Source organism: Harmonia axyridis, chromosome 4 (genome assembly GCF_914767665.1).
Source record: "Harmonia axyridis chromosome 4, icHarAxyr1.1, whole genome shotgun sequence".
In the NCBI taxonomy this organism is placed as follows: Eukaryota; Metazoa; Arthropoda; class Insecta; order Coleoptera; family Coccinellidae; genus Harmonia; species Harmonia axyridis.
This window is the reverse complement of record NC_059504.1, coordinates 4,195,883-4,484,240: the sequence shown is the minus strand read 5'-3', so window position 1 is coordinate 4,484,240 and position 288,358 is coordinate 4,195,883. Positions and strand designations below refer to the sequence as shown.

At 35.0% G+C, this 288,358-nt stretch overlaps 19 protein-coding genes, 1 long non-coding RNA gene and 6 other non-coding genes across 28 annotated transcripts; 12 read left to right on the top strand and 14 right to left on the bottom strand.

Annotated features, from left to right (window-relative positions):
• The first annotated feature begins 10,603 nt into the window (after positions 1-10,603).
• Trnar-ucu lies at positions 10,604-10,676 on the top strand. The gene has a single exon. It is a non-coding gene; the product is annotated as a tRNA-Arg (tRNA).
• A 67,837-nt stretch (positions 10,677-78,513) lies between these two features.
• On the top strand, positions 78,514-78,604 carry Trnay-gua. Its single transcript is given in 2 exon segments — positions 78,514-78,550; positions 78,569-78,604. It is a non-coding gene; the product is annotated as a tRNA-Tyr (tRNA).
• Positions 78,605-79,714: 1,110 nt separating this feature from the next.
• Trnay-gua lies at positions 79,715-79,805 on the bottom strand. Its single transcript is given in 2 exon segments — positions 79,715-79,750; positions 79,769-79,805. It is a non-coding gene; the product is annotated as a tRNA-Tyr (tRNA).
• Positions 79,806-112,366: 32,561 nt separating this feature from the next.
• On the bottom strand, positions 112,367-112,439 carry Trnar-ucu. Its single transcript has one exon. It is a non-coding gene; the product is annotated as a tRNA-Arg (tRNA).
• Positions 112,440-112,846: 407 nt separating this feature from the next.
• Positions 112,847-112,919, bottom strand: Trnar-ucu. The gene has a single exon. It is a non-coding gene; the product is annotated as a tRNA-Arg (tRNA).
• A 2,237-nt stretch (positions 112,920-115,156) lies between these two features.
• On the bottom strand, positions 115,157-115,229 carry Trnar-ucu. The gene has a single exon. It is a non-coding gene; the product is annotated as a tRNA-Arg (tRNA).
• A 28,461-nt stretch (positions 115,230-143,690) lies between these two features.
• On the bottom strand, positions 143,691-145,868 carry LOC123677755. The gene is made up of 2 exons (XM_045614447.1): positions 145,712-145,868; positions 143,691-144,102 (listed from the first exon to the last, which is right to left on the bottom strand). The coding sequence occupies exons 1-2, from the start codon at positions 145,760-145,762 to the stop codon at positions 143,737-143,739; spliced, it is 417 nt and encodes a 138-aa protein (XP_045470403.1). The 5' UTR covers positions 145,763-145,868; the 3' UTR covers positions 143,691-143,736.
• Positions 145,869-151,506: 5,638 nt separating this feature from the next.
• Positions 151,507-152,313, bottom strand: LOC123677767. Its single transcript, XM_045614464.1, has one exon. It carries the CDS (start codon positions 152,290-152,292, stop codon positions 151,507-151,509), a length of 786 nt encoding a protein of 261 aa, XP_045470420.1. The 5' UTR covers positions 152,293-152,313.
• Positions 152,314-155,753: 3,440 nt separating this feature from the next.
• Positions 155,754-169,874, bottom strand: LOC123677613 (glycerophosphocholine phosphodiesterase GPCPD1-like). The gene is made up of 4 exons (XM_045614249.1): positions 168,092-169,874; positions 160,059-160,351; positions 159,742-159,916; positions 155,754-159,626 (listed from the first exon to the last, which is right to left on the bottom strand). The coding sequence occupies exons 1-4, from the start codon at positions 169,409-169,411 to the stop codon at positions 159,249-159,251; spliced, it is 2,166 nt and encodes a 721-aa protein (XP_045470205.1). The 5' UTR covers positions 169,412-169,874; the 3' UTR covers positions 155,754-159,248.
• Positions 169,875-170,598: 724 nt separating this feature from the next.
• Positions 170,599-179,845, bottom strand: LOC123679058 (serine/threonine-protein phosphatase 1 regulatory subunit 10-like). Its single transcript, XM_045616405.1, has 5 exons — positions 179,428-179,845; positions 179,114-179,211; positions 178,771-179,045; positions 177,432-178,604; positions 170,599-172,400 (listed from the first exon to the last, which is right to left on the bottom strand). The coding sequence occupies exons 1-5, from the start codon at positions 179,428-179,430 to the stop codon at positions 170,821-170,823; spliced, it is 3,129 nt and encodes a 1,042-aa protein (XP_045472361.1). The 5' UTR covers positions 179,431-179,845; the 3' UTR covers positions 170,599-170,820.
• Positions 179,846-180,124: 279 nt separating this feature from the next.
• LOC123679057 (probable histone-lysine N-methyltransferase CG1716) lies at positions 180,125-190,179 on the top strand. Its single transcript, XM_045616404.1, has 12 exons — positions 180,125-181,788; positions 182,744-182,872; positions 183,094-183,239; positions 183,700-183,853; positions 184,305-184,614; positions 184,730-184,980; positions 185,037-185,659; positions 186,430-186,845; positions 187,957-188,476; positions 188,567-188,946; positions 189,002-189,325; positions 189,736-190,179. The coding sequence occupies exons 1-12, from the start codon at positions 180,299-180,301 to the stop codon at positions 189,901-189,903; spliced, it is 4,911 nt and encodes a 1,636-aa protein (XP_045472360.1). The 5' UTR covers positions 180,125-180,298; the 3' UTR covers positions 189,904-190,179.
• Positions 190,180-190,924: 745 nt separating this feature from the next.
• On the bottom strand, positions 190,925-194,566 carry LOC123677917 (membrane-bound transcription factor site-1 protease). The gene has a single exon (XM_045614656.1). The coding sequence runs from the start codon at positions 194,311-194,313 to the stop codon at positions 191,212-191,214; it is 3,102 nt and encodes a 1,033-aa protein (XP_045470612.1). The 5' UTR covers positions 194,314-194,566; the 3' UTR covers positions 190,925-191,211.
• A 241-nt stretch (positions 194,567-194,807) lies between these two features.
• Positions 194,808-197,424, top strand: LOC123678232 (kinesin-like protein KIF14). Its single transcript, XM_045615135.1, has 2 exons — positions 194,808-196,210; positions 196,344-197,424. The coding sequence occupies exons 1-2, from the start codon at positions 195,014-195,016 to the stop codon at positions 197,280-197,282; spliced, it is 2,136 nt and encodes a 711-aa protein (XP_045471091.1). The 5' UTR covers positions 194,808-195,013; the 3' UTR covers positions 197,283-197,424.
• Positions 197,425-198,489: 1,065 nt separating this feature from the next.
• LOC123678316 (kinesin-like protein KIF14) lies at positions 198,490-201,708 on the top strand. The gene is made up of 2 exons (XM_045615304.1): positions 198,490-199,868; positions 200,435-201,708. Exons 1-2 carry the CDS (start codon positions 198,663-198,665, stop codon positions 201,356-201,358), a joined length of 2,130 nt encoding a protein of 709 aa, XP_045471260.1. The 5' UTR covers positions 198,490-198,662; the 3' UTR covers positions 201,359-201,708.
• Positions 201,709-201,811: 103 nt separating this feature from the next.
• LOC123678317 (pyridine nucleotide-disulfide oxidoreductase domain-containing protein 1) lies at positions 201,812-203,832 on the bottom strand. Its single transcript, XM_045615305.1, has one exon. The coding sequence runs from the start codon at positions 203,208-203,210 to the stop codon at positions 201,831-201,833; it is 1,380 nt and encodes a 459-aa protein (XP_045471261.1). The 5' UTR covers positions 203,211-203,832; the 3' UTR covers positions 201,812-201,830.
• A 233-nt stretch (positions 203,833-204,065) lies between these two features.
• LOC123678318 (39S ribosomal protein L3, mitochondrial) lies at positions 204,066-205,730 on the top strand. The gene is made up of 5 exons (XM_045615306.1): positions 204,066-204,229; positions 204,288-204,378; positions 204,624-204,833; positions 204,947-205,236; positions 205,294-205,730. Exons 1-5 carry the CDS (start codon positions 204,156-204,158, stop codon positions 205,712-205,714), a joined length of 1,086 nt encoding a protein of 361 aa, XP_045471262.1. The 5' UTR covers positions 204,066-204,155; the 3' UTR covers positions 205,715-205,730.
• Positions 205,731-205,988: 258 nt separating this feature from the next.
• Positions 205,989-207,510, bottom strand: LOC123678319 (dnaJ homolog shv). The gene is made up of 3 exons (XM_045615307.1): positions 206,540-207,510; positions 206,253-206,463; positions 205,989-206,191 (listed from the first exon to the last, which is right to left on the bottom strand). The coding sequence occupies exons 1-3, from the start codon at positions 207,344-207,346 to the stop codon at positions 206,127-206,129; spliced, it is 1,083 nt and encodes a 360-aa protein (XP_045471263.1). The 5' UTR covers positions 207,347-207,510; the 3' UTR covers positions 205,989-206,126.
• Positions 207,511-208,001: 491 nt separating this feature from the next.
• On the top strand, positions 208,002-210,434 carry LOC123678308 (mitochondrial intermediate peptidase). The gene has a single exon (XM_045615295.1). The coding sequence runs from the start codon at positions 208,154-208,156 to the stop codon at positions 210,278-210,280; it is 2,127 nt and encodes a 708-aa protein (XP_045471251.1). The 5' UTR covers positions 208,002-208,153; the 3' UTR covers positions 210,281-210,434.
• A 73-nt stretch (positions 210,435-210,507) lies between these two features.
• LOC123678313 (5-demethoxyubiquinone hydroxylase, mitochondrial) lies at positions 210,508-211,359 on the bottom strand. Its single transcript, XM_045615300.1, has one exon. The coding sequence runs from the start codon at positions 211,211-211,213 to the stop codon at positions 210,623-210,625; it is 591 nt and encodes a 196-aa protein (XP_045471256.1). The 5' UTR covers positions 211,214-211,359; the 3' UTR covers positions 210,508-210,622.
• A 707-nt stretch (positions 211,360-212,066) lies between these two features.
• Positions 212,067-219,644, bottom strand: LOC123678311 (probable phospholipid hydroperoxide glutathione peroxidase). 3 transcript variants are annotated; one of them, XR_006747218.1, is made up of 3 exons: positions 219,537-219,644; positions 212,997-213,106; positions 212,067-212,919 (listed from the first exon to the last, which is right to left on the bottom strand). XR_006747218.1 is itself a non-coding variant. In XM_045615298.1 (2 exons), the coding sequence occupies exon 2, from the start codon at positions 212,888-212,890 to the stop codon at positions 212,381-212,383; it is 510 nt and encodes a 169-aa protein (XP_045471254.1). In that variant the 5' UTR covers positions 212,891-212,919; positions 212,997-213,106; the 3' UTR covers positions 212,067-212,380. The 3 variants fall into 3 exon arrangements, 2 of the variants coding, with proteins under 2 accessions (XP_045471254.1, XP_045471255.1); XM_045615298.1 differs by lacking the exon at positions 219,537-219,644; XM_045615299.1 differs by lacking the exon at positions 219,537-219,644 and having other exon boundaries at positions 212,067-212,934; positions 212,997-213,104.
• Positions 213,276-214,253, top strand: LOC123678315 (probable phospholipid hydroperoxide glutathione peroxidase). The gene has a single exon (XM_045615302.1). It carries the CDS (start codon positions 213,539-213,541, stop codon positions 214,046-214,048), a length of 510 nt encoding a protein of 169 aa, XP_045471258.1. The 5' UTR covers positions 213,276-213,538; the 3' UTR covers positions 214,049-214,253.
• Positions 214,958-216,668, top strand: LOC123678310 (bifunctional peptidase and (3S)-lysyl hydroxylase JMJD7-like). The gene is made up of 5 exons (XM_045615297.1): positions 214,958-215,218; positions 215,283-215,454; positions 215,706-215,870; positions 215,924-216,087; positions 216,236-216,668. Exons 1-5 carry the CDS (start codon positions 215,149-215,151, stop codon positions 216,652-216,654), a joined length of 990 nt encoding a protein of 329 aa, XP_045471253.1. The 5' UTR covers positions 214,958-215,148; the 3' UTR covers positions 216,655-216,668.
• Positions 217,029-219,499, top strand: LOC123678309 (F-box/LRR-repeat protein 15-like). Its single transcript, XM_045615296.1, has 5 exons — positions 217,029-217,260; positions 217,668-218,023; positions 218,119-218,341; positions 218,838-219,059; positions 219,110-219,499. Exons 1-5 carry the CDS (start codon positions 217,090-217,092, stop codon positions 219,431-219,433), a joined length of 1,296 nt encoding a protein of 431 aa, XP_045471252.1. The 5' UTR covers positions 217,029-217,089; the 3' UTR covers positions 219,434-219,499.
• Positions 219,645-219,749: 105 nt separating the features above from the next.
• LOC123678314 (probable signal peptidase complex subunit 2) lies at positions 219,750-220,907 on the top strand. The gene is made up of 5 exons (XM_045615301.1): positions 219,750-219,915; positions 219,997-220,062; positions 220,121-220,254; positions 220,312-220,464; positions 220,606-220,907. The coding sequence occupies exons 1-5, from the start codon at positions 219,871-219,873 to the stop codon at positions 220,787-220,789; spliced, it is 582 nt and encodes a 193-aa protein (XP_045471257.1). The 5' UTR covers positions 219,750-219,870; the 3' UTR covers positions 220,790-220,907.
• Positions 220,908-224,328: 3,421 nt separating this feature from the next.
• LOC123678351 (ras-related and estrogen-regulated growth inhibitor-like protein) lies at positions 224,329-260,127 on the bottom strand. The gene is made up of 5 exons (XM_045615339.1): positions 259,968-260,127; positions 250,747-250,825; positions 247,854-247,910; positions 230,470-230,726; positions 224,329-226,076 (listed from the first exon to the last, which is right to left on the bottom strand). The coding sequence occupies exons 2-5, from the start codon at positions 250,820-250,822 to the stop codon at positions 225,759-225,761; spliced, it is 708 nt and encodes a 235-aa protein (XP_045471295.1). The 5' UTR covers positions 250,823-250,825; positions 259,968-260,127; the 3' UTR covers positions 224,329-225,758.
• A 21,262-nt stretch (positions 260,128-281,389) lies between these two features.
• On the top strand, positions 281,390-282,279 carry LOC123678350. Its single transcript, XR_006747224.1, has 4 exons — positions 281,390-281,438; positions 281,510-281,578; positions 281,638-281,727; positions 282,062-282,279. It is a non-coding gene; the product is annotated as an uncharacterized LOC123678350 (long non-coding RNA).
• Positions 282,280-288,358: the final 6,079 nt, after the last annotated feature.

Here is a 288,358-nt window from a genome sequence, read left to right as displayed (position 1 = left end):
GTTATTCCATTTACATCACGTCATATGTCAATTTCGATTATAAATCTACAAGGTGGTACATTTTCTGGAACTGTGTCCGCTTCTTTTCCCCCAGAACTTTTATTTGGTGTAACACTGTTAGCTTGATAAAAAGTAAAGAGAATAGTTATTTATAATACAAGTGCAGAAGACATTGATATTCTTCCACGAGTTCAAAATTCAAAAACGAGCCACGAAGTGGCGAGTTTTGGAATGAACGAGTGGTAGAATGAGCCTTCTGTACGAGTATTATACATTATTTTCTCTAATTCATTGCATTTTCATTGAAATTAATGAAATATTTCCATAAATATAATTTAGTGATTTTTGCATTGAAAAATGTTGGTTGGCAGAACTGATTTCTTTAAGGCAGATAAAGCCGTGGCGGAAAGTTCGGAGCACCAACATAGAATAATAAAATATAACCATGAAAACTGTGCGTTTCTGATATATTCTCGCACGATTTTGTTCTACAAGATGTGGAAGAATGAACGGAATAACCACAGAATTAGAGAAACTGTATTCTGATACTAAACTTTTTGGTTTCTTGTAGTTTTGTCGTATCTGCTACCGATTTCAATTCCAAGAATTCAGTGTAGCAAAACAATTGTTTTAATTTAAATAGTAAAAACTAAAATAATCAGTATTTAATATCAAACAAATATTCATAGAATAACGTTCAAATAAGAATTCAGAATTAGAGATTCACGGCTTGACTTGAAATTCAAGCGACTTGACTTTATATTCAAGCTACTTGACTTGGTCTTGACCAACTCAAGTTTCAGTCAATTAGTAGTTTCTGAAGAATCTGAACTACGTTTATAGGAAAAAGAATGTTCACAATGCCATCTGCCAACGTTTGTCATAAACCTTGTAGAACATCCTGTATACAAATAACAAAATTATGCAGTGGATAGATCCTCATTGAATGTTGCATGAACCTTCATGATATTACTCCACACTTTCAAATTTAAATCGAGAAAACAATGCAATCAATATTCTCGCTTTTCTTTTTGTTGATTCACGTCTAATTATGTATCTATTCGTTATAATGTTTGTTGTTCTCTATATATTTTATTGAGCGAATTTTCCCAAAAGAATCTTGCACTAGTAGCTAGAAGAATTCAACAATCTTTCATTGAGTCTTACAATCTGAAAAAAAAATTAATTAATAATTCATCGAATCTTTCAAAAGTATTTTATAGTTCTGCCACAAAAAATAACCGAACCTTATGAAGTAGAGTACCTAATCGTTTCTGCAGAACAAGAATCGATTAAAATGATTCCATACTCTTCCGGTTGTTCAGACCTTGAAATTTCGAATATGCCAAGAACAATATGACCATAAAAATATCTGAGTGTTAACAGTCGACAGCGGTTGAATGATTCAAAGAAGCATTGCTCCCAAAGCAGCTTACTCTCGAACTAATTATGCCTCCATCCAAAAATAATTAGCGGCTACTTGTCATTCCAAATATAACATTATATTCGTGAATTGTTCGAATGTATTCCATTTATTTTTATCGCCTATATTACCATTAGAACCATGCGACGAATTTTGAGAATTTCTCTGGTACAATACCGACCGTTTTCGATCTTTGTCTCTCAGTCATGATTAACAGATTTAATTTCGTCCATCATCTAATAAAAGAATGGACGTATAGTGAGACGTCCGCCTGCTGTCGGAAGAAGCGGATTCCTTTCTGCAGCCACCCTGACGGACTGTCCCAAATATATCTAATGGTTTCAGAGAAATAGAAGCGCCACGGTTATGGATCTTTACTGTGATCGACAGGACCGATGCAGTAGGTATAGTATATCCAAAGTCACTTGAACTAGTCCGTAAAAAGGCTCGGCCAGATATCCCTTTGAAGTGGATACCTAGATCCGCTAAGTACCGGGGTTTATTTGAAAGTATTGTAAGCAATAAATTCACTGGCCTCAAAGAAATTTTTAGAAACTTGGAAAACCCTTATGAAATCGAAATATTTTGGCTTCCTCCAAGTAACTTTGGATATACTGTACCTGTAGTAGGTACTTAGTGATTCTACAAGTCAAGTTGCTTGATATTTTAACCAACTACTTGACTTGAAAATCCAGATGTTGATGAAAATCTTTGGCAATTTTAGCCAAGTTTGGAAAAACGTTTTCGGGACTCTTCCATCAGTCTAGAATATATTCAGAACTGTCAACACGTGGTTCAGTCAGGAATTCGTCTATTTCATAACGCCAAGTCATTTCATTTGTTCGATTCAAGAGATTTCTTAAATAAACTTGGCAGATCAATGTCAAACTCACCTATTTATCCTTTGAAGATGATTATTTTGTCAAAGCGTGAACAATATGGAGTCAAGCAATAAATATCTCAAATCAAGTCAAGTTCAAGTATATTATTTGCCACAAGGTTGAATTTCAAGTCAAGTACATAGGCGTACAACTTTGCTTCTGCTGTTTTTTTTTTCGGAATTCGAGTCTTCATTGTGAAAACTGGTTACACATTTATGATTCAAAATATTGCCCATCGCGCTGGCCACTACTTTCTCCCATCTTTCTGGCAGCGTACAAAACGATCCAGTTTCTACTTCTTCATAAGACCGGAAGTGCTGGTCAGCCAGGCCGTGTGTCATTGATCGAAACAAGTGATAGTCCGAGGAAGCAATATCTGGAGAATAAGACGGGTGGGGTAGGGCTTCCCAGTTCAACGTTTCCAAGTATGTATTCACCACTTTCACAACATAGGGTCGAGCATTGTCATGCTATAATATAACTTTATCATGTCTCTCGTTGTGTTGCGACGTTTGTCTTTCAATGCTCGGCTCAAACGCATTTATTGCGAAAACGATCGCCTGCGATTGTTTCAGTCGGTTTTCTGCTAGTTAACACAGTGGCCAAATATTACACGTGAATTGTACGTCAAGCGTTGTTTTTGGGTTTCTGAAATGCATTTTAAAGCAAGTTCGATAGCCTCATCAAATCCAAACGAACATAGACTAGTTTATTTAATTTTACACTGAACAACATTTCAGAAACCCAAATGGATTTGACATCGCTGTCAAGTTGAATGTTGTTTTAGTTGAAAAAAGGTTTGATCAGTCTTTCAGGAACCGAGGGATATTCTCATTAGAACGAAAAATTGACATGTCTTATGATTTTCGTTCGGTTATGTTCATGAGGTCCCCGACATAGAGTAATAAACATAGAGGGGAAGTATACGCAATTTTAACATGTCCCCAACATGGTTAGATTACGTTGTCGGATTGTGATATATTTTCAAATCCACAATTTTACTATATCGTTATGAATGTACATTATATTGAATGAAATATATTTATTTGAGTGATTCCCGATTAAATGTTCAAATTTAGTATTTGGAATCCGATATTTTTCCTAATAGTCGAATTTATAATGAGCAGAATATTTATTATTTGCTGTATCCACCTGCTGAAATCCAAGGTTTTGCAACTTTTGCTCTCCTAGTGTCATCGGTTGTTTCACATCGTTTGGCGCGCTTGAAGTTTGTTTTCTGAATTTCTGATATATTTAAGTATTCATCTCAATATATTTTGAGTTGATATAAAACGTAGATTCACTATGGGACATCAGATGTGCGTTCTTTGTGGAGAAACTCGCGAATTGAGTGAAATATCATATCACTGATATGTTTTCATTTCCGCGCGCTTCATGTCAAATTTGATAGTTCATGTTGGGGACAAAATTTGCTTACTGAAAATGACATATTCTCCTTCTATCTATGCTTATTACTCTGAGGGTTTCACAATGCTCAAAGTCCCATTGTCCTGATTCGTCCCTGGCCTCGCACCCATCGACGGCCCGTGCGGGATCCAGGGTCTCGGCCGCGTCTGCAACGCCACCTGATTTATTGGGCAAAAAGCACACCGGCATTCCTCCGGAGCTACCAAAGAAATTTAATTAATTATTCGCAATAGCCTCCAATAAGAATGACGTCGAAAAAGTTTGGCACGGTACTGGGAACTGTTAAATTTTAGTAGGCTGCATTTTTAATTGCTGCCGCCAGGATCGACGGCACTGTTCCACGAACTGAGAGGGGGCTGGTTTAGGGGGCACAGGGTGAGAATGTCGTTTTCTCACTGGAAAGCCGGTCGGACTCTTTTGTCCGAATGAAACGGCTAATGACAGAGTTTAGTCGTCTTATAGCGAACAGTGCTTCAGATGCAGTGGAAATGTTTTCGAAAATTTGAGAAAAACTGCTAAAAAATCTTTCCTTATTTCAGTATACTAATGAGTTCATTACAGTTCTGAAAACAGTGCTGTAATGAACTCATTACAGCATCGTTTTCAGTTAAATTTTTGGTTTTGTGGTTGTCAACACAGACTTCCAATCCTACCAAATTTCAACACAAGTCCATTGTCAATATAATATAATTTGGATTAAGTGAAATGATTTGCGATATGATTAGCAATTTATCTTAATTCTTTTGGTGTTAAATCGATTTCGGCAGACATAATTCACGAATTCAATGCGTAATTATGAATTATTTCAAAATTCGAAACTTACGATTCAAATTCAAATTCCGTAATCTCAACAATATTTCACAAAACTTGACTGAAACAGAGAAAATATCGTCTAATACTCGTTGCAGAAGGCAATTCCAACACTCATGCGTTCGAAAACTCGCTTCTTCGTCGCTAGTTTTCGAATTTCGCATTCGTGTTGGAATAGAAGCCCATTCTGCAACTGAGAAACTTTGACTTGACCGTCGATATAAAAAAAGGACAAGACTTTTCTGTGAAATTCTTTTTGGAATAAGCCTTTTAACATTTTTAATTTTGATTCAAAAACTTAGATCATAATCCAATGCACGTAACTCTTTCAATTGAGACCAACATTTCCATCATTTTTGTCAATGTTACGAAGCTGGTTATTTTATGTATAAAAGTACAGTTCATGGAGATTAAGTTACAAAAAAAACTCACAGAAAAGTCTTATATTTTGTTTTATATCTTTTTTAAGATGGTCAAGTCGAAAATTCTCGAAGTTCATAAAAAATGCATAACTCGAAAACAGTGAAAAATCGCATAACATACGTGGGGGTGATTCGAATAGCCGATGACACGAGGTACCTGTTTTTTTTCTTTTTGACGTCAATCTCTTGCCCACCCTGTATATAATAGTGAAAAAAACTCTTCCCAATTCTCACGATATGCGATAAAATAAGATGAAAACGGCGGAAATCAATTAGGCCAGACTCTAGCTAACCAAACCAACAGCTTTCGGAACAAAACCAATAGGCCCTTCTTCGCAAGAGTCAACGTTTAAACAAGTGTGAACTTCTCACAAAAGCCCGTCTATTTTTACCGGCCTTTTTTACGATATACCCAGTGTGTGTGCGAACCGTATAATGCCCGAATGGGCTGAATGAAAACTGCCCGATCATTTCAGCTGTGAAATTTTCCTAATTGAGTTTGTATCATCAGGATTTCGCGTGAAATTACGTGAGCCTTGCGGAGTTGAAAATCAATGAGATAAGCAGGTCATTAATTTAGATGGCTGTAAGGAAAACATATACCTATCGGATATTGCACGTAGGTTTGGCGATTATTTTTTTAGCTTTTTTTTTGCAGAATCGATTACAGAATACAACAAATTGTTCTTTATGAAGATTGATGTTGAAAATGGACCTACGTCAGTGAAACTGTTATTACTGTTATTTCGAAATTTACGCGATTAAAAATAACTATTTTTCTATGTTTTGCATAGCTACCAACATACTTGAACACAGAACAGAACAATATAATGACAATGAGCCTTATTTTTAATTATAATTTCAATAAAATACAAAAAAATAATAAAAGTCAAGATGCAAGTAAAACAGTTATTATTTTAAAGAAGTCATACAATTTTTTTTTTAAACTTCCTGCTGGTTGTAAGTTTTTTAAAAGCTGACTAGCTTAAGGAATAAGGAGACTTCCTTAGTAATTTTTTTTTCACCGTCTTCTCATCTGATCTTAAAAACTTACGCAAAAAATTGAACATTAAATCTCATAGAGCAGATTTAACGTCTGAATCCACAAATTGATGAGTATTAGTCCTATAATGATTAGAAATATCCGTTTTAATTGACTATTATTTTGTTAAAATTACGAGAAGAAGTTTAATCTGAAATTTCGTGAGAAAGTACGAAAATTTTGGTACTTCATAAATTTTTTACCTGGTTTTGATGAAATTATTTTGTAGATATTTGTAAGGAAGCATCGATAAAATGAGTTCTTCAAAAATTTCACATGGTAATTTCTGTATCCCCATAAACATTTTTCCAAAATTTCGAAATCAACATTTGTTGACATCATTCGATATGTATCATACAACCTTGTGTTTAAATTCCGTAAAATATGACCAGTAAATGTGATTTATCATAATAAAGATTGGTGTTCAAATAAAATTGATTTAGTGTGGAATATCGACTTGCTGAAAAAATTACAAATATTGGTGATGACCTCACCATATGTAAGTACATCGTAAATGATGGATAGGTATGCTTATTTACATATGAATATCCGAATTGTTTATCACCCTGTTTAACATGTGAATATTTCTTCAAAAATATTAAATTATTTCCAGACAATATCTTTTATCTATATATTAAAATGCAAGAAAATCAGATTCCATTGATTCCAGAGTCTAAAATCTGTTGAAATATTCAAACTACGCTGCATGCGATACTGTTAGCGCCATCTAACAAAACAACGTTGTATTTCATAAAAAGCGCTCCTCTCATGCGGTCAATCATCTGGATTCTGGGTAGGTACATAGGGGTGAATTTGAATCATACTTGGGGTCTTTAGGACTTAAAACCTTTGTACTTTTCGATTTTTAGGGTCCTGACATTTCTAATAATATCCATTAGATCTTTTATCTATGACTAATATTCTAATGTAGGTCATACCTTCATAATAATTTTGAAATGCGTCATATTATGGAAAATAAAAGAACAATCTTTGAATATACATAAATAAGTATACATAATTCCCTAAATATTCTTCTGGATCGAAAAACAGATGTGGACTCATCCCCATTTTTGAATATTTTCCGATAGTTTGGAATGTATACCTATAAAGTTTAATTGGTCCATTTCAATTTCCATAGATATCTCACTCAACATTCTAATTTTGTTACTTATTTGTTTTGCAAGCTATCATTCCAAATGTAAAATTTAATTAACCCATATAAGTCATAGTGTTAACGAAACCATAATTGTTTTTAATATTTGAGCATTTGTGGTGATTAATTTTGTTTTATATCGTATAATAATAAATTTTCATCAAGTGAAGACCGAATCCAATAAGTATACAGGGCGGTTCAGATTTTAGTTAGAATAACTTTGGAATAAAAAGAATTCACAAACATTTTTTATTGTTTAAGTGTCTTCTTAAATCTTCAATTGAATGCGTTGAAAGCGTTATAATATACTAAGTCAATTTTTGTACTTTTATTTATCACTAATGGGAAAATTTGAATAATTATTATCTCGAAAATGGCACATTCTATTGAAAAAATTCAGAAGACCTTTTTTTTAGTGAAGGCCTGGTAGATCTCAGAAACGAAATAATTCGTGCGAAAAATGACAGTGGCGTAGATTTCTAATGGGAGATGATCATCACACCCCTATATTTACGCCACTGGCTAATTTTCGAAGGAGACACTCACCTAATTCGAAACATTGCATCATCTAGACTTCAACACCTGAAAATTGAAACAATTAATGTAATAACACTAGAGTAATAAGTGAAAAACTAATTATTTTTTCAAAATTCAACATCCTGTAGCTCGAAAACGATGCTTGTTAGGATATAAGTTTATATGACCTTTTTTTCATGAAAAGATTTGTTCTATACGACGCCAAAGTTATTGTACCCAAACCTGGACCACCCTGTATATTTCGGTAGCAAAGATGAAAATGACACAAAGTCGCTTATTTCAGTTTTACTTTTTATGCATCTCGTTTCATCAGGAGATGCACCACTAATAAGCAATCGACCCTCGATGAAGTAAAAACATTTACATAATAAAAGCTTTGTATTCTTCCTTTGGCGTCAGAATTCTGTCACGTCTGTGCCCTCAGTCTTCCCCTCCGTTTTTAATATCGCGCGCCACCCTGGATAATAAACATTTACTCTCTCAAATACGACTACTCTTAGCCTGCCCTATAAAATAATATAGCTGGGTCTTTAACCAATACCATACATACTAATATAGCCCGGATCAATAAACAACATGGTTAATTTTCTTCTGTTTCTTATCATTCTTTCATTGGGAGGGATGCTGTGAAGATATTCTGCAGATACGGGGTGTCTAATGAGGAATGGGACAACTCTGTGGTGAAGATTTGTGAAGACATTTTTTGTGCGTTGGTAAATTAATTTTAAAACTCCCTCAGAACTCTGGTTTTAAAAAATTTGGAGATATTTCAAATGGCTCTTACTTTCAAAAGAGTCAACCGATTTCGTTCCTTTTTATATGATTGATGTCATGAAGAGATTCGAGTTTGTGACGAAAAATTCTTTCAGAGATTCCAGATTCGTTATTGGGAATTTAATTTTGTCTGAAAGCATTAAAAACAACACTCTGCATCATTGTTCAAAACTATTCGGAAGCATATATCGAAAGAGCTACCAGATTCATCCAACAATTCGAATGACTCAAATTCTCATAGTGATTTTCTGACAACATCAATTTTTACATGTTCCAGTTAGGGATTCACGGTTTGGCTTGAAATTCAAGTCAAGTAGTAGTTTTTCAATTTCAAGCCAAGTATTTATTGATCGAGTACTTGAATCATATCAAGCTACTTGATTTTCAGCAGTTTTATTGTGTAGTGTCACATCAATGAAAAAATGTTGAAGTGAGGAGAAACCTTGCAAAAAACACTTTTATTTATAGAACTTATTGTATAAAAGAACCGAAAATATCAACTCTTTTGAAATATAAACATGAATTAAATCACTATAAATCGTAACAAAACAAAAAATAATAAAAAATAAAGTTTCTTAATATTGAGAAACCTCCAGGCTTTGTTTGATTTCATAATTTTCCATCCAGGATCTAAGACACATGAAGCATCTTTAAGATTTGTCCCCTAATCTATTGCGGTATTTTGTAACTGTAAGAGCAGCTCAGGAAAATTGTCTTTCTACAGGAGCTGAAGATGGGGTTGAGAAAAAATCCTTGACCATTTTGGCCAAGTTTGGAAAGATATTTCTGAAACTACCAAATTCTACCAATATATTTCATAGAAATGTGAGAAAACTACTTATAAAGTCACACTGACTAATGCTTCAGTCTCTCGGCGCTCGAGGAATCCCCTTATTTAGTCTAAGCTAGCACGAGATTGCAGAAATATATGCCGTGCGACGCGTGCATATCAAGCTCAAGTAATATCAAGTAGCTTGACAAGTCAAGCAATAAATATCTAAAATCAAGTCAAGCTCAAGTATGTAATTTTTCACGATCCTGTCACGATTTTCAAGTCAAGTAGTTGGTTAAAATGTCAAGCTACTTGGCTTGATGAATCCCTAGTTCCAGTGAGTAGTTTGCTGTCATTTACTGTCCCATAATTGGGTTAGAATCACTATTGCAGCATTTTTGTTCAAATTCAAATATGTTGCCAAACTCCTTTTTGAAATAGTCAAGTAAGCAAAAGGCTGTTTCATTTAATTTATGATTACCTACTTATTCTTTCGAATTTTGTTACATGTTAAAAATTTCTAAGGGAAGGAAAAAGTCATATTTTCTCAAATGGAGGACCTTTTCTGTATTCATCCATTCTGAAAAAAGTTTTATGCTATACCTATATTTCCTTTCTCAAAACGGCTTCCAAACAGGTGCTCTTTAGAGGGATGCTGATTCGGTTCGGCAACCCTATATATGGGGGGGAAAACGACGTGTTATTTCCCTTATCAAAACATAAAGCCGTCAGGGTGGTTGGAAAATGTTCATTTTTACAGTTTCTCATTATACGAGTCTATGAATAAATTCGCACTTTTTCTCCGCGTTATGTTTGAGACTTGCGATCCTGCCTGAACCGCGAATATGCTGATAAGTATATCAGGATTGTACTGGTATGAATTTCTTATTCGATATGCCTCAGCTTATCAAAAAAAAAAAACTGGTCAGCTTAACTAACTAAAATTTTTCAGGGACAACATTTTTATAGCATCTGGCTTCAATTTTTATAACAAATTTTATTTCCTTTTGATTGAGCATTGAAAATGATTCTTCGAAAAAAAAAATTACTGGAAGGAAAACTAGTATAGTTGCCATCTTGATAAAACTAGAGTTTAAAAAACAATTCAGGTAGGTATATCCTACTTAATTAGGTATACGATGAACATTCTATTTTTGAATGTGTAGTAATTTGAAGGATCAGCTGTGGCTGTTATACCGAATAATATCGATAAATACGTTCAAGGTAACCGGTAGAACTACTTTTAAAGGTATGTTGACAATAAAATGTGAATAGTTCAATTAGCATGAGCCACATCTGGATTCATCATAATTAATTAATTTAGCGATATATATAACGCTATATCTTCCGAAATACATAACGTCCCTGTGGCGCAGCGGATAGCGCGTTGGACTTCTAATCCAAAGGTCGTGGGTTCGATCCCCACCAGGGATGCAACTTTTTGAGCGGAACAACTACGACTAGATAACGTTCCAGTGACTGAGACGTGAAATATTGGAGCTCTTATTCTTTTTAGTCATTTTTTTTTAAAATAACAAATCCTACCAGTAGGTTTTTATTACATTAGAAGGAAATATTTCGATTTGAACATTTTAAATCGTATCAATTCGATAAAAATCTAGTTTATAATCGTATTTTCATCAGGTATAATATAATGATTGCTTTCAGTGTTTAGTAGGGATACAATATCAATTTTGAGAGAAACGTTACCAAAATTTTTAGTTTTCAGTCATTTTTAAATTGAAAATATTAAAATACTACAAGGTAGATTATTGTTCAAAGAAATTGAGTGAAAACCTCATTAAAATCGGTGATTTGTAAGAAGAAATATTTTTCGTTTGAACTAAGCAGTCACGTGGTGGTGTTCCATCTTGAATTGTTCCATAGGCGTAACAAGGAAGGGGCCATAAAGGGGATTAGAAGAAATAAAAAAAAGTTGTAAGCAACAATTTGAAAAAAAAAACAAAAATTCATAAAAAATTGTAAGATTTTGTTTTTTCAAAGTGGGGTGACCGTCTTATGAGTCAACTCTAGTTACTCAAGATGCGCCACACATAAATATTGGTATACTAACTGACAAAGAAAATGCAACACCCAGAAGGAGCTGTTTAAATTTATTTTTTTTTGGTGAAACATATATAGTATAGCAAGGAGTAAATGATTGGAATTTGGAGAAAAAAGAAGGGTTCACAATTCTTTGTATAAATTTGTTAAAATGTGTTTGTTCACCGCGATTATCTATACACTCGCCAACACGTCTCGGCATTGATGCAATAAGATGGTCTATTTCTTCTTGAGGGATACTATCCCGAACTACCTGTACTTCATGTCTCAGAACCGCCAAAGTCCGGTTGGAATAGTTTTCCAAGCCATCTACCCATGATGTCCCAAACATGTTCTATGGGCGAAAGATCGGGGGATCTGGGCGGCCATGGCAAAAGATTCACATAGGTAGCTGCGAAAAAGTTTAAACTAACTCTGGCAACATGATGTCCGGTATTATCTTGCTGAAATATTGGATTCTCTAGCCGGTTGAAGTAAGGGAGAAAATATGGCTCCACTATTTCTTGAAGGTAAAACAGCGCTGTCAAGTTACCTCTAATGAAGACTAAACGTGACCTACTTGCATGTGCAATAGCACCCCATACCATAACGCCTACTGTCCGGTGTACATGACGCTCAACATCAAACTGAGGTTCACGTTTTCAAGAGAAACACCTTGTATTGAATGAAAAATTGAGGTTGTAGTAATTAATTAAATAAATAAATAAATTTAACTACTGCTATGATACGTGCAAATCGTGAAATTATGATACTCGAGAGCGGATGTTCACAGAATCGAATTCTTTCTACTCAGCTCGAAAGCTGCACATTTCCGCTTTTTTCCAATTATTCCTCAGCATGTCTATGGATGACTATGCGAGAAGAACCTCAGCCTCACAAATTTTCTTTTCCTCATTTTCCCCTGCAACGACGTTGGGAATAACAAAGTGAGCCATGTTTCAGACCCACTTCATCACTTTTATGGCGCGATAACTAAAGAATGCCGAAGACTAGGTTCTGGCAATATATACGAACGCAGCAATGGAGGCTGCTGAAATTGCTATCTCTGCTTTATGCGGTGGCGCTGAGGCAGGAAGCCCAGAATCGCTTATATTATATGTATGTGTGATAACAATTTCCCAACTGTTACCAGTTTCGAACAGAAAAAGTGCATTGCTGACTTTGTAACCGATCTTAATATTTTCAAAAATATTAAAATAATGCATTTATAACATTTATTATCTGTATATACAGGGTAATTCGAAATTGCCCGAAAATGTTCATATCGAAGAATATGAAATTTGAAATCTGAAATTTTCAAAGAAAAAATTGATACTATTCCCGAAGCCGTCACTTCTTCTGGACGTGGGCTACGCACCAGAAACTTCACTATGTTTTAGAGCGTAACTTGAAGTTTGGAAAACGCTTCATTTGAGGGGTCTATGACGAATAATTCAGGAGAAATAACGATTTTTAGAGGCAAATTCAATTTTTTCCCAAATTTCGAGTTCAAATTCCCCCAAAACCGGGAGCTCTAAGAAGAATCGGTGAGCGATGCCATAATGTACGATCTCTGATTAGCAGAATTTCGATCACACCTGAAAAATTTTTTGTCCAAAAATTTTCGTAAAATTTTCTATACCTGACCCTTAAAATTTTTTTGAAAAATAAAAGTTCTTTCATGGGAATATTGTGTCATTTTATAGATTGATTCGACTATGTAGATTACGAAAATGCTTGCAGTTGTGCGGTCAGTACATTATTTCATAAATTATAGGCAAAAATCTGAAACTTTCAAAGAAAAAATTGATAATTTTCCCGAAGCTGCCACTTCTTCTGGACATGGGCTACGCACTTGAACCTCCACTATGTTTTAGAGCGGAACATGAAATTTGGAAACGTTTTTATTTGAATGGTCTGTGACGAATGATTCAGGAGATATAACGATTTTTAGAGGCAAATTCAATTTTTTCCCAAATTTCGAGTTCAAATTCCCCCAAAACCGGAAGATCTACGAAGAATCGGTGAGCGATGCCATAATGTACGATCTCTGATTAGCCGAATTTCGATCTCACCTGAAAAATTTTTTCTCCAAAAATTTTCGTAAAATTTTCTATACCTGACCCTTGAAAATTTTTTGAAAAATAAAAGTTCCTTCATGGGAATATTGTATCATTTTATTGATTGATTCGACTATGTAGATTACGAAAATGCTTGCAGTTGGGCGGTCAGTACATTATTTCATAAATTATAGGCAAAAATCTGAAATTTTCAAAGAAAAAATTGATAATTTTCCCGAAGCTGCCACTTCTTCTGGACATGGGCTACGCACTTGAAACTCCACTATGTTTTAGAGCGGAACATGAAATTTGGAAACGTTTTTATTTGAGGGGTCTGTGACGAATAATTCAGGAGATATAACGATTTTTAGAGGCAAATTCAATTTTTTCCCAAATTTCGAGTTCAAATTCCCCCAAAACCGGAAGATCTACGAAGAATCGGTGAGCGATGCCATAATGTACGATCTCTGATTAGCCGAATTTCGATCTCACCTGAAAAATTTTTTCTCCAAAAATTTTCGTAAAATTTTCTATACCTGACCCTTGAAAATTTTTTGAAAAATAAAAGTTCCTTCATGGGAATATTGTATCATTTTATTGATTGATTCGACTATGTAGATTACGAAAATGCTTGCAGTTGGGCGGTCAGTACATTATTTCATAAATTATAGGCAAAAATCTGAAATTTTCAAAGAAAAAATTGATAATTTTCCCGAAGCTGCCACTTCTTCTGGACATGGGCTACGCACTTGAAACTCCACTATGTTTTAGAGCGGAACTTGAAGTTTGAAAACGTTTTTATTTGAGGGGTCTGTGACGAATAATTCAGGAGATATAACGATTTTTAGAGGCAAATTCAATTTTTTTCCAAATTTCGAGTTCAAATTCCCCCAAAACCGGGAGCTCTACGAAGAATCGGTGAGCGATGCCATAATGTACGATCTCTGATTAGCCGAATTTCGATCTCACCTGAAAAATTTTTTGCCCAAAAATTTTCGTAAAATTTTCTATACCTGACCCTTAAAAATTTTTTGAAAAATAAAAGTTCCTTCATGGAAATATTGTATCATTTTATTGATTGATTCGACTATGTAGATTACGAAAATGCTTGCAGTTGGGCGGTCAGTACATTATTTCATAAATTATAGGCAAAAATCTTAAACTTTCAAAGAAAAAATTGATAATTTTCCCGAAGCTGCCACTTCTTCTGGACATGGGCTACGCACTTGAACCTCCACTATATTTTAGAGCGGAACTTGAAGTTTGGAAAAGTTTTTATTTGAATGGTCTGTGACGAATGATTCAGGAGATATAACGATTTTTAGAGGCAAATTCAATTTTTTCCCAAATTTCGAGTTCAAATTCCCCCAAAACCGGGAGCTCTACGAAGAATCGGTGAGCGATGCCATAATGTACGATCTCTGATTAGCCGAATTTCGATCTCACCTGAAAAATTTTTTGTCCAAAAATTTTCGTAAAATTTTCTATACCTGACCCTTAAAAATTTTTTGAAAAATAAAAGTTCCTTCATGGGAATATTGTATCATTTTATTGATTGATTCGACTATGTAGATTACGAAAATGCTTGCAGTTGGGCGGTCAGTACATTATTTCATAAATTATAGGAAAAAATCTGAAATTTTCAAAGAAAAAATTGATAATTTTCCCGAAGCTGCCACTTCTTCTGGACATGGGCTACGCACTTGAAACTCCACTATGTTTTAGAGCGGAACTTGAAGTTTGAAAACGTTTTTATTTGAGGGGTCTGTGACGAATAATTCAGGAGATATAACGATTTTTAGAGGCAAATTCAATTTTTTCACAAATTTCGAGTTCAAATTCTCCCAAAACCGGGAGCTCTACGAAGAATCGGTGAGCGATGCCATAATGTACGATCTCTGATTAGCCGAATTTCGATCTCACCTGAAAAATTTTATGTCCAAAAATTTTCTTAAAATTTTCTATACCTGACCCTTAAAAATTTTTTGAAAAATAAAAGTTCCTTCATGGGAATATTGTATCATTTTATTGATTGATTCGACTATGTAGATTACGAAATTGCTTGCAGTTGGGCGGTCAGTACATTATTAAATAAATTATAGGCAAAAATCTGAAACTTTCAAAGAAAAAATTGATAATTTTCCCGAAGCTGCCACTTCTTCTGGACATGGGCTACGCACTTGAAACTCCACTATGTTTTAGAGCGGAACTTGAAGTTTGAAAACGTTTTTATTTGAGGGGTCTGTGACGAATAATTCAGGAGATATAACGATTTTTAGAGGCAAATTCAATTTTTTCCCAAATTTCGAGTTCAAATTCCCCCAAAACCGGGAGCTCTACGAAGAATCGGTGAGCGATGCCATAATGTACGATCTCTGATTAGCCGAATTTCGATCTCACCTGAAAAATTTTTTGTCCAAAAATTTTCGTAAAATTTTCTATACCTGACCCTTAAAAATTTTTTGAAAAATAAAAGTTCCTTCATGCAAATATTGTATCATTTCATTGATTGATTCGACTATGTATATTACGAAAATGCTTGCAGTTGTGCGGTCAGTACATTATTTCATGAATTATAGGCAAAAATCTGAAACTTTCAAAGAAAAAATTGATAATTTTCCCGAAGCTGCCACTTCTTCTGGACATGGGCTACGCACTTGAAACTCCACTATGTTTTAGAGCGGAACTTGAAATTTGAAAACGTTTTTATTTGAGGGGTCTGTGACGAATGATTCAGGAGATATAACGATTTTTAGAGGCAAATTCAATTTTTTCCCAAATTTCGAGTTCAAATTCCCCCAAAACCGGGAGCTCTACGAAGAATCGGTGAGCGATGCCATAATGTACGATCTCTGATTAGCCGAATTTCGATCTCACCTGAAAAATTTTTTGTCCAAAAATTTTCGTAAAATTTTCTATACCTGACCCTTAAAAATTTTTTGAAAAATAAAAGTTCCTTCATGGAAATATTGTATCATTTTATTGATTGATTCGACTATGTAGATTACGAAAATGCTTGCAGTTGGGAGGTCAGTACATTATTTCATAAATTATAGGCAAAAATCTGAAACTTTCAAAGAAAAAATTGATAATTTTCCCGAAGCTGCCACTTCTTCTGGACATGGGCTACGCACTTGAAACTCCACTATGTTTTAGAGCGGAACTTGAAGTTTGGAAACGTTTTTATTTGAATGGTCTGTGACGAATGATTCAGGAGATATAACGATTTTTAGAGGCAAATTCAATTTTTTCGCAAATTTCGAGTACAAATTCCCCCAAAACCGGGAGCTCTACGAAAAATCGGTGAGCGATGCCATAATGTACGATCTCTGATTAGCCGAATTTCGATCTCACCTGAAAATTTTTTTGTTTAAAAATTTTCGTAAAATTTTCTATACCTGACCCTTTAAAATTTTTTGAAAAATAAAAGTTCCTTCATGGGAATATTGTATCATTTTATTGATTGATTCGACTATGTAGATAACGAAAATGCTTGCAGTTGGGCGGTTAGTACATTATTTCATAAATTATAGGCAAAAATCTGAAACTTTCAAAGAAAAAATTGATAATTTTCTCGAAGCTGCCACTTCTTCTGGACATGGGCTACGCACTTGAAACTCCACTATGTTTTAGAGCGGAACTTGGAGTTTGAAAACGTTTTTATTTGAGGGGTCTGTGACGAATAATTCAGGAGATATAACGATTTTTATAGGCAAATTCAATTTTTTCCCAAATTTCGAGTTCAAATTCCCCCAAAACCGGGAGCTCTACGAAGAATCGGTGAGCGATGCCATAATGTACGATCTCTGATTAGCCGAATTTCGATCTCACCTGAAAAATTTTTTGTCCAAAAATTTTCGTAAAATTTTCTATACCTGACCCTTAAAAATTTTTTGAAAAATAAAAGTTCCTTCATGCAAATATTGTATCATTTTATTGATTGATTCGACTATGTATATTACGAAAATGCTTGCAGTTGGGAGGTCAGTACATTATTTCATAAATTATAGGCAAAAATCTGAAACTTTCAAAGAAAAAATTAATAATTTTCCCGAAGCTGCCACTTCTTCTGGACATGGGCTACGCACTTGAAACTCCACTATGTTTTAGAGCGGAACTTGAAGTTTGGAAACGTTTTTATTTGAATGGTCTGTGACGAATGGTTCAGGAGATATAACGATTTTTAGAGGCAAATTCAATTTTTTCCCAAATTTTGAGTTCAAATTCCCCCAAAATCGGGAGCTCTACGAAGAATCGGTGAGCGATGCCATAATGTACGATCTCTGATTAGCCGAATTTCGATCTCACCTGAAAAATTTTTTGTCCAAAAATTTTCGTAAAATTTTCTATACCTGACCCTTAAAAATTTTTTGAAAAATAAAAGTTCCTTCATGGGAATATTGTATCATTTTATTGATTGATTCGACTTTGTAGATTACGAAAATGCTTGCAGTTGGGAGGTCAGTACATTATTTCATAAATTATAGGCAAAAATCTGAAACTTTCAAAGAAAAAATTGATAATTTTCCCGAAGCTGCCACTTCTTCTGGACATGGGCTACGCACTTGAAACTCCACTATGTTTTAGAGCGGAACTTGAAGTTTGGAAACGTTTTTATTTGAATGGTCTGTGACGAATGATTCAGGAGATATAACGATTTTTAGAGGCAAATTCAATTTTTTCCCAAATTTCGTGTTCAAATTCCCTCAAAACCGGGAGCTCTACGAAGAATCGGTGAGCGATGCCATAATGTACGATCTCTGATTAGCCGAATTTCGATCTCACCTGAAAAATTTTTTGTCCAAAAATTTTCGTAAAATTTTCTATACCTGACCCTTAAAAATTTTTTGAAAAATAAAAGTTCCTTCATGGAAATATTGTATCATTTTATTGATTGATTCGACTATGTAGATTACGAAAATGCTTGCAGTTGGGCGGTCAGTACATTATTTCATAAATTATAGGCAAAAATCTGAAACTTTCAAAGAAAAAATTGATAATTTTCCCGAAGCTGCCACTTCTTCTGGACAAGGGCTACGCACTTGAAACTCCACTATGTTTTAGAGCGGAACTTGAAATTTGAAAACGTTTTTATTTGAGGGGTCTGTGACGAATGATTCAGGAAATATAACGATTTTTAGAGGCAAATTCAATTTTTTTCCAAATTTCGAGTTCAAATTCCCCCAAAATTGGGAGCTCTACGAAGAATCGATGAGCGATGCCATAATGTACGATCTCTGATTAGCCGAATTTCGATCTCACCTGAAAAATTTTTTGTCCAAAAATTTTCGTAAAATTTTCTATACCTGACCCTTAAAAATTTTTTGAAAAATAAAAGTTCCTTCATGGGAATATTGTATCATTTTATTGATTGATTCGACTATGTAGATCACGAAAATGCTTGCAGTTGGGCGGTCAGTACATTATTTCATAAATTATAGGCAAAAATCTGAAACTTTCAAAGAAAAAATTGATAATTTTTCCGAAGCTGCCACTTCTTCTGGACATGGGCTACGCACTTGAAACTCCACTATGTTTTAGAGCGGAACTTGAAGTTTGAAAACGTTTTTATTTGAGGGGTCTGTGACGAATAATTCAGGAGATATAACGATTTTTAGAGGCAAATTCAATTTTTTCACAAATTTCGAGTTCAAATTCCTCCAAAACCGGGAGCTCTACGAAGAATCGGTGAGCGATGCCATAATGTACGATCTCTGATTACCCGAATTTCGATCTCACCTGAAAAATTTTATGTCCAAAAATTTTCTTAAAATTTTCTATACCTGACCCTTAAAAATTTTTTGAAAAATAAAAGTTCCTTCATGGGAATATTGTATCATTTTATTGATTGATTCGACTATGTAGATTACGAAATTGCTTGCAGTTGGGCGGTCAGTACATTATTTCATAAATTATAGGCAAAAATCTGAAACTTTCAAAGAAAAAATTGATAATTTTCCCGAAGCTGCCACTTCTTCTGGACATGGGCTACGCACTTGAAACTCCACTATGTTTTAGAGCGGAACTTGAAGTTTGAAAACGTTTTTATTTGAGGGGTCTGTGACGAATAATTCAGGAGATATAACGATTTTTAGACGCAAATTCAATTTTTTTCCAAATTTCGAGTTCAAATTCCCCCAAAACCGGGAGCTCTACGAAGAATCGGTGAGCGATGCCATAATGTACGATCTCTGATTAGCCGAATTTCGATCTCACCTGAAAAATTTTTTGTCCAAAAATTTTCGTAAAATTTTCTATACCTGACCCTTAAAAATTTTTTGAAAAATAAAAGTTCCTTCATGCAAATATTGTATCATTTTATTGATTGATTCGACTATGTATATTACGAAAATGCTTGCAGTTGGGAGGTCAGTACATTATTGCATAAATTATAGGCAAAAATCTGAAACTTTCAAAGAAAAAATTGATAATTTTCCCGAAGCTGCCACTTCTTCTGGACATGGGCTACGCACTTGAAACTCCACTATGTTTTAGAGCGGAACTTGAAGTTTGGAAACGTTTTTATTTGAATGGTCTGTGACGAATGATTCAGGAGATATAACGATTTTTAGAGGCAAATTCAATTTTTTCCCAAATTTCGAGTTCAAATTCCCCCAAAATCGGGAGCTCTACGAAGAATCGGTGAGCGATGCCATAATGTACGATCTCTGATTAGCCGAATTTCGATCTCACCTGAAAAATTTTTTGTCCAAAAATTTTCGTAAAATTTTCTATACCTGACCCTTAAAATTTTTTTGAAAAATAAAAGTTCCTTCATGGGAATATTGTATCATTTTATTGATTGATTCGACTATGTAGATTACGAAAATGCTTGCAGTTGGGAGGTCAGTACATTATTTCATAAATTATAGGCAAAAATCTGAAACTTTCAAAGAAAAAATTGATAAATTTCCCGAAGCTGCCACTTCTTCTGTACATGGGCTACGCACTTGAAACTCCACTATGTTTTAGAGCGGAACTTGAAGTTTGGAAACGTTTTTATTTGAATGGTCTGTGACGAATGATTCAGGAGATATAACGATTTTTAGAGGCAAATTCAATTTTTTCCCAAATTTCGTGTTCAAATTCCCTCAAAACCGGGAGCTCTACGAAGAATCGGTGAGCGATGCCATAATGTACGATCTCTGATTAGCCGAATTTCGATCTCACCTGAAAAATTTTTTGTCCAAAAATTTTCGTAAAATTTTCTATACCTGACCCTTAAAAATTTTTTGAAAAATAAAAGTTCCTTCATGGAAATATTGTATCATTTTATTGATTGATTCGACTATGTAGATTACGAAAATGCTTGCAGTTGGGCGGTCAGTACATTATTTCATAAATTATAGGCAAAAATCTGAAACTTTCAAAGAAAAAATTGATAATTTTCCCGAAGCTGCCACTTCTTCTGGACAAGGGCTACGCACTTGAAACTCCACTATGTTTTAGAGCGGAACTTGAGATTTGAAAACGTTTTTATTTGAGGGGTCTGTGACGAATGATTGAGGAGATATAACGATTTTTAGAGGCAAATTCAATTCTTTCCCAAATTTCGAGTTCAAATTCCCCCAAAACCGGGAGCTCTACGAAGAATCGGTGAGCGATGCCATAATGTACGATCTCTGATTAGCCGAATTTCGATCTCACCTGAAAAATTTTTTGTCCAAAAATTTTCGTAAAATTTTCTATACCTGACCCTTAAAAATTTTTTGAAAAATAAAAGTTCCTTCATGGAAATATTGTATCATTTTATTGATTGATTCGACTATGTAGATTACGAAAATGCTTGCAGTTGGGAGGTCAGTACATTATTTCATAAATTAAAGGCAAAAATCTGAAACTTTCAAAGAAAAAATTGATAATTTTCCCGAAGCTGCCACTTCTTCTGGACATGGGCTACGCACTTGAAACTCCATTATGTTTTAGAGCGGAACTTGAAGTTTGGAAACGTTTTTATTTGAATGGTCTGTGACGAATGATTCAGGAGATATAACGATTTTTAGAGGCAAATTCAATTTTTTCCCAAATTTCGTGTTCAAATTCCCTCAAAACCGGGAGCTCTACGAAGAATCGGTGAGCGATGCCATAATGTACGATCTCTGATTAGCCGAATTTCGATCTCACCTGAAAAATTTTTTGTCCAAAAATTTTCGTAAAATTTTCTATACCTGACCCTTAAAAATTTTTTGAAAAATGAAAGTTCCTTCATGGAAATATTGTATCATTTTATTGATTGATTCGACTATGTAGATTACGAAAATGCTTGCAGTTGGGCGATCAGTACATTATTACATAAATTAAAGGCAAAAATCTGTAATTTTTAAAGAAAAAATTGATAATTTTCCCGAAGCTGCCACTTCTTCTAGACATGGGTTACGCACTTGAAACCTCACTATGTTTCAGAGCGGAACTTGAAGTTTGGAAACGTTTTTATTTGAATGGTCTGTGACGAATGATTCAGGAGATATAACGATTTTTAGAGGCAAATTCAATTTTTTTCCAAATTTCGAGTTCAAATTCCCCCAAAACCGGGAGCTCTACGAAGAATCGATGAGCGATGCCATAATGTACGATCTCTGATTAGCCGAATTTCGATCTCACCTGAAAAATTTTTTGTCCAAAAATTTTCGTAAAATTTTCTATACCTGACCCTTAAAAATTTTTTGAAAAATAAAAGTTCCTTCATGGGAATATTGTATCATTTTATTGATTGATTCGACTATGTAGATTACGAAAATGCTTGCAGTTGGGAGGTCAGTACATTATTTCATAAATTATAGGCAAAAATCTGAAACTTTCAAAGAAAAAATTGATAATTTTCCCGAAGATGCCACTTCTTCTGGACATGGGCTACGCACTTGAAACTCCACTATGTTTTAGAGCGGAACTTGAAGTTTGAAAACGTTTTTATTTGAGGGGTCTGTGACGAATAATTCAGGAGATATAACGATTTTTAGAGGCAAATTCAATTTTTTCACAAATTTCGAGTTCAAATTCCCCCAAAACTGGGAGCTCTACGAAGAATCGGTGCGCGATGCCATAATGTACGATCTCTGATTACCCGAATTTCGATCTCACCTGAAAAATTTTATGTCCAAAAATTTTCTTAAAATTTTCTATACCTGACCCTTAAAAATTTTTTGAAAAATAAAAGTTCCTTCATGGGAATATTGTATCATTTTATTGATTGATTCGACTATGTAGATTACGAAATTGCTTGCAGTTGGGCGGTCAGTAGATTATTTCATAAATTATAGGCAAAAATCTGAAACTTTCAAAGAAAAAATTGATAATTTTCCCGAAGCTGCCACTTCTTCTGGACATGGGCTACGCACTTGAAACTCCACTATGTTTTAGAGCGGAACTTGAAGTTTGAAAACGTTTTTATTTGAGAGGTCTGTGACGAATAATTCAGGAGATATAACGATTTTTAGACGCAAATTCAATTTTTTTCCAAATTTCGAGTTCAAATTCCCCCAAAACCGGGAGCTCTACGAAGAATCGGTGAGCGATGCCATAATGTACGATCTCTGATTAGCCGAATTTCGATCTCACCTGAAAAATTTTTTGTCCAAAAATTTTCGTAAAATTTTCTATACCTGACCCTTAAAAATTTTTTGAAAAATAAAAGTTCCTTCATGCAAATATTGTATCATTTTATTGATTGATTCGACTATGTAGATTACGAAAATGCTTGCAGTTGGGAGGTCAGTACATTATTGCATAAATTATAGGCAAAAATCTGAAACTTTCAAAGAAAAAATTGATAATTTTCCCGAAGCTGCCACTTCTTCTGGACATGGGCTACGCACTTGAAACTCCACTATGTTTTAGAGCGGAACTTGAAGTTTGAAAACGTTTTTATTTGAGGGGTCTGTGACGAATAATTCAGGAGATATAACGATTTTTAGAGGCAAATTCAATTTTTTCCCAAATTTCGAGTTCAAATTCCCCCAAAACCGGGAGCTCTACGAAGAATCAGTGAGCGATGCCAAAATGTACGATCTCTGATTAGCCGAATTTCGATCTCACCTGAAAAATTTTTTGTCCAAAAATTTTCGTAAAATTTTCTATACCTGACCCTTAAAAATTTTTTGAAAAATAAAAGTTCCTTCATGGAAATATTGTATCATTTTATTGATTGATTCGACTATGTAGATCACGAAAATGCTTGAATTTGGGCGATCAGTACATTATTACATAAATTAAAGGCAAAAATCTGTAATTTTTAAAGAAAAAATTGATAATTTTCCCGAAGCTGCCACTTCTTCTGGACATGGGCTACGCACTTGAAACCTCACTATGTTTTAGAGCGCAACTTGAAGTTTGGAAACGTTCTTATTTGAATGGTCTGTGACGAATGATTCAGGAGATATAACGATTTTTAGAGGCAAATTCAATTTTTTCCCAAATTTCGAGTACAAATTCCCCCAAAACCGGGAGCTCTACGAAAAATCTGTGAGCGATGCCATAATGTACGATATCTGATTAGCCGAATTTCGATCTCACCTGAAAAATTTTATGTCCAAAAATTTTCTTAAAATTTTCTATACCTGACCCTTAAAAATTTTTTGAAAAATAAAAGTTCCTTCATGGGAATATTGTATCATTTTATTGATTGATTCGACTATGTAGATTACGAAAATGCTTGCAGTTGGGCGGTCAGTACATTATTTCATAAATTATAGGCAAAAATCTGAAACTTTCAAAGAAAAAATTGATAATTTTCCCGAAGCTGCCACTTCTTCTGGACATGGGCTACGCACTTGAAACTCCACTATGTTTTAGAGCGGAACTTGAAGTTTGAAAACGTTTTTATTTGAGGGGTCTGTGACGAATAATTCAGGAGATATAACGATTTTTAGAGGCAAATTCAATTTTTTCCCAAATTTCGAGTTCAAATTCCCCCAAAACCGGGAGCTCTACGAAGAATCGGTGAGCGATGCAATAATGTACGATCTCTGATTAGCCGAATTTCGGTCTCACCTGAAAATATTTTGTCCAAAAATTTTCGTAAAATTTTCCAAAAAAATTAAAGTTCCTTCATGGGAATATTGTATAATTTTATTGACTGATTCGACTATGTACCTATAGATCACGAAAATGCTAGCAGTTGGACAATGAACCCATTATTTCAGAAATTATTTCAGTTTAAAAATTGACATTTTCAAAAAAAATTGTTAATATTGTCGAGGCTGCCAATTCTTCTGGACATAAGCTTTTCACTTGAAAGTTCACTATGTTTCACATCAGAACTCGATGTCTGACAACCTTTTTCATTTGAAGGGTCTGTGACAAATATTTCAGCAGATATAACGATTTTCGTACAGAGATTCGATTTTTACAGATTTTTCGCAAGCTTTCCCCTCCAAATTTTCTTAAACAGTGAGGTCTGCGAAGGATCAATGATTGGTGCTAGTAACGGGTGTTTTTTGTCGAGGTATATAACTTTAAGTTGGCATTACTGTTCAAGATGGCGACCTATTTAACAGCTGTCAAGTGATTTATTCTCAGTTTGGTTTGGCAATTCATCACGAATAGACTCACGCCTGAACAACGCTTGCAAATAGTGCAATTTCATTTCGAAAATAATGGTTTTGTGCAGAATACGTATCGCGCAGTACGTCCATTTTATGTCCATTAAGCGCACTTCTGGTTGAATGGCTACGTCAACAAACAAAACTGCCGCATTTGGAGTGAAGCTATACTCAAGTGTATGTCGAAACACCGTTACATCCAGAAAAACTGACTGTTTGGTGCGCTTTATGGGCTGATGGGATCATTGGTCCGTACTTCTTCAAAAACGATGATGGCCAGAACGTTACAGTCAATGGTAATCGGTATAGAGTCATGATTACTAACCCTTTTCATTCCTGAATTGAACAACCATGATGTCCAGAAGCTGTGGTTCCAACAAGACGGCGCAACATGTCACACAGCTCGTGCCACAATCGATTTATTCAAAGACACGTTTAGTGATGGCCTAATCTCACGTTTTGGACCTGTGAATTGGCCTCCAAGATCTTGTAATTTAACACCGTTAGACTACTTTCTGTGGGGCTATGTAGAGTCATTGGTCTATGCGGATAAGCCACAAACCCTTGACCATTTGGAAGACAACATTCGCCTTGTTATTGCCGATATACGGCCACAAATGTTGCAAAAAGTCATCGAAAATTGGACGCCCAGATTGGACTACATCCGAGCCAGCCGTGGCGGTCATATGCCAGAAATCATATTTAAAATGTAATGCCACAAGATTATCTTGCGATAAATAAAATTCATGTCAATCGAATAATCCACCCTTTATAACAATTCCTAATCATCCGAAAATCGAACTACCCGAAAATTTTCATACCGAAAAAGCACTTATCGAGTAAAGTATTAACTCCCACAACCCCTCCGAATATCTCGCAACCTCACCCCTCATATTCATAAAATCATAAACATTTCCATCACCGCCTCCAGTCGACAGCCAGCCCCCTCGATATAATAATCACAATAACAGTTAACAGAGTGCGGAAATCGTGTCAAAACAGCATTCAGAAATAGCGAAGTCGGCCGGTTTCACCCCCCGAATCCTAACCGACAAAGCGACTTCCGGAGAGGACCGGAAGCGATCCTCGGTTGATTAGGCACTCTTCATTTACCATTTTAGCCAAATCATGGGCCATCACGCTATTCTGTTTATTATGAATGTTGCCGACGTATGTTCGGGATAATGCGTCGTTAAAACGTTACGTCTGAAGCATGCAATAGGAATAATAAATGCTGGATATCGTGGATATTCCGTATTCAGCCCTGTTCTTTTTCATATTCCGATGTTATTACGATTTTATCGTCGACGTATTCATGAGAGAGGTCCGGTATAGTTTGACGATTTTTATGGGTGTTTTTGGGTTGTTGTAGATCATTTTTTATGTTTCCGTTCTGAGGCAAATGCGGAATTCCCAACTCCTATATCGTCTGTCCCACCGAAAATTTGACCCCCCAGAACTCAGAAGAATTTTCAGTAGTAATACCCCTAGGGCCTTGATAATACCGAGATAATTTTGTCATAGAGGATGCTGAAAACGTGTTGCTGGATAGTAGTCCAAGGCCGAAGGCCGAGGGCTATTATCCTCAAGCAAAACGTTTAAAGGATTCTCTATTACAAAATTTTAAGGATTTATCAAGGTCCGAGGGGTATTCAATAAGATAATTTTTGACGAAACTACAGTTATGAAAAGTACAATTGGTTAATGTTAAATTGGAAGAAGAGTTTGCCGAATTGACGGATTGGTAATTTGCTCATATATCAATCTACACCTCTGTTCTTGCTTCGCAAATCACGTGACCAAGGGTGTTAAGATTTCTTGAAGAACAAACCTTGAGTAAGTATTCTGATCTAACCAATCCCTTTTGGATCTGCTCATGTATCAATCTTTACCTCTGTTCTTGCTTTTCAAATAATGTTACCAAGACTTTTTGCAATTCGAATCTACCCGAAGGTATAAAGGCTAAAATAACCATCGTTTAAATACATCCAGCATCCCAGCAGCAAGAACCAATTCCATCTTCATATAGGTGGGTGCATGAAGATCAATCAGGGTCTTAATTGTATTGAGTAATTATTATCCTAATCTAACGAATTAGTTCCTACATTTGCTCATGTATCAATCTATACATCTGTTCTTGAACTTCAAATCACATTACCAAGGACGTTAAGATAGAGTTTTTGCAGAACAAACCTTGAGTAAGTATTCCAATCTGACCAATCACTTTTGCATTTGCTCATGTATCAATCTATACCTCCGTTCTTCCTTCTCAAATCATGTTACCAAGAGTTTCTGCAATATAAACCTTCTTTAATTCGAATCGACTCGAAGGCATAAAGACCAAAATAACCATCGTTTAAATACATCCTAGCATCCGAGGAGCAAGAACCAATTCAATCTTCATATAGTTGCATGAAGATCAATCAGGGTCTTAATTGTATTGAGTAATTATTATCCTAATCTAACGAATTAGTTCCTACATTTGCTGATGTATCAATCTATACCTCCGTTCTTGCACTTCCAATCACATTACCAAGGACGTTAAGATAGAGTTTTTGCAGAACAAACCTTGAGTAAGTATTCCAATCAAACCAATCACTTTTGCATTTCCTCATGTATCAATCTATACCTCCGTTCTTCCTTCTCAAATCACGTTACCAAGAGTTTCTGCAATATAAACCTTTTTTAATTCGAATCGACTCGAAGGCATAAAGACCAAAATAACCATCGTTTAACAACATCCAGCATCCCAGCAGCAAGAACCAATTCAATCTTCATATAGGTGCATGAAGATCAATCAGGGTCTTAATTGTTTACGCTTCCGGCACAGCGTTATATAGGCAGCCGGGGCTTTTAACAAAATAGACACATTTCCCCTGTAGTTGGGATAATTCATGGCTCATAACGCGTCATAAGATAACGACTCCTCGCGCCCAGTTAACCTCGTAATATGCTGATATTTACACCGTTTACACCTCGGGCGCCCGACTGCATCATCATAAACGTCACTTTAGCATATGAATGAGTTAAAAGGGGTTATGCGCGGCTCGTTTCAACTCTCTCCAAGAGGCTAAATGATGCTGCGGCCGGTAGATGCGGGAAAATCCCGATGCGTCTATATGGAGCACGTTGCGCAGGGAGGGATTGGCCCGATTGGGCGAATTTAGACGCGAAAAAGTTAATCTGGAGATTTTTTTTATTTTCGGAGGCAACATCAGAATAGTTTTCGAGTTTGGACTTGATAGAATGTTCAAAATGACTTCATTTCTTCCTACTAATCTATCCCTGAAGTTTGGATGTGAAAGGGCTACAAAATACGCTACAACAGCTGTTAAAATCTCATCATTTGAGGAAAAACGCTTTCCAGGCATGATTTTTTTAGTTTTGGAGACATATGGAAGTCGCTAAGAGTAAAATCTGGTGTATATGGTGAATGCACTAATAATTAGAACTTTAATTCATGGATTTTAGCCAATCGATTTATTGAAAGACACGTTTGGTGACCACCTAATTTCACGTTTTGGACCTGTGAATTGGTCTCCAAGATCTTGTGATTTAACACCGCTAGACTACTTTCTGTGGGGCTATGTAAAGTCATTGGTCTATGCGGATAAGCCACAAGCCCTTGACCATTTGGAAGACAACATTCGCCGTGTTATTGCCGATATACGGCCACAAATGTTGGAAAAAGTCATCGAAAATTGGACGTCCAGATTGGACTACATCCGAGCCAGCCGTGGCGGTCATATGCCAGAAATCATATTTAAAATGTAATGCCACAAGATTATCTTGCGGCTAAATAAAATTCATGTGAATCCAATAATCCATCGTTGTTTTATTGCAATTTAAAATTCTGTAGCTCTAAAAAAAACACCCTTTATAAATATCAAAATTATGACAATATTTTCATGTTAAAGTCAGAAATATGTTTGAACTTTATATATCGTATCAATTTTTTTCAACAATAAACAAAAAAATTGTTCCAAATGACCACTTTCGGCTTGAACGCAAGTATCACATTGACGAACTGAAGATTCTATAATATTTGAAGGAAATAGGGCAATCAGTTCATTCTAATTCTCTCCGGCAAATATAAAAAAATTCATCTTTCAAGCTAAATAATATCTGAGCTTTTTACACAAGTTTTTGAAATGCCTCTGCATTTGGGCCTAAGTCCGGCCCTTATCCATCAAAACCAACCTCGCATATTTCATAAGACCACACGTGTTGTTATGAAGGCAAATGATTAAGTGTAAGTTAAACACATAAGCGTGTTAGTGAAAGGCAGAGTTATGAACTTATTTCAATTAGAATCAAAGATCTTCAGAGTCTTCCAGCCGTGCGGAACACCTTTTAAACGTAAGATCCTGCAACAAGCCATTAGTTCCATGTGCACGTTGCGCTAAAGCATTTTGCTTTAAATAGGTTTCTCATTTGAGAGGTTTGATTCATTTTTACTTGGTGATGTTTGACATTATGTTCTTGGAGTTGAATGTTATGATTTGGAGATTATGGAAATTATGATTAATCTTTTCGGGCAATATAGAATGATCATTTGATGTTGGAAGGTAGCCATTATTTGATTTTTTTTGAGTTGGTTCATTGATTGTTTATGTACTCTTCTTGCTTTATTTCACTTCTGTTTAGTTTATATTATTTTCAACGTTTTGCGATGTATTGTGTAAAAGCAGAATGTGAGGAAGTTTTATCATGTCTAGGTAAATCTTACTGGAAGTGATAGAATTAGACTGTTAACTGGACACAAATTCAATCGAATGTGCCAAGAATAAAGTCACTGAGAAAAAAATTACAGCTTCATGCTGTTTCTAAGGATACAATTTCCAGAGAAGTGATATGAAAGATATGGCCAAAATATACGCCTATATGCAGTTATCTCGAATACCGATAGATGTTGCAGTGCTTTGAGACGTATTCATATTTCAGACAACAAAGTCATCGTCATTGATGAGAGAAAGAAAGGAATGAAGTTTATTCAGTATATACTAGGTTGTTCAATAAGTTTTGCGGTTCTATAAGAAAAATACAATTTTATGATTCGAAATACACTTTATTATTCAGTATAGTCTTCCTGAATATCAATACTCTTGTTGCAATGTGATGCCAATTTATGAATTCCATCCCTGAAGTGAGAATCTCTAAGGGTTTCGATGAAAAACGCTTTCAATGCTTGAATTTTTTTAGGTTTGGAAGCAGGTGAAAGTCGCTAGTGGCCAAATCTGGTGAATACAGTGGATGCTCTAACAATTCGAACTTTAAATAATGGATTTTAGCCAATGCTAAATGCTCTTGTGATACGGTGCATTGTTGTGTTGGAAAAGAATTTTTTCTTCTGCAAACCGGGTCTTTTTTCATGAAATTTTTCCTTCAACTGGTTTAAAAGGTTATAATAATATTCAGAATTTATTGTTTCACCGGTTTTCAAGTTCTCCACAAACAAAATTCCTTTCTCATCCCAAAAAACTGATGCTAAAACCTTCTTGGTCAATTTCTGGACACGAACTCGTTTCGGAGCCAAAGAACCAAGCTCATACCACTTTTAAGCCTCTTGTTTTGATACAGGATCATGGTGATAGACCCAAGTCTCAATAATAGTGATGAATCGACACACAAAATCCACTTTATACTCTCGAAAACGCTCTAAATGTTGTTTTTGTTCCATTGTTAGCGAATGCGGAACCCATTTTGCACACAGCCTTCTGAAACCCAATATTTCAGTAAAAATATTGCTACACTGCCCAATGACAGAACTGCAGCTTCAACTAAATCTCTTTCATTCACTCGACGAAATTCCAATACGATATCCTGTATTTTTACTACTATTTCTAATGTTGTTGCTATTTTTAAATGCCCTTGACTTGGATCGTCTTCAGAGCTAGTACGAACACGTTTAAATTCAGCAACCCATCTTTCTACTAATTCTTCTATCCGAATTGAAAGCTAAGAGTCCTTATACAATGTCAGCATAAATTTTCTTCACTTTTAAACTTTCCAAAAATAAAAATTTAATCACATAACGAAAAAAATTAGACTAGAAGCTATTGAAAAGTGTTCAGACAATGTGAAATGTAAACAAGGTTTGATGGTTGATCTACCTGAACTATTACGTATTGATAAAGACAATGGGTATCAAAATTCAATTTGAAATAAAATTGCTGTCGTACCTAAAACCGTGCTTCCTTTAAAAAAAAATTGCCAAAACTTCAGAGACATGAGTTATACCACACTGAAATAATCTGCAACCATCTCTTCTTTTCAGCAATAATATATCCCATACTACCGCATCGACAAAGATGAAATCGAAAGACTTTTCATTTAGGCCATAGGGACCCAACACTACAACCCTCCACGACAAGGGTCTGTCTGTAGTGGTCTCAAGTACCTGTTCATTAATAATGTACTGCATTCAATCTGATACATTTGCAGCATGTGAATCATTTTCGAGTGGCCGATGTTTCATCTGTCATCCCCCTTTTTGGGGTCCGGTCCTATGTGACGGACATTACATTGTTCATTTAAATTTCTCCCCCGAATCGCGGAGAATGTTGGCCAAACTGAAATATGGGAGCGAACATTAGGAAATGAAAGAGGAGTCGGATATGTCTAATCGGACACCCTTGTTGAAGAGGGCATTTAATGAAAGAATTGTGGATATCAATATTTTATTGCGTGAAGTTTGGGGCATTGTAGAACTTGGATGAAGGACACCGCGTTGAATTATTGATAAGCAGGTGACATATGTTGTTCCTTTCTTTGTATTTTGACTGTTCTGAAATCAGATGAATTATTTTGTTTGGTCGAAATGAGATGTGTAGTAGGAATGATACAATGTGATGATAGAATGTTATAGGATTGTAGAATGTAGTACAGTGATCTGCAGTAAGTGGTAGTAATGTACATAGGCGTACAACTTCGAGGCTTCATTGGGGAAAACTGGTTATACATTTATGATTCAAAGTATTGTCGATCGCTGGCCATTACTTACTCCCACCTCTCGGCAGCGTACGAATCCCGCGTTGAAAAAACTGATCATCTTTTGAAGGGATCCACGAATTGATGCAATTTTTTACTTCTTCATAAGACCAGAAGTACTGGTCAGCCAGGCCGTGTACCATAGATCGAAACAAGTTATAGTCCAAAGGAGCAACATCTGGAGAATACGGAAGGTGGGGTAGGATTTCCCATTTCAACGTTTCCAAGTGTATGTCTTGACCACTTTCGCAACGTGGGGTCGAGCATTGTCATTCTGTAAAATCACTTCATCATGTCTCTCATTGTTTTGCGCCCGTTTGTTTTTCAATGCTCGGCTCAAACGTATTAATTGCGTTCGATAACGATCGCCTGTGATTGTTTCAGTCAGTTTTTTAAACTTATAATCCACTACGCCGAGCTGGTCCCATCAAATACTGAGCATGATCAGAATGTAGTATGTAGTGATTTGCATTTTGTATAGTAGATAGTAGAATATAGTAGGAATGTAGTACAGTAATCTACCATATGTAGTAGTGATGTGGTACATGATCTGCAGTATGTAGAACAATGTAGTAGCAATAATGAAAATATTTATATAGTTTGTAGGAATAATGATAGTGAGTAGGAATTATACAATTTAAAATGTTTACAACAGCAACATTATTGGCAATAACTGTTGCGCTGGATATAATGATATTTTGCTTTCTTCAATGAAGGTGATGCTATCATTCTTAGATTATTAGATTTCGCATAGGCTTCCGACACTTTGGATCATAATCTACTTTGTGCTAATATTCATGTCGATCCTTACCCAATGTTTTGCTTAAATTTGTCAATGGTAAAATTGTTACTTTTTATCAACCGAGTAGTTGAGAAGCTTGAAATAGAAATCTACAATATTTTCATGGATCTAAGCAAAGAGGTAGTGATCTCAACGACTCGGTTAACAACTAAGTGTCACATAAAGCCTTCATATGGATTCAATATAAAAATGAAGAAAAACACACTGGTACACACTGATGGAGAAATACATCAATTTCCTTCATATGGAATTCGAACAAAATTTAAACCCCATCCATTGAAAAATACGAAGAGTTGCTATAGTCACTTTAAAGAAATGACTCAAGTGTGACTTCCTCGCAAAAACACGAAACGACAATATATCCCAGACATGTCGGGCCATAAAATTATAAAATCGGCCATTCACATGATTAATGTAGTTGGCAAGTGAACACGCATTTACAATTGAATAGGCTACTGGAAGGACATCATATGGTAAATGTACACAAAAGCCGGCGTTGGGGGAGTTGAATATTATATATATTGAATGGATGGGGAATAGAACTATTGAATTGATACTCGTTAACCCTACACCAGTCGACCGAACGCGTTTTGGAAATAGAAGGGCTGTTGCTTTCCGTCGAGAATACGCTTGGTCCGCACGTTTTGCCATATTCGTATGCCATTCGGAGAAGCGGTGCATATTTGATGTATTTACGCGACAAATTACGGGCCCTCTTCCGTATCGCAAATTGGTAGCGATATTGTTTAACTTGGATCGGGAAGAGGAGGGTACAATTTAGGCGAAATTAAATATCAAGACGCGTGGAGTTTCGTATGATATATTATGATCTCTGCTAAGCGACCTGGAGGACAACCAATACACGAAACAACAATTCAGAGATATCATCAATATTGATGATAAAAGTGCCGTTATTTGCAAGAAAAAATAGATAATATAGGAGCGGAGTCTAGCTCCCTAATTCTAGAGATTGCAAAAACTGAACTGTTCAATTTTTTACACAAAACGTCAATATGAGTCGTCTATCTTAAATTTCTCTCCGCATGGATTTCAATGAATACAGCTGTTTCTGAGGTTCCAAACTAAAGGCACTAATCTCATTATTTTTTATGAAGAAGTAAACGCATACAGTTTTATTAACGTTCACCATCAAATTCCCTCATAATAAATTCACTGACACTCCGAAGTTCCTTAAGACTCCTGCCAGAAACCACAACAGCATCAGCAGAAAGTGTTATTAAGAAAGGAGCTAACTTTACACTCTTTACAGGCAAATCATTCATAAATAATATAAATAGAAGGGATCCTAGCACGAAACCCTGAGAAACTCCAAGGCCAATACCGTGATTTTCAGAATAACTTTTTCCTATTTTAACAGACAGTTCTTTCATATTTCATTCAACCCCCCAATTGATAGAACTGAAGAAAAAACCCAGAAAAACATATACAAGAAACAAAAACCATGAAGCAACAATGATAAAAATGAGTGGACTCATCTAAAACAATTCATCTCTTCCCTCAACAACTTTTCCTTTAAAATTTTTCTCATTATGCTCACAGAAATCAACCCACATGGAATTAAATAAAATTTTTTACTCATATCATACAACAAGTCTTATCAAAGACTGAAAATCTGGTTTTTATAAAATTGAAAAGAAAGACAAAAACGTATTTGAATTTTTGCATGATGCATGTGGTAGAAAAGAACGGTAAATCGGAGAAACGTTCGATATTTTCACTCATCCTGAAAAGTGGTGAGATCTCAAAAACGCTGAGGGAAGAGGAGTAGTTATACTTTTGCAGATCACGAGAATGTCACGTAAAGGGATTCATCAAGACAACTAGTTTGATGATGACTCAATTTCGAGTCAAGCCAAGTGAAGTAGCTTGAATATCAATTGAATTCACGTCGTATAAACCCTTCTCAACCAAAAAGAAAAACAACGGGATTTCAAATCCATCAAAAATATGTCTACTTCATTTTTTTCGTAAAATTTAAACATACAATCCGCATATGCAATATGTGATAAGGAAATCGACATCTCTTATGATGCCCACTTTGCGCCAAAATACTCGTCTAGACCAGCCATAACCAATCTAACACAAAATCGCTACCACCTTTCATCGCCAATCAATTAAAAACCTCATTTAGAAACTTCCTCTCGCCCATTCATCAATACCCGTCAAAACTGACTACCGACGCACGTGTACTGAATCCTCTCATAAATATTGACACTCCATAAATCGACTCAGGGAGGGGGTGGGGAGAGGGAATTATGAGCCGAATTTAAACACTTCCGTCGCTTTATCGAAGTTAAACTATTTAATTTCGGGTTCTCCCTTCTCCCACTCATATTCCCGAAGGATACCATATTTCATTAAAGGAGTCCGGGGGCGGCAACACCCGTCGAATGATCGTCACACCTAAAAATCCAAATTGAATCGGCGATATTGTCCTCATCGGATTTGTCAGGGGGCGCGACCCCATACTAACAACAAGAAAATGCATTCAATTCGCGATCAAGTATGTATGAACACTTATTATAACTTGGGGGGTTAGGAAATGATGACATTATGTTTTATGTAACGGTATAATTGTTGAATTGGAGGAGTTGGCGGGGTTCCTTTTCATTCTGGATAATTTCATCAGCGGGGTTGCTCGAGTTTTTTTATTGGGGAGGTTGTTGTGCCTCTGATGAGCTGGAAGTATCGGTTGGACTTTTTCATATAGAGATAATCAAGTTGACGTATAGCGAGAGTGTTACTCCACAGAATGAAAAAAACTGTGTTATTGGATGTGACACTATACTCTCTGGTCCTTGGTTCCTTGAAAGTTCACTGAAAGTGCTAAAAAAAAGCACCTCACAGTGTAATATTTTTCGTTTTGGAACACTGTTGCTGATTTGAGCATGATTGAGCATTAACATCGCATATTCGGAAGTCTAAAGGCTAAAATTCGTATGTCCGAAGTCTCTTATATGTTTGGATCATTCCAGAAAGTTTCTTCGAAACTTTGATACTGTAAGATCCAAGAAGAATCTGGATCTTATACTACACCTCCTCATTGTACTCCTCACAGGGCATTGTCGCCTCTGGAAACACCTCATGAGAATGGGTTTAGCAGAAAATGACAAGTGCAAATTCTGTGGGGAAGAAGAAGAAACTCCGGATCACCTGGTGACGAAATGCTTCGCTATCACTAGCCAACGCAAAATCTGCTTTGGACGAGAAACTTGTAGAAAAGAGGAATAGGCCTTCTTGAAGCCATCCCAGATACTGGAGTTCATAAGAACTCTTGAACTAAAAGGCGAAATGTTGATCAAGCTATGGCGAGAAAAGCTCAGCTCTGATGGGGACACAGTAGACCATTAGGTCACAGTGTACCGGCACCTCTTAATTAAATATTAATCTAAAGTCTCTTATATCACTCCTTCCTTTTCAGTAAACTCAATTAAGATGGTGCATGGTAACTGTTACGAGACGACCTGTGTAATCTACAGACCTTTGAGGTTTTCCAATAAGAGGTTTCATTTTGATATTAAAAAAAACGAGTATATTTTAAGGGGAAGTTTATTTCATTGCAAGAGGAAGAATTAAGAGGCACTTGCCCTGATGCATAAAACACTTGAATACCTTTTTGGCATCAAATAATGAAAGATATATTGGGCATGTAATGAGGGGTGCCAAATATAAGCTGCTGAGGTTGATAATTGAGGGTAAGATGCAGGGCAGAAGATCTATTGGTTGAAAGAAAAAATTCTTCTAGGGTGAAGTATTGGAGAAGATGGTTCAGCTGTGCTTCCACCGAAATTTTTACAGCAAGAACTTCTAGGATTATGATTGTCAGATGGGTCACCAACCTTGAACCCGTCATTGTCATCAAATAAACAAATACCAGATATATTGGGCATCTAATGAGGAGTGCCAAATATGACCTGCTGAATTTGATAATTGAGGATAAGATGCAGAGCAGAAGATAGATTGCTAGAAGACAACATTCTGGGCTGAAGGAACTGAGAATAAAGCTCAGTTGCGGTAGGTGACGGCGTAGTAAGAAGATATGTCAAAAGATAACACCTTCAAAAGATAACACCTTCAAAAGATAACACCTTCAAAAGTGAAAGCTCCCCCGATGGCAGACTCTTCAAAATAAAATCTTTCATTGGAAAACCCTATACCTCCCAACATTCTTTCTTTGCTTCCAGAGCCTCCATCTTTGTTTTCGCCCCTAATACTCCTACCAGCTCCGAGGCCAGTCTATTCCCCCCTCCTCATTGATTGTAATAAATCCAGAAACTGAGGTGGACCGGTTATAAAAACACCTCTTCAGCCATTTAAACTGCGAAACTCCCGGCCTGGAATGAATCTTATCGTACGTCCCATAAGTCTTGACATCACCTATTTCTTTCGGCCGTTCCACGCGCGCGGAGTATGGGGAGGAGACTTATAAATATACGTATCCTGGGAAAAGTTTCCCATTTAAAAACGGGGAAGAAGGCATAGCGCGGCGATTGGTAATGAATGGACCATCTATAATGTCTTTCTGGCGTTTTGCCGATGGGGTTCTTCCACGAAACTGGCTCTGGATATGGAGTCTGCAATTTCCGTCTTCTCAGCCGATCTTCGTGCTTAATCTTTCATCGTGCGCGGTTGGAATGATACTTGAGAGGTTAACGGCTTTTTGTAGGGTTAAGGTTCAAGGTTGGGAAGGACAAAACATATTGGTACATCATGAGAAATTTGGAAAATATTTGACTTGAAATTTTTTGGAAATATGCACCATAAGTTTTTTGTTTCGATAAGAGAGGGTATTGCTTCTAGCCCTGTTTTACACTTTCCATATTAACGTGTGTGAAGTTGCTAATTCATTCTTTGTTTACAAGTCATTTAGTGTCGATGTGTCACAGAATTTATTTAAAATGGAAAAAGGGTTGAAGGGTTTGAAAGCAAAGGAAATTCATGAATGAATGATGAAAGTGCATAAGGACTCTTGGCCTTCAATTTATACAACAGAATGATGGGTTGCTGTATTTGAATTTGATCGTGAAAGCCTTGAAGACGACTCACGTCAAGGACGTCCTAAAACAGCAACAACACCAGATATCGTAGATGAAATATAGGATATTGTATTCAAAAATCGTCAAGTGAACGAAAGAGATTTAGTAGAAGACCTAGAAATCCCATTGAGCAGTGTAACCAATATTTTAACTGAAGTATTGGGTTTCAGAAAGCTGTGTGCAAAATTCACTAAGAATGGAACAAAAACACTTACGAGTGCGACTTTCTCAGCAACATTTAGGTCTTTTTTTTTATTTTTTTAACATAGTGGAAATTACTTCGTTTTATTTTATTTAGGTCTTTTTCGAAAGGATAAAGTAGATTTTGTGCTTCGATTCATCACTATGTATGAGATGGTTCTATCACCATGATCCTGAAACAAAACAAGAGGCTAAAGAGTGATGTGAGCCTGGTTCTTATGCTCCGAAACGAGTTCGTGTCCAAAAATCGGCCAAGAAGGTGTTGGCATCAGTTTTTTGAGATGCGAAAGGAATTTTGTTTGTGGATTACTTGAAAACTATTGAAACAATAAATTCTAAAAATTATTACAACCTTTTAGACCAGCTGAAGGAAAAAATTCGTGCAAAAGCCTCTGTTACCAGAAAAAAACATTCTTTTTCATCAGGATAATGTACCGTGTCTCAAGAGCATTTGGACAATGGCTAAAATCCATTAATTAGTGTTCAAATTGTTAGAGGGTCCACCTCATTCACCAGATTTGGCTCCTAGCGATCTGTTTCCAAAGAGAATGTTGTATGATCTATATGGAGTGAATTATTTGTTCAGAAACCTGCATGAGAGAAAAATGATTTCAACTAACAATTTCATTGAAGTTTCGCTACCCTAGGCTCGGAAAAAGTAAAAGTCATCTCTAACTTTCTCCATATTTCAACAAAACTTCGTACATTTCGGATGTTTATCCCTTCAATTAGCTATTCATCGCACATACATTCCCAATTTGCATTCTCTCCTTATTAGCCATAACCGGAAGTGTAGCTTCGTCAGATTAGCATATTCTGCGATGGACCAAAAACTCCCCCGATCTCGGGGGGAGTTTCTGCCATTGCAGAAACTCACTGGCGGGAGAAGGCGTCAGGTATCATCTCGGGCCTTCGAAGGGACAAACGTCGGCACCAATCAGAGATCTAATTCACGTCACGTAAGTCGAGCTTTGCGATATTACAGTCGGAGAGGAAAAATTAACATCGCTGGTTTTATGACTGCTTAAAATTCACGGAGGCGACCTATCGGAAGGTGGTGAAAGCAATATTGGGATGCTGCAAAATAAACAGGGGGTGAGGGGGTTATGGAGATAGGGGAAGGGGGTGAAACGTAGACGAAATGGGATCTGAGTTGATGGAAGAAGAAGGATTTTTGCAGGAGTTGTCGACGTAGGCAATTTGGAAAAATTCTTTAGGGAGTGGCGTTTCCGTTTGTTGGATGCATATCTATGGGAATTTGGAAAGGGTCTTAGTTTGATCTTTGGTGGTTGACAATTAGGAGAAACGTCAGGATGCTGTTTTTGAATGAGCTGAAAAGTATCTCTCAGCAGTGAAGTCTACGCATTATCTTTAAGTTACATAAGATGTTCAGGAATACTGGTGTGCCTACTCTCTAGTCTCCCTGTATTTATTATACACGGCGAGTCTTTGACTTGGACATATATTTTAATAGGAGATTCTTGAGGTCAAAAGTAGCATTATTTTCCTTTACCATTTTTCTTATTCAGCCTAGATGCCACACTCGGAGTGGAGTAAGTGTAATTTCTTGAATGCCAATATTTTTTCCGAACATTGCGATAAAGATCAAAGGAAGCAACAATAAATTTGTCTTTTTGATTGGAATCCATTAATTTCCATACATAAATATTTTGAAGTAGGCTAAGCATGAGAAAATGGCGAATGCGTGAGTTTTCGAGTTCTTCAAGAAATTAAAAAAAAAAAATTCATCTCAGAAAGTTCAAAAAATATTCTTCAGAACCATAAACTTCAACCTATCTTTAATAATAATGATAAAACAGAAAATTACATAGAATTAGTTGAAACTACGCTTTCAACTTTTAAAATTTCCAGTTGTAACATGAACATAAAGGTTAATTACCTACGCATAAAGGTTAATTACTTACGCACCCTACAGGGTGCGGCAGAGCCGATTGACAAGTTTTGACAGGTCACTACTCTAGATGTGGTGGGGACAGGTAGGTGCGGAAGGAGTCTTTGTGTTCTTTAGAGTCAGTAGTTTTAAGTTAGCACCATGAATTTGACCGGAGTGCATCGAGGCTTTGCCGTTTGCACGTTTTACAAAAATAACCATTCTGTGATCGCGATCCAGCGGGCATTTCTGCATTTCTGTAAACGTTCCAGTCCCCTCTGCAAACACAATCAAAACTTGAGCTCGTCGAAGTCATAGTTTGGTGGGCTGTGTCTCAATTTGGAGTGATAGGCTCTTATTTTTTCGAGGTGGAAAATGTTTACATCACAGTAACATCCCAGCGTTATCTTGGACACCTTCCTTCAGCCTAAATTAGAAGATCTCGCTGAATAACAAGATCTGGTTCCAGCAGGATGACGCTAAAGTCCGCACAGCTCGAACTTCATTAGTTGTTTTAAGACAAATGTTTCCAGAGAGACTGGTCTCACTGAGAGGGGACATGGGTTAGCCAGCGCGCTCACCAGATTTGAGCATCTGCGACTTCGTCTTTTAGGGCCACCTTAAAGATAAGGTCTTCGAACACCGTCCACACACCCTGCCTGAACGTAAACAGCGAATAACCGAAAAAACCCAGGCGATACCGCTCGAGATATGTCGAAAAGCGATCGAAAACTTCCAAAATCGACTACATCAGTGTGTCGCTGCTGACGGCCGCCATCTTAGTGATATCGTTTCCAAAACTCGAGCAAAAAAAATATATTTCTTACTGCTTCGAATGAATGAATCCGTTTTCCTCTAACTTTTACCATTTTTTTTAAATGGTCCTTTGAAAATTGTCAGTCGGCTCTGCCGCACCCTGTACCTACTAGACCTCTTTCCAGGAAACGTTGGTGATTTCAATCAAGAAAATTATAGAATATCGATGGTATTTTCATGATGGCCGACTTCTGCTAGAGCCTTCAGCAAATTTACACAACTAAACTCCAATAATAAAAAGTCAAATAAAAGATTTTTTCAATGCTCTAATCCATAGATTTTTATACTGGCGAAGGAAATAATGATAACGTGGAATGAACTTGGATTGAAACTAAGAAAATCCTACATGTAGCTCATAAAATTCATCTGATGGACAAAATCTAACAGCCATTTAGGTTTTCTGAACCAATAGTCCACCAGGAAGAGTTAAAAAAATCATCTGCTAGTCAATGTAATACACCATTCACTAAAATATGCACCGTTCTTCCTTACGTCCATTCGACATCACCCATGACGTGATTTCAGACCAGCTCGTACGCTCCAACCATATGGCAAACAGGACAGAGAAGCCCTTTGTGCAGTGAAATCACCAGGCGTTAATAACGAGGCAAAAAACACAGGGTCCATTGAGTCATCCGATGTTTTTAGACGGATCGGGGAAAACAGAAAATAAAAGAGTACAGTGATAAATATTTAATCTTTTATGAAAGTCGGAGTGAATTTAAGTGTATCCCCGAGGAGACGTATACGAATGTCCGACATCCAGAGAGTCCCATCCGATACACATGTACACATGTATTTATCGTGGGCGATTGTGTCGCGCAGCGTGCAATCAAATCGAACATTATTCGAAGGGAGAGACCTCTGGAGAATAGCCAGTGACCATTTTAAAGGACGCACTTCGTAAATAGATATTCCTCACTGACCCTCGTCAGGAATACGCCTCGACGCTATTCGCCAAATATTACTTCCTTTGATATGTGAGATAGCTTTTCGAATTGCCTTTTGGAATTTTCGATGTATGGGCTTCGTGTCCGGTGTCCACAATGAAATATGGGATTGAGCTTTTCCTTGTTCGAGGGTGGGGTTCCTTCCGACAATATATGAAACGTTTTCATCTGGAGAATGGATAGTTCTTTCTCTCTTTCGGTTTGGAAGGGAGATGGGGTCTTGGACCGCAAATGAAAAACGGTCTCTTCGAAAATGGGATCTTCTCTTAGTTTTTCTATAGGTCTTGTTGTCACAAGTAGTAAAGCAAACTTGTACGAATGTACAGTGCATCTTATTTTGGGTGAGACAGCCAGGTTTCTCGCTTCTTATTTAAGATATTTGTGGACGGATTCATCATCAATGAGTCTGACTTTCACATACATTGTGACGAAGTAATAAAGAGATTTGTTCATAGATTGAGACTTATAAATAGAGCAGTACAGTGCATCCCATTTTGGGTGAGACAGCCAGGTTTCTCGCTTGTTATTTGAGATAGAGCCCTGCGGTTTTCACGTTCCTGTCCTACTTTTTCGTGAAACTCAAGTTGGTCTAATCAGATTTTGCACAACTGTTTCCGTTCAAGAGATACAGGGTGATTTTGGAAATTGATACTTTTCGGACCCCTCCTTTATCTCCGAAGTTATTAGAAATAATGCCGAGCTGAAAACTACATCTGAATCAGAAATCTGCGTAAAATCCAGTAGCGTACTCAATTTTTTTTTTCGGGTATGGTTTTGATGATTCAACACAAACCTATATTTTTTTTAATGGAACACCCTGTATATCATTACTTCGTTGAATTCGTTATTTTTTCTCTTCAAGATGATGTATGATACTATGTAGGTAGGATGTTCAGAAATGTTAAAAAAACACTAAAACATCAAATAATGATGATTTTTTTGTAAATGGGCAATGGATTTTTCATAGCGATGACAGCTAGATCAAATTGGTTTTTTCTCTCCAATGCCTACTTGATAAAACGATTCTCCCAAATGCATAGTAGCCATAATAACAACAAGAATGTTTGTATCATCAATGACCTACTACTTTAAGAAATCAAAAGTAATAATCCTCTTATTGAAACTTGAGAAATTCATGGCCCATTAAAAAAAATTTTCATTATTCGATGTTTTAGTGTTTTTTTAACATTTCTGAACATCCTACCTACATAGTATCATATATCATTTTGAAGAGAAATAAATTACGAATTCAACGAAGTAATGATATACAGGGTGTTCCATAAAAAAAAATATAGGTTTGTGTTGAATCTTCAAAACCATACCTCGAAAAAAAAATTGAGTACGCCACTGGATTCTACGCAGATTTCTGATTCAGATGTAGTTTTCAGCTCGGCATTATTTCTAATAACTTCGGAGATAAAGGAGGGGTCCGAAAAGTATCAATTTTCAAAATCGCCCTGTATCTCTTGAACGGAAACAGTTATGCAAAATCTGATTAGACCAACTTGAGTTTCACGAAAAAGTAGGACTGGAACGTGAAAACCGCAAGGCTCTATCTTAAATAACAAGCGAAAAACCTGGCTGTCTCACCAAAAATGGGATGCACTGTACTGCTCTATTTATGAGTGCTCAATCTATGAACAAATCTCTTTATTATTTCGTCACAATGTATGTAATTGAAAGTCAGACTCATTGATGATGAATCCGTCCACAAATCATATTCTGTGTGTCCATCTTAGGATTTCACGGCTTGACTTGATATTCAAGCTACTGGACTTGGGTTTGACTCGAAATCAACTCAAGTTCAAGGCAAGTAGTAGTTTTTCAATGTCAAATCAAGTACCTGATAAACAAATACTTGACTTGAAATCGAAAAATTTGATTTCAAGTCAAGCCCAAGTCAAGTAGCTCGAATCCCTAGTACTTCTGGTCAATCGTTCCTTTATACGATAGTTGGACATATGGAAAAAAATCATCTTTTATATCCGTGACTATAAAACCAAAGCAATTGATATTTTGGGCGTTTATATGATGAAAGGTTTTCTGATGAGAGGATTCATTTTGAACATCCGGTTAACTGTGCAGCTGTCACCTCAAAACCTGTTATCTTTTGGCATTTAACAACTACGCTAACTACTAAAAATTGAAGATTCATACTTCAATAATGCATTGAATTCGTTAAAATTCAATACAAAAAACACAGTTCGTAAAACTAAAGAACTTCTGGGTCTTCGTGAAGCACCTTCTCGGCCAGCAATAGTGAAACTGGTAGAAAAATTTGAGCTGTTGGGATAAAATAGTGATGTGAAGAATTTTCTTGACGGTAGACAAAGACATGCCCAAGAAATTAAGTTATTGACATATTTATTTAAAAACTGAATATTCTGGTCACAGCTGTGTTCAGGTCACAGCTATAATGCCTGACCAGCAAATCTGCCTAGCTCACAGATCTACCTTTCCACTGTCCTATACCTAGATCACTGATTTATTAAGTTCAAGCTAATCAAGGCACTAACATATCCTTTCCTGGTTAGAGTGAAATATCCAAGAAGCTCAGGAATTAGAGATGAAAGATACTCGGTTCATCTTAAGAAGAACATCGAACTGATATCAGATCACATCACATCATGATGTTTCCAAGATAATCGAATTTTTTTGACTTTGATAGGGTCTGTTTTTTTCGGCTTCCATAATTTATTTTCCATATGGATTGCTATCATTGCTATTGGATTTCCCTTTGGAATCACATTTCTTTTGATCCATAAAAAGTATAAGGTTCTGAACTAGTGTTTTCTATTCATTATTTTCTGTTTTCATAGATAAATCCAAAATTTTCAAGTTTTCAACAGATGTATTAAATTTGTTTTCCTTTTGGAATAGCATCAACAAAATTGGAATTGATTTCGTCAAATTGATATAGATTGAGGTGAAATTATCCTAGGCGTCTTCATCCTAGACATTCCTTCATCAAATTCTGGAGAATTCAGGTGGTAGGTACAATATGCCGGACCGCCATATCTAGAGCCTATTGTTCCAGCACCCCTGCTGATGATATCCCCCTCTCTCCACGTTAAATTAAATTGTTAATTTATGCGTAGGTTATTATACACTTAGTTTGCATTACTGATGAGAATCCTCAGCCATACCTAGCGCGCTCTGCCTACAGCGGCCCCATTTTCATTTCCAATGAATGTGCTATATTTTCATTTGGTCTAACGAGTTGAGGAAAGTTTAATAATGGAAGGGAAGGAGGGTAATGAATAGTTACTGTTATTAGGGGAGACCAGGGGGTAATTGCATCGTTTATATCATTTCATAAAATGAGGAATCCTGCGAATGAGATCTTCGGCCAATGAACGGAGAAAACAAAATCAGGATAACAACATCTTTCAATTTCAACTGGGGATAATTCTACAGAAGGAATTTCAGCGAGAGCAAGGTACGCGTTTTGGAAAATATGTAAGTTCACTATGTATTATTGTTATTCAACCTCTCTTTTGAGTTGTGAGTGTATTAAGCCAATTGAAAAGTCTCTGGTGTGATGCTCAGATGGCGGTGCTAATATTAAATCCATATGATTTTTAGTTAGTACCAACCTTCAAACGATACGTGTAAAATTTGACAGCAGATCGACCATTAGTCTGTGAGCTATTGCGTTCTAAGTGTTGATTTTCGTACGCTAATAAAATATTGCTTTTTGAAGGGAAAAATATAGTTGAAAAAAAATCTTCGCTTAATGAAAAGTTTCCGGGGACTGCACCAGAAAAATTAGTCATTATTGATTGGTATGCTGCGTTCAAACGTGGTGAAATGAGCACCAAAGACGGCGAAAGCAATGGACATCAAAAAGAGGCTGTCACCGACGAAAAAATAAAAAAAGTTCACAAAATAATTTCGAATAACCGTAAAGTGAAGTTGATCGAGAATGCAGACATTGTGAAGATATCATCTGAACCTGTACATCATATCATTCACAAATATTTGTACATGAGAATGCTGTGTGCAAAATTCGTGCCGCGCGAGCTCACAATCGATCAAAAGCAACAACGTGTTTATGATTCTGAGCAGTGTTTGAAGCTGTTTAAGTGCAATAAACCTGAATTTTTGCGTCGATATGTGACAAGGGATGGAGCATGGCTCCATCATTTCACTCCGGAGTCCAATCGACAGTCAGCTGAGTGGATTGCACACGATGAACCGAATCCAAAGCGAGGAAAAACACAACAGTCGGCTGCCAAGGTTATGGCATCAGTATTCTGGGATGCGCAAGGTACAATACTCATTGATTGCCTCCAAAAGGGCCAGACCATCAACAGCTATTATTGTATAGCGTTATTGGATCGTTTAAAGGATGAAATCGTTAACAGACGGCCTCATTTGAAGAAAAAGAAGGTGCTGTTCCATCAAGACAATGCGCCGTGTCACAACTCAATGAAAACAATGGCAAAATTGCATGAATTGGGCTTCGAATTGCTTCTGCATCCACCGTATTCGCCAGATCTGGCCCCCAGCGACTTTTTCCTGTTCTCAGACCTCAAAAGAATGCTCACTGGAAAGAATTTCAGCGGCAATGAAGAAGTAATCGCCGAATTTTGAAGCGAAAGACAAATCGTACTACAAAAATGGTATCGAAAAGTTGGAAGATCGCTATAATCGCTATATCGCCCTCGAAGACAACTATGTTGAATAATAAAATCGAATTTTGCCGAAAAAAAGTGTTTTACTATGGTAAACTTTTCAATTGACTTGTTAATATACACATTTCATTAACATGAAGCTTCCAACCAAGAGATACACCAACATACCTGGAATCAGCAGAAAACGAACGCCTAGTGATTTCAGAAATAGAATTAGCATTGTAGAAATTCAAGCCTTTCTGTGATTCAGCACAAGTCTATACCTTTGACATCAAACAACAACAAGCTTACATAGCTCGTCAACCTGAACATCAACTTCCTCGGAGCATACATTGTACTCGTCCTTGATCGCTAACACCTGGCAGGTCATTAATAAATAAAAAAATAAAAGAGGTCCCAGGTTGGATCCCTGGGGAACACTCAAAAAACTCCACGAGATACAGATACAACTCCACTAATAAATATCAAACTATAATAAATGTGTTGAATAATAAATGAGTTAAATTAGTTTGTCTAAAATCAATCCCTAACATTTCAGTCCCATGCAGTCCTTCCAATACTAGAAATTCCGAACAAAATCATATTGGAACACATCGGAAAAGAGAGTCCATAAATATCATCCACTTCAACGGAATGTTTAATAAAGGAAATTGTTATGTTAATGTTTATTACCCAATTCCTATCACCATTCGAGCCCCTCCATACCGAACAGTATCAATTCAGACAACTTTTAATTCAATGTATCGTTTCGAGATGCAAATCACGTACGGTTATTTCATAGCATCTAGCGGGCGTAGCAAAAGTAAGAGGAGAACCCGGAATCGACGGGTCCCGGAATACGGATCAAGGAGGCAGAATTCCGGGAGACCAGGTATCCCGAAATAACATAAAACAGGAGCAATTCATTTCTGGAGCACGCACCGGGGGGGATCTTATTACTATTCAATGATGCAATGCCTGGAGATTCCGGGACTCGGTTATTGCTGAAAGGCGGGTTATATCTCCCGCTTTTATATTTTTTCTACGAATAGCCGTTTATATGAGCAGGAGGGGAAGAAGAAGTTCTACGGCAATCCCCCGGAAACGGGATAGCTGCCATCGTCGACCTTGCGGGTTGGAGAAATTGGGAAGCGAACGATTTTGGGGAGATCGAAAACCGCAGAAGCGGAAGTTATGGTTTTTAACCCGGAAAAGTTTCATAGAATAAGGAGTTGAAACAAGAAGATGAACTAAAGGGTGTTTTTTTTAGAGCTATAAAACTTCAAATTGCAATAAAACAACGATGGATTATTCGATGGACATGAATTTTATTTATCCGAAAGATAATCTTGTGGCATTACATTTTAAATATGATTTCTAGCATATGACCGCCACGGCTGGCTCGGATGTAGTCCAATCTGGACGTCCAATTTTCGATGACTCTTTCCAACATTTGTGGCCGTATATCGGCAATAACACGGCGAATGTTGTCTTCCAAATGGTCAAGGGTTTGTGGCTTATCCGCATAGACCAATGACTTTACATAGCCCCACAGTAAGTAGTCTAGCGGTATTAAATCACAAGATCTTGAAGGCCAATTCACAGGTCCAAAACGTGAAATTAGGCGGTCACCAAACGTGTCTTTCGATAAATCGATTGTGGCACGAGCTGTGTGACATGTTGCGCCGTCTTGTTGGAACCACAGCTCCTGGTTGTTCAATTCAGGAATGAAAAAGTTAGTAATAAAATAGTAATAATAATGGCTCTATACCGATCACCATTGACTGAAACGTTCTGGCCATCATCGTTTTTGAAGAAGTACGGACCAATGATTCCACCAGCCCATAAAGCGCACCAAACAGTCAGTTTTTCTGGATGTAACGGTGTTTCGACATACACTTGAGGATTAGCTTCACTCCAAATGCGGCAGTTTTTTTTTGTTGACGTAGCCATTCAACCAGAAGTGCGCTTCATCGCTAAACAAAATAAAATGGACGTAGTGCGCGATACGTATTCCGCACAGAACCATTATTTTCGAAATAAAATTGCACTATTTGCAAGCGTTGTTCAGGCATGAGTCTATTCATGATGAATTGCCAAACCAAACTGAGAATAAATCACTTGACAGCTGTTAAGTCGGTCGCCATCTTGAACAGTAATGCCAACTTATATACCTCGAAAAAAACACCCGTTATATTCCTGTTTTTTCACGAGGTCTTCATTTCATTTCATCAAAATGAATGTTGTAAATATTTCGATGATTCGTTAGCCGGCCAACTTTCAATTCTCAATTGAAAATAAATTATTTTAAATTATTGTAACTTCCAAACGAATAAGAATCGGACCTATGTTCATATGAAAAATAATGTTCAAAATGATCACAGCTATCTTCTGTCAAAGTTTGTCATAGAGCTTGTTGAGTACCCAGCATAACCATACGGTCACCCATCCACATATCGACCCTATCCAACGCTGGTTTTATATACATATACTAGTAGTATAGAAACAGCATTAGCATAATTCAATGGGAGAAAGAAAGAACACCCACTACTACTCAGTTCTGCAGAATGGGTGGTTGGTGTCGTGCCTGGGCCGAATTAAAGCTCACTTGAAATCAGTCGAAATCATCGACTGTGTCAGTCAGTGGTCCGTTTCTCGAGCCAAAGTCGTGCATTATCTTCTCCACTGTGAAGCAAATATTACACGGTTGTGCACAAATTATGGTCTTCCGCTAGAAAAATCAAAATCGAGGTTCAAAGTCTCACAATTTGCACGTCAGAATTGAATGGAGCGAGGTGCCTGCCTGAGAAAAAATACCGAGGGTTCGAGTTCACTGTATGATTATACCATTGAGTCAAGTGCTTATCTAATTCACTGAAGAGTTCATTTCAGCAGTGGGATTGAATATTATTGATCGAGAATTTTTAGAATTTCCAGAAGAATTTTTTCGCGAAAACAAACAGAGAGAATGTCTTTTAATTCACGGTATATATTTGCAATAGATAGCTGTAGTGTCAGCCGAAATAAATAGATCGTAGATGTAATACAATAAGCTAAGGTATTTGTGAACATAACGCCATCGAAATATTAGTCGATTTGTGTCTGCATCATAAAGTTATTCTCGATTAAACATGTTAGCTTACTAGCCAAATTCTCGTCATTTACGGGAGGATTTATTTTTATGCCTTGATATGAAGAAATCTGCGGCTGAGGCTCATCGAATGCTCTCAAATACCCATAGTGAGGCCGCTATTAGTGAAAGAACGTGCCGTATCCATTACTCGATCAAGACTCGTGTCAAGCGCAACAAGAATTGGCAGGATAATTGGGAGTGACGCAACAAGCCATTCAAAACCGCCTGAGAATCATGGGATTGATTTAGAAACAAGGAAATTGGGTGAAGTACGAGTTGAAGCCGAGATATGTTGAACGGCGTTTGTTTGCTTTCGAACAGATGCTTGTAAGGCAAAGACGGAAGCGATTTTTGCTTCGCATTGTGACTTGAGACATGTCGACGGCCAAACCTAATTTTCACGGTTCCAAGGTCATGCTCAGTATTTGGCGAGATCAGCTCGGCGTAGTGTATTATGAGTTATTGAAACCGACTGAAACAATCACAGGTGATCGTTATCGAACGCATTTAATGCGTTTGAGCCGAAAATTGAGAGACAAACGGCTGCGATACAACGAGAGACATGATAAAATGATTTTACAGCATGACAATGCTCAACCCCATGTTGCGAGAGTGGTCAAGCATACTTGGAAACCACCAAATTTTCATATAATAATCTCCATGACATTCTGATTTCGACATACCCCAATCTGAACAAAATTTTCTTTCGGGAATTCAATTAAAAAAATCGAACAATTATCTCGAACGGTTTTCAAGATAGGATCTCGAGTTTACATCGAAGAAATTTTCCGAAAAAAAATGGCCTGTATTGGTCATTTCATTTGTGAAAACAGTATTTATATAAACGTTACCCCCAAGGAACAACCTGTACAGGTACGTGAAATGTTGATAAAACATAGCCCCACCTACGCTCTTAGAATTTCAGATGGGAGACAGGAAGAATGAGGCAGCAAGGAAGTGGATGTTGGTTTCTGGCACTCAGAACAATGATCCCGTAATTGCAGAGGTAAACAGAAAATTGGATTTGCGTGATTTCTGCAATTTGCGGATTGGGTTTATTGTTCTTGATCCATTGTTACGGTACGACTTACTCTGTGTGGCACTTTCCTCTGAGAGGTGGAGGGGGAACTATTGTATATACCGTGGTTTGTCGGCAGTCGATGAAGGATATCAGCCATTTTCTTTTCGAACATACGATTTATCTTGTTTTCGATGCGTGAAAAATATTATAGTGTTCTATAATTGCATAGGGTTTTCCAATAGCGATGATACAATTAAAAATTTAAAATATATATGTAATTTATTCGTTGAAACTATTTTTTTTTCTTTGAAACGTTACAATATGTCATTATCATAGAGTAATTAAAATTAATAGAGGAAGTATACGCAATTTTTACTTGTCCCCAATATGGTTAGATTACGTTGTCGGATTGTGATATATTTTTAAATCCACAATTTTACTATATCGTTATGAATATATATTATAGGGTGTTTTTTTTCGAGGTATATAACTTTAAGTTGGCATTTCTGTTCAAGATGGCGACCGATTTAACAGCTGTCAATTGATTTATTCTCAGTTTGGTTTGGCAATTCATCATGAATAGACTCACGCCTGAACAACGCTTGCAAATAGTGCAATTTTATTTCGAAAATAATGATTCTGTGCGGAATACGTATCGCGCACTACGTCCATTTTATTTTGTTTAGCGATGAAGCGCACCTCTGGTTGAATGGCTACGTCAACAAACAAAACTGCCGCATTTGGAGTGAAACTAATCCTCAAATGTATGTCGAAACACCGTTACATCCAGAAAAACTGACTGTTTGGTGCGCTTTATGGGCTGGTGGAATCATTGGTCCGTACTTCTTCGAAAACGATGATGGCCAGAACGTTACAGTCAATGGTGATCGGTATAGAGCCATGATTACTAACTTTTTCATTCCTGAATTGAACAACCATGATGTCCAGGAGCTGTGGTTCCAATAAGACGGTGCAACATGTCACACAGCTCGTGCCACAATCGATTTATTGAAAGACACGTTTGGTAACCGCCAAATTTCACGTTTTGGACCTGTGAATTGGCCTTCAAGATCTTGTGATTTGACACCGCTAGACTACTTTCCGTGGGACTATGTAAAGTCATTGGTCTATGCGGATAAGCCACAAACCCTTGACCATTTGGAAGACAACATTCGCCGTGTTATTGCCGATATACGGCCACAAATGTTGAAAAAAGTCATCGAAAATTGGACGTCCAGATTGTTTTATTGCAATTTAAAGTTCTATAGCTCTAAAAAAAACACCCTTTAGAACAAAATGCAGAACATCATTTGAAACTGGTTCAAAATCTTAGAGAGGACAATCTTGTATCCGATGTAAATCTCCTTCTGAGATTATCGTAATTCTGATTGATATTGTCATATTCAGAATCCTCCAATATTCTTGAGAATGAAAATGGACTGTCTTATCGAAAAATTATGTATTAATCTAAATATCTAAATTTTGCATCGAACTACATATATTTTCCCACCAAACAATCAAAGTTTCATTAAACTAACGATATATCTCCCTACAACTCAAGATCCCTCAGCTTTGCTTCCTATAGTGGACTAGCTGTTATCAACATCGAAATCTGGAAGAGAAATAATCCCACAAATATTTATGATTCGATTTCCTCGGAAATCCTTTCTTCCCCGAAGTTCCTGAGCGAGATAAAATCAACAATTTTCCTATTCGCTTATCCCCCCTTTATAGTTTCATTGTCAACACGTATTACACGAGAATTATAGCAAGAAAAATGATGAACAATATAATTCCAGGCACGTGTCTGTTGATAGACAACATTTTACGGGTGGTAATAGCGTTTTGACTGATAACGCGGTGCTATAGTACCTAACGACGTCCATGCCAGGGTTGGACTGGAGTAAAATGCTCGGCCGGTGAGTTGATAAAACAATATGGACCAGCTATAAGGGGTGAGTCTTCGACTTGTACATATATTTCAAACAAAGATTTCTGAGGTTAAAGGAAACATTTTTTTTACCATTTTTTCTATTCGGCTTGGTTGAAAAGATACAGTCTGTTGACAATCCATAAAAAAATGTTATTTTAGTTTTATTTAGCAAATGGAATGGAATCGAGGGAAATCATTTTCGGAATATAGTTTTTTATTAATGTGATGAATCTCTTTCAAACATGAAATTCCATTAAAGTCTGGCCAACACCTACTTAGTGAGAAAAAAAATTCCATCTGAAAAAAGTGTTTTTTTGTCCTCAGGAATCTTCTGTTGAATTATATGTACAAATCGGAGGCTTGAATCGAGATATATTCCTGATATCTCTTCTGTCCACAATAAATAAATACAAATGTGAATGTTTTGCCTTCTTTGAATAGCAAAAAAACAGCGCCACTTATATTTACTTACATGGTGTTACCAGTTTCAATGAAGAATTAAAAAAGGGCTTTTATTTGAACAAGTTTGGTGGTCTCGGACCTTTCCTGGATAGGTTACATAACATGCTTACGAAAATTAAAAAAAATATATATAGTTGTATTATTTTTTGAATTGAAGAAATGGCGTTTGGTGAATCTCAATGTCAGAAATGTGATATAGAGATACATTCTGATAGTCAGGCTGCAATCAAAGCACTGAGCTCACATATAATCGATTTTAAGATGGAATTGAAGTGCTGAAGAAAGCTCAATTAAATAGGCAAAAATAACAAGATCTTTTTAGTCTGAGTTCTCGGGCATTCGGGAATTAAGAGCCCAATACACTTTCCAGAAAAGGAGCACAAACTCCTTTCATTGGCCAGAAACCTTTCTGTGACAAGAGCCAATGTACCTACAATAAAAAGTTTCAGGAGAAGGAAAATACCGAAAGATAATATTCCTGGGTTGGATAATTCCAAAAAGTTTCTTCGAAACTTTGACACTGCGAGATCCAAGAAGTATCTGGATCCTAGCAAGAATATACAAGACCTCCTCACTGGATTCCTCACAGGTTGTTGTCACCTCAAGAAACACCTCATGACAATGGGTCTAGCAGAGAATTACGAGTGCAGATTCTGTGGGGAGGAGGAAGAAACTCCAGATCACCTGGTGACGGAATGCCTCGCCATCACTAGCCAACGCAAAATCTGATTCGAACAAGAAACTTGTAAAAGTGAGGAAGTAACCTCCTTAAAGCCATCCTCAGATACTGGAGATCATTAGAACTCTGGAACTGGAAGGCAAGCTGTAGATCACGTACTGGCAAGAATAGCTCTGATAGAAAGCACAATGCAAGTGCAATGGAACCCCCTCAATTAAAAATTTGGTTGATGTCCGAATTGTAATAGCATAATATTTTGATAGCTAATAGACAATTGTTTAATTCCGGAAAAAGTACCTCCCCGAGCTGGACTCGAACCCGCAACCTCCGAAACACTAGTCCGATGCTCTAACCAATCGAGCTACCGAGGCACTCAAGATCCAAACCTACCCTGCAAAATTCCAGTTTCTATGTCCTTCAGTTCAAAATTTAACGTGTTCAAAAGCTTGGCAGACAGATTTAGACCATTCACAACTCAAAATTCAATATGATAAATTGATAAAGAGCCAAAAAACGCTCGATCTTACCGAGTAATCAGATAAATTGTGGCATCTAGCACCAAAAACGTTCCAATTTCAACCCCGTCTCTGTCGATATACCGGCCGGAGGGTGGGATGAGCGACAGCTCAGCTATCTGGGGCGTGAGTTACGCTCATCACGGATTATAATAACGGCGTCACTTTGCATATCTCCATCCGTGCGCCGATTACCCGACTCTATCTTGTTTATGCTCCAACATTCATAAGCCGCTGTACAGGGTCTGTCGTTCCTATCCCGGCCGGTTGCCTTGGAAACGCCAAATTACACATAAATATGCTCCACCCCTGCGATATTCCTTTGTTTCTCTCATAACGATGCGAACGGTTCGAATGTGGCCAGTTATGGGGTGGTCCAAGGTGTTTTTGGGAAATGGGAAGAATGGAAAACGAGAGGAAAATGTGTGGACGCTTTGACCCTCTGCTAGTTATACTTGTTTTCTGTAGTTTATTTTCTCACAAAGTTCACTGTTTGAAACACCATTATTTTCTTCTTATTTTAACAATAAAAGCCTATTTATTATTCATGGAATTCTCTGCATAACCCTAAGCAATTTTAATAGACTTCTCCATGCTGTTTGATTCTCAACAAACCAGCTCCAGAATCCTCAAGAAGAGTGACCGATGTACTATGACTAACAAGGATAAGACCACTTAAAAAACTGGACAATCATTTTCAGTAAATTTCCAAATTCACTGGTTGAAGTTCACAGTTTTCATTTGAATAATGTAGAAAAAATTTAAAATTGATAGTGACTTTCAATAATTCCGCTTTGAATCATAGTTATACTCCCAAATATCTTGGAGTTTAACTTGATTCTTCTTTGAATTTCAAGGTCCACTTGGAAATTTGCGTATGAAATTGAAATCGAGGAATCATATTCTTCGAAAATTAGCTGGTTCTTCATGTGATGCTGATGCCAGCACTCTTCATAGGGCAGCTTTGGCCTTGGTTGTTCTGCTGCTGAATACTGTTGTTCTGTTTGGTTGAATAGTTCTCATGTTCATGAAATTGATACACAGTTGTTGTTGTTCTGTTTGGTTGAATAGTTCTCATGTTCATGAAATTGATACACAGTTAACGTCTCTCTGAGAATCTACACCTTTACATTGATCACCAGAGCTATCACATATACTTCCGCCTCATATTCATAGACAGGTTGCAGTCAAGAAATCTTGGGATTTTAATTTCTACCTGAATTTATTTCCAATTGTATTTCACCCCCAGTTACTAGAAGTACTAAATTGAAGTCACGCAAACCTTTATGGATTAATACTTTCCTTGAATCTAATGAAAGTGATGAGGAAATTTGGCGTTGGGAATGTAATGTCTACAAAAATTGTCTGATCGTTGATCCTTCAGAGAAAGTTCCAGGTATCAATCTGCCTCTAAAAATTTGATTTACTTTGATTCGACTAAGGACAGATCATGGTCGTTGCAATAGTATGCTCTTCAAATGGCATTCTATTGAAAGCCCACTATGTGAGTGTGTCGTAGAAGGAAACATTGACCACTTGGTGAATAGTTGTCCAATTTATAAATTTTATGGTAGTTTCCAAGCTATCCAAGCTATGGAAACTATAACATTTATTACTTCTATCTGGTTATTAACTTCTACGTTTTCAGAAGTGATTATAACATACGCGTCGTGAATGTTTGGTAAAAAGGAAGGATGGAAAAGATATGCCTGCTCTTACACTTAGGCAGAAACAAGTGATGTTCTGAGAGGTAATAACCCTCTTTTAAGCAGTTTTCGACACTAGAAGAGGCAGTCGATGCCTTCAAAATATATGTTTTGAAACTACTTGATTCAGAGTGGAAGAATTGTTTCGAAAATTTGTAGAAAAGTATATTAACCCTCATGGAGAATATTTTTTGAGGGATAATAAAGCCGTTAAAATCATATCTTTAGTGTGTTTTTCTATCTATTCCCGAAATACAAAAAAATCAACCCTCATACCATGTTCTTACTGAGATCCAACCACGTCTTGCTGAAATTACAGCAGCGTTAAGTTCGACCAAATGACCACAGTGCACGATAAAAGTGACACATTCAAGTTGCATTACTTTCTAATAATTTATTTATAGGTTTTCTAACATAACAGTTCCATCTCTCTCATCCATCGAGATGAAAGTATACCTTATCAATAGACTCACTTTTTTTGTCGTTTGAAGATAAATTTAGTAGCAGTGTATTATCAGCAACTGGTTATCTTGTCATGATCAATGTGGCATCATAACTGATAGTGATAAAGATGATAGTATTAAAGAATAATTCTGATTGCCTGTAGTTTTGTTGGTTAATTTTCAGATTACAAAGTGGGCGAAAGATCACATACTACAAAAGAAAAGACCTACAAACCGGACGCCCAAGAGATGGTATGATATACGGACGTCAGTCAGTCAGTACTAGTTCTAACTAAACCAGAAGAAGAAGATATTTCAGATATTTGTTGTTTATCTTGTTTTTCAGAGAATATAGTAATGTTTACCTAATGAAAGTAAGTGTGAATAAGAAGATATAAAGGTCGTCTAAATTGAAGATACTCAGAACGACATATCCACATCCGTATATCAAAATAATATATATAGCAGCGTATATACTGTCGTTTTTTTTTGTTCGTGGATGAAAACAACCCCTTTCAAGCTCGAGGTGGCGCAAAGCTATTACAGAACTTTAATGAGGACGCTTACTAATCTCACCTCGTTCCCGCTCTCCCCTCTACCTCTCCGGTCCTTATGGGCAGCGGCTAGATGTCGTTTTCGGGAAATCGAGTCGGCTGATAAATCTCGAAGTCGGTGCCATCGATCCCTGTAATTAAAACATATGTAGCGATTACAATCGGGACGTTTCTCATTCTGACGTTAGATGATAATTATTGCCCGGGATTCGAGATTTACGGGCAGGGCACGTCCTGGATCGGAAGTGGGAATTATCTATTAATATGAATTTATGGCAAAATTCTGGAAGTGTGTAGTGTGCCGCACTGTATCACTGGAAGAACGTTCTGGAGAATGTATATATTTCGTTACCTTGGCGAGACGTTTGTTGCAGGAAATTTCTAACTTTTGGCAAAGTTTCTGTCTAGGTTATACTGGGTGTATATAGGATATACTGATTGGGCATAGCCTAGTGGTGAATGCAGGTCATCCAGGCCTTTCAAAAAAGTAGCTTGTTGTATTATTGTTTCGTTGCTTTTATAGGTTCCAAATCTCAGTTCTTATTTCATGTAATAATAATAATAAACCATTAATTTTTGCGTTCACTACTCTTTTGAAAAAAGTGTGCCATTCAAAGTAAAAATTGAATTCGTTACACTTATGGATTTTTCCATGGCAGTAACAACATTCCTCTGAAACGTGTAAGAAATATTGAATTCAAGTCTGAAAGAAAAAACTCAATAATCTGAGTACTGCCCTAAATATATTAATATTACATTAAACACAACAAAGTTTCTGTGTAGGTGATATAAAATAAATTTTTATAATTTGTAAAACAAGTGTTTGACTTGCCATATGTCCGAATGTCTTTCTTCTTAGATTCTGTCTCTTTACTTCCTTCATGTTGCAGTTCAATTTACAGGGTTATGGACCATTGAAAGTCGTTGACTAATTTGGATTAAGCCAAAGTTTCGTCTATATCTCAAGACCATAAGATGTTTTATATTTTTGAAATCTGAAAAATTAAGCTTTTGAAAAATGGTACAGAAATCTATTGTTCCGATTTTAAAAAACATAAATTTGTGCCATAGCTTCGTAATTAAAAACCCTGTTGCAAACACGAGCACGCCACTGGATTCTACGTTGAAAAGTGCCTGTATAATGTTTTAATTTCAGAGCTCTATCATCAGTATTAGCGGAAATTTAATTTTCTTTTGATATCACTGGTTTTCCAATTTTCGCTTATAACTCGAAAACAAAAGAGGGTGGCCAAAAATGAATAATACTCTTGTTAGTTTTCCAAAAAAAGAGAATGAGAATGAGGTATCAGATTTTGTCTATCTTCTCTCGATTTAAAAGTTGTAGTGCTAAAACATAGAAATTTGCCCACCCTGTACAGAAAATATTTTTGAAATGTATAAAACTTAGAAAGAGTGACATACATACAATATGCAGACCCTAAACCTACCCTGAAAAATTCTGTTCGAGAGTTTTCGTGTATACGGCGGCCGGATGGAAAGAATTGATTATGACCTCGTATTTTTCATTAATCGAACCAAATCGTTCCAGACTTTTTCGGCACAAAATTCAAAAATTACATACATCTTAACAGGGAGAAGGAAAGAGAGAAGGAAATAAAGAAGGCAAACATTAGAAAAAGTTAAAAGGACTTGGAAGTTTCTTACCTTATCAGGTCCTTTATAACATCCCTCTCTTTCAAAAAAATTGAGACATGTTCTCTTGGAATGCAAAACAGTTTCCACTCTTATCCACTACCAACTCGGTACTTAACTTATCTATGCTTGTATAGAAAAAAATTATTCAATTAATTCATTCTTCACGTTATATCAACCACGAAAAATGTTATCGAATTCAATATGAATGAGTTTCATACTTCATCATCATTTCCATCTCGTCCTTTTCTTCTTTCTCGTACTCAAAAAGGACCAATCGCGATCAGTGAGAATTGAATACTTGTGTTCCGACATAATACAAATATCCATCAGCTATAAGGTACTTCTGAAAATAAATATTTATAAAAATATTTTCAAATATTCAATATCAGGCATACCTATTCATCAAAAATTACTAATTCGGTTGAAAATGAATAAAAATGATCAAATCAATTTGCCAGAAAGGAAAGAATGACGTAAATATTTGTCATGCAATTATCAACATAGAATGCTGTCCTTTCACGATGCGCACAGATATGAAATTTTCCAACAACCACCTGAGTCAAATTCAGTCGATTCAGACATTCAGATGAGTTTAATTTCAATTTTTTTATAGACTTATTGTAAATGATGAATAATTAAAGAATGACGTAAATATTTGTCATGCAATTATCGAAAAAAGAATTCTGTCCTCCAAGGATGTGCACAGATATAAAATTAAATTGTATCAACCATGCAGAATTTTATCGAATTTAGTATGAGTTTCTTACTTTATCTTTTCCAACTCATACTTTTCTTCTTCCTCATACTCTCAAAAAGGAAGAATCACGATCAATGAAAATTGAAGACTTCTGTTTCAACATAATATTCATCAGCTTTTAATCCTGAAAAAAATAAATAAACATAAAAATCATTTGGATACTCCATTATTCAATATCAGACATATCTACCTATTTATCAAGAAATTCTAATTCTGTTAGAGACGAATAAAAATGATCGAATCAATTTGCCAGAAACGAAAGAACGATGTGGATATTTGTCATGCAATTTCATAGAATTCATTCGGGGTGCGCACAGATATGATATTTTCCAACAACCACCATAGTCAAATTTTGATTTAAGTCGATTTAGGTGAATTCAATTTTAATATTGAAGTAATGTAAACGATAAACAATTCGATTAAAATTTTCAAATCTCATAATGTTTAGTTAGATAATATGGAATTATCATCAAAGTACGAGTCACTGAAATTCATAATTATATTCTACATTTCAGAGCGTTTTCATTCCACTACGATATGTGAAGAATAAGAGGGAAGTGTAATCGAAGAATATACTAATTACACATTACAACACAAGTTAAGAATCAATCAAACTTACCTTTTTGTTCAAAAATCCTCCTCAACTTGGCACTAACATTTATCACTCAACTCAAAATGGCCGAAATGCGCAATTTGTTCAAAACACGTAATGCATAGACTTCTAAGATCAGGACGAAAATTTCGATCAATGTCAAAACAAACTGTTGAATGAGTAATATTCTGATTTTCACATAGATGTCATGTGTTAACATAGTTATGGGTGGAATTGCCGAAATCTATCTAGTAAATTAGCATCTACTTGACTTAGATCTTATGTATCGGTCCTATAATTGACGATCTCTTAATTATTTTATTTTGTGAAAATCATTTGGCTGTTTTTCCCGAAACTCATCCAAGTGCCTTTCTATGATAAACTGTAAACTTTTCATATAATTAAAATATTTTCGGTGGCCACCAAGGTCTCCGGATTTGACACCGCTAGTTTTTTTCGACTTTTTCAAATCGATTAAATGTGAACAAAGAAAAAAATCTAACGGTGTTGAATCTGGAAACCTTGCTGTCCACCAAATATTTCAATTATTTGAAGATCACATTATCATAGGTAGCCACTAGGTTGGTTTGTCGTGTGAAACTGAACTCTTGATATGATTTTTATAGTTTTTTTGAAAATTTGGCAAACCATAAATGCACAACCTTTTCTGTGAGAAGTGGGAATTCTATTTTCTTCAACATATATTTTCAATAAAATGAAACAATCTGATATGACATATTCAAACTACTCAATATAAACGTCTAAAGATTTTCAAAGATGAAACATTCTACTGAAACAGGTAAAAGTTATTTCGATATCCACAATGATTACTTTTTTTTTCATTTTTAACTGTAAAATTGTCCATTATTGGACAAAAGAATCTCATGAAAGATTCTACATAGAATTACCTATATGAGATGTTAATTTAAAAAGCTCATCACACAATAAACGAATCATATTCTCAAAGAACACGGTTGAACATTTTAGAAGTCATATTTTAAACCAATGTATAATAATGTAATCTCCAACATAATTGCATGTCTTGAATCTCGATTTCTCAACGCAGTTCATTGCCTAGCTGAATCATCATTGGGATCATACAAGAAATATACCTTTTCTCATATTTAATTATACTGAAGCGTTTCATCATCTGTCATAATAGAATCGAACAGATGATGGTATATTACCAACAGCAACTTTTTAAGGAACGGTTTTAGAGATTCATTATTTTGAGTAGTGAATTGAAATATTTTATGAAATTTGATTGATTTTGGAATGTGCAGATAATCGAACATCTGTCAACTGTATCTATCTCATGAAACCCAAAAAATATAGGACAAATTGGATAATTATTTTTTGATGTGTTCATTACTTTCAAAAAAAGGTTTCCTTCTTCCTCCGACCTAGCGAATAATCATAGAGTATATTTGACACTTTGAAAGATGTATTTTGGGTTGGCTGACAGAACGTGCGAAGCCGGGGCGGGCAAGAGTACAATTTGACACTTCGAACGATGTATTTTGGGTTGCCTGACATAACATGCGAAGCCGGAGCGGTCAGCTACTGAATAATAAACGAAAATCCATTTAAGACATAATCATGTTCTTTCCATTGATAAACTTTTTCTGAATTGTTGGTATTTTTTTTTTAAGTGGTTTCTCCAACCGCAAATCCCTCCTCCCACTAACTACGCCAGTGTGGGTCACTCGAAATGTTCGACCATCTTTCCTAACGAGATAAATTGATTAACTCAGAAGTCAAACCTTGAGGGGACTTCAGAAAAATTGCGCCTACACCATTTCTTTTCAGGGTCAATACTCATGTATATAAAATAAATCCGGGGTTCGAATCCCGCAATCTGACCCGATAAGAATAAAAATCAATTCGGTCCTCCTGGCCGTTTGTCTCAATCAGGCTTAGCCGCGTCTTGCAAACAATGCTCAATGTGAAATAATGAGTGTAATTAATTCAATTAATCGCTAATTGATGGCGTCGTGTGTTTGCTCTCCAGGGTTGGGACTTAATGGACTTTTGAGCCGGCAATCAATATTTTCGGAGGATCCGCAGGACAAAGCAGGAGAGCTCTCGAAGGGTCCGTATTGGCCGTGTACAGGATTCTGTCATTACGATTTGAAAGGTGCTCAGATTCGGAAAAAACCAAGTTGGGGGGATCTGAAGGAAGGAACGATTATTTGTTCTGGATTTTCTTGTCGTGAAATTGGAAGAATCTCAACTCGTTAGGTTTTCGTTGAAGTGAAACAACAAACTTCAGATGAAGAGATTTCATTGGGTTTTTGAGGAAATCGCAAATTGTAGCAAAAATAACATTGAAAGTGAAATTGACTAGGAAAGATTTAAAAATAAATACTCCTGTTACGTTTAATTTTCATAGTTTGGTCCATATAGGTATAATATTTTTTCCTCTCCTCTGAATTAAAATTTGTAGTGCTGAAATATCGACATTTGCCCACCCTGTACAATGGGTATTCTAATTGTAAGATTTGTAAGGGGGTGGTCTAATTCTTATGAAGAATGTGTTTGTACTGGTGAGGTTGGGTTAGGTTAGTTTTGTTGACTAATAAAGCTAATTGTTAAGAAAAATTAGTTTGTACTAGTTAGGTTTAGTAAGATATGTTGATTTGATTTTTAAGAAAAATTGTTTGTACTACATATGCATACAACTTTGCTTCCACCGTTTTTTTTTTGTAATTCGAAGCTTTATTGTAAAACACTGGTTTACATTTATGATTCAAAGTATTGTCCATCGCTGGCCACTACTTTCTCCCATCTTCCGGAAACCGTATGAATCTCGCGTTGAAGAAACTGGTCATCTTTTGAAGCGATTCACGAATCAATTGAATTTTCTATTTCTTCATATAACCGGAAGTGCTGGTCAGCCAGGCCGTGTGCCAATGATTTAAACAAGTGAAAGTCCGAGGGAGCAACGTCTGGAGAATACGGCGGATGGGGTATGACTTCCCATTTCTACGTCTTGACCACTTTCGCAATATAGGGTCGAGCATTGTCATGCTGTAAAACCACTTTATCATGTTTCTCGTTGTATCACGGCCGTTTGTCTTTCAATGCTCGGCTCAAACGTATTGATTGCATTCGATCACTATCGCCTGTGATTGTTATATATTTTTTAATATTAAAGCATAAAATTAAAACCACCCGCAAATGAAGAAAATTTGGCTCATACGCTGACATGTTTTATCGAGAATAACTTTATGGTGCATACACAAATCGACTAATATTACGATGGCGTTATGTTTAGATACCTAACCTCAACCTACGGCACACTATAATTTCCCGCATATTCATAAAACCCCGAAATCATCAACATAAATAAAATCGAACAACGGCGATCCGAGAGTGCTTTCAGATCGGGCCGAATAAGGCCTACTTTGATTGGTTTTTGACAAGACCGTCGACCATTTGTCAGCGGTCTCGCTCTACGGAACCCGCGACCGCTGCCGAAAAGCACAGGGGCGGCGAATAATTAATGGCGAAACGGCAAATACTTCGATTTATCGCAGTCGGCTGCTGCAAAACGGCTCGGAACGCTGTTTTGAATATGAATCAAAATTCATTTGTCATCCGAGTGGGCCGCGGAGTGAATTTCGCTGTTAGTCATTTGTTAGCGCGGCGAGATGCATGGGGCGCCCCCTTTGGAACGGAGCGGAACCTCCACCTGTACATTAATAAGTTATTTGGACCGGGCTCTCTCTCTTCGGAACTCACAATAAACCCGCTCATTTATAAACATCAAGAGGGCTTTACGATTGCAATTATTCTGAATATAAATTTCGGAGGAATGAATGGGGACGTCCATCTATACAGGCTGATTTGATTCGTCGGATTATTTTTGTTTGAGTTTTTCGATTTCATAAGAAAAACACAATTATATGGTTTGAAAAACACTTTATTATTCAGTATAGTCTCCCTGAACATCAATACACTTTATCCAACGAGGTTTCAATCTATGAATTCCATCCCTGAAGTAAGAATCTGGAGGGGTTGCAAAATACGCTTCTACAGATGTTATGACCTCATCATTTGATTAGAAACGTTTTCCTCGCATGATTTTTTCAAGTTTGGAAACAGATGCAAGTCGCTAGGGGCCAAATCTGGTGAATACAGTGGATGCTCTAACAATTTTAACTGTAATTCATGGATTTTAGCCATTGTCAAGATGCTTTTGTGACAAGGAGCATTTTCCAGATGAAAAAAAAAATGTTTTTTCTGAAAAACCGGGTTTCTTCATGAATTTTTTTCTTCAGCTGCTCTGAGAGGTGACAATAATATTCAGAATTTATTGTTTCACAAGTTTTCAAGTAATCCACAAACGACTTTCTCAGCAATATTTAGAGCATTTTCGAGAAGATAAGGTGGATTTTGTGCATCGTCTCATCACTATGGACGAGACTTGGGTCTATCACCATTGTTCAGAATCAATATAAGAGGCTAAAGAGTGGTTTGAGCCTGGTTCTTCGGCTCAGAAACAAGTTCGTGTCCAGAAATCGGCTAAGAAGGTGTGCATCAATTTTTTGGGATGCGAAATGATTTTTGTTTGTTGATTATTTGAAAACTGTTGAAACAATGAATTCTGAATGTTATTTTAACCTTTCAGAAATATTGAAGAAAAATATTCGTGAAAAATGCCCAGATTTGCAGAAGAAAAAAAATCTTTTTCATCAGAGCAATGCTCCGTGTCACAAGAGCATTTTGACAATGGCTAAAATCCATGAATTGTTAGAGCATCCACCATATTCACCTGATTTGGGCCTTAGCGACTTCGATCTGTTTCAAAACCTAAACAAATTAAAGCATGGAAAGCGTTTTTCATCGAATGAAGAGGGCATAACAGCTGTAGGAGCGTATTTCACAATCCTCTCCAGATTATCAAAAGTTCCTTTCTCCCCATATCCAGAATATGTTAACTGAGTTGGAAAATTACGAGATTTTCAGAGTTGATAAAGTCAATTCCCTACCAGCTACTGGAGTAAGCAACATTTCTAGAATCTATTTTTTTCAATAAGTAGGCATCAAGTACGTTATTAATTTGAGAGGAAGATATGCCTCATCTATAGGTGTGTATTTAGAAAGTAGAATATTCACACAGAGTTACAATCAACAAGGTCTTCCTCAGAATCAATTATTATCTGTTCTTGAATCCTCAGAAAGAGAAAAAGTGACTTCCTCCTCATAACCAGAATATGTTGAACAGAATTGAAGAATTACGAGATTTTTAGCAGTGATAAAGTCAGTTTTCCACCAGAAGAGTCCTTAATTACTGCGTTAAGCATCTGCAGAGATTTCCAGATTCAATTTATTTCATTGAGTAGGCATCAAAGTGTGATATTTATTTGGAAGAAAGAGCTAAAGAAATTCTGCATCTACAGGTGCTTATTTAAGAGGCTCAGTACCAGAATAGTCGCACAGAATTCAATCAACAAGGTCTTTCTTAGAAACAATTATTCCCTGTTCCTGAATCCCCAAAAAGACTCAGAAAAAAGGGGCTTCCTCCTCATATCCAGAATATGTTGATCTGAATTGAAAAATTACGAGATTTTTAGCAGAGATAAAGTCAGTTTTCTACCAAAAGAGCCTTGATTACTGAGGTGAGCATCTTCAGAAATTTCTAGATTTTAGGTATCTAATTGAGTAGGTATCAAATCGTGATAGGCATTTGGAAGAAAGATCTGAATAAATGCTTCAGGTGAGTATTTATGGGGTTCAATGCCAGAATAGTTGCACAGAGTTTCAATCAACAAGGTATTTCTTAGAAACAATAACTTTCTGATCCCGAATCTCCAGAAAAATTCAGAGAAGAAGTGCCTTTCTACCCATATCCAGCATATGTTAACCGAGTTATTTTCAAGATTTTCAGACGTGATAAATTCCATTTACTACCAATTGCTGCGATTGGCATCTTCAGAGATTTCTAGGTTCTTTTTGTTTCATTAAGTAGACATCACTGTACGATATTCATTTGAGACTTCCAATCAACAAGATCTTTCTTAGAAACAATTACTTTCTGTTCCTGAATCCCCCCGATAAACGAAAGAGAAAGAGTAACTTTCTCCTCATATCCAGAATATGTTGACGTATTTTTAGGAGTGATAAAGTCAGTTTTCTCCCAAAAGAGTCCTTAATTACTGCGTTCAGTATCTTCACAGATTTATAGATTCTTTTTATTCGAATGAGTAGGCATCAAAGGGTGATATTTATTTGGAAGAAAGAGCTGAATAAATGCCTAATCTAAAGGTGTGTATTTAGAAGGTTCCAATTCACCATGCCTTTCTTAGAAACAATTACTTTCTGATCCCGAAACCCCCAAAAGACTCAGTTAAACAAAAAAGCAACTTCCTCCCCATATCCAGAATATAAATCGAAAATTCTTCTATTCCAAGCACAGTCTCTCTTTTCATCCCCAAACTTCCAAACAGAAATCGTGCTTGTCTTGCACTTATTCCCATCGCAGTGCGTCTTGACCCCAAATCCTCCACCCCCTCGTCCACTACATCGTCCGAAAACTACCCCTTCGACCTCCGCAGAATGACAAACGATGATAACCGCGAGAACATGCGCCGCCCCCCTAAGATGGCCAGGGGAGGCGGCGGTTATGATAAGGCGATGGTTAATGACGAGGTGGTCGCCATGGCGACGCCGGCCACTGGGCAGGCCCGGGCGGAGGCAGGGGGGCGCCCAGACGGACGGCCATCACGCAATCTCAAACGGACGTATAAGCGTCGATTTGGTTCTTGCCGCCGTGGACGTCGATGTGGTACGGCCGATACATACTTATGATGACCTGTTCCCTGCCGCCCTTCTCTCTGCCACCCCTCTGGATACCGCCGCCCCCGCTCGCCTCTCTGCCCCTCTGCGTTCAGTTTGAATCGGATCAATTAAAATGAATTTCCTGGCCGATGTATCTCTGAATAGAGCTGGAATTCTTCCGCATAGTGGCTTGGGTTATTTGGATGAAGCACGATCTGGCCAAGTCAGGGAATTTATCTGCCGTTTGGTGGTAGGATGTAGGGATGGAGGAAAAAAGGCGTAGGGATCGACATGATCAATTCTAAGAGTGTTTGTATGATATCATATGTAGGGTGTTATGAGTACCGTAGTTGAGAGTTTGGGTTGAATGTGGATGTATAAATTTAATCCTTGAGTTTTCTATGCTGTCAAAATACGTAACGATTAATTAAAGAAAATATTTTTCTAGCTGAAAATTCCTAGTATGAATATGTCTGCAATTTTATTTTGTTGACGATGGACTTTTTCGATGTTCAATGTTGTCGACTTCAAATATAACTGAAACCCTGGTTGTTCATAAGATGCTCTAGGAGTGGACGCAAGGTTCTCTTAGTCTAGGGATTGACGTGATCAACAACAATACTTCCAAATAAACTCCGGTATTTATTAGATCGCGGTATCCACTTCAAAGGGACATCTATGGCCAAGCATTTTTATGGAATATTTCAAGTGACTTTGGATATACTATACCTACTTACAAGAAAAAAATGGTATAGCACTGTTGTTACCATATGTTCACGAGTTCCTGAGTAACAAGGTATATCGCAGAGATAAATTCTGCATTGATGTTTGGTAATATAACACACTCAACAATCAGAACACATTTATCCATCATTTAAATAATCGAAAATAGGGCATCACAAAATATTGAGTCTAATTTGAACGAAATGGTCTGACAAATTTCGCATTCATATCAACTTCACCTTGTATTACAAGAATTATACTCGCATAAAACTCATACCTAACCAAATTTCAAACATAAACGAATTCCATGAAGATGTTGCTAGAGCTAGTTCACTTTGTTCTACGAACCTCTTTAGAATTCCCATTTCATTTCTCCACTCTTGAGTAAAATTTGATCTTTCAGACAGTAGGTGGAAGAGGAAAATTGTGAATTGACATTTTCTTGAAGACGTGACGAGAATTCTTGTCCCAGAACGAGTGGACAAACGAACTGCCCTATATTTATCCGAAAGATTATCAGGATGAGCCTTGACGTGACCTCGCTGAAAAACGTTATGAGAATTCAAAATAGATCTGAGGATGTGGAATATACTAGAAGATTTCTCTTTATGCTTCATTGAGTGGAAATATAGAGAATTTTGGAGTTACGGACTTATTTAGCCAGTATCTAGTTTGCATACTTCATTTCCGACTGTTATAAAAAAAAATACAAACTGACAAAGAAACTGCAACACCCAGAAGGAACTGTTTAAATTTTATTTTTTTTGATTAAACATAGATAATATAGCAAGGAGTAAATGATTGAGTTTGCATAAAAAATCGTTTTTTCGTGTAAGCAATTTTTGTTACTTGAATATTGTAGTCGTTTTTTGCAAATTTCTTAAATTTTACAACAAACCAGCTGTTCGAGGAGATCCAAAGTCGATGTTCAGTTGTTGTTAAAATTCCTATAGAGCACGTGTACGCGGAATTTATCGCCAGCTAAGTGAATTTGAAAGACGTCGAATATTGGTCTACAGGAGGCGGGGTTGTCATTTCGAAAAATGGCTAACCATACGATCAGAAATCCAACTACTATTATGAGATGTTGTCAAACGTGGTTTGATAATGCCCAAAATCGAAGAAGAGTAGGCATCGGACGTTGAAGGGGCACAAATGAAGTTCTACTTCTAAGACTTATGGTCATTAGAGACCTATTTGCGACAACTTGATCTTTGGCTGATGAGTGGTAAGAAGAACAAGGCCATCCTGTAACAGGTCGAACGGTTTATCGTCGGATAAGATCTTTTGGACTGCAGCATTATCGACCCCATTTTGTGTTACTTCTGACAGTTGAGCATCGCCGGCAAAGATTACAGTGGTGCAGAGAACGTCAACATTGGAATGTGGAATGGCATCAGGTCGTCTTTTCTGATGAATCTCGATTCTTCTTGGGTGCACATGATGGCCGAAAAAGGGTTAGGCGACGTAAGGGAGAAAGACATGAATCTCAGTTTGATGTTGAGCGTCATGTACACCGCACAGTAGGCCTTATAGTATGGGGTGCTTTTGCTCATGCAAGTTGGTCACCTTTGGTCTTTATTCGAGGTAACATGACTGCGCTGCGTTACCTTTAAGAAATAGTTGAGCCATATGTTCTCCCTTACCTTAACCGGCTCGAGAATCCAATATTTCAGCAAGATAATGCCCGAACTCATGGTGCTAGAGTTGGTTTAAACTTTTATGAAGCGACCTATGTGAATCTTTTGCTATGGCCGCCCAGATCTTTCGCCGAAAGAGCATGTTTGGGACATCATGAGTAGAAGGCTTCGAAATTTACCCCAGCCTCCACGGATTTTGGCGACTCTGAGACATGAAGTACAGGTAGCTTGGGATATTATCCCTCAAGAAAAAAAAAGAACATCTTATTGCATGAATGCTGAGACGTGTTCAATGAATATTACTAAGTGTTGGGGAATGTACAGATAATCACGGTGCACAAACACATTATAAACAAATTGATTGAATAAAAATTGTAAACCCTCCGTTTTTTTCTCCAAATTTGAATTATTTACCCCTTGCTATACTATCCATGTTTCACCAAAAAAAAATTAACATCTAAACAGCTTCTTCTGGGTGTTGTAGTTTCTTCGTCAGTTGATATATTAAGAACCAAATTGATAAGGATTTGAAAATTATTTCTAAAAAGACCAGGCATCTGAAATTATGAAAAATTGTTACAGATTATTTCAAAATGTTAGTATGATTTTTGATATGTTCGGGATAGAATCTCTAAATTTGTTTTGCTATGAATCAAAAGAAGGATGATTTTGAGAGTCTGGCAATAACAATCCTTCGATCACTCACGTCATAGCACTGCTGGATAGACTATAAATATACTGATTTCTCTAAATTCTAAAGAAATATCGACATTCAACCAATCCATCATGAATTTCATCAAGAGTAAATTGATTTCCAGACGCATGAAACATGAGCCATCGTTTATTTATTCTTTCAGCACATATACACAACCCCTCTTTCTGATTTACCCTTTGTCCGCTCCAGGTTCACTAGGTACAGTGTGTCCGATATGGGTGTCACTTACTCCACTCCAACTTCCTTGTTTGCTCTGATGGGGTGTATAATTAATAGATACTACAAAACCCCCGCACGTTGCCTGATGACTATATAGAGGAACATTTGGATCGTATTTGTATTTCTGCTTTTCAATCAGCAGAATGTTGAATCAATCAGGAGTCCGTTTCTGCTGTAGGATATACAGCCATGCGATACGTCGTGTTCACACAAAGCTATCTGTTGCGGATGCATGTCCACGTGACTGCCAAAAGCGGTATTGCCATCATATATTTAATTCGGGAGGTATCATAGAGTAATAAACATAGATAGAGGAAGTATACGCAATTTTTACATGTCCCTAACATGGTTAGGTTAGGTTGTCGGATTGTGATATATTTTCAAATCCACAATTTTACTATATCGTTATGAATGTATATTATATTGAATGAAATACATTTATTTGAGTGATTCCTGATTGAATATGCAAATTTGAATATTTGGAATCCGATATGCTTCCTAATTGTCGAATTTATAATAAGCAGAATATTCATTATTTCTGTATCTACCTGCTGAAATCCAAGGTTTGGCAACTTTTGCTCTCCTAGTGTCATCGGTTGTTTCACGTCGTTTGGCGCGCTTGGAGTTTGTTTTCTGAATTTCTGATATATTTGTATATTTATTTCAATATTTTTTGAGTAGAAATAGAACGTTGATTCGCTCTGAGACATAAAAAGTGCTTTCTTTGTGAAGAAACTCGCGAATTGAGTGAAATATAGTATCACTGAAATGTTTTTATTTTCGCGCGCTTCATGTCAAAATTGATAGTTTGGGAAAAAATTTTCTTACTGAAAATGACATATGCTCGCTCTATCTATGTTTATTACTCTGAGGGAAGAATATATCGCAGGTTATACAGGGTGGGCCACGACGATGGTACTCCAGATTTTTTTCGGTACTAACAAATTCAATATTTCAAAAAGAACACTCTGTATGCGGTTATATTAATCGATTTGCCGTAATTGCTTTATTATTTATGTATCAACTTCCTTGTCCCTATCTCTAACGGTTTTCGAGTAATTGAATGAATTACTTTTTTTGTGCAATATATTGCTTCAATACTTGGAATTCAAGAAAGCTGAAATTTCGGATATGTATTACCAATATCCCGTGGATGATTCATGTATACCTCTCTAATCATACAGGGTCGTGCAAAATCACTTACTTCAACGAGACATACTGAAATGATAAAGAAAGCATTTTTTCGAAAAAAATGATTTTTCCTTTCAGACGATATAAAATGTTTACATACCTTAAATATAAGGTTTCCTTATTAAGAGTAAGTTTTCATCCCAATGTCAACATTAAGATATATTTGTTTTGAAAATTCAAACTTCCATATAGATTAGATGCCAATAGTCAATAATTGAATGAGATAAATGAATCATTTTCAATTTTGAAGATGAATCAGTCTAACTAACATAGCTGTAACAGCTATATTAGTTAGATATGGATATACCTCATGATACTTTCACTTTTTTTCCAAAATTAACGTTCAGCCTACATATATACAGAGGCTGCAATTTGCATGGAACCTTCTACTACCAAGATTGTAGCAGTTTAGGCTGTTAAAAAGGATTTTTGACACAGACAGACACGAAAGTTCAGAATGATATGAAATACATTTTACGAGTAAAATTTTCAAATTGGAAAGCAAATATTTTTTCATCCCCAAAAAGAACCCATGCTAAATCTACCATCACTAAAGTCTTAAAACTGCCTTGTAATGCCCCACACCATCTTCTATAGAAAAATCGACAGCAAATCGGGTGTACATGTCACTCAATAAGCAATAACGTTCAATCGGAAACCCATGTACATCTCTCCCCATTTTTTTGAGAGGAATATGAGGCAACCAAGTGGAAGAATGCTACACTGGCCATCACAATAATAGCTGGTAGCTCCTCGCGGCGTATGTTTACATATACAGACCCTGTCCTAGGGGAATATTTTACGAATCGATGAGCGCATTCAGCGACAAATGTCATTTAATCTGCCCTTAATATAGTAAAGAGTACATGTCATACCCGTTTTAACATCTGGGAGCACCCTCTGATAAAAAAAACCGGTCAGATTATTCTTCATGGAGAGAAGAACAAGAATTGTAGAATTCTTTTCATTCTGAATCTTCTATTACAGCATCTCAGTTTAACCAAAATTTTTTGAGTTATATCCGAATAATCTTTTGATGTGATTTTCCTTAATGAGAGAAATATTAGGAAAAACCTCTGTCAAAGGGTAGCCCTTTGAAAATTTGGTAAAAACCACTGCTCAATCGATCTAGAATATTACAAGCACTGCGACGTTGTCGCTTATATCAAAAAGTACAACCAATTTCGATATTTCAAATAAAACACTATCAGTACCATTTTTGTTGTACGATTTGTCTTTCGCTTCAAAATAGGCCTCCGTTTCTGCGATTACTTCTTCATTGGCGCTAAATTTTTTTCTAATGAGCATTCTTTTGAGGTTTGAGAACAGGAAAAAGTCGCTGGGGGCCAGATCTGGCGAATACGGTGGATGCAGAAGCAATTCGAAGCCCAATTCATGTAATTTTGCCATTGTTTTCATTGATTTGTGACACGGCGCATTGTCTCGATCAGACAGCACCTTTTTTTCTTTAAATGGGGCCGTTTTTCAACGATTTCTTCCTTTAAACGATCCAATAACGCTATATAATGATCCTGTTGATGATCTGGCCCTTTTGGAGGTAATCAATGAATATTATACCTTGGGCATCCCAGAATACTGATGACATAACCTTGCCAGCAGACTGTTGGGTTTTTCCTCGCTTTGTATTTGGTTCATTGTGTGCAGTCCACTCAGTTGACTGTCGATTGGACTCCGGAGTGAAATGATGGAGCCATATTTCATCCATTGTCACATATAGAAGCAAAAATTCAGGTTTATTGCACTTAAACAGTTTCAAACACTGCTCAGAATCATTAACACGTTGTTGCTTTTGATTGATTGTGAGCTCGTGCGGCACCCATTTTGCACACAGATTTCTCATGTACAAGTATTCGTGAATGATATGATGTACACGTCCAGATGATTTCACCACGTTTAAACTTAGCATACCAGTGAATGATGGTTGATTTTCCTGGTGACGACCCTGGACAGTCTTCATCAAGCCAAGATTCTGCTTCAACTGTATTTTTTCCCTTCAAAAAGGAATATTTTATCAGCACACGAAATTCTGTTTTTCCATCTTTTTTTAAATAACAGAAGCAGCTACACACACAACGCAATATCTCATAAACTAATGGTCACACTGCTGTCAAATTTTGACACCTATCGTTTGCAGGTTGGTACTAACTAAAAATTATATGAATTCAATACCAGCACCGCCATCTGTGCATCAGACCGGCGACTAATATCTCAGACACGAAGCAGCTTTGGTATTATGTTCATATTATTTTTTACAGGACCTAACGAAACGTCCTCTGAAGTTTCATCGTAGAAAACAACCTGTATATCTATAATTGAATGAACTACCTCTTGGTTTTATTCGCTTCTATTAATCTCAAAAATTCCGCTCGATACTTTACTAATATGAAAAATTAGATTTTGAAATCCAAAATAAATATACCTTTCATGTTTTACAATAACTGTAAGATATAATAAAATAGCCTTACAACATAATAAATAATCAATAATGAGTGTCGTAAAGAATTCAATGATAACACAATCAATAATTGCATTCAACGTAGAGTGTTGCTGGGAAATAATCTGAGGGGTTCAGCATCCGCCACTGCCTGAGCCACTTCAATTTATTTTTCTCATTTCGATACAATAGGTCGTGATCCCCAGACGTCGCTCCTCAATCTTTTTATTTGCATATACGTTCGTCGAAAATCGCCAATAAAAACTAATAAAGTGAAACATAAATTTATGCGGCCGCTTCCAGTTCCCCCCCTCTGCATCGCGCTCTCATCCTATATTTCTTCAATTCCGAATAATTGGAATTCTTTTCACACGGAGTGTCTGATCCATTCATCTTTGGCTCCGTTGATTTCGACCCTGTTATTATTTCGGTCATTTCGTCTCTTGTGAATGCGACGTATAGACGAAGAAATATGGCGGAGATGGTTTCATGTTTGATTTTTTTTTAATGTGGATGTAGAATTGGTATTTTGTATCTAACGCGTCACACTAACGTAGCTTAGGAGGAAGAGGGCTTTGGGGCTTCAGCCCCGCAAAATTACCAACAATTCAAAGAAAGTTTGTCGATGTAAAAAACATTATTACATTATTAGGTCCATTGAAAAGTCCCCGGTTTGATGCACAGATGACAGTGCTTGTATCAAATCCATATGATTTTTAGTTAGTACCAACCTTCATACGATACGTGTCAAAATTTGACAGCAGTCCGACCATTAGTTTGTGAGATATTGCGTTGTGAGTGTAGCTACTTTTGTTATTTGAAAAAAGATGGAAAAAAAGAATTTCATGTGCTGATAAAATATTGCTTTTTGAATGAAAAATACAGTTGAAGCAAAATTTTGGCTTGATGGAGACTTTCCGGGGTCTGCATCAAGAAAATCAGCCATCATTGATTGGTATGCTGGTGAAATGAGCACCGAAGGTGGCGAACGCATTGGACACCCAAAAGAGGCTGTCACCGACGAAAAAATCAAAAAAATTTACAAAATAATTCTGTTTTTTAGTTAGTTAGTTAGTTGATCGAGATTGCAAACATTGTGAAGATATCATCTGAACGTGAACATCATATCATTCACGATTATTTGTACATGAGAAAGAAATGGGTGCCGCGCGAGCTCACAATCGATCAAAAGCAACAACGGGTTGATGATTATAAGCAGTTTTTGAAGCTGTTTAATAGCAATAAACCTGAATTTTTGCGTCGATATGTGACAATGGATGAAACATGGCTCCATCATTGTACTCCGGAGTCCAATCAACAGTCAGCTGAGTGGACTGCACACGATGATCCGAATCCAAAGCGAAGAGAAACACAACAGTCAGCTGGCAAGGTTATGGCATCACTATTCTGGGATGCGCAAGGTGTTATATTCATTGATTACCTCCAAAAGGGCCAGACCATCAACAGCGATTATTATATAGCGTTATTGGATGGTTTAAAGATTGAAATCATTTAAAAACGGCCCCATTTGAAGAAAAAAAAGGTGCTGTCTCATCGAGACAATGCGCCGTGTCACAAATCAATGAAAACAATTGGAAAATTACATGAATTGGGCTTCGAATTGCTTCTGCATCCACCGTATTCGCCAGATCTGGCCCCCAGCGACTTTTTTCTGTTCTCAGACATCAACAGAATGCTCGCTGGAAAGAAATTCAGCACCAATGAAGAAGTAATCGCCGAAACTGAGTACTATTTTGAAGCGAAAGACAAATCGTACTACAAAAATGGTATCGAAAAGTTGGAAGATCGCTATAATCGCTGTATCGCCCTCGAAGGCAACTATGTTGAATGATAAAATCGAATTTTGCCAAAAAAAAAGTGTTTTACTATAGTAGACCGGGGACTTTTCAATTGACCTTTTAATTCTACTATGGGTTCGGGGTATTGTGGTATTGAAGGAAATGGAAACGCCGATGAACTTAAAAAAAAGGCATCGAGGTTGACACCTGTTAGTCCTGAGCCCGTTTATAGACTTGGAAAATACCAATACAAGACAGCGGTCCAACAATAGAAGAGGGACAATAGGAAAACCTTTTGGAGGAACACTCCATGTCTTGCTCAGACAAAGAAATTCGTGGTGCTCTCACCGACCTATACCAGAAAGCTTCTGAAGCTACCACGAGCTGAGCTTCGGGTAATGGTGGGACGCTGGCAGGACACTGTTGGTGGAAATACCTTTTATACCGCATGGGTCAGTAAGCAGATGAGACCTGCAGGCTCTGTGGAACGGAGGTAGAAGCAGCCGAACACAAAGTGTGCAAATGTCCGGGGCTGACTGGCCTAAGAACAACTCACATGGGAAAGTCAGTTCTGGATACTCACAAAGTAATAACCAAGACTCCTAAGGATGTCGTTGGTTTCATTAACAGCATCGACGGCCTCCTTGGGTTTGTATGAATAGGTAGGGTTAAGAACAAAAGATCAAATTGGTCGTAGTTCCCGGCAGGCTAAAAGAGCCGTAACGATCCCGATTCAGTGAAATAATAACAATAATAATGAGTGAGGAAGTGAGAGATTGACTGCGCTTGCTTAAAAAAGAGAATTGGATATTAAAATTACTTATTTTTAATATCTTTAGTATACACTTCAACCTTCAGTTCAATTTGCAAATTGTAGAATGAATTTTTCATATTGAATTTCTTCATATAACCTAGAGCCAACAAAATCCCCTGCACCAGCCCACCTTCTGGAAAAAAAACGTGAGGAAGTAGTATAGGTTCCCTTCGACTGAAGCAAGCCAAACTTTTGCCACCTCAAGCAGCCTCCTCCTGATCGAAAATTCTTCATTCCAAACCCCTTCCAATCCTTCACCCATCCCAATAGAACCTCCTACCCCCACCACCACCGCCCGCAAAACAAATATCCTAGCCCGCAATCTTCAACATCGGCGAAATTTCTGCCATAACTCAGGCACGATTTTCTCCTAGATTCTGCATGTCCGTGATGCCCGAGACGCGAAATATATAAGGCGCCGCGACGCATTCAATTATAAGTTGGAAACGAATTTCTCATTCGCCGGAAGAGACAATTAAGGGGCATATTATAGCCAGCGAAGCGTCATGACGATCTGAGCGACGCTGGATACAGCCAGAGCCCACTCATCTCCGCAAATTATACTTTGGGGAACATTAATTTTCATGATGGAAAGCTTCGGTCCTTCCCGACATGCACACTGCGATACTTCCGATTCTGGATGAGGTTTGTCTGCCTTTCGTCTTGCCCGAAAAACTACTTGGAGGAGGGAGGTGGAATGAGAATCATAGAATGCGATATTTCCTGATCTTAATTGCAGCAATTCACTGAAGAGTTTTCCAATAAGAGGTTTCGTTTAAAAAAATATAGCGTTTTCTTAATTGATAGATAATCACAACATTCTACAGTTGAGGCCAATTACAGAATGGAAAAATAAATGTACCAGAAATGAAACCTAAACACTCACAATGAAGAATATCATAAAACCTTCTTCTTCTTCGTCAGCCTTCCCTGGACGTAGGCCTCTTTCATGTTCCTCCATGCTGTCTTGTCCTGAAACCATCTAATTCCCGCATATTGTCTTATATCATCAAGCCATCTTTTTTGTTGTCTATCTATACTGCGTTTCTTCATTCTAGGTCGCCAATGTGTTACCTTATATGTCCATCTCGATTTGTCTTGTCGAGCCACGTGTCTTGCCCACTTCTACTCCAATTCTGCAACTACGACCCTGGTTATTTGTCGTATTTCTTCATTTCTTTTTCTATCTCTAATACTGACATTGAGCATAGTTCGTTCCATTGCTCCCTGCATCACCCTCAGATGGTTTGAGGTCTTCTTAGTTATTGCCATTATAAAACCTAAAGTAAATTAAATGGAGACAGGCATGAGCAGGAAAATAATCATAGAAAAAAAAGCTCAAAACTAACTACACACTCGGTAATTAAAGGAATGAAGAGTCCAACACAAGAACACAAACTTCTTTCATTGGCCAAAACCTTTCTGTGGTATAGGAAAATGTACATACAACAGAGTTTCAGGAGAAGGATAAAACCGAAAGAGAAACGCTCTGGCGAAATTTTCCTAGTTCGGATCATTCAAAAAAGTTTCTTCGAAACTTTGACTCTACGAGATCCAAGAAGTATCTGGATCTCAGTAAAAATATGCTACACCTCCTCAATGGATTCCTCACAGGACATTGTCGCCTTAGGAAACACCTCATGAGAGTGAGTCTAGCAGAAAATGACGAGTGCTGATTCTGTGGGGAGGAGGAAGAAACTCCGGATCATCTGGTAATAGAATGCCTAGTCATTACTAGCTAACGCAAAATCTGCTTTGGACAAGAAACTTGTTGAAGTGAGGAAGTAGCCTCCTTGAAACCATCCCAGATACTGGAGTTCAGTAGAACTCTGGAACTGGAAGGCGAGCTGTAGATCACGTACTGGCAAGAATAGCTCAGATGGGGGACACAATAGACCATTAGGAGTGAAGCGAAACTCCCTTTATTAAATCTTAATCTTAAGTACCCACAGTGAAGCCGTGATCTCAGATACTTCAAGAATGGCCTTTGTATATTTTGAGTTAAAAATAAGGTTCATCCAAAAACTAGATGTTGGTAAACGTTTGTAAGCGCACAATTGTCTCGAAAAAAGATGACATTTCTTGGCGCTATGGTCACAGAATTACCATTTTTGTAACATTCGTGTAGGCGAATCTAGATCTACCATGTTATATAGATGAAAATTAAATCTTCAACTACGTAATAAAATTCTTATAACTAATGGAATAAATATGCAACATCGGGATACTGGAATGAAATCGAATTATATAAATGTTCAGAAATTCTTCACTGAAATATTGTTCAATAGAAAATGATGTACGATATCTACTCTATTTTGCGCTCAAATGAAAAATAAAACAATTAATACACAAAATCACATAATTAGGCGTCAAGAATAGTCTGACGAGTTACCAAATACCGCGCAGATAAACTGCCAAACTTGACCTCCTTCGGTATTCTTATTAAGTATCTATATCAAGTGAAAGTATCACAACAGAAATCGTTCTACAACGTCAAAAATTCTATCTGTAAGTATCACCTTCGATAGCTCAGTTGGTAGAGCGGTGGACTGTAGTTGTAAAGTAATGTAGTCATCCATAGGTCGCTGGTTCAAATCCGGCTCGAAGGAAACTTTTTTTTGCTGAGAATTTTGTTATATCCATTATAATATTCTACTTAATATAGTTACTGTTTTATAGTTTCCAATAATACAAAATTTTGATATCATTTTCAATATACACTCCATCATTTCGATAAGTGATAAACAACAAGCTTATCCGAAAAATTATTTGCATAGTTTACAAAGAAGGATGTTTTAATAAAATTATATCCCCTAATTTCCTGACACCCTCTATATTACTAGATATAATTTATTCTAACCTTTTCATAAAGAATGAAACCCAAATGCGGCATATTGAAAAAAAGGACTAGCATTTACATTCACTCTGGAGAAGTAGGTAAATGAATTGGCACTTTTCATTTCAAAATCAGTATTCTGTATGGCACCCCTGATGAAATGCATCAGCTATCAACAATAGATGGTTATTTTTCAGGCTGTTTTGGCATCACGATACAAGAAGAGGGTTAAATGGGCGGTGTAATATGCACCTAGACAAGGGGAGCGAAAAAAAAGTCGAAAGATATGTGATTTTTAATATGTCGGAGGAAAATAATACTCACAAGAAGTTCTACCAGATCGCTCTAAAACTATGAATACAATTTTTTTTCATCGAATTATGCAACATATCAAAACATCCAATAATGCTTATAATGATCATAATAATGGCTAATGAACCATTAAAAAAAACAATAATAATATTATGATTCATTTTGAATTCAAAATTTAATGACTTTCAAAGTAATGAAGCTGATGGTGCAGGTGGGAGAATAGAGAATATAATGTATGGTTTTTGGAAATTGTAGCAATTTTCAATTAAAGTTTCCATATGGTATGGCTACCACTTTTCGTAACAAATTTTGGGTTCAGATCGAAAAAACCACCTCAATTTTTCCTTATATTCCAAAGCTCACCATAAAGAATAGTAAGAAATCTTACATGATAAATAGAGGCAAATTCTCAAAATTCTGCCTTCAATGAAGAGATGCCTTCAATAAAACATTTTGCGAAATATCGGATAATAATCTCGATAATAATATATTAGAGATTTCCTTACAAAGAATCATTTCCTCATAGCATTTTACGTATCTAAAAATCCTTCTACTTTACTACAAAAAAGTATCCTTCGAGCCGGATTTGAACCAGCGACCTATGGATGACTACAATTCTTTGCCACTACAGTCCACCGCTCTACCAACTGAGCTATCGAAGGTTGGTGGGAGAGTCAGATTTTTCTTTGTTCAATAGATTCATTCACAACCAATTAAATGCTTTGGTCTCTTCGACTAAGCTTAAGAACAATTAATGTACAACTTTCACCAACAGTAGTCTAGAGAGATAACACCAGTTAAATTAGAATGTTAATATATTCACGGTTCATCAACAGGTCAGATTATATCCTACAATAATTCGATGAGAATATATATAAACATTCAGAAATATTTCTCAATCAGAACAATTAAAAATTTCAATACTTCAATACATTGAACAATAAGAATCCAACGAATTATTCTATATATATTCAGGTTCACCTCATGTATCCAAACAATTTGAGAATGTTGGGATGGTGGAACACACTATACATATATTTTTCTCAAAAATTAACTCATAATTTCAGTATTTTCATTGAGTGAAATGAAGTTCAATGCTCAAACAGCAAGTGAAGTAGTTATGCCACCTAACAAATGATACTTAGTATGTTTTTCAATGATCAAATCCTTGACAGAATATTAACGAATTCAAGCAAAGAAAAAAACAACTCTGTTTTCTTAAATAATACAATACCGACTGGCGTATTCCAGCATCAACAAAAAAAAAAGTAAAACGAAAAAATACCCATCCTCGTCAACATTCTCTCGAAACAACAAATATTATTTTTAGCAGAACATCAAGATCGAAAAAGGCATACTCCACATTGTTTTGATGCCAGACTGCTGAAAGTCCGAATCTGCTGTCGCAACGCTCGGAGATTTACTTATGACGGTCCCTGGATGCTGGTCTCTTTGTGGGCCTTGGCTTTTCTCTCCGTCGTCTTATTATTTCTGGATGTAATCCTCTCTTGTCTTCCGCCTCGACCGTCAATTCGATTGTGTTTTTTACCTCTTTGCACTTTTTTTATCCCTCGGATGGAATCTTTAGATTTAAGAGGAAGCTGGATATATCCACTTCTCGCTGTTTGTGGCAGCGATTGAAAACAATTCACGATCTAGGACATGTTTCCTCATATTTACTGAATTCATCATCTAGTTTTTGTCTTGATCGGAAGAGGTTGTGGCATATGAGATATGGCACCCAAAGAGGGGCTCAACTAGTGCTGCCTCTCCAACTTGAATATGATCGGTAGATTTCGGGGTATTCCATATGTATTAAACATAGATAGAGGCAGTATACGCAAATTTTACTGTCCCCAGCATAGTTAGATCACGTTGTCGGATTGTCATATATTCTCAAATCCACTATTTTACTATATCATTATGAATGTAACGGGTGTTTTTTTCGAGGTATATAACTTTAAGTTGGCATTACTGTTCAAGATGGCGATCGATTTAACAGCTGTCAAGTGATTTATTCTCAGTTTGGTTTGGCAATTGATCATGAACAACGCTTGCAAATAGTGCAATTTTATTTCGAAAATAATGGTTCTCTGCGGAATACGTATCGCGCACTACGTCCATTGGAGTGAAGCTTATCCTCAAATGTATGTCGAAATACCGTTACATCCAGAAAAAATGACTGTTTGGTGCGCTTTATGGGCTGGTGGAATCATTGGTCCGTACTTCTTCAAAAACGATGATGGCCAGAACGTTATAGTCAATAGGGATCGGTATAGAGCCATGATTACAAACTTTTTCATTCCTGAATTGAACAACCATGATGTTCAGGAGCTGTGGTTTCAACAAGACGGCGCAACATGTCACACAGCTCGTGCCACAATCGATTTATTGAAAGACACGTTTGGTGACCACCTAATTTCACGTTTTGGACCTGTGAATTGGCTTCCAGGATCTTGTGATTTAACACCGCTAGACTACTTTCTGTGGGGCTATGTTAAGCCATTGGTCTATGCGGATAAGCCACAAACCCTTGACCCTTTGGAAGACAACATTCGTCGTGTTATTGACGATATACGGCCACAAATGTTGGAAAAAGTCATCGAAAATTGGACGTCCAGATTGGACTACATCCGAGCCAGCCGTGGCGGTCATATGCCAGAAATCATATTTAAAATGTAATGCCACAAGAATATCTTGCGGATAAATAAAATTCATGTCAATCGAATAATACATCGTAGTTTGATTGCAATTTAAAGTTCTATATAGCTCTAAAAAAAAAACCCTTTATATATAATATAAGTATAGTACATTTGTTGATTTTGAAACTGTTTAGATGTAATGATTGTTACTGTCAGGCACAAACCATTGGTTTAATTGACAGTATTTCTTGAAAATTATTGTACTAAATTTGGTAAAATAAATAACATTGATTGATTGATTGATTGATTGATTGATAAAGAAAACTAAACTATCTCACCAAAGAAAAATGTTTGTTGTTGCCCTGCGTTATATTTCTACTCATCATCTGATCATTTGAAGACATCTCTTATCCCGAGCAGAATTACCACAGTAATTTTCAGCGAGTTTGCCCCTCTCCACCTACAATGAACGTGAAAATGAACCTTTCCAGAGACGGACCGATTCGAAATGACACGTTTATTCAGTAACAGATCCCTTCTAATCCCATCAGGCTTCCACATGCCGGATTAAAATCCGAAACCGTGAAATCGTGTCATCGCAGCCTCCGGAGGTAGGTCTGTCTGTTTTTTGAGTCATTGTTTATCAAAAAAGAAGCAAAGGCTGATCGGCGGACCGCAAAAAGGCCGCAGATTTGATGTGAAGGAACAGATGAGCACAATCGCTGACATTCATCGAAATAAATGAGCGGAAGTACCAGCAGAATGATGAATACGAAGGGTATGAGGGATAGCTAGATCTAATTTTCTATCAAAAACAATGATATTTCGAGAAGCAAAGGCTGCAACCTAATGGAAAAGTTAATTTTTCTGAATTTTCTGTGTGTTCTAAAATATGACCCCTGAACAAGAAAGTCCATGGATTCAATTCAAACCTATGTCTATAGATACAGGACATAGCATTTCTTTAAAATATTATTTCATGGCTAAACAAAATAAAATGGATGTAGCGCGCGATACGTATTCCGCACAGAACCATTATTTTCGAAATAAAATTGCACTATTTTCAAGCGTGGTTCAGCCGTGAGTCTATTCATGATGAATTGCCAAACCAAACTGAGGATAAGTCACTTGACAGCTGTTAAATCGGTTGCCATCTTGAACAGTAATGCCCACTTAAAGTTATATACCTCAAAAAAAAACACCCTATATAACATACATATCTTCTTTGTGGAAATTACCTGCGCCTGAAAGTGTACCTGTTGATCGACCTCAAGATTGATCAGAGTATGAAGTGTTGCCTGAAGGTGTATGGTACCTATTCAGAAGAGGAATATTTAGTGGAGTGATAATGAAAACCTTCAATGAATGAGCCCCAATTAGCCAAATTTCGCACTTATACGAAAATTTTCATATGGAAAAATTCTTGTAAAATTTTCCACACCTTACCCTTCGAAAATTTAAAAAAAAATGAAAAATCCTTCATTGAAAGTGTGTTCCTCTCTATTGATTGATTCGTACACGTAGATTAAGAATTTCTGAAGTGATAGGTAAAAAACTGGAATTTTCGAATGAAAAATTGATAATTTTCTCGAGGCTGCCACTTCTTCAGTATCTGAAACTTCACTATATTGTGGATTAGAGTTTGATCATCCAAAAACGTTTTGGTGTGAGGGGTCTGTGACAAATATTTTAGGAGATATAATGATTCTTGTAAAGAACTTCAATTTTTTGTTTTTCAATTTATGTTGAACTCAAAAATAATTTGAACCTGGCAATCACAACGTTTTCATTCTTGTCCATCCATAATGATTGACATACGATAAACCATTCCGAAAGCGTCCACAAAATTCAATTCAAAAACAGATGCGACACCGTCGTCTAAAACCAAAATTGAATCTGATCTACCGGATGATCGTCAAAGTAGTTGTGTGAAATACTGCAAATAAGTAGGGGAGAACCCACTGGGGAGGGTTCCGTATGCATACTGTGCTTGCAAACAGGCCATCTCTGCCCTTTTATAATGTAACGCTTTGAGTGATTCATATGGCGACGAAAGTCGTTTTTGAAAGGGTCTTATTGTTCGATGGGATTAATAATAATTGAAGTTCAAGCATTACTCCCATACCTATGAAGTTGCCATTGTGTTAAATTGAATAAATGGTATATTTCCCTTTATACACTGTGTCCGTAAAGTATGGAACAAATTCATTTTTAACTAAATAGACCATTTCAAGAAATAATCCTGAAACATGTCAATTTGTTATTTAAATTTACCGTTTTTTGAAATAATAATCTAATATACAGGGTGAATTACTTTCGAGTAATGACGTCACCGTCGTTTTTTTTAAATGGAACACCCCCATTTTGTTTCCATTTTCCGATTACTCTAGTTAAGCTGATTCCAAAAATGTATCACATGTTGATTCCAATTGGTACAGGGTGGACAAAAATACAATAGTTTTGTGTGTGTGCTCATAAAGTAACGCGTAACATTCTTTATTAGTTAAATTAACAATATTATCTCGGCTTCAACTCGTACGGCACCCAATTTCCTTGTTTCTGAATCATTCCCATGACTTTCAGGCGTTTTAAAATGGCTTGCTGCGTCACTCCCAATCATCTTGCCAATTCTTGTTGCCTTTGACACGATTCTTGATCGAGTAATGCCTCCAATTCTGCATCTTCGAAAATCTTCTCTCTTCCACCGCTATGCTGGACTTCGACGTCAAAATCATCGTTCTTGAAGCGTTGAAACCACTCTCAGCACGTTCCCTCACTAATAAAGGCCTCACCATAAGTATTTGAGAGCATTCGATGAGCCTCAGCCGCAGATTTCATCATATTAAAACAGAAAATTAAAACCTACCGTAAATGAAAGCAGTTTGGCTCGTAAGCTGACATGTTTAATCGAGAATAACTTCATGATGCAGACACAAATCGACTAATATTTCGATGGTGTTATGTTAACAAATACTTAAGCTTATTGTATGACATCTACGATCTATTTATTTCGGCTACCACTCACCACTACAGCCATCTATTGCAAAACGGCGAAAGCAAAGTTGTACACCTTATGATCATGGTCATTTCAACAATTCCCTTTCCAACATCACTTAGAGAAAAGGAGGGTATAAGTAGGTGTGATTGAAATGTTTCGGTCTGTATTCTGTTCAAGTATATTATGTAGCGAAAAAGTTTTGAAAGAGATACAAAGTTCAAACAAATGCGCTAAGCAAGATATAAAATTAAAAACATTTCATTTTAGCTCGAATATTTTCTCTTTATGACCAAGTGACTTTCCAGATATAATTCTGCCCCAAAAATTGCGAACCCACCTGTCTGCTACAACTCCCCAATATCGATCAAATCTCGAAACACTAGAAACTCCAAGAAGCCTGCACAATAAAAAAACCTTCAAAACTCTGGAACGCTCCAGAAACGTACCCGATATCCAGACCTCTCCAGAGGGAAGTTATTATTATTTCCAAGATTGGAAAACTTCTGATGTCTTCCCACATATCAGGAACGCATTGGAAATAACTCACAATGAGATATTATGGATAGATTGATCGTTCAACTTCCGGTGGATTGCGATTTCCGCTTCCGACGCGGGATTTGACGGCAAAAAGTCGAGACTACCGCTCTCTCCCCCCTCTCCAGCCCCTCCGGTATTCAAAACTGGAAGAAGCGATCCGAGTTGGCTTATTGTTTCGGAACCGCTCCGCCAAATCGATCCCGATAAATAATGTATAGGAGGAGAATTGGGAAAGATTCGAGTTTGTTTAAATTTTCCAGGGAGCCAAGTTGGGAGAGGAGAGATTTCTGGATTTTTGTATGGATGGTTTCTGCGATAGAGAGAAAAGGGATGTGAGTAGTGTGAATACTAACTGAAAAGGTGGGGATGCATCAATCTCATCATTATTGAAATCAATTTTATGGCACTCAGAAAATTTTTCAATTTTCAAAAAAAAGTATCACCTCGAGCGGGACTCGAACCTGCAACCTCCGAATAACTAGTCCGATGCTCAAGCCTCAAAGCTGCTGAGGAAGCTTCTCCGCAACGAGGAACCACCAATCCCAGAATCGAGTGTTAATATGCCTTACGAACTATAAATAATTCGAAAGGGTTGAGAAATGTTGAAATTAGAAAGAACATAATTTTCTTGATGATGCCTCCTCTCCTCAAAGCAAGATATTGACTTGAAACTTCGATATGTTTTAAATCGGTCTCAATCTTTAAAAAACGTTTTCATTTGAGGTGACTGTGGCCAATATTTTAGGAGATATAACGATTATTTTAGAGATTAAAATTTTAATAATTTTTTCAAAATTTCGAGTTCGAATATCCATAAACTGTGACAACCCCCAATTAGTTCAATTTTGAAATTGCCCGAAAATTTTTATACCACCTTGGAAAGATATTTTTGACGAGAAGTTGAAAGTAAGTTCTAAACTGAAATTCACTAAAGAATTTGAATCTCGAAGCTGCCAGCTCTCCTTGAGGCAAGATAAGGACTTGAAACATCCATATGTTTCAGATCAAAATTCAATATATAAAACAACGATTGAATTTGAGGGGGCTGTGGTCAATATTTTAGGAGATACAAGTCTCATCATTTGGAAAGGAATATAGTAACTACGTATTCTTGAAACCTCATTATTGAAAAAATCATCGTAATCTTCAACTCAATCATTATTCGAATATTACTATACAAGTGCGCTGAAGCTTTTACCTCGGCTTCAAAACTCCTCTAGAATTTTATATCACTATAAGATAGTTGAATAAAAATAGATCAAGACAAACTGCACAGTCATCGTGATACAACTCAGAGCAACATATTTTTTTCGATATAGCTCCATCGTATCCATCCAGGAGAAGAATGAGTCTCAATTTCTCCTGCATACTCCACCTACAAAGGTCCCAAGGAAGGAATTGACCGTAGTATCCCAACTTCACAACCTACCCTGTTTTTAATATGTCCGCTGTCTTTCCAAAGTGATATACGACCCCCGCATCTGGTGCAGCATAGTTCATAGACTCATATAAACATTACTGCTGACCGTCAGACAGACCTTCACAATGCGGACTATAATAAATGTTCAGCAGCCTCGTTTATCCTGCCGTGATACAGTTAGGTTAAGGTATGAATACTGACCCTATGGGGCGGCCAAGGGGGAGTCTGGACAGAATTAATAGCGGCAATATAAGTCGACGTCGGAATTGCATTTGAGGTGACCATTGATTAATTTTCTCTGTTCATGGATCGCTCCTTTGGCATACCTCTGAAATCAAATTCTGTGGGACTTGAACATCTATGCCTACTCTATAATTCGATGTCTCCATGATCTCCATGATTAATTATGCATCCCTTTGGATTTCTAAGAGGATAAAACCAATTTAGGAGATTCAGGAAGATCTTGAAATATCTTAAGTCTGCTGCTATAGTAATAAACTCAAGCTAAACTATAAGGTGTACAACTTTGCTTCCACTGTTTTTCGATAGATGGCTGTAGGGGTAGGTGGTAGTTGAAATAAATAGATCCTAGATATCATACAATAAGCTTAGATATTCGTTAACATAACACCATCGAAATATTAGTCGATTTGTGTCTGCATCATAAAGCTATTCTCGATTAAACATGTCAGCTTACAGGAGGTTTCAATTTTCTGCTTTAATATGAAGAAATCTAGGTCTGAGGCTCATCGAATGTTCCCAAATACCTATCGTGAGGCCGCGATTAGTGAAAGAACGTGCCGTGAGTGGTTTCAACGCTTCACGAACCATAATTTTGACATCGAAGATGGAAGAGAGAAAATGGAATGATGGAAGAGAGAAGGTTTTCGAAGACGCAGAATTGGAGGCATTACTTAATCAAAACTCGTGTCAAACGTGACAAGAATTAGCAGGATTATTGGGAATGACGCAACAAGCCATTTCAAGACGCCTGAAAATCATGGAAATGATTCAGAAACAAGGAAATTGGGTGCCGTACGAGTTGAAGCCGAGATATGTTAAACGACGTTTGTTTGCTTGTGAATGGCTGCTTGCGAGGCAAAGACGGAATGGATTTCTGCTTCGTATTGTGACTGGAGACGGAAAATGGATTCATTACGATAATCCCAAGCGCAGAAAAACATGGGGATATCCCGGCCATGCTTCCACGTCGACGGTCAAACAGAATATTCACGGTTCTATGGTCATGCTCAGTATTTGGTAGGACCAGCTCGGCGTAGTGAATTATGAATTGTTAAAACCAACAGAAACAATCCCAGGCAATCGCGAAGCATTGAAAACAAACAGCCGCAATACAACGAGAGACATGATAAAGTGGTCAAGACATACTCGAAAACGTTGAAATGGGAAGTTCTACCCCACGCCGTATTCTTTATTACTTGTTTCGATCAATGGAACACGGCCTGGCTGACTAGCACTTCCTGTCTTATGAAGAAGTAAAAAAATTGGATCGATTCTTCGGCAATCTCTTCCTCATAAAAGCCAAATTACTTTCCTTGGGGCATCCTTTCGATGTCTGCAATAAGCCAGCAAGTAATCACTGGGGGCCAGATCTGGAAAATAAGCCGGTTGGTGAAGCAGTTGGAAGTATACTTTATTAATGAGATACGAAGTTTTTATAGAACCACATTCTATATCTTATCCTATTCGAAAATCTTTTCAATCGACCAATAATTCATAAAAGGATTGAAAAGCTGAATGTGTAGTGGAAGATCAAAAATGTATATACAGTATATTGAGCTCTATATTTTTGTATATTCTATGTTATTTTTATTCCAACAAGAAGTGAAAAGGCCTTTTTCTTCAATCGCATAACCAAGAAGATCACGAAAATAAAGCTATCAACAGAACATTAAACACCCTAGATGCGACCCTTGAGGCACTCCTTTATATTTTTCTATGAAAACTAAGACAATTACTGATTGTTCTTTCAAAACACATTTTCAATCGGCCCAAATGTGTTCCAGAACAAGTACAGTACGATTGATTCTCATGAATACCGCCACAAAAAGCGACAAGAGTTAGTTTGGTCGATGCGGATCAATGCTGTTTGTAGAGGCGCATAAGGACAAGCCCTATAAATTAGAAAGATATCTAATAAAGTCACAGGGATTTATCTGCCTGATACCCCAATAAATTCCGATCATCCCTCCAACCCTCTTGCATCTCATGCAAATTCTACCGCGAGAAGCGACAATAACTTGAACTTCAGCTTCAGCTGAAAGCCTCTTGTTGGAAAACCATTTATAGTTGGATAGATACATAGTGTGTCTATATGGGAGAAAGAAATTTTAAACGGGATTTAAAATTAAAAAGGTATGATCTCGGAAGAGAACCTGTGAGCTTTTGCTCTACCATCTTAACTCAAAACATGATTTTTATTCGTATGGATAATGAAGGGTGTTTTTTTAGAGCTATTGAACTTCAAATTGCAATAAAACAACGATGGATTATTCGATTGACATGAATTTTATTTATCCGCAAGATAATCTTGTGGCATTACATTTTAAATATGATTTCTGGCATATGAACGCCATGGCTCGGATGTAGTCCAATGTGGACGTTCAATTTTCAATGACTTTTTCCAACATTTGTGGCCGTATATCGGCAATAACACGGCGAATGTTGTCTTCCAAAGGGTCAAGAGTTTGTGCCTTATCCTCATAGACCAATGACTTTACATAGCCCCACAGAAAGTAGTCTAGCGGTGTTAAATCATAAGATCTTGGAGGACAATTCACAGGTCCAAAACGTCACTAAACGTGTCTTTCAATAAATCGATTGTGGCACGAGCTGTGTGACATGTTGCGCCGTCTTGTTCGAATCACAGGTCCTGGACATCATGGTAGTTCAATTCAGGAATGAAAAAGTTAGTAATCATGGCTTTATACCGATCACCGTTGACTGCAACGTTCTGGCCATCATCGTTTTTGAAGAAGTACGGACCAATGATTCCACCAGCCCATAAAGCGCACCAAACAGTCAGTTTTTCTGGGTGTAACGGTGTTTCGACATACACTTTAGGATTAGCTTCACTCCAAATGCGGCAGTTTTGTTTGTTGACGTAGCCATTCAACCAGAAGTGCGCTTCATCGCTAAACAAAATAAAATGGACGTAGTGCGCGATACGTATTCCGCACAGAACCATTATTTTCGAAATAAAATTGCACTATTTGCAAGCGTTGTTTATGCGTGAATCTATTCATGATGAATTGCCAAGCCAAACTGAGAATAAATCACCTGACAGCTGTTAAATCGGTCGCCATCTTGAACAGTAATGCCAACTTTAAGTTATATACCTCGAAAAAAAACACCCTATAGTAGAGAACATCTAATTGAAAGTAAGAAGCTAAGTAATGAACCCATAATGATCAGAAAAGCTGTCAATTACGGATCAGAACCAGAAAATGTATTGAAGACATTTGTTAAGAAAACTCAATTTTTTTTCGAAATTTTTTTTATTTTTTGAATTTTCTCAATAGTTCAACATATCCAGAAAATTTTTTGAACCAAATTTCATGAGTCAATTTTTGAAGACATAAATTTTGTCATGATGCAATCTCTCAATCTTCTAAAGGTGAAACAGATTGTTTGTATTGGAGTTCAAATATGACAAATACTGTTTCCCTTATAATATTGACATAATACCATATACGCAATCAAAATCCAGTGATTGTTGTCCATATTATTAACACGCAAGTTTTTCGACACACTTCAGACTACGTTATGTGATGATCGGGGTAACTACCCCTATTAAAGAAAATCATTATGATCACGTGACTAGGAGCAGCTGTGGTTAGAACATCAACTAGCTACTTCCGGTCACGCAAATTCGAACACGGTTATTAATAAGTCAATATTCTCCTTCATTCCGGTCCTTCAATTTTCACAATTACAATTCGCACCCGAACATATTGATAAACATATACAGGGTCGGAATAAATTTAAAAAAATATCATTAGTATAGGATTCCAATACGAATTATACAATTTGAAATGGTTATTATGGCCGTGAATTAGTTTATGTCATTTGTGTTGAGAAGGTTATGATAATTTACAAATTCTATGATATTTGGGTGGATATCTCAAACAAATTCATCTTAATATGGCCATTGTGATGTAAACTTGTTTTTTCTCCGAGCTAATATTGATTTTGCAGACACATATCAATCAGCAAACTATTACTTTTCCTACCTTGGCAGCAAAGATTATTTTCAATGAGAATAAAACATTCGACTTTTTCTGACAATCAATAATTTTGCCACCTTCCTTATTTCTTGAGGAGTGAGTATTTCTAAATCGCTATCACTGTCCATAATATAAATATATCCGATATTTTTACAAAAAACTGTCAGATATTTTATAAGTTGTCAACTATAATTATCATGGCCATATAAGACCAATTGAAAAGTCCCCGGTCTGATGCCCAGATGGCGGTTCTAGTTATAAATCCATATGATTTTTAATTAGCACCAACCTTCAAACGATACGTGTCAAAATTTGACACAATCGATTGAAAGCAACAACGTGTTAATGATTCTGAGCAGTGTTTGAAGCTGTTTAAGTGCAATAAACCGACAGTCAGCTGGGTGCACTGCACACGAAGGACCGAATCCAAAACGAGGAAAAACAAAAGAGTCAGCTGGCAAGGTTATTCATTGAAAAAAGGCCAGACCATCAAAAGCGATTATTATATAGCGTAATTGGATCGTTTGAAGGATGAAATCGTTAAAAAACGGCGCCATTTGAAGAAGAAAAGGTGCAGAGAAAACAATGGCAAAATTACATGAATTGGGCTTCAACTTGCTTCTACATCCACCGTATTCGCTAGATCTAGCCTCCAACGACTTTTTCCTGTTCTCAGACCTCAAAAGAATGCCCGCTAGAAAAAAATTTAGCGCCAATGAAGAATTAATCACCGAAACTGAGGTCTATTTTGAAGCGAAAGACAAATCGTACTACAAAAATAGTATCGAAAAGTTGGAAGACCGCTATAATTGCTGTATCGTCCTCGAAGGCAACTATGTTGAATAATAAAACCAAATTTTGTCCAAAAAAAAAAAAATGTGTTTTGCTATGGTAGACCGGGAACTTTCAATTAGCCTGTTATTTGCGAATAAAATCGATCCGATTTGACGTTGCGATGACACGAATATGACAAGCCGCCTCTGATCTATACGAAAGTAACAAAATATCGCAACGCAGCGAAGGTTCCCTAATCAGAGGAGGCCCGTTTCCATTAGTTTTTACGACTTCATAGCCGGCAATGGAAAGCCTCGAAGGATAGCGAAAGCACATAAAACTGCGAAACAGGCTTCGAAGGAGCAAAGCGGAGGGAAAATCCATTTTCCCGTTTTATCTCCTGATGAACAATAGTCCAGAATCCGTTATAGTTGCTTTGTTGGCACTCTGGCGGTAGACCTGGGTATTGATCAGAGGGAGAGAGAGGATCCCTTCGATCCCCCCTCACGTCCCCCTGCCCCCTCGGGGACTGACCGGTGGCCTGCCTGGCCGCCTTGCACCCACCGCACTATGACAAATGCTCGGGCTCCAATCGATATATAACTGCTATTGACGGACGCACCGCTCTCTCCAATTACCCGGTATTAGATTATGGGGGTAAGGGAGGACGTGGAGTTCCGACGGAGATGCTATCGCAAGTCTTGTGGCTGCTGGACGTCTCGTTAAGTTATTAGACGAGTCGAGAAGAAATGAGTAACGGATAATGAATCGAATAAATGGAAAATATAAGGTGTTGATGAAAGTATATACGAGAAGGAAGCAAGTGAATCGGGAGAGTAAAAGTGTATATTTCTCGAAATGATGCAGTTCGTATATTGATTGAATATATTGAAATATATCGATTAATTATTCATTCAAACACTTAAAAGGCACCTTTTTCACAAGAATTGAGGTTCGATAAGAAAAACAGTATTTTATGGTTTGAAATACACTGTTTTTCGCTCTCTAAACATCGATACACTTGTTCCAATAAGATTCCAATTTATAAATTCCATTCCTGAAGAGATAATCTGATAAAAATACAGTTCAAGCAAAATCTTGGCTTGATGAAAAGTTTCCGGGGTCTGCACCAGGAAAATCAACCATCATTGATTAGTATGGTGAGTTTAAACGTGATGAAATGAGCACCGGAGACGGCGAACGCATTGGACGCCCAAAAGGGGCCGACGAAAAAATAAAAAAAATTCACGAAATAATTTTGGATGACTGTAAAGTGAAGTTGATCGAGATAGCAGACATTGAGAAGATATCATCTGAACGTTAATATCATATCATTCACGAATATTTGTACAAGAGAAAGCTGTGTGCAAAATGGGTGCCGCGTGAGCTCAAAATCGATCAAAAGCAACAACGTGTTAAGGATTCTGAGCAGTGTTTGAAGCTGTTTAAGTGCAATAAACCTGAATTTTTGCGTCGATATGTGACAATAGATGAAACATGGCTCCATCATTTCACTTTTACAATCGACAGTCAGCTAAGTGGACTGCACACGATGAACCGAATCCAAAACGAGGAAAAACAACAGTCAGCTGGTAAGATTATGGTGTTAATATTCTGGGATGCGCAAGGTATAAAATTCTTTGAATACCTCCAAAAGGCCAGACAATCAACAGCGGTTATTATAAAGCGTTATTGGAATGTTTGAAGGAATAAATCGTAAAAAAACGGCCCCATTTGAAGAAAAAAAGGTGCTATTTCATCAAGACAATGCGCCATGTCACAAATCAATGAAAACAATGGCAAAATTGCATGAATTGTGCTTCGAATTGCTTCTGTATCCACCGTATTCGCCATATCTGGCCCCCAGCAACTATTTCCTGTTCTCAGACCTCAAAAAATGCTCGCTGAAAAGAAATTTAGCGCCAATGAAGAAGTAATCGCCGAAACTGAGGCCTATTCTGAAGCGAACGACAAATCGTACTACAAAAATGGTATTGAAAAGTAGGAAGATCCCTATAATCGCTCTATCGCCCTCGAAGACAACTATGTTTAATAAAAAAATCGAATTTTGCAAAAAAAAATTATTTTACGTCGCGTTTTAATAGTTTCGAATAATCTGAACATCTGCTTTCCTTTTTGGAAAACATATTTTTGTAGGCTCATGTTCTGACGGAAAAATAGATAATAATCTAATTTTTGTTCGTTTGCATAACAAACTTTTTTTATATCTCGATTCCAAAATAAATCGAAATTGAGTATCATCTGAAAAACGAAACGCCAAATCACAAATGCCGAATTTCATAAAATTAATAATTCGCCAGATTTTCGAAACCACCCTCCTGTCACCTAGTCCATACGATCAACCCCTAATGTTTGTTTACCCCAGCGTCAGTCATAATGCAAGAAAACATATCTGCTGAAAGCGCGAAGCACCGATGACAAATCACCGAAAGGACACAGGGTTAATTTGAAACATGGACCAGATAAATGTAGTTAATATGATAAGGGCTGTCAGATCCCCCCCTGCGCTGAATAATTCGCCACTTTGTCAAAGAAGTCGGGGGGCTTCGCCCCTAATATCACCTCGAATCGGCCGCACTGCACAGTTTATCATTATTAGGACCAAGCGCTGTGGGGAGGGGGGTGCTAGGGTGAATTTCGACGCTCCTATAATATTTTCTACTTTATCCGACAGAAGGGATGGGCCCGTAACATGTTGCCATGAAGATGAGTTTTTTGAGGCCAATAGTCGGTTAGATTTTTTTTCATTGGTGGCTGGTGGGAATTTTGGAAGGGAATCAGGGGGTTGCTGTGAGACAAAGCTGGGTTTTTTACTGAAATTTTGGTAGACGATCAAGTAAATTGTTCTTAAGATACTTATTCGATGTCGCAGAGTATCTGAGATGTTTTGAAGGAAAATTGGCGAATAGTTTCACCCTTCAGTGGATCCACATTCAAGATCAGAAAGCGATATTTCGGATGACGATGAAGGAGATTGTCTTTTAGATTATTTTTAGGTGGATAAAAGAAATCTAGGATAGGCAAAAAGGTCTACTGCGAAGAGGATCCGAATTTGAGGAATATTGCTTTTTGAATTGAAAAACTACAGTTAAAGTAAAATCTTGGCTTGATTAAAAGTTTCCGGGGTCTACACCAGGAAAATCAACCATCATTGAATGGTATGCTAAGTTTAAATGTGGTGAAATGGGCACCGAAGAACGGCGAACGCAGTGGGTCACCGACGAAAGAATCAAAAAAATTCACTAAATAATTTTGAATGACCGTAAAGTGAAGTTGATCGAGATAGCAGACATTGTGAAGATATCATCTGAAAGTGTACATAATATCATTCACGCATATTTGCAAAGCAACAACGTGTTTATGGTTCTGAGCAGTGTTTGAAGCTGTTTAGGTGAAATAAACCTGAATTTTTGCGTCGATATGTGACAATGGATGAAACATGGCTCCATCATTTCACTCCGGAGTCCAATCAACAGTCAGCTGAGTGGACTGCACACGATGAACCGAATCCAAAACGAGGAAAAACACAACAGTCAGCTGACAAGGTTATGGCATCACTACTCTGGGATATGCAAGGTATAATATTCATTGATTACCTCCAAAAGGGCCAGACCATCAACAGAGATTATTATATCGCGTTAGTGGATCATTTAAAGGATGAAATAGTTAAAAAACGGCTCCATTTGAAGAAAAAAAAGTACTGTTTCATCAAGACAATGCGCCGTGTCACAAATCAATGAAAACAATGGCAAAATTGCATGAATTGGGATTCGAATTGCTTCTGCATCCACCGTATTTGCCAGATCGGGCCACCAGCGACTTTTTCCTGTTCTCAGACCTCAAAAGAATGCTCGCTGGAAAGGAATTCAGCGCCAATGAATGAGTATTCGTGGAAACTGAAGCCTATTTTGAAGCGAGAGACAATTCGTACTACAAAAATGGTATGGAAAAGTTGGAAGATCGCTATAATCACTGTATCGCCCTCGAAGGCAACTATGCTGAATAATAAAATTGAATTTTACCAACAAAATGTGTTTTACTATGGTAAACCGGGAACTTTTCAATTGGCCTGTTAATAAACCAACACATATTCTAGTTCATAACAATACGATCGTGCTGAAACTACATCAAAAGTTCAATTCTGAGGGATACATCCAAAATCCGTGAAAACCCCAAGAAAATTCAATAGAACTATTAATACGCATCATTACTCAAATTTCAAATTAGATAAAAAGGAACTCCGGTCCCCATCGAAACAGGCAATCAATTATGCATAAACATAATGATGTCTCCTCTATGCATAAACATAAGCACAACTCTGCAGCAGGGAGCAGGAATAAGCGTGCACAAATAACATGAATTAAGCATTATATCAATTTTGCGCGTGACGGCCCAGATAAAGTGACAGAAGGTCAAATAACGTATCGGGATGCCAATGGGGAATATTTCACCCCTGTTGAGGGGAAGCTGGATTCACCCTTCGCTGACTATTCTTGTAGAAAACAGAGGAATTACTTTATTACTCATTTCGAGATGAGCGTGCTTCGTCAGGTTAATCTATTGTGAAATTATGGAATTGTTCACTGGTCCTCAGCTGACACCTGATGTTGAGAGGATTTCAGTCAACCATGAAATACGATTGGTGCTACTGGATGAATAAATCTTTTTGATTTTATGGAATATTATATGATTTTGATTGAACTAAGAGGTTTGTTTTTAATACTTTCTGCGTTTTAGGTCCTAATGAAGAAAGATTACAAATATGGAAGTATTTATTGATAGGTAACAGGCCAATTGGAAAGTCCCCGGTCTACCTCAGTAAAACACATTTTTTTGGCAAAATTCTATTTTATTATTCAACATAGTTGCCTTCAAGGGCGATACAGCGATAATAGCGATCTTCCAACTTTTCGACACCATTTTTGTACTACGATTTATCGTTCGGTTCAAAATAGGCCTCAGTTTCGGCATTTACTTCTTCATTGGTGCTAAATTTCTTTCCAGCAAGCATTCTTTCGAGGTCTGACAACAGGAAAAAGTCGTTGGGGGCCTGAAGCAATTCGAAGCCCAATTTATGCAATTTTGCCATTGTTTTCATTGATTTGTGAGACGGTGCATTGTCTTGATGAACCAGCACCTTTTTTTCTTCAAATGGAGCCGTTTTTTAACTGTTTCATCATTCAAACGATCCAATAACGCTATATAATATTCGCTGATGATGGTCAAGCCCTTTCGGAGGTAATCAATGGATATTATACCGTGCGCATTCCCGAACACTGATGCCATAACCTTGCAAGCTGACTGCTGTATTTTCCTCGCTTTGGATTAGGTTCATCATGTGCAGTTCACTCAGCTGACTGTTAATTGGACTCAGGAGTGAAATGATGAAGCGATGTTTCATCCATTGTCGCATATCGACGCAAAAATTCAGGTTTATTGCATTCAAACCGCTTCAAACACTGCTCAGAATCATTAAAACGTTGTTGCTTTTGATCGATTGTGAGCTCGCCCGGCACCCATTTTGCACACAGCTTTCTCATGTACAAATATTCGTGAATGATATGATGTACACGTTCAGATGATATCTTCACAATGTCTGCTATCTCCATCATTTTCACTTTACGGCCATTCAAGATTATTTTGTGAACGTTTTGGATTTTTTCGTCGGTGACAGCCTCTTCGGTGCTCATTTCACCACGTTTAAACTCATCATACCAATCAATGATGGTTGATTTTCCTGGTGCAGACCCCGGAAACTCTTCATCAAGCCAAAATGTTGCTTCAACTGTAATGTTCCCTTCAAAAATCAATATTTTATCAGCACACAAAATTCTTTTTTTTTTTTTCATCTTTTTTCGAATAACAAAAGTAGCTACACTCACAACGCAATATCTCACACACTAATGGTCAAATCTTGACACGTATCGTTTGAAGGTTGGTTCTAACTAAAAATCATATGGATTTAATACAAGCACCGCCATCTGTGCATCAGACCGAGGACTTTCCAATTAGCCTAATAAGCTGTGATGAATTAATTAATTATAAGTTCTGGTACAAATTTTCCCAATCTGTAGCGAAGAATAATAAAGATTCGATAAACTGGTAAAATCATCACAAAAAAGTAAGATTACAAGAAAATCCCTGTATCTCGAAAACAACACGTTTGCGAGCCCATCTTTATGAAACTTTTTTCCTTAAAACTATCCAAAGAATCTCTCATTTCTCTTTATACCTCCAATTTAGAAACACCCTGTATAAATATTCCTATAATATATTGAAGAGACGAATCGACACCTCCTTTTTTTCAAACACCACCGAAGAAAGAATTCGTGCCCAAATTCTCCCTGTTTTTCTTCCATCTCCTCATTAAATTGAAAAACAACATTTCAGGTCAGCGGCGAGAAATATTCCCAACCACCCCAAGGCTGCGGGGATATCAATAAACAGAAGCAGAACGGATGGGTAGATATTCAAATATTCACCGTCAAACGCACATCACCCACCCCTGTGCTGATCAATGACACCCCCATATACATACTTGACAGACAGATTCGGCATCGCGTGTTTGTTCAACAGAAACGTAGTTTTAATACGTAACTTTTGATATGCGGATGTCAAGAAGGCAACAACATCGAAGGGAGTTTTAATTATAAACGTGATCGAGGTTGATGTTCAGCCTAGTTGTGTTTACGAAAATTGATTTTTATCATTGGCGTATAAAAAATAATTCTAGAGTGTAGTGACTCTGATTGCCCGAGAGGTGGCGTTGGTAGATTCGCATTACTCTCTAGCGACACATAGGTTCATAAAGAGTTTGTGCAGAGTCACCTCTCCACGATGGTGTGATAGGGTGTGTCTTGGGCAGAGATCGCTGGATAGGCCAAGTACGTTATTTGGGTCGAGAAGCCTCGCCAAAATGTTCAAAAAACGTTTTCATTTGAGGGATCTGTGACGATTTTTGGATGGAAATCCATTTTCTGCCCAAATTTCGAGTTCGTATTCCTTCAAAACTTTGAGGTCTACACATAATCGGTGAACGGTGCCAGAATTGAGAATCCTTGATTAGCACCTGAAAAATTTTTTGTCGAGAAACTTTCGAAATTTTTCTATATTAAATTAAAAGTTCCTTCATGGGACCATTGTACCATTTCATTGATTGATTCGACTATGTAGATGACGAAAATGCTTGCAGTTATGCGATCAGTACATTATTTCAGAAATTATAGGTAAAATTGACTGCAACTTCTCCTGGGCGTGAGCTACGCCTCTGAAACCTCAGTATGTTTTAGAGCGTAAATTGAAGTTTAAAAAAAGCTTTATTTGAGGGGTCTGTGACGAATACTTTAGGAGATTTAACGATTTTTTATGGAAATTCAATTTTTTCCATAATTTCGAGTTCGAATTCCTTCAAAGCAGTGAAGTCTACGCAAAATCGGTGAGCGATCCCTGATTAGCCGAAATTCGATCTCACCTGAAAATTTTTTTGTCCAAAAATTTTCGTAAAATTTTCCATACCGAACCCTCAGAAAATTGAAAAAAAATTAAAAGATCCTTCTTGGGACTATTGTACCATTTCATTGATTTATTCGACTATGTAGATCACGAAAATGCTTGCAGTTTGGCGATAAGTACATTATTTCAGAAGTTATAGGTAAAAATCTGAAAATTTTGAAAAAAAAATGGATGAAATTCTTGATGCTGCAACTTCTCCTGGACGTAAGCTACGCCCTTAAAACCTTACTATGTTTCAGATCCTCCTGTAATTCCTAAAAAAGGAGCCGATAATCTATTTAATACCTTAAATGAATTCCTCATCCAGTTAAACCATAGATAGGTGTATTCACCCCTTTCAGGACCAATTTCGCGATGCACCATCATAACCCTTCTAAGGAAATTATTAAGATTTCGACTCCCTCCGAACACATTCCACCAACATCCAAGAAATTATTACGGCTCAAGTGAGTGCTCGGATGAAATGAATTTACTTTAGAAGATGGCGTGCCATTTGCCATTCCCAAGATATTAAATTGCCAGCTATTGCACGGAATGAACGAAATTATCAAGCGACACAGAAATGGAAGCTGAACATGAGACGGAGATGAAGGGGTTGGAAATGATGGAATCAAGATGTATCCGAAGGAAATGGAACAGAAACGTTTTGTTCTAAAAACAACTGAACAGTGGAAAAATTACTTTTTTCAATTTTTTTTTTATTTTGGTTAATTATTTTTAGTAATAAAGCTCTGGAATCATTACAGAAAGAAACAAATTTAACCACCCTGAAATGTTCATGTTCTTGAAATGTGTTGATTACATAGAAATAGAAAATCCTTTCCAGGAAAAATATCACCCCTTAGATTTGCATTCAAAGTTATCATATCACATGATGAAATCTTTAAATTTGTGGCGACAAAAGCAATTAGACATAATGTCTGTGTCTAGCCAAAATTGTCTTCACAATACTTAATAACGGGTGTTTTTTTCCGAGGTATATAACTTTAATCAATTTAACAGCTGTCAAGTGATATATTCTCAGTTTGGTTTGGCAATTCATCATTAATAGACTCACGCCTGAACAACGCTTGAAAATAGTGCAATTTTATTTCGAAAATAATGGTTCTGTGCGGAATACGTATCGCGCACTACGTCCATTTTATTTTGTTGAGCGACGAAGCGCACTTCTGGTTGAATGGCTACGTCAACAAACGAAACTGCCGCATTTGGAGTGAAGCTAATCCTCAAGTGTATGTCGAAACACCGTTACATCCAGAAAAACTGACTGTTTGGTGCGCTTTATGGGCTGGTGGAATCATTGGTCCGTACTTCTTCAAAAACGATGATGGCCAGAACGTTACAGTCAATGGTGATCGGTATAGAGCCATGATTACTAACTTTTTCATTCCTGAATTGAACAACCATGATGTCCAGGAGCTGTGGTTCCAACAAGACGGCGCAACATGTCACACAGCTCGTGCCACAAGCGATTTATTGAAAGACACGTTTGGTGACCGCCTAATTTCACGTTTTGACCTGTGAATTAGCCTCCAAGATCTTGTGATTTACCACCGCTAGACTACTTTCTGTGGGGCTATGTAAAGTCATTGGTCTATGCGGTTAAGCGACAAACCCTTGACCATTTGGAAGACAACATTCGATATACGATATACGAAAATTGGACGTCCAGATTGGACTACATCCGAGCCAGCCGTGGCGGTCATATGCCAGAAATCATATTTAAAATGTAATGCCACAAGATTTTCTTTCGGATAAATAAAATTCATGTCAATCGAATAATCCATCGTTGTTTTATTGCAATTTAAAGTTCTATAGCTCTAAAAAAAACACCCTTCATTTGGCCTTCTGTAAAAAAAGGTTGCCCATCCCATGTGTGGTCTATAGAGAGTAGAATTCTTCAGAAACGCGTCCGCCGCCACTGGAAAAGCCATCCACCGCCTATGTCTCCTGTTCTCCCAGTTTTATCTTTGCCGTATGCAAATCTCGATCTGGATATGAGAAGCGATAACATATTTCGTGGATTCGATATAAGGATAGGGAGGCAATAACAGGAGCTTTTCCTGCGAAATTGGAAAAATAAACTCGGCTAGGTGGCGCGATTTGCAAGCTCGAGCACGCACGCTTTCCCGCTTCTGTATATGGATTCAGATTTTTCAATTTTCATTGGCTTCTCCTGCAAGATGGAAAACTGAATTGCTTTGTCTTTGGCTGCATGGGGGGGAACGATCATTACACGTTTGATTTGGATTCGGGAAGTGTCTCTTGCAATGGCTTTTGGGGGGGGGGGTGTAGTTGACATCCAGCTCTCTTTCGGAAGCTCCGATCGAGTATTCAAATTTAAAGGGAGATACTTCATGGGCCTATCTTTTTTAGATTGGGAAAAACGGATGATGTTTGGTTTGGTTAGAAATGAATGTAATACTAATAGTTACATAGGCGTACAACTTTGCTTCTGCCGTTTTTTTTCGAAATTCAAGGCTTTACTTTTTCCCATCTTTCGGACAGACTTAACTGTACTGTTAGTAACGATGGAATCCAGACTTGCAACACATATTCAGTTCAATCAAAAATTTACCTATTAGTTCTAGTCGATCAAATTCATAGTCCAATAGTCAAAGCAAAAAAAGTGGGGTCTGCTGGAAAAAATTCCGAACTCGATGAGACTTCTACAGGTTGTTTTGGGGTTGCTTGAGGAGGGCCGAAGAACCCCAACATTTTTGGACTTTTTTCGGGTTATATAAAATCATTACTTTCAATTAATTCTGGGTAATTATTTATTGATTTTACCCAATTGATCTGATTATTAAGGTTCAAAATAATTATGGGTTGATAGGAATTCACAGTAAGGTGATAACATGCCACGATAACATTGAAATATCTACTCTTCGCATAAACATAGGCTTTTGGTCAGAGCTACTTCCCTCCTCCACCTCCCTATGTTCAATATGTCGATATTAATGAGTAATTACTATAATTACCATAGAACGGCTGGTAATTGTTAGTTAAAGGGGCAAAACCTTTGATTTTTGCCAATTTTTAACATTTTGAGAAAATTCCTGTAATTTTGATTGGCTGTATCTCGGTTGATATAAGGTTTAGAAAAAAGTTTCGGGAAAAAAATTATAAGGAATTCAATTATGTACAACTTTGAAAATGAAAGTTTTGGTCGAAAACTAATTGAGTTAATGTTATAAGCAAAAAACCGAAAAAAGTCCGAAAATGTTGAGGTTCTTCGGCCCTCCTCAAATTAGCACAGGGTCCTTGTGTTGGATAACTTGACAGAGTCATTCCACAGCACCCCCGAACAACCTGTAGAAGTTTTATTAAGTTCGGAATTTTTTTCCAGCAGAACCCATTTTTTTTGCTTCGTCACTGGATTATTATTTTGATCGACTGTATCTCAATTGAGATTGGGTTTACGAAAAAGTCTGTGAATACAAAATTGTAGAGAATTCAATGGTCTACAACTTTGAACATAAACGTTCTAACGTAAACTACTTAGTTTAGAAGTTATGAGCAAAAAACTGAAAAAAGTCCGGAAATGTTGGGGTTCTTCGGCTCTCCTCAAGTTAGCACAGGGTCCTTGTGGATAACTTGACAGAGTCATGCCACAGCACCCCCGAACAACCTGTAGAAGTTTCATTAAGTTCGGAAGTTTTTCAGGTAATAGAATATTATTCAACGGGCGGTAATGTAGGTCATAACACATGCAGATGAAGTTTGCAGCACAAGCCGCAGGCGAGTGCGGTAATTCATCAAGTGAGTTATGACCATTACCGCAAGTTGAATACTATACTTTATCTACGACTATATCAATAAATACTAAGAAAATACAGACTTAGAATATAGACAGAAGGAATGGAAAATAAACATATGTCCTCGATCCCGAGTACAAGAGAGATGGAAACTTAGTGTCACCAATCACAATCGAACTAGCTTCGGCTATCTCGAATCCAGTGCAGAGTACAGATATAGAACTTTATTGAAAAACCTTAATAGTTGCCTATAAAAATGCATTAAAATATACCAAAAAACATTCTCTGTAAACGATGACTTGATGATCTTACTGCTACACCAATCTTGAAAATTTTTTCAAAATTTTATCTACTGGACTATTGGGATTATCCCTAGATTTTTGCCATGTGAGTATTCACTTATCAGCAAACGTCGAATACTTTGGTTCTGAGGCTGTTGTTCTCGATGTAAAACGTGCCAACACCCCTGTATTTACACACCGCAGCTGGAACAAATGGGATCTGCCAAAGATGGATCCATCCGCTTGGCACCATCCCACGCCACGGAAGCTTACAAGCCAGCAGTCTTGCAATATGAGGTGCAGAGGTCTTTGTAATGTAAATCCGGAGATGTCCACGAGACAGGCTAGTTTCTAATCAAGTCAAATGAGGGTCCCATGAATATTTACAAGCTAATTCGATATTGCCTGGAGATAATCACGGTATCCTGAGATCGTTCGAGCACAGATCATGGACCGACGTGGCTTAATCTATCGCCGATTATTCCTCCCATTCGGCCTTAATATCGCGCCAGGGACCTCCACGGTGACATTTCGGAATTAAAAATGTATTTCCTGCTGGGAACGATCCGTGGGACAAATTGGTTCCTGCTGCGACGGCTGTACGTCAGCCGGAACAACGATTTGGTGGCAGTTTGGATCGAATGATTTTGCACCGTTCATAGAGAGGCGAGGTTTCATTATGTTTCTGTGTTGGGCTTGGGCAGATACCTGCTTTACCGATAAATTTATTCTTCCTTTCGTTAGTTATTGGTAGATGAATATTGAATGATTATGTGTTGTTTTGACATCTAATCATACGCTATGTCTTGAATGGACGGATGATAATTTTGACATGAATAGTAGAACATTTTTTTTCTTTTCAAGGTTAGATGAAGGCTATAAGCAAATCCAAATATCTATCAAAATAGTCCATAGGTACTTAACTTTATTTCCTCCGATTGGGTGTTTTTTTTTAGAGCTATAGAACTCTAAATTGCAATAAAACAGCGATGGATTATTCGATTGACATGAATTTTATTTATCCGCAAGATAATCTTGTGGCATTACAATTTGAATATGATTTCTGGCATATGACCGCCACGGCAGGTTCGGATGTAGTCCAATCTGGACGTCCAATTTTCGATGACTTTTTCCAACATTTGTGGCCGTATATCGGCAATAACGCGGCGAATGTTGTCTTCCAAATGGTCAAGGGTTTGTGGCTTATCCGCATAGACCAATGACTTTACATAGCCCCACAGAAAGTAGTCTAGCGGTGTTAAATCACAAGATCTTGGAGGCCAATTCACAGGTCCAAAACGTGAAATTAGGCGGTCACCAAACGTGTCTTTCAATAAATCGATTGTGGCACGAGCTGTGTGACATGTTGCGCCGTCTTGTTGGAACCACAGCTCCTGGACATCATGGTTGTTCAATTCAGGAATGAAAAAGTTTGTAATCATGGCTCTATACCGATCACCATTGACTGTAACGTTCTAGCCATCATCGTTTTTGAAGAAGTACGGACCAATGATTCCACCAGTCCATAAAGCGCATCAAACAATCAGTTTTTCTGGATGTAACGGTGTTTTTACATACACTTGAGGTTTAGCTTCACTCCAAATGCGGCAGTTTTGTTTGTTGACGTAGCCATTCAACCAGAAGTGCGCTTCATCGCTAAACAAAATAAAATGGACGTAGTGCGCGATACGTATTCCGCACAGAACCATTATTTTCGAAATAAAATTGAACTATTTGCAAGCGTTATTTAAGCGTGAGTCTATTCTTGATGAATTGCCAAACCAAACTGAGAATAAATCACTTGACAGCTGTTAAATCGGTCGCCATTTTGAACAGTAATGCCAACTTAAAGTTATATACCTCGAAAAAAAAACACCCGTTATATCGATGTTCAGGGATAGTACCTTAACAACATCCACCTTTTTTCAAGTAATAATTTATAACTAAAGAAAGAACAGAGTCAGATTTTTCGTCCCAAACGTTCCTGGGCAATAAACGAAATCATTCTTCAGAATCCTATCTGCATATTCGTCTTTTTCCGGTCGCTAAGCCAGAACAAGGAATGATGAGTGCCCATCAATCAGGGCCGTCTCTGCGTCGAGTTCGAGAGATGATGGAAATGAGTCCCGATAAGGGACGAGGTAAAAAAAGCGGCGGGGAGAGTGCTCCAAGGATGCTGCACGTTGAAAAGAAGCGCTCCTCGGGAAATCTTTCAGATCGCGCAAAAGCTTCACATTTATAACTAACCTAATCCATCTTCCTGCCGTCGGAAACTCAAATGCGGCTTAATTTGTCAGAAAATACCCCACTGGAAATATCGGGCAACGTTGCTGCACATTTTGGATGATGAGTTGAAGAAAATTCTGCAGCAATGTTACGGTTAGTTCCTATTTTCTGTTTCGGTGCAGTTGAATTTGGTCTCGAATATTGCGCCATGATTATTTTCCAAGGCCAGCTCAGTTTCCTCAATTTCAGTTTCAGTAATTTCGTTGATGAATTTACCTAAAAATATATTTATGGATGGAGAGATTCAAGAGTAGGTAACTTAGTTTGAGTCAAACATAAGATGGTATTATATCGGGTGTTTTTTTCGAGGTATGTAACTTTAAGTTGCCTTTACTGTTCAAGATGGCTATCGATTTAACAGCTGTCGAGTGATTTATTCTCAGTTTGGTTTGGCAATTCATCATGAATAGACTCACGCCTGAACAACGCTTGCAAATAGTGCAATTTTATTTCGAAAATAATGGTTCTGTGCGGAATACGTATCGCGCACTACGTCCATTTTATTTTGTTTAGCGATGAAGCGCACTTCTGGTTGAATGGTTACGTCAAAAACAAAACTGCCGCATTTGGAGTGTAGCTAATCCTCAAGTGTATGTCGAAACACCGTTACATCCAGAAAAACTGATTTTTTGGTGCGCTTTATGGGCTGGTGGAATCATTGGTCCTTACTTCTTCAAAAACTATTATGGCCAGAACGTTACAGTCAATGGTGATCGGTATAGAGCCATGATTACTAACTTTTTCATTCCTGAATTGAACAACCATGATGTCCAGGAGCTGTGGTTCCAACAAGACGGCGCAACATGTCACACAGCTCGTGCCACAATCGATTTATTGAAAGACACGTTTGGTCACCGCCTAATTTCACGTTTTGGACCTGTGAATTGGCCTCCAAGATCTTGTGATTTAACACCGCTAGACTACTTTCTGTGGGGCTATGTAAAGTAATTGGTTTATGCGGATAAGCCACAAACCCTTGTCCATTTGGAAGACAACATTCGCCGTGTTATTGCCGATATACGGCCACAAATGTTGGAAAAAGTCATCGAAAATTATAACTAACCTAATCCATCTTCCTGCCGTCGGAAACTCAAAGGCGGCTTAATTTGTCAGAAAATACCCCACTGGAAATATCGGGCAACGTTGCTGCACATTTTGGATGATGAGTTGAAGGAAATTCTGCAATTTATGTTACGGTTAGTTCCTATTTTCTGTTTTGGTGCAGTTGAATTTGGTCTCGAATATTGCGCCATGATTATTTTTCAAGGCTGGGGCTCAGTTTCCTTGAAATGGGTTTAAGTAATTTCGTTGATGAATTTACCTTAAGATATTTGGAGGTGGAGAGGTTTAAGGGTAACTCAGTTTGAGTCAAACATAAGATGGTATTATATTAGCACAAAACCTTCAGTAGTTCAAGGTTTAGAGTTAATGAAAATGTATTTTTTCTACATTCATGCAAAAAGCAAAACTTTATTGAACTATATTTAGTGGAAAAAGAAGTTCTTTATTGCACTAGTGCAATAAAGTTTTTATTGCACTCATCTGTCATTCTACTTAAACGTGCTGTCATCATGACAAACAAATATTTCAGCCTGAAGGAAATAACGATGTACAGTTATCAAGGACTAGTACGTTTACAGCAGTAACAAATCAAGAAGTGGATTTAAAAGTACTTCACTACGAAATATTCATATTGAAAATTGCACCAATTGTTCATTCACTTTCAACATTGAGGGTAAAAATAAAGTTTGAGTTAAATTGTTCGTAACGTATTAGTTCCTGTTTCAATACAAATCGATATTAATAATAAAGTATTCAAGTTGCGCTTTTCATTTTCCTACACCTAGTGCCGTACCTGAATAAATCATTTTTTGCTTTTTACATGAACGTAGAAAAAATGTTGTATGCAACTCGTGCAAAAATTGTTTATTAATAAACATTCACTTTTTGTACTTGTTGCATAAATAACTATAATGATTTCAAATGCATCCCCAAGTTCAGTGCAATTCTTTAACTACTTTAGAATCATTTCATCTGAAAACCTATTGAAACATATAACAGGTTAATATTAGTAGAACAATCTTTTAATAAAAAATACCTACATACCAATTACAAAATCTCAAGATAACTACTAGAGAATACTTCTCCAAAACCAATGACTCGACTGGAGTATACATAGGCGTGCAACTTTACTTCCGCCGTTTTTTTCCGAATTTCGAAGCTTTATTGTGAAAAACAGGTGATACATTTATGATTCAAAGTATTGTCCATCGCTGGCCTCTACTTTCTCCAATCTTTCGGACAGCGTACGAATCCCGCTTTGAAAAAACTGATCATCTTTTAAAGCGATCCACGAATCGATCAAATTTTTTACTTCTTCCTAAGACCGGAAGTGCTAGTCAGCCAGACCGTAAACCATTGATCGAAACAAGTGATGGTCCGAGGGACCAACGTCTGGAGAATACGGCTGGAGGGGTAAGACTTCCCATTTCAACATTTCCAAGTATGTCTTCGCCACTTTCGCAACATGGAGTCGAGCATTGTCATACTGTAAAATCACATTATTATGTCTCTCGTTGTATTGCGGCCAATTGTCTTGCAATGCTCGGCTCAAACGCATTAATTGCATTCGATAACGATCACTCGTGATTGATTCAGTCGGTTTTAAAAACTCACAATACACTACGCCGAGCTGATCCCAAATACTAAGCAAGACCTTGGAACTGTGAATATTCGGTTTGGCCGTCGACGTGGAAGCATAGCCGGGATATTCCAATGATTTTCTGCGTTTGGGATTATCGTAATGAACCCATTTTTCGTCTTAAGTCTCAATGCGATTCAGAAATCCCTTCAGTCTTTGCCTCGCAAGCAGCTGCTCACAAGCAAACAACCGCCATTCAACATCTCTCGGCTTCAACTCGTACGGCACCCAATTTCATGTGTCTGAATCATTTCCATGACTTTCAGGCGTTTTGAAATGGCTTGCTGCTTATCTCCCAATGGTCCTGCCAATTCTCGTTGCGTTTGACACGAGTCTTGATCAAGTTATGCCTCCAACTCTGCATCTTCGAAAACATTGTCTCTTCTACCGCCATGCTGATCTTCGACGTCAAAATCCCCGTTCTTGAAGCGTTGTTAGCACTCTCGGCACGTTCTTTCACTAATAGCGGCCTACCATTGGTATTTGAGAACATTCAATGAGCCTCAGCAGCAGACTTTTTCATATTTAAGCAGAAAATCAAAACCTACCGCAAATGACGAGAATTTGGCTCGTGAGCTGACATGTTTAATCGAGAATAACTTTATGATGCATACACAAATCGACTAATATTTCGATGGCGTTATGTTTACAAATACCTAAACTTATTTTATGACATCTTCATCTACCACTTTTCTCTTTTCTTATTCATGAACCTCAATACCACTATGACCTGGTACCCATATCAAAGTCATGTTGTGTTCAGAAAAAAATTAACAGCACAAAAATTATACAACTCCACAAATTGCTCTAAATTATGGCAACGATGAGTCAACCAGCAGGGAAAAATACCGTTTCAATCTGTGAATTACACCAGCAGTTCTGCTAAAGCGACTGAAATTTACACACGAGGCAGAAATAAAACTACGGCGGACATTAGACCCATATGAAAAATGCTGAAGGGACAAATCTAAATTATGCACATACATCCAAGCTACAATGAGATTTTCCCCACGGTGGCGCTGCCACATTAAATGTTAACGTCGATTGTAAAACTGGCCAGTTATAAATCCTCCTACCTAAATTATATTTGTACCGAAACTTGTTTTTATGTCAGTGTCGTGCCAGGGCTAAACTTGCCTCGTTCATATTTTATGGCCTTCCTTAATCCGAAATTGCCATATCGTTGGGAGCTCTCGTTTTCATGGGAAAACGTTTCAACACACGTCAGAAGTGGGAATTCTGAATGTTTTATGTACTTACCTACAATTTTTGTTTCCGAAGTGAAGATGTAACAGGCCCATTGAAAAGTCTCCGCTCTACCATAGTAAAACAAATTTTTTTTGGCAAAATTCGAGATTTTATTATTAAACATAAACGATGTTTTTTGAGGTATATAACATTAAGTTGGCATTACTGTTCAAGATGACGACCGATTGAGCAGCTGTCAAGTGATTTATTCTCAGTTTGGTTTGGCAATTCATCATGAATAGACTCATGCCTGAACAATGCTTGAAAATAGTGCAATTTCATTTCGAAAATAATGGTTCTGTGCGGAATACGTATCGCGCACTACGTCCATTTTATTTTGTTTAGCGATGAAGCGCACTTCTGGTTGAATGGCTACGTCAACAAACATAACTGCCGCATTTGGAGTGAAGCTAGTCCTCAAATGTATGTCGAAAAACCGTTACATCCAGAAAAACTGACTGTTTGGTGTGCTTTATCGGCTGGTGGAATCATTGGTCCGTACTTCTTCAAAAACGATGATGGCCAGAACGTTACAGTCAATGGTGATCGGTATAGAGCCATGATTACTAATTTTTTCATTCCTGAATTGAACAACCATGATGTCCAGGAGCTATGGTTCCAACAAGACGGTGCAACATGGACCTGTGAATTGGCCTCCAAGATCTTGTGATTTAACACCGCTAGACTACTTTCTGTGGGGCTATGTAAAGTCATTGGTCTATGCGGATAAGCCACAAACCCTTGACCATTTGGAAGGCAACATTCGCCGTGTTATTGCCGATATACGGCCACAAATGTTGGAAAAAGTCATCGAAAATTGGACGTCCAGATTGGATTACATCCGAGCCAGCCGTGGCGGTCATATGCCAGAAATCATATTGAAAATGTAATTCCGCAAGATTATCTTGCGGATAAATAAAATTCATGTTAATCGAATAATCCATCGTTGTTTTATTGCAATTTAAAGTTCTATAACTCTAAAGAAAAACACCCTTTATTACATTTGTAGCTTTTATTCCTGAGTCTACTTTGAAGACCCTAATATAAAGATCTATCACAGCTTTCTCATGTACAAATATTCGTGAATGATATGATGAACACGTTCAAATTATATCTTCACAATGTCTGGTATCTCGATCAACTTCACTTTACGGTCGATTCTTTTTTATTTTTCCGTCGGTGGCAGCTTCTTTTGGACGTCCACTGTGTTCGCTCATTTCACCACGTTTAAACTTAGCATAGCAATCAACTGTGATTGCAGTATTTTCAACATTCTTGTCGTGAATTTTAACTATTTCACAGCATTGTTAAAGCGTAGTGTTCACTTGTCAAATATCAAAAAATGACAGCTTCAAATGAGACAGCTGCCCAGACAGCGGACTATTCAAAATGAAACCTCTTATTGGAAAACTTTTTATTTGTCTAGAACACCCTGTATTCTCCGAATGATTCTTCCGAGTGCGGCCCTGCAGGCATGAATGATTGAGTATTTATATTCCTCTAGACAAAGTGAAAAGTGAACGGGACCGTAAGATAATTTCGTTTTTCCGAGTCTCGAGATTGCTTGTGATTTTCCATTTTACTCGGGGAAAATTAATTTCAGAATTGGAAATGTAATCAACAGAGATGAGATGTAAATATTTTAATTCCAAGAAGTCCTGGATTGCTGAAGTACAATTCACAAAGAGGGCTACACTTGTCTTCCTCTCCCGTCTGTCTTTGAAAAACCAATCGATATGCAAACGACTTTGATAAGTTTTTCAATTTAATAACTTTCGTTCTTTATGGAAATTAGGGAATGTCTCTTGATTCAATCCTTCGAACCGCCCTCTTCGTCTGTTTTAATTTGAGATAATACTAGGCGGGGAAATATTTGACATTCGGAGAATTTCCGGATGATTGAGATTTCATCGAGAAGTTCGCCATTGTTTGAAGTTTACAGAGATTGGGTTATTTTTAATTCGAAAAAGTGATGAAATTGATGGATCTATTAGAAAATTGCAATTATTGTGTTATTCACTCAAGAAACTTTTTCAATTTTGAATATTGATCAGATAAAGAAAGATAGCCTTCGATTTTTCTGATCAAGAATTCAAAATTTTTCAACAATAAATGATATATATTTAAAATTTTTGTCGTGCGTTTAAATATCCTCATCGTATGATTATTCATTTCGAAGATTGTGTACAGTTATTTTAATTTCATTTTCAGTTTGTTACTGTAAATCTTGCTTTATATTTGTTGTAATCTGAAAAGTTTTCTATAATATACGTACCGGGTGGCCCACCCAAAACACGGATCTCTTTTTGAGGAAGTAAATGAAGATATTTCGAAAATCTTTCTTTGTGATGTGTATAAGATAGTTAGAAGCACATTTTAAAATTATTTTAAATACAGGGTGTTCGAAAACACAGATATAAACCAAAGTTCCACTTTTTTAATTGTAACACCCTGTATTTGAATTCAAAAATGGATTCGCAAGCTCAAATAATGGTGGGTTTCTCCAGATGAATTTATCCTTGAAATTTTTTACATATTACATTTTAAATTTCAAATTCGACTGCGTCTTCAATAATTCACCTTTTATATTCATATTACTCTATTTAATTTGTGATTCTTGCTTCATTCAATCCTTGCATTAATTTTTAAAATTCAATATAAAAATTGAAAAGAGGAATAAAATGTTATTTGCGATTCAATTCATACAAAATACTGTGATAATCAACTTTATAAGTCCAAATTTATCGAATGTATTGAAGGAAATACTAACAAAATGAAGATTTGTCTCAAAAAATTTGCATCCCTGGCGGGGATCGAACCCACGACCTTTGGATTAGAAGTCCAACGCGCTATCCGCTGCGCCACAGGGACGTGACATGTATGTAGCAAACAGACTGAGTATTCAAGTCGAATTGGACTCCGGAGATAATAACTCGAGAACCATTCAGAGGATTTGATAAATTAACCAAATAAACTGAGACATTCTAACCTAAAACTACATTAAAAAGTTAGAAATCTTAATTTTTTTTCGAATGGTAACATGTTTTATTATCTTTAAGCGATTATTATTGTTTTGTGATTGGTTGAATGAAAAAAGAATGCTCAGTGATGATCACTCAAAATTCAGTTTTATTTCTTGAGATTGATACGTTTGTTGTAATTGTTGATTCTTGGGAAATGTTTCACTAAAGATTCTAAAGTTATTGTTAATTTTTTGTTCAGATTTTACTTCAAATGAACAGTAAATCAGGTTAGTATTCAAATGGTTCAAAAAGTTGCATCCCTGGTGGGGATCGAACCCACGACCTTTGGATTAGAAGTCCAACGCGCTATCCGCTGCGCCACAGGGACGGTACTTTTAAAACTAGGTACTATCTTACATCCACTATTCTAGCAGTACTAGTACAACTGCATCAATTGCATGAATTTAACTTTTGAAAATGAAGTTCATTTCCTTGTATAAATCTATGGACGGATTCTGCCACACCGTTATAAAATTTTTTTCTCTATTTCAGAATCGCAATGATTCATTACAGTTCTAAAAACGGTGCTGTAATGAACCCATTACAGCATCGTTTTCAGTTATAATTTATCATTTTGTGGTTGTCTATACTGACTTCTAATCCTATCAAATTTCAACAAACGTCAATAATTGTCAATATATGTAATATAATTTGGATAAAGTGAAATGATTTGCAACATTATTCACAATTTCTCTCAATTCTAAGGTGTTGAATCGATTTCGTCAGACATAATTCACGAATTCAATGCGTAATTGTAAATTATTTCAGAATTCGAAACGTACGATTCATATTCAAATTACGTAATCTGTCAATTTTCGTAACAGTCACACCAACTGCCAAAATACAATACAAAAATCACTAGGATGTATAATCTGAATGTTTCATTGAATTTCGACAATATTTCACAAAACTTGACTGAAATAGAGAAAATATCGTCTAATACTCGTTGCAAAAGGCAATTCCAATACTCATGCGTTCGGTATAGGTGCCCATTCTGCAACTTGTTTTACATTATACTATTATGGAAGCCTTTGGCTTAGCAACTAATAAACAAAACCCACCATCTTACCAATAGATAAGTAATTAAACCAGAAGTTAGATCCTGTAAACGTAAACATATATTTAGATTTGATAAGTTGATATTTTATGACTATTCATGAGTATCACTATACTGAAACGTAACTGAACAAATTGTTTCCATTGTTATAATATGTTCGAATACCTTTTCAATATAACTATAAAGAAATTCGATATCTTCTTTCTCCAGACTAGATAATATCTTCTAAACAGAAAGTTACCTCAAATCGAACTTAATGTGAATTCTTATTTTCCAGAAAGTACAGTTTCACCAAATAATCGAACTTTACATTGCATCCAAGTTCCAGAATGGCCACAATAGATTATCCACACGAATAAAAAAAACCTTCAACCGATATTGCTCGTGCATATAAATATTCGGGAGGCGAAGAATAATATTTACGATTTCAGGAGTCTAGAATGGAAATTAATGTTCACATAAATAACTTACACGATATTGATTTGAATGTGTATACGATATTGGAAACGCAGTTACCTCGGAATAGAACGGTTTTCTATTCAAATATTATCTTTTGGGATAAACTTAAAAGCGAGCAGGAGCAATCTCATGGGCTGTGATAGCCCAAATTTCAGTCGCATAAGGAAAAAAGGATATATAAGCTACATTGCCTATTATTACGAAGTGAAATCCCTTTGGCACAGATTGAAAGAAGAAGAATGAAGTTTCTCTATGTCAGTATCGTAATGAGTTCGTTACAGTTCTAAAAACAGTGCTGTAATGAACTCATTACAGCATTGTTTTCAGTAACTTTTTTCGTTTTGTGGTTGACTACACTGACTTCCAATCCCATCAAAATTCAACACACGTCAATTGTCAATATAATATGATTTGGATATAGTGAATTAATTTGCGACATTATTCATAATTTCTCTTAATTCTGGTGGTATTAAATCGATTTCGTCAGACATAATTCACTAATTTTATGCGTAATTGTAAATTATTTCAAAATTCGAAACGTACGATTCATATTCAAATTCCGTAATCTGTCAATTTTCGTAACAGTCACACCAACTGCCAGGATACAATACAAAAGCCACTAGAATATATAATCTGAATTTTTCATTGAATTTCGACAATATTTCACAAAACTTGACTGAGATATAAAAAATATCATCTAATACTCGATGCAGAAGGCAATTCCAACACTCATGGATTCGAAAAAGAGCGACGAAGGAGCGATTGCAATAGAAGCCTATTTGCCACTTGTTTTAGAATAAACTATTGATGAAGACTAATCTAAAACTATATTAGAGAAGAGAGAAAGATACTAAATTGAAATGGAATATTCTTGAAAAATTCTGTCAGTGATGATCACTCAAAACTCAGTTTTATTTCTTGGGATTGATACGTTTGTTGTAATTGTTGGTTCTTGGAAAATGTTTCACTAAAGATTCTAAAGTTATTGTCAATTTTTTGTTTAGATTTTATTTCAAATGAACGGTAAATCAGATTGGTTCAAAATGTTGCATCCCTGGTGGGGATCGAACCCACGACCTTTGGATTAGAAGTCCAACGCGCTATCCGCTGCGCCACAGGGACGGTACTTTTAGAAGTAGGTACTATCTTACATCCCCTATTCTAGCAGTACTAGTACAACTGCATCAATTGCATCATCATACCATCGGTATAATAGCATTGTATGATCTTTTATAGAACACGTTTGCTTTTTTGTTGTTGTAAATCAACTTAATACCACTTAGACAAATATTTTTTAAATACCTTTTTTCTGGAACAATTGTCAAGCTCTCATTCCTGCTCAGATAATATTTCCCCTATCAAAAAATTGCAATTGCTTGTATTAGAACTTAAGAATTAATCCTATTAACATCAAATCTTTCTAGTAAATCTATCAGTCCCTATGGGAAAGTGTGATCAGAAAACACTTGTTACAATGTCCTATTCCCTTGGAGCCCATTCACAGTTGCAAAGAATGATGGATTAATTATTAGAGTGTTACTCGTCAAATGGATGATAATTTAGAAGGATAATAATATGTCACTCTGTTGTATGTTCACATTGAATAGATTCTCATTGATGTATTATGGGGATGAAATTGAAAAACAATATTTGGAAGGAAATTCGGTATAATAAAATCGGTATAGGTAACTGCTTTCTTGTAAAGTATCAAAGATTGAAATATGTAATATCTTTTGACTGAAGTGTTAGGTTTTAGAAAGCTGTATGCAAAATGGGAAAATATCGGGTATATTTATAACGGGTGTTTTTTTTCGAGGTTTATAACTTTGAGTTGGCAATACTGTTCGAGATGGCGACCGATTTAACAGCTTTCAAGTGATTTATTCTCAGTTTGGTTTGGCAATTTACCATAAATAGACTCACGCCTAAACAACGCTTGCAAATAGTGCAATTTTATTCCGAAAATAATGGTTCTGTGCGGAATACGTATCGCGCACTACGTCCATTTTATTTTGTTTAGCGATACAAAACTGCTACATTTGGAGTGAAGCTAATCCTCAAGTGTATGTCGAAACTCCGTTACATCCAGAAAAACTGACTGTTTGGTGCGCTTTATGGGCTGGTGGAATCATTGGTCCGTACTTCTTCAAAAACGATGATGGCTAGAACGTTACAGTCAATGGTGATGGATATAGAGCCATGATTACTAACTTTTTCATTCCTGCATTGAACAACCATGATGTCCAGGAGCTGTGGTTCCAACAAGACGGCGCAACATATCACACAGCTCGTGCCACAATCGATTTATTGAAAGACACGTTTGGTGACCGCCTAATTTTACGTTTTGGACCTGTGAATTGGCCTCCAAGATCTTGTGATTCAACACCGCTAGACTACTTTCTGTGAGGCTATGTAAAGTCATTGGTCTATGCGGATAAGCCACAAATCCTTGACCATTTGGAAGACAACATTCGCCGTGTTATTGCCGATATACGGCCACAAATGTTGGAAAAAGTCATCGAAAATTGGACGTCCAGATCGGACTACATCCGAGCCAGCCGTGGCAGTCATATGCCAGAAATCATATTTAAAATGTAATGCCACAAGATTATCTTGCGGATAAATGAAATTCATGTCAATCGAATAATCCGTCGTTGTTTTATTGCAATTCAAAGTTCTATAGCTCTAAAAAAACACCCTTTATAATGTTTTGGAGGAATAATGTCCTAGAATTTCCGAAACGCCTTCTATGATTTTGGGAAACCCCCTGGACTCCAATAGTTTCCCCATTCCATCCAGAAGAAGGGAATTGGAAGGAAATGATTTCATTTGCAGTTCTCAAAAAACTTTCGTAAGTTGATTATCGCTTCAATTCCACTACTGGAAGATGGCCTGACGGGAGTGATGAAGAAATGTGAGCCTCATAAAAATAAAACGAAAGTAGGAACTTCCATATCCAGGTGTTTGCCGACGGTTCTCGAACAAACTTTTGTTTCTGTTATTTGCACTTTTATCAAGAAAGTTGAGTCCGTGGATGTGCCCGAGGCGGTATTATCCGGAGGAAGAACATCAAAGTTTGATAAGTTTCCGCCTCGGAGAGAGGAATAGGGTCCAGCCAGCGGTCATTTTTCTCTCTACGTTTCAATCTACGCAGTTTTTCCGGTTTCCTTTGTTTTAGGGCCTTCCTCGGGAAAATTATTCCTATCGATTCGTCATGTTTTACTTCCATTCCGGAAACGGAAATGGAACTTGCGGAAACGGATGGGAAGTGAATTATCTTGGTCCTGTTACGATGAGAGTCTGTAATATTTAAAAAAAAAATTTTCCGATTGACAGCAAATTAGTTGTTTATAATACAAGTGCAGGCGGCATTGTTATTCTTCCTCGAGTTCAAAATTCAAAAACGAGCCACGAAGTGGCCAGTTTTTGAATAAACGAGTGGTAGAATGAGCCTTCTGTACGAGTATTATACATTATTTTCTCTAATTCATGGCATTTTTATTGATATTAATAAAATATTTCCATTAATATCATTTAGTGATTTTTGCATTGAAAAATGTTGGTTGGCAGAACTGATTTCTTTAAGGCAAATTGATGAATTGACAGATAAAGCCGTGGCGGAATGTTCGGAGTACCAACATAGAATAATAAAATATAACCATGAAAACTGTGCGTTTCTGATATATTCTCGCACGATTTTGTTCTACAAGATGTGGAAGAATGAACGGAATAACCACAGAATCAGAGAAATTAATTTTGCAGACACATATCTATCAGCAAAGTATTACTTTTCCTGCCTAGGCAGCAAAGTGACAAAAAGACATTTTCTGACAATCAATATTTTTTGCCACCTACCTTATTTCTGTAGATTTAAAGAACTTCTATGTCGCTATCACTGTCCATAATATAAATATATCCAGATATTTCATGAGTTTTCAAACTATAACTATCATGGACATATATATTTCCATAGCTATCAACCATTCTGACAATTGCGATTTATATCAAATTTCGTTTTAATTTATCACTGAGATCCCTGAAACGTTATAACCAGGGAGACTCTGTTGACTTGGGAGTGCCGTTACATCATGAAGCAACTGGCTAGAAGCAATAAAGTGACTCTACTATGGGTACCAGGGCACTTTGGTGTTGAAGGAAACGAAAAAGCAGTTGAACTTGCAAAAAGAGCATCAAGGTTAACACCTGCTGGTCCTGAGCCCTTCAGTGGGTTGGAAAAGACCAATATAAGACAGCGGTTCAACAATGGGAGAGGGACAATATAAACTCTCTTGAGAAACACTCCGGTTTTTGTTCAAGGAAAGGAATTTATGGTGCTTTCATCGACCTACACCAAGAATCTTCTGAAGCTACCACGAGCTGAGCTTCGGGTTATGGTGAGACTGCTGACAGGACACTGTTGGTGCAAATACATTTTGTACCGCATGGGTAAGTCAGCAGATGAGATCTGCAGGCTCTGTGGAAAGGAAGTAGAAACAGCCGAGCATATAGTGTTCAAATGTCCAGGGCTGACAGGCCTAAGAACCACTCACAAAGGAAAGTCAGCTCTGGATACTCACGAAGTAATAGCCAAGGCTCCTTAGGATGTTGTCGTTTTCGTTAACCATATCGACAGCCTCCCTGGGTTTGTATGAATAAGTAGGGTGAAGAACAGAAGATCAATTTGGTCGCAGTTCCCGGAAGGCTAACAGAGCCGCAACGACTCCGATTCAGTGAATATTATAGAATATCCAGTCTGTTTACTCGTGAATCACCCTGTATACATTCCAGAACATAAACAGTGATAATTTCAGGAGAGGTGTAATATTTTTGTCTTCATATGATTCCAAAGGTTAGGTATTGGAAATGATAAACCAAAACAATGCTCAGAAAAAAAAACATAAAGATACCTTTCAACTAGGTACAACAAAGGCAAACAATCACTGTCTACGTCTTCCACCTTTATTAAATTTCTGGCAGGCCCCACCTGCGGCTCCCATTCTTCTTCTACCTCAGCGTTCATCATTTGATGTAATTGATTTGCGGTTAAAAATTGAACGGCTGAAAGTGACGTCCCTCGAACATCTCCCTGAAGTATCAACAAATCGACAGCGCCCTCTCTGTTCATCTTCCCTTCCCGATATCTATTAATAAAATCATGGTTCGGGAAGATGCACACCTATCCAGTGTTCCTGACAGGATTAATTTACTCGGAGCAACTCCCTTTGATATTTTTTGAAAGTTTGAAGCGGGATTGGATGATGTACCTTGTATTGAAGGATGGCTTCGAGTTTTTACTGCCGTTTCTGTATTGATTGCAAGATTTAAAGGTTTGAGAAATGATTTTGATGGAACAGAGGGAAATAAGAGAATAAAAGTGGAACTTTTATTAGAAGTATTTCTCGCCAGTTTTTGTTTGAAATACAGAGTTTTCCTAAATTTTAGGTATGAAGGAAAATAAAAGATTCTTTGGATAATTTCAAGGAAAAAAGTCCTTTGAAAATGGGACCGCAAAAGCTTTGTTTCCGAGATACAGGGTGTTTCTTGTAGCACCTACTACTTCGATACAGATGGGGTAAATAAGTACCAAAACTTATTGGTGTACAACTTTGCTTCCGCCGTTTTGCAATAGATGGTTGTAGCGGTAAAAGATAGTCGAAATGAATAAATCGTAGATGTCATTAGGTTACTGTAAACAGAAAGCCATCGAAATATTAGTCGATTTGTGTCTGCATCATAAAGTTATTCTCGATTGTACATGTCAGCTTACGAGCCAAATTCTTGTCATTTACGGGAGGTTTTAATTTCTGCTTTAATATCAAAAAATCTTGCGGCTGAGGCTCATCGAATGCTCTCGAATACCTTTGGTGAGGCCGTTATTGGTAAAAGAACGTGCCGAGAGTGGTTTCAACGCTTCAAGGAGTGTGATTTTGATGTCGAAGACCAGCATGCCGTTGGAAGAGAGAAGGTTTTCGAATATGCTGAATTGGAGGCATTACTTGACCAAGACGTGTGTCAAACGCAACGAAAATTGGCAGAATCATCAAGAGTGGCGCAACAAGCCATTTCAAAAGGCCTGAAAGTCATGGGAATGATTCAGAAATAAGGAAATTTGGTGCCGTACGAGTTGAAGCCGAGAGATGTTGAACATGGTTTGTTTACTTGTGAATAGCTGCTTGCAAGGCAAAGGCGGAACGAATTTCTGCATCGCATTGTGACTGAAGACGAAAATTGTGTTCATTACGATAATCCCAAGCGCAGAATATCATATCCCGGCCATGCTTCTACGCCGACGGCCAAACCGAATATTCACGGTTTCAAGGTCATGCTCAGTATTTGGTGGGACCAGCTCGGCGTAGTGTATTATGAGTTGTTAAAACCGTCTGAAACAGGCGATCGTTATGGAACGCAATTAATGCGTTTGAGCCGAGCATTGAAAGACAAACGGCCGCAATACAACGAGAGACATGATAAAGTGATTTTACAGCTCGACCCCATGAGGCGAAAGTGGTCAAGACATACTTAGAAACGTTGAAATGGGAAGTCCTACCCCACCGACCGTATTCTCCAGAAGTTGCTCCCTCGGACTGTCACTTGTTACGGTCAATGACACACGATCTTGCTGACCAGCACTTCCGGTCTTATGTAGATGTAAAAAATTGGAACGATTCGTGCATCGCTTCAAAGGATGACCAGTTTTTTCAACGCGGGATTCGTACGATGACCGAAAGATAGGCGAAAGTAGTGTCCAGCGATGGACAATACTTTGAATCATAAAGGTATAACCAGTTTTTTATGATAAAGCCTCGAATTTCGGAAAAAAACGGCGAAAGCAAAGTTCTATGCCGTTGTACAACTGCTTTTTCAATTTTACTTTGATCAGATGGATATTTATTGAAAAAATAAAATTTAATATTGGTTTAATTCCCGGATTTTGGCCATCAATGAATATGACCAAGAGATTCAGAACCTGAATATAACATGAAATGTTCTAGAACAATATTATTGGATATTTTTTAACAAAGTACCAGTATTGCATGTGTCAGTTCCAGCGTGAGTCAATATACACCAAGTTTCTTCTCAATTTTGAACTCTGCTAAAACAAGGGAACAATACTCGTATCCATGCTTCATACAGAGAAAGTCCTTCTGCCCAAAACAAAGGCGGTCATTCTTCTCCCGACACGCAATAAATGTCTTTTAAGGAGAAATGAGACCGAGTCCCAACTGCCCAACGGAGGTTTCCATTTTCTATGAACGAAAACTGTATTTTCTGGAATAATAAATAACGTTATTTCACTGACCATCTGCCATTCTCCACTCCACTTCCTAGGGAGACAGGTGGGGAGCGGACCCCCCTATTGTATATATTTCTTCCTCTTCCTCGCCCCTGGCCCGGCTTTCGGAAGAAAAGCACTTTCATAAATCTGGCGCGAGATATATGTGCTCACAATTTCCGGGATCCGGCCATTAAGCTACGACTGGAGCGAGAGCCTGGAGCTGTATGGACCTGAATCCGCCATTTCCTCTGTCTTTATTTGCTCTTTGATTTTGCGTATATAATATTCGAAGGTTGCCATTTTGGTGTATTTTCCCACAAATTTGGGGGAATTTTGGACACTCTGGGGAAAATTTGGGGCACAATATTCCATGGGGTATTTTTTGGGAGAGAAATATTCAAAGGACCACGCACTGTATCAAAGGGAAATTGGCTTTCGGTGAATTTGCTTGAATTTCATAGGCGTACAACTTTGCTTCCGCCGTTTTTTTATTCTCGTCTTTATTGTAAAAAAAAATTATGATTCAAAGTAATGTCCATCGCTGGCCACTACTTTCTCCCATCTTTCGGACAGTGTACGAATCCCGCGTTGAAAAAACTGGTCATTTTTGAAGCGATCCACGAATCGATCCTATTGTTTACTTCTTCATAAGACCGGAAGTGCTGGTCAGCCAGGCCGTAAACCATTGATCGAAACAAGTGACGGTCCAACAGAGCAACCTCTGGAGTGGTGTAGGACTTCCCATTTCAACGTTTGTAAGTATGTCTTGACCACTTTCGCAACATGGGGTCGAGCATTATCATGCTGTAAAATCACTTTATCATGTATCTCATTGTTTTGCGGCCGTTTGTCTTTCAATGCTCGGCTCAAACGCATTAATTGCGTTCGATAATGATCACCTGTGATTGTTTCAGTCGGTTTTAACAACTCATAATACACTACGCCGAGCTGGTACCACCAAATACTCAGCATGACCTTGAAACCGTGAATATTCGGTTTGGTCGTCGACGTGTAAGCATGGCCAGGATATCCCCATGATATTCTCGCTTGGAATTATCGTAATGAACCCATTTTTCGTGTCCAGTCACAATGCGATGAGAAAATCTCTTCCATCTTTGCCTTTCAAGCAGCTGTTAACAAGCAAACAAACGACGTTCAACATCTCTTGGTTTCAACTCGTACTGCATCCAATTTTCTTGTTTTAGAACCGTTCCCATGACTTTCAGGCATTCTGAAATGGCTTGTTGCGTCACTTCCAATGATCCTGAAAATTCTTGTTGCGTTTGACACGAGTCTTGATCAGGTAATGCCTCCAGTTCTGTATCTTCGAAAACCTTCTCTCTTCCACTGCTATGCTGGTCTACGACGTCAAAATCACCGTTCTTGAAGCGTTGAAACTACTCTTCTGAATGTTCTGTCACTGATAGCGGCCTCACCATAGGTTTTTGAGAGCATTCGTTGAGCCTAAGCCGCAGATTTTTCCATATCAAAGCAGAAAATTAAAACCTAACGCAAATGACGAGACTTAGGCTCGTAATCTGACATGTTTAATCGAGAATAACTTTATGATGCAGACACAAATCGACTAATATTATATTTAAAAATACCTAAGCTTATTGTATGACATCTACGATCTATTTATTTCGACTACCAGTTAAGCTACAGCCATCTATTGCAAATCACCAGAAGCAAAGTTGTACACCTAATATAACACTCATCCTTTTCACACTTAGTTTTTTAATGGGATAAGTTTTACCCAACCTAAATTCCTAATTCATATAATACAAAAAATAAAGCTCATTATTCCTTCAAATTCCGAAATATTCCAATAAAAACATGTAAGAGGAAAATCCAAGTGAATTAACTGCTCCCACTCTGAGAGTAAATTAGGAGTTTGTGAGCAATCTACCCACACTTTTCAAAAGCTTTAAGGGTCAGTCCTGAGATCAATGAAGGCGATGACGTGTTGGTATGCAGATTATCCAGACAAAGCAACAAGACGTTGGCTCGATCCCCTTACTTCCAGTTCAGGAAATAGCTTTGATTCAAGTGTTCGAATTGAAAGTTGGTTAAATAAGGTCATCAAGGTCCATTTCTTCTTCTCAATCCCTATACACTTCGAAGAAAGTTTTGAGAGGGCAATAATTTAGAAAATTAAAATGATCGTACGTACTCTTGAGGCATGAAAATGCATAAAAATGGTTCAATCGAGTGACAAAAGTAATGAATAATTAAGTTTTTGAGATGATATTCAAAAGAAACAAATTTTATTCTCGAAGAATTGCATTTTTTAATATAATTTCGGAATTTTTTGAATATAAATGACATATTTCAAAATGCAATGAATCAAATTATTAATCAAAGTATTATGTATGTATATCAATGTACTTATTATGGTGAAATAGCATCTATACCGAGAAAAGCACTTTTTATTCGATCTTTGGATTCTACATATTTCAAATGATGAACTGTAAAAATTTCAGTGAGGTATAATTGGAAACATTAAACCAATATTTTTTCAGATAAAGAACCATTTATTTTTCTGAATTTAGTCTTGTAATGTTTTGCATCTCACATTAATGTGACATAGATAAGTCGAAATTTTCCGAATGATTTTACTGTCAATGGTATCTATGTAGATCATCGAGGGAAGTGAGTAGGTATACCATAGTCAGAAAAAATAGTCCAGGCATAAAATAAAAAAAATAAAGGATGAGCATACTTACTGATTTAAATTGATTCTCTTTGTTGAATATCTTTCTCTATTTCAGTATCGTAATAGTATATTCTAAAACTAGTTGCAGAATGGGCACCTATTGCCTTCTGCAAACGAGTATTAGACGATATTTTGTCTATTTCAGTCAAGGTTTGCAAAATATTGTCGAAATTCAATGAAAAATTCAGATTATATGTCCTAGTGACTTTTGTATTGTATCTTGGCAGTTGGTGTGACTGTTACGAAAATTGACAGATTACGAAATTTGAATATGAATCGTATGTTTCGAATTTAGACAGAATTTACAATTACACATTACTTTCGTGAATTATGATTTACAACTTTATATGCAATTTATCTTTATTTTGGTGGTGTTAAATCGATTTCGTCAAACATAATTCACGAATTTAATGCGTAATTATAAATTATTTCTAAACTCGAAACATACGATTCAAATTCCAATTCCGTAATCTGTCAATTCTCGTAACAGTCACACCAACTGCCAAGATAGGATACAAAAGTCACTAGGATATATGATCCGAATTTTTCATTGAATTTCGACAATATTTCACAAAACTTGACTGAAATAGAGAAAATATCGTCTAATACTCGTTGCAGAAGGCAATTCCAACATTCATGTGTTCGAATTTTGGGTTCGTGTAGGAATAGGAGCCCATTCTGCAACTTGTTTTAGAAAATACTATTTTCCACATCTATTCCCATTCGAAATATCGGTCCATATTTCAGCATTTCCCACAGAACTAGAATCGATCGTTAATGACCATCAATATCTCACATTCATTCCAAAATGGGAGATATTTCAAATTCGACCATTATATCGAATGGACCAATTAATCTTATTAAACGTCAGGACTGCTATAACAAGAGCCATAAACTACAGGAATATGTCATTGACAACATGAAACGGGAATGCCCTTAATGACATATTCTATGTTCAATTCGCGTATGTTATTACAGGCTGAGCCAGGAGATTAAGCAATAACTAGAAAGGGATCATTAGAGGGGAACTGACCGCTGGTCAGCTCGAATTCCGCAGAAATAATAGGTTTTTCTTCAGAGGATTTACTCTACGTATTCTATCTTTCGTTTTGTTCTTACTCATGGGGAGGTCTTTGGGGTTGCGCTTTGGTGGCTGTCGTGTAGAGTGTTTTTCGAAGTTTTGGGAAATGGTCACAATATTAATCCCAGGCTCTGCCTCTTGCAGTTTCGCACAGATGTTGTAAATATCGTATTATTCATACCCTTGGACTTGTCACTTGGATGTTCAGGACACAACTAATTGGGATGAATCAGATTTTTATTCCTTATTCTTTAGATTTGAATGGAAAATAAGATACGAAATGAAAGATTCATCAGAGATAGAGCCAGAGGCATATAAAAATCACCTCAAAGTTACAAAATTATGTTGAATAAAAAAAAAACAAAATATAGCATCAACTCTTGAACAAATATTTTAGCTAAACAGACCATTTTAAGAAATGATCCTGAAACACGTCGATTTTTTATTTTAATTTACCGTATTTTAAAGTAATAATCTAATATACAGGGTGAATTACTTTCGAGTAATGATGTCACCGTTTTTTAAATGGAACACCTCTATTTTGTCTCAATTTTCGAATTAAACTATCTGAGCTGATTCCAAAAATGGATCACAATTCCAATTGGTACAGGGTGGACAAAATACAATAGTTTTGTGTGCTCATAAAGTAACGTGTAACATTCTTTATTAGTTAAATTAAAAATATTATCAAAAATACTTGTTGTCTAGCGGCAATTGGTTTGAATATAACACCCTGTAGCTTGTTACATTTTTAGATTAATAAAAATGAGCTGTTTCCAAACATATTTGGTACTTGTGGTCTAGCAGACAGAATATGATAGAAATTATTTCTTAATTTTATACATTTTTATTAATCTGAAAATGTAACAAGCTACAGGGTGTTATATTCAAACCAATTGCCGCTAGACAACAAGTATTTTTGATAATATTGTTAATTTATCTAATAAAGAATGTAACGCGTTACTTTATGAGCACACACAAAACTATTGTATTTTTGTCCACCCTGTACCAACTGGAATCAACATGTGATACATTTTTGGAATCAGCTCAGCTAGAGTAATCGGAAAATTGAGACAAAATGGGGGTGTTCCATCTAAAAAAATGACGGTGACGTCATTACTCGAAAGTAATTCACCCTGTATATCAGATAATTATATTAAATTCCGGTAAATTAAAATCAAAAATCGACGTGTTTTGGGATTATTTATTAAAATGGTCTGTTCAGCTAAAAAAGAATTTGTTCCATACTTTACGGACACAGTGTATAAATTTCTATAGCAACCAACCATTCCAACAATTGCGATTTCTATGAAATTTCGTTTCAATTTATCACTACAGGAAAAATAAAAAGATAGTGGGAATTGTAATATTTTGCAAATACTAAATGACTTGTTAACAACAAAATTAATTGCCAAATTGAAATGAAACATCACACACGTCCATATGAAGAGTATACCAACATAATAAAAAAAAATAGGCTAGTAGCAAAACTTATTGAACAACCATGTCTTTTCCTTCTTTCAAATGCACAACTCTTTTTCAATATTCCAGCCAAAACGTAACAATTCACCCTAGTTGGAGCAAAACATCACCATTTATAAAAACCGTCATTTCCACAACTACCGCAAGAAATCTGAATGCATAAATATCAAGCGGAGAAGCTGAAACTTTTCTCATTCCGAATTTCTAATTCCCAAACTGTCCCCCGGATAACTTCATGCACTGAATCTATTTACGCTATTTCGGAAAAACCGGAAACTCAGACTACGAGGGGGAGGGTGGCTAAAGAATTGCAATTCGGCATTTCTTCACGATATGCAGTCTCGGTCTCACATTGGATTATTTAAGACAGGCGGGCATTATGTGTGTCCGTGGATTCTTGGCTCAAATCTCGCATCTTCCTCGCCCCAAGAGTCCTTCCTTTATTTACCTTTCTCTCGAGTCTGATGGAAGAACTTCTGGCGAAACGAACTAAAGGACTAACTTTCAGGGATTTCTGGAGCTTCTGATAAAAGTTTTAGAATGGCTCGGACCATATTCTCAGCCGGTCCGCCGAAGAGAATGGACTCATCCAATAAGCGTATGTATTTTTTCGGATGGGACATACGTGATGTAATTATCGTATTACGGATTTGGAAAGGTGGCGGTGACGTTTTTAAGCCCTGGAGATTCGACGGGTCAGTTCGAGAGGTAAAGGACATTTCTAGGCGGAGATGTTGGTAGTTTTTTCTCGTCTTTAACAAAAATTATTTCGTATCTTTTCATTTTTTTTCAAATTCCATAAGATGAAACTTTGAATTCCATTATGAGAAAAAAATTCAATATACACTTATACAAAATTTTAAATATGCCGAAAAAAAAACGCTGCAGATTTTCGAATACATTTTATCGTTGTTTTTTGACAGAAAATAGCCGTTTAAGATTGAAATGTGTAGGTATCATACAGTAATGAACATAAATAGAGGGAGTATACGCAATTTTCACATGTCCCCAACATGGTTAGATTACGTTGTCGGATTGTAATATATTTTCAAATCCACAATTGTACTATATCGTTATGAATGTATATTTTATTGAATGAAATATATTTATTTGAGTGATTCCCGATTGAATATGCAAATTTGAATATTTGGAATCCGATATTTTTCCTGATTATCGAATTTATAATAAGCAGAATATTTATTATTTTCTGCATCCACCTGCTGAAATCCAAGGTTTGGCAACTATTGCTCTCCTAGTGTCATCGGTTGTTTCACGTCGTTTGGCGCACTTGAAGTTAGTTTTCTAAATTTCTGATATATTTAGGTATTTATTTGAATATATTTTCAGTTAATATGACATTTTGATTCAGTAAGGAACATAAGAAATGCGTTCTTTGTGGAAAAACTCGCTATTTGAATGAAATATCGTATCACTGATATGTTTTCATTTCCGCTCGCTTCATGTCAAATTTGATAGTTCATGCTGGGATAAAATTTGCTTACAATAAATGAGATATGCTCTTTCTATCTATGTTTATTACTCTGAGTATAATAACCATAAAGACATAATTTAGGGCTTCTGGTTAACCAAAGCACTGATATCATTACTGGTGGGAGTGGTACGTTCTATAATTGAATTCATGCTTTCAAACTTTAATAGGTCACCGTCTAAAACTTCACCAACCCTCGATATCTTATAAGCTATAGCTGTAATTTTTTAGGCTAAAACTCCAGAGTTCATCGAACTTGCTAAAAAACTTCGTGAAGAATGCAACAAGAAAAGCCCAATCAGCCAAGAAGTGGTGGCCAAAGTGAAAAAAGATGCTCAAATGGATGAAAATGATGATGCTCTCAAACAACATGCCCTGTGTCTTGCAAAAACTGGTTGACGAGAATGCAAACATTCAGAATGATCTTATTCGGACCTACTTGACTAAGATGGGGTTGGAAAAAGACGTGGTTGATAAGGCTATTGAGAAGTGTAGCAAAGTAGAGAAAGGAAAAGATGAAGCTCTCCATGTTGTCCGATTGCATAACTGTTATTACAAGAGCATTCCTTCAGAATACATTATTTTCTAATGGGCGTGTGATCCAAGATCTATTTAATAAAGCAGCATGTGAGAATTTTTGTTTCAATTTGTCATGTTCTCAAATCAAAATCACCTCAATACTCCTCTGATGGGCAAATTTGATAGTTCATGTTTGGGACAAAATTAGCTTACTGAAAATGACATATGCTCCCTCTATCTGTGTTCATTACTCTGAGAGTTCTACCAATAATATATCAGCAAGTTGATTTAGATTCCTACGAAAGTTCCTAGATCTTTTTCGAAACGTTTTTCAGTAATGACAATAAAGTTACCAATATCGACTTATATCTACTTTCTCAGTAAAATTTCTGTCATGCTCAGACGAAAACTGATGTATGAGAAATTAAACTTCAACATCATGAACTCACGTCAATAAAATCGACATTTCTGATATAGTTTCAAAATGACATTGTTGCAATCTCACGAACTAAATATACCCAAAAACTGAGATAACGATTTCTCCAACCCCCTCAAACCTACTACTCCCACCCTGCCAACACAAAGCGGAAAAACAATCTTGCAATAGTTCAATCATGTACCCCCCTTATGATCCCGTCCGAAAAAGAGAAGGGGTATCCTCATCCCCCTAATACCCCTCGCCGGAAAACCCAAATATTTATGCTGCCCACCTACTTGCCCCTTCCAATATCTCGGAAATTCTTCCGCTATCCATCGGATCGGCCACCTCCCCTCCTTCTGCCAGCATCCGCGGGTCCATTTCGTGTCCAGCTACCCCCCCGACGCGCGCACTTGGCGGAGAAGTTCAGAGCGCAAAAATTCGATATTAATATCTGGAGAGAAAAGGGGCCGAGGAGAGCCGCCGCTGGTTATGGGGGTGGAGAGAAGGAGTCCGCATTGCGTCACGTGAGCCAATCAGGATACGTCCGACCCCGCGAGCTATGAATATGATGGATTTATGGAAGTAATAAGCGGAGGCGCCTCCATTGGCCGGACGCCAAAAAAGACGCCGACGTCACCTCTTCTCTCGCTCCCCTTTCGCAATTTTTATATGTAAGATGCGAGGAGAGGGGGAGACTGGTCCTTCGAGCCGGATTCGCTGACCAATGGTTATCGTGGTGAAATATTGACTGAAGAAATTTCGGTTCTGATAATCTTTAAGTTGATAATAATATCGTATGAAGAACACTTTTTGGTTATGCTTTGTTTAATATTTTTTGTAGCTGCTTTACCTCACTCATGCGGAATTTTAGCGTAATCTTTCATTCAGTTTGTTGTCAGTCGACATTCAGTAATAGTGAGATATTCTACATGAAAGTTTCTATTTGAAACACCAAGTTAATAAGAGCTTTTCTTGGGTGAGAGAGTGCAGTTTTCTTTTTATTATTTTACCAATCGAAACTTTTTTTCATTCAACATTTCATTCTCCGAAAAGTAAGATTACAAAAAGACTTGTCCCTAGTTCGAAATGTCGACAATACATTTCAAATTTAACATCATTTTGAGTCATCAGAATAAAGTATCTTAGTAACTTTCTAAATTTCCTTAAAACTTCGAAAATTACTGTATCCCAAATATTTTTTGAAAGGAACTATATTTTATACTTCGAAAAAGTAAATCAGTTGCCGAAAAGTGTATGGGATACCGGAAATATCTGAGATACATACAGAAAAATTGGTATCTCAGATATATTGAGACTCGAATAAAATTGTATCTTCGATTACTTTGTTTTCAGTATCACATTGTGTTTTGCAACTAATCTGTTGAAACTACTTATTTTTTTCTTAGAAATTCGAATGAATTCGTCAACAAAATCACCTCCAATAGTGTACTCGTAACTTTTCAACACCTTCTCTGTTGAAAGATCCATATTTGCCTCCATTAGAACTAAATTTGGAATTATTTCTAGATCTACAAAAAGGCACTAATTACTAGGTGCCAGATCTGGAGAAAGGGTGGCCAAGCAGTTGGAAGCGTATTTCGCTGACCACAGTTTTCATCGATTTGTAACAAGGAGCCTCATCAATACACGAAACTTGCTTTTATCCATTTTCAAACAGAAACAACAATTCTAATGCTCGCTTATTGTTGAGGACCATTGATACATTGATTTCAAAGATATCCTGACTTTACCGAATAAATATTTTTTCTAAATTCTAAACAAAAACTAATCTGCCCTACGTCCATGGAAAAAAAAGAAGCCAGAATGAGGGCAGCTAGCATCTGTCAAATTTTGTCATACAGCTTTTAGAAGATCCTGTATATTGAACAGCATATTCAAGACAAAGAAAAAACTCAGATTTCCTTTTATGCTTATTTCCATATAGGTACAAAAAAAACTTGCCTAGTCCTCACCCAATTATTATCGAATTCCATCAACTTCTCTCTTAAAACTTGATGGTGATGCTCTTTGAGTGAGCATCTTGGTGAGTTCTCAACATAATGAGATCAACTGAAGGAAAATAATCCTCTAGTTACCTGCAAAGAAGGTTGAGGCTAAGGCTAATACATTTTGTAAAAGGTTACATATTCCTAGAATTTTCACTACTTGCCATATACTGTGCTCATAAAGTAACGCGTAACATTCTTTATTAGTTAAATTAACAATATTATCAAAAATACTTATTGTCTAGCGGCAATTGGTTTGAATGTAACACCCTGTAGTTTGTTACATTTTTAGATTAATAAAAATGAGCTGTGTTCCAAACATGTTTGATATTTATGGTCTAGCAGACAGAATATGAAAGAAATTATTTCTTATTTTTATACATTTTTATTAATCTAAAAATGTAACAAACTACAGGGTGTTACATTCAAACCAAATGCCGCTAGAGAATAAGTATTTTTGATAATATTGTTAATTTAACTAATAAAGAATGTTACGCGTTACTTTATGAGCACACAAAACTATTGTATTTTTGTCCACCCTGTACCAATTGGAATCAACATGTGATACATTTTTGGAATCACATCAGCTAGAGTAATGGGAAAATCTAGACAAAATGAGGGTGTTCCATTAAAACAAAAATGACGGTGACGTTATTACTCGAAAGATTCGAAAGTAATTCACCCTGTATAGTAGATTATTATTATAAAATACGGTAAATTAAAATCAAAAATCGACGAGTTTCAGGATTATTTCTTAAAATGGTCTGTTTAGCTAAAAATGAATTTGTTCCATACTTTACGGACACAGTGTATACATTGTACAGGAACTTATCATATCTTTCAGTACGATGGCATAATTCAGATTCCTCAAAATGCTCAAAACCTCCAATAGACAAGAAAAACAACGATCTCCATTCCTCATCCAATTATTCTCGAATTCCTCCAGCTTCCCTGAAAAAACCTGGTAGGGGTGCTCTTTAAGTGATGCCACAAAATCAATTACTATTTTAATTCATTTCCCCTCTATCTACAATCAGAACTGAACACCTCCTCCACCACCGTCCAAAGAGAGAGAAAGAGTGAGACGGAGCATAGGCCAGTCCATCCGGAGAGGGGATAGACATGACACAAAGCCTTAGAGGTCCGGTTCTCCTCGCAGCATCTGAAAGATTTCAATTTAGCACGCTGATGGAGCCCGGCTAGCCCTGCTGGACATGAAGTCCGCTGCCCCCACCCCCGCGCGGCCCTCACAACTTGAAAATCAATAACATCTTTGAGCAAACACTTGGCAATGCACACACGCATTGCTTTCCCAGGGGCAGCGGGCCTTCGGACAGAGCTGGACTTTTCCAACGGAGATGATGGGTGAGAATATTCAGCTGCGGGGAGAAAGTTGCAGGTTGGAACTGGCAAAAACTGGCCATTTTGAAGGGGAAGGTTAATCGAACTTTTCTTTCCGTGAGAGTATAGGTACAGTCTATTCACTTTAGGTATGAAATGACGGCATCGATGACGAAATCGAGATGTTTGTTGGAGCAAAGACTCTCGATTGTGAAGGGTTAGGTTAATCATTTCTTTCTGTAAGAAAATAGGTACAGTTTATTCACTGACGTCATCGATGACGAAATCGAGATGCTTGTTGGAACAAAGACTGGCGATTTTGAAAGGAAATGTCAATCAAACTTTTGTTTCTGTAGAAAAAACAGGTTTAGTATATTCACTTTAGGTATCAAATGACGTCATCAATGACGAAACCGAGATGTATCTACGTTGAAAACGGACACAAAACCGGGCAAGTTTCTGTTGTTAATCCTTTTACTGCCGATGTACCTACTCATTCTGGTTTCGTGTATTTAATTCATCAGTAATAATAATTGGTTTTGGTTCTTTTCGATTTGATTTTCATCTGCTCTACTCATGTTCATCGGCATTCATATAAAATACTAATAGGTATCAAAAGAATTTCAGTGAATAAAAATGTATCTTCCATTATACAATGACAAATACAAATAAAACAGAATAGAATCGGAATAGGGCACAAAATTTGTTTTGTAAGCAGTAGAAAAATTGTAGAAAAATTTAACCCTCTGGCAACGACAGGTCACTGTTAAAATAATTGGAAACTAAATTTTTTTCGTTCGGCATTGAGCGTTCAAAAAGTGATTGGTCAAATAGTAAACAATAATCATTTTCAATGATAAAATAAGCAAATTATTCTAAGGTGTATCGTACAAATTCAGTACACGTTTATTCTCTAATAATTCGACAGTACAGAGTATCCCAAATTTGATGCTCATTGAAAGCATTTCGAGAACTATAAGACTAAGAGAAAGTATCTTCAAGAGATTAGGGGATCTCTTTTTTCGAAATAATAATACAGAAATCAGATAAATATTTTGCTTCGTTTTCGAGTTACAGCGAGTTACTCAATGAAATAGGCAAGAATAACAAGGTCTTTTTAGTCTGGGTTCCTGGCCACTCGGAAATTAAAAGGAATGATAAGGTCAACGTATTTGCCAGACAATGAGGACAAACTCCTTTCATTGGCCCTGGCCCTTTCTGGATCATTCCAAAAAGTTTTTTCGAAACTTTGACACTGCAAGATCCAAGAAGTATCTGGATCTTAGCAAGAATATACAACACCTCCTCACTGGATTCCTCACAGGACATTGTCGCTTTAGGAAACACCTCATAAGTATGGATCTAGCAGAAAAAGACAAGTTCAGATTCTGTGGGGAGGAGGAAGAAACTCCGGATCACCTGATGCCGGAATGCCTCGCCATCACTAGCCAACGCAAAATCTGTTTTGGACAAGAAACTTGTAGAAGTAAGGAAGTAGCCTCCTTGAAGTCATCCCAGATACTGGAGATCATTGGAACTCTGGAGCTGGAAGACGAGCTGTAGATCAAGCTACAGTGAGAATAGCTCTGATGGGGGGCACAATAGACCTTCAGATAGTACTGCAACGGAACCTCCTTAATTTAACGTGTTCCAAATCTCTACAGGGTGTTTCTGGAAAATTACTGTTTCTAAATTTCGCTCTATCTTGGTTTCTGTTCGAGATATTCCAAACATTGTGAAACGTTTTTTTCAGTATTTTTTATAGTCTATATGATACTCATTATAGATCATAGAAATTAAATATTGTTTCAGAGATATACAGGGTAGTTCATAATCAACCAAAACTACAAGTGCAAAATTTTCAATTTTCATCATCGTGCAAAGATTTTTCTCAGAACTAACTGAAGTATTACCACCCTGTTCGTCCTAAACTATCAGCCGAATCTCCTGTTGCATTAAAAAGAATGAGAAATGCAATATCAACATCGTATCCAAGTCCATCTCGGACAATTCCTTTGACCGTCGGACGCTGTCGAATCTAAAGCGCTCCATTTTTCTTTGGCTTTGTGCATTCCTAGGGGACGGTCAGCGCACGACTGGGATGTTAAGTGGTTCTGACAACGTTTACTTACGTTTATTACGATTTCCAACGGGAGAAGAAAATCGAAGAATTCTTCCATTTCCAAGAGAGTTATTTAACAACATCGAGATTTCAAGTTTGTTTCCACGTTTGATTTGTACCAAGTTCAAGAAGTACTTCAAAGTTAAAAACGATAGTGGTGAAATCAATTCAATCGAATATTTGACATGGAAAAAGTTAAATTGATCAATGAAACACAAAAAAAATTGTTAATCATGGAAATATCATTCGAAGAACGGTCATTCCAAAATACTTTTCTTATGCCTATTAATAATTCAATCATTAAATTACAAACATATAAAGCATGGTTCTTTAGTTCGTTGCTTTTCAATAGAGATTTATATCTATGAACTTTAACAATATTTCAGTGTCTTAATATTGAAATGAAAATACTCTTTATAATTCACATTTTGAATTATTCTACCAATTATTTTGACAGTGAAATTGAACAAAATTATATCAGTAAAGCACATTGCATACCTTTTGGGGAAAATTGAAACCAATATTATATTTTCAGGGTGTTTATCAACAATTTCAAGGTATTTTTTTTATGATATCAAAAAAATTTGAAATGTTGTAGTTGAGAACAATTATACCAGGTAACATTATAAGCACGATGAAAATCTTCTGATTGAGTATTATTAAACTCTTCATTTTATTGAATACGGAATAACAACCATTGTTGGTACTTTTGAAAAATGTTTGATTTTCCTATTGATATTAGGCCAATTGGAAAGTCCCCGGTCTGAAGCACAGATGCTAGTGCTAGTATTAAATCCATATGATTTTTAGTTAGTACCAACTTTCAAACGATACGTGTCAAAATTTGACAGCAGTCTGACCATTAATTTGTGAGATATTGCGTTGTGAGTATAACTACTTTTGTTATTTGAAAAAAGATGAAAAAAAAGAATTCGTGTGCTGATAAAATACTCCTTTTTGAAGGGAAGAAATACAGTTGAAGCAAAATCTTGGCTTAATGAAGAGTTTCCGGAGTCTACACCAGGAAAATCAACCATCATTGATTGGTATAATATACCTAATTGAGCTAGCTACTATTGAATTTTGCCTCATTGGAGACCATAACCACTTACTTAGGTGGTAAAATACTCAAGAAAAAGAATGAAACAAGGTTTATTCGAATTCTACGAAGAATACCGCAGACTTTACCGATATTCTTGTTCTACATCATCTCATGTGTGGTCTCCAATGCAAATATATCAAACACAAAGACCAAACATCTCCTTCATCATAGCATTCTCCCTACGATCATTCTAGAAATAATTCCCAGAGTTCGTTATCCTCTCCTTGTCTAATTCACCCGAATTACCACAAAATATGAACTCTTATTACAAACAGATGCAACATTCCATCATTTATTTTATTATCTCAACATCTACACCGTTTATTTTCATACCACACCACGTATTTTTAGTAGACCCCAAACAATTTCAAAACCAAAAAACACACCACCAAGTCTAGTGCAAGAGGTCATCTAAAAATACGTCGCGCATCAAGGTCGGCGTCTATTTCAAAAGCGACGCCTGCCGTCGTTGTGCATGGCGTCGATTTATGAAATTACGGGATGTCCCACCAATCATAACGGCTTTATGAAATATTATAAGGGGATCGTGATTGGTCGAAGGGTCTTCTCATAAGCCAATGGAATGGAAATATGAAATAATATAGAGCGAAGGCGTCGAATGGGGATATAAGGAAGCGTCGGTTTGTCGGCGCAGCAATCAATATACACGTGCGTTTGATGTATTTGGCGACGTTGTCAAATCGAGCCATTTTTCCCTCGAAAGAGGTATTTCCAGATTGAATTTTCACTTCGGAATTTTTTGTCATCTAATGTTTATTTTCTTATATTATATGTAGAACACATTCCTCAACCTCTAGTTTATGTTTACGCAGTTTATGTAGCTTTAAATTCGTCATTTTTATCCCCACAATCGTTAAAATGCAACCACAGAAATGTAGTTTGACACAACTCTCCGTTCAAGGACTGTGATTCTCAGTGCAAAGTTTCATCACAATCAGATGAGTTCTTGCAGAAATTCAGGCCGTTTTATTTCGGAATCGAGTATTTTTTTTCTATGGCTGTGATACAACCACAGAAATGAAATTTGGCACAACTCTCCGTTCAGAAACTGTGATCCTCAGTGCGAAGTTTCATCACAATCGGATGGTACTTGCGGAGATTCAGGCCATTTTGTTTCGAAATCGAGTAATTTTTTTCTATGGTTGTGATGCATCAACCACAGGAATGAACTAAGTCTAATTTTCGATCAATTGTGAAATAAAAGGCTAATTGAAGAGTCCCTGGTCTACCATATTAAAACACATTTTTCTGGTAAAGTTCGTTTTTATTATTCAACATAGTTGCCCCTTCGAGGGCGATACAGCGATTATAGCGATCTTCCAACTTTTCGATACCATTTTTGTAGTACAATTTGTCTTTCGCTTCAAAATAGGCCTCAGTTTCGGCGATTACTTCTTCATTGGCGCTTTATTTCTTCCAGCGAGCATTATTCTGAGATCTGAGAACAGGAAAAAGTCGCTGGGGGCCAGATCTGGCGGATACGGTAGATGCAGAAGCAATTCGAAGCCCAATTCATGCAATTTTGCCATTGTTTTCATTGATTTGTGACACGGCGCATTGTCTTGATGAAACAGCACCTATTTCTTTAAATGGGGCCATTTTTTAACGATTTCATCCTTTAAAAGATCCAATAACGCTATTTAATAATCGCTGTTGATGATCTGGCCCTTTTGGAGGTAATAAATGAATATTATACCTTGCGCATTCCAGAATACTGATGCCATAAACTTGCCCGCTAAATGTTGTATTTTTTCTCGCTTTGGATTCGGTTCATCGTGTGCAGTCCACTCAAATGATGGAGCCATGTCAAATATAGACCCAAAAATTCAGGTTTATTTCACTTAAACAGCTTCAAACACTGCTCTGAATCATTAACACGTTGTTTCTTTTGATCGATTGTGAGCTGGCGCGGCACTCATTTTGCACACAGCTTTCTCATGTACAAATTTTCGTGAATGATGGAATGTACACGTTCAAATGATATCTTCACAATGTCTGCTATCTCAATCAACTTCACTTTACGGTCATTCAAAATTAATTTCTGAGCTTTTTCGATTTTTTCGTCGTTGACAGCCTCTTTTGGGCGTTCACTGCGTTCGCCGTCTTCGGTGCTCATTTTACCACTTTAAACTTAGCATACCAATTAATGATGGTTGATTTTCTTGATACAGACCCCGGAAACTCTTCATCAAGCCAAGATTTTGCTTTTTTTTTGTATTTTTTCCATTCAAAAAGCAATATTTTATCAGCACACGAAATTCTTTTTTCAAATAACAAAAGTAGCTACACTAAAACGCAATATCTCACAAAGTAATGGATTGATGTCAAATTTTGACACGTATCGTTTGAAGGTTGGTACTAACTAAAAATTATATGGATTTAACCGCCATCTGTGCATCCGACCGGGGACTTTTCAATTGGCCTCATAATGGCCTATATCAAATGGGTGAGAATCGAAAATTATCAAAAAAATTGAGAAAGCACTGACGTGAAGTCAGGAGCCTTTAAGCGCTTGTTTTTTCATTCACTGATCGCACCCTTGGAGGCCATATATACTATACACAGTTATGTGGTCTTCAAGGGCGCAATGAATAAAAGTGAGCCCAAAAGCTACCAATTTCACTGCATTTTTAATTTTTCAAATTGTGTTTAAAATTTTAAGTATTCAAACAAAGATGACATCATATCATTTTAAACTCAAAAAATGAACTTTTAATTCCTCATTAACTTTTTCCAATCTACACTTGACCTTTCAAGTATCACATTTTTCACACATAAAATCAACAATTAATTTTGAAATGAGATAAAAATATGTCGTTTCCACCTAATTACTCAAAATCCACTAAATCAATGCCTCTATTATTCCATTATCATGCTATATATATTTCGATGATAATAATGAAGAGTTACAGTCTTGAAACAAGATCGACATGAACAAATTGGGACTATTTGTGGTGGTTCTGCTTTTCGCAGCATTGCAATATTTTATCAGCACACGAAATTCTTTTTTTCCATCTTTGTTCAAATCACAAAAGTAGCTACACTCAAAACGCAATATTTCACAAACTAATGGTCAGACTGCTGTAAAATTTTGACACGTATCGTTTGAAGGTTGGTACTAACTAAAAATCATATGGATTTAATGCTAGCACCGCCATCTGTGCATCAGACCGAGGACTTTTCAATTGGCCTAATAGCATAGTTCGAAATGAGCTTGTGATATGATACGGTACTCTTAAGAATGATGTCGTTGGAAAAATTTTCTTGCTGAAATTTAGAATCTGACAACAATTTTTTTCAATTTTTAAATGAATTTTAGACTTTTCTGTACAGCTCCAGTTTCATATCTGTCTGCTAGCCTGTGTTATAACAAATCCTTGTAACAACCCTTAACTTATACAATTCTTATCTGATTTAAAATGAATTTGTTATTTTTTTCAATTATTTATGTTTGACTTGATACTATAGGAATTAATCATTGTCCAGTGATTCAATTATTATTAATTGACTTTAGTATCCAAATGGCCTAATATTAAATCTCATCTGAAAACATCTAAGATACGATAAATTACGAAATAAGACACCTACCGTTCACAGTTACCTTAACCAGCACCATCTCCTCCTTCCTATCCGGCTCGAAGGACCAGGCACGATGTGGCAACGTCGAATTCATATCATATCGTATATATCGTCATTGGACGGCCACGCTCATAACGGCGCAGGACAATGCAAGGACAAGACATGGAGCACTTACGGTAATTCAAGGTGCGAGATCCTGGGCAGAAGGACCAAGGCTGCGACGGACACCGCATAGAGGAGCAACTAACTGCTCGAGCTAGAGGCATTAGCATGCACGCCGTCTAATCGATGGGAGAGACAGCGTCGCACGTGAACACGTGAGTTAGTCACGCCGTCGCTGTCCTTTGGGTATGCGTGGAATTTTTGGCTTGCTCCACTTGTTGCCGGTACTTAATCTAGTTACCGTTTCAAGAATCTGTTGATTGGGTGTAAAAAACTATTCCTCGAAATGACTGCGTATTTGCAGCTGATATTCCCATCAATATTTGTCGCTCATATGATTTGACACTTGATGTCACTTGAAGTCAAGTGAATGATGCTATAGAACTTTAAATTGCAATAAAACAACGATGGATAATTCGATTGACATGAATTTTATTTATCCGCAAGATAATCTTGTGGCATTACATTCTAAATATGATTTCTGGCATATGTACCGCCACGGCTGGCTCGGATGTAGTCCAATCTGGACGTCCAATTTTCGATGACTTTTTCCAACATTTGTGGCCGTATATCGGCAATAACACGGCGAATGTTGTCTTCCAAATGGTCAAGGGTTTGTGGCTTATCCGCATAGACCAATGACTTTACATAGCCCAACAGAAAGTAGTCTAGCGGTGTTAAATCACAAGATCTTGGAGGCCAATTCACAGGTCCAAAACGTGAAATCAGGCGGTCACCAAACGTGTCTTTCAATAAATCGATTGTGGCACGAGCTGTGTGACATGTTGCGCCGTCTTGTTGGAACCACATCATGGTTGTTTAATTCAGGAATGAAAAAGTTAGTAATCATGGCTCTATACCGATCACCATTGACTGTAACGTTCTGGCCATCATCGTTTTTGAAGAAGTACGGACCAATGATTCCACCAGCCCATAAAGCGCACCAAACAGTCAGTTTTTCTAGATGTAACGGTGTTTCGACATACACTTGAGGATGAGCTTCACTCCATATGCGGCAGTTTTGTTTGTTGACGTAGCCATTCAACCAAAAGTGCGCTTCATTGCTAAACAAAATAAAATGGACGTAGTGCGCGATACGTATTCCGCACAGAACCATTATTTTCGAAATAAAATTGCACTATTTGCAAGCGTTTTTCAGGCGTGAGTCTATTCATGATGAATTGCCAAACCAAACTGAGAATAAATCACTTGACAGCTGTTAAATCGGTCACCATTTTGAACAGTAATGCCAACTTAAAGTTATATACCTCGAAAAAAACACCCGTTAGTTGTTTTTCAATCTCGAGTCAAGTCAAGTATTTAATTATCAAGTACTTGAATCATATCAAGTTACTTGATTTTAGCAGTTTTTTTGTGTAGTGTCAAATCAATAAAAAAATTATGAAATGAGAAGGAGCCTCGTAAAAAACACTTCTATTTATTAAACTTATTTTATAGAAGAACCGAAACTATCAACTTTTTCGAAATAGAAACATAAATTAAATCACTATAAATCATAACAAAATAAAAAATAATAAAATATAAAGTTTCTTAATATTGAAAACCTTCAGGCTTTGTTAGATTTCATAATTTTCCATCAAAGATCTAATACACATGAGGCATCTTATAGATTTGTCGTCTAACCTATTGCGGGTTTTTGTAACAGAACAGCTCTGGAAAATTGTCTTTCAACAGTAGCTGAAGATGCTGGCGTTGATAAAAAATCCTTGGCCATTTTGGCCAAGTTTGGAAAGAAATTTCTGAAAGTACCAAAATCTACCAGTCAGGTTAGTTAGTTATTTAAATTATTAGTAACAATAATATTTCTCGCTGGATTCCGAAAAAGTTTGAACTTTTTCAGTGTTATTCATCAATAAGTACTCAAGTGATGTTTTCTAAAATGAATAATTCATCTCATTCTGCTTAGAATCAATTCGAATAATCAACAGTTACTCCTCTTTCTTTATGAGATTTGTCTAAAAATGGAACAAACGCTGAACTTTTTCGGTTGGTTTGTATTTCCCGCAAGATATTATGTTAATGGCAATTCGAAATTTAATTAATGTTTTCAGGTATACCTCAAGCTCAAGATATTAACTGAGATTTACGAATGTTTATTATATTCAATTTTACAGTCTGGTGGTTCCTTAATAATTACACGAATGCAGTCTGTTCTTGTCGAATTCGTCTACAAACATCGTTTATATTGAAGGATTGGACAGGAAAAAAACCGAAAATAACCATTTTCACCTTCAGAAATGACCTCAAGGTTACAGAGAAATACTTTTTTGGAAGGTCGTTTGAAATATCAGCCATAGTGTTATTATTATTATTGGAAATGAGAGGTTGTCGTGTTAACATTCACTTGAATTTTTTCTTCAATTCAGAAAGATTTCAGATCTTCGTTCATTATTTTTCGATTAGCAAGTTTCAAGTTCACGCACCTAATATGTCATTGCAAAAATTCACAATGTGGTCCCCACTGAAGCATTCAAAAGAATACAATTCTCCGAAGGTAATAGGAACCGAAAATATCAACTTTTTTGAAATACAAACATGAATTAAATCACTATAAATCATAACGAAATCAAAAATATCTTAATATTGAGAAACTTCCAGTCTTTGATCGATTTCATCATTTTCCATCCAGGATCTAAGACACATAAGGCATCTTATAGATTCGTCGCTTAACCTATTGTAGGTTTTGTAGTAAACTGTGAGAGCAGCTCTGGAAAATTGTCTTTCAACAGGAGCTGAATATGCTAGCGTTGATAAAAAATCCTTGGCCATTTTGGGCAAGTTTGGATAGATATTTCTGAAACTACCAAAATCTATCTATAGATTTCATAGAAATGTGAGAAAGCTACAATAAAGTCTCACTGGCGAATGCTTCAGTCTCTCGGCGCTCGAGGAATCCCCTTATTTAGTCTAAGCGCGCACGAGATTACTAAAATATATGCCTGCATATCAAGCTCAGATAATATCAAGTAGATTGATATCAAGTCAAGCAATAAATATCTAAAATCAAGTCAAGTCAAGCTCAAGTATGTAATTTTTCGCGAGCTTGATTTTCAAGTCAAATAGTTGGTTAAATTGTCAAGCTTCTTGGCTTGACGAATCCCTACTAACTAGGCTATCCGAAAGGCAAAAAAAAATCATGGCTTGACATTTGCATAAATGGGTTCATTTTTCTTTAGTCATTTCCGAAAAATTGTAGTTTCTTTCGGACCACCTGTAAACTGATCCGTAAATCTGCAAAAAACTTGAAAACTTTTCGGGAATTTAATAAAAAAATCTTACAATCATCCCGAACGGTTTTCAAAATATGTTTTTCATGTTAAACCTTCATATCCATCAAATTTGCCGAAAAAAGTGGCCTATGTCAAAAAGTACCACAGATAAATGATGACAAGTGGGATATTTCGAAATCAGAATTTCACAGAGGATATAAAAGTCTCATTTGAAAAACAGAGTGGTCTCGTGTTTCACAACTCTCGGATCAGCCTGTAGAGTCAAAAATAATTCAAGCTTATACCCTGTCGATTCCTTCAAAATTTCATTTCTGCCAGCCCAAAATTTTCAAGAATTATCGACCGATCGATCAGTATTGACTCACCCTGTATATTGCTTCAAAATCAGATATATGAACTGAGTTTTTCAATTTATTCGAAAATCCTATATCATCAAGATTAACTGAAAAATAATCCCTAGTATTATCTGGAATCAGCATAATTATAAATAAATGTGTTCTTGGAGAACAATTGTTGATTGAACTGAACCGGGGAAAATGTAATGTAAGTATTTACCAGTTTATGTTGTCCATTGGTCACTCACATAAATGAGAGTTAATTCTAATGATGGACAAGGGACCGAAATACTTCTGCAGAGCATAATGGCAGCAATCAGATTATACGAGGGACACTATAGCCTATTCTCTATATATTTCTTCCGAATAGCACCTAAGAGAATAGGATATCTAGCAATAAATTTGAATCAAACTAATTGAGAAACATGAACCCCAATAGTTAATGCATGAAGAGAAATGATCGAAAAATCTTACAGGGATTTGAACTGCATAGATTCGTAAACTGATCGCTAATCTTATTTTATTTTCTCTATTTCAGTATCGTAATCAGTTCATTACAGTATGAACTAAAAACAGTGCTGTAGTGAACTCATTACAGTATTGCGTCTGATATCTATTGCCATCAGAATTGTATTGAGGTGATTTTGATTTGAGAACATGATGACAAATTGAAACAAATATTCTAAAATGCTTCTTTATTGAATATATCTTGGATCACATAACTCATTAGAAAATAATGTATTCTGAAGGAATGCTCTTGTAATAACAGTTATGCAATCGGACAACATGGAGAGCTTCATCTTTTCCTTTCTCTACTTTGCTACACTTCTCGATAGCCTTCTCAACCACGTCTTTTTCCAACCCCATCTTAGTCAAGTAGGTCCGAATAAGATCATTCTGAATGTTTGCATTCTCGTCAACCAGTTTGCCAGTTTTTGCAAGACACAGGGCATGTTGTTTGAGAGCATCATCATTTTCATCCATTTGAGCATCTTTTTTCACTTTGGCCACCACTTCCGGGGTGATTGGGCTTTTCTTGTTACATTCTTCATGAAGTTTTTTAGCAAGTTCGATGAACTCTGGAGTTTTGGCCTAAAAAAAGTTACAGCTATAGATTATTAGATATCGAGGGTTGGTGAACCTGTCAAAGTTTGAAAGCATGAATTTAATTATAGGACGTACTACTCTCACCAGTAATGAATATATCAGTGCTTTGGTTAACCAGAAGCCCTAAATTATGTCTTTATAGTTAAAATACTTAGAGTAATAAACATAGGAAGAGCATATGTCATTTATTGTAAGCAAATTTTATCCCCAGCATGAACTATCAAATTTGACATGAAGCGAGCGGAAATGAAAACATATGAAACGATATTTCACTCATTTCGCGAGTTTCTCCATAAAGAACGCATTTCTTATGTTCCTTACTGAATCAAAATGTCATATTAACTGAAAATATATTGAAATAAATACCTAAATATATCAGAAATTTAGAAAACAAACTTCAAGCGTGCCAAACGACGTGAAACAACCGATGACACTAGGAGAGCAAAAGTTGCCAAACCTTGGATTTCAACAGGTATAGATACAGAAAATAATAAATATTCTGCTTATTATAAATTAGGAAAAATATCGGATTCCAAATATTTAAATTTGCATATTTAATCGGAAATCAATCGAATAAATATATTTCATACAATGTAATATACATTTATAACGATATAGTGAAATTATGGATTTGAAAATTTATCACAATCCGACAAGGTAATCTAAGCATTTTGGGGACATGTAAAAATTGCGTGTACTCCCTCTATCTATGTTCATTACTCTGTTATAATAAAATGGTTATAACAAGATATCTCCGAACAATTTGGAGAAATCCAAAAGCGAATACAATTTATAACCTATAAGCAGCAGAAGGCGAAACGTGAAGTTAAAAACGGACTAGACTAAAGCTGAAAATCCGGGAATTTTATATTTTTCTATCGAAAAGGTTCTATCGAGGGTTAGTACAAGGTATCTTTCATTTTTCTTGTACACACAGAAAATTTGAATGAAAATAGGTTTCCCAGTGCACTTGTGTGACCGAAAATATTTAAATTATTAAATTTTTAATTGAATGGGAATTTCAATGCACTCTAAACATGTATCTTTACTCATCCATGAAGAGTGAAATCAGCATATTCACTTCGAATGGTTTACTTTGCGTTATGTTTGCATTGGAAGTGAAATGAGGATGAAAAAGTGTAAAAAAAAAGATTTTGAAGCTTTCCACTCGTCTTTCCACCAGGATAAAATGAGCCAATCTCAAAAAAATGCCTCTGACAGTTTTTCAACAAGTAGATTCGAAATATTTATTAGAAGGAGAAAAGTGAATGAAATGAAAGATAGAATGTAGGATCAGAAAATTCTCTGAAGTATTTCCAATTAGATAGGTATAATTCTATAACAAAATGCAGAAATAATTTCAGATAAATCTCTAGTTTTCTTCGAGTATTCATTGATCCTGACACTTATTATAATGCAAACATCATTTAATCTTAAAAAACTGATCAAAGAGAATATGAATAAGGAATTGATAAGATGAGAAAGCACGATTCAGCAAATTGACAATTCTTTCAAATAAAAATATAGGATTCGCATGAAAAAAATACATTTTGAAATTATTGCAATAAAAAAGAAATGTTTACATAAAACTAACCTCCAATGCTGCGAAAAGCAGAACCACCACAAATAGTACCAATTTGTTCATGTCGATCTTGTTTCAAGACTGTAGCTCTTCATTAGTATCATCGAAATATATAGCATGATAATGGAATAATAGAGCCATTGATTTAGTGGATTTTGAGTAATTAGGTGGAAACGACATATTTTTTTTATCTCATTTCAAAATTAATTGTTGATTTGATGTGTGAAAAATGTGATACTTGAAAGGTCAAGTGTAGATTGGAAAAAGTTAATGAGGAATAAAAAGTTCATTCGAGTTTAAAATGATATGACGTCATCTTTGTTTGAAAATTTTAAACACAAACGTGTGATGTGAATTCGAAAAATTAAAAATGCAGTGAAATTGGTAGCTTTTGAGCGCACTTTTATTCATTGCGCCCTTGAAGACCACATAAATTTATATAGTATATATGGCCTCCAAGGGTGCGATTAGTGAATGAAACAACAAGCGCTCAAAGGCTCCTGACTTCACGTCAGTGCTTTCTCAATTTTTTTGATAATTTTCGATTTTCACCCATTTGATATATGCCATTATAAGGCCAATTGAAAAGTCCCCGGACTGATGCACAGATGGCGTTCAAATCCATATGATTTTTAGTTAGTACCAACCTTTAAACGATACATGTCAAAATTTGACATTAGTCCATTACTTTGTAAGATATTGCGTTGTAAGTGTAGCTACTTTTGTTATTTGATAAAAGATTTCGCCCCTGTTATTATTTCGGTCATTTTGTCTTTTGTGAATGCGACGTATAGACTAAGAAGTATGGCGGAGATGGTTTCATATTTGATTTTTTTTTTAATGTGGATGTAGAATTGCTATTCTACATACAACGCGTCACACTAGTGCAGCTAGAGAGAAAGAAGGCTTTGGAGCTGCAGCCCCCAAAAATACCAACATTTCAAAGGAAGTTTGTCAATGTAAAGAACATTATTAGGCCAATTGAAAAGACCCCATTCTGATGCACATTTATCGGTGTTAGTATTAAATCCATATGATTTTTAGTTAGTACCAATCTTCAAACGATACGTGTCAAAATTTTACTGCAGTCCGACCTTCTGTTTGTGATATATTGCGTTGTGAGTGTAGCTACTTTTATTATTTGAGAATATTTAAAAAAAATATATCGTGTGCTTATGAAATATTGCTTTTTGAATGGAAAAAATACAGTTGAAGCAGAATCTTGGCTTGATGAAGAGTTTCCGGGGTCTGCGCAGCAGGAAAATCAACCATCATTGATTGGTATGCTAAGTTTAAACGTGGTGAAATGAGCACCGAAGACGGCGAACGCAGTGGACGCTCAAAAGAGCTGTCACCGACGAAAAAATCAAAAAATTCACAAAATAATTTTGAATGACCGTAACGTGAAGTTGAAGGAGTAAGAAGACATTGTGAAGATATCATCTGAACGTGTACATCACGAATATTTCTATATGAGAAAGCTGTGTGCAAAATGGGTTATGCGCGAGCACACAATCGATCAAAAGCAACAACGTCTTAATGATTCTGAGGAGTATTTGAAACTGTGGAAAAACACAACAGTTAGCTGGCAAGGTTATGGCATCAGTATTCTGGGATGCTCAAGGTAAAATATTCATTGATTACCTCCAAAATTGCCAGACCATCAACAGTGATTATTATATAGCGGTATTGGATCGTTTAAATAATGAATCATTAAGAAAGGGCCCCATTTGAAGAAAAATAAGATGCTACTTTATCAAGACAATGCGCCATGTCACAAATCAATGGCAAAATTGCATGATTTGGGCTTCGAATTGCTTCTGCATCCACCGTATTCGCCAGATCTGGCCCCCAGCGACTTTTTCCTGTTCTCAGACCTAAAAAAAAATGCTCGCTGGAAAGAAATTAAGCGACAATGAAAAGTAATCGCCGAAACTGAGGCTTATTTTGAAGGGAAAGACAAATCGTAATACAAAAATGATATCGAAAAGTTGGAAGATCGCTATAATCGCTGTATCGTCCTCGAAGGTAACTATGTTGAATAATAAAATCGAATTTTGACAAAAAAATGTGTGTCACTATGGTAAATTATCAATTGGCCTGTTACCAACCAATAAAAAATGTTTACATTTGTAATCTTACTTCATTAAAACATAAAATACAGATACGTTACGTAATACAAACAAACTTTTTAGTTCAATTAAAATCATATAATATTCCATAAAATCCAAAAGATTTATCCACCCAGTAACACTAATCGTATTTCATGGTATGCTTGGAAAGTTTTTTTTCATCAAATGATGAGGTCATAAGAGTAATTTACAAACCTTATTGAGTCTAACTTCAGGGAACTTCGATGTTCAGGGACACTTTACTGAATAATGAAGTATATTTCAAACCATAAAATTGTGTTTTTCTAATCAAACAGCAAAACTTATGCCAAAATAAAAAATCATTGAAAATTCACTTGATGAAATTCTTAACCGGCGTAGTCGCCATTTTGTCACACTAAATTTGTACAAATTCTTATTATGTATATTTCACCAATTCCATCCGAAGATGATCAAAGAAAATAATTAACTAAAAAAAAACAACGAGCACATTCAAATCGCCGAATTAAATTTCCAACGTTTTTTTGAAGTAATCTACACTACTTCAGCATTCTAAAATCCCGATAATTCAAGTCATTACCCCTTATGAATCTCCCTGCAGACTGGCTGTACCAAATATCCCCGAACCCCCTCATCCAGAACAGGAAATAGGAAAACCGGAAATATCCTCTGGAATATTCACTTTCATATTCATACATTTCAAATATCTCGAACTATCTAAGATATAGTGAAATATTTGTAACAGTAATTTTTCAGAAATACCCTATAACTCGAGAACGAATCTAAATATTTATGATCTGCCTTCTATACTCTCTTATTTTTTTTGTTTGTTATGTTTTCTAATAAAAAAAAGAAATCTGGGGTCCTTGAGGATTTTTTTCTCCAAGTCTTATAGTTCTCGAGATGCTTTCAGTGAGCATCGAATTTGGGACACCTTATACATTTCTCTCCAAGCATTCCAATCCAAAAGACGATTAAAGAAAAAAAAACATTTAAATCGCCAAATTAAATTTCCAACGTTTTTTTGAAGTAATCTACACTGGAATATATATAATTTCTGAAATGGTGTACTAATCGCCAAACTTAAAGCATTTTCGTGATCTACATACTCGAATCAATCAATAAAATGAATCGATGAATGAATTTTTTTCAATTTTCTAAGGGAAAAAAAAATTTTACGAAAATTTTTCGACAAAAAATTTTTCAGGTGATATCGAAATTAGGCTCATCACAATTTTTTTCATAAGAACCCTATCAACTCATGAACCGTCGAGTTATCACCCAAAGTATGGCATATTGCCGAAATTGTCATAAAAAAAGCTATCTAATGATGCAATAATATACTGGGTGTGCCATTTAAAATAAGGAAGTAGTAGTCTGTTTCCAGTATAACCGGAAGTTGTAGATATCTGAAAATATTTCAGGGAGAAAGATCATTGTCTCAAACCCCAACATACAAATTTTCATCACAAAATTATAATTAGTTTTCCATAAACGTCTAATAGGTGAATCACCCTGTATATCCCTGAAAGTCACCGTAAAAGCCAATTGTTGAGAGATCGAACTGACGTGTCGGTGTTAATCGGCTGTGTTCCGAAACGCCATGGTCGGGAATTTACCCTATGGAAAATTGGCGGTCCCTAGACCGTGCACGTGCAGCCTCCGAAGGGATTGAGCGAAACCGCGCTGCAGAAATTATATTAAACCGTTACCCGAATAATCCGGAGCGCGTTATATCTCCAGTCATCTCCCGTCGGCTTCCCGGGATAGGAAACAAAGTTACATTTCGTATTTCAGGGCTCAAATTAAATTTTAACAGGGGCGCGTAATTGAATGGTGAACTGCGCTTTATACGTTCCCTGCATTCCACTTATTTTCTCGCCTGATGCTCAGACCGCAAGTGAATATTCCAGAGGATATTTCCGGTTTTCCTATTTCCTGTTCTGGATGAGGGGGTTCGGGGATATTCGGTACAGCCAGTCTGCAGGGAGATTCATAAGGGGAAATGACCTGAATTATCGGGATTTTAGAATGCTGAAGTAGTGCAGATTACTTCAAAAAAACGTTGGAAATTTAATTTGTTTTTTTTTTTGGTGAATTATCATCTTTTGGATTGGAATGCTTGGATTGAAATGTATAGGATGTTCCATTGAAAGTACCTCGAGAATTATAAGACTTAGAGTGAAAATCTTCAAGGACGGGACTCTTTTTTCGAAACGTAGAGTAATAAACATAGATAGAGCGAGTATACGCAATTTTTACATGTCCCCAACATGGTAAGATTTCGTTGTCCCATTGTGATATTTTCAAATCCACAATTTTACTATATCAATACGAATGTATATTAGGTATATTAAATGAAATATATTTATTTCAGTGATTCCCGATTAAATATACAAAATTTGAATATTTGCAATCCGATATTTTTCTAATTGTCGAATTTACAATAAGCAGAATATTTATTATTCTCTTTATCTTCCTGCTGAAATTCAAGGTTTGGCAACTTTTGCTCTCCTAGTGTCATCGGTTGTTTCACGTAGTTTGAAGCGCTTGAATTTTGTTTTCTGTATTTCTGATATATTTAGGTATTTATTTCAATACATTTCGAGTTAATATGAAACGTTGATTCACTATGGGACATAAGAAGTGCATTTTTTGGGAATATACTCGAGAATTGAGTGAATTATCGTATCACTGATATGTTTTCATTTCCGCGCGCTTCATGTCAAATTTGATAGTTCATTTTGGGGACAAAATTTGCTTACTGAAAATGATGTACGCTCCCTCTATCTATGTTTATTACTCTGAGTTTCGAAATAATAATAGCGTATTCGACTGGCTGTACCAGTGCGAATTAATTCGAATTTTTGTAGAGCTAAATGACATAAGTAGCTCGAATTAATTCGCACTGGTGCAGCCAGTCGAATACGCTATAAGTTATCAGAAAGCTGATCATATATATTTTGATTCGTTCTGGAATTACAGGGTGTTTCTAAAAATGAAATTCAAAAACTTTTTTTTCAATAATTTTTATGGTTTATATCATAGGAATCGATTACCGTTTTAGAGATATGAAGGAGAGTTGGCGTTTCTTAAATGGTACACCCTATATTTTTCAACGCAGTTTTTAGCCGCATATTTGCCGAAAAATATCTCGATTTCGGTCTTTCAAAAATGTCATCCATTTCAAAGATATTGATTTTTTCGCTTTCGATGCTCAGACCTCAAGTGTATAGGTAAAAATCTGAAATTTTCCGAAAAAAAAAGGATGAAATTCCCGAGGCTGCAACTTCTCCTGGACCTAAGCTATGCCCTTAAAACCTCACTATGTTCCAGATCAGATCTCGATGTTCAAAAAACGATTTCATTTTATGGATCTGTGACGAATAATTTAGGAGATATAATGATTTTTGGATGGAAATTCAATTTTTTCCCAGATTTTGAGTTCGAATTTCCTGAAAACTGTAGGGTCTACGCAAAATCGGTGATCGGTGCTAGAATTGACGATCCCTGATTATCCGAATTTCGATCTCACTTTTTAATTTTTAGAAGTTGAACCTTTGTTTGAACGTTTGTGTATACTGGAGGAAAGAAAAAATGTATAGATTTGAATGTGTTAAACGTCTATATTTCTCTTGTAATCATAAATAAAAATAAATAAATAAATAAATAGCACACAGCAATCATTCAAAAACATTACGCTGGCTTATGATAATCACCGTAATAACTGTAAGGTATCTGATTTTGGTAAATCCTATCGTGTTCGTCCTCATGCTCCTCCTCATGTATTGTATGCACCTTAACAACAGGTTTCTCGTTTTCTTTATGGAATATCTTCTTGAGCGCAACGGAACCAACAATTATCAACGCCGCCTTACTGGCAATCAAAGCCTTAGCAGCTACAACCGCCAAAGTTTTCATAAAAATTGGACCAGTCATCCCAAAAATACCAAGAAGTACCATAAAAGCGTATTTGGCGTATCTTATTTCCCCCATCATTCCACCTTTGGAACCTCCACCTCCTCCAAAACCTCCCAAACCTCCTAGCAAGTTGCCACCACTGCTACCTCCACTTCCACCACCCCCTCCGCTGGCCTTGTCAGATTCCTCGTCGACCTCTTTATCTTTCCTCTTTTTGGACCTTGCCTCATCAGTTAGATCCAAGGACACGGTGTGGGTATCCAAGAAGTTATACAGGGTTGTAGTGAATCTGGCGAAAGGAGTTGAAGATCTCGAATCGCTGATGTTGGTAAATGGTTCAGAATTCCTCTGCAGCTCAATACCATCGAAAAGGGTTATGTTTGAATTGATGTACTTCTCTAGAACACTGGCAGCTTTGTCTGCAAAGCAGGATAGTCTGGATGGTGATTCTGTGCATTTTTTGATGACTCTCATCACTATTTTCTCTTCTGGGTCTACGTAGGAACTTAACACCATTGATCTGATGACCACACTAAGTATCACTAGAGTTTTCAACCACATTTTTTTTTCTTTGAACTAACTGCTTATTCTAAGGTGAGTATGAGTGATATGAATGAGCTCTGATACCAGATGAAAAACTATTTATACCTTGCACGTTTAAGATTGCATGTTGACTAATTGATTAGTAAATTGCAAAGTGTTTGATCTCACTTACATGATCCGATTTTCTTCAAGATCCGTGAGATGCATTGGATGCACTGACCGATTTTGCAGGTGGAAAATTATGGATGTTGAAAATTAATGAGAACTATTATAAGAGGTTTGAATAATATGATTTTCATGATTTCTATCCTAATTGACGTGAAAGAAAAAGTGAGTCCGGGACAATCAAAGACCAAAAATCAATAGATAAACGTATTGAAAGACAATGTCAGGTTTTCAAATGAAATTCCTTCTCTCAATTTATAGAATCTAATTAAATTTCGAATGTAACAGATTATCCAATAGGAATTGTACAATTTGAAATGATATTAATGGCATCACTGCATACAGGGTGATTCACCGGGACGTTTATGGAAAACTAATCCTAATTTTGGGCTGAAAATTTGCATATTGGGGTTTGAGACAATGATCTTTCTCCCTAAAATATTTCCAGATTTCTACAACTTTCGGTTATACCGAAAACAGACTACTATTCCTTATTTCAAATGGTCCACCCAGTATATAATTGCATCTTTAGATAGCTTTTTTTATGACAATTTTGGCAATATGCAATACCTTGGGCAAAAACTCAACGATTCATGAGTTAATAGGTTTCTTACGAAAAAAATGGAGACGATGAGAACTAACATTACTTTGAATATTTCGGCAGAAAAAGCTTTTTTCGAAAAAACTTTTTTCTTTTTCGATTCTGCAAATACGTAGTATCATAAGACTATTTTCGGTTTGGACCAAAAATGTACAGGGTGTCCATAAGAAGATCATGAATTTGGCCAACTCGAATTCATCAAAACTCTAGATTTTCAAAATAGAACCTATATTTTTTATTATTTCAATCGATTCTACGTACAAAAGCAATGGGGGTTACTTAAGCAAACCCTATACCTAAAATGAATAGTTCAAGAGTTATCGAGGAAGAACTTTAAATGAGGAAAAACCGCAATTTATAACTGTGTGGAGTAGTCTGTGACTTCCGGAAAACACATAAAGAAACTAAAATTCGATGTTTCCATGACTTAATTTGATATTTCAAGAATTGTTATGAATTATTCGTAATTGAAAATTGTATTGGTTTATGGATTTCTCAACAATCCCAACGAAAAATTGATTATAAATCATGAAATGTAAAATTTAGTTATACAAACATCGAATTTAAGTTCCTTGCTGTATTTTCACACAGTCACAGACTACTCCACATAGTTAAAAATTGCGGTTTTTCCTTATTTAAAGTTCTTCCTCGATAACTCTTAAAAAAAGTATTCATTTTAGGTATAGAGGTTGCTTAAGTAACCCCCACTATTTTTGTACGGAGAATCGATTGAAATAATAAAAATATAGGTTCTAATTTGAAAATCTTGAGTTTTGATGAATTTGAGTTGTCCACGTTCATTATCTTCTTACGAACACCCTGAACATTTTTGGTCCAAACCACAAACAGTCTTATAATACGACGTATTAAAAAACTGCGAATTTGAAACTATGGTTTATTATTTCCTCTTTTATGGCAAAATAAACAAAAATAGAATAGAATAGCAGCAATAACAAGCTACATACAATTCAACCTGAAATTGATTCCCTATAAAATTCATTCTCAATAGAAATAAAGACCAAATTGTTATGAGGAGATTAAGAATATCACATACCAAGCTGACACACGGCTACTTGATGTCATCAAATGTACCTCCTATGTGCGATCACTGTTCTGACACCTTTTTAAGTGTAGAACACCTTCTATTTCGATCTCCACATTATGGTGAACTTCAATGTTTCCTTTTTTGTGAATTTTTTATGTATTATTTGTTATGCCTAGAGGATATAAGTACATTGTACCTTGTGTCAATGGCCTAGCTGCTGAGACACGTTAATTTGAATAAAAAAAAACAAAAATTATAATGAATAAGATACTTATGAAAACGGTCAAAGATCAGCAGTAAACACATGGTAAGTATTCGAAGTAACTATAGTTATAAGTTATCCGAGTAATAATTATACAATTAATTGTATGTTGACAAAAGCTTCCGTGAAATTATTTCTTTAATTAGATTCCTTGATTTTTGCCTCATAAATTCATGGATCATTTTAGCCAGATTCAATTTCCAAGAAAAGTTACGGACGAATTGTCTTGATTGGTTTTTGAATTTCATATATTCCAAAACGTATAATCTGTAGATAGGTGAAAATTTGAGCGTTTTATCATTATTGAAAATAATAATATCCCTTTCCTACTATGAGATTTTTACTATAGACTCCTACTTTTGCACTTTCGCAAAATATATTCTTCAAGATAATAGTAGGTATTATATTGGTATCGAAGTTCATCCAGGAAACCGAATTTTCCACATGAAATATTCCTAGAAAGAGAAAATAATTCATTTAGAGCAGTACATCACGCAACGCGGAGAATGAGTTGATGAAGAGATATCATTCATAAAAGATGCATAATCTCAATAACTGTTTTTTTTTCATCTATTACTGTAAATATATATGGATAACGCAAAAGATAAGAACAATATTATGTATATTGTTTCTAACATTCAAATTTTAATTCCCTGAAGTTGTCATATTTAGTTTTTGAAGTTGGTTGATAAATCAATTAATAAACAATAATATATTCACCCAAAGTTGTGACATATGACCGGCTAGGTCACCTGACCTTACGCTTATGGACTTACCGTTTGACAAGATTAAAAATATAATTTATAAAAAAACGATCAAATCTAGAAAAGAACTGCAAATGGTGATAGTTCATGGTTTTGCTTCTCTTACTTCCATTGAACTCACTAATTTAGCAAAGAATATTCAGAAAAGGTGCCGCATGTGCTTGAAGGAAAATGGTCAACCTTTTGAATAATAATTTGATAGAATTTTTATGGTTTTTGAAAAGAATACGGGTTGTCTTCATATAATCAACTGTAGAAACTACGAAGCTATCTTCTCATAAAATTTAGTACAGATAGCTTAGTCAAAAATCATAGTACAAGAACCCAATCTATGACTTTTGAAGGAAAAAAATCAAATTTTAAGAATTTCATTATGTCAGAAAAACATTCAATCATAATACCAAAATATAGCACAAAGTCCCATCTGCATTCATTTCTTTATATTTTTTATTGTGTATTTTATCATAATAATGAATAAACTTCATAATTATCGCAATGTTCAGACCCAAAATTACTCTCAAGCATCAACCACTCAGTTTGAGAATCAAATTTACAATTTTCAAAGATGAAAAACCAAATTGTAAATATTAACGATGTAATAGCTTAGAATAAGTTCAAAAGGAAATAAAATAATATACCATAATACTTTCAAGCTTTATTGATATGCAAATCTTTCACAGCCCTTATTACAATACATATCATTATGTTGTACTTTAATAGTTAACAATATCACAGTTGTATCGCCATTTCAGCATCACTGGGATAAGGCCTCACGTAGAATCTGAATTCAGCTGAAAACATACTGAACGTGCTTTAACTCAATCAAAAATAAATAATATATTTAAATAATTCATTACTACTATATATAAAAATCTATAATAAACAACATGAATTAATAACAAATTTTCGCTACTACATTTCATAAAAAATAAGACAGGAGCTAGATTTGTTGAAATATTGACTGAATTCCCGGTTACCAACACTCTTACCTGTGTAGTAAACTCGAACACCCGTAACGAGAACAATAATAAGTTGAAATAATCCAACGATTAGATTTTGCGAATGGAAAATAGTGAAAATAACGGTGTCTGTAATATTTAAATTCATAATATAAAAATCAGGCTGACTCGAACAAAACTGCACATAGAAAAATTTAATTGTTGTAAATACAAAAAAAAATGATTGGAAAATCAATTTCAGTTAGTGTAAATCCATTCCAAATAAAATTAAAGAAGATAATTTTCAAAACTAATATATTTGAAATGATCTGAAATTTTGCATCAATAAGCGTTTTTCAAAATAGCCCTACCTGCATTTAGAAAATACCTTTGCTTTCAAACACTCAAAAACAATAATTTGAATTCAATATTTTCTGAATTTTTTCTCCTTCCTTCAAAGGCTCATAGAAATAGACAAATTTCCCAATTCTTCTATATTTAGCTATCAATATATTTTTGGTACAATTTATTGTGAAGCAAAGCTCATAATTAAATTTAATAAGTAGATTTCTCTATTGTATAACGTTATAAGTTGCTTCACTCTTTTTTTCAACCTGAAATATAATACTCGTCTGTCTTTCACAATTGCAATTATTACCTATATGAATGTAGTAGCCCCTCCACAACCCAAGCTACTAATAGAAAATTTGAGAAGCTGATAATATCAATTTATACTACTTTTCAATTAATCTAATTAGTTATTATTTATTATGTCATTTGATAAATTTAACATTTTTAAACCCCAAAATATCCAACATAGATAATCATTTGCACATAAAAATATTGTTTTTTTAGTTGGAAAATTTCAAGGCTTTTACATCAAAATATAAATAATGCAACAACTCATATAAATCAATCAATATCAGTTACTATATTATTACAATACAATTGGTATTTTGTAAATCACAAGTTCAAAGGTTGTAAGATCAACTAATATAACTCAATTTGATGAAAAATTCGCTTTAGGAAAAAATATAAATAAATGAGTACTTGAAAATTCAAAGAATGATTCTTTGAAAACAAACAAGGGGCCTTTATAAAAAATGTTCATCCGCCTAAACTGCTGCGATACAGCCACCAAAAAAAGACTCCAAAAAGTCAAATTTTTATTTTCTCTTCAAAACAAAAAAGTTATAAAAAAAGAATTAAGTGGACATATTCTGAAAACCAGACGACATTCAAAAAAATAGATTGTTCAAAGGCGAAAAACACCCCTAAACCTTATTTCCTTTTTCATATCGTACCATTAAAAAATTCTTTCTAGATAGCTTGATTCATCCTAAACATATGAGATCCTTTGGAATTTTTTCGCAAAAATTAACAATTCCTGAAAAAAATATATCAACAAGTGCATGGTGGCTAAATAATTTTTTCCATATGTAAAAGATCCCCTAGTTATCGACAAGAATCATTCCTTGAATTGTTTTTGCACCCTGTATCATTTTAAATTCACCCTAAATTTCGGAACTCCAATGAAATTTAATTTTTTATTTTACAGGGTTAGTTAGAACAATTTAGAGGGGCACTACAGGGATATCAAAAACCGTTAGAAATACAGGGTGGCTTAAATTACAAAAAAGTTGCCTTATTTAAGGATTAGTGTGTTGGTCTTAACAGATCCGAAATATCTCCAATGGTTCTGAAGATATCTCGAAAAAACTGAAATTCGAGATTTCATTTTTTTCTGTATAACCCATTTGTTTCTGGAGATAACTCCACGAAATTTGGTTCATAACCATTACCCAATATAGAGATACTAATGGTGTCTTCAGATTTTTTCTGTTTTCCATTGTTTCAGAGACTTGATAGTCAAGTGATGACTTCACATAACAACTCTTCAAATTAGAGTACCTAGACTCGATATTTTTGTAGAGTGTGATAGATTGTTTAAATTTGAATTTTTTTTCTTCATCACCTCATAAGAAAAACCAATATGGCATCTATAAGAAAAAAAAATTGACTATCGCGTCTCTGAAACAATGGAAAACAGAAAAAATCTGACGACACAATTTCGTGGAGTTATCTCCAAAAACAAATAAGTTATACAGAAAAAAAGAAAATTTCGATTTTTTGGAATATCTCAGGAACCATTGGAGATATTTCGAATATGTTCACACCAACACACTCATCCCTAACTAACGCAACATTTTTGTAATTTAAGCCACCCTGTATCTCTAACGGTTTTCGATATCCCGGTAGTGGCCCTCTAAATACCCTCTAACCCTGTATATGACCTATTATCTCACTCAACATGGAAAAAGTTTTAAAAATAAAGAAATAAATAAAGAGAATTATTACTCGGAATAATTTTTATGTAGGAAAAATATCATTAATTATAGAAAATCTTCCTTCCTAAATGTCATTTTTCGTATTCCTATAAAATTGATAATGCTTAGTGAAAATCCAATTTGAGAAAAATATTAATTCATATCAAAATAGAGGTTGCACTTCATCACACTAAAATCAATTTAAATATTTTAATTGAAAATAAAGATTCCACTCATTATACCATCACCAAAAGAAATTATATTATTTGAAATTCTTATTTGCAAAAATCTAACTAAGAGTATTTTCACGATAGTATTTTGTCAAGAATCAGTCTTCTCTATAACAGAAATTGTACTTTATATCGCTTCTTAAGATTTTGTGACATTTCATTCTTGAGCCTTGATGGTTTAAATTATGGTAACCCTTCATTTCCATTAATTATCTAATCACCCACTACACAATATTCAACAATTAGAAAAATACTGAAACCATCAAAAAATACTTCGAATATAATATAATGCTAGTAGAAATATAATTATAAAATGGTATTCATCAATAAAAATGTTGAATGTAAAAATAGAGAAGAAAGAGAAGAATTGTAAAATGTAAAAATTATTTCTCAAGTGTGATATTGAAGAATCCAAGATATATCAATGAAACATCAGATTATCAAGAAAAATGGAGAAAACTAATAAAATTGGGCATCACAATATTCAGAAATCAACTTTAAATAAATTATGTAGTTTCAATTTTTCACAATGTTCAACTACTTCAGTTTTCTCTATTTTACTTGTACCAAAGCATTCAAATCAGAAATAGTGAAAAAATTTATTTTTTTGCCTGTAGTGTACAAGAGATGAAGGCAAGTCATCTATACAACATCTGATTTGTCGTAATCTGACATACGACTTTCCAAACTCTCTAAAGACGTCGCAGTTGACAATTTATCACCCATATTCTGTCGAATCTTGTCAATATCGATAGTACCATCTGGTAAAACTTGGGTAGGTGGTGGTGGAGAAGTCGGATTCTCAGAATTTAGAGCAGCAACTTTCAATAAAACTTTATGCGACTCCCTTGCCTCGGCTAGGAAAATGCTCTCTTTGATTTCTTTGCTATTATACTGATACATCTTATCGTAGATCACGCCGTGTAAACCCAATTCTTTGAGGAATTTTATGGTATCTGGATTAGAGTTATCGTCACCCCAACAAAATATAATGAGATCTCTGCTTGTTGCATGACGTATCTGAAAATAAAAACATATTTGTTAGAGTCAGACTGTAAGTTTAATTCATGATAATGAACTCAATTATAGCGTTATTAAAAATCTGTCTTAGAATTAAAAAAATTCTATTACTCACCAGAGAAGGATCCCTGAGCAAATCCTCTGTGTGAACATTGATACCCAAAATTTCAATCATGGTTGAATACTGTGCTGCAGACCTTATCGACCAGCATCTTGGATCAAAATATTTAGGATACATGATAGTCTCTCCTTGTGTCAGGAACATCACAGGATACTTATTTTGCTTCATTCTGAAATAATTGATTTCAAATATTCAAACAATTTTCATAACCACAAATAAAAATAATTTTTCATGTGAAAGTTCAAATATTAAATTAAAAAGGCACCTTCCCTTCATGTGGGTGTTCCCTTTAGAAATGATATTCAACTTACCTTATCATCGAGCAAACATCTGCGTTGAAACAGGAAAACACAATCCTCCTCTTGCCGCCATATTTCAAAACCACTTCCAGAATGGTGTCCAAGTAGAGATTGAGATCGGTAGGATGATAGAGTTCATAGGATTCATCGTACAATTGCATGGTCCATTTTATCTCGATGTTGAAACCCACGTGGGGACTCAATACCTCCAGCACCTGCTGTAAGGTTGGGAAAGGTTGATGCTCCTCCTGATCGTCATCGAAAAATCTGGGGTTTTTCGATTTTCCTTCTGAGAGATGGTACACCTGAAAGGGTATTAATTAGGTAGAGGTATTTTTCGAAAATTGTTATGAAAATCAAATAAAAATGATCATAAGCCTACAATGTTATCCCATTTGTTACTTAAATAATTGTTTTTGTTTCTTGATAATTTTTTTGTTTGTCCTTTCTGTCTTTTCGTTCATTGATTGGTATGCTAAGTTTAAATGTGGTGAAATGAGCACCGAAGACGGCGAACGCAGTGGACGCCCAAAAGAGGCTGTCACCGACGAAAAATCAAAAGAGTTCACAAAATAATTCTGAATGACTGTAAAGAAAAGTTGATCGAGATAGCAGAAATTGTGAAGTTATCATCTGAACGTGTACATCATATCTTTCACGAATATTTGTACATGAGTAAACTGTGTGCAAAATGGGTGCCGCGGGAGCTCACAATCGATCAAAAGCAACAACGTGTTAATGATTCTGAGTAGTGTTTGAAGCTGTTCAAGTGCAATAAACCTGAATTTTTGCGTCGATCTGTGACAATGGATGGAACATGGCTCCACCATTTCACTCAGGAGTCCAATCGACAGTCAGCTGAGTGGACTGCACACGATGAACCGAATCCAAAACGAGGAAAAACACAACAGTCAGCTGGCAAGGTTATGGCATCAGTATTCTGGGATGCGCAAGGTATAATATTCATTGATTACCTCCAAAAGGGCCAGACCATCAACAGCGATTATTATATAGCGTTATTGGATCGTTTAAAGGATGAAATCGCTAAAAAACGGCCCCATTTTAAGAAAAAAAAGGTGCTGTTTCATCAAAAGAATGCTCGCTGGAAAGAAATTTAGCGCCAATGAAAAGTAATCGCCGAAACTGAGGCCTATTTTGAAGCGAAAGACAAATCGTACTACAAAAATGGTATCGAAAAGTTGGAAGATCGCTGTATCGCCCTCAAAGGCAACTATGTTGAATAATAAAATCGAATTTTGCCAAAAAAATTTGTTTTACTATGGTAGACCGGGGACTTTCCAATTGACCTGTTAAACTTTTCGAATCTTCAGTCTCTATTCCATTTTCAAATGCTATTATAAATTTCGGAATGTAAATTTATAAAATTTCAATCGAGATCACAACTTTTCTACCTGGAACGATTCTAGAACTTCATTGCAGGAAATAACCATAAATAAACTGTATTATATGGGAAAATGGAACTTCAAATCGATAAACTTCAATTTCAACGAATTTTAATAGACAAAATACCAATTATTTCACCACATTGCGGTTTCAACGATCGATTTCATGTTCATAGCACCAGTAATAAAGAAGTTATGAGAACTTTTCATTTCAGGTCATCTTCCAATTTTCTCTTATAGCATGAAAACAGTTTGATTCATGAGCTAGCGGTTTTCACCAAACTAATTCTCTCAAAAATCGATTCCGAAAATGTGCCATTCATTATTTTCTAGCTCAAAGAGATTATGACAACGAATTTGGGACACCCGATACAATTATTCATGCCACACCCTGTATACGTCCGATACTATTACGTATCAAAAGACCTTGAACCAGGTATTTTTTTCTAATTATTTGTAGTCGATCACCTGGAGCAAATGTCTCTAGGTAGGTATATTTCGCCATTCTGAATGTCAGCCAAGGTTGTTGTTTACATACGGTGCAAAGTACCAAGTATCCGGCAGGCCATACCGCAAGGCGATAGCTATGCATTCGTAATTTGGAGGTCGACTAGGAGTTTCCCAACAGATGGATCGATTCCAAAATATTGCAGTGTGGCGAGCAAATTTATGTCACATCACGAAAACCATTGTGAACGTTTGTGGGAAATCCACAACAGAATATTTCAACTCGATAAAAATAAACATTTTTAATTTCCACAGATGTTTTATTATTTCAAGAATTGTTTCGCCGTCTTAGAGGCTTTGTCAAGAATTAATCACATCACGAAATGTTTCTTTTCAAAATACATTTTCAACACCGTACTAACATCTTGTCAACATAGGGTTATACCCATTTTTTTTTATTGAATTTGTTTTATTAAATTGAGTTCTTCGTAGGAATTTTCTTGATTCATTTATCAATTTATCCCAGGAGCTGTGGTTCCAACAAGGCGGCGCAACATGTCACACAGCTCGTGCCGCAATCGATTTATTGAAAGATACGTTTTGTGACCGCCCGAGTGACCGCCTAATTTCACGTTTTGGACCTGTGAATTGGCCTCCAAGATCTTGTGATTTAACACCGCTAGCATACTTTCTGTGGGGCTATGTAAAGTCATTGACCTATGCGGATAAGCTACAAACCCTTGACCATTTGGAAGACAACATTCGCCGTGTTATTGCCGATATACGGCCACAAATGTTGGAAAAAGTCATCGAAAATTGGACGTCCAGATTGGACTACATCCGAGCCAGCCGTGGCGGTCATATGCCAGAAATCATATTTAAAATGTAATGCCACAAGATTATCTTGCGGATAAATAAACTTCATGTCAATCGAATAATCCATCGTTGTTTTATTGCAATTTAAAGTTCTATAGCTCTAAAAAAACACCCTTTATTAGGGATTCGAAAATAATTTAGTTATATTATAGGTCCTCTCATTTTTGGTATATACAGGGTGATAGCCCGCGATAGCCTATTAGACGTTTATGGAAAACTTATCATAATTTTGTGCTGAAAATTTGCATGTTGAGGTTTGAGAAGATGATCTTTCTCCCTAAATATTTTCAGATCTCTACAACTTCGGGTTATACCGAAAACAGACTACTACATCTTATTTCAAACGGCACACCCAGTATATTAATGCATAATTAAATAGTTAAAAACTCAACGATTCATAAGTTAATGGTATTCTTATAAAAGAAATGGTAGCAACGTGGGCTCACATTTTTTTAATGTCTGCAAAAAATGTTTTTTTTTAAACCTTGTGAATTTTCGATCCTGTCCATACGTAGTCTTATGAGACTGTTTGCGGTTTGAACCTGAAATGTACAGGTTGTCCATGAGAAGATCATGAACTTGGACAACTCAAAGTCGTCAAAACTCAGAATTTTCAAATTACAACCTATATTTTTTATTATTTCAGTCAATGCTACGTATAAGAGTTGAAGTTATTTAAACAAACTCTATACCTTAAATAAACTTTAAGAGTTAGCGAGGAAGAACTTGAAAAAAAGCAAAAATTACAATTTCTGAGTGAAGTAGTCTGGTACTTTTTTGACATGACAGAATTATGAGAAGTATTGAAGGAATTCAGCTGATTCTTTTCGACGAAGGCATGTGAAGTTATTGCTTCAAATTAAAACATTTCAAATAATGAAAATAAACAGATAAAAACGTGCTTGAAGGAGAACTCCAAAGCGAATCATGCATAAATAAAATCATTTACGCAAACCCTGGCCAATTCTAACACAAACTATCGCATTTTTGAGCAAACAGATAGATTATTATTATTGCGAAAACAAAATAACACAGGATATATTGCAAGAATATCTACACGAGCTAGGAATTTAATGCTGATTTGTGATAAAGTATATCGCTATCGTGACAACAAAATTCACGTTGATACGGAACAAATAGATGCAATTCCAATGAAATGTACAATTGCGAATTGCATCTTCTGAAAATCATTTCATAATGTTTCTTTTTGTTTCCTTATTCAGAGATTATGATCGTTCGTAGAATAAAACTGGAATATCCCTGAGATTTTCATTTTCTTCATTTGGTGGTGAGCGGAATCTGCTTCCTTATACGCTTAAAATCCACACCTTGAAAGTTTCAAGCATTTCAGTTGGAAGTAATTATACAAGGTGTTTCATCATATAACGGTTAAGCGCTGAAATTTTCGAATTGTTTTCCGACACAGTATCATTAGGCTCCATTAGAGCTACATTCTCAAATGGTTAGGAAATACACAGGGTGTACCAAAAAAGTGTGAATGACCCAATGTTTTTCATTATGGAGCACCCTGTTTTTTATTGAATTTTTAGATTACATGGAATAAAATAATCTAATTTAAGACTTTCTAACAATTAAACACAATTTAACAATTTGTAAACGTTGTTAAAGCGCATATCTTTCTATGTTTCAATGGAATAACCTACTGAACAAAAATAACATAAGAAATGTTCAAAAATAATATACAGTGTTGCCATTAAAAAAAAACATTTTATATTGTATAATTCCTATTGGAAAACCCTACATATCAAAATTTTCATTATTGCATTGCTGGAGTGTTAATCGTTACGATTAGTTGGAGTTTAATCTTTATTATCTTCAATTGAGGATTAAGTACGAAGTCTGGAATTTGTAGTGGAATCTAATGATAACGCTCAATAGCTTTACAACCTTGACATGTATGTATATTCGATACGAAATATTGCAAGATTTCATTTTTCAACTTTCAAATTCGGCATCAGCTGATGAAATAATCTCAACAACAACAAAAATATGCTTGATTTAATTTTCTAGGAGAAGAATAAGCGTTGTTGTGGAAAAAACACTTCAAATTTTACAGTATTTTTCGAGTGATCGATCCCTGAAAAGATTGAGGTTGAGATTCTGTTAAAATTTTACCACTTTGGTGTCTTCTGGCAGATATTAGGCCAATTGAAGAGTCCCGGAAACGAATCCAAAGCGAGGAAAAACACAATACTAGCTGGCAAGGTTATGGCATCAGTATTCTGGTATGCGCAAGGTATAATATTCATTGATTACCACCAAAAGGGCCAGACCATCAACAGTGATTATTATATAGAGTGATTGGATCGTTTGAAGGATGGAATCGTTGAAAAACGGCCTCATTTGAAGAAGAAAAAACGTGCTGTTTCATCAAGACAATGCGCCGTGTCACAAATCAATTAAAACAATGGCAAAATTGCATGAATTGGGCTTCGAATTGCTTCTGCATCCACCGTATTCGCCAGATCTGGTCCCCAGCGACTTTTTCCTTCTCTCAGACCTCAAAAGAATGCTCGCTGGAAAGGAATTTAGCGCCAATGAAGAAGTAATCGCCGAAACTGAGGCCTATTTTGAAGCGAGAGACAAATCATACTACAAAAATGGTATCGAAAAGTTGAAAGATCGCTATAATCGCTGTATCGCCCTCGAAGGCAACTATGTTGAATAATAAAATCGAATTTTGCCAAAAAAAAAGTGTTTTACTATGGTAGACCGGGGACTTTTCAATTGGGCTGTTACATTATTCAAAAATTGTGTGTTAACCGAATGAACCGCTAGCTCTAACGCTATTACCGTGTTCCCCATTTTGATTCAAGCACTAGGGCGAAATTGAACTACGCACAAGGACGTATGCATTCAAGATGTGGTCAAGGTTGCAACAATAAACAAACAAGAGAACTGGGACAGTTCACTGATCCAGCGTTCGAAAATGAGAGTACGATGTCCCCTACAGTTCACACATACTATGGGGGAACAATGACATTGACGTGGCCCCCCTGATCATTATTTTCTTCACATCATTGCTAAACCTATCCGGCAATTTCATACTGAATTCACATTTCCGCCACTACAATTTCTAAAGAATAGGCTTGATGGGTAGATGAAAAACTTATTTCAGCAATAAACTCGAACACTCTTTTCTATCTAATTTGAATCTAGCGCCAAAAATACTCATAACCTTCATTGGAATAAAAGAAAAAACTCCAGGCAAATGTGAAAATAAATTCCTTTCATTATACAATTTCTACAGGTTGTATCGCTTTTTCTAAAGTAAACTTTCTCCATTAACTCGAATAGACTCAATCAACATAAGTATATGAAAATAAAATATTTTCTCTATTTCAGTATCGTAATGAGTTCATTACAGTTCTAAAAACAATATAATGTAATGAACTCATTACAGCATCGTTTTCAGATATATTTTTCGTGTGGTTGCCTATGCTGACTTCCAATCCTATCAAATTTCAACAAATGTCAATAATTGTCAATATAATATAATTTGGGGATATAGTGAAATGGTTTGCTACATTATTCGCAAATTCTCTTAATTCTGGTAGTGTTTAATCGATTTCGTCAGACATAATTCACGAATTTAATGGGTAATTGTAAATTATGTCTAAATTCGAAACATACGATTCATATTTAAATTCCGTAATGTGTCAATTTTCGTAACAGTCACACCAACTGCCAAGATACAATACAAAAGTCACTAGGATATATAATCTGAATTTTTCATTGAATTTTGACAATTTTTGGCAAAACTTGACTGAAATAGAGAAAATATCGTATAAAACTCGTTGCAGAAGACAATTCCAACACTCATGCGTTCCAAAACTCGCTCCTTCGTCGCTCGTTTTCGAATTTCGCATTCGTGTTGGAATAGGAGCCCATTCTGCAACTTGTTTTAGAATATACTAATTGGATGTTAATTTATAGTCGATAAAAGGGATGATTAACTTTCAAAATGGATTCTTAAATGACACAAAAGATTTTTCTATAAATTATAATGACTTCCAAATGAGCATTTCGACAGTGTTTTACTCAACTCAAAATTTCAGATAAATTTTAGAAGATATCACCTCGCAAATTTTCGAAACATTGAATCTGGTAAATGCGTTTGTGAAAAACCATTAACATAATGAGGAAACAATTAAAGTTAGTTTCATTTTTCTCAGAACTGAAATATCTCAATACTTCATTTCGAAATAATCGTTAAATAATTACTAAAACATAATGAAATGTAAGCATTATTGAGCGATGTTTATGTCACGGTAAAGCTAAATTCTATGAGATAAGAGAAAATAATGAGTCTAGTATTAAATGTGCTTCTTTTTAGATTAAAATTGTAGATTTTCTAATACGATGTTAACTCGCCAAAATTTCATTGAATTACCAAATAAAAAATAGTAATCATGACCCACATACTATTGAAGAACTGAAAAAATCGATTGAATGAATTCCAAGGCTGTAATGTAATTGTTCAATCATATCCAAATAAAATGTTTCCAATTCCAACCACAAATGCATTGTATAAACGAGATTGTTATATAGATTTTGTAGGATCATCAAAAGATAAGTTTTCTATTGGAATTGATTAAATGAAGACAATGAAACAATGGGTAACCTTTTATCATTTTTCATGCTGAAAGATTGAAAATTGTATTATCATTGAAATATAGATCCGCATTCAACTTGATATCTTATTCTTTCGTAGTTTAATTTGGTTTATTTATCGATCATTCGAAATAGGATATAGGGAACATGCATAAAATGAAAACAAATGGAATAGTTTTTTCCATTAGCAATTGATAATGATGAAAAAATTCAAATCTACTCTCAAATTTTGAATATTTGTTGAATGATTGAAAACAAATGAAGAATATATCGCTAAAAACACTTTGCAGAAATTCTTAGCACATCATATTTCAATACATATTAAAATGAGGATATATTTAAAAAATACATCCAAACAAGCATGTTATTTTCAGATAACTTAAAATATTCGGTATTATGCATTTTCCACTCTATCTATTTCAATAGTATCTATTTCTGTGTTTTGGCAGACAATGGCAAAATCAAATGCCAAGAAACAAAGTATGGAGTTAGAATTTGCTCACTGAAATTTGGTAAATGCTTAATGAAAATTTGTTGTATTAGAGATTAACTTCTAATAAATGCATACAGAAAAAGTGAGCAGAAATAAAATTATATCATTTCAATAAGAATAAAAAAATGGGCAATTTGCCATGAGATTTTTTTCGTAGTGCCTTTATATTTATATTTTGTAATCGTACTCACCTTCAGCATCCTTAGTTGGTCAAATGTGAGCTCTTTCACTGGCAACTCTAGCATATCAGATTCGGTCATATTATTTTTCTTTTTCATTGCAATACAAACATGGAAATCATGATAAATAATAGGAATCATGTCTTTACTCAGCTGAACATCAAACTCAACATAATCTGCCCCAAAATGGATGGCATTTTTCATGCTAGCTATAGTATTTTCCCTCACTTCTGCACAATTCTGGGTTTTGAAGCTAGATCCAGAGCCTCTGTGTCCTACATCAAGTCCTGCTCTTCGTCTGTCCCAGTGTCTTTGATAGGTTCTACTCATATCACAGGGAAAGGGCAATGGTTTTATCACAAGGTAATTTACACGAATTTGTCCTAATGGTCTTTGTTTGGTACTTGTAACAGGAAGGACTGCTGATCCTTCGCTCTGTTGCAATGTACTCGGTAACAAGTAGCTGAACCCAGCATGATATGGGGGTTCTCCTTCGGAACTTTGTGAGCTATAAATGTATAAATCAATCAAGAAAGCAATATTGTTGGGAAAAAGCACAGTTGATTGAAATATAAGCATTTCATCTTCGTGGTATTCCTTTCCAAATTGTTCCTGAACATGAAAACTAGGATCTTCATCATCCAAACTTGCTACTTCTGTATAAGAATGCTTTGGGCCATTTTCAATATCCAATGTATCAGTACTTCTTGAATCATCAAATCCTAAAGAATTATTACTTGTATTATTATTATTTTGATGACGTTGCAAAGTCACAGGAGTCACTTTAATAAAAATTCTTCTTTTCAAATATTTAGGTCTCCAAAGAGTTAAAGGATTATTACATAATTTCAATTGTATAACCGTTTCCTTGTTCAACCATCCTCTATCTATTTTCTCTTGAGAATGTATTTGCCCATAACACAAGGGTACGTCATCCTTAGTGGGACTGATCCCATCAGTATCTATAACTCTAGGATGAATTGCTGTTTCCCAATTTCTCACAATTACTTGGAGACCAGGTTCAATAACAACACATACACAAAACCTATACTCCACCTTTTTGTTGTCAGGTATGTCCAAACAAATGGACCAAATATCTGACTCTTCTTTCTCGAGTGGAACACATTTATTGGGTTGCCAGTTTCCTAGCTCATCTGAACTACCAGTAACACATAATGTTTCTTCAGGATTCAAAGGTGGAACAATTGCTCTGAACAACCATTTTTTGTAAATAAATTTAGACGATAAGTTGAGAGACTCACTGGGGTTTTCATCTTTGTGATATCTCGCCTGTGCGTTCTCTGGGTCTTCTAAAAAGAACCAACGCTGCATCTTCTCAATTTTCAAATACGAACACCTTTATTTAAATATATCACAGATTTTTATTCTCACTAAGAGTGGCAAGGAAAAAGCAGAAGTAGTTGAATGAAAAAACCTATTTCTTCACTCAATAATATTAAAATATCGAGAAAAATCATGGTCACCTAAGTGATGAAAAGCGCACACACATTATGTTAATTTTCATTTGGTCTTTTAAAAATACTCTAATTCGACAATACTAATACGGATTTACGTGTCCTCCGAAATGTTAAAAACAGTCACAAAGGTATACCGCCACAAAAACTAAAAGAAGTTAACACTCAATAATATTATAATATGAGAACACAACTTTCCATTCAACTAACGACTACTCAATCGAACATATTTTGACAGATCATAGAGCAGTAGTAAACACTCATTGAATAGAAACCAGAAAACCATAAAATTGCCACCAATAGGACCACAGTTTATAAACCACTCAAAACAGACTGCGCGTCCTAGACTATTTTATTTTTACAGCATTTTCGATTCTGCGCATCACCTACCGTTAGCTCAGCATCATAAAAATTAGATTTCAAAGTTTTGTACTAATTTTTAGATTTATTTAATTCATTTTATTGTGTTTAATACAATTTTTGGTATTTAGCATAGCATCTTCAGTATGCATAGATGAGTTGTATTAAGTGCATGACTATAAACTATAAATTCATTAGCCTAATTATTTCTTAATTTTTTTTGTACTTATTATATTTCCATGCTAGTCGCTTTTCAGTTTTTTCGAGAAAGGAAAAGATAAACTTCTATTAAAATGTTTAGAAATGCTGATTTTTTTATTGTTTTGTTTTTCTAGCTGTATTTCTAGGCAGAAAAAGTAGCAGTTAGCACACTCGTTAGGAAACTATTTCATAAAGAGATTCTTAATCTATGGCCTCAGTTTTCTTTCAATTTTCAATAATGATTCAAAAATTATGCAATTGAAAACCGTATTTATGCTTGCATTTTGAAATATTTGTTCATAAAGAATTTTTAGACCAAAACAAATGATTTTTTCTCCAAACCTCTGTAGGTGATTATGGAAAAATATTTACGTAATTATATTACTAGTTGAATATTTTTATTTCAATGTATTCATTCGAAGAAAAAATATTAGGAACCACTTAATACAATATTTTGAGTCAAAACTAAAATAAAAAAACAAGTTTATAGTATAAATCATATTATTAATATTCACAAGCTATATACAAATAATTTGTAAAGTTTCTTTCGTAGAAATAACAACTGATAAAGTCACTACTGGAGGCAGTGATCAACACCAAACTTATCTCCTAATATCACAATATGCCAACCAGACAACGGTTGAAAATAATTTACAATGACACTGTACAATTTGTATCTTATTTACATTTCAAGTTAATATACTTCTAATTGGGATGAATAAATGGACAAGTATCAATTTTTCTGCAAAAACCATGGTTCTTCACATTTTTACAAAGCCGACCTCCTCTATGGTTACCATTGCCTCCTCTCCAACTGTTTCCTCCTCTGGATACATTTCTGTCCCAATTGTGCCCTCTTCGGAATGCCCCTCTACCTCTATGTCCGCCACCTCTTTCCATGTTATTGAAATTATTATTTGGTGGTCCAAACATATTTGGTTGGTTGAAAGGCATTGGGAAGTTTTGGTTTTCGTTCATCATAGGGTTGAACCCATCCATATTAGGTCCATTTGGACCAAATACATTTGGGTTCATTGGACCAGCGTTCATAGGTACTTGATTCATGGGTCCTTGATTCATAGGCCCCTGATTCATTGGTCCTTGATTCATTGGCCCTGGGTTCATAGGTCCTGGGTTCATTGGTCCTGGGTTCATATGTCCAGGGTTCATTGGTCCTTGATTCATCATATCCATAGGAGGTCCAATATTCATATTCGGATTTCCTAGCATATTCATGTTATTTGGCATCATATTGGGAGGACCATTGGGCATCATATTCGGAGGACCGAAGCGTGGACCTTGCATACCCGGAAAACCTTGTGGTCCCATTTGTGGAAAGTTTGGAAATGGTCCAGGCATATTTGGGAACATCATTGGCTTATTAACAGAAATTTGTTCAACTGGTGCCATACCTTTGGGTTCTGGCCATGGTGTATTTCTCAAATCACAAACCTGACTTTCTGCGTCTTCTAAGGGTATACTCACTGGATCCACCATAGGGTGAATTTCTGGGACAGGTTCTCCAGGGGCATCAGGGATAGAATTTTTATTGAAGTACAATGCTTGTAAAGTATTCTTTGACCTAGCATATTGTATATCTTTTTCCAAACTTTTAGAACCAGGCTGTACAGGTAAATCGGGTTGATCAACAAGGAACGGTACTCTCCAGATCATTGTGGGCTCCATGAGATCTTCATTATTTAATTTACGTCCCAGCAATGCTTCTCTTTCGTGTGTCATGTCTAACTTAGCCATATCAGTGAAATTAGGCCGTGATACATTTACTCTTTCCGTTTCATCCAGCTCAAAATACCGAATTTCAACCAAGTCTTTGTCGTCTTTCCACTGTATAGAACGTTTTGGTCCTTTCTTTTTAAAATACACCAATGCACCCTTTAAACCATCACTATTTGTCCTTGTTGAGGGTTCATTATTCACTTCACTCATTTCCACATCTTCCGTTTTATCATTTTTCTCTTCGCTAATTTTTTCTTTTGCGTTTTCTCCCTCAGTAATATCTTCCATTGGTTCATCAGTCTTAGTCTCCTTATCATCCTTTGTTTCTTCATTTTCATTAGTATCTTGCAATGTTTCCTGATAGAAATTGGCAGGAGTAAAATGTTTGATTGCTAATGGTGATGAAGCTGGTTGTTGAACAATTGAAGGGGTAGTCTCTTCTGGTTCTTTAGACTGACTGAGTCGCCGTTTCTTCTTTTTTGGTTCTTTTTTTGATGTAGCTGCTGTTAATGCATCCATAAATATATCACTTTCTTGGAGGAATGCGGCTGAAATGAAAAAAAAAAATATTATTTTTTTGGTCCTCAAAGAAGATATGTAAAAAATGTATGATTGATAAATATAAAATATACAAAAAAGCGATTGTCAATGCTTATATAAGTGAAGAATATAAAATACAAAAAATCTCTCTAAGGAATAAATTACAAAGCCAGTATATTTCAAAAGTAGATTATTTTTGGGGCGTTTTTTAATTTCAAAACTGTTGAATGGGTACATCAACCTTAAAGATGTATAGAAGTTGAAATCGACTTTTTTATGGAGTTGATAAATTTTGTTGGCGAAAATGTATTGCGATATCGCATTGAACGCGAAGTAAAATACACATAAGTCAATATTTAGCGGCTATTATCTATTGTATGAAGTAGAATATATATTCAATAATTTCAACAGATTTCAAAAACTTCTCATTATGAATTTCATCATTCAATTTATCATAGTTCTGTATTCAGTCGTCATGTTAATTTATTAATAAATTTCTTTCATTGGAAATATATCTAGGTACCTATATACAATAGTTGAGCAAATATTTTGTTTGTTTGAATGTTTTTATTTAGATATAGACAACAGATTATTTGAAATTCTGAAAAAAATAACTTAGGGTTTATTAAGCGCGGAAAATACGACTGTTTTATGTGGATAGTTCATGGAAACTCAGTTTATATGAATATCCATCCATAAATAGAAAGAAATAAATCACGGTCTTGAAAAAAAATTAATATTTCATTCTGTTGAGGACTATGCAATCAGCAAATTATGACTCATTGTGTTCTTCTTTTCTTTAATAGAGGCAATTTATTATTGTATTATTATTAAGAATATAGAAGTAAAATATAAACAGATTTCTAACTCAATTTGAATCATTTTCAAATTTCATTTTAAGTAAAAAATCGATATATTGGAGAAATTGCAATGTTTCAGCACTAAATTCATGTGATATAATTATTAGTTTATCTAAAGCATTCGAATAAAATTGATTTGATTCAATAAGTTTCGAATTGATAAACTTATATATTGAATGTACAGGTATGTACTCTGCCGTCAGTCTAGATTGTTAACAAATTTCCTTCAATGAAAAGATGTGGGATATATTAACATCCCTTCAACATTCATTTTTACTAAAAATGTTTTTCTTTATACAACATATTAATCGAAATGTTGAAGAAAATCGGATTACCAAGTGTTTAAGCCACGAATATTTCATGAACACTCGATTTATATCGACGTATTATCTATGTATATAATTATTTGACTGTTTTAAACTTTACTTGAGCCAAGTTCATTTTGAAATTTTGAATAAAAACAATATTTTACTTCTTCACTTCCACTATATTTGAATAGCAGAAGTAAGATATTGTTTTTATACATATATATGTATATTTGAATATATACACATTCATCTTTCAACAAGTTGATAAATCTCAAAATAAAATTAATAAAATATTTTATAATGAACTTATAAAATTTCGATGTTTACAAAACTGGAATAAAATTCATAGATGAAGAACTATTATTCTAAAACCAAGTTATATTTCTTTATATCATATATTGGTTTTATAAATTTCATTAATTAAAGCAAATCAAGTAAGGAATACAAATATTTATAAAACATTCAATTTGAAACCCTGAGTACGGCTCTGTACCATTTCAGGTGCAAACATATATGTATTCCGATGTTGTGGACATATTTACTAGTTAGGCTTTAGTTTTTAATGTATAATATATGCAATTTGAATCAAGAGCGCAAAAAAAAAGTTGAATATGTTTAAAAATAGTTCATACAAAAAACTATCGCGTCGTTTCATTTCTGCTGCGATCAGCAAAATGAATTAATATGAAAAAACATTATTTTCTGTATTACCAACTTGAAGCATCGGATCAACCCCTCAATTTCTCCAATAAATCGAATGAAAAACGGAAAATTCCATTGCATTAAGCCTAAAACAAAAATAAATGATTATTCATATTAATTCCCACAATCTTACTGATATTCAAAACAGTTCATTCTGAGAAAAAAATAAATATTTTTATTATCTAAACATAGAATAAAACAATATAGCACGAGGCAGAACACAAAGAAACAACCTTTTCGAGATTGTCTGTCTGTATGTACGCGATTATCTCCGAAACTACTAAACAAATTTTCTTGCAGTAGAATAAGCTCAGCTTGGAGCGGCAATTAGACTTATGCTTCATTAAATCGTATGAAAGTGTAAAAAGTAATAGTAATTGTCAAATATTTTGTTGTTGTCTGTCTGTGTGGATATGATTATCTCCAAAACAACTAAACGGATTCAGAATTAGAATGAGCTCAACTCAGAGCTACATTTTAACTTTTGTTTTATCAAATCGGATGAAAGAAGTCATCGTCAAACAGTTTTTGCAATTGTCTGTATGTACTCGACAATCACCGAAACCGCTAAACAAATTTTCTTGGGGTTTCAAAATTAGAATAATCTTCTGCTTGGATCGGCAATTGGACTTTTGTTTCATTGAATCGGATGAAAGTGAAAGTCATCGTCATTTTCAAACGTTTTTTGCAATTGATCCCCAAAACCCCTGAACGGATTTTGTTGTGGTTTTCTTAAAAGAATAAGCTCAGTTTAGAGCAACATTCTAACTTTTGTTTCCTTAATTGAATCGGATGAAAGTGAAAGAAATAATCTTCAAGCACTTTTAGCAATTGTCTATTTCCAATAATCTCCATAAAAGAAAATCAATTTATAAAAAAAAACTATAAATTTCGTATTAATCTTTTATTTAGAGAGAATCATCAAATTAAAAATTTTGTAAATATTAATTTTTGATACGTTTGAAAAACTAACTAAATGGAATAAACATTAAAAAATAAAAAAGAATAACAAAAAAAACACGATATTTTTTGTCCGTCTGTATGTACACGCAACCCTAAACTATTTGCGGTTTTCACATGTAGGTTAAGCTGTGTAATTTGAGCCTTTATAGTGTAATACGTGTTTGTCGCGAATAAGCTCTAGTGAATAAATTCTTCATTCTTTCAATGATGGAATTTTAAAATCACTTAAAGAAAATGAGCCCCACATATCGAATTGAGAATTCGATTGAATGAAATAATGCAGAGTAGGACTCATGGGTTTAAAAATACAGAGTCGTACTCATTTCTTTCAATACAATGAAATCAACATAATAATGAAGACAAAAAATACCGTATTTCAAATAAATTATAAGATATCTGGGATATTAACCCAATAAAACAATTAAAATTTAGTTGAAAATCCCCACCGGAAAATATATTCTTATACATGTTGCAGCTGGCATTGTTAATCAAGTTCAAGGAATAAATTCAAAATTAAGTATAATGCAGACGAACACGCGAAACGGAATAATTACAACAAAAACTTTTTGAATAGTATGATGGTGATGAAATATTGGAATTATTGGAGAAAAACTTCGAGGAATAAGAAATGCTTGTGCAAGATTCTCATTGAAAGGCTCGAATTGCTGACGCAGACATTGCGTAACTGGCGGTAATTGGGGAATGGAAATTCTTCATTATTCCATCTATACTTGCGCGAAAGAAAGATGAAATTCGATATGAAACCAACGCAGAACATTAAACATTAGGTGAAAATAGATATAGACGAGAGGAAGTTCGTTTTTCTATACCTTCCATACGAAAAATACAGCAAGAGATAAAATTCTCAATATAGGGATGTGCGCATGACCGTTCAATGATGTAAAAGATATCTTGACTAAAACGCCAATTTTTCCACAAATGAACGGGAATAACATGAACTAACGACGAGAAATGTTTTGATAGATATTTCTCTGAATTAACAAGAATTAATAGGATATGAAAATCCTAGAAGACCCCAATAGGCATTCATGTCTAAGCATTGTTTTAAAATTTTCTGGTGCCATTAGGGTGATATGATAAGATACTAGGATATGATGAGATACTATGTATCCAAAAAAAAATAGGGATTGTAAGAAAATAAAAAACTTCCAGTTTTCCATCACCTATCTTTCCAACTATATTTAGATTTTGTAGGAGTTATTATGTTTTGCTCTGTTTTTATCTTTTTCTAATCTCAGTATGGAAAATTCATTTTTAACGACTGAACAAACTGATTGTTGGGATCATTTGGAGTAAAACTTAAATATTACTCATCACCAATATTTTCTCAGAAATGAACAAATAGGTTAATTAAATTGCTTTTTGGCTTTGAAGCATTCACATTCATGGCATAAACTCCGTTAAGAAACTGGTGTGGCAAATTTGATTCGCCTTTATATATATATATTTATATTACAGGGATAACCAACAAAGGTTGCAGGCAACATGGTTAAAGATGAGCTTCAGACCCAGTTGTCCCCATTGCACTCTTGCCAATTTAAAGCGATTCTCCTGGCACCTTTTCTGGATTTTTCTGTTACCACATCACAGGAAGGAAAGGACCTATTTATATAAGTCGATATTGTGATGCGTTTTTATTGTATTCAGGAATAAATACAACAAAAGAAAATTTTAAAATCAACTTCTAACTTACCAAATAGTTGCCAAATCAATCTACCTAAGAAAACAATTTTGAAAAACATGTTTTTTAGGTAAGATAGTGTTCACAGCAGATAACATGTCCATAATAATAATAGCACTGTCCATCCACTCGATTGAATATTAATGAAGAATTTTGAATCGCATAAAAAATTTCAATATAAGAGAATATTAAATATTTAGAGATAAGGAGAAGTTAATAGTTGAGTTGAATTTATAAATATATCTACTTTTGAAAATTCAAAACTGGCAGAGCTTTACAGAACTAAAAAATATTTGTATCAACTTGTTTCCTGGACTGGCTGTAACAGAAACTATGGATATTAAAAATATGTTCCTTATAAGCATTGACAAACACCAGAACCGGTCAGGGAAGAAAACACTGGGCAAGCTTTCGCTCGGCTTAACATTTTCCACCGGACTTGGCTGAAGTATTGGCACCTGAAAAATAAAAACCACATATCAGTAATGCTCGAAATAAACTTACGTTTTGGTTTAGGTGGGATTAATTTTATGGATCCAATCCTTTCCGGAAGCTCCAATTTTATCTTTTTCTCCGGTGGTACTGGGAAGTGATCTTTAGGGGGCGAAAGCCTTTTCATCGGAAGAGATGGTGGTATTACTGGTGGAATTTTCTTGACTGCGCTTCTGGGCGGTGCTGGCTTCACTTCCTCTTCCAGTCCAGTAGAACGCATCTTCGAATTGAAAATTTTAACTGTCTTTGGTCTATTTTCACCCTTTTTCTTGGGTTCAATAGATATAGACGGTTTCTTTTTGACCTCTTTGTCTTTCTCATCTGAAGAGGTTTTTCTTGGTATCCTACCAATTTTATCTAAAGTAACCGGTTTCAGTTTCTCCAGAGTATCTTTATCTTTTTCCGCTTGTTTCTCTTTAGATTCTTTTGTATCTTTTTTGTCTTTACTTTTACTGCTGCTACTTTTACCACTACTACTTGAACTATGTTTTGAAGATCCATTACTTCTATGCTTATCCTTATCATTTTCTTTCTCTCTATCTTTTCTACTTCTATCTTTATCCCGACTGGAACTCCCACTTTTGGAGGAATGTTTAGAGCTGTGCTTTTTGTCCTTGTCTTTGCTGCTGCTACTCGATTTGCTAGAGGAAGAACTTTTCTTACTGCTACTATTAGAAGACTTGCTACTACTGCTAGACTTCGATTTAGATTCATTTTTATCAAGTTTGTCCTCCTCAGCTTTTACTGGATCTTTTTCCTTTTCATTGGTTTCTTCGGAAATCTCAGGTTCTTCTATAATCGGTTTATCATCTACTTCCTCGGAATTGGTTAATTTAGTAAGAACTTGCTTTCCATCTCTGACAGTTATTTTATAAAACATACTGGTGCTTATTGTATTTTCATCCTCTACTTCCATTTTAACTGGTTCTTCCTCCACCGCCGGTGGCTCCGGAAGTTCTATAGTTTCTATTTCATTTGTTACAACGGGAGATTCTGCTGGAGGCTCTACAGGAGAATCCTTCGCATGATCTTGCTCTTCTTCTTCTTTAATTTCTGTAATTTCATCGGTGACTTCGGAAATATCAGGTGACTTTCCAGATGACTTTTCTTCTTGAATAATAGGAGTTGAGTTTTTCACAATAGCTAACCAATTATTAACTAAGGATGTAGCCATTTCTTTAACATCTGAAGAAAATACAATAACATTAGTAGATAACATCAAATTTCTAGATTAGTATTAGGCTTGAAAAGAGAAGCAACTGAAACATTCTTGATAAAACAGCTCATCAAATAGACATGAGAAATGTAGAACTGTATTATGTTAATGATTATGTTGAATATAAAAGCTTACCTCCAAGGTCTTCCTTTTTGGACAGGGTCTTCACTAATTTGGGGATATTGTTCAATCTCAATCTAGTTGAATCTACAGGTGTGATTAACAGTAATTCAAGAACCTCTTGGACTAAATTCCAATTTGAATTGGCCATTGCTTCTTGTAGCCAAGTATGGATTAAGAGCCAACCTCCTGATGTCATGAACATGTCTACCAATGTAACATCAGTACTTTTCAAAATAAGTAAGTAAACACACTTACTCACAAGCTTTTTAGAAAACTTTGTCATTAAGCTGTAAAAATAAAAATGGACGAATATTAATTGTCGAAATTAGATACTTCCAAATATAAATTAACTTACTTAACAAGGCGCGGAACTTCTTCTCTCGAATTTATACCACCTTCTGGAGATAATAAAACCGATAGACATTTTAATAACAAGAAAGGATCTATTCTTGGCTGAAAAAAGAAATAATAATGCAATTAGATTTCATCACAAGATGGCGGAACGTCCATGTAATTAGAGGGCGTTGGTTATAGAGTGAAATTATTTCATTTTAAATTCTTAGAATATTTTCAATTTTGGTCACAATTGATATATATTGTACAGCTCAATACATAAAAACACGTGGCTCTTTGAAATTTATTTAATATACAAATCTATAGAAATCTTACCATGTTGATATTGCAACAAGATCCAATTTACTTATTACACGAGAATTATAATATCTGCAACTTGAGAATCCAATTTTATCATGTCACGACTCTTAACTACCTAGTAATTAATATTAATAATGAATAAAATCATATTTAAGAAAAATTATTCAGGTAAGCGTGACTGCCTCCATATTGGTTTTTCCGTCACACCAATCCAATTTAGTTTTCTATCTATTTCTTTAAATAATAATAATAATATTGTAGGCCGACTTTGCCTTTATTACTATTGTGTTCAAATTTTGCCTTGATTGAAATTTAGTGCAATAAATTACAAGATACACATATATAAGATAATAGCATTCCACCCTTGACGTTTCTACTACGCAAATGAAACAGGAATGAATCGATGCTGGAGACACAGAGAAGCTCAACACCTAGACCACAGAGAACGAGAAAGTAATCGATGGTGGCAGTGGTGGCACATAATTGACTGGTTGATTTCGTGTTCTGTGGTTGTTACTTGCTGGGTATTTGATTAATAATATTATTAATATTAAACACATATATATGTAGAAACATAAATTAATTGAAAAGAATATGAATATTTAATCGTAGGTCATAGAGTAATAAACTCTGAGTCGTAGGTAAGATGTTTTTAGACATCTTAGTCGTAGGTACATTATCCAATTTTTTTTAGTAGTTCTATACTCCAAAGTTTATCGTCGAGGTTATTTTCCTAGTGATGATTATATTATGATCTATATTTATTATCATTTTATGGTCTATGTAGGTGTAGGATAATTCATTAAAAATTTTCTAATGAATTTCATTCCTTTTTTGTGATACATCACCAATTAAAAAATTCAATAATTTTATTGATGTAGTTATTATGGCACCACGAAAAAAGAAAACGCAACAAAAAATTACAACAGATGATGTGAAAGCTGCAACAAAAACTAAGAATATTGCAAAGAGACCTTCAAAAAAGAAAGGACCAGTAAGAAAAGTTGCAACTAGGAAACCTAGACAACCAAAGAAATCTTCAAAGATCATATCAAATGATAATATTGAAATAGTTGAGGACATAATAGACTCCAAAAGTGAGGAACTGCCGGATAGTGTAGGAAACACTTCAATAGAAAATAACGAATATAGTTCAGCTGAATGTGAAACTTCATTTGATTCTCAAACTCTTGAGAATGAAAGAACTACATGTGAAATTACAGAACAACTAGAACATTTAGAAGTACAGGAACAAGAAGTTATGGAAGAACTTATTGAATTTGACTCAGTTGATAATGTTGTAACAGTTGATTATGTTAGTCAAGAGGTAACATTAGAAATGGAAAATGATAATAGTAATGTTAGTAACATAGATCTGTTAGAAGTTTCTAATGATGATTTTTCATCAAGAGAAAAAGAAATTAAGAATGATAATGACCAAGAAACAAATGAAATTGAAGAAAGTTTATCCCAAATGATGAATATATTTGAAATATCTCATGTAAATGATGGCTCTCCAAAAAATCTTGATGAACTTGAGTCAAAAACCAATTTGAAGGAGAATTTAGACGTTATTGAACCAACCCTATCAGAAACAAATGATCTTGACAAAGATAAGAGCAATGAAATCAAGGAAGTCGAAGAGAATAAATTAAGTTCAGAAAATCTGTTGGATAAAACAGAAAATAAAACTGATAATATTTTGTTTTCAAATGATAAAATTAAAGTGGAAAAAACTTCAAGAGGCAAAATGAAAAAACAGAATGAAACAAAATCACAAAAGGGGCAGAAAAAAGAAATAACTAAAAAAGAAAAAACCAAAGGTACCAAAACAAAAACTGTTTCAAAATCAAAAACTGATGAAGCAGATGAAAATTTAATTAGAAGATCTAGTCGAATAAAATCAATCAATGTTTTGAAAAAACCTTCTGTGGGTCATGGTCTGGTAAAAGTTAAAGATTGTGAAGTTTCTGAGATAAAAAATGAAAATGATAAATCTTCTCTTCAGTGTGTTCCAAGTAAAAATGAACCCTCTGAGAAGCCCATAAAAGTGAAATCTCGATGGCGGCGTTCCAGTGAACTTGAGATGAATGTATCTAGTGTAGAAGATGCAACAAATACTAACTCTAAAGAAAATGAGAACCTCAATGTTGACTTGGAAAAGGACAAAATGAAGTCTTCTGTTAAGGATGAATTAGTTGAGAGCAGATTGAAGCAATTTGTTCATCTAAAGGAAAATGTATACTTAACAGAACGTTTCGTTTGCAAGGAAGCCAAAAAAATGACATGTGATTGTTTTTTAACTGAGGAAGAGAAACAAAGAGGAGAAATGGCTTGTGGAGAGGATTGTCTGAATAGACTCTTGATGATAGAATGGTAGGAAACATCAAATAATAACATTTTTTTGTTTTTATGTATCACTTCAGAATTTATATATAATTCTCTGTGTTTCTTCAAGTCTTAAGATGAAATTGAGAAAGCTTCATTGTTAAAAGAGTAAATACTGTCATCAAAATAATTCATTCACTATCATAAACTTATTACATCAATATATTTGATACGTCTATGTTTACTATATTGAAGAAGTGTACAAATTGATTATGTAAAATGCTGACATCTATCAGTCTATCATTATATTAATGAATAGTTATTTATAATACAAGTGCAGAAGGCATTGATATTCTTCCACGAGTTCAAAATTCAAAAACGAGCCACGAAGTGGCGAGTTTTGGAATGAACGAGTGGTAGAATGAGCCTTCTGTACGAGTATTATACATTATTTTCTCTAATTCATTGCATTTTCATTGAAATTAATGAAATATTTCCATAAATATAATTTAGTGATTTTTGCATTGAAAAATGTTGCTTGGCAGAACTGATTTCTTTAAGGCAAATTGATGAATTGACAGATAAAGCCGTGGCGGAAAGTTCAGAGAACCAACATAGAATAATAAAATATAACCATGAAAACTGTGCGTTTCTGATATATTCTCGCACGATTTTGTTCTACAAGATGTGGAAGAATGAACGGAATAACCACAGAATTAGAGAAAAGTAGTTCTACTACTACCTTATTACATTCCAATAATTGTATTGATTTTTACACCACACATCTATGTTGAGATGTGGGAAAAATCTAATTTTATTTACAACTTATTTCATTCATATTTTAGTCTAGTATCAATAATTGCACATAACTGAATCCAAGTCTAATTTAAGCTTTTAATAGTTTTTAAATCTTTTTTTCTTAATAATAAATCAATTTGTTTTTTCAATTTGTCAATTCAAAATATATCTGAATACATTTTTTTTCATAATTAACTGTTTTCAGTGGAAATCTTTGTCAAGTTGAAGATCGATGTGCCAATAAAAAATTCCAGAAAAGTCAATTTGCACCAGTGGAAGTTTTTAACACACACAAAAAAGGCTTAGGATTAAGAGCTGCTGCTAATATACCCTAGTGAGTACAATTATTATTATGTTTTTATTGAATATAGCATATCCAAATTTAATTTCTTATTAATATAATTTTAATGAATCATCCTCTTTATGTTCTCTATTGCCTATAATAAGATGCTATCAGAATACACATTTTATATCTGAAACTAATAAAATAGTTTAGCATGTGTTATTTGAGTTCAATAATCAGAAAATCTTAGAATTCGGAATTATTTTTTTCAGTGGGGAATTCATCCTTGAATATGTTGGAGAAGTTCTTGATGCAAATGAATTTGATAGAAGAGCAGATGAATATTCCCAAGACAAAAACACCCATTACTATTTCATGTCCTTGAGATCAGATGCCATTATTGATGCTACACAAAAAGGTTTGTAATATATGTATTTCAGATGAGTGACTTCATTACTTTAAAATTTTGCCAAGAAAAAATATCTCTGTGGACACAGTTTACGAATATTTTCTTGAAACTATTGAATTGACTCTGATTTTGTCTTATGAAGCAACAAATTATGGAGAAATGTTGAAAAACTACTAAACTTCAGTAACATAGGTTTACATTTCTCTAATAATCTGGAAGACAGAGAAGCACTTCCAACATGATTTGAAAGTGATGGAGAATATATCACTATCTATATTTATATGATGACAGATTAATGCTGAAAAGTGTTCCTTCAAAGAACATATATCATACTCGCATATACCATAAAAAAATTCATATTCAAGAATAAAATTAAATAAAGAAATAAAATCAAAAAAAAGAATCAAATCATACATTATTTTAGAAATTATCGACTCAAAATTATTCAAATCCACTTTTTTACTTTTAGGTAATATATCCAGATTTATAAACCACTCCTGTGAACCAAATGCCGAAACTCAAAAATGGACTGTTAATGGTGAATTGAGAATTGGATTTTTTAGTACAAGAACAATTTTGGCTGGTGAAGAAGTGACGTTCGATTATAGATTTGAAAGATATGGGTGAGTAATATCAGAAATAATTATTGGTTTGAAAAAAAAAATTCTTGCACAATTGCATATATAAAAGGTCCGCTGTATGTTATTTGTTTCATTTTGAAATGATGTTCTTGTGCCTACAACATGAATTATGGGAAAGTCAACCAATATTTCAATTTTACCTAACATTGCAGTATAAAAACACAAAAATATTGATGTTATATTTCATCTGAAATTTTTAACATAATGTGAACTCTCCTTAAAACATTTAATTTCAAGCGAATAAATAGTAAGTTATCAAGGAGACAATTGTCTCGAAATTTCTAGTTTCTAGGTTTCTTTGTTAGAGTTATATTTATTTTTACATATTTTTAACTATCTACATATTTTCAACTATTATCAACTACATATTTTTAACTATCTACTCTCATCTTACCATTATAATGCATTTAACTCTTTATTGTTAAAATGATAGAAAAGAGGCTCAGAAATGTTATTGCGAAGCACCTTCTTGTCGTGGTTGGCTGGGAGAAGAACCGGATGACGATGAAGAAGGCGAGGAAGATGAAGAGGAGGAAGAAGAAGAGGAAGTGGAAGAAGTAGAGGAAAATGTCGAAGTAAAACCAATAGTTGACAAAGTTCCAGAAGTAAAAGAAGAGCCATCTACTGCCGAAGTTATTCCAAAAATAGAGAAAGAGGAAATACCGTCTGTTGTTCAAGTTACACCTAAAATTAAGAAAATAAAGCCGAAGAGGAAACTTCGAAAGGAATTATTTGAAGATGATGTAAGTATATCATTATTATTCTTGTTACTAATAATATAAGTTCTTCAAAATATTCGAGTAATATAACAATGCTATGTAAAGATTCACAATAGTACAAGCACGGTATAATTTTCAGCAATTGGACGAGGAAATTGATGTTTTGGTAACTACCGGACTCAAAAATCAAGCACATACATTGAAGTTGTCAAGGCTGATGATAAGAGCAAAGGAGCCTGCTCAAAGAGCAAAACTACTGAGGGTGTTGAGAAGAGGAGAGTTACCGTGTCGCAGGCTCTTCTTGGATTATCATGGATTACATCTTATGCATGGATACATGATAGACGCTCAACATTTGTGTCTGATGGACAAGAAATATGATTCTCTAAGGTAAGACATACATTAAAAAAAAAACCACAAGATTCGTTCACCGCTGAAATTTTCAGATTGGAAGTACTTCAAACATTAGCGGTGCTTCCTATATCAAATAAGACAATGCTTCAAGATAGTAAAGTTTTGCCCACTATTGAAAAGTGGTCTGTTCCACTCACATCGAGCTCATCTGTCGAATCCAATTCCGAAAGTAATTCGCCAAAAGTAGAAACCGAAGTTAGCGAGTCCTCTACACCTACTATACTTCCTGAAACGACTAAAGAATACACAGAAACAACATTCACCACTGAAGACCTGGTACCAGAAGACCAAATCAGGAAGTCTGTAGGAATGGAGGAAGTCAAAGTGGAGTCTTCATACTTTAAAAACACTCGAGGATCTGCGTTAGCTGAGGAGATTGTAAATATTTTCGAGGATGATACGTATTTGTCTACTGCCAAGCCGAAACCGGTTCTTAGGGAAGTGAAACCGCCAACGCAAAATTACGAATTTGAAATAATCATTTTGGCAACAAAGCTAGTAGAGATGTGGTCGAAGCTTAAAGAAGTTTTCAGAATACCCAAGAAAGAAAGGATTGAGCAGATGAAGGAGCACGAAAGGGAGGCCAATAAAGGTTATATTGCTGGTTTGGGTTTGGAACAATATGCGGAAAAGAAAAATGAGAGCAGATACAGAGGTTTGTCAATTTTCTACTTTTTTCTTTTGAAATGAAAAATCTAAACTCATGGTGAAAAGCGAATTTAATAATTTTTAAATTTTGTAAAATTATTTACGAGTGTTTAACCACATGGTCTATATTTAAAAAAATTTATAACGTTTAGGGTATGGTCTGTATATTACCAAGAATTTCAGAGCGGGTACTAGTGGTTTTCAATGTTTGAGGTAACCTACTACGTATTTACGGACTGCTTGACACTTGTCAATGGTCAACTAAATTTTTCATTGACAGAATTTTGGAGGTTATAAATGGTTGATCTCTTTTAATTTGCAAATAACTAATAGTTCCTAATAGCTCTGAAGGGTATTTGTTTCATAATTGAAATAATAAAGTTTTTGAGTGTTAGATGTCATGGAAAATATTCATAACCAATAATCTGAAAATTAAAATGACAACTGCCAACCGGAGTGGGCGTGGTTACCGAACCTAACCTGAATAAAAGTACGGTTGCTCTGGTGACAGATAACTCACCGAAGTTTGAGGAAATGGTCACCAGTTTTTGAGCAATTTGACATATACAGACTACCAACTTACTTACCATAGTAACCAAGGTGATATACGGACCATACCCTTAGCTGGCTAATGTTAACTCTATATGATAACATTTTCCTTTGGGTATGTACGTGGTAACTTCATCAATCAATCAATATTTCATCATGTCAGCAGTGATTTTATCATAATTATTCCCAAAAATAAATAATTTTGTGACATTTTGTTATTATTTGAAGGTATGCAAAGATCTCGTCAACAAGACAAAAAAAGTGTGAAATCGGATGAACGTAATCAGCAACAATCTTTGTTGAGCAGACACAATAGAAGAAAACTTTTCGCTTTGCAAGTGGAACAGCAGGAAGAAGATAGACGAAGAAAGCAGAGGGAACTTTGGATACAGCATGAGAAAAACTGCATGTTGATAGGAACAGATCCGAGGTTTACCGCTCCATTCGATCCAACTAGAGGATTTCAATGTATTTGGAATCCCCAGATTGGGCAATGGCAAAACTATCCCATTCCCCCATCTGCTGACAATTCTTTGGCCTATGGACACATGCCAAATATGCCCGTGTCCATTCCAAATACGAATATTCCACCACCTCATATTCAGCCGACTCCTAGCTATCCATATGGAATGCCTCAAATGCAGGTAAGCTATAGAATAACAGGTCAATTGAAAAGTAATAATAGTAGCACTTTGATTTCTTAAGTGGAAATTAGACTAAAAAAATTCATATGAAATATAAAACACTCGCATATTACACAAAAGATGTATATGGTGTTTTTTTTCGAGGTATATAACTTTAAGTTGGCATTACTGTTCAAGATGGCGACCGATTTGACAGCTGTCAACTGAATTATTCTCAGTTTGGTTTGGCAATTCATCATAAATAGACTCACGCCTGAACAACGTTTGCAAATAGTGCAATTTCATTTCGAACATAATGATTCTGTGCGAAATACGTATCGCGCACTACGTCCATTTTATTTTGTTTAGCGATGAAGCGCACTTCTGGTTGAATGGCTACGTCAACAAACAAAACTGCCGCATTTGGAGTGAAGCTAATCCTCAAGTGTATGTTGAAACACCGTTACATCCAGAAAAACTGACTGTTTGGTGCGCTTTATAGGCTGGTGGAATCATTGGTCCGTACTTCTTCAAAAACGATGATGGCCAGAACGTTATAGTCAATGGTGATCGGTATAGAGCCATGATTACTAACTTTTTCATTCCTGAATTGAACAACCATGATGTCCAGGAGCTGTGGTTCCAACAAGACGGCGCAACATGTCACACAGCTCGTGCCACAATCGATTTATTGAAAGACACGTTTGGTGACCGCCTAATTTCACGTTTTGGACCTGTGAATTGGCCTCCAAGATCTTGTGATTTAACACCGCTAGACTACTTTCTGTGGGGCTATGTAAAGTCATTGGTCTATGCGGATAAGCCACAAACCCTTGACCATTTGGAAGACAACATTCGCAGTGTTATTGCCGATATACGGCCTCAAATGTTGGAAAAAGTCATCGAAAAATGGACGTCCAGATTGGACTACATCCGAGCCAGCCGTGGCGGTCATATGCCAGAAATCATATTTAAAATGTAATGCCACAAGATTACCTTGCGGATGAATAAAATTCATGTCAATCGAATAATCCATCGTTGTTTTATTGCAATTTAAAGTTCTATAGCTCTAAAAAAAACACCCTTTAATAATAAGATCGAGATTGAATGTTCACAAAATATTTTTTTTTAGCTAACCGCTGGAATACCAACACCAATGCCGCCAATCTCAACCAGTAGAAATCATACGCATATGGTTCCCTCAATACCTGTAGGTAGACCGCCTCTACCTTCATCACTTCCTCCCTCTTTACTACATCAAATTACACCTACTAGCGGGACAATCTCTAATAACATTCACCAAACACAAACCATGACTAGTCTTGGTCCTATTGCCACCAATATACCACCTCCCTCTATGCAAACCCAAACTCCGCCCCCTATTACTTCAGGTATTCAAGGCCTACATAATCCATTGGTATATCCGCCTCAGATAATGATTGGACAAACACCATCTCCGATATTGTATCAACAGGAAAAGAAAAGCGAAATCATAAGTATTATCGGCGATGTCAAGTTTTTGGGTCCTATTCCACCTCCACCAAAGTTACCTCCAAGGTGGAAATGCGCAAAAGACAAATATGGACGACCTTATTATTATCACATAAGACTTAGGAAAAGTCAGTGGGAACCACCACAAATTACACCCGAGGGTAGGTATACACATTGATTCAAATACAAAACATTTAACATCAATATTTTATAAATATTTTTCTAACTAGTTGGTTGCCCTTTTATTTTAGATTCTGATAGCAGCAGCTCTGAGTCAAGTTCCTCAAGCACCGATTCAAGTTCCGAAGAATCCGAAAGTGATGAGGAAATTATTAATGACAGTAGATTGTTGAAACAGGTCAAAAAACATATAAACAAAGAATTTAAGGAAGCAACTCCAATAAAACCTTCGCATCCTAAACTTTCCTCAGGTATTGAAGTTCACCCGAGTCCAGTGGTGGAACAAAGTAATGAAATGCAATCTGAAGTTCAGTCTTCACCGTTAGAAGCAACTGAAGAAGAATCTTCAATAGACAAGAGATTGAAAGAACAGTTCAATTTCTTGGAGGAAGGCAGTCCTATGGCAAAGAGAAGGAAAACTTCATCTTTAGTTCAAGAAATAATAATAAGTGTAAGTGTAAATTCAGTGTTGTTGAATTTAGTTTTGATTTAAATAAATATTTCAGCCTAGAACAGAGGAAGATAAATTATTATTCAAAGAAGATTTGAAAAGATATAAAGAGAATAAGATGATACTCAAAAAACAAAAAGAAATAATTTTGCAACAGAGGAAAAAGCATATGAAAGAGAAGAAAGTGAAACAACAACCTTCAAAGGCTAAGATAAGAGAGATGAAATATAGTAATACGGAAAATGCTAAAAAAATAAAGGAAACATTCAGATCCGCAATGGCTAACACGGTTGTTTCTGCATTGAATGCTTATAGAAAGGCCGATTGCAAAGAAGGAAGAATAACGAATACAGAAGATTTCAAGCACCTCGCCAGAAAGGTAAGCTTCGTTTTAATTAATTTGTGAATTTAATTAGGAACTTTAGGTATGAAATTAGGTAACACAAGGTGAGATTTTGGTGTTACTGCTCAGAAATCTGGGGATATTCGGTCACCCTATTGTTGCCATCAACTCGCGATGTTGCCAATATGTCAATTCAATTTCTAATTTATATTTGATGTTTTAATTTCATCCGTTCGAGTTTTGTCAAACTTTTTGTTTTTCCTTTTTCTTTTTATTATTTTATTTATTTATTCACTTTTGTCTTCTTTTTTTTTTGTTGAGATATTTATGCGGAATGAAACTATCCACTTTTTATGTTCTCAATAAACATGACTGAATAATTCGACAATATTTGAAAAATTTTAGTTGATATTTGTAAAGTTATTAAAACATTATTTTTGTTTCAGTTGACTCATTTCGTAATGTTGAAAGAAATGAAGTACATTTCCGAAATAGAAGAACTTGTTTGTAGTGATAGTGTTAAAGTGAAAGCAAAAGATTTCATTCGAAAATACATGAGTAAATTTGGAGGTGTGTATACTAAAAGAGATGACGAACCTGAACATTATTATTAATCGTCTATTTTTATTTATCTGTGATAAGTTTGCAATTTCAGCGTATTATGGAATTACTTTATTATGTTTTGCTAATTTGATAATTTCATATATACTTTGGGTGTATTATTATTTTAGCAATATTCACTACATTTTATTTATCTTGATCTGTCTTGATCTTATCTCTGCAGAGTTGTTAAAAACATTGTATATAATTAACATTAATGATATGTTCATTTTGTCTTTTATCGCAATCATCTGTATAGACCTGTAAATAAAAGATTGGATTTTTAATGATTTTGTTGTATTTTTTACCAAGAACTTAGGCATCCAAGTAATCAGACTTACAATTTATCGTGTTTAGCCTAAATCCATCTGAAATACCATTTTCACTTAAATAAGTTGGTCAGACTTGTGACCATATTGTGAAGTTTTCAATAAAAGGTAGTTGTAGGTTGTGTAAAAGAATGACTTCCATCAAAAAACTTATTTCTACTCACTTCCTAAGTCTCTAATACAGATGGCACCGAAAGTTACATACTACTTTTTTTTATCATTAGTACCAAGCTTCGAAAGATGCGTCTAACATTTTGGAACAAAGAGTCAATTCTGAATCGAGATATTAAAGTTCAAACGAGGCAAAATTTGTTGTTGTTTGAAAAATGGATAGAAATGAGTTTCGTTTATTGATAAAAATACTGTTTTTGAATGGGAAAAATATTGTGCTAGCAAAGTAAATGTTATTGGAACCCTGCTTCATCGACAACTGTTAAAAGGTGCTCCACAGAAAAATAATTTGGCTTTAATGAAAAAGTAATGACCGAATATTACTACAGAAAAGTTAGAGGACTGTTGGATTACATGGATCACTCTTGAAGTTGATTTTGCTGATGAATAAAGTCAAATTTATAAGAATCGAGTGAAGTGTTGTACCTTTCTCGTTTCATAAAAAAACAACAAATTTTCACAAATAGATACGTTGAATTAATCAAATTAGTTGAAAATATATTTTAGGTTGAAAAAGGTATGTTAATTAGAAGAGTTTTTGAACATTTGTTTTATTGTGTAAACAATTATATACAATAATATATCACAAGTGGTTGATTAACATAGTTTCCCATTCCATTTTCAAATTAATTGAATAGGAATTTAGACTATAATTTAATTATAAAACTAGCAAAAGCCATTTTTTGAAATTAGTATCATTATTAAATTAATAAAAAAGTTATGAATAGAAAATATCATATAAATATATTACAAAATTATTCTAAATAAATACAACCCCTAAAATAACTTAGCATAACATAAAATAAATATCGAAAAAAAAAATTAAACAGAAGATACCCTCCTATAAGTAATTAAGTTCATTAACTTTTTGCACAATTTTCGTTTCTTTGGTTTTGTTCTATGTTTGAAAATAAAATACAAAAAAATTAATATCATTAATAGTAATACACTAATAGTAAAGCCAAATTTGTCACTACCCATATTAACATCTTCCATGGGTTTGTTACGCCACCTCCATACATTTGACTGACTATTACTATCCTCAACTGATACATCTCTAACGGTGTTTTCAATTCCTAATTGACCTATTCCTTCCTCAACTAAACTCAACAATTTCTGACTTTGATACAAATTAGGAGGAGCTGTCACGTTGAGAGGAATTGGTTGACTCCATATTAAATGGGGACATTGCGGTAAGGGTTTCGTTTGGGATTCTCCGAGATTTCCTTCCAGAACTTTAGAGAATCTATTGAGTCTATTTCCTGGCATGCGTGTGGGTACATCAGTGTCAACTTTAAAGTCCCAATTATCTTCATGATTGTTGGAAAACACTGAGGGTAAATGGCCTGATGAAGTATATTCTAGAATAGCGTCTAACATCCAATAACAACTTTTTTCGATGTGACTTGTGTCGATGCAGTTAGAATCTCCATAAACTATTATACGACCACTCGAGTTTGTAGTTTTGGTTTGAAGTAAACCGAGTACTGGTACTTCAAATTTTTCATTGGTTATTTCACCTAGCATATGCATACCTTGATCACTTAGTTTTCTGGATATCACCAAACCATTCCTTGGAAATTTCGATATGCTAGTTCCTGAGGCATAATACATTTCGTGGTTGTTCAATTTGAAGTCGCCTTCAAACACTCTGTCTCCTAAGGCTATACCCCAAGCAGCCAACAAATCATTTAGAGCAGGTACGTTAGCACCACCAGTATCTGGCATCCACCACTGCCTAGTATTTTCATCATAGAACTTGACTTTTTTCATTATAGTCGTATTGTACCAATCTGCGAAAATTATCACAGAAAGTCCACTATCTACATCTCTTTTCAGCTTTGATATCTCTTCTGGATAGAATTCTTCCTCCGGATCAACAATGAGAAGAGTACCATATTGAGAAGCTGCAAAACATGTGAAGGGGGCTCCTAGTACCTCAATATAGTAACCAGAATTTCTCAAATTTTGATACATATCTTTGAAATTAGTGTGAATATGGTCTCCATTCCAATCTAAAGGATCGTTTTTCACTTTCAAATTGTCTCTTGGGAAATAACCTGGAGGATAACGTAGATTATGATATTGATCCCACAATATTCTTTTGTGCCTAGGAGGAGTAGGGATAATTTTTGCTTTTATTGGTAACGTTACGGTGCTTCTTCTAGGTTCTACTTCACCTGACCCTGCTGGAGATTCGACAGTTAAGGAAATGTGACCATTAGCTATTCCTTCGTAGGTAGATCCACTAGGAGCTACACTTAAGCTAACTGCTAACCATCCGGACCAAGGCCATAATATTTCCGAATAAGAAATTGATACTTCCAATAAATTTCCTTGCTGAGGAGTGTATGAAAACCATTGAGGTTTATCGGCAATATATCCTGAAACCCCTAATCCATTCAATATGGTAATATTTACAATAACTGGCATAGCTCCGTAGTAAAGAGGCTGAGTGCAATACGGCCACATATAAGGACACTCACTCAAATCTATATAACTAGGACTCAGGCTGGCTTGAGGTTTATAATTATTCAAAATTTGATAAGCTTTCACCAGATTCAATTTGCCCTGTCCTTGTTCGAACATATTGACACCAGGTAATCTTCTAGCAGATGCCATAAGAGCCTGTTTCATACTCGCTGGATTAATATCATTTCCTTTATGAAGTACTCCACTAGCCAATAATGTCACAGCTCCAGCAACAACAGGTGAAGCCACACTAGTACCTGATAGTACCCGACAACCTCCTTTAATATTAGATCCTCTCACCCCCGATCCATAAGTTACAATATCAGGCTTGACTCTTCCATAACCATTTGGAAGTTCCCACGTTGTCATGCCACGAGAAGAAAATTTCGCAATTTGATCTTCAAAATTGATTCCACCCACTCCAATAACATCCATTTGATCTGCTGGGTTGTTTAGAGTTCCATAAAGAGGTCCATCATTACCTATGGCTGAAACCATTATTATACGGTTTGCGGTGAGTTCCCAAACTTTGTCTACAAATGGATGATCTTTGAAATCCGGTCCACCAATACTCAAATTCAAAACATTCATTTTCTTTAAAATGGCATAATTAAAGGCATCAAGAAACCAAGAAGTATATGAAACTTGATTGTTAGTGAAAACTCGGAATATGTGGAGTTCAGAATCTGGAGCAAATCCAAGGCATTCTTTACTTGAAGCAATAACACCAGCTACAAAAGTACCATGACCTATACCATCATCGAAAGTTTTTTCATTTGTCCAATTTGTTCTCTCTTTTATTTTTCGGAAATGTGGATGTGTTTTAGATAATCCTGTATCAAAAATGGCTACTTTAATACCTTTACCAGTTATACCCATATTCCATAAAGTATCTGCCATTAAAACTGAAGTGATTTGTCTTGGAACAGCTCTCAATAATCGTCTACTTGTATGACGTCCAGTTGATTGCCAAAATTGGTTTTTTAAATTGAGACTTCTTCTGCCCTTCCAAATATTATCTTCATTAATGAACTTGAGTGTTCTTGTTACCATTCTTTGTGGGGTTACTCTCTTAATGAGAGGATGTGAATTTAGAGCTTTCAATCCATCTTTCCGATCATTTTCATGGATTATTATGACATCAAAATCACTGGGATAGTCACTGGCAGGATTTTCTCTCTCAATAATTTTCCATTTTTCAATACCAGATAAATTCAAGGCAGAATTGATATAATTTGCTCGAGCATTATGTTTATAGTAGTTGTTGAACATCACAATGTATTCATTTTCGATTAATTGTGATGAGTATTCCAAATTGACACTTTCAGAGGTGAAATTACAACATAAAGGCGATTCCAAATAATCTTCAAAGGTCAAAGATACTCCAATTAAGCCCCCAAAAATGAAGAGTAGTATATATGAGATATGGAAGTACATTATGTTTGATTTCATAAAATTCCTTTTTTTTTCGACGGCTCATATTGTATTCATGTTTACAAAAAGCAATATTTGCTTTCCAAGTGAAGTATCATTTCAAAACTATTTGACAAAATTGAAGTCTCAAAAAATGTATGCATTTTCAAAACATTTCCCTGAATTTTATTTATTATAATTCAGAACATGAATGATACATTTCACAATAAAATAACAAATTCATTCATATTCATAAGAAACCCAAAATATTAATAATAATAAAGTAATTATTTTTTAAGAATGAAATAATTATTTATTTGAAGCACAGAATTTTTTGCATAATACCATAGAATTAAATGTTCAGAAAAACCCGAAAAACCAAGTTCTCAATTTTTTCCCGTGATAAATTGCTTGAATTTCTAGAAACAAAGATAATAAGAAAATAAGAACAAAGAAAATTCAAATCAAGAAATAATTTTTCCAACTAATATTTGCTAAATGACTGTTGGTATCAGGAATCAGGATGCTGTTGGTATCCCTACTCATTTCAAATTTCAAGCACAGAAATGCATATTGTTGTGTTTTCGAAGTGGCGGTTAACGGTTATTTGAAATTGAAACTTCATTCTCATAGTTTAATTATTTTACTATTCAAATTTTTGAACTAAGTGTAAACATCATGTTTGATTTCGAATAAAATCCTACAGTGATTCTAGTGATCGCAAAAGATAAAAAGAACTATGTCTCTCTCAATATCTAACACTCCTAAAATTTCAAGTACTGCAAAAAGAATCAACAGGATAAATAATCATGGATTTGCAGCACCTTCAACTCCAAGAACACCACTTATGACACCCAAAATTACTTCGAAAAATATGAATATTGTGGGAACTCCAGAATGTTTCAGTAGTGTAGTATTTGAAACTCCTAAAACAGTAAAATTAAAATCCAGAACTAGTCAAGAAATTGAAAGTGGAAATGTAGATTTAGAATTAAGTAATTTATCTGTTGCTGTTAGAGTTCGTCCCATGAATTCAAGAGAGTTGGCATATATTGGTGCTAATAGTGTTGTAACCGTTGAAAACAATAATCTTCATGTGAAGTCTAGTCCTACAGGAAATTCAGGAGTTTGCTTAGATCATTTGTTCCAATATGATCATATATTCTGGTCCTGTGATGAAAACGATTCCACCTATTCTTCTCAAAAAGATGTATTTAGTTGCCTGGGAGTACCATTATTAGAATCTGCATTCAAAGGTTATAATGCATGCCTATTTGCTTATGGCCAAACGGGATCTGGTAAAAGTTTCAGTATGATGGGTAGGAATGAAGCAGATATAGAATCTGAGGAATTTTCTGGTATAATTCCTAGGTTTTGTAGGGATTTATTCAATCGTATCAGTAATTTACCTGATAATTGTACTGCCACACTTGATGTAAGCTACTTTGAAATTTATAATGAAAAAATCCATGATTTATTATTGGTTTCTGATTCATCTAACAAAATAGCTTTAAAAGTGAGAGAGCACCCCACTTTTGGACCTTATGTAGAAAATTTAAGTGTAAACTCTGTAAAAACATATAATGAACTAAGGAATTGGTTATTAATAGGAAATAGAAACCGTGCCACAGCTGCAACAAGTATGAATGAAAAATCTTCAAGGTCACATAGTATATTTACAATTGAACTTTGTTTAACCGATGGTTCTAATGACAGTCTGTGTGAGGGAGGTGGTAGTAGAAGAAGTAGAGTCAGCTTGGTGGATTTAGCTGGAAGTGAAAGATTAAACAATTCACATAATGAAGAAAAGATTCGTCAGGGTGTGAGCATAAATAAATCTCTCATGACTTTAGGAAAAGTAATTTCTTCATTAGCTGATCAAAGAAGAGGCCAATTTGTACCTTATAGGGATTCAGTTTTGACTTGGCTTTTACGAGTAAGTAATTGAATTTAAACTTTTTGGTTTTAATTTCAAAATGTTTTGAACTATTTGATTTTAAAAAACTTCTTAGACGTTCTATTATTCTACTTATTGGAGATTCTAATGTTACAATTTGGTCTGTTTTTAGGAAAGCTTAGGTGGCAATTCTATGACTACGATGTTGGCCACTATAACTCCATCGAATTTTCATGTCGATGAGACTTTAGCCACTCTCAGGTATGCTTGTCAAGCAAGGTCTATAGTTAACAGAGCGAGAATCAATGAAAATCCTCATGAAAAGTTGATTAGAGAATTGAGGACGGAAGTTTCAAGACTGAGATCTTTAAAACTAAATTTTGAACATACTTCATTGTATGGAAATACTTCTTCACAATATAATATAAGTAACACTAGTGAATGTGAGGAATTGGATGAACTGAGAAACAAACTAAATGAAACAGAAAATAAACTATCTGAAGCTGAAACAACTTGGAGAAAAAGATTTGAAGAAAACAATGCTGCGCGCCTTAGAGAATTGGCAGTAGTTGAGAAGCGAAAAGAAGAATTGGAATCAAGAATGAGGATTATGAAGTACTCTGAAAAATCGGTTCATTTATCGCCTTATCGAACAAATTTTCTAGAAGAGCTAGAGGGTGTTCTAGATGAAGAAAGCAATATTGAATCAGATCATAATTTTGAAATCATAACAGAGTGGTGCAAGAAGAATGGAGTCAATTACTCAATTTCACGAAATGCTCTTTTATTGATTGATTATAAAAACAATAAACAGACTATAGTGACATGTGCTGATTTGGGTTTGTTAGAAAAGTACAAAGATGTTGGAGATTTTTTAACCAATTTGACATGGACTATTAACAAAACTTCGAAACGACTGACAAAAGCAGATATTACGAAATCAATGAATGCATTGTATAAAGTACTCTCAGATATACAACCTCCAGAAAATGATCAAGATTTGAATATATTGTATGCTAAAATGAGCAAAGCCGTGCAGAAATATGAAACTGCCCTTTTATATGAAGTTGTAGAAAGAAAAGAACCAAAAAATGTTAAATTTAACATGTAATAACATATTGTAACATATTTAATGAATATTTTTAACTCGATATATGGAATTGTAACTTTTTATTTTCCATTGATATACATATTATTGTTCCTATTTATTTTTAATTTCAGATTGCTTTTTATGTTCATTAATAAATTAAATTATTAATTTTAATGTTTGTCTTTTAACATATTCAGTACTCCTGTAATTCTCTTTACTGAAGTAATAAATCCTTAATTTTTGATCAAAATTCAGAATATAGCGTCTTGAAAGGATTTCACAGGTTTTGAATATATTTCAGTAGTTAAGTTTCAAAACCGTTACTTATTTTTATGTGAACAATTCGTTTTTGAGATACAGTGTGTTAAAGTTAGAATTTTTTTCAAGTTTTTCTCTTAAAGTGTCTACACTTCACAAGATATTCTATGAAAATTTGGCATAAATATTATCATTGATAGTTCACACCATGTGATATGCCAATTTTGATAGCAAATTCACAGGGTGATATTTTCTCTGGAACACTGTCCAAAAAAAAATTCTGGAGGAAAACAAGGGATAGTGATCCAGAGAAAATATCACCCTGTGAATTTGCTATCGAAATTGGCATCTCATATGGTGTGAACTATCAATGATAATATTTATGCCAAATTTCAATTGGATATCTTGCGAAGTGTAGATACTATAAGAGAAAAACTTGAAAAAAATTCTAACTTTAACACACTGTATCTCGAGAACAAATGAGAATCGTATAAGAACTTATGAGTTTTTTTCAATTATTTTCACGTCTACAATACGCTCCTGGAGTTTGGCCCGTTCCTCCCGACTCACCCTGTATATTATGATATATATTTTTTGAATGGCTGAAAAACAAAAAATAACGTTGCTCATTATAGTTGCCAAAAAATTATGTGCAGCTACTAAAATTTTAGTAAAAAAAGAACACTTGAAAAACGCGAAGAATATCTCAGTTGAACAGTTGGAAATTCTATTTAATTTTTTTTGTTTAGCATATGAAAAATAACTATCTACAACTTCTATTGTTATTATGGTGTGGTTATTTTGAATTATTATCCACGGCTGTATTATTTTCATTTAACTAAAAAATTTGCAATTCCTTCAGGGAAAAAATTTTCGTGTCAAAATATTTATATCCAATAAAAATGCTAATACCTACCTTATATATGTTGCGCCTTGATCTTTTATGATTTCGTATGCGCAATTCAAACATAAGTGAAACATAATTTCAAAAAAATTCACAAAAAGTGTTACAAATCACATAAAGAGTAATTTGACAAGATAAGCAGATCCACATCCGAATTTTTATTATTTCGGAGTCTAATCAAGAGAAAATTTGGTATAAAAATACCATCTAATGTTGGAATAATCTGGTCTGAAAAAGAAATGGCGTTTTTAGCAACCAGCACACCGAAAAGTTATTTAAACGATGAAATATCAAACAGAATTGTTGGACGGATCGGTAACAAAACAGCTAGATCGAAAATTTGCTATCCCTCGACTTTAATAAATCCAAGAACGTCACAAGGAGGTTCCGCTGGTGGTATCAAATCCACAATTACAAAAGACAACTCGAAAAAGAATGAGGATTCGATCGATAAAATATCTGTTGCAGTTAGAATTCGCCCGATAAGTGGCAGAGAAATATTGAATGATGGAGAAAAAAACATTATAAGTATAAGAAATAACGCTATTTACGTTGATGTTGATCCAAGGAAGAAAACCAGCTCGTATAAGTTCAATGTAGATAAAATATTTCAGTCATACGACGAAAATGATTCCACCTACTTTTCACAGGAAAGGATATATCAATCCTTAGGGGTTCCCCTATTACAATCAGCCTTTAAAGGTTACAATGCTTGTCTATTGGCCTATGGACAAACGGGATCAGGAAAAAGTTTTAGCATGATGGGTAGGAGTGAAGCAGATATAGATTCTGAAGAATATTCAGGTCTAATACCCAGATTTTGTAGAGACTTGATTTCTCGTACAAATAATTTACCAGACAATTGTTCCGCTACTTTGAACATCAGTTATTGCGAAATATACAACGAGAAAATTTACGATCTATTGTTAACTGAAGACATAACTAACAGAAGTACCTTGAAGGTGAGAGAAAACCCCGTCACTGGACCTTATGTTGAAAATTTGAGTTATAAAACTGTGAAAACATATGATGAACTTCGACTTTGGTTATTAATAGGAAATAGAAATAGAGCTATTGCAGCAACAAATATGAACGAACAGTCATCTAGATCACATAGTATATTTAAGGTGGACCTGAACTTTTTGAGCGGCATATTAGGCGATGGAAATGAAGAGAATAGAAGTAGAAGGAGTAGTGTCAGTTTGGTAGACTTAGCAGGAAATGAAAGATTATTGAATGAAAAATTGGGGAATTGTAATAGCGAGAGCACACCTAGATCACGGTTAGAGTTGCATAAAAAAGGAGAAAACAATGATGAGAAACTCCGAGAGAGTTGCAGTATTAATAAATCACTGTTAACTTTGGGACATGTTATTTCTTCTCTTGTTGATAAGAAATCTTCATTTGTACCATATAGGAGTTCCGTTTTGACTTGGTTACTGAAGGTGAGTATAAATAAGGACAGGAATATCAATTTACTGGTAGTTTTTGAAACTTGATTTCATTACTGGATAGTTTTTTGAAAAAAAAATTCAAATTTTAATATCTGTTGTATATTTTAAAACCGAGTTTGAAAATTGAAGTAATCACACTCTCCTCGCATGTTTCTGTTGAAAATACCCCCATTTGGTTATTCGTCACCTAGTTTCTGATATACAGGGTATTTTCTGAAATCTATTGCCTCAATACAACAATGGGAAAAAAACTTCAAAAATCAGGTTTCATTGTTTTATGTTTATGCTATCCAAAAATCAAATTTTCAATCGAAGCCATCTGTGATTAAAAAGTTACGTAGAAATAAAAATCTTCCAAATTTCAGAAAACACCCTGTATATCGGAAACCATAAATGACTTAGAATATCCATATGAGAGTATTTTGGAATCATCCTCTACACCCAGTTTTCATTTGTCCGTTTAAATGCGAATCACCCTGTATATGACATACTAAACTGTAATTAATTTTATTTCCTAAAGAATTTCTTTCATTTCATTGTACATTTATTTACTTCAGGAGAGTTTAGGTGGAAACTCCCTCACAACCATGTTGGCAACTATCAGCCCCTCGAGTTTGTGCGAAGACGAGACTTTATCAACCCTCAGATATGCTTGTAAAGCGAAGCAGATAGTAAACAAGGCACAAATCAATGAAAATCCCCAAGAAAAAATCATCAGAGAACTGAAATTGGAAGTTGAAAAACTTAAATCTTTACAAAGTAATTATGAATCAATGAATCCTGACGAATGTCCAAAATCAAACGAAAATCATTCGAATCAAATGAAAGAACTTGGGAAATTACAAGCTGAACTTAAAGAAACTGAAAGTAGATTAGCTGAGGCCGAATTATCCTGGCAACAAAAATTTTCAGAGAATAAAGCTGCTCACTTGACATCACTGGCAGAACTTGAAAAACTGAAGGAGGAACTTGAATCAAAAATGAGAATTATGACTAATTCTACGAAATCCATAGATCTCACACCATATAAATCGAATTTCTTAGAAGAGCTTGAAAGTGTTCTTGATGAAGATATAGACTCTCATATATCAGATCCATTCAGTATTATAAAAGAATGGTGTAGAAAACATCATATGAATTATTATTTAACTTCACAAAACGATCTTATACTGACAGATTATAAAAATAAAAAACAGACCACTGTTACAATCAGGGATTTGGACTCGTTGGAACAGTATAAAGAAGTTGATGATATGATGAACAACATAACTTGGAGTGTAACACTAATGTCAAAACAAAATATGAAAAAAAGTATAAACAAATCGATAAATGCATTGTACCGATCATTGTCCAACATATTACTATCTGATGTTGATGAAGATATAGATACCTTATATGAAACGATCAGCAAATCTGTACAGAAATATGAAACTGCAATAATGGATTTGATACAAAAAACGCAAGAAAAAAGTCAAAGTTAAAATATATTGTTATTTTATAATTAATTTTAATTATATGTGTTAATTTTGTTTTGTTTGAGATATATAATGTGATATTTTATTGCAGAAATAAGACTGATCTTTGAACTAAAGAACTTAATCAAAATTCATAATCTTAAATATCAATTCTCTTTCAGAGATTTGATGCAATTTTTATTCAATAACTGAATAATTGATGGAACAAATTTCGTTATTTTTATAACATTGAACATAGTCAAATATGTGTCAAGTTTTAATTGTTTTTTATCTTTTATCCCTAAGGTTTCAAGATATCCTTCAGTAGTTATACACATTTGTTAATGATTTAAGAAATAAACTACTAATGAACAAAATGGCCGATGTGAATCATTTAATAAATTTGAATAATGTCCATTTTTCATATACTCTTCGATTGAGGAATATTCAGAAATATAAAATTTGAAAGAAAAGAAAAAATAATCAAGAACAATGTTTATTAATCAAAGTAATCTTCAATATCTATATCTGGATTGAGTATATCGTCACCATAAGGGGACAGATCTAATTGATTCAATATCAAATTTTCACACATTTCTTCTAAATCTGTATCTCCAATCAATAATGCACCTTGAAGTTTATTATTCACAAGAACAAACTTGACAAACTCCTGCTTTTTAGTCATTCTTAATAGTAATTCATAATTTGTGCCTAACTTCTGACCATTGAATAAACCCAATAGAATTACCTTATATCCAAAAAGTTTTGTGGAATGGGAAAACATTTCAAAACAAAAATCTTGAAGCACTTCTTCATGTGTGTAGGCACCATACATGGATTTAGCTGCATAACAACCCATTTGTCTAGCTTGAGTCCACAATTTCATCTGGAACCAATGTTCGGCTGGTTGCCAATTTGCATTGCATACATCTCCTGCTGCATAAATGTCTTTCACAGAAGTCATCATGAACTCGTTAACATTTATGAAACCATCATTGGATAAGTCAAATTTTGTATCGTAAGTGAATCTCAAATTTGGATATACTCCAGTGGCTGACACAACAAGATCACAAGTAACTTTTTCATTGTTGGTTAGAAGTAATTCAAGACATCCATCTTCATTTTTATGAATTTCTTTTACTTCAACTTCATAATGTATATTAATTCCGCCACTTCCTAGTTTTGATCCTGAAATTGTCAAATTTTTGTACCAATCAGGGCCTAACGCTGCTCCCCTTGTTGCCACATTTTCTTCACTGTATCTTATTCTCTTACTAACAGTTTGTTCATTTTCTTTACCCGTAGACATCTCTTCATTGAAAAATTCTGCTGCTCCTGGGTCAACAAATGTTGCTGAAATATGTTTGTCTTTTATTATCCAATGTGCTTCAATATTTTTAACTTGGTAGATTAATTCTGTTGCAATTCCCCCATTTCCCACTATTGCAATCTTTTTAGATTTAGCCAATTTTGAGACGAGTATTTCTACGGAATCAGTATCTCTGATACCTAGAATTTCTGGATAATCATCAGCTTGAGGAATTAGTCTTGGAGATGCACCAGTGCATAAGCACAAATATTGATATTTTATTACTAATTTGGATTTAGTTTCGATTGTGTGAGAATGATCATTAATTTTCTCTAAAGTATCATGTAATACCTTAACATTGGGATATTTGTTACTGAAGTTACTAAAATTATCTTCTTTAACTTCAAAACTGGTAAGAGTTCTTGTTATTGCAAAAGCATTTATAGCAGTTTTTATTAGTGCAGATTCACTAACTAAAATAATTGAATTATTAGAATTCAAAATTGATAGAGTCTCAGCACAACTAACTCCTGCAATACCCCCTCCTATTACAACGAAAGTTGCTTCCATGTTTACTGTTCAGCACTTTCAATATAATCAGAATAATCATAGAACCTAAATGGAACATCAAAAGTTAAAAGGCCGAAATTATATGCTCTTTTTACTGCTACGAGTAACTGCAAATGTTTCTGTTGACATAAACCAGTTTTACTATAGCTCAATATTTCCCCTGTGTGGGGACAAACAAACTGTTTCAATAGATCAACGTTGTTTTCATTCAAAACTAAGTACTCATCTCTACAAATAGGACAAGGATTTCCAGTAGCTATGATCCCAGCTCTAATACAGGTCTTCCTAGTTTTTCTAGGAGGTATACTTCCTTTATGATTTCGTCTATAAAGCTTCCAAACAGGATCCGACCCGTAAGTTTGTTGATAAGCAGGGCTCGCCAAATATTTAATGCTAGTTTCAACTGGAATGACTTGTGTTCTATCTTTTGTAATATCTCGGTACTCGAGTATAGTATTGTCTTTAATTTCTCTTTGAAAAGTTGGTGAAATGATTATACTCCTTGACCAGACAGTTTTGAAAACAGGATTCCTCAAAATATTCAAAGGAAACATTCTAAAATATTTTGATGAATAATTCAACTTATATTTTCCTCATGTAGTTTTAGGTTGAGTTGTTAACATTAATCTATGATTGTTAACCATAGAATATAACCTATCTACCTACTAATATTAGGATTCAAAGTTGTTAAAACTGACTGCGTTCAGCGGAAAGAGCAGTTTATAGTTTACTTCGTTAATCTATGGTTTGGGAAAAGCTCAACAATTGCTACCAACAGAATTATAATTGCCAACAGTAGAATTGGATAGGTGCTTGAAGAAGAAGAAGAAAAAATAGATGTGCGTAGTCTGTGATACTGATTTAACCTTTATTTGAACAGGTTTTATAAATCTAAATTATAAATATAAAAATTTTGTCGTAATTTATCGGAGTAATCTGATAAAAATGACTCAAGTTTTATGTAATGTATTTCATAGGACAGTATTTAAACAATTAGAGGAGAAGCTGCGGGGTTTAACGTAATACTTTCTTTAACGAGAAATTTTAAATTTATTTTTTATTTGATTTTCATTACAGAATTACTAACAATGAAATTATAAGGAATAAGTATGCTCTTGCTAGGCCAAAGTTAAGAAACCCCATTTGGCTTACTAAAAAACATAGATCTGTAAGTTGAATTCAACAAAACATTTTAAGTTTATTAATCAGTTGAACTACAACCATATCAATATGGTGAAATATCCATAAAATTTCTCTCATTATAATTCTACAGAGAAGTAGAATAATATAAAATTATCACCCAAATTACAATTGAAGACAAGAAATCAAATCATTAAAAAATGTTATTTGAACTGAAAATATTTTCAAAGATTTTTTTATTATTACTTGATGAATATTCACATTTTTTTTCAGTTAGAACCAAATTTTTTGACAAGCGAAAATAAAGAATTTATAAAAGAAGTAGTTACAGATAAATACAGTGTAATTAAACCTGAAACCCCTATTAACACAAATATAGAATGGACGGATAAAATGAAGAGAACTGGTTTAATTGGCAGAAAAATAGGTATCTACCCATTATGGCTGAAAAATGGCAAAAAAATACAAACAACTTTGATTCAGGTGTGTAAAACTTGTACAATTTCTGAAATCGCTAATTTTTTCATTCCTAACATTATTTCTTATGTATGGTAATTGAACTGGCTGTCACTCAATAATTTTCAATTTTTCATTAGATACTAGATAATCATGTTGTGAAATATATTCCACCTGAAGAGTACAATCCTCCAAGGCAAAGGGTGGAAAAAATTTATAACAAAAAAGGATGTTTACTGATAGGAGCAGAAGCAGCCGATCCTTCCATATTTACTAAGGAATATTGTGGAATATTCAAACACAGTGGAGTAATTCCTAAAAGAATATTGGGTCGTTTTTTCGTCAGTCCTGATGCTGTGTTACCTCCTGGAACTTTATTGAATGCATTACATTTTCCTGTTGGTCACTACGTAGACGTCAGGGGTAAAACGTAATGAATGAATTATAATTATCGTTACCATAAATTCAAAATATTTTTATATTGTAGTATTGATAGAGGCTTTCAAGGAGTTATGAAGCGACATGGATTTAAAGGTATGCCAGCATCTCATGGTGTTACAAAAACTCATCGAAGAGGTGGTTGCGTTGGTGGCGGTGGAGCAAAGGGACGAATCTGGCCAGGTACAAAAATGCCTGGTCATATGGGTAACAGATATCGAGTAGCCAAAGGTTTGAAAATTTGGAGAATTAATACAAAATACAATGTTTTATATGTATCAGGGCAGGCAATTCCTGGGGGAACTAATGATGTAGTCTACATATACGATAGTATTTTGCCAACTAGAAAACCTGCAGGTCCTTTACCGTTCCCTACTTACCTAATGAATGATGAAGTTGCTGAAGACATTTATGACAAAGAAATACATTTGTTTGAAGAACCCAGTGTAATGTTTAAAGAAACAGAATAAATTTATGTATTCTAAATTGTTGTATTCATACTTTAAATCCAAATATTAGCAGCGATATACATAGTTTTATCAAAAACCCAATTACCTTGGAATGGTGTAGGGTAGCGGCTTAATAGGATAAGATTCATGGGAGTATTGAAATTTAGAATATATTCATTTTTTCAAACATAATAAATGTTTTTTATTTGGTATCTCGTGATAAACTTGGGGATTTCCAGAAATGTACTTGAAGAAAAAAACATTATTTTCAATATAATAGAATACAAAATAATAATTGTCTTGAATATAAATCTATTTAAAAAATAATCAACAAAGTTCGAATGTCCATTGCAATAAATAAATTTTCTACATTTTTTACGAACACAGTTTTGTTTAAACCCTAGTTAGAAGGAAATCACTTATACACATCACATCAAAATCCTCTGAGTCCATTATACACTTTATTATTTGAACTCTGATTCAAAATTTTCTTGATATCTGCAAAAAAGAAAATGGGTATTAAATAATATTATGTAAAACTGAAAAATTTTTTCCATACCTTCTCTTTGTTCATCAGTTAATTCTGTCTTGGGGAACTCTACATCAAAGGTAATAAATAATGTTCCAAATAAATGGTTATTAGAATAGTTGGGCATTCCCTCTCCTTTCTTCCTTATTCTAGCACCTGGCCAAATTATTTTATCCCTAGTGATAGAGACCATGTGACCATCAAGATGCTTCAACTCCATGGTAAAACCAGTCAAGGCATCCTGAAATAATACATATTACCTTTTTCATCCATTCATAATAAATTAGCAAACTTGTATTACATAATTGGAGCCTCACCTGTAAACTTAGAGTAATGTTTGTATATAAATCATCCCCTCTCCTTTCAAAAACAGGATGAGGTTGTGTTTTAATTTTCAATATTAAATCACCAGGATCTCCATCCAAATGTGGTTCTCCTTCTGCAGTAAACCTTGTTTCTTGACCATCTACCATCCCTGGCTCAACTTCCATTTCTAAATTACGTTCTTCATTTACTAATTTTGCATTTGGACACTCGTCACAAACAGTTTGCTGCATCATTTGGAATCGACCAGGGCCCAAATTTCTGGTTATCATTTCTTGACGACAATTACATTTTCTTGTTCCCTTAGCTGTTCGCATTACAGGTTTATTTCTTGTAATTTCTATGAAAGTACCGGAATAAAGATCTTCTAAAGTTACCATTACATCCATTACAACATCAGCTCCCCTTGGGGTCTCATGTTTCTGTTCACCGCCCCCAAAATGGAAACCAAAATCCCCAAAAAAACTGGAGAAAGGATCCATTCCTCCACCACCATTCATCATACCATCTCTTTGAAGACAATCTTCACCACACCGATCGTATTTCTTTCTCTTCTCCTCATCAGAGAGTACTTCATATGCAGCTCCTAGATCTTGAAATTTTGTTGAAGCATCAGGATCATTTTTATTTTTATCAGGATGTAATTCTTTGGCTGATCTTCGATATGCCTTCTTAATTTCGTGCAGAGTAGCGGATTTCGGTACGTTTAATATTTTATAAAAATCTCGTCCCGCTAATACCGCACTTATTGTTTGGGTTAATACAAATACTATTAAGTAAAAATTTCTGTTCAAATTCATTTTGGGATAATTACATGTGTTTATTTAGCTACTAAACATATCACAGTCAGAGATTTCACTCAATTCAATTTTTCAGTAGCATTTAAATTCCTATAAGATTTTCAACTATACCGAAACTTGAATTATTTCCGTGACATGAATGACAACAAGGCAATCCTAAACATGTGGATAGATTTGATTGGTGGAGGATTACTCATTATTCTATGATTATTACAGAACTTCTAAAAACCTGGATGTAAAACATTCATAATTTTCTGACTTGAAAATAGTCTTCTGTCGTCTTGTATTTTTGTTCAAATACCTTTTAAAGTTACCACAAACTTTCACTTTCAATAATGCTCAACCATTTTCAATTTTAAAAAGATTAGCTAAACTTCAGTTGATTTCCACATCGTTTCCTGTAGCGCACATATTAAATATCGTTATAGTTCTGATAAATATAAGCCATATATTTATGAGAACTATAACGATATTTAAAATGTGTTACATGGTGAATTCTTTATTTGGCGCTATACACCGATGGGTGGCAGCCCTTTATATTTTAAGGATTTGAGGATATCAGGAAAACTTCTATTGATTTCCGCATCGAATCTTATGGCGCTCACATCATAGACCTAATATCAATGATATTGATATTAGGTCTATGGTTCACACTAAATTTTCTACTGTTAAGAAAAGTCAAAACAATAGAAAAAAGTTAGGTTGTGTATTTTCGATATCAATTCCAAAAATACAAAATTCTGAACATGAGGAATAAAAAGCTAGCTATCCGATGGTTCATTTCAATTTCAACTTTTTGAGCAACGAATGATAATAACAACTTCTTTAAACATGTACAAATTATTGAGTAGAAAATCAATAAAACTGTTTCCTTATATTTCAAAAAGGAATGTGGAGACAACTTTATCTACTTTGGCAGAAACTTTCAATTCATCTTCCACCAAAAATAACTATGAAGATAAATCAACAACTGGATTATTCAATGTACCAGAGCTTAACACAGCCTTTGGTTTTTTAAAACTCCAGACACAATGTATGAATAATATCCAAGATTTGCTTGGAGAAGCTCTAGATTCGACCAGAAACAGGAAAATGGTTGAAATTTTTGATGAAATGTCAGATTCGCTTTGTAGAGTAGCTGATTTGGCAGAATTTGTGAGATTGGCTCATCCTGTACCTCAGTTCCGACAGGCTGCTGAAAAAGCTTGTATAAGTATAAGTGAAATTGTTGAAGAGTTAAACACAAATAGAAAATTATATGATAATTTGAAAAAGAGTGTAACAGAAGGTGATGTGAAGAAGACAACAGAGGTGGATCATCTTGTGGGTGAACTTTTTTTATTTGATTTTGAACAAAATGGTATTCATTTATCAGAAAGTCTTAGGAATAAAGTAGTTTCTTTGAATAATACAATTCTCAATCTGGGTCAACAATTTGTTGCGGGGAGTGATTCACCTAGAATTATAAAAAAGTCAGAAGTTCCGCCTTTTTGTCAAAATTTATTTATTTCTGATGGAGATGATATTATTGTTTCAGGATTGTATGTTGATTCTCCCAATTCTATGATAAGAGAAATGGCTTACAAAATATATTATTATCCTGATAAACATCAAGAATTCCTTTTAAAAAATCTTACAGAAGCTCGACATTGTTTAGCAAAGACTTGTGGATTTAAATCTTATTCAGAGAGAGTTTTGAGAGGAGGAACTATGGATAATCCTTCTGATGTGGTCAAATTTTTAGACATAACTTCTGCAAATATTGAGAAATATTCTACATTAGAATTTCAGTACATGAAAACAATGAAGGCATCTGAAAATATTAATAATAAAGAAGTAAATGTTTGGGATGTACCTCATTATATAATGAAGGCTAAAAAGGATTGGTTTAAAGTATCCCAGGAAGACTTCAGTTCATATTTTTCCCTTGGTGCGTGTATGGAAGGACTGAATAAAATTTTTCAAAATTTATATGGAATATCACTTGTTAATCATCCCATAGCGAATGGTGAAAGTTGGTCAAGAGATGTATATAAATTAGCTGTTGAGCATGAAAGTGAAGGGATTTTAGGTTATATTTATTGTGATTTTTTTGAAAGACCTGGGAAACAAAACCAAGACTGCCATTTCACCATACAAGGAGGTAGAGAATTGAATGATGGTTCATATCAGATACCTATTGCTGTTTTGATGCTGAATTTCCGACCACCCACATGGGGAATGCCTTCATTACTGACCCCTCATAATGTAGATAATTTATTTCATGAAATGGGACACGCAATGCATTCTATGTTAGCTCGAACAAAGTATCAACATATAACTGGTACAAGATGTAGCACAGATTTTGCTGAGGTTCCTTCAGTTCTCATGGAATACTTTGCTGCGGACCCTAGAATAATACGACTTTTCGCTAGGCATTATGAAACAAACGATCCTATTCCTGAAGATATGCTTCAACGACTTTGTGCCTCTAAGAAAGTTTTTAATGCATGTGAAGCCAAAATGCAGATATTTTATTCTGCATTGGATCAGTTTTTCCATAGTGAAAATCCAGATTTTACAAATAGTAATAAAGTTCTTGCAGAGCTTCATGAAAAATATTATGGACTGAAACAAGTACAAAATACAGCCTGGCATCTTCGGTTCAGTCATTTATTTGGCTACGGAGCTAAATATTATTCTTATTTAGTGTCCCGCGCTGTAGCTTATTCTATTTGGCAAAATTATTTCAAAAAGGATCCCCTAGATAGAACTAATGGTGAAAGTTACCGCAGAGAATGTTTAGCACATGGAGGAGGTAAAAATCCAAAAGTACTTGTTGCAGATTTCTTGAAAATGGAAGTGTCACCTGAAATTCTTGCGAATTCATTAGCTAATGAAATTGGTCAAAATCATGAGATGATAATGAAGTTTAGTAGTATGTACAGGACTTAATTTGACTATTTTTCTTCATAGTTATTTTATCATATAATAATTGTATATCTTTTAATAACTGATCATCTAAATCTATTTAAGGAATGAGGATACATCAACTAAAAGGGTATTAGCAATACAATGTTGTATACAGTAATTATACTTATTGATGAAATGCTTTGTTTTTGTAGAAATTGAATTGTTATCAATTAAAGACGTTAAAATCTTTTTCAGCTTTCAACACATCATATTTTTCACAAAATTTATTCACATATGTACAATGATTTAAATCGACCCACACCTAGGCAAATTTGTTTGAAGTTCAACTTGTTAGAAACTATGAAGAAATATTGATTTGACCCTTCAAATGACTTTGGAAATGGCTATTGCCCCTCTGCATCCAATTTTTATAATATCTGTTAATGTGGAATAAAATGGAGCTTGTTCAGCTCCTGCTTCGATACCAGTGTCATGATGTTCTTGTTCTTCATCTCTGAATTGTTTTATGGTTTCCAGAAGTTCTTTATTTTTTTCTGGATCATCTAGTAATGACCTAATTTGGTCGTTGTAATGTTCTACTATCACTGTTTCAACTGCAACAGTGCATGCCATAGCAGCCTTTTCACCCATAAGAGCTGTACTAGCACCTAGAATAAAGCCAGCTACATTCCAAATTGGCAACATAATTGTAGGTCGAGCTCTATGTTTTGGAATAAGTTCTTCGAATTTCTGTCGATGCTTTTTTTCCTGATCCCACATATGTTGTATAAGGGGTCCCTTTGATGTGCCACCTAATATTGCCATTTGACCAGCATATATTTGATCTGCTCCCAATTCTCCAGCATGATCGACTCTTATAATTTCGTCAATTTTTGCTTTTGTAGTGGTAGAGTACATTGGTGAAAATGTATTAACATTGTGCAATCTTTTCAACAAAGGTCTGATTGTTCTCATAATGGTATAATTCAACTCAATGAATCAATGAAAAATCACCATGAATCATTCAAAATTTTGATTAAGTTCAAGAAAAATTGTCATAAAAAGAAACACTATACAAGAAAAAACAGCGATTTTCTTGATTCTATGACTGAGAATCACAGAACACTAATAACAAATAATTTAAGCACAGAATACTACAGAACAGAGTAACATACAAAAATATTATACCTTTATGATCTTATTTTGTAGTTGTGTCAGGAAATATTTTTAAAGCAGATTCTTACTAGTCTTACTTGTTACCACGCAATGAACTCAGTGCGGCTCTTTGAAAATCATGAGACCTGTTTTCCATGTATTCAGTGTAAGATATCTAGAAATCCACGGATAGATTTTATTTCAAACATTTTTTTGAGACGCAAAGTTGAGATTGAAGAAACTTCCCTTTCTTTCGTCACATAAAGAATTGATCAAATATCTATGGAAATAGCCATAGATTAGGGCCCTGTTGCTCCAACCATAGACTCTCTCTATGTTCCAAACTATACTTTTCATTTTTTAAATAAATTACGTTACACAAAAAACATTTCATATTGTGACTAACATAACTATTTTTCACTTGAAAATTTGACAAAATCCAAAGTTGTTTGGTGCAGTACGATCTTGATATCATAGGTTTATGATATGATGGAAATATAACGTCATCTACAGGAGGGTCGGCAATATCCTAAGTTTTTTGAGGTACTAATGTTATCAATTCAAAAGCGATGTTTTTTGATCTTCCAAAGCCCTAACTAGCTGAAACGCCTTTTTCATGTGTCTATGTTGATATTCACTTGAGCTTGATTGTTTTGTCATCAAAAGAAAACACTTTTAAATATTCACCATTTATTATTTCAAAAGCCAATATCACCATAAATATTATTTATAAAACATTGAAAAAAGATTAAAAAAGTTGAAATTATGTTACATATTATGTACCTCAATATCTTATTTTTTTGAACTTCAGTCCCAATCCTACACATATGTGAGAATTACAATTTTTCAATGGAATCAACACCAATATAAATTTTTCAGTCTTTCAACTTTAATCATATATAAAACATGAAATTACATACCTTAATATCGCAAAATTATCTTATTCTTATAATGACAAAGCCATTCTCACTTATACATAAGAAATTATTACCAATATTTTTCAAGAGTTTTTATTAGAGATTTGGGGCTCACATTGGGCCCTTGTCTATCAACTGGTTGACCATTTTTGTCAATGATGAATTTAGTGAAATTCCATTTGATAGCATCCAATAAAAACCCACCCTGTTTTTGTTTTAAATATTTGAAGAGAGGGTGAGCATCATTTCCATTCACATTTACTTTTTCAAAGAGATCAAATTTAACATTTCTCTTTTTAGTAAACTCACAAATCTCGTTAGCATCACCGGGTTCTTGTCCTCCAAATTGATTGCAAGGAAAAGCAAGGATCTTCAATCCTTTGGTTTCTGCATATTCGTCATAAAGTTCGTTCAATTCAGTATAATGATTATTTGTATATCCACATTTTGATGCAACATTGACTATGATTAGTACATGTCCCTTATATTTTTCTAAGGAAACTGGTTGACCATTGATATCATTCACAGTGAATTCATAAATTGATTTTGCTTCTTTCCAATTTAAAGTTGATTCCGCCATTTCGTTGTTAGTTCCTGATGATATATAGCCTAAAAATACAGCAACTATGAAAAAGGATAATGTAATCGTTAGTTTGAATGTATCATTCATAATTGACGATTCTTACAATTCTTGTAATTGAGAAATTTTCCGTACAAATGTCAACTGCGTACTTGAATTTGATGTTTTGAGATAAAATAGCTTCAAGGTCAAGGTTATGGTTGTTGTACCTTGTACCTAAAATTATAGGCAGGTTTATTTAGTTATGATTACGACTGTCCTTAAAATTCAAGGAGGCTGGTGCTTTCTTCCCTGTTTCATCTAAAATTTTCTCAAGAATGAGTTGGCACATCAATATTTCTACCACAGATTGAGTCCTAGATACGCTATCTAGATAGCCGATAGCGTTAGATCAGGGACGCCTATTTTATAATGACAGCCGAAACTATTAGGGCATGAATAGCATGATATGACTCAAGGAAAACATGTTTTCGACCTTCTAATGAAATACATAAAAACTCCTGGTTACACCATCATCTATTCTAATTTTAGAGTGATCCTGCTGGTGCATTGTTTACAGTAGATTCAGAAGTCCTATTTATAGTCCATTCATACGTTGTTATTGTTGATAAGTATTTGTAATTGAGAGGAACCAGAGCTGATAAAGAAATGTCGGAATTGAATTCAAATTGGAAAGAAGCAAAATCAGTTTATGACTTTACGGTGAATGATATCAAGGGCCAAACCGTTTCCTTGGAAAAATATAAGGGACACGTATTGATCATTGTGAATGTGGCTTCAAAATGTGGATATGCTGGTAATCATTACACTGAGTTGAACGAACTATTTGAAGAATATGGTGAAACCAAAGGATTGAAGATACTTGCTTTCCCTTGTAATCAATTTGGAGGACAAGAACCTGGTGATGGTGAACAGATTTGTCAGTTTACCAAGAAGTCCAATGTTAAATTTGATCTCTTTGAAAAAGTAGATGTGAATGGGAACGATGCTCATCCTCTCTTCAAATATTTGAAGCAAAAACAAGGAGGATTTTTGTTGGACGCTATCAAATGGAATTTCACTAAATTCATTATTGACAAGAATGGTCAACCAGTAGATAGACAGGGGCCAAATGTTAGCCCTAAATCTCTAGTAAAAACTCTTGAAAAATATTGGTAAACATTTCTTATATAGGTATATACATATACATTTTAAAGATATTGCAAGTTTTTTGAATTATATGTATAAACAATTTTGAATTTCAAAATATTGCATAATTATGTTACAAGCAACCTTTTAAATACAAATGATAGTTTTTTTATTGATGTCCGTGCTATGTACAATTGATGTAGATTATTTAAATTAATAAATTTATTTATGTTTATTTCGAATAAACATTATTATCATTATAAACAGATAAATCTAATAAGTGTAAGGAGAAGGGAACAAGTGCAGATCAGAAAAATGCTTTATTTTTGTAAATGAATGCATTAGAAATTGAAGAATTTTCCTGACCAAAAAAGAAATTGGAAACAATTATAGAGATTAAAGAATGAATTTAATGAGGAGGAAGTTGAATAAGATGGATAAACATCTACATGGTGTTTCAAATCATTAAGTTTTTAAATTACTGAAAGTAAGTTTGACTCATTTCATACTGCTATCTATACATATACGTATATACAAAACTCCCCAGAGGTGACCGAGATCAGTCTTGAAGAGCATTCAATTAAATCATTCATCTAAATTGTTGATTGTTTCGGTCTCTACTTGACGGACATTTATCTTAATATGATCAAAAAGTAAAAAACTTAATTATTTGCGCCTATATTTATGGATAACACAACAATTGTTTCGTCAAATTACATGAAGAAATCAAAATCTAATTTGACGAAGCAATTGTTCTGTAATCAATAAATATAAACGGAAATGAAGTGTTTTACTTTTTAATCAGATTTCCTAATTTATGCAAATCCGGTTTCAATATTAGTACTATTAGTAGTGGAACATCTGTTTTTCCCCGACACCATATATTTCCATGCTGTCAACAATCAATAAATCGATTATTTCAGATTTACACGGTAGGCCTAAAAATTAGTAAATTATATGACCGCTATGCTATCAGCTGTCAGCGTTGGATTTTGAGGTTATATTATTAATTTATTAAAGTCTTCATCTCAATAATTTACATGATTATTGCAAGTAAATGTTAAACTTTTATTGAGTTATTAAGATCTGATATCTTTTTATGCAATTCATTATAAGCCGTAGAAGCCATTATGAGCCGATTACAAGATAATCAAGAGAAAATTATTAGTGCTCTGTCTGTTTTATATGAAGAAACTGCAGGTGAATATTTAAACTCGATAATTCTATATTTTATGTCATCAACAAAATTTTTAATATTCTCCAGATCTGCTACATGTTCCTAGTACGATATCACAGGTTGACAGAGAAGATACTTTACAATCAGATTGGTATTTTGAGTTTTATAAAGATTATGTATCAAAAAATAAACCATTGGTCATAAAGAATGGTTGTATAGACTGTCCTGCATACGGAAAATGGAGTATCGAGTATTTTAGGTAAAATTAATGCTATGAACCTTATAATCTTTTGACTCTAAACAAATGTTAATAGCTGTATCTCTAATAATGAATGAAGTACGACAATTATCTCAAAATGAGTTGATAAATTTTGCAACTGATTCATTAGAATGAAATTAAAGAGTAGAATTAGCTTTTGTTCGAGTGTATTTCTGGGTGTTTCTAAAATATCAACAAAATAGGTTTTTTTAATACTGTGCATTTAGTTCATCTGTAAATATATTTTTCAGAAGCATTATATCTAATAAAGAGGTGACCGTAGCAATAACACCAAATGGTTATGCTGATGGAATTGCTGAATCATCATACAATGGAGAAACGACCAAATACTTTATACTTCCTGAAGAAAAAGCTATGAAAATGGGTGAATTTTTAGATAATATAGTTAACCCACAGTTAGTACTTATGATGTGCTTAGAGATCCACTGATGCATCATTTTGATTTCAGAGAAAATTATGTTTGTTACATTCAAAAGCAAAATTCCAATCTGAATGATTTTCCTGAACTTTCTGATGACATTGGAGAAGGATACAGCTGGGCATCAAAAGCTTTTGGTACGGAACCAGAGAATATAAATTTTTGGATGGGAGATCAAAGAGCTATAACAAGTAGTAAGTTGAATTGTAAAGGGCACACTCATACAGAGGGATAACTAAAGACTTCATTGGGTACTGTTGGCACAGGGAAGTGGTGCATGCTTTGGTACATTTCTAGAACAGTTAATAGAATATTAGGTAAATAGGTATGTTTCTTTTTTAGTGCACAAAGATCCATATGAGAATTTATATTGTGTGATTGATGGGTCCAAAGACTTCATTCTGATCTCACCAACAGATTTACCATATGTTCCTTATGAAGAATTTGATGTTGCTAAATATGAAAACGTCAATCCGTGTAGCTATAAAATAACCAGAGAACTTGAAAATAATGTTCAAGCATCTATCAAATGGATAGCAGTTGATCCATTAGATGAAAAAAGTATAGACAAATATCCACAATTTGAAAAAGCGAGGATATATAAGGTCCATCTGGAGAAAGGAGATATGCTTTATCTTCCAAGTTTATGGTTTCATCATGTTAGGCAAAGCCATGGTTGTATAGCTGTTAATTTTTGGTATGACATGGAATTTGATATAAAATATTGTTACTATAAAATGTTGGAAAAACTGTCTGATTAAATATTCCTTTTATACACAAGTTTTCATTGAATCAACTGGTCAAATATTAGCATTTATATATAGCTATATTTGGTACTCTCTCTCTCTCTCAGGGAATTGCTATAGTTTATCCTGTACTACTGAAGAGATATTCAGCATGTCTAATCAATGATCCCTGCCTTATACATCCCTACACTATTATAGGGGAGTGGTTGGTTTTATATCTCAAGCGGTGTAATTCTGCTGAGAAAATACAATAAATTGGGAGCTAAAAACAAAATGCAATAACGAAAAAAAAATTGGTACACACCTACGGAATCACAATCTTAAGAATTAAATTACAATAGCTTTACTCCAACGTATTTGCATATTTTTTTTGATGAAAGGACACATGACACATTGAAAATCAAAAAAACATATAAATGACATTAGGAATTCCTGACATTTTCAAGAAATATGAATCAGACAAACTACCTTCCGTACTCACAGTCTTTAAACTCTTCTGTCTCATCCTTATTTGGTAATGAATTCGAGAAAACTGTAGGAGGATTCAATAGATTACCACAGCATATCCTTTTAAAGATATTTTCTCATTTAAAGGAGAAGGATTTGCATACAGTTCAGCAGGTAATAATTTCAGTTGTATGAATCCAAAACAGAAGTAATATTAAACGATGGCCGCAGAAACCTTTACCACCACATTTTTATCTAACTAATGTTGTTTAATAAGACCTATATTTTTTCATGAGCCTTTTTATGACCCTAGAACCTAGAACAAAATAGTGAGAGTAGGAAAATTTATTGCTTCTATGATTTGTTAATTTGATATCGAGAATATATTACTGGACATAATCATTGTATCATTACTGGATATTGCTCAGATAAACATACAGTTTTATGTCTCTCATAAACCCGCTGGGGCCGCACTAGAGTGTGGCGCGTCGCCCATAACGCCACCTCTCGGGCAGACAGGGTCACTACAACATACTAATTTTCTATGAAATCTTTATTCAATCGCCCCAAATGTTTTTAAGGTTTGCCAAAGATGGAAACAAGGTGCCCTAAATCCTTCATTATGGAAAAATCTTAAAATTCAGAAACTCCGAACAACTGATAGCGTCAATATGGCTTTACAAAAAATCTGGATGTTCGGTCAGTTAGAAAAAGTTTATATTAAGGACGTCATAGAAGCATCAGCTCTTCTAAGACAAGTTTATCGGTGCTTACCGAATTTGAAATATCTTATCATAAGATATTGTAATAATCTAAGTGCGCAAACCATGAGAGCTGTTCTTAGGAAATGCAAGCAACTCGAAATGTTAGACTTGAAAGGCACAACTTTTAGAGATAACTCTATCTTTGAAGAATTACCTAGACTTCCTAATTTGAGGTGAGATGTGATTCATATTTGCCTGTCACATGTTACCCATAAGATATCTAAATGATATCACTGTTGAAATTATTTCCTGATTTTATTTTTTGAAGAATCTTGAATTTGAGTGATAATGGAAACCTTACTACCAAAGATATGATCGATATTTCACTGAATTGTCGAAATTTGGAAGAATTTTATGTATCTTTCATAAAATCAGATTCAACAAGTAAACAATTGACAGATGAAGATTGCAATTTCATTGTATCAAATATGTCGAAAAACCTGAAAGGTTTCTACATTGATGGGGCCACATTAACTGACCAATGCTTTCAGGTGAGTGTGCATTCAATGATTTAATAATACTTATATCGTGCTATGAGCATTTGACTCCAACATCAAAGAGAGAAAGGTTGAGATTCCTACCACGTGACCATGAAGAAGAGAATCAGAAGTTTAAATTTCAACCAATGATAATGATTGAACATCATGTATCTCACTCCTGTGTTGGAGTCATTCCTCTCTCTTTCTCTACGCGCTATCTACATTTTATTAGATAGATAGATTAGATTTTCCAATTGTGAACTCATAGAAGTGTTGAAACTTTTTTAAATTTTCAAAACATTTCACATTTCCTGTTTTAGTAACATCTAACAGCTATGATACGTGGCCAAACTGTTTACCGGATGTAAATTCTCTCGAATAAAATAATTATTCCTTCTAGTTGTAGCCTTCTAATATGTCATTGACTATATTTTGCGGAATATGCTTGGGGCAACGAGAGATGTGTACATTTTGAAAATTGTTAAAATCTTCATCTTGTCCTTTGCAGAGAATATTTCTTTGCCATCAGTTAGAACATTTGGGGTTCCATCGAGCTTATAACTTGACTGGGAAAACTTTTTCTGTTATTTGGCAGTATTTGACTCACTTGAAAACATTAAAGTTGACCTTTGGTAATCAAATAAGAGATGAAGATGTGGAAGTTGTTTTTTTGGATGGAAGAACTGAAATGAGCAATTTGGAAGTGATTGATTTCACAGGGTGTTGGAAGGTATGCTAGGTAATAGCTTTGTAAAATTTTCAACGAAAACTCTTTTTCAGATAAAAGACAATGCTGTTAAGGCAATTGCTGAGAGTTGTCCCAAATTGAAAAAATTGATTTTGAAAAACTGCAAAAATATAACTGACGTATCGCCTTTAAAGAAATGTAAAGAATTGGCAATATTGAATATAGCATTTTGTTTGAAGCTATCTATTGATAGTTGGTTACCTATTCAAACATCGGTTCATACAATATTCATAGATCATGGAGACAATTTGAAAAAATTGGAAGAGGATTTGAGACAAAATAGTAGAAATATTGATGTACGACTGTGTCATTCGCAATTCAAAAAAAGTTTCGAATATTATAGGATCCACCAGTGATAGACTGCTGTTTCATAAAGAAATGTGTGCAACTTAATATACAAATAAAGTATTTTTTGAAACAAAGTTATGTAACATAACGTTAAAATGATATGGTACCAACCTTTAGAAACTTATGGCACATGAAAAATATATAAATTAAGATAAAAGTTAGTCCCTCATTCTATAAAACAATGTCGTGTTGAAATGATATTGAAATAACTTAGGAATTTGGATAAAATGAAAATTCTTTTTTCAAAGTAAAAATCTGCGTAATGTGACATAGAATATTATCCTATTGAATAATTTTACGTGGCGATCTTGTGGTTGGTTGTGTCTGTCATACGTGTCTTGTTGATTCGTTGACAGTGTTGACACTCATTTGTATTTGATTCCAAACAAATCCTACTGAACTAATATAAATTAAGAAATTATATTCACTCGAATTTAAGAGAAAAATGACTAACCAGGATTCTAAAGATAAAGATGATAGCGTTCCCAAGGTGAGCTGAATCAATTATTTGGATATGTTTTTTCAACATATGTTAATCTGCAAATTCTTATAATCTAACCTTTTTATTTAGCCGACGAAAATCAACAAATGGGATGGATCTGCTGTAAAAAATTCTCTAGATGATGCAGTTAAAGAGGTATCAATGGATTAAGGAAATTGATGGGGTTGTTGTTATATGAACAAATTTTTTTTAGGTTCTAACTAAAAAATATAACTATGTTGAAAATTTTGCTCTTATGGATGGAAGATTGTTAATTTGTGGTATAGCGGTAGGAGTTGCAATGTTTGCATTAGTTTGGGATTATTTGTATCCATTTCCTGAATCAAAGTAGGTGAACCTACTTTTTAAAATATCAGGATAAATTGATGAAAAATTTTTTTATAGGCCTATCCTTATATTTTCTGTCACAATGTACTTCTTCATGATGGGTGTATTAACATTGTATACAACATATAAAGAAAAAGGTATATTTGCTGTATGTATACAAAAGAACTCTAAAAAGGACATAATCTGGGAAGCAAGTTCTTATTTGAAAAAGTAGGTTGAAAATTATATATTGATTTATAAAGCCCTACATCTATTGATATTGTTATCACAATTTCTTTTAGAACATTTAAATTTGAAGAAACTTTGGTTAAGTTTTGTTACATCGAAAAGTTATATATTATTGATTTTCAGGTATGATGATATTTATCATTTGAAATTGAGCTGTAGAGATTCAAATGGAAAACTGAATGAAACGTCATCCAAAAAAAGTGTAGCAAATTTTATTAATGAGCAGGGATTTGTGGTGCCTGAGTTGGTAGATGCAGAAGTTTCTAAACTACATAATTCGCTTTTACATGACCGTAAAGATAAATAAAAAATATATTTGTTATTTATGATTTACGTTTTATTTTTCTTTGAAATTACTGTGGAATTTTGTAATACTTCACTATACCAATGTTTTATTTCAATATTTTGAAGGAACTTTCTCAAGATACTTTGTATTAATTACCATGTCAACATCTCAAAAACATCCCTGCCCTTAAAATGATTTTAACTAAGTACATGATATTTTTCTACTGTGTTACACAATTGTTTGCTTCGTAATGTTGCATATTTCAATCCTACATTTCTTGAATTACAAAATATCATATTAGGCCATCTAGAGTCATTCCAGATGGTTCAAAAAAGTAACTTTATTGAAGTGCTTTTTATGTATGGTTTTTTCTAAGCATTTTATGGGATTGATTCTCTTAACATTAACAGTAATTGAGGGTAATCATTATTAGGAGAAATTCAATTGTTGATTGGTTTTTAGTAAAACATAAGTTGAAAACAACTGATAACACAACAATATGTGGTACTGTTACGAAGTTTCATCATTCTCTCTTCCCTCTTCAATTCAAAAGAAATCTTGAAATGATTGATTGAATTTTACATGAAATAAAGAAAGAGTTTTATTGGTAGCTAAGAATTCTAATATTTTGTATTTTAAAGGTGTAAACCTAAATTTCAGTTTGATGGAATTCTCCTGATAGGTAAAATTTGAAATATTTGAATAAAAATCATTTCAGATTATTGATTCTATTTTTGGAAAAAAGAAATTTGATAACTCAAAAATTTTCGGAATTGCTTTTTCAAATTTTTGTCTGGTGATTTGAAATGAAAACCGAAAATTTCAATGAAAAACTTGGCTATAAAGAAATTATCACAAAATTTTTTCAGCTTTAATTTTTTTATATTGGCACTATTGGCGAAAAATATTCGTGTCAGGAGTAGGGTGTTACGATTTTCGATCAAACATTTTTATTATTCAGGTTGCTATGATGCCTTTTTTGGTATTCTTCACAATCCACTTAGATCTTGGTATACTTTTAGAAAACTAACGTTAAATATGCTTGAAATTGAGACCCATTCATCATTGAGTGATCCCAAAAATGTGCAAGAGGTACCCCAATACGTGAGTTTAGTCTTAAAATTTTATTATTAATAAGTACCTATATGATTTCCATTTTTTATATTTCATCAATAATATATTGTTACTAAAATTTATAAAGAATGCTGATTTGTTGCTAATTTTTTGGATTTAAACAATACCTGAAAAAACAATATCTATATTCAATTCAATCACGAATTAAGTGATACTACTGTTTGAATTCTCATAAATCTCAGGTACAAAAGCTGCTACAAACGATCCAAGGCAAACTTGAGACAACATCAGATCAAATATTGTCTCGAATAGAAGAGATGGGGAAGAGAATAGATGACTTGGAAAAAACTGTAGGAGATCTCATGGCACATGCAGATATGGAAGAATGTTCTAAATGACTCCACCTATAAACTTTTATGATTTACCTAGCCATAACCCATCTCAATTCATAGATAATTACTTTTTATTGTATTGATACTTTCAAAGTATCAACAATTAATTCACTCATTTTAAATATACCTATTTGGGAATAATTCGTTTTTTAAATCATACCTATGTATAGTGACTGTTTGTTAGCCCGAGAGATGGCGTCGTAGGCTGCGCATCTCTGTTTAGAACTGCACTGTTTTGGATATAAACCTAACCATTCTACGAAAGACTATTTAATTTATAATTTTAAATGGTAATTAATTTCTATAATCTGATATGAATAAATAAAAAAAAAAAAAACTAACAAATTTTTAAATGTTTCTAATTTCTCCGAGAAAATAGAAAAATTTTAAAACTTTATTAGTTTTTTTTTTGTTTATATGATACTCATATCAGATTATAGAAATTAATTATCTATGAACTGCATTCTTAATTGCAAATACCTTATTATTTTCAAAAAGGAGATCGGAGGTCCTCGAAGATTATTTTTCTAAGTCTTATAGTTCTCGAGATGTTTACATTTAGCATCGAATTCGGTACACCCTGTACAAAAACTTAATAGAGCTTACATCAATATAATTCAAGTACTTTTTCAGATCTACATTGAATAATTATTTTAACAGAATCGGTACTTTTCCAGTCTCCACATTGAAAAGATTAAAGAATGAACTGATTAACAGAAAAAAACTTCGAGTTCATTGTCACATACAATCAATTGAAAAAATCTAGTAGATGTCCACAAATCATACAAGTGCGGTGAACCTATTGAAGAAACAGAAGAGGAGTTCAGAATAACATGAACTTGCAGCACCTCTCACATCCAAGAAAAATAATTTTCTGATATCAGAACAGAAATATCTTGCTGCATTTGAGGGCAAAGCTCTCTTTTTTTTTATTGAAATATTGGATTCTGCGAAACTCGATAAAAGTTAATTATTTTATTATGAATTCAATATCGTTCTCTTGGGTTCCTTCAATTTGTATTCTGTCAGTAGAATTCTGTGGGATGCATTAGGACGAAGAAAGCGTTTTTGTATTTATGTCTACTTTTTTACACATTCGCATTTGAGGTACATGTGAGCGAACTTTAGATAAAAATAATAGGTTATTGACTTTAGGTGTCTTTTTGGCAAGAAGTTGAGTGACATATTGTGTGAGTTGGATGTGCCTAGTACCCAATCGATTAATGGAAATCGTATTTGGTAGAAAGCATACCCTGTCTTGTCTGAAGAAATGTCATTAAGACATTTTCACTATGGGACATAAGAAGTGCGTTCTTTGTGGAGAAACTCGCGAATTGAGTGAAATATCGTATCACTGATATGTATTCATTTCCGCGCGCTTCATGCCAAATTTGATAGTTCATGTTGGTAACAAAATTTGCTTACTGAAAATGACATATGCTCCCTCTATCCATGTTTATTACTCTGAGGTACAAATGAAATTTCAATTCGATTAGATTTGTTGTTACTAAATAAAATAATAATAAAATATCGGGTCTTTTTTTTATATCTGTCTAAATTTTTTATGGTTTTGATGACGGTAGGTACCTGAAATTTTGCGACATTTCAAAATGGCGAAGGTACTGGTGCCATGAAAATAATTTTCGGATAATTTCTTAAAATGTTTTCCTTTTTTTTTTCTATCTAGAGAATAAAAGTTATTTGTTCATTAAATTTCAGTGCTTTATTCTCGAATAACTGGGGGGTAATTTCCAGAACTTTTTTTAAAATTATAGTTGTAATAACATCATTCAATATTGAATAAAATCTACAACTTTTGAAAGAACACAATTCTGTTAAGCGGTGTCTGGCTGGTATGTGAAAAAAAAATTCAACTGCTTTTTGGCTTTTTCACTACTAGGTATGGTCCCAATTTAATCACTGGTATTTTTTTTTCTGAAAATGGATACATTTCAGTTTTCATTAATTTGAATTATATTCTAAATTATCTTCTTGAATGAATATCCTTTCAATTAAAAAGGACTTTATTACTAATATTTTTGTGCTTGAAATTATAGAGGTGTTTCGCATGGTAGGTATATAAAAAATAACAGGTTTCAATAAATACAAATATATTTCATACAATTGAATCATAAGAATTGCATCAAATCAAATAATTTATAAAACTAATGACAATAAGTCATATAATTTCCAAATTTACAAAATCATTTAATTAATCTATTATCACAGTCTGAGTAGCAAACCTACACATAAATACTACTATATACACATTTTTGGCATCTATCCTTGATTTACTTAAAAAATTTTTGAAATTTCGAAATTTTTTTCTGCCTCACTATCATCTGTAGAATAATATCACAATTTATTACATCAATTAAAATATGATGTGACGTCATACTTAAGTAATCTGAATTATGGCTTAGACCCTAGATGGAGAGAATATCTTTATTGTTCTCAAAACTGTTATTGTTCTGGAGGTATTGTAAAATAAATTTTGTAAAAAAAAAGGTTAGTTATCCTTGGCCTGGTATTTTTCCTTCAGAAACTCAAAGTTTTTGGTAGTCCTCTTAGTTTAGTACTAGAGTCAACTAATAAGAATTGTGAAATTATTTGAAGCATCGATTGGATTTCTACGACGAAATTTAAATTCTAGAAACTGATATATGGAAACTATAAATGATAGATATGAATATTATCATTTGGCAATCTTTTCATCTAAGATTTATTCTTCAGATTCTGTGTGCTTTGGAAAAAATTCTCTTGATTTTACTCAAAAATTGAATAATTATATTAAAGAAGGCAAATTCTGAAGAATAATTTTGATATTCACGTAAAATTTTAAAAATCCCTTAGTTCCCGATCAACAGAAGCCAAGTGATTTTTTATATCAACTAATGATATATGTTGGAACACTTCTCATAACAATTTGAGGCTATTAGAAATATTCCTTTGATTTTTGAAAACATTCATCAACACTAAGTTTTTCTATCTAACAAATTATTTTTTGGTATTATACCTTAGAAGAATATCCTCTGAAAAAGGATAATATAGGTTTATCAATAGAAATTATACAATTCAAAATGGGTATAGTGGCAACACTGTGTAATAATTTTTGGCATTTTTATGTCAATATGATGAATAGTGAAATAATTCATGAATGGCTGAATGTTGAATAGTAGATCTTTCCACGATCGAATGACATAACCTACTAAACATAAATGACATAAGAAATGTCAAAAAATAACACACAGTGTTACCAATATGACCATCTGAAATTGTATCATTCTATCGGAAAACCTTTACAAAGTTATTCGAAAATCAAATATAAAAAACGTTCACATTATTAACAAGACAAATTTGTCTGTAATAATATTATTTTTTTATTGAGCTCAAAAGAGGAAACTCCAGCTGCGAACTTTCCATAAAACTGAAAAGACCAATAATTCCCACGATACGACACTGTCAACAGCATCCCAATTCTTGGTGAAAAATTATCGAGCAGTACTGTCCTGCCCCTGCGATAGTCAGAGTGAAGCTGTAGCTGTAAAGTTCTGCCTCCTTCTTAGGATTCTAGATTTGTAGAGGTCGGATTTATGACAGACGACGACTGTGCCTCCTTGATTTGTGTTGGGAGATATCTTGCCGTTCGTACTTCCTATAAGCGTCCCTATCATTTTAGACACTGAGAATTTTCTCGTTTTTTGAGTTGACTGCACAGACCGGCACTCGTTGAGGATGGTGTCGATAGCTGTGTAGATGGCTTTGGAGTTTTCGGCGACTGACACTTCGTGAAACTGGCATTTGTTTTGGATGGCTATTGTTCGGCCTTCCACCTCTTCGACCTGAAACAAAAGAGAAAAAAATTTAGTTGCGATAAAAAAACATTGATTCATCATTAAAAAGAATTCTTGGAAAGAATTCACTCAAGGCTAGTTGGGATGTGGGAGGAATGAAATTAAATCGTCACTTAAGGAAAAAGCGTTATGCCCTCTTTAGCCGACTTCATCCTTCTTTCTATCATATAGGGTGTTACCAAATGAGTGCGGAATATTTTTTGACTACTACTAACTGACAGAAAGACTGCAACACCACCCAGAAGGAGCTGTTTAAATTTCAAATTTTTTTTGGTAAAACATATATAGTGTAGCAAGGAGTAGCAAGGAATGTTGTCTTCCAAATGGTCAAGGGTTTGTGGCTTATCCGCATAGACCAATGACTTTACATAGCCCCATAGAAAGTAGTCTAGCGGTGTTAAATCACAAGATCTTGGAGGCCAATTCATAGGTCCAAAACGTGAAATTAGGCGGTCACCAAACGTGTCTTTCAATAAATCGATTGTGGCACGAGCTGTGTGACATGTTGTGACGTCTTGTTGGAATCACAGCTCCTGGACATCATGGTTGTCCAATTCAGGAATGAATGTTAGTAATCATGACTCTATACCGATCACCATTGACTGTAACGTTCTGGCCATCATCGTTTTTGAAGAAGTACGGACCAATGATTCCACCAGCCCATAAAGCGCACCAAACAGTCAGTTTTTCTGGATGTAACGGTGTTTCGACAAACACTTGAGGATTAGCTTCACTCTAAATGCGGCAGTTTGGTTTGTTGACGTAGCCATTCAACCAGAAGTGCGCTTCATCGCTAAACAAAATAAAACGGACGTAGTGCGCGATACGTATTCCGCACAGAACCATTATTTTCGAAATGAAATTGCAATATTTGCAAGCGTAGTTCAGGCGTGAGTCTATTCATGATGAATTGCCAAACCAAACTGAGAATAAATCACTTGACAGCTGTTGAATCGGTCGCCATCTTGAACAGTAATGCCAACTTAAAGTTATATACCTCGAAAAAAAACACGCTTTATGACTATTTTTCCAGAGTGATTACTCCATTATTTCAAACGGAATGAAGAAAAAACCGAAAAACGATCGGAGCAAAGGCCTTCCATTAACGATATCTGGAATCAATTAATTCCACTACCAGGTGGGTAATTGGGGCCCTATGGAACGTATCCAATTCGAACCGACATTGAAGGAAGTTTGTTTCAGTGGAAATAACGAAGCCGTCAGCCGATATTCACCCATTCGATCACTTCCTGACTGAATCGTGAACCCGGAAACTCCTTTTCTGTACGAGATGGAACCTCAGGCAGCAGAGCCGCAAGAAGGAAATTTCCTGCTGACGTGAAAATGACCCTTGCGAACAGAATGGAATCGTAGGAAAAGGTCATTGGCCTCCTCATCAACCGAAGTTTTTATGTGCAGTAAATTTTACGCTCGTTTCGGGTCATTTCCGGTGATGATTATTTTTTCGGTTAACGTTAACGACTCTATTAACGCCTCAATCTCCAAATTCAAACTGAATGGGCATATGAAAGGTAACTTCGATTATAGAGGGTTGTATTGTTGCATTTTGGTCTATTTTTTCTATTGTAATGGGTGTTTTTTTTCGAGGTATATAACTTTAAGTTGGCATTACTGTTCAAGATGGCGACCGATTTAACAGCTGTCAAGTGATTTATTCTCAGTTTGGTTTGGCAATTCATCATGAATAGACTCACGCCTGAACAACGCTTGTAAATAGTGCAATTTTATTTCGAAAATAATGGTTCTGTGTGGAATACGTATCGCGCACTACATCCATTAGCGATGAAGCGCACTTCTGGTTGAATGGCTACGTCAACAAACAAAACTGCCACATTTGGAGTGAAGCTAATCCTCAAGTGTATGTCGAAACACCGTTACATCCAGAAAAACTGACTGTTTGGTGCGCTTTATGGGCTGGTGGAATCATTGGTCCGTACTTCTTCAAAAACGATGATGGACATCGTTAGACAGAACGTTACAGTCAATGGTGATCGGTATAGATCCATGATTACTAACTTTTTCATTCCTGAATTGAACAACCATGATGTCCAGGAGCTGTGGTTCCAACAAGACGGCGCAATATGTCACACAGCTCGTGCCACAATCGATTTATTAAAAGACACGTTTGGTGACCGCCTAATTTCACGTTTTGGACCTGTGAATTGGCCTCCAAGATCTTGTGATTTAACACCGCTAGACTACTTTCTGTGGGGCTATGTAAAGTCATTGGTCTATGCGGATAAGCCACAAACCCTTGACCATTTGGAAGACAACATTCGCCGTGTTATTGCCGATATAAGGCCACAAATGTTGGAAAAAGTCATCGAAAATTGGACGTCCAAATTGGACTACATCCGAGCCAGCCGTGGCGGTCATTTGGCAGAAATCATATTTGAAATGTAATGCCACAAGATTATCTTGCGGATGAATAAAATTCATGTCAATCGAATAATCCATCGTTGTTTTATTGTAATTTAATGTTCTATAGCTCTAAAAAAAACACCCTTTATAACTGTATGGAATTGACTAAAAAAAATATTCCTATGATTGTTGTTTTCAAAGTATGAATACTGTCGTTTATGAATTCTTCTTAAAACTAAAGTATTCATAAATGAACATTGATTTTGATTTCAACAATTTCTGAACGTTGTTGAAGCGTGTATCTTCCCATGATTAAGTGGCATAGCCTACTGAACACAAATGACATGAGAAGTGTCAACAAATTATACCCACTGTTATAATAATTTTGAATTGTATAATTCTTATTGGAAAACACCTTGGTTCTCGAAATGCTTTCAGTGAGCATCGAATTTGAGACATCCTGTATACTTCTACGAAGGTAATACAATAAATTTGGACGAATGATACATATTTTGTGTTTCATTATTCTATTTTAGACACGACTTGGTAGTGCATTATAAGTGCTTAGAAAAAAATAAAGATAAGTGGGCGATATGCTTCGATAACCAGAGGTGAGTTCAATGGATATTTATTCAGAACATGCGGTGGATACGTGTTTGGACAAAATTAGTTTTTAAAGTGGGTAGGTGCTTGAACGTTATATTTGCAAGTTGGCAATTCACGAGTATGATCGATCACAAAAAACAGTAGAACTCTCGACTCATTTTTAGTCGTACAATTGGAGAAATAAACCAAAATATGAACTGGATATTTGAAAAATCTCTTCCACGAAGAAAAATGATTGTTTGGGCGCCATCACGGTTTGAAAAATATTTTCGTAATGAGTTATGAAATTACTCCTTGATTATTTCTTCAATGGAATTCTGAGAAACTTCAAATAGTTTATTCATAGCAATCCGGATGTTTGATAGATTGCGATTTTTGCCACATAGGTATGCATGCCAGATCAAACACATCATTTATAGTTCTTCAAGGTCGGTGAGAGTTCTATTTCTGTAATTAATAATTTCCTATTGATTGATTAGGTTCCGAGATCATGGAGCATAATTCCATCCATCTGTTATACCTTACTTGGAAGGCCCTATATGGCTTTATGGTTAGTTCAAACAGTGAATGAACCTGAAATTAATTCCTAATAACTTGGGTTATAGGGTTTCGGACAGAATTTGAATAATGCACTTAGTTCGCAAATTCTCCTATACATAGGTTTGGAATATTTATAGAACGAACTTCAGAGTTTCCTCTGATTTGGTCAAGATATGTATTATTATGAATGTCATTTCGAAATTTGCTTCCAACATCCACAAGTTTGGCATTCCTCAGAGATGAATTATCTACCTACTTGAAAGGTATTAATTCGGTCAAAGAGATACTCCACAGCGGATGGTTAGAGGCTAACTTGACAGCACTGAAGAGTATCATATGGTACTACTTCCTCAGGTTCTCATAAGTATGATTCTTTAGACGATTTGAGCGAATGAAAGATATTCTGTAAATTCAATCGTACTTGTTTGCTCTATGAGAATGCACATTCTCAAATACATACATAGGTTTGGAATATTTATAGAACGAACTTGGGAGAACTTTGATTTGGTCAAGATATGTATTATTATGAATGTCATTTCAAAATGTTGCTTCCAACATCCACATGCAAGATAAGCATTCTTTAGAGATGAATAGGTGCTCTACCTCCTCAAAAGGTATCAATTCGTTCAAAGTGTAAATCCACAGCTCATGATTCAAGGCTAACTTGACAGCGCTGAGAAGTATCATATGGTACTACTTCCTTAGGTTCTCATAAGTATGATTCTTTAGTCGCTTATGAGGACGAATTTGAGTGACGTTTTTAATATTTTTGCTTGAGCAACATTCAATTTTAGGGAATGGAAGATATTTTGTTAATCAAATCATACTTGTTTGCTTGTAACTTTCAACTTACTTGTCTCAAATGTTCCAATTCGCATTTGTTCCCTAGAAGAACAGTTGGCATTTGACTTCTGAGTTGAGTCACTCGCTGTAGAAGTTCAGTGGCATGCGTTAGTGATTCCCTGCATGTGACGTCATAAACAACGACACACGCATCAGCCCAGTATATAGCTTCTTCGGGAAAGAGAGATAGTTCACAGCTACAAACATCCACCACTTCTACCTCCAGAGGTATGCTGTTTATCGTTACAGTTTGTCTGTAGAGAAGATCTGTAATTGAAAAATAGAAAAACATAAAAATAATTTTAGATTTCAAGATTTTTTTTAAACTTCAAAGATATGAAAAAATCAACGTCAAGTTCATTTAATTTTTCTGAATAAAATGTTTGATTTTGAATGATCTAAAATAATGAAGTTAGAGTAATTGATGTTGAATCATTCATCGTACTTTTCTTCTACGGAAGTTGAGAGTATGCTTCGGGTTCAAAAGCCTTCTGTTCAATTTCATATTCTCACTCGAAAGTGATCACTGAAGATCAACTTCTCATATATATTCCGAGGACGTGACAAAGTTATCTTGTGATATGCGAAATGTCTCTTCAATATCCTGTACAGCTAGACGTTGCATCATCTATCCTGATTTCGTTTTCAGATCACGGTATCCTCAATTTTTTCAGTATCTATCCCAACTTTGTCAAATGGTTCAAGGTACGATGAACCTGAGAGTTCAAGGAACTCCTCCCTTAAACTACAAACTTTAAATATGAATTTATTGCCCCTTTAATTCAATCTTTACCCCGGAATGGAAGTAATGAACCAACTTTTCTGAGGCTAAAACTCAGAAGCTCATCTTTCTCAATGGAATACGGATTTCAGTGAATCACTTTTTATGAATTGTTTCGGTAATAAATGTGGTGGAAATGGGTCAAAGTTGTTATATTGTTTTAACGAAGAATGGCATTTCCTGTCCTGAAATTGAACAAAGAATCGAGGTAAACTATGGAATTATGACTCAGGCATCTGGTTTCCAAACATTTAATCCTTTCAATTTATCCAAATTTGATCCCGAAAAAAATTACATTCCATTTTATGTCTTGATGTAAGAATGTTACTGCAGCATTAAATCAGATGTAAATATTTATATTTATAATACAAATGGAATTAACAAAACAACTTTTTTGGTTAGTCTAATTCAGCACCACCAGATAATTGCTACTACCACTTATCTTTCAGAAGAACCAGAAAAACAAAGTCAAATCGATTAGGTTACAAGTGAATCTCAAGGAAATGATGTGGACATAAAATAAATTCAGAAACCTATTAAAATCAAGAGGGATTTATTATCGTCATGTTGTTGAATTATATATTGTCAAAACGATATTAAGAAAACTGTGTTAACGACTACTTTTAAAAAATCTTATTTTTAATTTTCCGTGATTTATTTGTAGAATGTTTCGAGTTATATTTGTATTTGCGTTAGTTCAAATCGAAAAAAATATCTGAAATTCTTCTTCGAAAATAGAAATTTATTTATTATTATTTATTGTATAGTTTTTCTGTTTCATTAAATTCTCCTTTGCAATAAATTTACATTAGTTTTGAAGGATTAGTGATAACGTATTCTTATATAATGAAAAAATATGAAGTACTCACTCCTCTTTCAGGTGAAGTCAATAGAGACCGAATATCAGCTTGAAAATTTTATATAGGGTTTCCTAATAGAAATCATATAATAAATGGTTTTAATGGCAACTTTTCTTATGTCACTTATTTTCAGTAAGTTATGCCACTCAATCATGAAAAGATACACGCTTCAACCATATCTACAAATTAATAAATTGTTCTATCAATCTCATTTGTGAATACCCAGAAAATTTTGAGGAGAAAAAAATGGATTTTAACCTTTTGAGAAAGAAGAGAAGAAAAACATTAATATGCTGATGTTTTCCGCAAGCTAACCTAACCTAATCTAACCTAACCTAACCTAATCTAACCTAACCTAGCCTAACCTTCTGAGAAACTTGATAAATTTAAAAAAGTATTAATTTATCAGTTGAGAAGTAATGCATTTGAAGAAAATGAATGATTGCCTCAAGAAAAATTTATATCGAAACAGCTGAAGTTTCTACACAGTGTAAAGTCCTCAAGGTAAAGCGACTCCCACTCGGGTATGGTGATATTTTCGAGTATCGAATAAAAAAATGATTTGGGTCGGTATGCCAGTTATTTCGGTCAGATAAATAGTACCCTCAATACCCTTAATGTTTCTTGTCCAGTTGTGAAATCAAGTCACCAATTACCCAGAAACTCGACGATAAGTCATTTCGGAAATTCTAGTGATATGTCAATGTCTTTGGAAACATTTGCAGTTTTCACTTCTATTATCCGTAATTAATGGTGTAGTTTGACCCACTTCGGACTGCTTAAATCTAATTGTGTGAGCCACTTTGCTTTAGAGTATCGAGGAAGAGTAGAAGACTCATTTAAAAATAGTCTTTTCGATTCGTTCCGACCGAAGGATTTTGTGCTTGAGATAGACCAGGCTTCTGTTGATTGATTTGTGCATTCTGAAGTGGATGATTCGTGCTCTTCATCTTCCTGTTGTTCGATTCTACAATGATTTTATGATGGCGCTTGTTTTGAAATATGAGCAGATAGAGTGATTGTTTAACTTCCTGAACTTGATGTTGTGATTTCTTTCGAAACAATGTTTCTTTCTGGTTGCCAATTTCGAATGGAGTGCTATATAATTTCGTCTAGATGTTTACAAAGGGTGTTTTTTTCGAGGTATATAACTTTAAGTTGGCATGACTGTTCAAGATGGCGACCGATTTGACAGCTGTCAAGTGATTTATTCTCAGTTTGGTTTGGCAATTCATCATGAATAGACTCACGCCTGAACAACGCTTGCAAATAGTGCAATTTTATTTCGAAAATAATGGTTCTGTGCGGAATACGTATCGCGTTTAGCGATGAAGCGCACTTCTGGTTGAATGGCTACGTCAACAAACAAAACTGCCGCATTTGGAGTGAAGCTAATCCTCAAGTGTATGTCGAAACACCGTTAAATCCAGAAAAACTGACTGTTTGGTGCGCTTTATGGGCTGGTGGAATCATTAGTCCGTACTTCTTCAAAAACGATGATGGCCAGAACGTTACAGTCAATGGTGATCGGTATAGAGCCATGATTACTAACTTTTTTCATTCCTGAATTGAACAACCATGATGTCCAGGAGCTGTGATTCCAACAAGACGGCGCAACATGTCACACAGCTCGTGCCACAATCGATTTATTGAAAGACACGTTTGGTGACCGCCTAATTTCACGTTTTGGACCTGTGAATTGGCCTCCAAGATCTTGTGAGTTAACACCGCTAGACTACTTTCTGTGGGGCTATGTAAAGTCATTGGTCTATGCAGATAAGCCACAAACCCTTGACCATTTGGAAGACAACATTCGCCGTGTTATTGCCGATACACGGCCACAAATGTTGGAAAAAGTCATCGAAAATTGGACGTCCAGATCGGACTACATCCGAGCCAGCCGTGGCGGTCATATGCCAGAAATCATATTCAAAATGTAATGCCACAAGATTATCTTGCGGATAATTGCGAAATTCATGTCAATCGAATAATCCATCGTTGTTTTATTGCAATTTAAAGTTCTATAGCTCTAAAAAAAACACCCTTTATTTTTCGAATTTTGTTGAATAATTTCACTGATACTCTATAGGGTAATTTAATAAGAAGTTTCATTTCGAACAGCATGCTATTTGGGCAACTGTCACTTATGTCATTTGACAAGAAAATTATGCAATTGTTCAAAATGGAACGATAAAAGCTCAAACAACCCATTGAAATTGTTAAAACTCAAAAATTGAGAAAATTTTGCAGTTGGGTCATATAAAATTTTCTGCTGCAGAAAATGGTGAATCATACCCATGTTTATAACCTGAAAATTTATCTCATTTGATAGGAAAATTTTCATAGATTCCAGAATCTACACAAAATAATAAACTTTCCCAAAGTTTATACAAAAGAAAATAATTTAAATAATGCTGTCTAAATGTTTAGGTATGTGAGTTGAGTTCAGTTTATATTTACCCCATCACTTTCATTCTTATTAAAAGGACTCATAGTTATCAAACACTCTGTGTATTACTTATTCCCGACCAATGTATCCGTAACTTATCAATGTGCTGTTTAAAAATAGTACATCATGCTCGCTTGCCAAAGATACCTTAGATGTTCTAGACGAAAATTCGAGACGTTGAAGTGGCGAAAACATTCAGCCAGTGGTAATAGGCAGTTTCATGATTTTTAAATAGACAAAAGGATCATTCATAAGACTGTGTCGAAAATAAAATGGAATTTTTACGGTTTTTTCGCCTGGATAATGACTGAGTTCATTTCTAGTACAGACAGGAAAGAAATAAAGTTTGTTGAGTGGGAACAGATCAGATTATTCAGTTGTTTGTATTGAATTCCTTCAATCTGAATAATTCGATTCAAATTTAAATCTGGAATCTTCATGAATTTATAACCATTTTAGGCAAAATCTGTGGTTTCATGGATTCATCTAAAGGGTGTTTTTTTTAGAGCTTTAAATTGCAATAAAACAACGATGGATTTTTCGATTGACATGAATTTTATTTATCCGCAAGATAATCTTGTGGCATTACATTTTAAATATGATTTCTGGCATATGACCGCCACGGCTGGCTCGGATGTAGTCCAATCTGGACGTCCAATTTTCGATGACTTTTTCCAACATTTGTGGCCGTATATCGGCAATAACACGGCGAATGTTGTCTTCCAAATGGTCAAGGGTTTGTGGCTTATCCGCATTGACCAATGACTACATAGCCCCACAGAAAGTAGCCTAGCGGTGTTAAATCACAAGATCTTGGAGGCCAATTCACAGGTCCAAAACGTGAAATTAGGCGGTCATCAAACTTGTCTATAAACAAATCGGTTGTGGCACGAGCTGTGTGACATGTTGCGCCGTCTTGTTGGAACCACAGCTCCTGGACATCATGGTTGTTCAATGCAGGAATGAAAAAGTTAGTAATCATGGCTCTATACCGATCACCATTGACTGTAACGTTCTGGCCATCATGGTTTTTGAAGAAGTACGTACCAATGATTCTACCAGCCCATAAAGCGCACCAAACAGTCAGTTTTTCCGGATGTAACGGTGTTTCGACATACACTTGAGGATTAGCTTCACTCCAAATGCGGCAGTTTTGTTTGTAGCCATTCAATCAGAAGTGCGCTTCATCGCTAAACAAAATAAAATAGACGTAGTGCGCGATACGTATTCCGCACAGAACCATTATATTCGAAATAAAATTGCACTATTTGCAAGCGTTGTTTAGGCGTGAATCTATTCATGATGAATTGTCAAACTAAACTGAGTATAAATCACTTAACAGCTGTTAAATCAGTTGTCATCTTGAACAGTAATGCCAACTTAAAGTTATATACCTCGAAAAAAACACACGTTACTTATATGATTTTTTTTTGCAATAATTCGAAATAAAGCCAATAAACTGAATTGAGGAGGGGGAGGATATCACAATTCTCAAAAAAATCGTAAGAAACTTAATATTATTTGTACGTATAAGGGGCATTGATAAAATGAGGAATTCAAATATTCAGCTTTATCCCTATCTCACGAAAACAATAATTGGAGTTTGGCTCTTGACCTGAAGTCAGTGTCTTTCTCGAATATCTATTTGTCGTTTGAGGATAACGCCCTGCTGAAGTCACGTGTACGTAGTATTTTCAATATACATAGTATTTCTGCAGACAAGACTTTTTTTTGGAACAAATATAAATTTTTTGTAGCAACCTCAGGTTGATTTCCAATGTTCAGATGAGTAAGGCGTTTATTTAAGATTTTCCAACAAGAGTATTTATTCATAGAATCTTTTTCTTAAGTCTTCATTTCTTATTTGTATGTTTCACTATTTTTCTGTTATCAAGTATTGCACTTTTGACAATTGCCTAAATTGAAGGGAAGATGTTGAATGTTTAGGGGTTGAAGATTCCAATCTTTCGACCAGAGAAGAAATTTTCTGACTTGAAGATACCGTTGGATTGTCTCGTTATTGGTTGAAAACATCGCTTTGATTAAAGAAGAAATTTTCTGGGAATTGAATTACAAAATTTGTGTAGCAATTAATTAATCCTGTTAGGCACTTAAACTTATTTAAACTTCGCGCGTTCCCATGATGTTCTGTGACCACATTGATCTCTATGTTCGTGAGGTTTGGTTAGCTGATGAACTGACGCCAGGGTACTGAGAGATTTGAGAAGTGATTAGTTACAATTTCCGTCGATGAACCTCGCGTTCCTTCTCTTCAGTTCTGAGAAAAACTTGTAATTTTTAAGTTGATTAATGAGTGGTATCCTAGTCATGATTGTTTACGTCCATCTCAGCTGTTCAATCGTTGACCATACCATTGGAGGAAATTTTCTGAATTAGAATGAATGATTCCCACACCAAGAATTTGTTGAGTAAAACAAAAATATTCAGACGCTGTTGAACTATTATTAGGCTCGCTGGCATCCCAGAGAACGTCATGGCTATGATGGCAGCAACAAGTGCTCTCATCAGTGGCTACTTCCTGCAGTATCGGAATTTGGAGAGAATTTCCTAAAATTTTCTGACTGTGGATACTAGGAGTGAAAATATTTTTTTGGCATTTTTTAGAGGAAACAGCTCAACTCTGTATGGTCTATCTATTATTTTATATTCAGTTTCATGCCAATTCAAATCTATTCCCTCGATAATGTGTAAATTTTTCAATGTATCAATCTTTGACACAGCTATCTATGAGTATTGACAATGATCATGAATAAATTGTGTAACATGCTGTAACCCAAAACGTATTTAATTCAAATTCAACGAATATCGAAGCTCTTAAGTTACCCCTCCCTTGTTTGTTTAACTAGGTATATGAGTTAAATTCCGTAGAATAGGGGTCTTCACTGATCTAGAATATCATATGTGCTATATCGCTTTTTTTCGTTTTTGCAGATAATTCTTTGGTTATAACATAATTATTTTGGTTGTTTGATGACTCCAATATCATATTTTTCGATCTTGTTCGACAATTTCAAGAAAATGATGGTAAAATTAATATAAAAAAAATAATTATTCTCTTTGCATTTTGAAAGTGAACATCTGAAATGAAGTAAACTAATTCTATACAAAACTTCACTTCTCGAATTCTTTCATTCACAATTACACATGTATCATATCTTTTGTGAGGACTTTCTTGCCAATAATCAAAATAACATTGGCACACCAACTTGTAAATGCTATTCTCGCCAATTTTCATGAAAAAATGTATTCTATCTGCGGCGGATGTTTTTGTTGATTGTCATATTCTGAGCAATGGGCCTGTATGGTATATTATTTTCTCTAATTCTGTGGTTATTCCGTTCATTCTTCCACATCTTGTAGAACAAAATCGTGCGAGAATATATCAGAAACGCACAGTTTTCATGGTTATATTTTATTATTCTATGTTGGCACTCCGAACTTTCCGTTACGGTTTTATCTGTCAATTCATCAAATTGCCTTAAAGAAATCAGATCTGCCAACCAACATTTTTCAATGCAAAAATCACTAAATTATATTTATGGAAATATTTCATTAATTTCAATGAAAATGCAATGAATTAGAGAAAATAATGTATAATACTCGTACAGAAGGCTCATTCTACCACTCGTTCATTCCAAAACTCGCCACTTCGTGGCTCGTTTTTGAATTTTGAACTCGTGGAAGAATATCAATGCCTTCTGCACTTGTATTATAAATAACTATTACTGACCTTATATTTATATCGCAGGGGATTCTAATATTTAATTAAGATGTTAAATCGAGCGATTTCTTCAGGAATGTGATTCATTTCTTGTGTAATTTAGTAAACGTCAGGGAAGTATTCTTGCCAAATTTTGCATACGTATGGTATGAGTGTAGTTATTCGGAGTATTACTCATATTTTGACTTGTTATTTGGCTGAAATTTCTGGACCTAACAACTAATTATTATAATATTCCGAGAAATTGAATGACACGTTAGAAAATTGTTGTCAGTCAAAATTGATTAAGAAGACGGAATTGGCGAATGTACCAAAATTTGTTACCTGGATTTTCAAAATTTGCGTATTATTGAGAACAAAGAAAAATATTATTTTATTTTGGAACATCATGGAAAATTCGTATTGGAAACTTATTTCTATATCTCTGAACCGGTAATTAATTTCTATGATATGTTATGAGTATCAAATAAACCATAAAAATTACCGAAAAACACATTTTGAAATTTTTCGAACAGAAACCAAGATATAGGAAATATTTGAAACAGACATTTTTCAGAATCACCCTGTAAATCGAGAATGAATCTAGATATCTATGATCTGCTTTCTGATATCATATTATTTCGAAAAAAGAGATCGGGAGTCCTAAGAGATTTTTTCTTATAGTTCTCGAGATGTTTTGAGTGAGCATCGAATTTGGGACACCCTGTATAGAGCTTTTTCATTAAACATTCCTTTCAACTATTCAATACATATTGGAGACGGGCAGTCTAGAATGCGAGTGAACTGAGCAAAGTTCAAGTCCGTATAGATTTTCGTGAATGTAATATTTTGTATCCATCGTAACTCTGTTTATTCAATACGAACAGTCAAATAACAAACTGAGTGGAATTCCTTGGTGGAAAAATAGATGAATGCGAGTTTTCAGGAACTTCTGTAGTTAATGTTTATTATCACACACTGAGATGTGCAGAAATTAGATTTCCTGATGTGCTCTTTAAGGACATCTACATTTCAATGCTTCAACTCAGAAAAAGAAATGCTTCAATTTATATTAAAACCACCTACTAGATTCTTTTTTCAGACGTAGATATATACTTATTAAACAACCTCTAGTTACACATTTGTACTAACTGAGAAAGTTACTGCAACACCCAGAAGGAGCTGTTTACATTAAAAATTTTTTTTGGTGAAACATAGATAGTATAGCAAGGAGTAAATGATTGAAATTTGGAGAAAAAAACTAAGGGATTTACAACTTTTTTAATAAATTTTTGAATAATGTGTTTGTTCACTGCGATTATCCATACACTCCCCAACAGGTCTCGGCATTGATACAATAAGATGGTCTATTTCTTCTTGACAGATACTATCCCAAGCTACCTGTACTTCATGTCTCAGAGCCGCCAAAGTCCATGGGGGCTGGGTTAAATTTCCAAGCCTTCTACCCATGATGTCCCAAACATTCTCTATGGGCAAAAAATCGGGGAATCTGGGCGGCCATGCCAAAAGATTCACATGGGTCACTTCGAAAAAGTTCAAACTAACTCTGGCAACATGAGGTCGGTCATTATCTTGCTGAAATATTGGATTCTCGAGCCGGTTATGGTAAGGGAGAACATAGGGCTCCACTATTTCTTGAAGGTAACGCAGCGCTTTCATGTTACCTCGATTGAAGGCTAAAGGTGACCTACATGCATGTGCAATAGCACCCCATACCATAACGACTACTGTCCGGTGTACATGACGCTCAACATCAAACTGAGGTTCACGTCTTTCTCCCCAAAGTCGTCTAACCCTTCTTCGGCCATCATGTGCTCCCAAGGAAAATCGAGATTAATCATAAAAGACGACCTGATGCCATTCCACATTCCAATGTTGACGTTCTCTGCACCACTGTAATCGTTGCCGGCGATGCTCAACCGTCAAGGGTACACAAGATGGGGTCGATAATGCTGCAGTCCGAAAGACCTTATCCGGCGGTAAACCGTTCGGACAGTTACAGGATGGCCTTGTTCTCCTAACCACTCATCAGCCAAAGCTCGAGTTTTCGCAAATCGGTCTCTAATGGCCATAAGTCTTAGACGTCGATCTTGAACTTCATTTGTGCCCTTTCGACGATCGGTGCCTACTCTTCTTCGATTTTGTGCATTATCAAACCACCCTTGACAACATCTCATAACAGTAGTTTGATTTTTATTCGTACGGTTAACGATTTCTCGAAATGACAACCCCGACTCTCGTAGGCCAATGATTCGACCTCTTTCAAATTCACTTAGCTGGCGATAAATTCCGCGTACACGTGCTCTATGCATTTTAACAACAACTAAACATCAACTTTGGACCTCCTCGAACACCTGGTTTTTAGTTAAATTTAAAAAACTTGCAAAAACTACTACAATATTTAAGTAACAAAAATTGTTTACATGAAAAAACCTTCACGATTTTTTTCTCCAAATTCAATCATTTAATCCTTGCTATACTATCAATGTTTCACCAAAAAAATTGCAAATTTAAACAGCTCCTTCTGGGTGTTGCAGTTTCTTTGTTAGTAAAGTATATTAAATTGCCTTTCAAGGAATAACCTCGAAAGAGCCTAATAACCCTTATACTACGTATTGTGACTACGAAGAGAAAATTGGCAAAGATAATACTTCAACGACCCTGCCAGAACATCGAAACAGAGAAGGCGTGAAGAGCTACACAATTTTTTCTCCACTTCATAAACGTGAGACATCGCGATGATAACATAGTGCAATTGAATTCTCGCTCTGGACAACTCGCATTGTCTATTTCATCGGATCTGCAGGCTATTCACACGGGAGTTCCAGAGTGGTACTCGTGTCCGAGCTGACGAGAAAACGTGTCCACAAATCGAGAAATGACTTTATTTTTTTGTAGGTCTCATTTCTGTTCTATTCAATTTCATCACAATGAACCCGTGCGGTCGATTGCATCTCAATTCTGTTTTTTGTCTATTCAATTGGGATTTTATTGGAGAAGGGTTGGATGTTGGAATGAGAAAAAATGTTCGTTAATACATACATTTCAGTTGAAATATCGCAGTTGATTAATATTTTGAGGTGTTAAACATTTATTGTTGATTTTTTTTCTATTTATATTTTATTAATTTATTTATTGGATGAACACTTTTAGAAGCATGTCACCGATTTTTTTTGTTCGTTATAAGGTATTTTCAAACAAGTATGAAGAATTTCAAGAAATCGTTTTGTGGTTCTATAAGAAAAACCTTATCATATTATGACCTCACCAGTTGATGAAAAACGCTTTTCACGCATGATTTTTTTAGGTTTGGGAACAGCTGAAAGTCGCTAGGGGACAAATCTGGTGAATACGATGGATGCTCTAACAATTCGAACTTGAATTAATGGATTTTATCCAATGTCAAAATGCTTTTGTGACACGGTGCATTGTCCTGATGAAAAAAAATTTCTTCTGCAAACCGGGTCTTTTTCCACGAATTTTTTCCTCAAGCTGGCCTAAAAGGTTAAAATGATATTCAGAACTCATTGTTTTACCAGTTTTCAAGTAATCCACAAACAAAATTCCTTTCGCATCTCCAAAAACTGATGCTAACACTTTCTTGGCCGATTTCTGGACACGAACTCGTTTTGAAGCCGAAGAACCAGGCTCACAGCACTTTTTAGCCTCTTGTTTTGATTCAAGATCATGGTGATAGACTCAAGTCTCATCCATAGTGATGAATCGACGCATAAAATCCACTTTAACCTTTCGAAAACGCTCGAAATGGTGGTGAGACAGTCGCATTCGAAAGTGTTTTTGTTCTAATGTTAGCACACAGCTTTCTGAAACCCAAAACATCAGTCAAAATATCGCTTAAACTGCTCAATGAGATGCCTATGGTTTTTACTAAATCTCTTTCATTCACTCGACGATTTCCCAATACGATATCCTGTATTTTTTCTACAATTTCTGGAGTTGTTGCTGTTTTTGGACATCCTTGACGTGGATCTTCTTCAAGGCTTGTAGGACCATGTTTAAATTCAGCAACCCATCTTTCTACTGTACTAATTGAAGGCGAAGAGTCCTTATACATTTTCAACATTCGTTCATGAATGTCTTTAATTCTAAACCTTTCAAAAATAAAAATTTAATAACTGAACGATACTTGATTATTTCCAATTTAAAAAAAAATACTGTAACACGTCTATATTAAATGGCTTGTAAACAAAGAATGAATTGGCAGATTGAAATGAAACTTCACACACGTCCATATAAAGAGTGTACCAACAGGGTAGTAGCAACGTCCTGTCTTATCGAACCGTAAAACTTATTGAACAACTCATATATGATGACTGGAAGATTAACCTAACTGGAAGATTATACTAACTGGAAGATCAACCTAGCTGTTAGATGACAGAGCTGGTAGATCAATTGAAGTGATTTGATCGGCATAGCTGATTGAAAGTCTAGCTGAATATACGGCATGCCAATCAAATAAGACTAATCAACATTACTATAAAAAAATCCAACATAAAAATATTCCTATGAAAAAGTAATTTCAAACGCAGTGATAAAGTATTCGAAAACGAAATTTTTTGTTGTATACTTTGTAATAAATTTTACGATACACCTCAGCCCGAGTTAATTTGAACTTGAAGGATGAATAATAAATAGAAATAGTTTTGACCATAGGGAAATTAGATAATGATGTGCAGCTGACGACGATGCATTTGTCTGCAATCCATCTGTTTTTATTATTGCCAAGCTCAAATTCATGGCTGTCGGCGATCATACAGCGATCGTACTTTACGTCACTATGACGTTAAAATATGCGTTATTCCATTTCCGCATAATATTACACTTTATTCCATTTCCTCACATATTTTTCCATTTTCCGACCTGATGAGAAAAATCCCAGATGCATATTACACAAGATGATATTATTATTCAATATCTGGAACAGGTGATTGCTCTGGAATTCTGGATTGCTGCAGATGACAAGTTGTCTTCTCAAATTGTCATCACATCATTCGGACTGATACATTTCAATATGAAGATACGATATTCGCCAATTTGTATATGTTTTTTTCGTTTTTTTTTGCTTGGTGGGCGTCCACCGAATAATCTAATTTCATCCTTTATCGCCGATGAAATAAATGAGATTTCTATCTCCTATTCAAAGTTCTATGGCTTGCTTTTGCTCAGTGCTGTTTTTGCCTCACGTTATCCATTTCATTTCTGTGGAAATGGGACGTTCCACATCAGGATGGTGGCTCTTTTGTCATTTTTTATGTTCATCGGTGAATGTACGATTTTGTTGATGTCTGGTGAGCTCTATACGTGATATATTTCAGTCCAGTTTACGGTTTTTGTTTATTTTCAATTATTGAATTGTTTAAAATCAAAAGTGCAACCAAATGATGATCACAGAAAATAATTTCAACAATTCTTAGGGAATTAATGAATTGTTAATGAAATTGGACTCACTTAAAATTGAAAGAAAATAATGTATCTATTGGAAAATCTAAATATTCCATGACGATATTTTCCTCATTTAATTTATGGATAATCATCGATGTAACACAATTTTTTTTTGGAATTTGTATATTTTCAGCAAACCGAGATGCCAAACATGAGTGTTCCATAAGAATTTGTTGACACCTCTGTCAGGATATTTTCACATTCATATCTTTCGAGATGAATAAGATTCAAAGTATATCATTTGCTTTGGCATAATTATGTCAAGTCGGAGTGTCACATTTGAATAGAAATTAACCAAGGAACATCAGAAAGGGTTTTTTCATTCAAACTTGAATCGACTCAGCTCTGCAGATCAGTCTCTTTGAATCTTATATAGATTGAAAGAGCGATAAGAATTTTTTTTACTAGATACGGTTTTCCTGTCAGACTATAATTTCAAAACCTTGGGAAAGAAGTGGGAAGATAGAGAAAGATGAAAGTATGTAGAATATGTATCTTATTCACAAAACCAATGGACAAAGTAAAATTCTTTAGAAGATTTTAATGGAAAGGCGGTGTAGAAAACAATGAAAAGAATGACATTTTAAATTTATGAAGAAGTAGATTGCAGTTAAAATACACAATATAAGGATTAGTTAAAATAATAAGAGTTAACAAATAAAAATGTTCATCTAAAATTGGTAAACAATGACGAAAAGAATGCAAACAGTGATTCCTGAGTCTGAGTAGGGAGATCCTTCTCCTACCTTTCAAAATAAATGAATCATGTCTCAAATATTTACGCACTATAACCTTCAACCACAAAATACTAATAAATCAGGATGTAGCTTACAATCTGCTGAATTATATCAATATATCACTAGTGGCATGCATCTGGAAACATATAAATTGAAAATGTTTCCAGAGTTATATTTTGTTTATCAGTGAATTCTCTACTCTGTCCAGTGAATAATTGCCTATATTCAATCTCATCGCAGAAGGTGAACCCGACCTGAATATTTTGAAGATCAATGAAATCATCAATGAATTGATTTCTGTGCCAAACTACTTGAGTGCTGATATATAGATTTTAATTCGAAGGTGAATTTTGATTACAATGTTATTCGACTTGTTTTACAGTTATATACTCGAAATCGGATTACTTCAATACTTATATCGATCCAAGTTAATTGATTTTTTTTGCTTTTGGGTAATTGTGTTTTCAATAACACCTCTTGTACTTTTACTTCATTTATTCTCCTGTACTATACCGAATTTCGATGCTTCACTCATATACTAACTGACAAAGAAGGAGCTTTATGAATTTTAAATTCTTTTTGGTAGAACAGATAGTTCAGCTCCAGCAAGGAGTAAAGGTTTTTTTATGGAAACAATTTTTGTTACTTGAATATTGTAGTAGGTTTTTGCAAGTTTTTTAAGTTTTACAACAAACCAGCTGTTCGAGGAGGTCCAAAGTCGATGTTAAGTTGTTGTTGAAATGCCTACAGCACGTGTACGTGGAATTTATCGCCAGCTAAGTGAATTTGAAAGTGGTCTAATTATTGGTCTATGGGAGGCAGGGTTGTCATTTCGGAAAATCGCTAACCGTATGAACAGAAATCCAACTAATTTTATGAGATGTTGTCAAGCGTAGTTTGATAATGCCCAAAATGGAAGAAGTGTAGGCACTGGACGTCGAAGGGGTACAAATGAAGTTCAAGATCGACGTCTAAGACTTATGGCCATTAGAGACCGATTTGCGAAAAATCGATCTTTGGCTGATGAGTGGTGAGGAGAACAAGGTCATCCTGTAATTGTCCGAACGGTTAACCGCCGGAAAAGGTCTTTTGGACTGCAGCGTTATCGACCCCATCATATGTTACCTCTGACGGTTGAGCATCGCCGGCAACAATGACAGAGGTGCAGAACATGTCAACATTGGAATGTGGAATGACATCAGGTCGTTTTATCTGATGAATCTCGATTCTCCTTGTGTGCACATGATGGCCGAAGAAGGGTTAGACGACGTCGGCGAGAAAGACGTGAACCTCAGTTTGATGTTGAGCGTCACACCTGACAGTGGCCTTATGGTATGGGGTGCTATTACACATGCAAGAAGGTCACCTTTAGTCTTTGTTCGAGGTAACATGACAGCGCTGCGTTACCTTCAAGAAATAGTGGAGCCATATGTGCTCCCTCACCTTAACCGGCTCGAGAATCCAATATTTCAGCAAGATAATGCCCGACCTCATGTTGCCAGAGTTAGTTTGAACTTTTTTGAAGCGACCCATATGAATCTTTTGCCATGGCCGCCTAGATCTCCCGATCTTTCGCCCATAGAGCATGTTTGGGACATCATGGGTAGAAGGCTTGGAAATTTACCCCAGCCCCCACGGACTTTGGCGGCTCTGTGACATGAAGTACTGGTAGCTTGGGATAGTATCCCTCAAGAAGAAATAGACCATCTTATTGCCACAATGCCGAGACGTCTTGGGAAGTGTACAGAAAATCGCGCTGGACAAACACATTATTAACACATTCATTAAAAGAAATTGTTAACCCTTCGAAGAACTCATAATTCTTTTTGGATAACAATTTTCATCTCCATATTCCATTTTATTGGCGACTTAAAGCGTATAAGCGTATGTTCCAGGACGAGCAACAATCCTTGCAGAAATCCAATTCCGAGCAGTTAATCAATCTGCTATTCTATTATTTCCAACAGAACTAATATTCCGACCTAGGCAATCTATTTAATTCAGTTACTGTGTGGACCCAATTTATGGTTTATGCTCCCTGACCTAAATAAGCAGGACGTGCCGAGGAAAACTCTTATCCAGCTCATCCAGAAGCAATGCCATCCATCAAGAATATGAGACATTTCGTCCTGAACCTCTACAATCCTCGTTAAGCTGTTAGAAGACATCTTTTGACGTGATCTCTAATTAAGGAAACTTCTGGAGTGGATTTCATCTTTTTATAAGAATCCGATCTGTGAAATCTGTATTGCGATGATAAACTGGTACGTAGTAAATCGTGGAATTTTGTTGTTTGCCATCTATTCATTATAAACTGTTACTTTAACCTCTAACTCACATTGTAAGTGCGATTCCTGATCTTTTTTACTTTTTAGAATTCGAAATGGTAAATAAATGAAATGTGGCTACAATAACTATTCATCTCTGGCTGTTTCCACGGCTAAATCACTTTCAAGCAATGCAACTAGCTGTGAAATTATCCCAAATCGGTTAATGCGTTTTAAATATGCGAGTATATAGCTTTGGCCCCTGTCCATCAGCAACTGGCAAAAACTGTGCATAAATACAAATTTCATTGAAACAATGTGTACGATTTGTTGTTTTATCGTTTCCCATCTCGATTTTCTGGCTTTTCTTCGTTCAATATTTACCCAAAGTCAAGGTTTACGACAATAATATTCCCATAGTTTAATTACTCCTTCTGGTCAGATCTTATGATATTATAAATCACCTCCAAGTATCTCTAGGCCATGCAAAAATTTATTTTCTTAATGACGAGAGTAAATATTTTTATGGGAAGTTTGTGAATTGGTTAGGAAGTGAATTTTGTAAGGTTGAAATCTCTTTGAAATATGATATCTTTTATATGGTGCTTGTTGCACAATTATTGCCAAGTGGTATAATTATTTTTCGTGCAGTATTTTAGGTAATCCAGTTTTTGTAGTAACTATTGCTAATTTGATTTTTATTGTAATAAAACATAGCGAAGTCAGAAGAGCACCTATGATATTTAAAAAAAAATAATATAGAATAAAGTGTGATAATTTTAATAACAATTGTTTTTCTAAGATAAAATTCATTGAATATCAATTGAAGAAACCTGTATGCGTTTACAAATTGTTGTTAATGAATGTATTTCTCAATAATAATTTTTTTTCACATGAAAATCGACGCATTAGATTTAAGTATTTTTCAGTAGCAAAATAAATAGATAAATAATCACCAAAAATCATTTAGACAGTTGTAAGTCTTCAATACTAATAACTAGTGAACTTGACGTTGGACCAATTGAGTGTACCTCAAATTTTTTATCATTATTAACAACGAATTTTCACAGTTTATTTAAAAAATGTATCACTCACCAGTGTTACTTCTGTATTCTCCTATATATCGTCTTGTCAAATATCTAACAGTGAGTGCTGTAAGAAAACAAGAAGAATGTTAATACTACATTAGATACATAAGTATTTGGTAAAGAGCAAAGCCAGAATTCAACTGCAATTGAATATTTTACACTTGAAGGGATATGAAACATAAGCATTCGCCATTTTGTCACACAGTGTAGAATTTAATTCACTTTTTTTGTTAAATTGCAGCACTGTGAGAAAATTCAGCTAGTCTTGAATATTTCAAGTAAGAAAGGCTTTATGAACGATAGTTTTTCAACAATTAAATTTGAAATTCCAGTTTTTGACGCAAATTCAGCGTTTTTTTATCGATCTCTCAAATGCAATATCGGTATAATCTGTTAGGGGAAATATTTTCCTCCATGTTTGTGAATACATTACAGACGAAAACATCTCTAAGGTCTATAGACAACTTGATGGTGTTAAACTAATTCCCTGTCTGTGGAAAACTTGTTGGGAAAGGTCATAGAAAGTGGGTGAAGTGAAAATGGTATGAATCTAAATGGGGACGCCTACTCGATCACCTACCCACTTCGAACATGCAAATTGTATGCCGGAAACCTTTCAAAGGAAACATCATTGAATAGGATGTTTGCCGATATTACCGCATTCTATGGAAATACAAAAAAAAAGTATCAGAAACCAGATATGAGCATTGACGTCATATAAGGAAGTTTCGCGAAGTTGTTCATTCGCATATTTATAGTGGAATGTGCTTGATAACGTTCGCCAATTATCAGAAAATGAACACTCTTGAATATGTTTGCCTTAGAGATCATATTATTTTTTTTAACGTTCATGAAAAAAAATAAAAATCATTATATTATACTCAGTGAAACAGCTTGTTCTTTATTGAATAGAACCAGAATGTTTTATAGCACTCAGCCTGATAAATTACACGTTAGTTAATAATATAATATTAAGATGGCATTGCCATTGCCATAACACTTCTTTTTCTTCTTAGTATCAAGCTTCAAAGTATGCGTGAACTTAGGAAAATATCTAACGCATCTTAGGCAAAAAGTGGCAATTGTATCCGACAATTAATATTCTATCAGTGCATATTTCATTATTGCTATTTCTGGTTCAGCAAAAAAGTTTACAAGTAATTATCAAAATTCAATAAATAATCTAGATGAATAAAACGTTTGATTTGCAAATATTTGAAGCATTATGTGCATATCCCAAGAAAAATCACCAGTAGCGGTTATATAAGATGATCCAAATGCAATTTTTCACTCCGACTTGGACTGTGCCCAAAATTGAAGTACATCAAATTAATTGTTTTATAAGAAACACTCTTCACTATAAATAATCCATGATTCAGAAATAATTAATCTGTTACATCTGAGGACAAATGTTCATTAACACAAAGATTCAAAACTGAAGGTGTTATCAAATAATTTATAGTTCGATTTATCAAATGATTCAAGCAAACAAGAAAACATGAATTGTTCAAGTTCAACTTTTTGATCGAGTTGTGTTCGTTTGGAATTTGGTATAGGTCACAGAAAACCTATTGTAGCTTCGTTAGCGCTCTTTTGATGTTCGTAAATTTCATTACAACGAAAACTTTGATGGCTAGCTTCCATCAGGACTCATTACTAGGAAATGTATTCTATACGGGTAGATACCTATTAATTATTGATTGATGTTCATCATTAGATTTGATTCATTGTTAGACATCCGAATTTCAAACTGATATGAAAGATAATTTAAATAAACATGTTACATTGAGTGATCCCTGATCCTGATATAAACAGTATTTTAAATATTTTTATACAGAGAAAAGATTAATTAGATCCAAACTTGTATTTTAAAATGCATCCCAGACTTAGTATTTGTTTGGTCTAACATGAAGCTTATTATTGTTTTATCTAGGCTATCTGCGATAGATGAAATATTTCCAATTACTTGTGAGACACCCCGTATATGTAAAGAATATTATTTTCTGCTCAGGACACGTAAGTTCTGGAGAATGCGGATATTGAACACAAAAGTTTGCAGAGGACTACTTGATTGTCAGTAAAAACGAAAAAGTCGAACATTTCATTATTTGTGATAAACTCACACCTCTACAAATCGTTTCCGTAAATATTGATTCTCAGATGTTTCCTTCAGTTCAACATATTATACTAAGAATAAGTCGACAACATCCAGGAAATTTGTATTTGATTTAGTAGTTTGCTTATGTAAGTATATGGTGACCTATTTTCATGAATGATAATAGTAGTAAATATTTGGGTCTGATGACCTTCACATTTCCTTGAGGCTTATAGGTGAGTAATTTCGTTGGATTATTATTGAACAATTATTTGATATTTTTTGTCCTTGTCTGCTGATTAATTTGAGAATGGCGTATTCATAATAATAGCTAATTAGTCATAAATTCTTTTTTCGGATAGAGTTCCCACGTTTTCCTTTACTTTATGACAGATATAAATAGAGCTGGTCAACAAATATCACATTTTTAAAACCCAAATGTGACTCAATTTGAAAAACGTATCTGTTCCAATAAAAATATCGCGATATATTTAGTGTCAACACAAATATTTTTCATTCATCAAATCTGGGGATACATTTCCAGTTATAGCAAAAGAAAATATCGAAATTTCCCAGTAAAATTTGTTTTGTTTGGATTCTGTCTTTAAGCTTATTAAAATATCATTTTAGAGAGTGTAGATTCCGTGAATATTCAATTGAGGAACTATGTTTCCTATGGAATGAAATCGTTTATTGTTCTTGGATACAATTCAATTCAACAACAAAAAATGAATGAAAGTCGAAAATAGTAAGATCAAACTGAAATTAAAAAAAAATTGTAAACAAGCAAAACACCTGTATTTACCTGATTTGCCGACGTGTGATTTTCCTATGACAGCTAGACGCACTTTCGCTACGTTATTTTTGTCCTCCGTCTTCATTTTCTGAAAAAGAAAGTACGATTAAAATTTTATGCAGAAGACAAGGATAAAACTATAAAAAATTGGAACGTGGCATATTTTTCATACACTATTCTGGTTAAGTATAGTCGTGTATTTCAACACTATACCAGATTTATGCGTATCATTAAATATTCTTTTTGAATTTTGTTTTGGAAAAATATTTTATTGCTCGAAACATTGGTTACGGGGATTTCGTTTCTGAGCTCACTGTTTTTGGCTCGTGTTGCAAAATACGAATTGATGATCGCCTGGTGTTCCAACGTTTTGCAACATCTCCCAGCCATTGTTTTGGGTTACAATAGCAACAGTGAATTCATCAATAAAATATGCTCGAAAAATAATTCGATAGAAATATTCATTCAGAACGAACAGCTGATATTACGGTCTTTGCAAAGTTTATTCATTTAATTAGGAATATCTATTTTTCTCTCGTTCATATTTTGTTGAAGCTGGTATGTATTAGTGAAATTCGAAAAAGTTTTGTAGACGGATCTTTTCAACCTATAATATACTAACTGACAAAGTAACTGCAACACCCAGAAGGAGCTGTTTAAATTTTAATTTTTTTTGGTAGAACATAGATAGTATAACAAGGAGTAAATGATTGAATTTGGAGAAAAAATCGTTAAGGTTTTTTCATGTAAACAATTTTTGTTACTCAAATATTGTAGTCGTTTTTTGCAAGTTTTTTAAATTTTACAACAAACCAGCTGTTCGAGGAGATCCAGAGTCGATGTTTATTTGTTGTTAAAATGCCTAAAGCAGGTGTACGTGGAATTTATCGCCAGCTAAGTGAATTTGAAAGAGGTCGAATTATTAGTCTACGGGAGGCGGGGTTGTCATTTCGAGAAATCGCTAACCGTACGAACAGAAATCCAACTACTGTTATGAAATTTTGTCAAGCGTGGTTTGATAATACCCAAAATCGAAGGAGAGTAGGCATTGGACGTCGAAGGGGCACAAATGAAGTTCAAGATTGACGTCTAAGACTTATGGACATTAGAGACCGATTTGCGACAACTCGATCTTTGGCTGATGCGTGGTTAGGAGAACAAGGCCATCCTGTAACTGTCCGAACGGTTTACCGCCGGATAAGGTCTTTTGGACTGCAGCATTATCGACCCCATCTTGTGTTACCTCTGACGGTTGAGCATCGCTGGCAACGATTACAGTGGTGCAGAGAACGTCAACATTGGAATGTAGAATGGCATCAGGTCGTCTTTTCTGATGAATCTCGATTCTCCTTGGGTGCACATGATGGCCGAAGAAGGGTTAGACGACGACGGGGAGAAAGACGTGAACCTCAGTTTGATGTTGGGCGTCATGTACACCGGACAGTAGGCGTTATGATATTGGGTGCTATTGCACATGCAAGTAGGTCACCTTTAGTGGTAGTTCGAGGTAACATGACAGCGCCGCCCAGATCTCCCGATCTTTCGCCCATAGAGCATTTTTGGAAAATCATGGGTAGAAGGCTTGGAAATTCACCCCAGCCCCCACGGACTTTGGCGACTCTGAGACATGAAATACAGGTAGCTTGAATTAGTATCCCTCAAGAATAAATAGACCATCTTATTGCATCAATGCCGAGATGTGTTGGGGAGTGTAGAGATAATCGCGTTGGACAAACACATTATTAACAAATTTAATTAAAAAAAATTGTAAACCTTTCGTTTTTTCCTCACATTCCAATCATTTACTCCTTGCTATACTATCTATGTTTCGCAATTCAAAATTCATGTATAATTGATATATCCTCTATCAATACGAAATAGATTTCTACCATTTTGTTATCAAGCTTTTTGTATAATGCAATGCGTTGCAAAAAATGCGTTTCTAGATTCGAATTCGATGGAAAAACAGATTATTCCGAACATGTCTATTTCTAGGAACAATTCTTTCAAATGCATAGCATTCCTGTCAAAGCATAGAATGTAATCGGAACCGTTGAACCATATCAACTAATCCTTATATCAGATTATCTCCTATCGCTCTGGAAAATATCCAATTCTTGGAAAATTACGGCACGTGGAAACTTTTATTGGTTGAATTAATTAGATTAGGATGCTTTGGAGTCAAGGATCGATTGTCTCTACAGGCGGTATTCAAAAATTTCCCTTAAGCGATTAGCCTACTTCTAATTAATTTATCGAATGCCATGATTGTCAATTTTGAATCCAAGATCGGATTCTTTCGATTCAAAATTCTTTGTCAGAATGAAAGTGTAGAGAAATATCTGTTCTACTGTTTTATTTTTCCACTAGCAGGACGTTATATATTTTCTTAGTTATTACTCTTAATGTTACATGATTTTTAATGATTCTTGAATGAATCTTGAAATTTTGTAATAGGCAGAATCTGACTACAGATTGCGTAAATATGGCTGTTCAAAATTTTGTATTCCTGACAATTTTGAATACGCTATCATAAGAGATCAAAAAATTTTGGATTTTGATATGAAATAACAATTTCAAGCTTCATATAAAATTTAATTATGATCCTATAGTCAGAATCAGAAAAATTGAAGAAAAATATCGTAAAAATATTCTACTTTCAGTGCCACCAGAAATGATAGGAAATTCAAGCAGATTTGGGACCTATGTACGGGGTGTTTCACGTAAGCGGGTTACTGGATAGTGTTTCCGATAACATATTTGGATAGCCCGTTAAAAATATTATCATTGTGATGGGTCACTTCTCAATAATGCTCAAAGTATAAGCCACAAAATCCAGTAAAAAATAGCTCAAAAAAAACCGTATGATATCTGATACTGATATGACACAGTTGGTGAAAATGTGTTTCATTTCGTTTCAACCATTTTTTTAACATCTGATTCGACCTCCAATTTTATTACAGACCTTCAACGTTCATTATGAACTCATCTTCAAAGACGTTCTCTAACATTCCATTTCCAAATCAATCTACAGGCTCATCAAAAATAATGGTGATCTTTACAAATACCTAGTTTTTTTCAGACGTAATTCAATATTTTCTACAATCTCCGGTACTTTATCGCCAGAATGATGATACAAAAAAAAACTAATGTGCGCCCAAAAATTCTGTATTCAATATCAAAAAATTAACGCATTTCTTCAATAGAGTAGCCAACGCGTTTCTCAGTAGGATATCAAACAGACCTTCCAGCTGGTATCAACACTTGGTTGCACGCTAGAATGATACCAACAATCAAGCCTGATACTTCGGATTCCTCAACAGTTATTTTTGTCTGCATCTCGACGCCAGCTCTATGTTTGTAGGCGATGAGGTGCGTCGCTTTGGCGTCGTTTACCCATCGAGTTTTTTCGGAAGTTATGCGAATTTTTTATAGCTCGTATTGATCTTAATGGTTTTGATATGTTTTTGCCGATGATTGGTCAATACTTGGAAGCCATTAAATTATCTGTAAATTGAACTCAAGTTCGTAGAAAGTTTTTGGGAGTGCTGCTTTCAAAATGTCTATTTAAAGATATATTTATGGAATGGAGGGAAGGCAGTACCTCTTGTTTTTGTGATAAACCATCCGCTTGTTTAAGACAGGACGGGTGATCACCTTTCAAGTGTCGTTAAGTCACATCCGGTTGTGTGAAGGTAGTTTTACGACATACACAAGAATTCCAAGAATTCCTTCCTCTCTCGAACAAATTGTATCCCAAAAAACGCACATTAAAATGGGTCCAAGTCACTCCCTGAACATCTAGCTTTAAGTGGAATTGTAACAAAAAAAAAATACCTTCAAAAATATTCTTCTACCAGAGTCCTGAGTCATTAACTATTACAAAATTTATTCGACAAATTTTTACATAAATCCGCATTGATTTTAATATCTTTAGAGACTTGCTTTCTGAGATTAATTGATTATTACCATTCTTTGTACTTGAAAGACCATCAATTCTTTTAAATCTGTTGAAAAATCCCAAATATCTTAATAATGGTCTTGTTAGAAAACTAATTGTTCTATGGTTATAATTTTTTGTGTACCAACATATCACCGTAATCTTCGAGATTCTATATGATAAATTCGAAGAGTTCATCTTGCAGTGCAATGGCAATGTAGCTTTTGAGCGCTTGTTTTTTCATGTACAGGGTGCTTCACGTAAGCGGGTCACTGGATTTTGTGGCTTATTCATTGAGCAATACTGACAAGTGACCCATCACAATGATTATATTCTTCACGAGCTATCCAAATATGTTATCGGAAAAACTATCAAACCAAGGCATGGAAAGTTATTGAGGAAAAACCGTTTTTCCAAAAAAATTATTTTGGCATGTTTCACTGGTTTTCAAAATAAGAAAGTCTAGAAACCATTTCTCATCATTTGTTCTTCATTTAAACTTCCGGTTTTCAAGAAAACAGAAGAATTTTTCTTGCAAAATATATTTCATAATATTTAATGATTATTCTTCCACGATTAATCATTTTCTTCAAATTATTTTTTGTATTATAAACTACTCTTCCTACTTTCTACTAAGTATATTTAACATTATAACATAATCTATCAGTCAGGAAAAAGAAAATCTGAATTATTTTAACACAATTTACGTTCTGAGAATGGCATATTTGATTGAAATCTACAGTCTCATTCACTCATAGATGATTTTACAACAATGATTGATTGTTTGCAGGAAGAAAGCTGCTCTGAATTCATTTTCTTGAATCGAAATGCGGAAGCGACATTGTTCGAATTTGAAAATAAACTTAAATACTTCAGTGACACCTATTGATATATCGCTTTATTTTGAAATTCCTTGTAAATTCTGGTGGAATATGTGACGAAACCGATATTTTTCGACAAATAACTCAAATGCCAAAAAAAGCCAAACAAAATTAAATCATTAAGATCGGGACTTTTGTCTAGCGCCTTCGCCGTCTGGATGACGAAAATATTTGAGTTATGTAAACGGGCTTGCTGGCTAAATATATCTTTCATACCTGGGACTCGGCGACAAGCTCTAGCGTGAATTGTGGAAAAACTGAACCGCCAAATATTCGTCCCTTAATCAAATTTAAACATTAGTTTCAAATTGTTATCAGAAAACTTAATCAAAATTATTGATACGTGAAATTTACGATTCTAACCTAACATAACCTGAGTTTGTGGCGTAACGCAGAGAGACTGAACAGGCATTACAATTTTGATATTTGAAGGTGTAAACTTATGGCTTACCTACAATTCTTCAATACAATATTTCCTTCAAAAGACACATATGACAAAATTCCATGTAGTTCGAATATGGAGAGGAGAGAGTTTCAAAATTCAGTATCGAGATTTTGAAGGCGTTCTTTTTAGGTCAAAATTGAAACATTCTGGTTCATAAACACTACATTTCAACATTAATCTTGTTGTTTCGAAAACTGAAGCAGCTATGATGAACTAACTCTAACCATAGTGAGTCCTCTATCTTCCAAACCGAGACATTAGAGGTCTATACTTGCGCCCAAGAGTGTCTCAAAGGAAACCTTAAAGGGGCGCATATTTACATAATTTCGGACATCCTAGGCCACGCTGAGATCACTGGAATCATACAGCAAGGGATCTCTACTGACATGGGAGTGCCGTAATACCATAAAGCAACTAGTCAGAGGGAATAAAGTAACTCTACTATGGGTACCGAGGTATTATGGTTTTGAAAGTAACAAAAAAGTTGATGAACTTGCAAAAAGGGCATCAAGGTTAACACCTGTTGGTCCTGAACATTTCTGTGGACTTGGCAAAGACCAATGTAATATAGACACAATTTTGTCGTAAAGAGGACAGGCTCAACAAGCCCGATATGGTCTGCACCAAAGGCGCGGAGGTGATAGTTGCAGACGTGGGGGTGTCATGGGAGGCCCCTAGGTCGCTCTCTGAAACATATCATCTGAAGAAAGCGACATATGATCAGCCAGAGCTGTTGGAGGTGGTGGCAGCAAGGAATCCTGGCAGAAGCATCCGAGTTCTACCCTTCATCATCGGAGCAAGGGGGTTCTGATGCCGAGAAAGCAGTGCCCTTCTGCAAGCCCTCTCAATAGACACCACGCAAATTAGAAGGGACCTAGTGATGACAAGTCTACGAGGAGGATGGTCCATCCACAAAGATGTCAGTCGCAGAGCGTGGAATTAGCATTTTATTTTTTGCTACCTCTGGCAAGATCCACAGAGCGTAATTGATCTTTTGTGCGTGTTGCATGTGTTCGTGTTCGGGATTATGGCCTTTTCCGCTTTAAGTGTGTGCGAGTGAACGGTTGAGCGTTATTAAAGACAATTTTTGATTTTCACTTCTACCATTTTTCATTGCCTACATTCCATTTATTACCTTGTGATATATACTTATATGTACCATTGAATTGTGTCCTATATACACTTGCACTATTTGTAATTTACACTGTTTACTTGAATAAAGGTCTTTAACAGCGGTCCAACAATGGGAGTAGGACAATAGAAAAACCCTCTGGAGAAACACTCCGGGACTTGCTCAGGCAAAGAAATTTGTGGTGCTTTCACAGACCTATACCTGGAAGCTTCTGAAGGTACCACGAGCTTAGCTTCGGGTAATGGTGGGACTGCTGACAGGACACTGTCCGTGCAAATACTTTTTGTACCGCATGGATAAGTCAGCAGATGATATCTGCAGGCTCTGTGGTAAGGATGTAGGAACAGCCGAACACGAAGTGTGCAGATGTCCAGGGCTGACTGACCTAAGCACCACTCACATGGGAAAGCTAGTTCTGGATACTCTCAAAGTAATAGCCAAGGCTCCTAAGGATGACGTTAGTTTCGTTAACAGTATCGACGATCTCCCTGGGTTTGTATGAATAGATAGGTTTAAGAACAAGAGATAAATTTGGTTGCAGTTCCCGGAAAGCTTACAGAGCCGCAACGACCCCGATTCAGTATAATAATAATAATAATAAGTCTAACCAGAAAATGTGCTCCTAAAATCTTGATTCTGCATTTTGAAACTCCCTACAGATCAATCTTGCTCACAGATCTATCTGATTTCTAACTTTATCGCAACTTAAAACAATAAGATAATTCGATCTTTCAGAATTATAATAACCCAAAAGCTCTAATGAATTGTTGATGAATATTTTCGATGAACTAAAATAAAAATTATATCCATTTGATAATCAATCATCGAAAACAAGAGGATTTGGTATGCAAACAAGTCTAACCCACATGAAGGTGCTTTCAGACCCGATATCATACCTGATATAATGTAAACATCACCGACAGACGGTTGGCCATCCTGTGTTATTACCCGATATTCATGAGCATCGGAAATAATGTTGGAATTTTCCCAGCACACTGATGGAATTTCAATCATAATGCATGTTTACATCGGATCCATACCGATCTATCTAGGTGATGTTGATTGTCTTTTTTGAAATAATTGAGACCATTCACTTGCTCTGACTCACGTCTAAACATTTTCGAAAAAAAAAAGAGAGAAAGAAATATGGCGAGTGTGTGAATTCTCATCATTTCTTGAATCCAAACAGATGGTTCAATAAAAATCAACCTTGAAAGTGTCAAATAATGCGAAAGCTCTCTGGGATCATTCCTGTCAGAGTGAAATGTTTTCATTTGTTTAGTAGACATATATCACAACGAAATTTTTTTCTCCCATCCCACAAATGGAATACCGACCTTTTTTTATTTGTGTTGGGCAAAAGTTCAATGATTTTTACTACATACTTTCAAATAAATTCTTTTTATGAAAAGATTTTACAATTTTGGTAGAATACTATTCGATTGAGAAGGAATCGAAAGTGAGAATATTTTTAGCAGAACAGGGTGAATTATTTCTTCGTGCAAAATATTTATTGAAAACACAAGTTTGTTTTGCAAATTTAGGTTGGCAGAGTCGTCAATCACATTCTCTCGTTTTCGCGAGGTTATTATGTAGCTTGCGCCATTCCAAAAAAAAAATGTTTTTGAGAGGATTAATAGTATCATGATAAAATTCTGATGTGTTCATTGCTCCGCAAATTTTATTGAGAATGATGAACATGATCTTAAGTGATTTACGATAAATGACTCAAAAGCTCAGCAATTTGGATAGATCTCATGAACTTGAAACTTTAGAAATATATGTGTAGCTATTAACGGGTAGATATGAAGCCAAAATCCATTATAAATATTGAATATTTTCGGTTTGTATAAGTTTTTATTACGAGATTTTGGTTACCCTGAGTAGTTTTTAATATATCAGGTGTGTTTGAGCGCTCGTTGATTCATGCTCTCTTGGAGACCACAAAACTTCAAGTATACAGGATGTTCCTAAATTGGAGCGTTTACAGACCCATGTTTATAGGACTTTTTTTCTTGAAATTATCCAAGAAATTTCACATTTTCCTTTGTACCTACAATTCAGTAACACCCTGTATATGAGATGTGATATATAGTTGAGTTTGAGTTTATCCAGTAGGGATGTTCTTGAAAATCGACAAAACATTCTAGTGATAAATTTCAACCTAGTCGGAAATATTGAGTATTTTTTAAAATTCTGCTCGAATTTCATTTGGTTCTGATGATGCAATTAAGATGAAATTTCAGATAAAGCTTGAAACTAGTATTTCACTTCTAAATGTATAATTTAAGCTATGTGAGATTTGATGTCACTGAAATTATATATTTTTTCGATATGAGTCGTCTGAGAACATTTTCAGCTTGAAATTCATTCTGACGAAAACAGCGATAAAAATGGAATGGAAGAAAAAGTTGATCATGCTTAAATTAACAAACAAAGGAGGTCTCATATCATTTTAAAGTGATCTTGAAGTTGTATGCAATTCAGGATACTTTATTCGAAAACTAGGTATTGAAATCAACTTAGTATTTTCTGCTTTCATTGAGAATGTATTTCTTTGTTTAAGCGAAAGAGAGAGTGACATTATAATAAGGACAAGAATAGATTTAACTTCGCCATTATTTAAATTTCTTCAAAACTTTTCCTGGTACACCAAAATGAAAAAAAAATTGAAAAAGCTAAACTAAAGAAATTCAACAAGAATACAGTAAATTTAAAATACTGTTAATATAAGGAAACGATAAATTACTGCCAGAGAAAGATAATTAAAATTATCATTCAGAATGCATATTTTCCTCTAATTCGAAAGGAAAAAAAAAAAGAAAAGCTCACCTTGAAGTTCCAACCAAGAAGCGGCAACGAAACGACACTAAACAATGTAAAAATTTTTTAAACAGTCCGTTAGACTTTCGAAATATGCGCACGAAATATTTTCGCGAATAGTTCCCACGTCTCCCACCAAATCGGATCGACGAGAGCGTGAATACTGAATGGTTTGGCGTCGCGACGCTTTTTATATATATAAACTTTGGTTGCCTTGGTTACTGGATGCAGAGGTACGCCGCCGTTTGTACATGTGACTTTTACTTAGAAAGTTTTTGATTCTATATGGGTTTGGATTGTGATTATGAAGAGAATTGTGGTGTATAAAATTGGATATTTTAAAAGTCTATTTATACACTCAAAGACAAAAAAAACTCGGCCACCTAAAATTTTGCTGGAGTTCGTTGTCCAAGAACTTTTCTAATTTTTCGTCGATTTCAATTGTATTTACTCCAAATTGAAGATAAATTTTTTGGGATTTGAATAAACTGCAGAAAAGTCCTCCAAAAATGTTGATAGCTCATTTATATAGGAGGAAAAAACATATAAAGGGTGTTTTTTTCAGAGTTATAGAACTTTAAATGGCAATAAAACAACGATGAATTATTCGATTGACATGAATTTTATTTATCCGCAAGATAATCTTGTGGCATTACATTTTAAATATGATTTCTGGTATATGACCGTCACGGCTGGCTCGGATGTAGTCCAATCTGGACGTCCAATTTTCGATGACTTTTTCCAACATTTGTGGCCGTATATCGGCAATAACACGGAGAATGTTGTCTTCCAAATGGTCAAGGGTTTTTGGCTTCTCCGCATAGACCAATGACTTTACATAGCCCCACAGAAAGTAGTCTAGCGGTGTTAAATCACAAGATCTTGGAGGCCAATTCACAGGTCTAAAACGTGAAATTAGGCGGTCACCAAACGTGTCTTTCAATAAATCGATTGTGGCACGAGCTGTGTGACATGTTGCGCCGTCTTGTTGGAACCACAGCTCCTGGACATCATGGTTGTTCAGTTCAGGAATGAAAAAGTTAGTAATCATGGCTCTATACCGATCACCATTGACTGTAACGTTCTGGCCATCATCGTTTTTGAAGAAGTACGGACCAATGATTCCACCAGCTCATAAAGCGCACCAAACAGTCAGTTTTTCTGGATGTAACGGTGTTTCGACATACACTTGAGTATTAGCTTCACTCCAAATGCGGCAGTTTTGTTTGTTTGCAAAGCCATTAAACCAGAAGTGCGCTTCATCGCTAAACAAAATAAAATGGACGTAGTGCGCGATACGTATTCCGCACAGAACCATTATTTTCGAAATGAAATTACACTATTTGAAAGCGTTGTTCAGGCATGAGTCTATTCATGATGAATTGCCAAACCAAACTGAGAATAAATCACTTGACAGCTGTTAAATCGGTCGTCATCTTGAACAGTAATGCCAACTTAAAGTTATATACCTCGAAAAAAAACACCCTTTACATTAATGAATAAATAATAATTTTAGAACTCTCATAAATGAATATACTGAATGAAACCCACATTGGTAGATGAGTTTGTGAATCTAAAAAAGTACAGCTGATAGGAGAAAAACCGATTGCATGTACAGATTTAGCGTGCCAAATGTAGTTAAAATCAGCTCTTAAAGCCTAGGCACTGAAAAAAAAATTGTTGTTGTTGCCCTGTGTAATTATTACTTCCGTATGAGCAGAATATTAATGCTGAAACTCGACGCTTTAGATTCAGGAGACAAAATCTCCCGAGCGAGATATTTTTTCGTTTAATCAGAGCATCTTGTCCCTGCTTTCATCGCCGATGTTTGGTTTTTACCTTTGCACATACAGAATTTGGCACGTGTCCTGATTCAAAAGCAGGATGTAATCTCACGTCGAATTCTGATAGCTCGTTGAACCGGAAGAGAGGAAATATCTTTCTGGCTAATACTCCGAAAATAATTACCCCACCATTGAATGCTCGACCCACTATAGGAAAAAGTTGATCGACACTTCATCGTTCAAGTATTCTTTTGTGCAAACTGAAAATGAGTAGAATTGATTGATTGCGATATGGGACACGTGAATGCCAAAATATTTGTGACAATTGAATGATTTTGAACTCGGTTTTTAAAAATACGAAATCATCGCCGAGGAAAGAATTTTCGTTGACATGAAGCAACTTGATGTTTGTCTCACAATCGGTTGTCAGCCAAAAATACTGATTTGTGGTCGAGTAAAAATTTCTCACTCATGAGGAAGTTTAGTATAAATCTACCAAAATAATAAATTATAGTTTTGATTTTTGGGTAGGAAACACTGCACTATCTATCGATCCAAAAAATTTTCAGAGCTACAGTGTTTTCGCTTATATCAAACAGTTCTTACAACTTCAATAGTTCAAATGGAACACCCTGAATAATATTACATTTTCCGGTTTATCGTAGCGTCTTCATTCTTTATACAGGGTGGCCATTTGAAAACGAAACAGTCGAGATTAGAGACGAAATAAAGTTTTTCGATAGAAATGCTCGGACAGGTCGATTTCTGTTTCGAGAGGGACAACTTAAGATGTAAGTTACGGATGCATAGCGCTTCAACCCTTGCTACTACAACCCTCACCCCCAAATTTTGAATAGGGAAGATGGGGTGAGTGATACCTCATTTGAAAGGTATTTTTATACTGATTTCAGCACAGTAATTGTTTTTTCATTTTATGCATTAGTTCTCGAAATATTCTTAACTAAGTATTTGAAAATGAAGTGGTGTTTTCATGGCACTTGTAGTAATCGACGTTTTGAGCTTCAAAACAACTATGACTGTGGCTTCCTTCCTAACTAACTAACGCATGAATATTTCAAGAACTAATGCATAAAATGAAAAAACAATTACTGTGCTGAAATCAGTATAAAAATACCTTTAAATTGAGGTATCACTCACCCCATCTTCCCTATTCAAAAATTGGGGGTGGGGGTTGTAGCAGCAAGGGTTGAAGCGCTATGCGTCCGTAACCTACATCTTGAGTTGTCCCCCTCGAAACAGAAATCGACCTGTCCGAGCATTTCTATCGAAAAACTTTATTTCGTCTGTAATCTCGTCTGTTTCGTTTTCTAATGGCCACCCTGTATATTAACTTCCTTGTTATTATATCCCTATCCAAGAACTTTTGTAATTTTTCATCGATTTCAATTGTTTCCAGTGTTTCCAAGACAAATCGAAGATAAATTCTTTGGTATTACAACAAACTTCAGAAAAGTTCTCCAAAAATATTGATAGCTTATTTATACAGGGTAAAAAAAAACACCTTATGGAACAGTTAGTGTAATTTGTACAGTTTACGCTTAGTTTATTACAAAGACCATCCTTTTCGCGAGGGTTTCACGTCTCGACTTTTTATTCAAGTAGTCTACTTGATATTCAAGCTACTTGACTTAGGCTTGACTTGGGCTTCAAGTTCTAGTCAAGTAGTAGTTTTTCAATGGCAAGTCAAGTATTTATTCATCAAGTACTTTACATTGAAAAACTACTGCTTGACTTGAACTTGAGTTGATTTCAAGTCAAGTCAAGTTGAATATCAAGTTTAGTAGCTTGAATATCCAGTCAAGTAGCTTGAAAATCAAGTCAAGCCGTGAATCGCTACTTTTCGTCATCTTCCAGTTTTTATTTCACCTTGATATATCGATTATCTTTAAAAAGATATTAAAGATATGGAGGACCGCTACCAAGGAAGATGGGACATGCACATGATGGCAGATAACTGCTGGAGTTTAAAAAGGGACTGTTTAAAAAACATTCAAAAATGTCTCGGAAAAAGAGCTATCGAAGTGTTGAGTGATTATTTGATTTCTTCAATGTTTTTTTTTCTGTTTGTAAGTAAGACATAATATTGTATTTTGTATAACAGAAATAAAAATTACGTATCCACTTTTGTTTACTACATTTACGGATTTGAGTTGAAATAATGTAACTTATATTTCTCTTAAATTGTATATCTTAAAAATTTGAGCTCCTAGGTAAAAATGAATACGTTATTTGAATTCAGGAATTGAGTTAGAATCATCTCAAAAAACGTGGACACCAAAACAGCTGTGTTATAATTGTATTAAATAAGGCGTAGTTAAAAGAAAACAATTATTTTTCAAATAGATGGCTTAAGTTATCTGTATATCGCTTTGTATAAGTCCTACCGGGTTCCACTACTACAAAAACTTTTCTGACAGTTTTGTGATTAGTTGACTCAGTTTAGTTTGAGCGCGAGTTAAAGATGGGCAATAGACAAGGGAAAATAAGCTATATTTTACAGTTTTTCTTCGATAGAGGCGAACCAGACGTATGAGGTGTCCCATTATAAAAATTATGTCGAAAAACACAATATCTTTGATAAGCCTAAAATATGGCGCTTGTAGGAATGGTTTATCAAATATTTATCATATCAGCAGACCTCTCAGTTCGTATCAGCCGTTTTATTCAGATTGCAACCCCTTATTATGCTATGGACCAGAATTAAAATATGTCATCTACAGAATCGTCGCAGGTTCCAAATCTTCATTAATTTAAGCGACGATTCAATGAAAATACACATTGACGTCTTTCATCTAAAAATGAAATCGATTGATTTTAATTTTTATCTTAGTTAAAGAGTCGTTTTTAGCGTTGAGTGGTATCAGAATATTTTCCAAAAAGATCCACTTACAAACTCGATATTGAAAAATCACATCAGTATATATACAGGGTGGGCCCTGGTCGACGGTACCCTGGACTTTTAGGGAAAACAGAATGTAGGATTTTATTGGAAATTTTGATTAGTTTGATAATACCCACAATCGACGTCGAAGGGGCACAAACGAAGTTCAAGATCGACGCCTAAGACTTATGGCCATTAGAGACCGATTTGCGACAACTCGATCTTTAGCTGATGAGTGGTTAGGAGAAAAAGACCATTCTGTAACTGTCCGAACGGTTTACCGCCGGATAAGGTCTTTTGGACTGCAGCATTATCGACCCCATCTTGTGTTGCCTGTGACGGTTGAGCTTCGTCGACAACGATTACAGTGGTGCAGAGAACGTCAACATTGGAATGTAGAATGGCATCAGGTCGTATTCTCTGATGAATCTCGATTCTCCTTGGGTGCATATGATGACCAAAGAAGGGTTAGACGACGTCGGGGAGAAAGATATGAACCACAGTTTGATGTTGAGCGTCATGTACACCAGACAGTAGGCGTTATGGAATGGGGTGCTATTGCCTATGCAAGTAGGTCACCTTTAGTCTTTATTTGAGGTAACATGACGGTGCTGCTTTACCTTCAAGAAATAGTGGATCCATATGTCCTCTCTATTACCTTAACCGGCTCGAAATCCAAGATTTCAGCAAGATAATGCATGACCTCATGTTGCCAGAGTTAGTTTAAACTTTTTCGAAGCGAACCATGCGAATCTTTTGCCATGGCCACCCATATCTCCCGATCTTTCGCCCATAGATCATCATGGGCTTGGAAATTTACCCCAGTCCCCACGGACTTTGGCGGCTCTGAGACATGAAGTACAGGTAGCTTGGGATAGGATCCCTCAAGAAGAAATAGACCATCTTATTGCATCAATATCGAGACGTGTTGTGAAGTGTATAGATAATCACAATGGACAAACACTTTATCAACAAATTTATTAAAAAAAATTGCAAACCCTTCGTTTTTTTTTTCAAATTTCAATCATTTACTCTTTGCCATACTGTCTATGTTTTACCAAAAAAATTTAAAACTTAAACATCTCCTTCTGGGTGTTGCATTTTCATTGTCAGTTACTATATGTTCTATCTTATAGACAATATCTCATGAAATAAACAATATCTATAATTTTTTGCCAGGTGTATATTTCTTTATTCGAAAACTGTTTCAATCGAATTGTCAAACCTGTTCCAAAATTCAAATTATATTTTTGTTAATCCTATCCAAAACGTTTTCCGCAATCAATTAAATTCAAATCGACAACAACGACGAATAGTAAAGAATTTCTTACGCGCTCTAAGAGTCAAGAGTTTATAATTTGATAATCGTTCGCCTTCCTTCAGGAGTTCAACGCTCTCTCATTCAAAACTCAATTTTAACATTGTCACACCCGACAGACGCGAATTATTGATTACACTTCAGTTTATAGAAAATGAAAATGTTAATATAATAGATGCCGAAAAAATTGAACAGATGTGCTACATATAGTTCAACTGAGGCATACTTTCAACGGAACATAAATTCGATGATGAAATAAACAATTACTCATTATACATATAGGTATTATACACATTGATATGATAGTATTAATCTATTGGAATTCAAGGTTAATAAAAAAAATGTTGTAATATGTTGAATTTTTACGATGTTTATCAAAACATACACTCATTCCTGCCAAATGTTTGAACATGAGGCGATGTCTTCTCTCTTTCACTACGTACTTCATAACGAAGACTTATCAATGGGTAAAAGGTCTGTAGATTGGGATGGCCACGACAACATATTGATAAAAGGCTAGGAATTCAGAATGATAAACATGGATAGAAGATAGAAGTACTGTAGGCAATTATGTCCAAAACATGATTATTTTGACGCTATTTTTCAATTATACCTACTCAAATCTATTCTTTTGAATAAATCAAGGTTTATTTTTATCATACTACGTCACTCAATAAGTCCCAGGTTTGGTGCACACATGCTACCTTCAGTACCATATCATTTTTTTTGCTAGTTCTTCATGGGGTGCTTATGCCAGCACTCTTGGTAAGGCAGCTTTGGCCTTGGTTTTTTCTGCTGCTGAATACTATTGATGAGAATAATCAGTGGAACCATTGGATTAAAACCTTTATATTACCTATCACATATACTTCAGCCTCAAGTTCGTAGACAGGTTGCTGTCAAGGAATCTTGGGATGAATTTCATTTCTTCCCGAACTTATTTCCAATTGTATCTTACCTCTCAGATACTTGACTGCCCATGTGAACCTTTATAGACTAAATACACTCCTTCAATCTGAGGAAATTTGGCGTTGGGAAGGGAATTCTTGTAATTAATGTCTTCAACAAAAGTCTAATCGTTGATCTTTGAGTGGGAGTTTCAGGTTTCAATCTGCCTAGGAAAATTTTGTGTACTTTGAATCGACTTAGGACTGGTCATGGTAGCTCCAATAGTATGCTATTCTGGCATTCTATTGTAACCTAACTATTTCAGTGTGGTATAGAAGAAACCATTAACCTCTTGGAGAAAACTTGTCCAATTTATTAATTTCATGGTGGTTTTCAAGCTACCCTTTCAGTTTTCTTAAGAATGGGTCGCTTTGAATCAGTATGGGTTCAATTGAGTTCAGGGAGGATAACACCCTCAATTGAAAAAGAAGACAATTCTCATCCACCAAAACAATACTCCTTGTCACGAATCTATGAAAACCGTTGTCAAATTGAAGGAATTGCTCTTTCAGCTCATTCTCCATATCTGGCTCCCAGTGATTACTAGATTTTTGCAGACCTCTGAAGAATGAAGAAGTGATTGCCAAGGTTAAACAGGTTGTTTCGAAAGCAAAGGCTACAGAAAAGGATTGAAACGTTAGAAGAACCTTGAAGCACATTTATCCCTCATGAAGGTGACTATCTTAACGAATAAAATAGAATTATAAAGAATTATATTCGTTATAATTGGGACATATTCGATTGAAGTGCTAGAACTTAACCACAAAATCTTTACAAGCGTTTAACGAACGTTTCGACAGAGATGTTATCATCTTCAGATACGAAGATTTACTTTCCACAGTTAGTTGAATGAAGACACACTTTGCAGAAAAGAAGCACAATTTCCTCTCATTTGCTGGGAACCTTTTTGTGTGAAAGAGTTTCAGGAGAAGGAAAAAACTGAAAGAGAAACACTCAGGCAGAATCTTCCTGGTTTGGATCATCTCAAAAAGTTTCTTCGAAACTTTGACACTGCGAGATCCAAGAAGAATCTGGATCTTAGCAAGAATATACAACACTTCCTCACTGGATTCCTCACAGGACATTGTCGCCTAAGGAAACATCTCATGAGAATGGGTCTAGTAGAAAATGACTAGTGCAGATTCTGTGGGGAGGAGGAAGAAACTCCGGATCACCTGATGACGGAATGCCTCGCCAATACTAACCAACGCAAAATCTGCTTTGGACAAGAAACTTGAAGAAGCGAGGAAGTAGCCTCCTTGAAGCAATCCCAGATACTGGAGTTCATTAGAACTCTGGAACTGGAAGGCGAGCTGTAGATCATGTTATGACGAGAATAGCTCTGATAAGGTGCACAATAGACCATAGGTCGCAGTGAAACGGAACCTCCTTAATTAAATCTTAACAGTTATTATTATTATTATTATTATTTGAACTGGGGTCGTTGTGGTTCGGTAAGCCTTCAGGGAACTGCGACCATGTAGATCTTTTGTTCTCTATCCTACTCATTCATGGAAACCCAAGGAGGTCGTCAATGACGTTAATAAAACTGACAACCTCCTTAAGGGCCTTGGTCGTTACCTGTCTGGTGTTCAGGACCGGCTTACCCATATGAATGGTTATTAAGCCAACCAGCTTTGGACACTTGCATACCATGTGTTCTCGGCTGTTTCTGCTTCCGATCCACAGAGCCTGCAGATCTCATCTGCTGACTTCCCGATGCGGTACAAATGATGTTTGTACCGACAGTGCCCCGTCAGCAGTCCCACCATCACCGAAGCTCGGCTAATCTTAACAGTTAGTTGATTAGATTGATTAGTTCATTACATATCCAAACTAAATCCTAGTCAGATCTGTTTTTACAATACTGTTAGTTATAGCGAAATAAGGAAATGAAAACGTCTTCTGGCATAACGTACCATTTTCCTTATTTAAAACATTCGATACTTTTACGGCGCTAGATGATTTATGTTATAGGACCGAATTTTCGATGCGCCAAGAATCTGGGAGAACGTTCCTGATTGTGCTGTTTACCTCAGCTGGTTAGGATAGGATTAACCAGAGCTACATGGCGCCAATTTGTGAAACAAATTAACATCGGACAAAAGTATTTCTGGATTATCAACACGGTTGATTCACTCTCGGCCGATATTTATGTCGTGAGAGAGATCAATACTGGCTCTTCTGAAAAATGATTTTTCCCTAAAACAATCGGATTTTCTGTCTCTGGGTATTTAAGTAGACTTATATTTCGGTAATGAGTCAGATTTACGACTTTGACCTGAATATCAATAATGAGCGTAAATCATTTTTATGACATGAAATTCATAATTCTCGAGTGCGGAATGAAATCTCGGGCGTCTATGAGATTTGGGGCTCGAAAGTGTTTGTTATTAGTTGGCGGCGTGTTCTTCAACTTTTGAAATCAAGATACCAGTTTGAATTCCTTGAATTATCTAGATGTATATCCGAAATAATATTCTAAGAAGCAGTGGATATTCTATACTTCAATCGATTCGACTTTCGATTGATACCATATACAGGGTGGTTCAATTTTTGAAAGAAACTGAACAAAAGTAAACATCATCATGCAAAATTATAAATGACTTTTCAATCAAGGTGTTTTTCCAGCAGAACTGAAAAGAGCAATGGTGAAACCAATTTACAAAAGCGGATATAATGAAAACCACTCAAAGTATAGATATATGTATACTAACTGACAAATTAACTGCAACACCCTGAAGGAGCTGTTTGAATTTTATTTTTTTTGTTGGTAAAACATAGATAGTATGGCAAGAAGTGAATGATTGAATTTGGAGAGAGAAATCGTGAAGGTTTTTTCATGTAAACAATTTTTGTTACTTGAATATTGTAGTCGTTTTTTAAATTTTACTACAAACCAGCTGTTCGAGGAGATCCAAAGTCGATGTTTAGTTGTTGTTAAAATGCCTAGAGCACGTGTACGCGCAATTCATCGCCAGCTAAGTGAATTTGAAAGAGGTCGAATTATTAGTCTACGGGAGGCGGGGTTGTCATTTCGAGAAATCGCTAACTGTACGAACAGAAATCCAACTATTGTTATGAGATGTTGGCAAGCGTGGTTTGATAATGCTCAAAATCGAAGAAGAGTAGGCACCGGACGTTGAAGGGGTACAAATGAAGTTCAAGATCGACGTCTAAGACTTATGGCCATTAAAGACTGATTTGCGACAACTCGATTTTTGGCTGATGAGTGGTTAGGAGAACAAGGCCATCCTGTAATTGTCCGAACGGTTTACCGACGATTTAGGTATTTTGGACTTCAGCATTATCGTCCCAATCTTGTGTTACCTCTGACGGTTGAGCATCGCCGGCAACTATTACAGTGGTGCAAAGAACGTCAATATTGGAATGTGGAATGGCATCACCCTTCGTTTTTTTTTCCAAATTTTTATACTATCTATATTTTACCAAAAAAAATTGTAATTTAAACAGCTCCTTCTAGGTGTTGCAGTCTCCCTGTGAGTTAGTATTTATGTTGAAACATTTCCCATAAATAAACAGAAATCAGTCAATATTGACCAATCAGTTATTGTCAGAAACATCAGATCATTTTTCATATTTATCTATGAGGTCCATTCACTTCCAACTCCTCTCATCTTTTAACGACCGGATATAAAATCGAAAAACTACTCGAACAAGGAATTCCCATCAAACTTCCAATAGTAATTTCGTAAATTATTCCCGATTGTGCCAACCTTCTTTCGGCAATAAAATTTTTCGTAACGTTCGATGACAAATGATTCACATCCACTCTCGATTTTTGAACATAAATGAAACGTTTAGCTGGAAGCTGATTATATATATAGCAACATCCGTTCATGGCTATTCTAATTCATTTGATATATTTATTGTATATTCACGCAATTTCTCCTTGGATATAATGAAGCGTCATTCAATTCATTATTTACGATGATTGGAAGCTGGAAAAATCCAGAATCGAAGAAATTTTAGTTTAGGTTTTGAGGAAAAATATTAATATCGAATGGAAAACCAAAGCTTTTCCAAGAGGTTATTGCGCATTTAATATCAGCCGGAATCTATGTTCAAAGATGATTTCAAAAAATCAAGACAATAGTAGCAAATAATTGAAGTTTTCAAAATTTGTAGTTTTGTCTTTACTATCTAATTATAGCTCAGAACTGAAGTTCCCCTTTCGAAAATAGATACTCAGTTAGTCACAACTTTATTTTAGTTTAGCAGCCAACAATAGTGAAAAGGTTACATTGCGGAAGACAACTAGTTGACTTTGAACTCTCAAAGCATAACAAAACTAAAAAATCTCAACATAAATAAGTTGTGGTAACCACCTTCTGAGGATGAATTAACATACCAGGTAGAATCAGCTGGCCAGATGTTTGAACATACATAAGGTGTTAGGAGATTTTTGAACACACTATTAATTTTTCTTGCTATTTCTTGTTGCTGGTTAGTTTTATCAATAATTTTATTGGTAATTACTACTGTTTAAAAAAACTAAATTATAAATATAGCAGTTCAAATTGAAATATTCAGCCTTCTAAATGAGTAGTTCTTCTTACCGTATGATTTTTCGTAACAAAACATTCAAAAACCATTTTTCATCTCTAATATTGAAATGCATAATTTAGAATTCAATTCTTCGAACATCATTGAATCTCTCTGTCAAAAATAAAACAACAATACAAATTCCCTGCAGAGATCTTATGAAACGCAACAACCCTTGATTCATATAAGATTTACCTTCATCTTTTTGGACAAAGGATTTTTCTCAGTCCACATTGTTACAAGGAAATTCATTGCGTAAACTCAAGAGCAGTCGTAAGATATCAATTACAATCACTCCGAGTTATAAAAGGGAGTTTTATAAATGAAATTTGAATGGATTGCAGATCTATATTGTTTGTTATGCAGGTTAAAAACACGGGATCTCTGTAAGATTTCAATTATTTATATCCGTACCCAACAAGAAGTTTGAAGAAAGAAAATTTTCACAAATAGAAACTTATTTGTGTAATGATATTTTCAGCTTCAGTGATTATCGATATTAGTCTAAAATCTGTGAGAATCTGAAATAATATTCTTGCACGACTTTTTTCTTAAAGTTATTCTTCCTAATGAACGGATTTGCCATAGAATTAGAGAAAAATATTACCCAAATATGAAAATACTATACTCAATATATCCGGCGTGAGGACAAAAGCGACAGAGTTGAGATTAAGAAATAGAATAATATCTTCAAGATCTAAGCTGAAATTCTTATTGGTCGTCTAATCAGAACCATATAAAATTCAGGTAGAATATAAAAAAAAGACTAATATTTTATCAGCAACATCGAGGTGAGTTGAAATTTTAAATGTCGATGTATAATAAAGATTTAAAACATTAAAGATTCAATTTAATCGTTGCACTAGAACTTATGAACACTGAAATAGATCATCGAAAAGAAATGTCTAACCTTTATGCAATACCTAATTCGAAATTGATTCCAACTCAGTCCTTTTCAGAAATTTACAACGAATAAACAATAAACCTAAATGACAAATGATAGATGATAATCAAACTTACCAGGGTAAAAGTAAGTTAACACTGATGGCAAATGATTCAGGGAATATTCATCAATTATTCAGAAATTTGACATATAAGAACAGCCCCGGTCAAAGTAACCAAGTGTAGGTTACTGATGGTGTTCTGTGCTCGTCAGTACTGACCATTGACATGTATAATGCTTCCCTAGATGATCAGTATAGATATTCACCAAAACAGTATTTTCCTGAACTGAATCAATTCAGATTTTTTTTCGGAAATCGCTTAATTTTTTCACATAAACATCGAAAAAATTCTAGGCCAAATGTTGGTATCGATATTCAGCTTATGAAAGACATCTTATGTTTATCCCATCACCTGATCCTATTTCAACAGGAATTGATATCACTTCATTACTCAACTTTTACCCCGAAGGTCTCGAGATAATTGACATTTATGAGGAGAAAAATGGTATATAACATTGGAAGGTTTTTCCGTCAATTTTTTTTCCGATTGACCTAATTACTTCTCTACCTGTTTACGTAAGCTACCTCATTCAAATTTTTGTCATGTGATACCTGAAGTTGTTATGAGACAATGAGAAAATTGCTTCAGATTGATTTTCGTCGAAAAAATTCTGACTCAAGTCTCAAGGAATAATGAGAAATCAATTTTTATTAGGGTGAGGATGAATTATATAAGAAGCTAGGGTTTTTTGAAGGAAATTGTTGGAATTGGGAATTAATGAAATGATATTAATTACTTGACGTTTAGTTATATCCACAATTGATTGCCAATACATGGAATTTGATGTTTATTTTTGAGATATTTCACGTATCTGACTGCTTGGCATGGCGGTAAGTTGAAATCAAATAATCAATAACTTTGTAAGAAATTATTGAAAACTCTGAACCTCGCAGTTAATCCATTATTTCAGAAATTATAAGCAGTAAACTGAAATTTTTCAAAAAATTTTAATAATTTTAGGTAAGCGATGTTACCCGAAAATTTTTTTCCAGAAATTGTGCTCGAATTTTCCATACCTGACCGAACAAATTGTTTTTTGCGAAAAATCATGAGAATTTAGTAGAATTCTATCAATGTATTCGGCAACGTATATTATGAAAATGATCGCAGTTTAGCGATTAGTCCATTATTTCACAATAATAAGCTGTAAACTGTGTAAAATTTGAAAAAAAACATAATAATTTTCCCGAGGCTGCCAATTCTCCTTCAGGCGAGATACAGACTCACACAGATTATGAATATGATACGAAATATAAGTATGATATAAAAATTGGTCATTCTCAATTGAAAAAACAGGGTGGTATCGTGTTCAACCACTTTCGGACCAGCCTGTAGAGTCAAAAATAATTTGAGCTCATGCTCTGAGTACTGTCGATTCCGTCAAAATTTGAATAATTCTCCTTGCCCAAAATTTTCAAAAATCATCCACCGATAGAGTACTATTTACTCACCCTGTATATACCACTCGAGAAAATGACTATGTTAACGAATAGGTAAGTCGAAAATTTAATAAATGCGTGTTACTGTTTGGCTCGAGACTTATTCAGTGAAGTCTCACATTAATATTCAATATTATTTTTAGAACATTCCATTTGTAGAAATTAGAAAACAAAATTTTTCGATTGGTATGCGAGACTGAAATAGTTAACAGAAATTATTTCAGTTATCATTAATTGTAACGATTCAATCGTTGACTGTTGAAACTAACTTAAACTATTTGCCGATCTATGTTACATATTCACAAGCCATCATTTTGTGTCGCTATTAATTTGTACAAATTATGAGCCAAAAATTGTTCAAAACTGTCTGAAAATTGTACCGGGTTTTTCACCATAATTTGATCCCCCCCTTTAACTTTGTTACTGAAATAGGTATAAAAAAATGTTTTCTACGAAAGTTTCATGAAATCGACTAGTGTTTTTCAAAATGATTTCATAAAATGAAATATATACGGAGTGGGCAACATATTGATTGCAACTTCATTTTTTCAAATGGAACACCCTGAATATTTTTCTATATTTATGAATTTACTTATTACTAGCATGAATTAGAATGAAATCAATGTAACTCAGGTTGGCTTTTTCTTGCCATTTTCGTAAAGATCTGTGAAATGAACACATTTGAAGATAAGATTTTTGACGGAGACAAGGTTCCCGAAAAGTATCTATGTACCTATAGCCTTGTGATAATTTTTTTTTGAGAATGTCCCCATAACTGCTATGACCATGAGTTCTTACGGAGCGAAACTTTCTTGGTCTAAATTAATCACAACTCAAATTCCGTTCAGCCATTCTAATTTGGTGACACGAATTTTTTTTTTCATCTTCATTGTTCATAAGAGTTATTTTCTTCAAACAAATCTAGGTCAGAATGAATGGGAATCCATTTTACAAGCACTTCATTATGTTAAATCGAACGGAAAATCGTTCAACCTTCTAGAATAAATAAAAGATTGGGATAGTGTGAAAATTCGATTGATATCTAAATTTCATATCTGCTAATGTGGGTAGTGTTGAGACGTACTCGAACACTCATGTGTTTTACTATCCTTATATGATTTATTAGCTTACATTGAGATTCAAAGAATAAATATAATTTCACTAGTGAAAGTAGATCTAGATCTTGACCCAAATATTGATTTGGGGATTAGTGTATCAGAGAGAGAAATTCCAAAAAAATGTTTTTTTTTTCGGGATAATTAGGAAGAACATATTAGATACAGGAATGGATCGAATTCACCGAGGAGTAAGTCCAGAATTTTTAAGGATGTACCGGGTTTTTCCCATAATTTTACCCCCTTTAACTTTGTTACTAAAAGAGGTACAAAAAAATGTAATAATATAAATTCAGTCCCCGGTCTGCCATAGTAAAACACATTTTTTTTAGCAGAATTCGATTTTATTATTCAACATAGTTGCTTTTGATGGTGATACAGCGATTATAGCGATCTTGCAAATTTCGATTCCATTTTTGTAGTACGATTTGTCTTTCAAAATAGGTCTCAGTTTCGGTGATTACTTCTTCATTGGCGCTAAATTTCTTTCCAGGGAGCATTCTTTTGAGGTCTGAGAACAGGAAAAAGTCGCTGGGGACCAGATCTGGCGAATACGGTGGATGCAGAAGCAATTCGAAGCCCAATTTATGCAATTTTGCCATTGCTTTGTGACACGGTGCATTGTCTTGATGAAACATCACCTTTTTTTCTTCAAATGGGGCCGTTTTTCAACGATTTCATCCTTCAAATAATCTAATAACGCTATAAAATAATCATTGTTTATAGTCTAACCTTTTGGAGGTAATTAATGAATATTATACCTCGCGCATCTCAGAATACTGATGTCATAACTTTGTCAGCTGACTGTTGTGTTTTTCCTTGCTTAAGATTCGGTTCATCGTGTACAGTCCACTCAGCAGACTGTCGATTGGACTCCGGAGTGAAATGATGGAGCAATGTTTCATTCAGGTTTATTGCACTTAAATAGCTTCAAACACTGCTCAGAATCATTAACACGTTGTTGCTTTTGATCGATCGTGAGCTAGCGCGGCACCCATTTTGCAAACATCTTTCTCATATCCATGAATGATACGATATACACGTTCAGATGATATCTTCACAATGTCTGCTATCTCGATCAACTCCACCTTACGGTCATTCGAAATTATTTTGTGAACTTTTTTGATTTTTTCGTTGGTGACAGCCTCTTTTGGGCGTCAACTGCGTTCGCCGTCTTCGGTGCTCATTTCACCACGTTTAAACTTAACACACCAATCAATGATGGTTGATTTTTCTGGTGCAGACCCCAGAAGCCAAGACTTTGCTTCAACTGTATTTTAACCTTCAAAAAACAATATTTTATCAGGACACGAAATTCTTTTTTTCATCTTTTTTCAAATAACAAAAGTAGCCACACTCACAACGCAATATCACACAAACTAATGGTCGGACTGCAGTCAAATTTTGACACGTATCGTTTGAAGGTTGGTACTAACTAAAAATCATATGGATTTAATACTAGCACCGCCATCTGTTCATCAGATCGGGGACTTTTCAATTGGCCTAATTCTTACATATAACTGTCGGCTTCAACTACATTGTTGAAATAAAATAAACATACAGAAAAAACGAGCACATTTTCTGATAGAATATTTTGCAACCTACTTACAAAGTAGGTCCACTAATTAATTAATCGGATACAGAGACTAATCAGTTTTCCTCGAATAATTTGTCAAAACCGCCCTACTTCATCATGACGAAATGAGGGTGCTTAGTTACCACCACGTTTTGCTGTTGAGTGATTAATAATTTTCGACCCACTTTCTGTTCATCGATATTCTATCGAATAACAGAAATGTCGATTATGGAAATCCCTACAGAATGTATCATTTTGTCGGTTTGTTCATCTGGTTTTTTTTTGCACTCATTTATTGTCATTGAAGAGATTGGCACTGAACAGATAATCTATCTTTCATTTCGCTATGTCTGTAGTTTTCGAATTTTGAGAGAAGAATGGTCTCAAATGAAATATGATCCTTGATTCGAAACTTGTTTTAGATCAGGGATACACGGCTTGACTTGATTTTCAAGCTACTTGGCTTGAGCTTGACTTGATTTCAAGCACAAGTCAAGTAGTAGTTTTTCAAACTCAAGTCAAGTCAATTGTCTCAATTTTCTGATTACTCTAGCTGAGCTGATTCCAAAAATGTATCACATGTTGCTTCCAATTGGTACAGGATGGACAAAAATACAATAGTTTTGTGTGTGCTCATAAAGTAACGCGTGACATTCTTTATTAGTTAAATTAACAATATCAGCTCAGCTAGAGTAATCGGAAAATTGAGACAAAATGGGGGTGTTCCATTAAAAAAAATGACGATGACGTCATTACTCGAAAGTAATTCACCCTGTATATTAGATTATTATTTTAAAATACGGTAAATTAAAATAAAAAATCGACGTGTTTCAGGATTATTTCTCAAAATGGTCTGTTTAGGTAAAAATAAATTTGTTCCATACTTTACGTACACAATGTATATTGTAACAAATCGTCAATATCCTCAATTTGAACAACGTTAATCTTTGAACGCATGTCTCTCGATTTTGGATTGATAAGGAAGTCGTAAATTAAATCAACCAGTTTCTATAAATTATTCAGCTTCATAATCTACTTTAAGCGATGGGTAAATACGAAGAATATAAATATATTCATCGATCATAATAAATATAATGGAAATATGACGTTAGTAGCTGAAATTAATGAAATGACAAAACGGTATCAAATCAACGTAGTAGTTTAGATAAATGGCTAAGCCAGGGTTGTACGACTACCTTCATCTAACGTTCATTTTTAGTTTCATTTGTGGAGATATACCTTTCCACATCCTGAAAAAGAATGGCAACCTCCACATTGTTGAAACGAAATGGACTAGACGTTGGTACCAATTAAACAGCTTTGTGAATTTATTTCTAGTGTTTGCAATGCTCATCAATACAAGATCCTTACTTGTTTTATTCAGATCTCGTCAAGTTGACTCCATGTCCTTGATGTTCATTATGTCCAAAATCATTACATGTGTGTATGTACCACAGAGATTGATCCTGAGAAAGGTATTGGGCCATTCAGCCTCAGTTTTATGGAAAGAATTGATGGAATTCGATAAAAACTGGCAGTTCTTGAGGGAAATCGATCTTAATAAACTCATATTATATTCAAAAATAAAACTATTCGTTATGCAAACTGGAAATTCAATAACGATAATACATTACTCCATACAATTTGAGATAGATTTATTCAGTTTCTTCTGCTACGAGTATGTCAGTGTCATATTCACTTCTCTACTTTACACATATCATGTCTTATACATCATTATTGATCATATGATAGAGAAACTGGATAAAAATTTGATTCAAATGGAATCAGATAATTGTTTCAAAATTAAAAAACTGAGTGCAGCATATGGTGATATAATAGAAATTGCCGATAAGACAAATGGGTATTTGTCGATCTATATATTCACGATGTTCGCTTTTATTGGAATTCAAATTGTGGCCTATTGCTATGGTTTATACAAATTTGCCAAAACGAATTCTGTCTTGGTAACAATATTCGTTATATTTTCCATGTTAGCCTTCACTCAATTGTCCATAGGTTGGTGTGTTATCCTAGCTGAAAATTGCTCCAAAAAGGTAATATAACAAACATAATATGATGAAATTGCGGTGATATCTACATATTTTAAAAGTAGACGATTTTCCAATAGGAATGATATACTTTAAAATTATTTTATAGCAACACTGTGCATTATGTTTTTTGTTCAGTAGATTATGGCATTTAAATCATTTTAATCATGATTTTCATGATTAAAAAGAAAGAAAACTAGACAAGCGGTATGAACGCATTTCTCTCGATTTTGGATTGATAAGGAAGTCGGGAATTAAATTAACCAGTTTCTATAAATTATTCAGCTTCATAATCTATTTAAGCGATGGGTAAATACGAAAAATATAAATATATTCATCGATCATAATAAATATAATGGAAATATGACGTTAGTAGCTGAAATTAATGAAATGACAAAACGGTATCAAATCAACGTAGTAGTTTAGATAAATGGCTAAACTAGGGTTGTACGACTACCTTCATCTAACGTTCATTTTCAATTTTATTTGTGGAAATATACCTTTCCACATCCTGAAAAAGAATGGCAACCTGCACATTGTTGAAACGAAATGGACTAGGCGTTGGTACCAATTTAACAGCTTTGTGAATTTTTTTCTAGTGTTTGCAATGTTCATCAATACAAGATCCTTACTTGTTTTATTCAGATCTCGTCAAATTGACTCCATGTCCTTGACGTTCATTATCTCCAAAATAATAACATGTGTATACGTAGCACAGAGATTGATCCTGAGAAAGGTATTGGGCCATTCAGCCTCAGTTTTATGGAAAGAATTGATGGAATTCGATAAAAACTGGCAGTTCTTGAGGGAAATCGATCTTAATAAACTCATATTATATTCGAAAATAAAACTATTCGTTATGCAAACTGGAAATTCAATGTCGATAATACATTTCTCCATACAATTTGAGATAGACGTATTCAGTTTCTTCTGCTTCGAGTATGTCAGTGTCATATTCACTTCTCTACTTTACACATATCATGTCTTATACATCATTATTGATCATATGATAGAGAAACTGGATAAAAATTTGATTCAAATGGAATCAGATAATTGTTTCAAAATTAAAAAACTGAGTGCAGCATATGGTGATATAATAAAAATTGCCGATAAGACAAATGGGTATTTGTCGATCTATATATTCACGATGTTCGCTTTTATTGGAATTCAAATTGTAGCCTATTGCTATGGTTTATACAAATATGCCAAAACAAATTCTATCATGGTAACAATATTCGTTATATTTTCCACATTAGCCTCCACTCATTTGACCATAGGTTGGTGTGTAATTCTAGCTGAAAATTGTTCAAAAAAGGTAATATAACAAACATAATATGATGAAATTGTCGGTGATATCTACATATTTTAAAAGTAGACGATTTTCGAATAGGAATGATATACTTTTATTAAAGTATATCAACTGCCAAGATACAACACAAAAGTATACAATATACTTAGAATATACAATAGTATATTCTAAAACAAGTTGCAGAATGGGCTCCTATTCCAACACGAATGCGAAATTCAAAAACGAGCGACGAAGGAGCGAGTTTTCGAACGCAAGAGTATTGGAATTGCCTTCTGCAACGAGTATTTGATGATATTTGCTCTATTTCAGTCAAGCTTTGTGAAATATTGTCGAAATTCAATGAAAAATTCAAATTATACATCCTAGTGACTTTTGTATTTTATCTTGGCAGTTGGTGTGACTGTTACGAATATTGACAGATTACGGAATTTGAATTTGAATCGTTCGTTTCAAAAAAAAAAAATCAAAATTACGCATAAAATTCATGAATTATGTCTGACGAAATAGATTTAACACCACTAGAATTAAGATAAATTGCGAATAATGCTGCAAATGATTTCACTATATCCAAATTATACATTATGTTGACAATTATTGACGTTTGTTGAAACTTGATAGGATTGGAATGCAGTAGAGACAACCACAAAACGAAAAATATAACTTTATTACAGCACTGTTTTTAGAACTGTAATGAACTCATTACGAAACTGAAAAATTAGAGAAAATTATTTTATAGCATCACTGTGCATAATGTTTTGTGTTCAGTAGATTATGGCATTTAAATCATTCTAATCATGAATATGTTTCGAAAAAAATCTAGACAAGCGGTATCTTTAAAACTGCTGAAGTATTCAAAAAAATTTTTAGGCACAATGAAAGGTATCAAAATGTTCAATAGAAAAGGCAGTTTGCTTGATTTTGACCCTCTGTTTCTGGTTTTTTGTGTAAAATAGAAAGCTAATTTGAATAGTGACTTATTGAGTAATGTGATTGGAAAGTTTGGTACCCTTGGTATAGATATTTTGTGAATTCGGTCAGTCACTTCTTGTTTCTGAAGATGACAACACCATTTTCGAAACGTTCAGACGCTTATAAAGATTCTGTGGGTAACTATAACTCAAGTAGTACTTCACTTTACAGCGCTGAAGAGTCTCATATGTTGGTAGTTTCTTAAAAGATCATAAAAGAAAATTGAATAAATATTGACACAAAATATAAAGGCTAATTCATCATCCATGAGAGAATGCAAATGTTAAATTCGAACAAAAGACCGAAAACGTAAAAAATAGAGATGTAGAAAGGATAGACAAAAGATGTAGTTCAGGAAAGTTGCTAAGACTTGAATAATGTGGTCATTTCTATAAAGTCCATAGAGAAATTATCGTCATTCATTCAAACTACATCCTGACACTACTCATTCAAGATGAGATACCTTTTGTAAATCGATTAAATTACTTTACTGGATAAGTGGTATAGAAAAATAAATATCTTCAATGCAATGAAATGAATTAGGAAACAAATTATTTATCATCGTTTTTCAGATAAGAAATTTGAAGAGGTCTCTCGTCTCTATATCACTCAGAAATAACAATCCTGCAATTTTAAAAGAGGTAGTCAGGACCACATCACAAGTTTTCGAGGCTATTGATTTAAATATTTTTCATTTCAGGTGAAATTCTTCGCTCTGCAGTTACTACATGATCATTTCAAAGTTAGTGGAGCTGGGTTTTTTGAAGTCAACAATAAGTTGATGTTAACTGTAAGTTGTTATCTAGTCTAAATTCTGTTTTGTGCTTTGTTATTTCCTTTTTCATCACATGATATCTCAACTAGAAGGAAAACACATGTAATTTATATAGAAATGAATAAAAACAAATTTGATCGGTAAAAACAACTAGATGATACATAATTAGAATTATGTGTTGTTCCATTGGTTTTCAAAGCAATGAGATTACAAATTTTATTCGTTTCAATATTTTATATTAGCGAATTTGCGATATGGCATCCAACTACCATATACACTATAATAGTTATAATATTTAAATTATATATTCTTGAATTTCTGATAGGTATTTGCCATTTTTTTTTTCCAGTGTGGTAGTACTGCTATGATGTATGTGGTTTTACTCGTTCAAACGGACGAAGCATTTTGCACAATAATTAATGGTATCATGAGAAGTCTCTAAGTTCCATTCAACCATATATTTTTTATCTGTAAAAGCCTAGCATTTTTTTCAAAATGAATGAAATTCGAGTTTAATGAAGATAAACACGAATATTTCTGCAGAAATGGTATTTAAAAGTAAGAAGAGTGTTGGAGTACATGTGTCGTTCTTGATGGTGACTATGTTCACGAATAAAGTCGAAATTTCAAGAAAAAGTGTGTTTTTACTGATTAGATCATGGACTTATTGAATAAAGTGTAATCAATGCCATAATTAGTCCAATTTCTCGATCAGGAAATTATTTTCGTTCAAATTTTATACATCTCAGATTATGAAATCAGGTAGCCGAAAAAATACAAACAAAATTTTGAGGTTGAAGCCTATTACGGCAGCAGAAACGAACCTTTCTACAGAAAAGGTATTGAAAAGTTTGAAGAGCTTTGGATTATCACTCTTGGAGGTGACTGAATTAACGTAAAAAATCTAATTTTCAAGAAAAAAGGTGTTTTTAGTGGTTGGGCCCGTAACTTATTGAGAGAAGTGTTACTTTCCGAAGAAGACTAGGGTGTTTCACGTATGCGGATCACTGGATTTTGTGGCTTATCCTTTGAGCAATATTGAATGGTGACCCATCACAATGATAGTATTTTTGAGGGGCTATCCACATAAGTTATCGGAAAAGCTATCGAACCAAGGGATGGAAAAATTTTTTTTAGTAAAATGGTTTTTCCCTAACAACTAAAAACTTTCCATGCCTTAGTTCGATAGTTTTTCCGATTATATATTTGTATAGCCCGTGAAAAATACTATCATTGTTATGAGTCACTTGTCATTATTGCTCAAAGAATAAGCCATAAAATCCAGTGACATAAAAGTTAAATACTCTGCACATGTATCACTCCTCAAGACGACTAAATTCACGAATAAAATCCAATTTTTAAGAAAAAAATTCAATTTTGTGGTTGGGCCCGCAACTTATTGAGGGAAGTGTTACTTTCTGAAGAAGACTAGGTACATTGTTGTCGAAACGTTCGATAGTGGATAGAGTGAAATTATTATCTACAATTTCAGCTGAATTATATGTCCACTGTGAACTAGAATAAGTTAAGATCGAAAAAGTTTATACCACGTTTGCTATCATGTAATTTTTTTTCGTGAGAAGGTAAAGTAAATACACGACGGATTGTTGCATCTTATGCACGTTCCAATTCTTTGTTTTGGGAACAATATCAAAACCCCTTTTATTTATCGATTCGAAGGTACACGTGTAGTAATAACGTGAAATGAAGCACATGGACCAATTTAACCTCATTATCTCTAATTGTGTCTGAGAGAATATGTTTCAATTAGTAAGCCTATTCAGATTAATGTGGAGGTAGACACACATGCTTGCATCGGAAATCCATGGTGGTCTAATTCGACACGAATTTTCGGTAATCCAATTTGAAGACATAACATTTCTTACAAAACAAGATAATTTAGATGTAGTTCTAAAGGAATGGAATTATCCGCCTGCAATTGTCATAGGCAGGTCTTTTTATTAACTCTTTCGAGAATTGATGCAATTTGTTTCATATTTGCAAGATCAATTACGTTTATATTACAATGCAGCTTTTATATTTGCTATCCACAACAACGAAAAAATTCCTTCACTTTATAATTAAAGCTATAATAATAATAATAATAATAATTTATTAATCCTGTTTGACATAAGAATGTATAGGACAGGTCAGTATTACAATAATGTACAGTAATTTACTCCACAATACTAAAAGCAAGAGATCTAGGAGCTTGAAATTTACAAGGTAGGTACGTTTTAGGTCAGAATGCACCGGTAGAGATCGTTAATGGACTAAATTTGATCTGTAATTCTAGAGAAATAAAAAAATGTTTTAGTGCACCATATGCAATTTTTTTCAAACATGCCCATTCCAAATAATATCGATTAGTCCATCTAGCGGCTGCTATATGAACTGGATTATAGAGAACGATTGGTCCATCTAGCGGTGAATTGACGAACTCGCTTATGGAGGACGATGAGTCCATCTAACGGCCAATAGGCAAACTCTTATAGAGGACAATTAGTCCATTTCTTAAGAGAAATCAGAAAGTAATCAATGTTTGAATTTGAATCAATCATTTTAGGCAAATGGTGCAACTGGCCATTAACCTTCAATGCATGCATCGATTTATTCACCAACGTAGTAATACCAACGTCCCTACATAACAGTACCAATGATAACCAGGTGAATTTGAGAATTTGCTGTTGGCAACACTGCATACATTATACAGACAGCTTCATAGATAAATAGACAGCTTGTCTCCATCAGTGTTCTACTCTGTTATCTGTGATAACCACAGATAACATCGACGAAAACAGAATAAATTCAAATTTCTAGGTTGAAGTAAATGACATGTCAAGGTGACGGCGATTACCGGAGTTAAACCATATATATTACACGTATACAGCAATCAGTGGAACACAAGAGCATATGCATTTCTGTGTCAATAGATTGATTAATCTATGGCATTTGTCTTTGAATTTGAAATGCCGTCGTCCGCGAATCAATGTTTTCTATCCTCTCAGAACCTTAAAGCTTGTGCAAATTTTGAAACTGAATGTGTCCCTTACAGATACTGCGAATGAGGGTTCAACTCAAAACTTTAAGTACAATGAAGATATTTCTCCAAGAATTTCAGGAAACGCTTAAATATTTCTTTTTTTCACTAAATTATACTAGTTTTTACGATTACATACACAGGAATCAAGCAATGTTTATCACAAATTAAAATATTTTTTGGACTTGAACATTTCACATTGATATGGTGAACCAATTATTGTAGTATTTTCTTCCTCATAATTCTCTTCAGTGAAACATTCCTCATCAATGCACACACTCAATTTGGAATTATCTTGCCAGTGCCAGGGTCTGTAAGATTGAAGGAATCCTGAAATAGTAGTTCTTGTTCTAGAATCTCCAGTAGGGTTCTTTTTATGATGGAACACTTCTTGACAATTTTGCACAATTTTTTTATTATGATTATTGTATTTGTTTTTATGATGTTCGTTGTTTTTGTTCCTTTTGTTTTCCGTTATTTTCTTATCAGTTTTCGTATGCTTATTACCATGATGATGATGATGCTCATGTTTATGCCTTTTTTCTTTGAGTTTCTTATGGTACTTTTTGAGGATGGCATAATGGCTCTTCCTCAAAAAGAAATCCATGTTGGTGCATTTGAAAAGATATTCAACCTTATAACAATTAGATTTTACTCCTATATTTTGATACCTGTGCAATTTATCAATTTTATTGCAGTTTTTCGTATATTTACTGTCATGTTTGTTTTTTTCAGCTTTTTTTCGATGGGTATGATGTTCGTTTTTATATTTTTTCATTTCTTCTTTGTGCAACTTTTTGTCATATTTCAAAGCTTTCGAATCATATTTCAACATTTCTGGATAAGTAATATCGTTTTTATTTTCTAATTCATAAAGTCTTCTAGTACTAGCACGTTTCTTGAAGTCATCATAATCAACATAATTAACAATACTATGTTCGTAAATCTCAGACTTAACAAGATCTCCTTTTGATTTCCTCCTATTGATAATTTCCAGAATATAGTTGGCTACAAAAGATGGACTCTTCTTGATTGAGAATTTCACACTGGTTGTTCTAGATTCAATACTGAATTCTGAATCATCTGTGATTTTGCAAACGGTCTTCTTCTCTTCCATTTTGGAACAAAAGTTTCTGAATGTGGTTAATTTCCTTCTCTCTGGTTTATCAGATTTACTTCCCACTATGAAAGATGGACTAGATGCAATTGGAAACTTCACACTAGACTCTGGAGAGCTTTTTACATCGTGATATTCTGTTTGAACAGATGCATCTATAGCATTATAATTGAATGAATGGTACTGAATATCCGTATTGACATAGACGACATTGAATCTTAGATCTGGTCCGATCTGAAAGGATTTGCTCACTTTATTCATAATCTGAGGACTTTCAGAAACGCTTTGATAACATCTCAAATCTAAGTATGAATCCATACAGCAAATGGTTCCTTTATCAGTTTTTTCTATTTTATTAAATTCAGGTCTGTGTGTTTTGTTTGTATCTAAACATTCCTTTTTTCTCATTGAAATTTGTGAAGGTTCCAAAGAATCCTCACTTGTACTCCTAAAAACTATTTCCTCCTTCTCAACGTTGAGCTTCTTCAATGTTAAATCGTCTGAATATAAAGAAGAATCGACGTAATATAACCTGAATTCATTAGTACCATCAGCTACAAAATTGGGCCCTTTTGTAACATATTTTTGACAGTTCGGGTGATCCTGAAGAAAATCTCGAATTTTTCTAATCTTTCTGGTTTTTAAATGAGAGCTGAAACTTATGATGATGGGTAAGGTACTTGATGTTTTATCCGAAAATGAATCACTTATTAACATTTTTTTAAATGTGAAAGTTTTGAATTCACTGATTTTATTTTAAATTTTGATTTGACTTCATTATTTTTGACAGGAAAAGAGTGAAAAACTTCGAAAATAATTCATGTTGATATTGACATCGACTAATGAACAAGATTACGTAGGTGTAGGATCAAGAAATATGAAAATTAAAAATTGCTATTCGATATTGGGGAACTACACTGCGCAAAAAAATTAACGCACATTATGGAAATCTCAAATTTATTCTACAACTGAAGGTGTTCTCAATGATAATTATTTTTATCAGAATAATGCATGCCTATGTTATCCACTTTCAACGTTTTTCTTCAATACAGATGTTTTTCCCAGCAGGAATAAAAAAAGATGAGATTATCAGATTTTGAATGTATTGGCTCCATTTTGAAATCAGTTGTTCTCGATCAATTCTAGTGATCAATAGTTTTTCTTTCGTTCGATTTTCTACACTCGATCGCTATGCAACGCGAAACACGCAATTTGACCCAAGAGGAATGTGCCCAAGCGGTAGTTTTGCGAGAAGAAGGGTGGACATACACAAGAATTGCAGAAAGGTTTGGAGTTTCCCATACAAGTGTGTCCAGAATGTTGCAGTGATTCAGGGAGACAGGTATGAATGTCCGAAGACCAGGACAGGGTAGACCACGGGTAACAACTGCCATTCAAGAACGGTACTTGAGAGTTTCTTCGTTGAGACAACGGTATGCAACCGCTCGCCTCCTTCAAAATCAGCTTGAGCAAACTTATGGGGTGCAAATTAACACTCAGACAATAAGAAATCGCCTCAGAGAATAAATTAAGAATTAAGGCCTCGTGTCGCGGCAAGCGGCCCAACTCTTACTCCAGCCCATCGAAGGGCGCGTTTGGATTTTGCGAGAGAGCATATCCATTGGGAAGAGGCTGATTGGGAAAGAGTTCTCTTCACAGATGAGTCTAGATTCTGCCTCTACCATTGTGATCGATGTTCCCTGGTATACAGACGTCCACATGAAAGATATGCTCAGTGCAATTTTCTGAATACTACTGGTTTCGGGGGAGGATCGATTATGGTATGGGGTGGAATATCTTTGACTGCTCGCACAGACCTAGTGGTCGTTGATAATGGAGCTATGAATGCTGATAGGTATATAAGGAACATTCTTGAAGAGCATGTAGTGCCATTTGCCACATACATTGGTGAAAATTTCATTTTTATGGACGATAATGCCAGACCCCGCATCGTGCGCGCATCGTTCAGGAGTACCTTGAAGAGGTTGAAGTCTCTCGAATGGAATGGCCAGCAAGAAGTCAAGATCTCAATCCGATTGAGCAGGTTTGGGACAACCTCAATAGAAGGCTGAGAAGTTCAGAAAATCATCCAGCTACTCTTAATGACTTAGGAATCCAACACAGAGAAATCTGGGAAGGATTAGATCAGAACATTTTAAGATCACTCATTTTGAGTATGAACCGTCGTTGCCGAGCTGTAATTAACGATTAATTAATTTTAATTGTCCAAGTTCATGATCTTCTTATAAACACCCTGTACATTTTTGGTCCAAACCGCAAACAGTCGTATAATACTACGTTATTGCAGAATCGAAAGTGAAAAAAAATGTTTTCGAGAAAAACTTTTTCTGCAGAAAGATTTGAAAAAAATGTCGAGTCCTCATCGCTACCATTTTTTTCATAAGAATCCCATTAACTCATGAACCGTTGAGTTTTCATCCAAGGTATGGCGTATTGCCGAAAATGTCATAAAAAGCTATCTAATGATG

Excerpts from the sequence above, each read along its gene's own strand:
- LOC123679057 (XM_045616404.1), top strand. The coding sequence starts at position 180,299 with ATGGCACCACGAAAAAAGAAAACGCAACAAAAAATTACAACAGATGAT. Across the intron at positions 185,660-186,429 it reads AAATGAGAGCAGATACAGAG|GTATGCAAAGATCTCGTCAA; the intron begins GTTTGTCAATTT and ends TATTATTTGAAG. Across the intron at positions 188,477-188,566 it reads ACCACAAATTACACCCGAGG|ATTCTGATAGCAGCAGCTCT; the intron begins GTAGGTATACAC and ends CTTTTATTTTAG.
- LOC123678313 (XM_045615300.1), bottom strand. The coding sequence starts at position 211,213 with ATGAGAACAATCAGACCTTTGTTGAAAAGATTGCACAATGTTAATACA.
- LOC123678316 (XM_045615304.1), top strand. The coding sequence starts at position 198,663 with ATGGCGTTTTTAGCAACCAGCACACCGAAAAGTTATTTAAACGATGAA. Across the intron at positions 199,869-200,434 it reads TTTTGACTTGGTTACTGAAG|GAGAGTTTAGGTGGAAACTC; the intron begins GTGAGTATAAAT and ends TATTTACTTCAG.
- LOC123677613 (XM_045614249.1), bottom strand. The coding sequence starts at position 169,411 with ATGCAGCGTTGGTTCTTTTTAGAAGACCCAGAGAACGCACAGGCGAGA. Across the intron at positions 160,352-168,091 it reads ACCAACTAAGGATGCTGAAG|GTGTACCATCTCTCAGAAGG; the intron begins GTGAGTACGATT and ends ATACCCTTTCAG. Across the intron at positions 159,627-159,741 it reads TGCTCAGGGATCCTTCTCTG|ATACGTCATGCAACAAGCAG; the intron begins GTGAGTAATAGA and ends TTTTATTTTCAG.
- LOC123677767 (XM_045614464.1), bottom strand. The coding sequence starts at position 152,292 with ATGTGGTTGAAAACTCTAGTGATACTTAGTGTGGTCATCAGATCAATG.
- LOC123679058 (XM_045616405.1), bottom strand. Across the intron at positions 179,046-179,113 it reads GAAGTTCCGCGCCTTGTTAA|CTTAATGACAAAGTTTTCTA; the intron begins GTAAGTTAATTT and ends TTATTTTTACAG. Across the intron at positions 172,401-177,431 it reads AATCCCACCTAAACCAAAAC|CCGCATTCCTCCAAGAAAGT; the intron begins GTAAGTTTATTT and ends TTTTCATTTCAG.
- LOC123677917 (XM_045614656.1), bottom strand. The coding sequence starts at position 194,313 with ATGAAATCAAACATAATGTACTTCCATATCTCATATATACTACTCTTC.
- LOC123678311 (XM_045615298.1), bottom strand. The coding sequence starts at position 212,890 with ATGGCGGAATCAACTTTAAATTGGAAAGAAGCAAAATCAATTTATGAA.
- LOC123678310 (XM_045615297.1), top strand. The coding sequence starts at position 215,149 with ATGAGCCGATTACAAGATAATCAAGAGAAAATTATTAGTGCTCTGTCT. Across the intron at positions 215,219-215,282 it reads TTTATATGAAGAAACTGCAG|ATCTGCTACATGTTCCTAGT; the intron begins GTGAATATTTAA and ends AATATTCTCCAG. Across the intron at positions 215,455-215,705 it reads TGGAGTATCGAGTATTTTAG|AAGCATTATATCTAATAAAG; the intron begins GTAAAATTAATG and ends TATATTTTTCAG.
- LOC123678232 (XM_045615135.1), top strand. The coding sequence starts at position 195,014 with ATGTCTCTCTCAATATCTAACACTCCTAAAATTTCAAGTACTGCAAAA. Across the intron at positions 196,211-196,343 it reads TTTTGACTTGGCTTTTACGA|GAAAGCTTAGGTGGCAATTC; the intron begins GTAAGTAATTGA and ends GTCTGTTTTTAG.
- LOC123678351 (XM_045615339.1), bottom strand. The coding sequence starts at position 250,822 with ATGAAGACGGAGGACAAAAATAACGTAGCGAAAGTGCGTCTAGCTGTC. Across the intron at positions 230,727-247,853 it reads AGAATACAGAAGTAACACTG|ATCTTCTCTACAGACAAACT; the intron begins GTGAGTGATACA and ends TTTCAATTACAG. Across the intron at positions 226,077-230,469 it reads AATTGGAACATTTGAGACAA|GTCGAAGAGGTGGAAGGCCG; the intron begins GTAAGTTGAAAG and ends CTTTTGTTTCAG.
- LOC123678309 (XM_045615296.1), top strand. The coding sequence starts at position 217,090 with ATGAATCAGACAAACTACCTTCCGTACTCACAGTCTTTAAACTCTTCT. Across the intron at positions 218,024-218,118 it reads CCTAGACTTCCTAATTTGAG|AATCTTGAATTTGAGTGATA; the intron begins GTGAGATGTGAT and ends TATTTTTTGAAG. Across the intron at positions 219,060-219,109 it reads ATTTCACAGGGTGTTGGAAG|ATAAAAGACAATGCTGTTAA; the intron begins GTATGCTAGGTA and ends ACTCTTTTTCAG.
- LOC123678317 (XM_045615305.1), bottom strand. The coding sequence starts at position 203,210 with ATGGAAGCAACTTTCGTTGTAATAGGAGGGGGTATTGCAGGAGTTAGT.
- LOC123678308 (XM_045615295.1), top strand. The coding sequence starts at position 208,154 with ATGATAATAACAACTTCTTTAAACATGTACAAATTATTGAGTAGAAAA.
- LOC123678315 (XM_045615302.1), top strand. The coding sequence starts at position 213,539 with ATGTCGGAATTGAATTCAAATTGGAAAGAAGCAAAATCAGTTTATGAC.
- LOC123677755 (XM_045614447.1), bottom strand. The coding sequence starts at position 145,762 with ATGAACAAATTGGTACTATTTGTGGTGGTTCTGCTTTTCGCAGCATTG. Across the intron at positions 144,103-145,711 it reads TGCTTTTCGCAGCATTGGAG|GCCAAAACTCCAGAGTTCAT; the intron begins GTTAGTTTTATG and ends AACTTTTTTTAG.
- LOC123678314 (XM_045615301.1), top strand. The coding sequence starts at position 219,871 with ATGACTAACCAGGATTCTAAAGATAAAGATGATAGCGTTCCCAAG. Across the intron at positions 219,916-219,996 it reads AAGATGATAGCGTTCCCAAG|CCGACGAAAATCAACAAATG; the intron begins GTGAGCTGAATC and ends CTTTTTATTTAG. Across the intron at positions 220,465-220,605 it reads GCAAGTTCTTATTTGAAAAA|GTATGATGATATTTATCATT; the intron begins GTAGGTTGAAAA and ends ATTGATTTTCAG.
- LOC123678318 (XM_045615306.1), top strand. The coding sequence starts at position 204,156 with ATGACTCAAGTTTTATGTAATGTATTTCATAGGACAGTATTTAAACAA. Across the intron at positions 204,230-204,287 it reads GAGAAGCTGCGGGGTTTAAC|AATTACTAACAATGAAATTA; the intron begins GTAATACTTTCT and ends TTTTCATTACAG. Across the intron at positions 204,834-204,946 it reads TACAAACAACTTTGATTCAG|ATACTAGATAATCATGTTGT; the intron begins GTGTGTAAAACT and ends ATTTTTCATTAG.
- LOC123678319 (XM_045615307.1), bottom strand. The coding sequence starts at position 207,346 with ATGAATTTGAACAGAAATTTTTACTTAATAGTATTTGTATTAACCCAA. Across the intron at positions 206,464-206,539 it reads ACATTACTCTAAGTTTACAG|GATGCCTTGACTGGTTTTAC; the intron begins GTGAGGCTCCAA and ends GTATTATTTCAG. Across the intron at positions 206,192-206,252 it reads AACTGATGAACAAAGAGAAG|ATATCAAGAAAATTTTGAAT; the intron begins GTATGGAAAAAA and ends TCTTTTTTGCAG.